We start from the raw sequence: 288,358 nt of genomic DNA, 5'->3' as shown, positions 1-288,358 counted from the left end.
CTGATCAATACTGTTAACTGATCTGAGGTATGGGCATTTTCATTACAATTATATGAAGATCATCCTGTTGAGTGCCCATCAGTCATGGTGATAGATCTTCTCACTCTATTTGAACTGTCCTTTCAAGACCCTTTGTCCCATTATTATGTTCTCATCTTCCCTGGCTGCTATTATAGATCTCTAATAACTTTGGGGATTATAAGTTTATGCGTCTGACTCTTCCTACTGGGATATCAAGCTCCTTCAGTGAAGAGGTGCCATCTGTTTCAACTCTGGATCTTACAACAGAGACAGCCTGCACTCAACCCAGAACTTGCTAACATTCAGTGGGCACTAACCAGTGCCAGGTCCGGCTATGAGCGCCTCATCTGTCTTGTCGCATTCTCACTATGACATTACCTCATTCTACCTCTCTGGGGTAGGGAGGATTACAGCATGATCTTAATTTTACAGATGAGGAAACTGAGAAGTTGAAAACTTCTTGAAAGTCACCCAGTAAGAGTTAGGGCTGGTGATCTGACACCAGGCTATCCTTCCAGAGAAAATGTACCATTATCCATCTTGCATATTGACTTTTAGGGAATGTGTAATATATATAAACATACAGACATGGGCCCATTCTTCTTAGGCAAATGATAAGATCAAGGACATATGTTATAACCAATAAACCAAGAGAAACTAGCTGGGGCATATGTTTGTACCTTGCTCTAATAAGAGTAAGACGAAAGGATGCTCTTCTCATTAGATAAAGTATGGAGTAATTCTTAATTCTAAAAGAGAAAACTGAGACTCAAGCATGAAGCTACCTACTTGATTCAAGTAACCAAGTAATCAAGGTTACTTGATTCAAGCTAACCATCCCCTGATCCAGGCGTTCTCAAAACTCTAAAATGCAACGGAATTCCAAAGAGATACAAAGAGACAAATAGATATGGAGACCCCATTCTCAGAGTTTCTTATTCAGTGTATCTACAGTATTTGCATTTCCAGTAATTTATTCATAATGTTGGTCTAGAGACCACACTGAGAATCACTGTTCTAGCCAAACTCAACTTACAGTCTTATATTTTGTGCCTCCTTGATTCCTTGGCTTATTACCTGAAGTCATACAACATTTGTGAATTGTTTTTATGCACAATCATGCAGCCCAATGCCACTGATACCTAATCATAATTCCCATTCACAAATTTAAGAAATGATGTTTCAGAAACATCTCCAGTTATACAACAGAGGAATTTTCCATGCGTCCATCAACATTACAAAATGAGTCAAGTTCTCCCTGACATCAAGGAGAATAAATTCTGATAGGGATATACAAATTTGCTCTCTTGAATTCCTGGATTTACTCCATGAACACTGTATGGATTATACATTATATGTGTAGGCATTATTCTGAGTAAAAAACAACAATGTAGCACTGCTGGTAGAAAAATATTTTGAGCTATTTCAAAATATTGAAATATTAAATGACTTTTGGCCCCCCTTTCCCCTCTCCAAGAAGATGGTCTGTTCTCAATTCTCTTCTATCCCCAAAGAGAGATTGGGTCATAATGAAAAAATAGTTACGAATCTTACTACTTTGATTTCCTAAAATAGTATCCATTGAGACAATGTAAGATGCCTCCAAGGCAAAATAGGGAGGACTTTCTCCAAGACTTTAAAAAGATTCTCCATGAGAGAATGAAACATAACAGGTTATGAGTGCATAGGGAAGGTAGTCAATGGTATTGTTTTTTGGTGTTGTATAGCATTGTGTGGTGACAGAAGGTAGCTACACTTGTGATGAGCATAGTATATCATAGACTTCTTGAATCAATCCCTATGTTGTACACCTGAAACTTAAGTGACATCGTGGGTGAACTAGACTTCAATTTAAGAGAAAGAGAGGATTATGAGGGCAGTGGGTCATGGGTGGTGGAGAGAATCACCTGCACTCTGTCCCTGGCCAGATCCCCGTGAAGCCAGGGAAGAAATGCCGCACAGAACATTTAAGAAGATAGGTCACAAACAGCCTCAGATTTCCATTCTCATGCAGCCTAAAGTACCAGAAACATTAAAGCACCACGTGGCAAAGCATAGTGGAAAGTGGATAGGGATTGCCACCCAGTTTGACAGGGGCCATGACATGAGAAACAAGCGATGTTTAAGTGAATAGCAACCTATGCAGGGATGAGAGAAGATACCTTCAAGACAAAGGATCCCTTGGTCAAATGCATACTACTCCAATGCCTTGCACAACGTGACCCCATCCAACTCAAGCATGTCCCCCTCAAGACAACAGGGCACCACAGGCTGACCAAGATTAATTACCCAGAGCCATAGAGATTAGTTTGCACAACTGCATATATGAACTGGGAATTAAGTTCAATAACAAACTGAACAGGAAAGCCTAAGTCCTTATACTTAGTAAGGAGTCCCAGGTAGTATTTGCCATCTAGGGGTGGGGAGGAGCAGTTAAGAATTTCAGAAAATATTTCAAGGAGCCAGCATACTACTAGAAACAAAAGTAGTTTAAATTCTAGAGGAAACCCATTAGATGGATGGCAATATCAGCATCAGATGTAGTTTTTCCTTCTGCATGTCAAAAAATCTTTCCCATTTACATCCACATTTAATTCTTAGAAAATGACAGAGACCTTCTAAGTGGTAATTTTAAAAATAGTGTCTTTTGGGGGCACCTGGGTGGCTCAGTGGGTTAAAGCCTCTGCCTTCGGCTCGGGTCATGATATCAGGGTCCTGGGATCGAGCCCTGCATCGGGCTCTCTGCTCAGTGGGAAGACCGTTTCCTCCTCTCTCTTTCTGCCTGCCTCTCTGCCTACTTGTAATCTCTTGTCTGTCAAATAAATAAATAAAATCTTTTAAAAAAATAAAATTAAAATAGTGTCTCTCGATATCATTTTACTACTCTTCTCCACTTTCTTCTATTTGTTCCCAATACAATACCAGGGTGTAATTAGCACGTGGCACGTGTACTTAGAGAATAATACACCCCAAGGTGGGATATAAAATCATATCAAGTTTTTAACATTTGTGTTTAATTATTTTTATTAACATATAATGTATCATTTGCCCCAGGGGTACAGGCCTGTGAATCATCAGACTTACACACATTTCACAGTACTCAGCATAGCACATACCCTCCCCAGTGTCCATCACCCAAGTGTTTTTAACATTTTTATTATTAAGGGCAGTGATCCAATTTCTTTGCTAAGGCACATGATTAATCCTTGTACAAAATAATATAGTCCATTTAGTCCTTTCATTTTTAAAGGCTGTGAATTTTATTTATCACAAAATGCCATCAGTATTTACTGTTTCTTCTGGGGTACAAATAAAGCTTCCTCTCTAACTTTTCAGCTAATTACTGTCTTCTCCTTGTTGATTGGAGGACTGAAAAGACAGCTACTGTCAGGGCTTCCTAACATCCAGGTAGACATCTTGGGAACACTGATGGAACTGATAACAGTCCATTTTATAGGGACTTAAAAGCTACTCAAGAAATGAACAAGGTCCATTAGACTTTCTGTCATGCATATGATGGGGAAAAATATACCACCATAAGATCCACTCAATTGTCCTGCTGTGACAGCAGCATCTATTGTGTGAGAGGTTTGGGGAAGGTGGCTCCACCTTGGTGTTTATGCTCTGCTGGCTAGTGGGAGTCTCAGGTACGGCATCCTAACAGAAGGGGCTTTGTGATAGGCTATCAGTGACAAACAAGAACGACAACGTGCAGCCCAGTGGTTTGACAAGAAGGAGAAGCTCAACAAAGGAGAATGACCTCCTTCAGTTTCCCATTTCAGTCTGACATTTACATCCTCACACAAAGCTTAGCCTGGTGTGTTGGTGTCCAAGTCACATTTGAACCTTGTACAGAGTGAGGAGAGTCAAGTTGAGATATTTTAAGTGGCTTTCTTTTCTTTGTAGCCTGCTTTGAACTGCTTTTAAACCCAAGATGTTTGGCAGAGCTGTCCAAACTGAGAAGCTGAGAAAGAGAAACATGGAAAGTATGTGCCCAGATTAATGTTTTGCTTTTACATATATGGGTGGGTGTGTCTCTGTGTGCGTGTCTGTGTGAGTATGTGTGTGTGTGTTAAATATGTCCTACAGCCCAGTCTTTGATGTGTAGATAAATGAGATTCTAATAGTTGAGCCTCCTTTTTTTCTCATAAAAAGGACTTCTTTTTCAGGTCACCTGGGTGGTTCAGTCAGTTGAGCGTCTGACTCTTGATCTGGACTGAGGTCTTGATCTCACAGTCATGAGTTCGAGCTTCACATTGGACTCGATGCTGGGTGTAGAGCGTACTTTAAAAAAAGAAAAGAAAAAAGGACTGCTTTTTCATGAAAAGCTATATATATTCTCAATTCAATAATCACTTATTGAGCACCTACTACTCAATGTTACACTGCCTCTTGGTGGAAGAGACAAATGCAAAGATAGCCAACACATGGCATGGTAATTTGGTAATTTGTCCTTAGTAAGGAAAGTGAGACTTGTAGCCAAATAATTATAAGTCATGATATATTGTTAATGTTCCCTAGTGAGACACTTTTAAGCGTTTTCTATGTTTCTTAACTGGCTGATTCTACCTTCTCACCTTCTCACTTCTCACCTGTTACCTGAGAAAAGCCAACATGAGAAAAGTCACTTCACCTATTATTACATAGAAGTTGTTTTAATAAAGATAAAAATGTGTTCAAGAAGCAGCGTAGGTGCCTATTCAAAAGGAAACTAACAAGAGCGCCTGGGTGGCTTGGTCAGTTACACGTCGGTCTTTAGCTCAGGACCTGATCCCTGGGTCCTGGGATTCAACCCCGCTAGGCAGGGAGTCTGCATCTTTTTCTCCCTTTGCCCTTCTGCCCTCTCATGCTTGCTCTCTCTAAGTAAATCAATAGAATCCTACAAAAAAAAAAAAAAAAAAAAGGAACCTAACAGAACCAAATGGAAACTAGGGCTAGTCCTCAGTTTTAAGGTTAAAACTTGAATTCAGTACTAGATCAACACACAATCAGTCTTTTGTCTTCTTCTTAATTTCTCCCATCACTTATTCAGACTTCTACTTTATTTTTATATTCTCTAGACAGGGCCAATAAAGAAAGCTAACCTGTGGTAGTCATACTCTTTATTTACACCAGTCTCTGTGCTGCCATTTTATAGTGTGTCTCATTTAATCCTCACCACACCCTCTGAGGCCAGTGGTATGCTCTTCGTGCAATGGAAGACACTGAGGCTCAGCAAGATCGCACAGCTAGGTAGGACTCGAACCCACGTCTGCCTGAATGTCATGTTCTCTCTGCAGCACACTGACCCTCTGACACTCTGCCCATCTGGCATCTTCCATTCTACATGGGATAGGAAAGGAACCAAGAAGGAAGGTAGCTGCTCATGAATTACATCAAGTATTTCACACCATTATAATTAACACAGGGTCAAGCATTCCTTTTTGAAAAGCGATCTTTAAAAAGTAGTCGATCTACTGTTCTACATCAATCCACACTTACACTGCCAAATTTTATCTTTATTTTTATAGGATCTTATTTACTTATTTGAGAGAAAGAGAGAGGGGGGGTGCACAAGCAGAGGAGAGGGGCAGAGGGAGAGGGAAAAGCAGATTCCACTGCTCAGCAGGGAGCCCGATGAGGGACTCAATCCCAGGACCCTGGGATCACAACCTGAGCTGAAGGCACATACTTAACTGACTGAGCCACCCAAGTATCCCCCAAATTTTATTTTTTAATAATATATAGACTTTTTAAAGTACAGTTTTAGATTTATAAAATAATTAGAAAACAATACATAACATTCCTTATAGCAACCCCTCATTCCCCAAACTATCACACACAGCTTCCTTTACGTTTAGTATTTTGTATTAAGGGGGTTGATATGTTCAAACTGATGAACCATTATGGACATTGGGGAGGGTATGTGCTATGGTGAGTGCTGTGAAGTGTGTAAGCCTGACAATTCACAGACCTGTACCTCTGGGGCTAATAATACATAAAAATTTTAAAAAATATATTTTTAAATTTTTTTTAAATTGATGAACCAATACTAACACATTATTATTGTTGTTATTAACTATAGAACGTATCTTACATTCGTGTTCTCTCTTGGTGTTGTACACTTCTGTGGGTTTTAACAAGTGAATAGTGACATGTATCCATCGTCTTAATACCACACAGAATAGTGTCTCCCCCGTGAAAGTCTCCTGTGCATCACCGACTCATTTCTTCTTCCCCCGAGGCCCCCACGCCAACCTCCAGAAACCACTGATGTTCTCACTGTTTGTCTTTTCCAAATGTTATATAGTTGGAATCATGTTATATAGTTGGTTTCTTCCACTAACCAATCTGCTTTTAAGGTTCCTCCATGTCTTTTCAGGGCTTGATAGTGCATTCCTTTTTATTCTCTAAGTATCTTTTTTTTTTTTTCAACACAAAGTTGTGGCACCTATAATAGGTCAGACCCTGTGAGGAGCACCGAGGACACAGACGGGAATAGGACGCGACTCCTCCTCTGAAGGACCTTGCTGCCTAGGGGTGCCTGGGTGGCTCAGTGGGTTCAAGGACGTTGCAGCCTAGCGTTAGAAGAAAGGCACAAAACCAAAAGTAATAACATTTTATAGGCTCCATAATAGAACTTTCTAGGGGTACAAAAGAGGGGCAAAGTGGGGAGAATCCAATTTCACTCTGGAACAGAGAGTCACAACTGACTCCCTACAGGATTTGGAATTGCCTTGGGACCAGTAAGGGTCACGGAGAGCCCAGGGAGCCACACTGAAAAGCGTTAGGTGGGACAGCAGGACGCGTCCTAAGAAACGCACGAAGCTCAGGCAGAAGCTGAAAATGCTAACTTCTGAAGTCCCATTTAGAGCTTGTGCTCTCTCACTTCCTTCAAGTCACTCTTCAAACATCACATCACCTCATCAGAGGCCCACCCAGAAGACCCTAGAGAAAAGACACCACCCCCTTCTTACCTCACACCTTTTCTCTTTACCCTCCTTCCTTTCCTCATAGCAATTACCCACTTTAATATGCTAAATATATATTTGGTATGGTCTCCCCCCTCACACCAAAATGTACAGCCCAGGAGGTAGGGACTTTGGCTTTATTCATGCCTCACCCACAGTAGGCCTGCAATAAACATTTGCTGAGTGAGGAGTACACAAAGCAGTTTTATGGGGCCCTGAAATCCTTCCTGTTGGGATAAAGCACTATAAAAGGAGATACTAACTCTTCCTGGTAAACAAGGGAACATTCTCATCCTATTTACATTTTTCCAACAACTGCTACTAAATGTACAATATTCTAATTCCCCAGATTCCAATATTGTTTTCTTTTTTTTTAAGATTATTTATTTATTTATTTATTGGACAGACAGAGATCACAAGTAGGCAGGGAGGCAGGCAGAGAGAGAGAGGGGGAAGCAGGTTCCTCACTGAGCAGAGAGCCCGATGAGGGTCTCGATCCCAGGACCCTGAAATCATGACCTGAGCCCAAAGCAGAGGCTTAACCCACTGAGCCACGCAGGTGCCCAAATATTGCTTTATTTTTCTACCTTATATTGGGAGACAGAAAAAAGGAATCTCAAGAGCCTTCAAAAATGGCAGATAACTTTGATCTTCTCATACTGTAATTTTAACAAAATCTTTTTTTCCAGTACTATTCAAGGCCTGCCCTGGTAAATGCCCCTTGCTACAAACTACCACAGCCTGGCAGTTACTCAAATGAGAACATGTTCAGTGTAATACTTAAATAATTACCCTAGAGAAAAACGGAAGATTGGCACTCAATCCTTTATTTTTATATAGTGCATCTCAGGACCTTCAGGGTTTCAAATTTTAAAACTATCTGTCCTGTTGTTAAGACTTAAGGACTATAATTGGCAGCTTTCCACTGGGAATGCCTTCTTGCAGGGCTGGGTGTGAAGAAGCCACATTCTCTGAGCGTGGCTGTGTGCAACGTGATTCAAATGGCACTGCCCCAAGCCATGACTGAAGTCCCAAGAACTGACCTCAATGATGAAAGACATTGTGGAAAACGATGGGGAAGAGAAAATTCTGCTGAGTGGTCAGAGTGACTGTTTGAGTTTTGGACAGAACTGCCCCCGTATATTTTTATTTTGCTGGGGAGCATTTTAGAAAGCACTGACTTTCTCAATCCCTTGCCTTCTCAGTTCTTAGAACCTCTCTCCAATCTTTTCCTTCGTGTAACCCCAATCATCGCGTCCAATGCTGTAACTCTGGACCTTGGCACGGCTAATAAATATACCACAGCAAAAAAAGTCTCAATGTCAAGCTCCCACCTTTTAGGCCTGCATCCCTTCCCTGATCCTCACTTTCCCACCTCCAGGGCCAGCAATTATCCAACCGAGTGGGGAAAAGCAAAGCATTTTCCATTCCCATCATCTCACACCCTCAGTCCTCACCTCTCCCAGTCTAGATTCCATGGATGATTATTACCATCAACTTGCCTTTAAATCTGTTTTCTCTCTCGCTCTCTTTCCCATTTAGTTACACGCCAATGCTGGTTAAACTCAGTTGTCCACTTCTCTGCAGCTCCGCCCCAGAAGCTGAATGTTCCTGAAGAAAATCAACAACCACACAGATTGATCTTTCTCTAAATTTATAAAGAATGCTCACCAGTGCCCAGGAATCCTACTGCATTTCCCATTTGAGACAAGATTCAGATCTTCTTTCTCTCCAAGCCCCCCTCCCCTCCACAGCTCATGAACGCACCTCATTCTTTCCTGAGAAAAGAGCAGCAATCAGATGGGAACTCCCTCAACTTCCCACCACCAACTTTATTAACTTATCTATATCAAAAGCCACATTTTCTGCCTTCCTCTTATTACAATGAAAAAAAAAAAAGTTCCCCAGCGCCTAAAAATGCCAACCCCTTCTCTTTCTGGATTTCGTCCCCCCTTCCCATATTCAAGAAATTCAAGCCTGCGATTACCCTGTGATTCTCCACAAATTGTTAGACTAGGTCTACTAGATAATTCCAGCAAACATACAAACCATTTAAAAAAAAAAGAAAACCCTCCTTTGAACTTACATTACCTTCCAATTATTACCTCAGATCTACTGACTTCTTTTTATCATCTCACCTGTATCCTCAACCCCCCCCCCACGTGAAGTTTATCTTCTCTCCAGCCACTGAAATTGTACTTGTCAAGGGAAGAATAATGTCCATGACGTGAAACTAATGGTCACTTTTCTGTCCTCATTGGACTTGACCTTGCAGCAATTTCCTTCCTTCCCATAATACCTTATTCTCTTTAATTCCATCTCACAACATTGTCCCTATTTTTCTCCATAGAAGTGGACCCTCTTCTCAGCCTCTTTTGCAGGCCCGGTGCTGGACTTCCTTCATTTCTTTTCTTTCTTTCTTTCTTTCTTTCCCTTTTTTTTTTTTTTAATTTACGTCTTTATCTAGACTCTCTGTGGAGATTCCATCCAGTTTTCTGTGTACTGTGCTCTTGATGCCTGATTTTGAACCTCTAGCTCTGAGCTCTCATCCCGAGCTCCTGAATTTCTCCTATTTACTTAGGAGGGAATTACTCCTCGTCTTCCTTCACTAACAAAGGCCGTTGCTTCTAATCGTGTGTTCAAGCAAAATTCCTGGAAGACATCTTTGACTTCCTTCTATCCCTTACCCCTTCCACATCACCTGCACACATACTTCCTCATCTGGCCAGTTCTACCTCCCGCACAAAGACCCTCTTCATCTGTCCCCTTCCCTCCAGCTCTGCTGTGACCACTAGTATCCATGCCATTGTCATCTTTTGCTGATAGTACTGGAGTAGCCTCTCGATAGTCTTCTTTTTTCTCTAGAACCCCTAAAATCTATTCTTCATACAGCAATCTAAGTGATCCTCCTACAATGTAAAACAGATCATGTTAAGTCCCTTAAAACTCTTCAGTGGCTTCCCTTTGCATGTAGAACCATTTGCAAACATCTCTTTCTTGACTAAATGGCCTCTTACCATCTGTGCCCATCTATTTCTATTTTTTTTAAGATTTTATTTATTTATTTCACAGACAGAGATCACAAGTACGTAGAGAGGTAGGCAGAGAGAGAGAGAGAGAGAGGAGGAAGCAGGCTCCCTGATGAGCAGAGAGCCCGATGCAGGACTCGATCCCAAGACTCTGGGATAATGACCTGAGCCGAAGGCAGAGGCTTAACCCACTGAGCCACCCAGGCTCCCCTATGCCCGTCTATTTCTCCAGCCTCAGCCCATTTCACTCCTATTTGTCTCTGCGATCCAGCCACACAGGCTGTCCTACTTTTTATTCTTCAAGTTCACCAAACTTCTTCCCAGTTCAAAGCTTTTGAACGTTCTATTCAGGTTTTAGCTCTACAACAAGAAATACCATCACTAAACACCTTATTTAACATGAATCTACTCTCTAATCACTATTTTCAAATGATTACGTTTTATTTCTCATAGCACTTATTATTATCTAAAATTACATGATAGCTTTAATTTACTGTCCATCTTCCTCCCTTCAGATTATGAACCTTATAACAACATGGATCTTGAATGAGTCGCTCTCCTGTATAACTTATTTTAAGAAGATTGAAATCTAATGTTTGGGTTGTGACATAAGACTCTACTTCAGGATTCCCAAGAAGATTCACTGCAACAAAAACATACATTGTAAATTAGTTTTTACATTAAAATAAACATGCACACCATTGTTTGACATATATTAAAAATATGAAATTGTGTATGCAACAATCTACAAAACAATTAAAGCTAACCCTCAGTACTTGGTAATCTTTCTATTATCCTTATCCCAACTACTGTAAAGTCTCCAGAATCACAGTAGTTTGCAGATTCCAAAATTATAAAATGCCAGAATTTTCATTGGAAATAAGCCCCAAGACTCATAAGATCCTGCCAACATGGTGTTGAAGCCAAAGCAAGATGGTTTGAAGCCATCATGTTCCCTTAGAGTTTTCATCTATGTCAAGTTGACTTCAGGAATATTTCTTTTTTTTTAGGAATATTTTAACCTTACTGTTTTAGCCCCAGGATCTGCTCTATGTTTCTTTAACAACACCACCATTTTGGTAGTCTCTGCATTCAGTAATCACAAGTATAGTGAAGAATTAGTGTTAACGTTATAATAGTCCAGACACCAGAAATAGAAAAACTGAAAAAAATCCAGAGGGAATTGCTTGCAATTTTTCATGGATTAGTTGAGAAATAACCGCAAACTATCTTTTATTAATTTTAAAATACTGTACCTTAGATAATGATAATAAATGCAACAATTTAATCTATACAAAAGAAAAATTTGATCTATAAATCTTTACAAATTTAATTTGATAAAGATTACTGAATAAAGTTTATTACTAAAATTAATATCATTTCTGATGCTGCACAGCATTGTGAATATACAAAATTTCACTGAATTGTACTTTTAAGGTAGTTAAAATGGCAGATTTCACCACAGTTTTAAGTACTATATTCTGTAAAGCAAAGTAAACGGTCCAAAATCATACCAAATTTTTAAAATTATAGGGAAACCCTTATATTAACTAGTCCTCTGCTCCAACTTCATTCTTAACAAAAATACTTTTCAAAAAATTGATATCAGACCCTAAAAAGAAGAAACAAACCTTCCCTGAAAACTTGAAGTGGAAAAGACTTACACTTGTGAAATGATTTCAGCATAATAAAGCTAAAATGTAAAATAGAGGATACACTTAATCTCTTCACTTAAAAAATTGATAAAATAAATAATTTGGCTTACTTGAATTTGCTACTCTTAGTAGTCATCCTAGACTCTTTTAAATCATTCATCAATCATCCCAATCATCCTGTATTTTTCTACCTCCTTAATCACTCCCAAATCTATATGCCAGTCCCCATTTGTACTACTGCCTCTTTATTTCATTTCGTACTCTCATAGTCCCAGTCTAGCCCCCTAACCTTCCCTCACACCTCCCAACTTCCACCCCGCTCAGTCTATCATCCACTCTGATGGCAGACTAATTTTTAGACAATTCAATATCAATCATGTCACTCTCTAACTCAAATTCTTTTAAGAGCTTCTTTGAAACTCTAAAATTCAGACTCCGTAGCTTGACCTAGATAAATCTTATGATCTTGTTTCTTGCTCCTGTGATTTTAGACTACTTTTTAAGTTGGCTGGACTGTAAGTCCCCAACTTCATTTTAGCTCACTTATTAGTTATCTCAAATTTTGCCTCCCAGGGAAATTCCTTTTAAATGGAACTCTCCAAACACTCTTTATATATCTTCATCTACTAGCCCTTGAACTAGCTGCCTCCTATTTCGTTTACAAATATGTCCTGCTAGACTAGGTTCTCTGAAATCAGGGTCATTGTTTTGCTGTTACTTTACACACCCAAAACCTGCCACTTAAAGGGTACTCTATAAATGTCTATTAAATTAATGAGGAAGGGGATCTCCCTCTATCTTTCCTTCTTTTTTCCATTCATACCTCTGGAGAATACAATTAATATTCTGATTAAAGTACTAGGCATGTGAAATAATTATAAATCAATTTAGTAAGTGCTAAAGGAAGAAGAAGTGATAGTTTTAAAGAAGTTATTGACATGTTTTCTATATAAAACTTAGAGGTGAGCTTTCCTTTTTTAAAGAACTTTAAACATAATTTCCAATGAAAGGAAACTTAAGAATTCAGTTCAAATCAGATATTCCTTACCAGCTTTTGATTAGATGTATACAGAACAAAGTTAGACTTTCTTTCTTCTTTCTTTGTTTTCATACACGAAGGCAGTAATTTATTTTTAGATGTTGATCCTATTAGTTCCTATAATTTTTCGGTCTTCATTACTATTACTATTGCGTCTCTCATTGCTGCTAAGCTTAGAGGCAAATCTCTGAAAGTTACACTTTAAAATTTAACATTTCTATTTTGACAATCCAGTTTCAACACTGACTTTCTCTTCCCATCCCACTGTGTTCTAATTAAACTTGGGAAGAGTTTTTTGGGGGTGACAAGGCACAGATTCAACTTCCACATGGTAAAATTCATAATGATCCTATCATGTACATTGTGGTACCCAATCCACACACAAAAAAGCCTATGAGGTATGAATTATTATCCCCACTAAACAGATAAGAAGAATGGAGCTAAGACAGAAAAACTGATTTACTCCAACAAGACCTTATCAGTAGCTGAGAGGCAAAGTAGGATCCAAATGAAGATCATGGAATCCAGAGGCCAGGATTTTTTCCACTTGATCCCAGTTCTTTTTGTGCATCACCAACGCACCTGATCATGGAATATAACAGCTAATTTATTTACACTATTAAATCTGTTACCACAAGCAACACCTGCGTGGCTTAGTCAGTTACATATCTGCCTTCAGCTCTGGCCATGATCTCAGCATCCTGGGATGGAGCTCCCAAGTCTCCCCCACCCAGTCAGGCTCTTAGCTCAGCAGGGAGACTTCTTCTCCCTCTGCCTGCTCCTCCCCCTGCTTGTGTTCTCTCTCACTCACTCTCTCTTTCTCTGGAAACAAATACATAAAATCTTTTTAAAAATAAATAAATAAAATAAAATCTGTTACCACAAAAGAACTCAAGGAGTACCCCTGATTTATAATTGAGCTGAATTTCATTCTTGATATAAAATATTATTAAACTTCCTCTCAAAGAGGCAAAGATCATTTTTCATAAGGATATCCTCATTAAGAATATCTACATTTCTCTTAACATGCTCTTTGTGACTGAATTTTCGTACCTACAAATACATAATAAAAATACAAATGATCAAAATGTAATCATCACAGTAATAAAAATCTGTTGGCTTGACTGCACCCTTAATGTTGATCAAAACCATATTAGCAGAAAAGGCTTACTTTTTATTAATGTTGAAACTTATCTCAGTAAACTGAAAGCTTTTTCTGAATGCTGTCAGCATTTATTTTAGAGTCACAACTGAAATCTTTGTAACAAATAAACAGAGGAAATACTGTCTAAATTGAGAGAGGATACCGGGATAGAAAGGGAAAATGGAATGAAAAATTAGATATATTAGATCAAACAGAAGAAAGTATAAGTATGTTTTATTCCATATTTTGAATGGCTATAACAGACTTGTGCCTTTTGTGGTCCTTTTGTTTCTTTCATTTCTTCCCAGTATTCAACCACATTTTCAATACAAATTATCGTATTATTTTGCAGAAACACTTTGTGTTCCTTGGTGGATTTATTCAGCTAATTAATGTTTAAAAAAAAAGAATTACTGAAAGCAAATATTGCGAGAAATAATTTCCAAACTGAAATTTATACACTTGAAAACTGATTCCTACAAAAATGATTTGGCTCTATAAAAAAAGAAGCAATCCATCAGCTCCACAGACCCAGACATGAGCCTGATAGGATTTCTTTTTCATAGGAAATTACTGCTATGACTGATTCTTGTTAACCCTAGGAAGAAAAAAAAATCCAATGGCAAGGACTAATCAGAGACTGAAACAGAATGATCTATTGTCTGAAATAATTATCTTTGTGTAGTAGTTGAAAGACAAATTAAATGTGTTAGAATCAAGTGAAACATTCATTTTCCCTCTTACTTCACCATGCTACCTCACTTTAACTGAATTACTACTAGGTGCTTTTGCCCCCTAACTTCTCTTGCATCCTGATAATTAAATATATATCCCATATCGGGGTTTTATTCAGACTCACACTACGAGATAGTCTGCTGGTGAGAATTCATGTGGCCTGTTCTAGTAAACTAGCTGTATTCTCCACCTCAAACATTCTCTCAGACCAGCATCCCACACTGCTAAGGACCATGTCAGACACAACTTCCTGCCATGTGTTACCTTTCATAGGTGGCTTTTTCCCACCACAGGTGAAGCGACTACCACCCCACCCCCACCTTCCCAGAAGGCTCTTGCCGGCACAGACAACATGAGAATGCTTATGTCTAGTAGCTTTTTGTGCTGGTTTGTATTTATTTGTGTTCCTATGGGTGTATGATGGCTAAGTAGACCAAATTTTATCTTTCAAGTGAAAATTCCCAAAATATGACTGAAAATTAAGCCTTCTATGTTTTTCTCTGATTCCCCAAGTTTACCAAACATGCAGATACTGTTTCTGAATGTCACAAATCCTTTTCCTCAATCTTCAACAGGAAGATTTATCATATAATGAAACAGTGAACTGCAATTAACAGCTTTGGAGATATTTTTAAATGATAACCCATGACTCAGTGGGTTTTCTATAATTCAAGTAAACCATGCATTTAATTGTGCCATAGCAGTAAAGCATTACCTGAAGTAAATGTTTTGTTTGTCCTAACATTTAGATTGTCAAGTTAATATTCTATAACATAAAAGTAAATATAGACATTTTTTGTGTTTATGCTGAATTGATCTGGTTTTTTTTTTATCTCTGCTTAAAATTAATACATCTAGTGAAATCAGGTTCTTCTGACCATATAATGTTCGCAGTACAATGTGATGTTCAGAAGTCATCTTCTCAAATGCCTATCATTTAGGTTTAGTCTTCTTCATGAAATGAGTGGCTAGTGATCCCTCTGTTCCTTTTTTATACTGCTGAAATCAACGTTTTCTCATTTTACCTCCTGAATACAACCCTGATTAGACTTTTGAAAGATATTTACTTACAAAAAAAATAAATGAATTCATTTTCCTCTCAATCATAAATCAAATCTTCCTGGGAATCTTGCACTTTCTCTGCTCTAACTATTCCTATTCTTTATTCAACATTTCAGAGAGAATTACTTTTGATATTATAATTTCTGTGCCTAGTGATGGCTGGTTTCACACACACACACGCATACACACACACACACACACACACACACACGGAGCTTCTGATCAGAGCTTTCTGTGAAACAAAATTCAAAGTTGCTCAGCCACTGACTAACGTGAAGGGTATTTATTTCATACTGATTCCCATGTCCCTACCAGGAACGTGTTTATTTTAATGTATAAATTCTAGGAATAAGATACCTGAAGCCAAAGGTAGCCTTTTAAAGCAAGTCCTTTCTTCTCCTCAGTCAGTCACGCAGCGTCAGGCTGGGCGCTGATCTCAGAGGTCCCTGCAGTAGCTAGAGCTGCCTGTCGTGACACTGTGTATCCTCCCTTACATGCTTAGCTCATGGAGACACCATGCTTTCCTGTTCCCACAATCACGCACAGATTTTGCATGACTTCCTTTGAGACCTGAAACAGTATTTCTCCCCGGAAGAACTATTCTTACAGAAATAAATATACCATGGGCTTGTTTTTTTATTAGTTCTCTAACCTCTATCTAACCTCTAACCTTATTTTTTTTTTTAAGGCAGTCATCCACTGCAATACTTAAATGCTTTGGATTTTAAATGTCAAGTGTTTTAAACTGAGAAAATAAGTAGATTAACTATTGGACCAAAGAAATTAAACCTCATTCCTTCTTTCTTTTAAAAATTTCTTTCCATTTGGGACGCCTGGGTGGCTCAGTCAGTTGAGCATCTTGCCTTCTGCTCAGGTCGTGGTCACGGGGTCCTGGGATTGAACCCCACGTCAGGCTCCCTGCTCAGCGGGGAGCCTGTTTCTCCCTCTACCAGCCGCTTTCCTTGCTTGTGCTCTCTCTTTCTATCTCTCTGACAGACAAATAAATAAAATCTTATAGAATTTCTTTCCATTATAATTTTTCCACTGGGGGTGAGTTTTATTCTTGCTTCTTGGTATTAGTGAGAAATAGAATTGTATATATTTAACAAATAAATTTTAAATCCTGAAAGTAATGTGTATAGCTATAAAGATGGCATGTATGTCATTTGGTTATAATTTTATTTTTATTTTTGTTTTTGTCTTCATTTGTGAGCAACACTCAAATTTGCAAAGTGCTCCCAAAGACATCTGTTATGATGGTGGTGTCACATTTTCTCCTTAATTCTATGCCGCCAACAGAATCTTGTTATTCAAAATATGTGCATGTATAATCAATATGAAGCATATAAAAATATATATACTGAATCCATGTATTTCATTTCAACATGAAAAATGCATTGGAATATTGAAAGTATTTATAATACAGAACAGTTCCATTGTTCTCAAATATTTTGACCATGACTATAGTTAACAAACTCATTAAGAAAATTCTGATAACCTTAAGCCAATATGATCCTCCTCTATGCTGTGACTTCCTCCATAACCTGCATAAGAATGACAAACTAAAGATCATCATCTAACTTAAAATATGGGATATTATAATAAAAATAATATAATAAAAATAATAAAATAATAAAAATAACTCTGAATCAATTTCAATTCATAAGCAACTGAATTAAAAAATGAGAAAGCATATGATTTTCTAATTTTATTTAGATTTGAATAAAGTGTTACCTTAAATTTATATGTAGATTATTCTATGTGCATTACATCTTCTTTTCCTTATATTTCATGTTCTTTTCCTTCCTCTTCTCCATTCATGTTTGTATTTTATTTATCTCATTGTGACATTTCCTTTAAGCCACTTGGAATCCTTTCTGAAATGAGTGATAGTATGAATCAGTTCATTAAAGTACATTTTGAAGTAAATAATCACTTTGTAAATGGAGAACTAACAAAGTCATTAACTGAAGGGTAATACTGTACTAAAGTTATGAATTATGGGACAATGTATCTAATAAAATTAGTCATCATTTTAGTAGGAACTTGTGTCTATATTTTATAAGTTGAATACCTTCCTTTAGAGAATTCTAAATTGCCTAGGCTCTGGCCATGCAGTGACAACCTTCACCCAAACTAAAATGCAGGGCTATGACAAGGGTGCTCAAGCCAATACTAATTGTGTACAGTATTCCACTCCAGGTATCCTCCCCTGGAACATAAGTTATAGCCACTCTATTTCTGAATCCTGACATGGCAGGCAGACAGGCAAGGCAATGCTTCAAGGCAAATGCTTTTCTCTCTCTTTGGTGAAGGACAGCAGAGTCTCCATCAAATGACCAAACGACCTCTGATTCATGGCTCAGAAGAACCAATAGAGCTACCAAGAACAAGCAGCAGCCAAGCCTTTTTGAGCTGACAGTTGCACTTGGCCAACAAATCTAAGGTATATACTGAACAAAAATGAAGGAGAGGAAATACTACAAGTTCTCCAAACTTTTAAGCATGCAAAATGTTTTGTAGGCAGATTTTTAAATTTACTTACATGTAAATAAAAATTTTTAACTGAGGATCAGCATCATTCTAAAACAAAAATATATAAACCTGGTTTCAGTAACAGTCAGTCATAGAAAGGATGTAATTTATTTTGTATACAATCCAAAGATTGCTGAAATCTTCCTGACAATACCAGCTTGGCAAAAAAAGTGAGTCTGTAAGGAAATGTGATTTTAAATAATTGCTATTTGTGATGAGTTTCTATGACAAAAAAGAAAAAAGAAAGAAAAGAAAAGAATCCAAAATAAATTGATATCAAGGTTTTGATATGTGTGAACTATCAAGGTTTTTATCATTGAAATAATTTGGATTTTTTTGAGAAGATGCAATAACCAATATTAATTAATAATTATATTCATTTCACAAGTATTTACTCTGGAGATATGTCAGTCAGCTGAGTCTCAGAAAAAGGCTGAGTTCTTTTTGTCTTGCCTTATATTGTCAACTCATTGACAACAGATGTCAATTAAGGGGAGCCTGGGTGGCTCAGGGTGTTAAGCCTGAGCCTTTGGCTCAGGTCATGATCTCAGGGTCCTAGGATCAAGCCTCTCATTGGGCTCTCTGCTCAGCAGGGAGCCTGCTTCCCCCTTTTTCTCTCTGCCTGCCTCTCTGCCTACTTGTGATCTCTCTCCCTCTCTCCGTCAAATAAATAAATAAAATCTTTAAAAATATAGATGACAATTAAGAAAAGAGAGGTCTTTGTTTTCATCAAAGTCTTATTATGTCAGATTTATTTTCTACAAATAACAATGTTAGAGGACTTTGAAATAACTGTGACAATCACCTTAAACCAGGGCAACATGGGTTATTGATACCTGAAACTTCCATTGCTTATAAAATCACGATCTTCAAAAGTAGTGGCTATTGGACCACTTGTCTCTAAACACCATCACTAAAAACAATAAGATTCTCAACTCAAAGAGTTCTTTTCTTCTTTTGAATCTCACAGAATGAAAATCTGACCCACTATATAAATACTCACTAGTACATCCTTTAAAATGTACATCGGATTGTATACTTTGTGCTTTGAGGGTTTTTTTTTTTCTTTATCATGTCCAATAGAGATGTCTGAGAAGAGTAACTTAGCTCTTACAACACTACAATTTTCCAGGATGTCTGCCAAGTGAGTACTTAGGACGATGGCCCATAGGCTGGGAGGAGCACGTTATCCTCTATCTGGGCACTAGACACAATCCATGAGGCTCCCGGGAGAATAGGCTCTGTTATCTGATAGCTCTTTTCCATTTCTGACTAAGTAGATGTCAGGAGTTTCCAAGGGGTTAACATTTCCATTTAGATCATCAAATACACTCTTTAGCTTCTTCCTTGAATGTAACATGTCATATTTTAATTTTCAGTTTCTTATTCTCAAAAATATGGATTCTAAAACCGATTTCCTTATTTAAAAAAGAAAATGCACATTTTCAAACCTTCATTGAATCTAATTAGCAACCTCCCAAAGCCACTCCATCTGGGTTCACAAGAAAAAGAATGGCTCTTCCCTTTGGAATTTACCGTATTTATAGTATCTGGGGAGCCTTGGAAACCTTATTTTGTCATAGCCATGGATAATATTTTTAAATACTATTTATCCTTTCTACATTTTGTCAATTTAATTTCCCCCCTGGTTTATGTCCTTTTTAAGAAGTCCTTCTACACAACTATTACTATATTTTATGATCCCAATCAAATATGCATGAACATTACAGTGACATTATGATTTAGGCCAAGGTTTATAACCATCACTGCAATAATTGAGAGAACTTTGTTCTAATACTGATGCCGAGAACTCGTCCACAGAGATCCTAACTTAAGAAGTCCAGGCTGGGACCCCATTATCTCTATGTTTTTAGAAACCTTAAAATAATTTCATTATTTAAAAAGCATTTGGTGTAGGGTGCCTGGATGCCTCAGTCCATTAAGTGTCTGCCTTCAGCTCAGATCATGATCCCAGGGTCCTGGGATAGAGTTCCATGTTGGGCTCCCTGCTCAGTGGAAAGTCTGCTTCTCCCTCTCCCTCTTCTCTGCCCCCTTGCTCATGCTCTCTCTTTCTCCCTAAAAAAAGAAAAAAAAAATTAAAAATTAAAAAAAAATTATTTAATTCATTTTTAAAAAGTAATGGGTGTTCCTGGGGAAAAAATATATTATACGTTTATAAAAAATTTAAAAAGTAAAAAAAAAAAATGTAATGTGTGTTAAGTGTTCCAGATAGTTCTAATTTGCAGTCAAGGCTGAGTCACGGATTTAGGGCCTAAAAAGGAATTTAGTTGTCTTTCTTTGGATTGGTGGGGTTTTTCTTTGTTTTGTTTTTTGTTTTTTCTTGAGAGGGAGAGAATGGTGGCAGGGGAAGCAGAGAGAAAGAGAGAATTTCTAGCAGGCTCCATGCTCAGTGTGGGACCTGATTCAGGGCTTGGTCTCACAACCCTGAGATCATGACCCTGAGATCACGACCTGAGCAAAATCAAGAGTTCGACGCTTAACAAACTGGGCCACCCAGGTGCCTCTGGGTTAGTGATTTCTAAAGGACAGAGTGAACCATTCATGAAGCTTCACAAACTATTAAAAAAATAATAATAAAAGTTTAAAAAAAAACAGTTTTAAGGTTTAACGATGAGATTTATAGAGACTGTCAAACATATCCCCCCACCAATTCTGCATATCTGCTTCCCATACCTTGTGAATAACAAAGCTATTATGTAACTACTTTGTATCTCTCCTGTCCTTTATGCCATGTATTTTGGGACTTTCACAACCCATTAACAACTCAATCAAGAGGTGGGAAGAAAGAGGAGAAAGTAAGGAGGAGAAAGAGAGGAAAACTAACACTTGTTGAGCTTAGACCCACCAGGAGTCTGCATCATTAATCACTGTGAGGTGGCCACTATCAAGTCCATTTTACAGGTGAGAAAAGTGCTTCAGAATGAGGATGCATTTTATTCAAGGGTACACCACTAATAAATGGTGCAGGATTCTAACCCAAGATCCTCTGGCTCCTAATTCATGCTATTTCCACCAATTCCAAGGAAACATCAACGATTTATTTTCTTATTCTTCATTGGCAATAGTAGATGAATAAAGAAGAAGGCAGAAAAGAGAGATTTGAAAGAATACTTCAACAGAAGTTTTGTGATTATTTTTCTTAAAGATTTTATTTATTTATTTGGGAGAGAAAGAGCTCAGGAGTGGAGGGGAGGGCAGAAGGAGAGAGAGAAGCAAGCTCCCTGCTGAGCAAGGAAAAAGGTTTGTGATTATCTAGGACTTAAAGCCATAGAATTTTTGTGCCACTATACACAATGACAACTTGATTTTATGCTAATGCAAAAAGTAAGCTACTAAAACACATTGCAAAGCATCAGGATGAGAGCAGTTGTGCGTGTCTGTGTCCAGACAGAAGGAAAATATCCCTCTCGTGACACTAGAGCTGCTGCAGTGGCTTCTCCATCAGAACAGCTGCCTCTGACTGCATTGCCTAACAGGAGGGCAACCTCAAAAACAGAGATGGGAAATTGGGAAGAGCATAAAGAAGAAAGGAAAATTCTGAAATCCCATAGCTCAAATGCAAAACCTAGGTTACTCTGGTTAACCTGCTCCACCCTGCAAAGGCAATTGAAAGTCTCTTCCTCATTCTCTGCCTTCCTCCTCTAGGCACACAGCTCTCACTTCCCCAGACTGAAGAAGAATTTGGAGATACCATGTCAGTAAGTGTGTGTGTGTGTGTGTGTGTGTGTGTGTGTGATAGCAACGTGAGAGACCTCCATTAATCTCTGAAATCTCATATTATCAATGTATGAAGACAGAAACATTAGAAATCAAACTCCTATGCAGCAGCTAGAACTTGTGTAAGAATGTGGCTCCTGGGCCATGACAAGTCATGTAAGGTCTTCTTTTAGGCAAAAAGAGGTCACACCTTACAACCTGATGACAATTTACAGTTATAAGCTGGATGATTTATATAGTATCATGGAGAGAAATTATGAGAAATGGACATACAGGTATTACCAACATGTGCTTCCACGATTCAACTTCAAATTCTGGACCTACTATGCATTAGGAAGTACAGTGGGTGCCAGCAGGAATAGACATGATTCAAATAAATCTTTGCTACAAGAAGGTCACTCTCTAAGAGGAGTATTAAACATATAATAGGACACTTTCATCAAAATCCTTAAGCTCTGCAACAGGGGTGAGGACTAAGTAACATAGTGAGCCTGAAAAGGACGATGGATCTAAGAATAACGTTTCACATTCTACAGTGGGGACCTAACAAATGAGGAAGATTTCCCAGGTGGACACACACACAAAACAAACCTACAGGTAGGAAACATGTAAAGGAATAGAGGAATGAAGCCACATAGAACTTTCACAGAACCAAAAATAATTCTACATAAACCCATATTTGAACAAATAAAATTAAGCATCTGAGCGATTACTGGGTAATAATGGGATGAGCTCTAGACGGAAGCCAGAAGTCTTGAATTTAAGGTCTGGCCCTGACATTTTGTAGGTGTGTAAAACTCTGCAAACAAGTCGGACTCTCAGGTCTTCCATTTCCTCTTCTGCAGAGACAACAGCGCCCACGCAAACACTGGAAGCACACAAAGCCAACCCAACCCAGTCGGGAGGACTGGTGCCTTTTGGGGAAGTGAAGTGTGCTGCTAAGACATGAAGGATGAGAAGGTGGGATAGAAGGCCTAGGCTGAGACGAGCGGGGGTTTGGGTGTGAAAGAGAAAAGATGACACTCTTGAGGAATTACAAGTTTAATATGGCTGGTACCTGAGGTAGCAGTAGTACAACTAAGGCTGTAAGGGAAAACCCTGAGCTGGGATTTCAGTGGTGGGGCTAAGGGTGAAGTACCGAAGTTTTTTTGTTCCTTTATGTTTTGCTGGCGTTTATTTTGCTTTGACTTTATTTCTTTTTTAAAGATTTTATTACTTATTTGAGAGAGAGAGAGAGAGAGAGAGAGCAGAGCAGAGGGAGAGGGAGAAGCAGAGGCCCGGCTGAGCAGGGAGCCAGACATGAGGCTCAGCGTGGGATTCAATCCCAGGACACCTTAGCCAAATGCTTAACTGACTGAGCCACCCAGGTGCCCCAATTTTGCTTTGACTTTAAAGCTGAGAAGTAACTGGATCAGATTAGACTTTTAAAAAGATGCATTATGCTGCAGGTTGGGGAATTATCTGGAAGGGAGTCAAGTTGGATTCCAACATACCAAGAGAGTAGTTTCAGTCAAGCAGATGAGACTTAAAGGTAGATTGGACTGAGGCAGTAGAAATGGAATACTCTGGTTTTTCTTCAGATCACATGCATCTTTTGCCTTTTTCCCAAGGATCTTAGTTATGGCCACCTCTTCTCACTGTTTACTTTTCACATTGCAAAGGTTTCTATTCCTTGGCCTGGTTGTTGTTTCTTGCTTTTACTTAATTCTACCTAGATTCATTTTTTAAATTTGTTCTGAGTGTCTTTCACATCACCACAGGAACTTTACAGTATTATGCAGCTACAAAGTATATTCAGAAATGCAAATGAGTGTCACCCTTGTGGTGACAACCAAGAGAAAAATAGCATTTGTTCTCACTTGCAAGGCCTATTTGATTGGCTTGGAAAATTTTTTTCCCAGTGTCTGTAGACTTCAACAGCAACTTTTACACTAAGCAATGTTTTCACGTATCTCCTCCTTACTTTGTCTGACAAACTCACATTTTGAATTTTTATTGCTCTGTAGGGTGGATGTCTTTATTCAACAAACACAAATGTTTTAAAAGCCACTGGCTGCACTAGGATTACACTTGTGCAAGAAGAACAGGGTCATCAAGGTTACACCAAATTGCTCGATGATGGATTATCCTAGACAGCATTTCCCAAAATCTTGATCCAGTACATCACAAGCAAGTCAAAGGTCACGCTACTCTTCCACTGGGTCCTCTGTCTCCAGATGCTCACTCTCACTCTTGGTTATGTACCAGAAGAAGGCAGGAGATTTTAACAGAGTTTTCATATAAGTCCCATGAAAAGTCTTAAGAATGCAGGCACCTAAATTACAACTTGTAGCATTGTCTAAGAATCTACCAACAAACATCAAATCAAAGGCAAGCTAAGATATAAAATAAAAGAATGGCAAATATTAGATGGATTTCTTTGATTTGGAAAAGTGTGGAGAATGCCTTTAAGTTGACTTATTATGTACAGAAAGCGCAACAGGTATTTTGGCAAATGAAGAAATAGTGCTAAAACCATGTTGCTTTCATTTCTAAGAATTATTTTGCTTTCTGGAGTTTGCTTTTATTGTGACATGGCATGATCTCTCCCTCCTAATAATTTCATATGATTTAAAGATCTCCCATATCCAATTTTATGTCTTAATTCTAAAATTAAAATAAAAATACTAATTTGACGCTTACTAATCTCATTTCATTTCAAAGCTAGAAAAACATCATATTTTGAAACTATTTTGGCAAACTATCTTCAATATACTAATTCTAATCGCAGCTACTCTAGTCATACGCAATAGATTTTTTTAAACTCTTGAGTTAATCTGCATAATACCTTATATAAACCTACCTAATCTCACAAAATAGGAAATAGGAAAAATCTCTTGTTCACGTCTAAGAGACACAGCATGTAAACTGCTACTGCTGTTGTCAACCTTTGTGTCAAAAATTGCTCTTTTATCTCAGTGCAGGAAGAAGTAAGTTCATACCTAAATTCCTAAACAACCAGAATGATAATTTGCATTTGTAAATAAGAATGAGTTACCATCCTTAAGTATGTATTTGTACTAATTCCATTTTTCTATCATCAGAATGAGACACAACATTAGAAAAAACTTTTAACTTTACATCTTTATATTTTACCATATTTTAATAACAGAATTGAAGACATTAGATATTCTACATATTTTGCCATACAGAAACAATGTTTTCAAATTTCAAATTATATATTAAATGCCATCTTTAATTTTTTTATTAAAATGACTCTATAGAGCCATCAAAGAGTGTCTTTCTTTTAGTGAGTTGGGGGAAATCAGAGGGGGAGACGAACCATGAGAGACTGTGGAGTCTGAGAAACAAACTGAGGGCTTTGGAGGGGAGGGTGTTGGGAGGTTGGGTGAGCCTGGTGGTGGGTATTAAGGAGGGCACGTCCTGGAGGGCATGGAGCACTGGGTGTGGTGCATAAACAATGAATTTTGGAACACTGAAAAAAATAAAACTAAATTAAATTTTAAAAAGAGTTTGCTTCTTTTATGTATTATTAGACTCCATTCTTTTAAAGAAAAAGAGTTAAAGCAGCACTTCAAAATGTGAAATAAGGGCGCCTGGGTAGCTCAGTGGGTTTAAGTCTCTGCCTTCGGCTCAGGTCATGATCCTGGCATCCTGGGATTGAGCCCCCAATCGGGCTCTCTGCTCAGCAGGGAGCCTGCTTCCTGCTCTCTTTCTGCCTGCCTCTCCGCCTACTTGTGATCTCTGTCTTCAAATAAATAAATAAAACCTTTTTTAAAAATGTGAAATAAATCATTCATTTTACATATTTGATTTATAGCAAGTTTTATGACAGCAAGAACATAAATGTGCATGTGATTACAAGAGGAAGAAACCTCATCTTCAAGTAACCGTTAGGACAGTGATTCTAAAGAAGTTGATCTCCTGTGCTATTCTCTAGGCCGATCAACCTCTTCTAAGCTTTGTATCCTCTATGAGTTGATCAAAAGCTTGTATTGACTAAGCACTGCTCAGAAAAATAGAAAGGACTTACACTGGTGGGGTGGGTGGCAGGTTGGGGGTTGCAGAAATTGTAGAACAGTTAGGAACACATACCTGGAATGACTACTACCTCTTCAATCCCTGCTTTATGATTTGCTACATGTATGATCTGGAGCAAGTTACATAACCTTCCTAAACTTCAGTGTCCTAGTCCATCATTCAGAGCTCATAACTACATCTTCCTCTTAGGTTTACTGTGAACTTTCAATAAAATAATCCACACAACACACTTGATATAGTATTTGGCACAAAGTTTAATTAGGTCAAGTACTGGAGATGCTAATCAAACAAAAATCAAAGACTAGTGTAGTCCAAAATCCCTTCTGGCTGGAAAGTTCTAGAAGCTCAGCTTTATCTCCCTGAGAACATTAATTTTGTAGTTAGAGAATGAGCAGAGCACATTCTCCTTAGTGCAATATCTGAATACATATATATATGTAAGTTAAAAGTGGAGTAGTGATCTAAATATGTCCCTTTCATTTGCTTTATGGAGAAGTAGAGTTGGTCTATTTTGAAAACACACCAAAAGAAGAGAGAAACTAGTTAAAACCTCAGAGAAAATTAGTAGCAGAATCGCCCCCTTATAATCTACAATTTAATTCACTGCTCTTTGGAGAGATAGTATGTAAACTCACCTATAAAAAACAATTGATAATCCAATAGTAGGAAACTTGTTCTATAGAAATCTCTGTGGGAGGATTTGCCATATTATTCTAGAAAATTCTTACCTTGGGGGCAAAGATAATAATGGTAAATATTTACAATTATTTATCGAGAAGGCACTATGTGCCAGGAACTACACTAAACATGTGGCATATACTATCCAGTATAATTTTCATTAAAATTCTGTTATGAAGGCTGAGAAAAATTAAGTAATTTTCTTGCATTTGCACAGTTATGAAGAGGTAGAACTAAGATCCAAATCCAGGGGTGATGCCACCAAAAAATCCTGCCCTTCCACTAAGCTGCATAACTCCCTTCGTAATCCCTGAACAAGTTTGATCTCACCTGTGACAAGACTCGGCCTATACATTCAACCTGGCGTCCAAGATCAAGGTTATGTAAGTGGTGTCGCTGGAACCACCCATGTTGTCAGTTCAGGACCCACTTATCGCACTTGTTTTAAGATTTTTTTTTTTCTTCTCTGGAGCATAAGAAACAACACGGAGGACATGGGGAGAGGGAGTGGAGAAGGGAGTTGAAGAAAATTGGAGGGGAGATTCCGAACCATGAGAGACGATGGACTCTGAGAAACAGTCTGAGGGTTTTGAAGGGACGGGGGGCGGAGGGGAGGTTGAGTGAGCCTGGTAGTGTGTATTATGGAGGGTACGTACCCCATGGAGCACTGGGTGTGGTGCATAAACAATGAATTCTGGTACACTGAAAAGAAATTTTTAAAAAAGATTTTTTTTTCTCCTTATGATGGGAAAAACAGTGATATCAAACAGAAGATTTCTCTTCATTTGCAAAACAGAAGCACAGGAAATTTAGCCAACACCAGACAATTATGCCAGCCTCGTTATTGTTACCCAAATTGTGTCACAACAGAAATGCTCTTCAATGAAACAGCAATTCTATCGTCAAGCTTGATTTGGTCTCTCAAGTTTCTAATAATATGCTCACGGTACCAATCATCTTTGTTCCTTTTCTAATTTCTGACCGCCTGTACTGAAACTAATCATCATTTCCCTTCATGTACATTGGTCTAAAGCAAGGCTTGCTAAAAAGACTTGTGGTCTCTTTCACTGGTCACCTGGGATCTGAGAAAGTAACTGAGTACTGATCTATTCCACGTCCAGTCCATCTGTGTTGATCAGCACTTATGTTTTTACTTCAGGATAACAAAATGAGGCTGCCTAACTGAAATTCACATATTTCTAAGCTCAGCTCATTTACAAACAGGAGAGGTATGAATCTGATGAGCAATGGCTATGAAGTGTCGCTCAATATACACTTCTTCTTATTACAGAAGGGCCAGCCCCCAGATTTTTAGCTTGTTTTCAGAGCTCAAGGTATAGTTTCTTTTGAGGCATCAAGATTTTTAAAACTAAATGAAAATGTAACCTGAAAGCAGTGACTGAAATTTCATAACGTAAAGAACTTATTCTTGCACATTTCATTTTTTCCTTGCATATTTTAGAAATACTTTTAAGCAGGAAGCCAAATCTTTGTGCAATAGTAAAGATAAAAAAAAATAAGCTGTCATTAGTAAACATGTTAATGAATATACAGGTAAAAATCCTACAAGGATCTGCACAAGTATTCACAGAATTTTCCATTTCATTCACCTTACATTTATTTACATCTATTTATTATAACTCTAATATGTGCCAGGCGTCATACTTGGCATTGGAGATACAGAAATGAACAAAGCAGACGTTATGTCTGCCCTTCCACTGACCCCTGGTATAAATGATAAAGAGGAAAAATACTCTAAGTAAATTCCTTTATCATAAACAAAATGATGAATGCAGTGAAAATTATAAAGGTATCATTTATGTGAACTTATTGCCAGAAAACTGGAAACAAACAAACAAAAAAAACCAAAAAACAAAAACAAAACAAAACAAAAATGGGTCTTCATGCACCAGTATTTGTACACATACAGCAAGGTTTAATAGAATTTTTTAATTTTAGAATAGAAGACATGTCAAATGCAGTTTACATTTCTCAGCCAGTAATTATATTTTCTTACAAGTGGCTATTACATTTTTAGAGACAGACACAACAAATAATAAAAGGTTTTATTTGAGAGGAGAAACAAGCATGGTGCTTTTTTTTTTTTTCAGATGAAAGGGGTATAATAAATTTATGAGACCTCACATACAGCTATAATATAATAAATTAGAAGGATTAATAGAATTGTGAGCTACAGTAACCTGCACTAGTAGAATGCCTATTTTATGGAGCTCGATAATACAGTTTATCATTGACTCCATGGGAATTCCCACAATATATTAGCTGTGGTGTAACAATAAAGCACACACAGTAAGGGGCATGTCCCTTTTGACACACATTCTCTTCCCACACTTATTTTACCAGGGAAACAACTCTGGTGCAGTTTAATTAAACTGCACTGCAATGAATTAGTCCAGGTCTTAGCCCTCTGACAGAGAGGGGTCTGCCAGTACCACAGGGGTTTGTCCCCTTGTGATACCCGAGAAACTTCAGAAAACCTGGGAAAGAAAGTGTAGGGTCCCTCAGATGACAGTGTCACTGGGCAGGCCTAGAGCTGTCAATCAGTTCACTTAAGGAAGCACTCATCCCTTTGGACAACTTTTTATATTTCCCCATTTGTTGACTAAGGGTCAATCTTTTGCAAAGCCTCTAAATGCCTTGGGAAGGTTGTGTTCCATGTCCCTAGCTGGGGACAAGACGATCATGGCTTACTTTAAACACAAAGAGCCTTGCTATTTTAAAGTCCACTGTGTATTCATAGCTAGCTTTGGAAAAGCAAGCCAGAAAGTAATAACTGGAAATAAACTTAGGATGATGATGAGTTCAAATAAACTCCATTGGAAATCAGATATGAATAAAAACATTTTCCTTCAACGTAAAAACTCTCCAGCTAAACACGATCTAGACTATCCAAGATGGAAGTGTATTACAGGGGATATGTTATTTCCCCAGAGTTTCAGATCAACAGTGTAGTAAGGTTACACCCCCCAATGACACAGAAAATCTTGCATTATTGATGAATATGCTTATTTTATCTGAACACTGTTTATTAATTCATGAGGGCGTTTTGGAATTGAAAGATAAAAATTTACAAAACAATTACATTTTTAATAACTGCTTCGAGCTAGATACATTGAATATTTAAGTGAACCAACACAAAGACCTCAAAAGAATTTATTAGACAATGGCAATTAGATCTCTAATAACTTGGCTCCGCTGGAATTACTGAGCTCCATTTAGATGCCAGACATGGCACCTTAGTGATGGGTACACCATGTCGCCACCCTGCCTTTGGCTGGGGACCCTGAGAAATGACAGTCCCATTAGGTGTCGTGTAAAGCAGCTGACCTCACACTCTCAGCACTTGATCTTTGCACTGCAAGTGACCATTTGTCACTGTTGCTCAGAGATGGGATTCAGGTGACTCAATGTCACCACTGCCTTTTCAAAAGAATAAGACTGTTACTTACAAGTTTTGTTTTTTTTTTTCCTAGTCTAGTACAGAAGACACCAATTCGCCTAGGAAAATGGATAGGCAAATTAAAAGCAAGGAATCAACTTCTCTACTCATAAAGAATATGATTTCTAATCATTACAAAAATTATCCAGGTTTGAAACGTTTTGACCAAAGGGGGGAAAACAGGAGATTCACGGTCGCCTGAAAACTTTTCCCGTTACAGTCTTTATCCCAAGTAGGTAACAGACGATAAAAGTATTTCTACCAGAATGAACACATTAACATAGAGTACCCACAGAGGCTCATTCACAAAATGCACTACTTCTCTTTCCTTCTCAAACAGGGCTTCATTTTCTGTAAATTGCAATTCACATTATAGAAAAATCTTCACCACAGGATTTTCAAGCTATGAAGATAGTATTATCTCCTCTATTTGTTGTGTCTCTAGAAATCCCAGAATTCGAGCTAGCTAGTTAAGAGATAAGCTCCTCACATTTCTAGTTTTCTGGAGCCTTTTCACCTCCTGTGATTCTGAAACCTCTGTGTTGATTTCATAGTAGTAGCTATTGCGCTAATAGTCATTGCAGGCAGGCACTGTGCTAAGGGGTTTGCATAGTATATTTCATGAGTGTGTCATCTTATTCTCTTATGAATGTGTCATTTTCATTCCCACTAGAAACATGAGAGTTTGGTATTGCTGTCCTTTTACAGATAAGTAAACTGAGAGTTAGCATTGTTATTTTCCCAAAAGCAGCAGAGTTGGTAGATTCAAACGGATTGATTCTAGTTTTAAAATAGACCTTGTTAAAAGTGCCTGGCTTGTTGGATCAGTAGCGCATGCATCTTTTGATCTCTGGGTCATGAGTTTGAGCCCCATGTTGGGAAAAAGAACAGAATCAATAAATTTACCCTCATCTAGGGGCACCTGGCTAGTTCCATCAATGGAGCATGTGACTCTTGATCTTGGGGTGGTGAATTCAAGCCCCATGTTGAGGGTACAGTTTACTTTAAAAAAAAAAAAAAAGTTTAAAATAGATGTTATTAAATTCTCAGCTTACACTTATCTCTCAAAATTAAAAGTTTAGAGATCTTTTCTCAGTATAAATATTTCCATATTGTGTCCTATTTGAAATATGTCTATTTTTTCAACAAGTTTTTTTTTAAGATTTTGTTTTTTTAAAGTAATCTCTACAAGTAATATATGGCTTGAATTTATAATCCCAAGATCAAGAGTCATATGCTCCACCAATTGAGCCAGCCAGATGCCCCTCAACAAGACTCTTTTTTTTTTTTTTTAGATTTATTTATTTATTGCGGGGGGGCGGGGGGCGAGGAGCAGAGGGAGAAGGAGAGAAAATCTCAAGCAGCCTCCCTGGGCAGGGAGCCTGACATGGGTCGCCATCTGGCTCAGTGTCCCAGTGGAGCTCAGCATGGGGCTCAATCTCATAACCTTGAGATCATGACCCTGTGATGCTTAACTGACTGAGCTACCCAGATACCCCACTCCTCAACAAGATTCTTAAGAGAATGAGTTATTTTATTTTTTTTTATCTATCTTGACCATCCTACTGTGTAATGACAGAGGCTAAAATATTGTTCTATTTGAAGAAGCAACTTTATTATTTATTTGAACTCATGTTTCCTCAGAAATGACTTGTTCACATGCATTGTATTCTTATTCTTTCTTCAGGTACCTGTATCTCCCTTGGAGTTTCTTTCTAGTAGACCCAATTCTGACACACACACAAAAGTATTGCCTGAATTGTCAAGGGAAGAAATAATTGAAACTCAAAATTATGATAAGCTACCTGTTACTATATTCCTCCCTATTATTACGTCCCATCTCCCAGCCCAACCCTTGATTAGAAGAAATTGGATTGATTTACAGTTGAAAATATAATTTAATCACTTTAATTTATTGGAATTAGAATGGCAAAACCTGTAGTTTGGTGAATCCAACATCACAGTTTTAATATCCATGGCCCTTGCTTTCCTGATTTATTTTACATTCCCATATTGTCCCAGTTTATAGTATTTATGAAAAATAAGTTTGTATCACCCCTTAAACTTTTTATTCTGAAATGCTAAACATATCAATGAAAAATAAATTTTTTTATAATCTCAATGTTTCCATATATTTAGAATTTGGCTGATTTTGAACATGCTAGCTTTAAAATAAAATATAATTCAAAAGTATTAAAAATATTAAAATGCTAAGTACAACTATAACAGAAAGACAAATACATTGCTGATGTCAAAAGAAAGAAAGAAACATCCAGGTGCCAGGAAGGAATCCAAACAAGCAACTTACAAGAAATCAGTCAGACAGAAATAGAGGAGTTACATGATCTAGGGGCCAGAAGTTAAAGCTTCAATTTCCATACTGGGATGAGAGATGTGGCCTTGAGCATGTATACTATAAAGAAGTAGAAATGAGACCTTTCATGAAGTTAGGATGCCAGTGGGGCTTCCCCTTCAGTTAAGATAAGCATTCTACCCAAAATTTCCAGAGACAAAAAAGGACACTGTCTCTTCCAAAGGCCCCATGAAGATTTAAAAAGTAAAAACTCATTTGCGAAAGTGAAGATTCAGTTTATGTTATCTTATGGCGTAAGAAACTTTAAGCCAAAAAACTCATCATGAAGATTCATTCCTAACTCTTAAATTTGAAACACCCAATAGAGGAAAATGCAAAATTACTCTGTATCAACATTGTAGGTATCTAGGTTGGTGGTTATTTTCCTCAGCATTATTCTCTGGCCCTGGACAAGGATACACACAATCACCAATAAAGCTGACCTAAACTGCAAATTACACATCCTAAGAAGAAATACTCCAACATGAATACAGTAAGCAACACAACAAACAGGGAGATTAGAACCCAAGAGCCTCAGGTAATAAAATAATATGAAAGGAGTCCACCTGGTGGGCTCAGTCAGTGGGGCACGTGACTCTTGATCGCGGGCTTACGAATTTGAGCCCCACATTGAGTGTAGGCTTAATTAAAGAAAACAAATCCTTTTTTAAAAATAATATGAAAGAAACTAGAGAATAAGATGATTTTAGGGGTGCCTGGGTGGCTCAATGGGTTAAAGTCTCTGTCTCCGGCTCAGGTCATGATACTAGGCTCTGGGGATAGAGCCCCACATGGGGCTCTCTGCTCAGCAGGGAGCCTGCTTCCCTTCCCCTCTCTCTGCCTACTTGTGATCTCTGTCAAATAAATAAAATCTTTTTTTAAAAAAATAAGATTATTTTAAATTATTAAGGAGATAAGAACAAAAACTATAAGGAAAGAACAACATTATTTTAAAAATCAAGATATAGGAAAAAATGAAGAGAACTTTTGGGGCAAAAAAGAAAAATTTTAGAATTAAACATTGAAATTAAAAATATAAAGGACGGGGCACCAGGGTGGCTCAGTGGGTTAAGCCTCTGCCTTTGGCTCGGGTCATGATCTCAGGGTCCTGGGATCGAGGCATGCATCGGTCTCTGCCCAGCAGGGAACCTGCTTCCCCCTCTCTCTCTGCCAGCCACTCTGCCTACTTGTGATCTCTCTCTCTGTCAAATGAATAAAGTCTTTAAAAACTATATATATAAAGGATGAATTAATAACAGAGTACCTGGAGCTGCTGAGGTTTAGATTAGAGAACTGGAGCGTAGTTCTAAGGACAGGACCCAGGGGTAACAGAGTGAAAGAAGTGAAGGAATAGGATACATGAAAGCCAACAGAAGAAACATGTAAAATAAAATGAAAATGTTCCACCTATAAGATATAGGAATTCCAGCAAGAGAAAATAGAATGAATATAGTCAAAACATATTCAATGAAATGATGACTTATTGTTGTTTTAAGATTTTATATATTTGTCAGAGAGAAACAGAGAACACAAGCAGGGGGAATGGCAGACATAGAGAGAAATAGGCTCCCCGCTGAGCCGGGAGCCCATAGTGGGACTTGATCCCAGGACCCCGAGATCATGACCTGAGCCGAAGGCAAACACTTAACTGACTGAGCCACCCAGGTGTCCCCAATGAGATTATGTTTGATAGTATTTTATAATTAATGAGTGATAAGAATCGTTTGATTTAAAAATCACAAAGTGGGAATGCCTGGTGTTGCTCTGCTGGTTTAGCGTCTGACTTTGGCTCAGGTCATGATCTCAGGGCCCTGGGATCAAGTCCCACATCAGGTCTCTGCTCAGTAGGGAGTTTGCTTGTCCTTCTGCCTGCCCGCCCCCACCGCTTGCACTCTCTCACCCTCTCTCTCTCTCTCTCTCTGACAAATAAACAAAATCTTAAAGGAAAAAAAAAAAAAGAAAGAAAAGAAAAGGAAAATCACAAGGAGCCCAAAGCACTGTAGCAACACAAGCCTACCCCAAAATACCTCTTGCTGGAACTGTAGAATATCAAAGCACAAAGAAAATATTAAAAGGAACCAGAGAGAAAAGGCAGATTATCTGCAAAGGAATATAATTAGACTGTCAATAGACTTAAAGTGAGCTAAAAAAAGAGGCCAGAAAATAATGTTCAAGAAAAATAACAGTCAACCTTGAATTAGATAATTAACTCACATATCACTGAAAGGTATGAATGAACAAGTTATAGGAAATATAAGGAATAGAGGAATAAGTTAATTGACACCATAAGGAAGTAGCCAAACAAATTCAATAAGTGGGTCATTCTCAAAACAACTGGTCTGATATCTTCAAAAAATCAATGTCGTGAAAATAGTGAAAGCGTAGGCCTTAGGCCAGATTAAGAAGTTTTAAGAGACATAACAAATTAATGCGGTGTGTAGTTTTTGGTTGGATCTGGTTTGAAAAAAGGATTTAAGAAATTTGGAACAATCGGGGCGCCTGGGTGGCTCAGTGGGTTAAGCCGCTGCCTTCGGCTCAGGTCATGATCTCAGGGTCCTGGGATCAAGTCCCGCATAGGGCTCTCTGCTCAGCAGGGAGCCTGCTTCCTCCTCTCTCTCTGCCTGCCTCTCTGCCTACTTGTGATCTCTCTCTGTCAAATAAATAAATAAAATCTTTAAAAAAAAAAAAAAAAAGAAATTTGGAACAATTGACAAAATCTGAATATATACTGAATATATTGGTTCTACTAGAGAACTGTTACTAATAATTTTATATATGTTAATGAAATTTTATTAGAATTATCTTCAGTTTACAGAAGCATACAAAACTATTGGCATTTAGGGGTGAAGTAGCATGATGTCTCTCAATTTATTTTTAAGTTGTTTAGCTATGGTGCATGTCTGTGTATGTAGATGTGCACATATGGCAATAATTTAACAATATTTTTATTCTAGATGATAGGCATTATAGGTGTACATAGTTCTTTTTTTTCTTTTCTATGTTTGAAATTTTCATAATAAAAACACTAAGAGAGAAGGGATGACATAAATATATTCTCATTCAGACACTAGGTAGTTTTTTGTCACAAATCACACCAAAAATTTTATTGAAAAGTTGAGGCATTCACTGCAAGAACAGGGGAAAAAATGTATTACTTCAAAAAAAGGATGAAAGAAATAAAATTATAAATCAAATCATTCCAAAAGAAAGCAAGAAAAGAGAAACAAGAGAAAAGTAAATGGAAAGTTAAATATATAAGATACCATAAATCAATAAAAATACTCCAGTTATGGCTATAAGTATAAACAGATTTTAATCACTAGTTAAAAGATTCTCAAATTGGATGTTAAAATCTATCACTATAGGCTATTTATAAAATAGATCAGCAATGATCAAAATGGATAGAACTCAAAAACATCATGAAAGTTTTCTGAGAATTGCACAAAGGTAAAATAATATGAAATAATTTATATAAGTGTTTAATACACTGACAAAAATGAAACTATAATGCACACACACGATTACTATGTAGCCATGAAAAAATAAACGTGCGGTCAGTTTTTAAAAGACAAAATTGCAGATAAATAAGTTAATTAATTAATTAACTAAAAGACAGAATTACAGAGTAGTGGTTGCCAGGGTGAGGAATTGAGGGGAGGAGGATGGAAGGTGGGTGTGGCTACAAGAGGAGCAGGAGGGAAACTTGATGGTGATGGTATAGCTCTGCATCTTGCAGTAGTGGTACATCGATTTACATATGTGATAGAAACGACAGAACTCTACACATATGTTGAACCAATGTTGCGTTCCTGGTTTTGATATCATCCTATAGTTACATAAGACATAATCACTGGGAAAACCTGGGTGACGGGTACCTCGGACCTCCCTGTACTCTCCTTTGCAATTTCCTATGAATGTATGATTATTTCAAAATAAGGTTTTAAAAATACTGTACCTCTCTTTTAACTAAATATGTATACAGTAACTGCATAAAAACATCTCGGTATTGTTTGAATTTTTTTAACTGCTACATGCTTGATACTTAATGTTTACAAAATAGTAATAGAATGATGCCGATGACAAGAATTGTAATAGTCTACAAACAAATAAAAATGTGTGACCCAGGAATCAGGTCAGAAAATAGCATGCACAGGCAAACTAAACAAGACATTCAGAAATGATCTTTGTTTTGTGGTAAGAATTCATTTAACCCCAGTCTCAAAAGTTCAGACAGAATTAAAAGATTCCAGTATAAGCAAAGGATACAAGCTGTCCTGACTTTGTATGATTCCCATATACACAACTTTCAGTTACCAGGATCAGTTAAATCACATTTGCCCTCCAACGATTCCAATTTCAGTTAGCACAGTATAGTCAGTGTGAGTAATTACACAAAGTACCAACTTCTCTGCTACACATCACTACCTAAGTGAAAGATATGCATCATGATTAGAAAGCAAATCGCACCCCTCGTTGTCCAAGTGGTCAATCACTGAGCATCTGTAACTCAGTTCCCACTCAGACAGTGAGATATGTGCTTGGGCCATGTCTGTTACCCGGTGACAAACTCAGGTGACATTTTGCAAAAAATGAATAATCAAAAGAGAAAACTGGTCAATAAAGATAAAAGTAGAGCAAAAAAAAACAAAGGTAGAAATGCTGAAAATTATAATCAGACATAAATGCAATTATCAAGGCAATAGTTGATGATGAGATTATACCCACTAGTGCCAGGAGAGTCAGGAAGAGAAACTTAGTGAAGGGAGACATAAATGGGAAAAAGAGGTGTAATGAAAAGCATAAAAATGTCCCAGAAGTAACTCCAGCAAAAAGCTTCACATGAAAGGAATTTGCAAAGATATTTTCCAACATTGCAATGCATAGGATAAAATGTTGGAAGTTGATTCAGATTTTAAAAGGAGTAGGACGATTAACCAACAAATAGAAAGGATTCTCACTCCTTATTGTAAGTTATATGAAAAGAAGACAAGTATTGCTCAATCTACACTTAAGTTTTTACAAATAAAACACTAATATATGTTATATATTACAGTATACAAAACATTAGTTTTACGATTTTATGTGTGTCGCTATATACATATAACCATGTATAAACAGTAAAGACATATTTAATGTTTCAACAAAATGTTTCAAGATCACAGAACAAAAAAAAAAAATCGAGATTTTTTTTTTCCCCATGGACTTCAAGATCATGTGCACGATTATTTTTACTGCCCCACATTACTGTGCAAAGTGAGGACTGCCTATATATAAAAGGGATAATGTACCTGTGCTAAATTAAGTAGTGGCTCCATTCCCCTTTAGGAAAATGTATTTTGGGGGCACCTGGCTGGTTCAGGCGATAGAGCATGGGACTCTTGATCTTGGGGTTATAGGTTCGGGCCTCACATTGGGAGAGGAGATTACTTAAAAATAATATACTTAACTAATGAATCATTGAATACTGCAACAAGAACAAATTATGTACTATACAATGGCTAACTGGACATAATAGCTAAATAATAAATAAATAGAAATCATTAAAATCTTTTTAAGGAAAGGGGGGATATGTTTTCTAAATGACTTGGGAGGTAACACAAACAACAAAGTGACTTACCTATGCTTCTCTACTAACCTGGTGTGCTGTCATTTTTAATGGTCTCTTTTCAATGGTCTTTTACATATATTAAGAAATAAAATTTGTTTTTTTTTAATATTTTATTTATTTATTTGAGAGAGAGAGACACAGCAAGAGACGGAACACAGCAGAGGGAGTGGGAGAAGGAGAAGCAGGCTTCCCAGCTAAGCAGGGAGCCCAGTGCAGGGCTGGCACCCAACACGGGGCTGGGTCCCAGGTCCCTGGGATCATGACCTGAGCTGAACCCAGAGGCTTAATGACTGAACCAATAAAGGTGCCCCAATAAAACTTACTTTAAATGAAATCTGAAGTGAAACAACTTCTTAAACATCAGCTCAAGATTACACTTAAATTTATTTGGTTTATAAAGCAATTGATGAGAATTAGAACTAGTGGCCATACATGAGAGCTACGATCATTTCAACCATTTTAATCGAATTTTTTCCTGCATTTTTGTTCATTATTCAAGGTATACAGATAAATAGCTGCAGATGCTACCAGTTCAAACTACCCTTGACATCTCTGTAATATGCTTCCATTAACCTGAGAAGTCTAATTTGCTTATATGAGTATATGTATGAAAGTTTTAGCAATTAAAAAAAACTTACATGGCTTCCTTACTCAAAAATATGCACAAAAATTTAAAAAGATAACAGAAAGAAATAAATTTATCACCAGAACTATAGATGAGAATTATTATAAAAAGTCTTATTTGTGGTATTCTTTAAAAAGGCTGAAATTTTTTAAATGGAATTGACTTAAATATCCAAATTTAGATGAACGGTTGTGTAAAATATAGTAAATTCAGAATGGAATATTAAGCATCTCTGAAAATTCATGTTTAGGAAAAGTTTTTAACAGTGAGAGGTGATGCATATAATTTAAACAAAAAAGAGTATAAGGAGATACACCTAATGCAGTTATGTATTTCAAAATGCACGAAAATACTAAATAGTAATATAATATTAACAATTGTCCCTGGAGGGTGAAATTATGAATGTTTAACTGACTGATGGATAGAAGGATTGATATTTACATCTTTGCACTTTTCAATACTTTCCAAAATATAAATGACAGTAAAAGTATTTTAAAATAAATTTAAAACTATAAATATAAATTTAAAACTAATAAAAATTGCATAAAACAAATAAGCCTCTCCTTTCAGACCAGAAGTGGTTCTCGAAACACCCATGCAATTTGAGAAACAAAGCAAAGACTCTTCTTGGAGAGGAACTTCCTACATCATATCCAGGCCCCATTTCAGAGATGATGTTTAGTAAGGAAAGCTAAGAGCCCATGATCCCCACTAAGACAGCTACCAGCAAATCCTGCAACAACTCTCTCTAGACCCCATTCCAATTCCCCGCCTCCTTGTACTCATAATGGAGAATTTGCCACAATGGAATTTGCCTCTGGCTACTTTGTAACAACTTAACAGACTGAAAAATAAACCATGCTTCCCGAATTTGCTTATAGCTTATATAAGACTTCTTTAGGAAACCAGTATTATTTTATTAAGAAGAGCTCAGGACAAATGAATACTCTCTTAAAAAGCCAGAATTAAATTAATAATCAAACCAAACAAACCAAATGAAAGAAACAAAATCAGAGAGAACTAAAAATCATCACATATCAATTTACCCAAGTCTTTCCTTAGAGGTAGTATATTTGAAAAAGATTAGGATATCGGTGAACCTATGTTACTATGTTTCTTCCATAGTTTCATTATCAGTGAGTTGGAAGACTTTAAAAATAGTTCAATTTTTTTTAAAAAATAGTTCAGTTTTCTTTGTAATGCAACTGTTTATTATAAAAACTACATATGCACACGAATTTCTTTTGTAAATTGAAAAAGGCTGAAGGCAATAAGAGAAAACAAAAAAATAGCTCTCTGTGCTCCAAACCCAAGTCTCATTCTCCAGTGATAAAATTAAGGGTTTTTTTGTCTCATTATAGAAAATTTGGGTATATATACAAGAATACAAGTATATATGTAAGTATATACCTATTTCATACGTGTGAGAAACATAATATTCCTGCCATTCTCCATATCTTTTCTCCCTTAAAAATACATATTGGAAAATTTCCATGTTGGTACACAAAAATAAATGTCATTCTTTCTAATAGTTACATGTCCTCACATGTGTGATGGTTCTATAATGTACTTAATTTTGTACTGACATATATTTAAGTTGCTTCCAGTTCTTACAATATAATCTGCTAACATGGGCATCCATGTACATATATTTTTGTATGTTATGTACAGGATAAGTAGGATAAGCTCTTAACGATGGACTTGCTGGACAGAAGTCATATTTAATTTTTGAGAGATATCACCCAATTACCCGGTATATAAGTTTACACTGACACTCCCATGAACAGTGTATTTAATAACTATCCTTCCATAACTTCATCTTGCAGCATCATTCTAAACAGTAAAACATACAGTCTGAAAATGAGTATCATTTCATCCACCATTTGCCATCAAAAGACCTTGATCATGTATTCTTTCATATTATTCTTGCCATTAGAATTGTTCACCCTAGTCATAGAGTTGTTGCGGTTCTGGTTTGGGCAGTAACAATGGACTCTAGTAGCACTGGATCTGAAACCCTCATTTTAATGGAGGGAATAACTGTATAATCCTATTTCTAAACTCTTGGATATGTTAAAACTGGCTCAAGTTGTACATCCAAACGCAGTCATTAAAGAATATTTTTTTAAAAATTAAAAGGTGTTCATTCGTTTCTAAATGTTGATTTCCATTTCTATTTTTTTTTAAATATAAACTTCAAAAACTTTAAGCATTCTTCATGCCCCCTACCGTAACTTTGAAATGTTTATCAGATCTTATGCTTAGCTCCTCAAAATACATACTTCTTCAAACCTTAGTAAGGAAAAATTAACTTCATAATTATTAGCAATGTAAAAATAAATAATTTCTTACCTGAAATTCTTGAACTTCTGCAAGACCTTTCTTCAAAGCTCTGCAAAGTAGAATCTGTGAAACATATGGCACATGCAAGAAGGAAATCTTTAAATTTGGACACAAGCACAAAGGTGTAGCTCTTTTAGAAGAGAATTTTCTCTGCTGCAAACCAGCTGTAGGCACAGTCTAGTTATAGCCTTCAGAAAAGCTGTGCTGTGATATATTAATTTACACCTACTGTGCATTAAATGAGAAGCCACAGGCCACGTACTGGGCATATAACTTATTGCTCCAATATAAAACAGATATTACATTTACTAGGAAAAATACTTAAGGCATGATGTCTGGGAATTTGCAATGTGACAAACAAAACTGAGTATTTATGGTATAATTAGCTAGCCCATAATGCCAGAATATCCATAGTAAATGGTAAAAGCAGTGATCAATTAGACCTTGAAAATTTTAGCCAAATTAACCAATTTAAACAAAAATTTTAACCAAACCAAATTTTAACCAATTGTACCAAAATTGGTAACTACTAAAATTACGAAGGCCATAAGTCAACGTTTTTACACCAAATTTGTGAAGTATAGTTGATATCAACAAATCAGAGTGTAAAATACTTACTCTTATTACATAAAACAATATGAAAAAAATAGTGATTCTGCACTATTTTTCAAAGGATAGAGTCCTATATCTCAGGAGCAAAATAGTAGATAATTATAACTTTCATATTAGAAATGCTCTGTTTTCATTATGACAGCTGGGCTACTTTTACAGGAGAAAACACACTTACAAGAATCATACCGTATTACTCTGACGTGTTGGCACCCCACATTGCTGACTGTTTCACCGGCAGTGGCAGGTGAACGTGCCTTCTGGAACACTGACAGCTCTGGAAAGTAAATACCCGAAGGAGGAAACACCTTCATCTGGTGGGAAAGGGAGTCAGTCAATGAATGTCCCAGGAAACCTACTTATTGCTGGGCGATTCTGTGATGAGCTTCTTGGAGAATCCCCCAAAGGATGTGCCTACAGCAGTTCCCCACACATTCGTGCTCCCTTTATTGCCTTTGTTCTCCCGCCTTTGGTTCCTACAACGACTTCCCAAATAACGACTTCCCAAATAAATAAACTGCAAACAAATCCTTGTCTCACAGTCAGCCCTGGGATAACCCAAATTAAGAAAGTAGCTTGTTTGTGATAAAAGTTTATCACTCTCTCTTGAACTAGTCTGTCGGGAGCCAGGCTGGCAGAATAAGAGCAAAATGGCGCATGCGCTTTTGAGGAACAAGATGTGATTGGCTGACAGCTTATGTAAGAGGTGCATGAACACTGCGGGACCCTTAGGTGGTGGAAGGGAATGATCATGCGCGCGCTGCATGATAGGGCTGCTCATTGGCTGTTACAAACCGTATATATGTGCGTGAACTTCCGTGTAGGGGAGGAGCGCGGGGCCGCAGGAGTGGACCAGCACGGTTCCCGGCGCTGCGGCGCAGTGCGTGCGGCGGAGACCCCCGGGGCCCCGGTCGGGGCTGCTTCGAGCGGGGCGTCCCAGGGACAGGGCTGCCCCCAGATCGCGGTGCAGGAGAGCGCAATAAAGAAGCTTGCCACCCTGTGTGCCCCCGGGTCGTTCTTGATGGTGAGAGCGACACGTGGTGCCGAAACCCGGGAGCGCTTACGTGGCGGGAGGACACACGGGAGCTAGGCAACGATAAGGTAAGAGTGCACCCATTTCTGTCTTGTGACAGGGAAGTTCCTTAGGGACGAGAAGAGTAAAGGTTTCCGGAATGGGAAACGAGATGGCTAGGTATAGAATGGAGGGGCCGTTAAGGGACCTTCTTAAGGCAAATGGCACACCCTTAAAAACAAAAACGGCCCGCTCATTTTTAAGAGAGGTGGAGGAGGTCGCTCCCTGGTTCCTAGAGGAGGGGCTGCTGAATATTCCACAATGGGAGCATTTAGGGGAAGATCTCAGGCGCAGTCCAAATATCGCACCTGGAATTCTTGCCGTGTGGTCTTTGGTGAGGGTCTGCTTACAATCTACACGAGAGCCCTTAAGGCAAGCAGTGCAACAGGGAGAGGAAGTTTTTGAGCAGGTGAAGGAGGAGTCCCGTAAAGGGTCCTCACGAGACTCCGATTCCGAAAGTGAAAGCTCAGAAGGGCTCTTGGAGAGTGAGCTAAATGACATAGAAGAAAGGGAGGAAAATAGAAGGGAGGAATCACAAGGTCTACAGGCCTTAGAGGAGCTTAAAAAACAGCTTGAGAAAAAAGAGGAAGCACTAAGGAAGGCCATGGCGGAGTTAAAATTGCAAGAGGAAGCTGTGGCGCAGTTAAAATTAAAAGTGGAAGCTACAGCGATGGTGGACCCTACTCTTCCGCATCCCGGCCCAACCGCTCCACCTTATGAGTGGCCTCCACCTTATAGATCTATCTGTTCCAGAACTTCCCATTGTCCAACTTGCATTGCTCAAAACTGGAGGGAGGTTCTTGGTCCAGAAAGGGGGTTTTTCCCCTTTATGGAGGATCAGAATCAACAGAGATATCACCAACCTCTGGACTTTAAACTAGTAAAGCAATTAAAGGAGGCAGTCATGTCTTATGGGCCCCAGGCTGCCTTTACTGTGTCCCTGGTAGAAACTATAGGGAACCTTTTCCTCACTCCTGAGGACTGGGGCAGCCTAGCTAAAGCGGTTTTGACCAGAGGTCAATATTTAGAGTGGAAGATCCAAAATCAGGGTAACTGTCAGGACACAGCGCGAAGAAATACAGCCGCAGGTAATCCTCAATGGAACATAGACATGTTAACAGGCACAGGACAATACCTCGGATCCCATGCACAGAGCAATTATCCACCTGGAGTGTATCAGCAGGTAGCAACTGCAGCTTTAAGTGCTTGGAAGACTCTGCGGGGGGCAGGAGACTTACAGGGGCAACTGTCCAAGGTGATATAAGGACCAAATGAACCTTATGCAGACTTTGTGGACAGATTAATGCAAACAGCAGGCAGAATGTTCGGGGACGCGGACGCAGCTATGCCATTGGTCAAGCAGCTAGCCTTTGAGAATGCTAATAAATGGTGCAGAGAAGCCATTAGGCCTTGGAGGGCGAAGGATTTGTCAGCATATATTAAAGTCTGCAGAGACATCTCGGGACCAATGGTCCAAGGTCAAGTTATGGCCGCCGCCTTCGCACAGGCCTTACAAGGCGCTGGGGGGACTCGTCCCAAAGGGTGCTTCCTGTGTGGCCAGGAAGGCCATCTGAAAAGGGATTGCCCAAAACGAGGGACCCAAGCGGGGGGACAGAAACAGCTGCAGCCAGTTAAGTTTGTAAGGCCAGAAGGAGCACCCTTGGCTAAATTGCAGGGAGGCCCTAAACCGCAACTTTGCCCGAGGTGCAGAAAAGGAAATCACTGGGCTAGCGAATGTCGCTCTGTGGCTGATATTGAAGGAAACGTCCTTCCCACAAATAATTGGGGAAATGCAAAAAACGGGAAGCAGAGCCCATCCCCCCGGGGCCCGAATCAAATGTACGGGGCGGTTATGACGCTGCCACAAGTGCCGAGACAATTGTACCCACCGACAGGCCCAGAAGAGCCACCTCAGGCTCAGCAGGACTTGACATCTGTGCCGCCACCAGATTGGTCTTAACCCCAGAAATGGGAGTGCAGGCACTGCCCTCCGACTTTCACGGGGGCCCACCAGAGGGCACAGTAGGACTACTTCTAGGCAGAAGCTCTTCCACCCTGCAAGGCCTTATTGTCCACCCTGGGGTGATCGATCCAGATTTTACAGGGGAGGTAAAAATCCTAGTGTCATCCCCAAAGGGCATCTCAGTTATCAATCCAGGGGATAGAATTGCTCAACTTTTGATACGGCCTAGTAAACATGACAATTATGAATCTACAGGCAGGCAAAAGAGTGGAGGGTTTGGATCAACAGGGACTTCTCTAGCCTGTTTAACAATGGACATGAAAGATAGACCTATGACATTTCTAAAAATAAGAGGAAAACAATTCTGGGGACTATTGGATACAGGAGCAGATAAGAGTATAATAAATCTAGCAGATTGGCCAAAACAATGGGCACTCGTTAAGGCCAACCAAACTCTGAGAGGGTTAGGAGTATAGCTACCAACCCAGATATCAGTGCCTCCTCACTAGATTGGGAGGATGAGGAAGGCCATAAGGGAGTTTTTCAGCCCTATGTATGTTCTCTCCCAATAACCCTCTGGGGACGAGATGTACTTGGACAAATGGATGTTGTATTAATCACAGAAAGAATTTATAGTGACAACGCTAGAAATATGATGAAAGCCATGGCTATAAACCTGGTCACGGCCTGGGCCCAAAAGGGCAGGGGACTCCTGAACCAACACCCATGGGAGGCCAGGGTTTTTCCCAGTGGCCACTGAGGCAATAAAGATTGAATGGAAGGATGACACACCGCGATGGGTGCCTCAGTGGCCATTGACAAGAGAAAAATTAACAGCTGCAGAACAGCTTAAAGCTGGGCACTTACGTGAATCAATATCTCCCTGGAATACCCCCATATTTGTTATAAAGAAAAAATCAGGAAAATGGAGATTATTACATGATTTAAGACGAATAAATAGCCAGATGCAAATGATGGGACCCATCCAACTAGGTCTCCCAGTTGTCACTGCCTTGCCTAAAGATTGGCCTTCTATAGTAATTGATATCAAGGATTGTTTCTTTTCCATACCCCTACATCAAGATGACACAAAAAGATTTGCTTTTACCTTGCAGGCCATCAATCATACTGAGCCTGATTGCAGATATGAGTGGACAGTGCTCCCTCAAGGTATGGCCAATAGTCCGACCATGTGTCACATATATGTCAGCAGGGCTCTAAAGCCATTCCGAAATGCGTTCCCAAATGTTTACTGTTATCACTATATGGATGATATTCTAATTTGTGGTAATGATGCGCAGTCTCTCCCAGCTGCGCTGACCTATTTACAGCAACAATTGGCTATATGGGGGTTAACAATCTCCCCAGAAAAAATTCAAATGGGAAATTTAAAGGAATACCTAGGCTTACAAGTCTCCAATTCTATAGTAACACCACAGAGAATGCATATCCGTAAAGACCAGCTCAAAACATTAAATGATTTTCAAAAACTTCTAGGAGATATTAACTGGATACGACCATACTTAAAAATAACTACATCAGAATTGAAGCCATTATTTGAAATCCTGCCTGGGGACCCTAAATTGGATTCTCCAAGAGCACTCACCCCGAATGCCATCAAAGCTTTACAGTTAGTTGAAAATAGGTTAGCCCTAACGACAGCAGGCAGATGTGATCTAGAAAAACCTGTATATGCCATAGTCATCCCATCCCCGGGATCGCCTACGGGAGTGTTATGGCAAGGAGGACCCCTACAGTGGATTTATTTACCACATAACCTTACCCGGGTCATTACCCCTTACACCACTGCGGTGGCTACCGTAGCTAACAAAGTCCTTAAGGCAAGCATACGAATTCTCGGAAGGTTGCCTGACATATGTGTAGTCCCTTATGACAAGAACCAGCTAGACATCCTTACAAACACTGTCGATGATTGGGCCATTGTAACAACCTCCTATCCTGTCAGATTTGATAACCATTACCCATCACACCCATTAATTGATTTCTGTAAGGATATCCAACTCATTTGGCCAAAGACATGCAGGCTAGAACCCTTAGCTGGTGCCACCACAATATTCACTGACGGCAGTAAGCAAGGAACAGGTGCTTACGTCATTAATGGACAAGTTACATCTGTGGTGGTGCCTGCAAACTCAGCCCAACGAACTGAATTGCTAATGGTGATCACAGTCTTACAAAGATTTGGTGATCAACCCATCAATATAATCTCAGACAGTAAATATGCAGTTGCCGCCACTCGGCTGATAGAAACAGCCATTATCTCCACCAATCAATCACCTATCTCTTCTTTGCTGACAAGTTTACAGGAGGCAGTGTTGGCTAGGCACGCACCCTTCTACATTGGACATATTAGAGCTCATTCAGAAATGCCAGGGTCTATGGCAGAAGGAAATAAAATAGCCGATGCTAATGCAAAATTTGATTTCTGTGGGACAATAGAAGAGGCTAGAGAATATCATAAAAAATGGCATGTGAACTCCCTAACCCTAAAAACGCGATTTAATATTTCAAGAGCAGACGCACGTGATATAGTGAAAGGATGCGGTAATTGCACTGTGCACCTTCCTACACCCTCCTTAGGAGTAAACCCAAAAGGCTTGTTGCCTAATCATCTTTGGCAGATGGATGTAACTCACATACCATCCTTTGGTCAGCAACAATATTTACACTTAAGTGTTGACACCTGCTCTGGAATAATCAGTGCAACCCCCCTAAGGGGTGAAAATGCAAAGAATGTAATGACCCATTGCTTACGCAGTTTTGCATGCTGGGGAGTACCTAAAAACCTAAAAACAGATAACGCACCTGCTTACACTTCCAAAACTCTTAAGAGTTTTTTAGCATGCTACAATATTCAACATAGCACTGGAATCCCATATAATCCACAAGGTCAAGGAGTGGTGGAGAGAGCCCACCTAACATTTAAAACAACCCTACAAAAAATTAAAAAAGGGGGGATAGGGGAGGACTACAACACACCTAAGGATCTCACTAACCTAGTAACCTTCATTTTAAATTTTCTAACCCTGGACAAAGATGGCCTTTCCGCTGCAGAGCGACATTGGGGCCAGCAAAAAAAGATGCAAATGATGGTCAAATGGAAAGATATACTTACAGGCCTCTGGAGAGGCCCGGACCCAGTGCTCCAATGGCACCGAGGATCTCTCTGTGTTTTTCCTCAGGATGTTGCTCTCGCAACACAAGACCAAATCAATGGACATTTACGTACCTGGAATCTCAAGTTCCAGAATTTAACCCGACAGTTGAGAGCCCAAATTGTCACCCTAAATGCCACTAAGGTGCCCATTGCCTCAGTCCAAGATTGGCTTAACATGCTGCAGCAATCAGTCTCATTCCTCAAACAATGGGCCGGCCTGGGAGCTTTGGCCATCCTGCTAGTGATAGCCAATGTATTTATGATACGCTGGTTTTGTAGCCTCGGTCATCGACAGCGTCGACAGCAACAACTCATGGCCCAGGCCATGATGGCTCTCGAGGCTGGTATCTCCCCCCAAGTATGGCTAGGCATGCTAGACCGGTAGTCAAAGACGGGTAAGACTGATCCCACACCATAGCAACCTAAGACAGGGGCCCCTCGACCAGGAGGAGTACCCGATGACGGGTAAGCATGGGTAGTGAGGATCGGCAACCTAAGACAGGCACGGTCTCAGCCATCACATATAAATAAAATAAAAAAGGGGGAGCTGTCGGGAGCCACGCTGGCAGAATAAGAGCAAAATGGACACTAGTCCATAGGTGTACAGTTGAAGGCTGATGGTGTAACCCCATCATCCTTGACATGTCACTTCTTTATCCAGTTACAGGATGGTCTGAGTTGACTGTTTCACTTCTCTCCATCTTCCACCAGGTGGAAAAGGGGGAAAAACAGAGTGCACAAAGCCACTCCTTTTATGGGCACATCTTATAATTGCACACAACACTGTGTTCATGGATCTTTGGTCAGGACTTAGTCCTATGGCTGTGCTAGGCTGCAAGGGTGGCTGGGAAATGTCTCTATTTGGCAATTACGTACCCAGGTAACACTCAGGAGTTCTATTATTTAAGAGCGAGGGAGAGAATATTTGTGGCAAACAAATACCTGTACCTTTATAATGTCCCATATTACCTTAAGCCAATTATAGTTAATGTGATTATTGGTCGGGTCAGGTTTAAATCTGCCATCTTGATATTATTTTCTCTTTGTCCCATCTGTTCTTGGTTCTCTTTTCCTCTTTCTCAGACTTACTTCAAATTAATTCTTTCCTATAATTCCTTTATTTTTCTTTCTTTTTTTCTAACTTATTAGCTATAAATCTTTGTCTTATTTTTTAATGGTGGCTTAAGGGCTGCCACCAAATATTCAACTTTAATTTCTCCCTATCTTCAAGTGGTAGTATGCCACTTTACACATAACAGCAGAAACTTACAATACTATACTTACATTTCTCCTCTTGCAATCTTTGTGCTATTTTTGTCAGATATTTTAATTATACCTATGTATTATCCCCACAATACATTATTAATAATTTGTTTGATTAATTTTTAAATTTTAAATAATGAGAAAAAAATTCATATTTACTTATACAATTAGTAGTTCCTATGCCTTTTATCCTTTCTGTAGGTCCACATTTCTATCTGGTATCATCTTCCTTCTTGAAGGACTTCCTTTAACATTTCTTATACCACAAATCTACTGATAATGAATTCTTTCAGCTTTATATCTGAAAAAGTATTTCACTTTTATTTTTGAGAAACATTTCTGCTGGGTATAGAATTCGAGTTTTTTCTTCTGGTACCTTAAAGTTGCTGCTTCACTGTATTCTTTTTTTTTTAATATTTTATTTATTTATTTGACAGAGATCACAAGTAGGCAGAGAGGCAGGCAGAGAAAGAGGAGAAAACAGGTTCCCTGATGAGCAGAGAGCCCAATGTGGGGCTCGATCCCAGGACCCTGGGATCATGACCTGAGCAGAAGACAGAGGCTTTAACCCACTGAGCCACCCAGGCGTCCCTGCTTCACTGTATTCTTATGTGAATAGTTTCTTGAAAAGAAATTTGATGTCGTTGTTATCTTTGTTCCTCTACATATCACATGTTTTCTCATTCTGTCTGCTTTCAAAATTGTTTTGAAAATCACTGGTTTTGAGCAATTTGTTATGTGCCATGATGTCATTTTCTTTATGTTTCTTCCGATTAGAGATTGTTGAGCTTTTGAATTATAGGTTTATGGTTTCATCAACGATGGAAATGCTCAGCCATTATTTCTTCAAATATTTGTTCTAAACTCCTTTCCTTCAGGGACTTAAATACAGGTATATTGTTTCTTAAAGTTTATCTCATAACTAATACTCTGTTCCTTTTCTTAATTTTTTTTCCTCTCTGTTTCATTTTGGATAGTTTGGATAGTTAATTTAATCCTTCCTTTAGCTTTTTAAACAATGGCATACATGCAATAAAACTATTTTAATGTCCTTATCTGCTAGTGCTAATATCTGTGCTACTCTGATTTAGTTAACTCATTTTTCTCCTCATTATGCATCATATTTTCCTGCTTCTTTGCATGTCTGGCAATTTTTTACTGATCCTTGAACGTGTGAAGGTACTGGATATTTTTGTATTCCTATAAACATTTTTTAAAGGTTTTATTTATTTATTTCAGAGACAGAGCATGTGTGAGATAGAAAGCAGACAGAAGGGGAGGGGCAGAGGGAGAAGCAGACTCCCCACTGAGCAGGAAACCCAAGTCAGGGCTCAATCCCAAGACCCTGGGATCACAAACTAAGCTAAAGGCAGACACTTAACAGACTAAGTCACCCAGGCACCACACTATAAACATTCTTATTTAATCTTTTTGGATCTTGTTTTTAACATGTGTTAAGTGGGACCAATTCTGTGTTTAACCTAAACTACTTCATCCAATATCCTATGAATGATGAGGTTTTCCACTGTGGCTGATGACTCCATGTGAGCCTTGGTTACTCTTTCCTCTAATTTTATGGTGGGTTCTTCTTCTGGCCTTCAGCAGTTCTTTCACATACTAGTTAATACTCAGTTCTCTTAGACAAACAACCACCTGCAGATCTACTGGACATCTGTTAACCTTTGTAAAGGTTGAGCCTCCCAGGCAGAAGATAGGGATGTTCTAAAAAAAAAAAAAAAAAAAGATAGGGATGTTCTACTTTTAAAACAGAATGGAACTTTTCAGTAGGTTGATGTTGGTGGCTGCAACATAAAAAGTTCCCCTTATTCATGTTCCCATCAACTGTGCTTGGAGCTCTAGGTCCCAAGCACAGGTACAGGTACCAGGAAGCCTCACATGAGATGGTAAATCACACATGGAAGTCACTGCCTCTTGAAAAAGTGCCCCTTCCCAAACTCTGAGGATGTATTCTTAGGTGACAGTGGACACTTTTGTAAAAGTCTACAAAAGTCTAAGTAGGAAATAAGGGGTGGCTAATGAACCTTTTAACCAGCTTACCTGAAGCTCAGAAACTGTTAGTATAAATAGCATTTTTCAACCCCATCCCCACCACCTTTTTTCATCCATTCATGTATCCAGGAGTTTGGGGGATTTTTTTGGTTTTCGGGGTGTTTTGTTTTGTTTCGTTTTTAGATGGTAAAAGAAATAAAGAATTTGAGATTGGAGCAGAGCCCAGATGACAGATGGAAGAAAAGAAGGAAGGATGGGTCTCTCTGCTACTGAGACCCAAGAGTTAGTTTTATTTGATCCTCTGGGTTCTGGGAAAAAGTTAAAAAATGGACTCAGAAAGATTTAGGACACAATCAAAGCTAACTTTAGGGCCAAAAAGGGAAATATTCTATCTTCCACTTTATTAAAATAGTGTTTTGTCCCAATAGAAAGGCAATTTTTAAAAAAATAACAGTAAGTACTCATAGGGTTGTGAGGAAACAGCCTCTCCCATACAGTGTTAAAAAGATGGCAAATGAATGAATCCTTTTGGAAAAACAATTTATCAGAATGTTACAAAAAATATAAGGTGTACATCATTTGACTCAATAATTACTCTTCTGAAACTCTGTCTGAAGACTATTACACACATACACAAAAATGTACACAAAATTATTTTCAGTGCATTAATGCCTTTGGTAGGAAAAAATGAGAAGCACTGTTACAGGGTTGAATTTTGTCCCCCAAAAAGTTGCGTTAAAGCCCTAACCCTCAGTACCTCAGAATGTGACTTTATTTAGTAAAAAGTTTCTCACAGATTAATTAAGACAAGGTCATACTCAAGTGGAATGGGCCCCAATACAATATGAGTGGTGTCCTTACAAAAGAGAGAAATGTTTGTAAACATGGGTGCCCACAGAAGACGTTATGAAGATACACAGAGAGAAGATGGCCATGTGCCTGGCATTCTGCACCTAACAGCCAAAGAACACCAAGTGTCACCAGCAAACACTAGAAGTATCTTTTTTTTTCCTAGAGTTGTCAGAAAGAGTATGGCCCAGTGGAAATCTTAACTTCAGACTTATAGGCTCTGAACTATGACACAAGAAATTTCTTCATAGATTTAGTATGCATAGACACATACATGCACATGTGTTTACACATATACACATCACTGGAAGTGGATTAGGAGGATACAAACCAAACTCTCAGCCATGTTTTTCTGTTATATCTTCTATATTCCCTCAATCTTTAATAATAATAAGGTAGGGGGCACCTGGCTGGCTCAGTTGGTGAAACATGTGACTCTTCATCTCAGGATTGTGGATTCAAGCTCCACATTAGGTGTAGAGATTACTTAAAAATAAAGTATTTAATAATAATAATAATAATAACAACAACAATGTATTTGTATATACCTTATATAATTTTCAAAACATTTTTTAAAAGTAAAGCTTAATCATTTTCTTGAAAATTGCCTTTAAACAATTTTGACTTTTGACTGGACACTGTAAGACTAAAGCAAAAAGGAAATTCTTAAATACCATCTTCACACAGGAATACAGGTTAATAATTCTGAAGTTGCTATACATGTATACTAGGATTGAGCAAATAAGTAAATGTATACCTGATGGTGGAAACAGGCTTCTCACTGCCAGAAAAGAACAATATAGAGATGTAAGAGAAGATAATAAGGAACCACATGGTACTAGATTAGATTTGAAGACAAAGTATGAACTATTTTAAGTTAAAATAGAGAGAAATGGACAGAGATGGAAATAATTATACAGATGCGTATATACATATATTAGTACACATTCAAATATTTTCTAGTTCTGTCCACTGAGATGACTTGAAAGCAATGACACCCCAATGGCAACAAACATTCAGGATGCAGAACTTGGTTTCTAATAACATTCTCCAATAAGAGAAATCAGGGTTCCTTGATAGAATGACCAGTTCTAGGATCAGGTTAGGGAAAATACAAGATGATACTGGAGCATCTTGTAGTACCAGAAAGTAAGGAAACATCCAAAACCTAAATAATGGGACACAGGAGCCAACAATAACAAAAAAGTCCCAATAGCTATAAAATGAGAAAAATTTAAGCAGCAAAATAAATAGCATAGTAGTGAATTATAACCCAAAGTATAAAATTAATATCTACAACTCTATACTGGACAAATAAATGATTTAATAAATAAGTTAAAGAAAAGGACATATCTCCCATACAAAAAGAATTCCAAAACAGTGTATGTGAGTACTTTCCTCCTAAAGAGAAAGAGAGGGCCAGAAGGTATACTGGAACTAATTATAGCAAAGAACTTCCCTAATACGAGAAAGGAAACTGGATTCAAGTCCAGGAGGCACATAGAACTCCCCTCAAAATCAATAGAAATAGATCAACACCACAACATGTAATAGTGAAGGTTGTAAATCTCAGAGACAGAGAGAAAATCCTGAAAGCCTCGCAAGACAAGAGGCTCTTAACCAACAAGGGTAGAAACACCAGACTGGCAGCAGACCTATTCATGAAGACCTGGCAGGTCAGAAATGATGAGTATCACCTATTCAGGTGCTAAATGAGAAAAATATGTACCAAAGAGTACTTTCTCCACCAAGGCTGTCATTCAAAATAGAAGGAGAAACAAAAAGCTTCGAGGACAAACAAATTTTAAAAAACTGTGATCACTAAACCAGCCCTGCAAGAAATATTAAAGTGGATCTTTTAAGCAAAGAGAGAGCCCAAAAGTAACATAGACCAGAAAGGAAGAGAGACAATACACAGAAACAGTGACTTTACAGGTAATACAACAGCACTAAATCCATCTCTTTCAACAGTTATTCTGAAAGTAAGTGGGCTAAGTGCCCCAATAAAAAGACACAGGATATCAGATTGGATAATAAAGCAAGACCCATCAAACTGCTGACTGCAAAGAACTAATTTTAGACCCAAAGACACCTCCAGATTGAAAGTGAGGGGATGGAAAACTATTTATCATGCTAATGGACATCTAAAGGAAGCTGTAATAGCAATCCCTCTATTAGATAAATTAGATTTTTAAACCAAAGACTGTAAAAAGAGATGAGGAAGGACACTATGTCATAACTAAAGGGTCTATCCAACAAGAAGAGCTAATAGTTGTAAATATTTATGCTCCTAACATGGTAGCAGCCAATTATATAAACCAATTAATAACAAAATTAAGGAAACACATTGGTAATAATACAATATTATTAGGGGACTTTAACACCCCACTCGCTGTAATGGACAGATTGTCTAAGCAGAAGATCAACAAGGAAACAGGACTTTGAATGACACACTGGACCAGATGGACAGATTGTCTAAGCAGAAGATCAACAAGGAAACAGGACTTTGAATGACACACTGGACCAGATGGACTTAACAGATATATTCAGAGCATTCCATCCTAAAGCAACAGAATACATATTCTTCTTGTGTGCACATAGAATATTCTCCAGAATAGATCACATACTGCATCACACATCAGGTCTCAACTGATACCAAAACACTGGAATCACTCCCTGCACATTTTCAAACCACAATGCTTTGAAACTTGAACTCAATCACAAGAGGAAATTTGGAAAGAAATCAATCTAAGAAATCAATCATCCTACTAAAGAATGAATGGGTCAACCAGGAAATTAAAGAAGAATTCAAAAAATTCATGGAAACAAATGAAAATACAACTGTTCAAAACCTTTGCAAGGTAGGACAGAGAGTTCTAAGAGGGAAATATATAAAATACAAGCCTTTTTCAAGAAACAAGAAAGATCTCAAACACACAACCTAATCTTACACCTAACGGAGTTGGAGAAAGAACAGCAAGTAATGCCTAAACCAAGCAGGAGAAGAGAATTTATTAATAAAGATTAGAGCAGAAATCAATGAAATATAAACTAAAAGAACAGTAGAACATTCAATGAAACTAGAATCTGGTTCTCTGAAAGAATTAATAAGGTTATAAACCCCTGGCTAGACTTATCAAAAAGAGAAAGGACCCAGATAAACAAAATCATGAATGAAAGAGAAAAGATTGCAATCAACCACTGAAAAAAATACAAACAATTATAAGAATATATTATGGGTGGCTCAATCATTACGGCTCTGCCTTCAGCTCAGTCATGATCCCAGGGTCCCGGGATCAAGCCCTGAGTCAGGCTCCCTGCTCTGCGGGAAGCCTGCTTCTCCCTCTCCCACTCCCTCTGCTTGTAATCCCTCTCACGCTGTCTCTCTCTTTTTCAGATAAATAAAATCTTAAAAAAAAAAAAAAAAAAAGAACATATTATGAGCAACTATATGCCAACAAATTAGGCAACCTGGAAGAAACGGATGTATTCCTAGAGCCGTGTACATTAGCAAAACTAAAACAGGAAGAAATAGAAAACCTAAACACGCCCATAACCAGAAAGGAAATTGAAGCAGTAATCAAAAATCTCCAAACAGGGGTGCCTGGGTGGCTCAGTGGGTTAAAGCCTCTGCCTTCAACTGAGGTTATGATCTCAGGGTCCTGGGTTGAAGCCCCACATTGGGCTCTCTGCTCAGCAAGAAGCCTGCTTCCTCCTCTCTCTCTGCCTGCCTCTCTGTTTATTTGTGATCTCTGTCGGTCAAATAAATAAATAAAATCTTTTTTTTTTTTTAAATCTCCAAACAAACGAGAGCGCAAGACCAGATGACTTCCAAGGGGAAATCTACCAAACATTTAAAGAATTAACACCCATTCTTCTGAAGCTGTTTCAAAAACTTGAAATGGAAGGAAAACTTCCAAAGTCTTCCTATGAGACCAACATTACTGTGACCCCAAAACCAGACAAAGACTCCGCCAAAAAGGAGGATTACAAACAAATATCCTTGATCAACATGGATGTCAAAATTCTCGCCAAGCTAACAGCCAATAGGATCCAATAGTATATTAAAAGGATTATTCACCACAACCAAGTGGGATTTAATCCCCATTGCAAGGGTGATTCAACACCCACAAATCAATCAAGGTGATACACTACATTAATAAAACAAAGGACAAGAACCATATGATCCTCTCAATAGATGCAGAAAAAGCATTTAACAAAGTAAAGCATACTTTCTCAATTAAAACTCTTCTCAGTGTGGGGATAGAGTGAACATACCTCAATATCATAAAAGCCACATATGAAAAGCCCACAGTGAATATCATTTTCAATGGGGAAAAACTGAGAGCCTTTCCACTAAGGTCAGGAACACAGCAGGATGTGCACTCTCACCACTGCTATTCAACATAGTACTATTAGTTCTAGCCTCAGCAATCAAACAACAAAAAGAAATAAAAGACATTCAAATTGGCAAAGTAGAAGTCAAACTCTCACACTTCACAGATGACATGATACCTTATGTGGAAAGCCCAAAAAACTCCACCTCAAAATTGTTAGAACTCATACAGAAATTCATCAAAGTGGCAGGATATAAAATCAATGCACAGATGTCAGATGCATTTCTATACACTAACAATGAGACAGAAGAAAGAAAATTAAGGAATTGTTTCCACTTAAAATTGCACCAAAAATCATAAGATATCTAGGAATAAACCTAACCGAAGAGGCAAAGGATCCATACTCAGAAAACTATAGAACATTCATGAAAGAAATGGAGGCAGACACAAAGAAATTGAAAAATGTTCCATGTTAATGGATTGGAAGAACTGATATTGTTAAAATGCTTATGCTACCTAGAGCAATCTATATATTCAATGCAATCCCTACTAAAATACCATCAACTTTTTTCACAGAATTGGAACAAATAATCCAAAACTTTATATGCTGCCAAAGAGACCCCAAATAGCCAAAGGAATGTTGAAAAAGAAAACCAAAGCTGGTGGCATCACAATTCCAGACTTCAAACTCAAATTACAAAGCTGTAATTATCAAGACAGTATGGCACTGACACAAAAACAGACACACAGATTAATGGAACAGAATAGAGAACCTGGAAATGGACACTCAATTCTATGGTCAACTAATCTTCGACAAAGCAGGAAAGAATATCCAACGGAGGAAAAAAAAAAAAAAAAAGACAGTCTCTTCAACAAACAGTGTTGAGAAAATTGGACAGCCACATTCAGAAAAATGAAACTGTATTTCACCTTACACAAAATTTCCTTCGCCATACACAAAAATAAACTTTAAATGGATGAAATACTTAAATGTGAGACAGGATTCCAACAAAATCCTAGAGAACACAGGCAGCAATTTCTGTGACCTTGGCCACAGCAACTTCTTGCTAGACACATCTCCAAAGGCAAGGGAAACAAAGGCAAAAATGAACCATTGGGACTTAATCAAGATTACACAACAAAGGAAACAGTCGACAAAACCAAAAGACAATCAACAGAATGGGAAAAGATTTTTGCAAATATCTTATCAGATAAAGGGCTAGTATCCAAAAATCTATAACAAACTCAACACCCAAAGAATAAATAATCCAATCAAGAAATGGGCAGAAGACATTAACAGACATTTCTGCAAAGAAGACAACCAAATGGTCAATGGACACATGAAAAAATGCACAGCATTACTTGGCATCAGAAGAAATATAAGTCAAAACCACAGGGAAGTATGACCACACACCAGTCAGAATGGCTAAAATTAATAAATCAGGAAAGGCAAGATGGGGAGAAAGGGAAACCCTCTCACACTGTTGGTGGGAATGCAAACTTGTGCAGCCTCTCTGAAAAACAATATGGCTATTCTTCAAGAAACTGAAAATACAGGGCACCTGGGTGGCTCAGTGGGTAAGCCTCTGCCTTCGGCTCAGGTCATGATCTCAGGGTTCTGGGATCGAGCCCTACATTGGGCTTTCTGCTCAGCGGGGAACCTGCTTCCTCCTTTCTCTCTGCCTGCCTCTCTGCCTGCTTGTGATCTCTGTCTGTCAAATAAATAAATAAAATATTTTTTAAAAAATTGAAAATACAGCTACCCTATGACCCAGCAATCACACTACTGGGTATTTACCCCAAAGATACAAACTTATTGATTCAGAGGGGCATGTGCACCTGAATGTTTATAGCAGCAATGTCCACAATAGCCAAACCATGGAAAGAGCCCAGATGTCCATCAACAAATGAATGGATAAAGAAGATGTGGTATATATACACAATGGAATATTACTCAGCTAACAACAAAAAAAAAAGAAACCTTGCCATTTGCAATGACATGGAACTAGAGGGTATTATGGTAAGCAAAAGAAGTCAATCACAGAAAGACAATTATGTGATTTAACTCGTATGTGGAATTTAAGAAAAAAACAGAGGATCATAGAGGAAGAGAGGGGAAAATAAAACAAGATGAAATCAGAGAGGGAGATAAACCATAAGAATAAGAGACTCTTAACTATAGGAAACAAACTGAGGAAACTATAGGAAACAAGCTGAAGGGGAGCGGGGTAGAAAGATGGGCTAACTGGGCGGTGGACATTAAGAAGGGCATGTGATGTAATGAGCACTGGGTATTATATAAGACTGATGAATCACTGAACTCTACCTCTGAAACTAATAATACATGATATGTTAATAAATTGAAGTTAAATTAAAAAGAAAAACTAATTGAAACCCCCAAAAATGTAATGACAAACATTACCTTGGCTAGGTGGTCAAGGTTAACATCGTAAGTGATAAGCCAAGTTGATAGCAAGCACACTAATATGATGTGAAGAGAACCACATTTCATCTCTGTGACCATCCTTCCAAATACCCACAACCCCAGACTAGCCATGAGAAAAACATCAGACAATTCTAAAACGAAGGGCATTCTACACAACAGCTCACCTGCCTTTCTCAAATAAAGGAAAGTCTGAAAAAATATCACAGACAGAAGATGCTAAGGAAACATCACAGTGAAGTATAAGCCTATATCCTGAATAGGGTCCTGGAACAGAAAAAGAACATTAGAGAAAAATTAGTGAAATCTGAATCAAGTGTGAAGGTTAAAATTGCTTGTGACTAATGAGCCCATACTAACGGAAGATGCTAAGAATAAGTGAAACTTGGTGATGGGTATATAGGAATTCTCTGTACTATCTTCATAATTTTTTATTTTAAATTTCAATTTTATTCATTTTTTGGAACACATCCATGTGGTTCCAGTTTTTTAATTGTGGTAATAACACATAACATAAAATTAATGATCTTAATCATTTCTAAATACAAAGTTTGGTAGTGCTAAGATGGTATTCACACTGTTGTGCAGCCAATCTTCAGAACTTTTCATTTTGCAAGACTAAAACTCTACCCATTAAGTAACAACTCCTCATTTCCACCTCCCTCCTTTCTCTGGTGACTACCATGCAACTTTCCATCTCTATGGATGTGACTACTCTAAATACTTCATATAAGTGAAATCTTATAATATTTGTCTTTTTGTGACAGGCTTTTCCACTTAGCACGATGTCCTCAAAGTTCATCCATGTTGTTGTGGGTGTCATTGCCTTAAGTCAGGTTGAGCTGCTAGAGCAAAATACCATAGACTGGGTAGCTGAAACAATGGACATTTATTCTCACAGTTCAGGAGGATGGGAAAATCAGCATGCCAGAATGGACAGGTTCTGGTTAAAGCCTTTTTTCAGCTTGCAGACTTCTTCCTATGTCAACATAGTGTGGAAAGAGAAAGCTCTAGCCTCTTCTCATCTTCCCTTAAGGATATTAATTCCATCACGGGGTCTCCACCTACATGACCTCATTTAAACTTAAGTCCCTCCCAAAGGCCCTTCTAATACTATTACACTGGTGATTAAGATTTCAACATATGAATTCATGGGGAATACAAACATTAAGTCCAAAATAGTGAGAATTTGCTTTCTAAAAGGCTAAACTGCATGTATACTTACACATTCGTATGTGCATATGTTTATCCATTCATTCATCAATATACACTTGCTTTGTTATACCTCAACCCATCTCCCACCCATCTCCCCCCTGGTCACCATGAGTTTTTTCTCTATAGTTAAGAGTCTGCTTCTTGGTTTCTCTCTTTTTTTCCCTATACTCATTTGTTTCTTAAATTCCACATATAAGTAAAATCATATGGTATTTGTCTTTCTCTGACTGACTTATGTCACTTAGCATAATACTAACTCCATCCATGTCATTGCAAATGGCAAGATTTTATTCTTTTTTATGACTGAGAATATGCCTGTGTGTGTGTGTGTGTGTATACCACATCTTCTTTATCCAGTCATCAGTCAACAGACACTTAGGCTGTTTCCATAATTTGGCTATTGCAGATAATGCTGCTGTAAACATCAGGGTGAATGTATCCTTTTGAATTAGTATTTTTTTATTCTTTGAATAAACACCAAGCAGTGGAATTGCTAGGTTGTAGTGTACTATATTTTCAACTTTTCAAGGAGACTCCATACTGTTTTCCAGAGTGGCTGCACTAGTTTGCATTCCCACTAACAATGCAAGAGGATTCCCTTTCCTCTGCACCCTCACCAACAACACCTTTTGTTTCAAGTGTTGTTAATTTTAGCCATTTTGGCAGGTATGAGGTAATATCTCACTGCAGTTTTGATTTGCATTTCCCTAATGATGAGTGATGTTAAGCACCTTTTTATGTGTCTGTTGGCCATATGTCTCTTTGAAAAAATGCCTATTCACATTTTCTGCTCATTTTTTAATTGCAATATTCATTTGGGGAGAGTTGAGTTTTGTAAGTTCTTTATATATTTTGGATATTAATCTTTTATCAGATACGCCATTTGCAAATATCTTCTCCCATTCTGTAGGTTGCCTTTTAGTTTTGTTGCTTGTTTCCTTCACTGTGCAGAAGCTTTTTATTTCCATGTAGTCCCAATAGTTTATTTTTGTTTTGGTTTTCCTTGCCTCAGGAGACATATCTAGAAAGAAATTGCTACAGCTGATGTCAAAGAAGTCACTGCCTGTGTTGTCTCCCAGGATTTTCATGGTTTCAAGTCTCCTACTTAAGTCTTTGACCCATTTTGAATTTATTTTTGTGTATGCTGTAAGAAGGTGGCCCAGCAACTATATGGTCTATGGTCAGTTAATCTTCAACAAAGCAGGAAAGAATGTCTGGGGAAAAGAATGTCTCTTTAACAAATGGTGTTGGAAAAAACTAGACAGCAACATGCAAAAGAATGAAGGGCTATTATTTCTTAGAAGTTAGCACTTAGAGTGGGATTGCTAAATCAAAGGATATGTTCATTTTATTTTTTTTTAAGATTTTATTTACTTATTTATTGCACAGACAGAGATCACAAGTAGGCAGAGAGGCAGGCAGAGAGAGGAGGGGAGCAGGCTCCCTGCCAAGAAAAGAGCCCAATGCGGGGCTCGATTCCCGGGACCCTGGGATTATGACCTGAGCCAAAGGCAGAGGCTTTAACCCACTGAGCCAGCCAGGCGTCCCAGGATATGCTCATTTTAAAAGTTAATTTAGGAGTGACTCTGTAACTCAGTTGAGTGTCTGACTCAAGTCATTCCCTTTTTTTTGTTCAGGTTCTGATCTCAGAGTTGTGAGATCTAGCCCCACATCAGGCTCTGTGCTGGACATAAAGCCTGCTTAGGATTCTCTCTCTCCCTTTCCCCCTGCCCCTTTATACCCCACTATCCTTAAATAAATAAATAAATAAATGTATGTTAATTTATACCAAACTGTGCTATGGATTAATGTTATCAACGCATAAGCTATCAACACTGCATGTGAAGGTTTTCCCTTCTCTCTTTAGTGTGTAGTTTAATCTGTTTCATCCTTGCTGATTCGATGAACTAAAATTTGGCATTTCCTTGTTGTTCCAACTGCATTCATCTGTAGTCACGTAAACCTTCAAACTAAGCGTTACATATTCATTATTATGTAAACTCAAAAACTTTAACTTTTCCCATTGTCTTCAATAGAAATATTTCTTGGTTACAAATTGAAGAAATTGACCCTAACTTTAGCAGAGGATAACATACTGGAAGCAAATCAGGAGAGTCATAGAACTGATACAGGCTGAAGTAACAGCTTTTTAAAATAGTAAGTGGGTGGTTTCTAAGGGTAAAACCAAAAGAACTGCAGCAATGGTCCCTAAGAAAGAAAGATTTGATCAGCTCATTGCCACATATCCCACAAGTGACATTTAGCTACCCTTTATGCCTTCCACTCAAAATTCCATAGTCCTGAGAGAAAGAAATGTCTGTTTGGCCAGGTCTAAATCACATGCCCTGAGCTGCTCCCCCACCTCCATTTTCCACAAAGGTAAGTGAGTTCAATCTCTCATGAAGTACATAAGCAATGGCGATTCTCCTATTGGGAAACGAGAGTACTAGTAAAGACAGACTTGATGAACTTCCCCCCCATTAGCAAAGGTACACTAAATGGGGAAAAATGCTTATCACCTAACAAACTTTTTGTGAATAAAGATTGAATAAGGAATGCTAAGTGGATTTTCCTTCAAATTGATATTCTGGGTATCTGTAACCTGTGTAGGGATTTTTATTAAATATTTCAGACATTTGGTATCTTCAGCAAAAGTTAGTATGCAAATAGACACCTGAGTATATATTTCTAATATATTAATTTTTATTGGGTATTGAAAATTTAAATTCTCCTAGTCATTCCAAGAACCTCAAAAGATTACAAAATTCATCCTAATACTCCCGAGGGAAGGAACTACTTTTCATTAAATGAATTCTACAAGCATAAGTTTGAGATTCAGAAAACAAAAAATCATTATGACATTACAAAGTTATCTGGTCAAAAGAGACCAATTCCTAAACCCATTTGTGTTTGTTTGGGTTTTTTTTGTTTTGTTTTGTTTTGTTTTAAGATTTTTATTTATTTATTTATTTGACAGAGAGAGGTCACAAATAGGCAGAGAGAGAGAGAGGAGGAAGCAGGCTCCCTGCTGAGCAGAGAGCTGATGCGGGACTCGATCCCAGGACCCTAAGATCATGACCTGAGCCGAAGGCAGCGGCCCAACCCACTGAGCCACCCAGGCATCCCTGTTTGTTTGTTTTTTTTAATGTGACTTAATTTTGGAGCACCTGGGTGGCTCAGTCGTGAAGGGTCTGCTTTTGGCTCAGGTCATAATCCCAAGGGGATCAAGTCCCATATTGGGCTCCCTGCTTGGAGGGGACCCTCTCCAGCTTTCCTGTGCTTGTGCCCTCTCTCACTATCTCTCTCTGTCATAAATAAATAAAATAAATAAATGAACAAATAATTTTTATAAATAAATAATAAATGTGGCCAGAATTATTTACTTATCAGTCAGTGATTTAAACTTCATGAAAATCATTTCTAAAATGGTAGAGAGTATCTCTAAGACTCCATTCTACACCTTATTCTAAAGTAATTATTTTGCTCCTTGTCAAAAGTTGGTCAAAACTTGGCCCAGTGTGGAGCCTACTTAAATTTTTTTTTTTAACTTTTACAAGTTAAAAAAAATTTTTGGTTAGCCAGAATGGAAATTATATCTGAGATAAAGAATGACATCATGAGGAAAAAAAAATTTATAGGATATTATAGAATGAGGATGTCTTAGATTTAATTAAAATAATGTCAAATATCACAAAAGTTATTTTTCAAATTTCTGAATATTTTGGCAAATGGAAAGGTGAGAAATCCTGCTATTTTCAGGACGGTAGAAAGTAGACAACTGCTCTCCCACTCATAGCCATTTTTCTGAGATTGTAAATTGTAACCACTTTAATACATTACATTTAGTTCCAAATAACTTTTGTTTAGAACTATTTCCTGAAACAAAATCCACTCTCAAAGAACAAAAATTCACAACCAAAGATATTGGGTCTATAATTCAGCTTTCCATTGAAGAACTCTACCTCAGCATAGGAATGTAATGTTCATGCACACAGAAGTATTCTGGCGCGTCTGGATTCTATTTTTACTTTATATGGGAAAATTCGTCTCAGTACACATGTCAGTCATGGATAACATTAGTGCATCCTTGAGAGATTTATCCATCAGGACAGAATAAGTTATTCTGAGATAAATGCCCCTCCCCTTCCAGATCTCAGTGACTTATACACAGGCATCCACAGATCTTGTCCATATGATCCTCACTTTGAATTCCCAGCCAGAATGTCTCCTAACAGGAACTTCGTAGGTTACTTTTGTAGCACTAGAGAAACAGAACACGAAAATTTTCTACCCAGAAATGATATCAGCAAGGCAAGTCCACTAGCCTCACCTGAGTTCAGGAAGGTGGCAATACATTATTCTTATTCAGAAAAGAGTAAAAATTATTTGGAAACAATCTACTACAGATATGTCCTTATTCTTTAAGTGCTAACAAAATTTCATGTTTGAGTCTGAAAAATTAAGGATAAGTCCTACCAAAACATTTGCTACTTTGGGGGATATCTTGGATACTCTGGTAGTCACACTCTGTTCTCTCTCAAATGCCAACTAAACATCTTCCTAATGTCTACTAACTACTAATGATCTATAATAATCACCTGTTATGAAATACATAGTATTAACATACAGTCAAATGTTTAGGTCCCCTGAAGCAAATGCTAGACTAGCTATACAACTTTTTTTTCCCCAAGATTTTATTTATTTATTTGACAGAGACAGATCACAAGTAAACGGAGAGGCAGGCAGAGAGAGAGAGGAGGAAGCAGGCTCCCTGCTGAGCAGAGAGCCCAATGCGGGACTCGACCCCAGGACCCTAAGATCATGACCTGAGCCGAAGGCAGCAGCTTAACCCACTGAGCCACCCAGGTGCCACAGCTATACAACTTTTTTATCTTTAGAGAAGCAGTGGTGTCCTTTTCAAGACAGAGACTATAGACTAGTCTTTCTGCTACTCTCCATATCCTACAGTAAACCTAAAGTGAGTAACTTAGATTGTATCGAGGATCAATCAAACATGTAGTGGATTGCATCCCATCTTCCTCTTCTACCCATCAAATCTGCCTACCTGATATTAGTGTGTGAAATTTTTAGGCAGTTTTAAGTTCTGAAAATGTACATGCCTACATCTCTATCATGTGTTGGTATGGCAAAATTCTAAGAATTTTTTCTATTTTAACTCACAATTCTTTTTTTTTTTAAGATTTTATTTATTTATTTGAGAGAGAGAACATGAGCGAGGAGAAGGTCAGAGAGAGAAGCAGACTCCCCGTGGAGCTGGGAGCCCAATGCAGGACTCGATCCCGGGACTCCGGGATCATGACCTGAGCCGAAGGCAGTTGTCCAACCAACTGAGCCACCCAGGCGTCCCTTAACTCACAATTCTTCATCATAAACATACTTGGCTACTAATTTGATGTTTGTGTATCAATGAACACATTTTGTAGGCACCCAATGATTAAAGCTGAAATAAAGTCCAGTATAAACTACAAAATGCTAGCTGATGTCATACAAGAGGTATACACATGTCCTACTGCACAATAAGTTTAAGAAACCACCTAGAAGCCCTCAATTAAATACAAAAAAAGAGAGAGAGAGAAAGAGAGTTTATTCAGTTTTTTTTTATTTTTAATTTCACACTTAAAAATGACAAGAGGGTCCTTTCAGAAATATTGACACTAAATTTGATTAAAATGGTAAAAATACATTAATAAGCTAATTTGTTTGATAGACAAAAGAAATAATGAACAAATCCACAAAAGAAAAAGAAAAATATTAAATTATGTTTTCTTTTATCAATACTCAATGAAATATGCATTAAATTTTGTTTTATTCTTGACACAATTTTTAAAGTTTTGAATAGTTAATCCAAAATAGGTGAATATGTGCCTATTGTATACAACTAAAAAGTATAATTTCAATGTGAATCTCAATATAACTTATGTTGTATTCTTGCCAAAAATTAATAACCTGAATCTATTTTTTTGAAGATTTTATTTCTTTTTTTTTTTTAAGATTTTATTTATTTATTTGACAGAGACAGATCACAAGTAGGCAGAGAGGCAGGCAGAGAGAGAGGAGGAAGCAGGCTCCCTGCCGAGCAGAGAGCCCGATGCGGGACTCGATCCCAGGACCCTGAGATCATGACCTGAGCCGAAGGCAGCGGCTTAACCCACTGAGCCACCCAGGCGCCCCAGAAGATTTTATTTCTTTATTTTGAAGATTTTATTTCTTTATTTGAGAGAGTGAGGGAGAGAGAGAACATGAGCAAAAGATGAAGGAACAGAAGGAAAGGGAGAAGCAGGTTCCCAGCTGAGCAGGGAGTCTGATGTGGGACTCTCTCCCAGGACCCTGAGGTCATGACCTGAGCCAAAGGCAGACACTTAACAGACTGAGCCACCCAGATGCCCTATTAACCTAAATCTAATCATGAGAAAATAGTGAGAAAAATCCCAACTGTGGAACATTCTACAGGACGATTGCCTTGGCTTGGACTCTTCAAAAATACAAAAATCCTGATAAAGAAAAACAGTGGGGGCAGAAATAGTCTAGATTAAAGGAGACTATTTAGACTATTTAATCTCTTTTAATGTAATAATAACTATCTGGAATGTATTATCCTTGACTGGACTCTGGATTGAACATGAGGAATGGACGAGAAAGAAGGAAAAGGGGTTGGAAGGTAGAGAAGGAGAGAGGGAGGAAGGGAGGGAGGAAAGCTATATAGCTATATTAAGGGCATTTGGGGATAATTGAGGAAATATGAATATGGACATATTTCAGAAACTATGATTATATTTATTTTAAGTTATTGGGAAAATAGTATTAAGATTTTATAGGCATGTCCTTGCTTTGGGGAGACACATACCAAGATACTTTAGAATAAAGTATCATGATTTCTGCAACTTACTTTCAAAGGGTTTGGCAAAAACAATAACAAGTGATTCTTTTTCTTTAATAACAAGTGATTCTAATATAAGGCATGATTATAGCCTACATGTCCACATGGAACTCTCTATATAACAAGGTTGCATATATTAAAATATCCTTATGCTTTGCATCATTTTTCCCTCAAAAAACATGGGGAGCTAAAATGTTTTTTCCAAACAAAATAATTTTTAATGTGATTTCTTTGAGATATAAGAAGGGCCAAAGCATCAACGGACCTAACGGAAAAATCAGAAAGTTTCTGAAGTAGTGGACCAACTGCTCATTGATAAATTCCTTCAGATTCAAGGATTCCACACAAACAAACTCACTGGCAACTATGAGATAAAAAAACATGATTTCTTCAAAAGTTGGTTTCTGTAGTCAAAACAAGAGCTAAGTAGGAAAGACAGATATGAAAGGGTTAAAGCCAGGTATGTACTGTGCAGTTTAAGAAGGCCAGAATAATAGATTTCAAGACACCTTCAGATATTCTAGAATCATTCGGACACTAAGCATTTATCAGCTAACACCTTACTAGCAAAATGTAAGAAACATTCAAGAAGAGTAACCATGAGGAAGGAAAAAATAAAGCACTAAGGCATAAAAAGTCACAAAGCACACTTTTCCTACCTCCCTTTGTTTCTAGGATCAGCCCTAGCACCCACATAAATCTCCCTCTGGATTCTGTTTCATTGTACGCTGAACAATGATCTCATGCCATCTTTGGCCTATGTGCATAGGTTACTGATTTATTCTATATCCCTGTTGCCAAACAATAGGAAGAGTAGAGAGAGATGAGTTGCAATGTCTTAGGTCTACAAATGGCACCATTTGGAAAGGCAGTTTTCCTGTGGAACCTGTCTTCTCTGACTGAAACCTATTCAAAAAGACTGTTCATTCCTGACCTCCTGCCCCCCTGACACTGATCTGTCCTGAAGAGGATGCCAATATATTGCCTGTCAAATTTATATTAGAAAGCCATAGCATAAGGTCCCTATTTCTATATTGCACACAATGCTTTATGTCAAAGTTTGATAAACATGAAATCACATTTTCAAAGGTTAAAAAACAAGTGTCAGTCAGTCAAAAATAGTTGACCACTGTGAGTGTCTCACTGGTTGACCTTGAACTCTTCCATGACTCTGAGGTCAATGATATGTCATTAGAGGAGAAATTTCTTATAGATTTATAAGCTCACTTCTTCGACCATGATCTTACCATTAGAAACAATTTTAAGTTGTCCACCTCTAAACACCTACCTAGTGAAAGAAAACATAAAAGCTATAAAGGGATCAATCTTCTTTTCAATTGTGCAGAGAACTAACAATTTTCATGCAATGATATTGCTGTTAATAGGGGCTATACATGCATATCTACAAGACAAAGAACCCAAAGATTTCAATAGACTCTAAGACTCAATAAAGCAGAGTAAGGTAGAAGAAAAGCAAAGAAATGTTCAATATTTACCACAGACTTCACGTCTACCTCTATTTTATTTATATAGAATAGAAGAAAGTTAGCGATAGAATTATGCAAGCATCTTCAAATATCCGATAGAACTGTGAAGTTCCTCTTTAATTGTGGCTTTGGTATACCATTTAAATATTGCTCTTAGAGTTATAATATGCTGCACAAATATATTAATTAATGCTACCCAAAGATTGTCAGGGTCAGTTTTTAATATCAAATACTAAGGGACTAAATACAACCCAAGATAGGGTTAATGTGTTTAGATGATAGAAAGTGCCATGTACAATTACCTTCAAATGCCATTCTTTCCAGAAATAGTGTTTTGTTGGCTAGTTCTTGTTTATTTGTTTGCTTGGTTTTGCCTACCTGGAGAAGACAGAAAGAAGAAATAAATTTGAATTTCTCTTTCTTCATTTCCTCCAATGTCAAAGTTATGAGCAATCACAGAGATTTTAAACAAATGGCACAGATCTACTGCAAACACTCACAGATGATTATAGAGAACATCCTTTTGCTTTCTTCATTTCTTGAACATTAAAAGTTAGCTTATCATCCTCTCGGGAATGCACAATAGATGTAAAATTTATCTCCTAATTTCTCAACTATGATTTAAAAGAAAGTGCTAGCCTCAAGTATTCTGCAGAAGTACAGGGGCATAAATATAGGCTTCTGTTCCTAAATATTTCTTAAGCTATGTGTTTCAAATGGTTTTCAGCCATGGGATCTTCTGTACTGTGTCTTTCGTATCAGATGGAGTGTGACTGAAAATAATGCGAGGCAGCTTTATTATTTCGCAAACACGGTTCTTTCACCCATTTGAGTTTCCAACTCAGATAATCAGCTTCATTACACTTTAGTGTCTATGTACATTTCCTTACTGCTGTTTGTTAAGACTTAAGTAAAGATGGTCACTGAGGGGAAGACAGCCCTTAAACCCTATACTTAGTAACTTCAGACTCACATCTACTTGCAGGAGAAATACATGACAGATCTATTGTTCTGTATTAGCAGGACATTGTCCCAGTATATGAACACATGCAAACTACTCAGGAAGGCCTTTGAATATTTAAGGCAAGACACTAGTGGCTCATCCCAGTGGGAACCACAGAAAAGGGGAACCTGATTAAATTTAATGTCATTGTCACTTTTTTTTTCATTGCGAAGAATTATATAGGTAGCCATAGCTACCACACTGTTCAGACAGCATGACCACAATATTCCCCCTCAGAGGTTGGCGTCAACGACTGAATTATTCACTCGAAGAATGTGATTCATTGCTGGATGTGGTTCTTACAAGATTAAAAGAGTCATCAGTATATAAAATGCACATACATACTCTGGGGGCAAACGTGAAACAAACCATCGCAACCTTTTGATCACTGATCAGGCTTTGTCAGAATAATATGTTAAAAATTATAAATCCTTATTCTTTAATTTGATTTAGACTATGAATTCAGTCTCTCTTCCTTTTTGTCCCCCCAGATAAAAATCAACTTGAAGTTTATAAGTTTTATTAGGAACTGTTGGAGGAGTTTAGAATGAAATTCTCTTCTCATTCTCACTCCCTTTAAAAGGGAAATCATTGCCTCAATATTAATTGTTCTCCTCGATGGTATGCATATCATCTCTGGGTAATTCACAAAAGATTGCTTGTTCAGCAACAGTAAATAAACATTATAATAATCTAACAATGTTTACCATGTACGTTGTCCCTTAATGAAATGTAATTTCTCTAAAGTATAAATTGACAGTTTTTCTTGTCTGGAGTAAATATTTCAATGTGTGGAATCCTCTCTAAACACGCATTTTATCTTGTAAAGTCAAATAAAGGTGTTTTTAAGTAAGATCATTGAAAATTAAAACTTCAAGTAGTTTTCACTTACTCATCTAATCCAATAACATTCTCTCTCACAGAAGGAAACATGCTATTATTTAGCCCTCTGTGCTAAATTCCTTACATCTCCTATCCATTTTTTACTAATCCAGGCCCTGCTCCTTAAAAGGCAATACAAAACTGAATGCTAGCTATGGCATAAGGTAGTCCACCAAGGAAGTAATTGGTGGCTTTTGAGAAATTCAGGGGCCTAGTAATAAGTGTTCATTTGCAGAATGTCAGTTCATCAGTTCAAACTCAGTCCACGCCAGCCTGACATGCCACCTGAGCACCACTCACTGGAGTTTATAATATGAACTGGAGGCAGACTCAGTCGGATTAATGGTGGACACAAGTCTAAAACCCAGCACCCACCATCAGAATTGGCTCCCTCATTTGAAGTTTCAGGAGACTGAATGGGCAATGGAATTTGAACTATCAACGTATTCTAGTCTAACCAGGGAAAGCTGAAGGCTTTCTGGTGGGGCTACTTGAAGAAGCTAGTAATGCTGCTATTTTGTCTTGGACCTGTCCTACAGCTAAATAGAGAGCTTTCCTCTGCATGAGGTCGCACTTAGGCACCTTTAAAACACCAAATAATTCATTCTGCATATACATGGTTTAGGTAATGTTCTTTTAAGATGGCCTTCAGAATAAAAATGCAGTGAGCTTCTTTGTTTTAATCTCCTTTATTTATTTGTTAAACTGGGTCACAACTTTGTGAAAGAATCAATTACATTACAAAGACCTTCATTTGCACTCATTAAAACCCAATTGCATTATCTTCTAATAAAATTTTATTTATTGAGATGAAATCACATAGAATTTTCTTAAATGCAATCTTATTTCACGGTATGAAAACAGGCTGATGTCAAATTCAGAGGTCGTAATTTCTACTAAAAAAAAAAACCTCTGTAGATTCTACATATTGATTATTTAAATCAGATACCTAGAGAGAGATCATTTTATTGAGAGTTTGGTTGCTTTACCATAGAATTTATGAGAAGATAACTGTAAGCAGAGGAAGCTCTGGAGATGCAACTTTGCCCCTGAAATAACGAGGGATATTCTCCTCGGTGAAATGTGAAACAATGTGCCTTCAACAATAAACTGACAATGCCTTTCCTGAGGCTTGTGGTGTGGTCACGGTGTTGATCTTGTCTTTTCTTCTTAATGTGCTCCCATACCAGAGACACTACAATGGTCATTCACAAAAACTACAGTACAGAGAAGTTTAAGATGCTTCTTCTGTAATGTTTCTTTCTTCTATCTGCAGCTGGGGGTTTACAGCTGGTGTCCTTTTTTTTTTTTTTTTTTTTTGGTTACCTGAATGGATTTCCGCTTCTCAACTGTACCAGCCTGCCATTCATTGTGACGACAGGTTCAATCAGAATATTTTAATGTCCTTTGGCTTCTGAGTTACCTTTCACCCTTCAGTTTTAAAGTTAGTTTTGCTAATATTGAGTATTTTTCTCTTAGTGCCCTCAGTTACGTTCCTTTATAATTATCTGAAACTCTCTCATATAATAAAATGACTACTACTTACAAATAAAAATGATTGAGAAAGTTTTTAACGAAGGTCTGTATGTACAGAATGTTTCTTTTCAAAAGGTTATCAAAGGAACAGAGGTTATTAAAAATGGAATTACTTAACCTCAGACAGTTTTCTGTTACACATCTATAAATGTTTATGGCAAATACAGAAATAAGAAAAAATGAGGCATAAAATAATTAGAATTAGGCTCTCTGCTTCTTAGTCCATGTTCTGTTTAGGACTAGCAATGGAAAAGATTCAATCCAAGGTCACTACTAGGATTGTCCAAAGCAGATTGAAACACCACAAACCTGAGTATTTTTTTTTAAACCTGAGTATTTTCAATGACTCTCTGACCTGAATATTAAAATAACAATAGCTACCCAGTATTGTGTCTTTACTATGTAGTTTGTTGGGGTTTTTTGTGACTGCATAGTACTTTACATTATCACACTACTGTGTGATAATGTACACAGTAGTTTGTTGGGGGTTTTTCTGTGACTGCATAGTACTTTACATTATCATATTAATTCTCACATTATTAAACCTGTGAGGTGGGTATGTCCATTTCACAAGTGAAGAAACATTGACTATATAGGCTAATTAATTCCCTAAGGTCCATACTAATAGAGAATTTCAACTCACATCTGTCTGACTTCAAAACTTCTGCTCTTTAATGTTGCATATTACTGCTTCTCCATACTTATATACACAATTTGATATTCATCAGCTGTAAATTTTCTTTTTATATACTACTATTCAAATATTATCCCTGGTGTAATCTCCTCTGGCCTTTCTTACTTTTTTAAAGATTTTATTTATTTATTTGACACAGAGAGGGAAAGCACCAGAAGGCAGAGGGAGAGGGAGAAGCAGTCTCCTGGCTGAGCAGAGAGCCCAAAGTGAGCCCAATCCCAAGACCCCAGGATCATGACCTGAGCCATAGGCAGACGCTTAACTGACTCAGCCCCCCAGGTGCCCCTCCTCTGGCCTTTCTTAATACTGGCTTCAATTTGTTTTCATTGACAAACTTTATACTTATCAGATATGTGTTCTTGGGTATCTCAACTTTCTCATCTCAAAAATGAGTTAAACAAACTAGATAAATTTTAAAAGTCTGTTAGTTAGTTTCTGCTGCATAACAGAATACACCAAAACTTAATCACTTAAACAAAAACCATTTATGTATTAGCTCATGATTTTGTAGGTGAGAACTTTGGATAGAGCTTGATGATGGTTCTTCTGCTGGTCTTGGCTCGGTTCAGTTATGTATCTGGGATAACAAACTGTCTCAGTTCACCTGGGACTGAGGCACTTTTGAAGACATGGGACTTTCAGTGCTAAAACTCAAAAAGTTCCCGGTAAGCCAAGATGATCTGGTTACGTATATTTGGGGTCAGCTGGTGTTGAGACTGGCTAGAAGCAACAAAGTGAGCCACAAGTATGATCATTCTGCAAGGCTTACCTAAATTCATGAAAAATAGGATGAGGGTCGCCTGAGTGGCTCAGTGGTTAAGGCCTCTGCCTTCGGCTCAGGTCATGATCTCAGAATCCTGGGATCGAGCCCCACATCGGGCTCTCTGCTCAGCAGGGAGACTGCTTCCCCCTCTCTCTCTGCCTGCCTCTCTGCCTTCTTGTAATCTCTGTTTGTCAAATAAATAAATAAATCTTAAAAGAAAAAAAAATAGGATGAGAGAGGCAAGTCCTAATGAACAAAATCTCTACTTCTATTACATTTGCTACTATCCCATTGTTCAAAGTAGGTCCTATGGCCCAGATTCAGGTAATGAAAGAACAGATTCCACCTCTTTGTGAAAGACTATATGAAGTCATACTGTAAAAGAAAAAAAAATGTATGTGAAGAGAAAGAATTCATAACCATTTTTGCAATCTACTGCAGAGCATTTCCTTCCCTGATATCAGGATTCCTGTGCTCATCTATATCCTCTATCCAAAAGCATTCAGGGCAGTAACAGAAATTAATTAACACAAGGTATAACCTATTGTGGCTAGACTGTCATGAGTAAACAATTTGCCCCCGGACCACTTATCTCACTTTGTAAGTTTACTTGGATCCTTCACTAAGAAATAGATAGAATAAATTTGCAATGATAATCTTTATATCATCTTTCTTCTCTTAACTTCCATGAACAGATTAAGCCTGAAAAGAAATTTAAAGCTGGGATTATGTACAGAGTAGCATTTTTATGTAGTTTCAGCTGTGCATTTAGAGGGCCCCAAAAGGATGGGTAAGGCAAGACAGTCTAAACTGGGGGCAACCTAATAATAATTGTTTCCCATTTTAGAAATATCTTTGTGGGGAGGCCTGGGTGGCTCAGTCAATTGAGCCTCTGCCTTTGGCTCAGGTCATTATCCCAGAGTCCTGGGATGAAGTCCCACATCAGGCTCCCTATTCAGCTGGGAGTCTGCTTCTCCTTCTGCCCCCGTCCCCCTGCTCATACACTCTCTCTTTCTCAAATAAATAAAATCTTTTTTTTTTTTTTTTTTTTTTAGATTTTATTTCTTTGACAGCGAGAGACACAGCGAGAAAGGGAACACAAACAGGGGAAAGCAGGCTTCCCACCAAGCAGGGAGCCCAATGTAGGACTTGATCCCAGGAGCCTGGGATCATGACCTGAGCCGAAGGCAGACACTTAATGACTGAGCCACCCAGGTGCCCCTCAAATAAACAGAATCTTAAAAAAGAAAAAAGAAAGATCTTTGGGAAATGAAGGAGGGAAAGGGAAGGAGGGGTGCCTGTGTGGCTCAGCCAGTTAAGAGTCTACCATCAACTCAGGTCATGATCCTGGGATCCTAGGATGGAGCCACTGAGCTCTCTGCTCAGTGGGGAGTCTGCTTCTCCCTCTCTGCCTGCTGCTCCCTCCTGCTTGTGCACGCTCTCTCTCTCTCCCTCTTTTTCTTGTGCTGTCTCTTAAATAAATAAATAAAATCTTTAAAAAAAAAAAAGGAAGGAAAAGGAAATGGGTTTTTTATAAGGGAAAATATACTGGATTATTTTTATAAATAGTGTGTAAGTACACATGCTTCATGTATCTATACATGTATAAATTCATGTGTACTGTATACATAACATATATCTTCTTTTTCTACTGTATTTTTCTTGTAATTTATCTTGTACATAACACAGAAAGAGGAGAATATAGTGAAATGCAAGCCGATGTTCCATTGAACTAGCTGATTACTTCCAGGCAACTGGGACCCAATGTTCTTTTTGTTTTTAAAGAGAAGTTAAAAATACACAATTTCTCAATTTAAAAATGTTGAAAACAGAACTTTTTAAAACAATTTTTTTAAAAAGTACAAGCTAGGGACGCCTGGGTGGCTCAGTGGGTTAAAGCCTCTGCCTTCGGATCAGGTCATGATCCCAGGGTCCTCAGATCGAGGCCCGCATCAGGCTCTCTGTTCAGCAGGGAGCCTGCTTCCCTTCCTCTCTCTCTGCTGCCTCTCTGCCTACTTGTGATCTCTGTCTGTCAAAGAAAAAAAAAAATTAAAAAATCTTTAAAAAATAAAAAATAATAATAATAAAAGTACAAGCTAAGCAAAATACATCCAGAGCCAAATTCCTGCCACGGCCACCAGTTTCCAACTTTTATAATAATTATTACTGTGGATTATTTACTCATTTGCCAAAATATGAAGTCGGGACAAATATTCTGGGAAAATGTACTGGTCTGTGAGTTTACCAGTATGGTGTATTTTTATCTGTTGCTATGTTACATACTACCAGAAATTTAGCAGCTTAAAACAACACATTCATCATCCTACCAGTGAGATAGTTTAGAAGTTCATGGTGTGGCACCGTGTGGTTAGTTCTCTGCTCAAGGTCTCACAAGACTGAACTCAAGACACTGTCTGGGGCTGAAACCTCCTCTAGGTGCAGAGTCCTTTTCAAGGCTGACTGGTTATTAAAAGAATAATTCCTTGCAGTTGTAGGACTGAGGTCTCACTTTTTTCCTTGCTGTCAAGTAGAGTCATTCTCAGGTCCTGGAGGCTTCTCCAGTTGCCTGGCATATGTTCCCCTCCCCCAACATGTCACTTTGCTTCTTTAAGGCCAGGAGGAAAATCTTTCCTTCTCTTTTAAGCATTCACCTGATTAGGGCAGACTCATCCCAAGTAATCTCTCCTTTGACTACCTCAAAGTCAGTTGACTAGGAATCTTAACTACATCTGCAAAATCCCTTCTGCCATATAATGAAACATAATCACAAGAGGAAAATCTCATCATATTCCCGAATCTGTTCACATGCAAGGAGAAGGGATTATTTAGAATGTGTACACTAGGGGATGGGGATCTCAAAGGCCATCTTAGAATTCTGCCTACCAACTACAGGAAACACTCGTTTAGAGAATTACAATTCTCTAATATACATGCATGGAACATGTTTTGTGTCCTGATCTTCTTAAGAATTACCTTAACCAGGATGCAGTATTTCTATTCTTTTGTTGTGCCATTTGCTTTTAATGAAAAATAATCTAAGACATGGTCTTTTGAAAACTGTTTCTTCGTGTTTTGTAGAAATAATGAAATCATAGTTCAAATTATATTCTATGATCCCTTTAAGAAGCTCCATATGAGGAATTCCCTTCAATATTTACTAGGAGATATTTTGCTTTCCCTGAAGAAAGAAAGAAAACCTCCCTTCAACTATAAATATAAATGGACTTTATCTTTCTTTTCCTTTAGGCTGCCGTGAAACATATTGCTGTATTTTAATGGGCCTTTATTTTCTGTAGATAGTGAATGGAGAGTCTCCATTCTTAAGCTCATATTCATATTTTTCTACTGCTAATTTCAAATCTTAATTTTATATATTTAACATTTTTGTTGTGGTCATCTGAAATCAAAGAAGAGATATGTGGCAAACACATAGATTAGATAAATGAAGAGGGATAGAAAATAAGAGACTACAGATAAATAGAATAAATAAATAGTTATGAGAGAAATAGTCAAAGCTCATATATACTCATCTTATAGGCTTCCTATTCGAGTCCATAAATGTATTTGCCTTTCCTTGTACCAATATCTCACTGTTTTGTTTTAACGCATTATAACAAATTTTTTGGCCCAGTAGGGTCTCATTTTCACATTGATATAATTATTTTGCAAAAAGAAATCAGTAATCAAATCAACAGAAATCAATAACTTTAATATTAATACATCATTAATATTTGCTAATGATTCTCTTTTTTCTTTCAATCAATTTTCTACTCTCTTTGAACATGTTGAGTCTGATGCCTTTATAAAGTTATAAAGTTCTGACATAGTGTCCCATTCTTGCATACATTCATAATTCTCTAGATGTAGTAGACCAATTTTAAATCTACATAGCTGCTTATTTCTCTTATAGAATGTTTCTATATTGGATTCCTATAATCATATTCATTATAGCATTAAAGTCCAACTTTTTACCACATGTACACTGTCCACCTCATCAGAGGAAAGACGCACAGGGGGAAAAAAAGTTTAGTTCAGATAACTACATTTTATTTTATTTCTAACTTTATTTTTTATTTTTATACCCTCTTAAAAATTTAAATTATAATAATGAATAATTAGTAATCTGAGTATGAAAGATATGTAGACTACCAAAAAGAGTATTTCAACATTGACTATTCTCCAAGACATGCAAATTCTCTAAAATCAATATAATAATCTCCTAATAATGACTTAGATGTCATTATTGAAGTCATTACTAGTATAAGGCTCTGAGATATTGCTAACGAATTCAACTATTTACACCCACCTTGTAGAAATAGCTAATTTCAGGTCTATGGGCTTTCTCCTCTTGGAACTCATAGTTTAGCAGAAGAGAAAATAATCAGACAAATTACTACATAATTACAAGTTGGGAAATGATAGAATATAGTGGGAGTGTTTAATGTACTTACAATTAACACTTTATAATGTGTGCATGTAATGTAGTCACACACACCTGTGTACACATACACACATATGTACAATTCTAAGACTGATCAGTCAATTAATAATTGGCAAATCTAGAGCTAGAACTTGGGCCCTTTCTCACTGCTAATATAGCATTCCTCTGTCAAATTTATGCTTTCTAAAAGCAGTGTTTTGTTTTGTTTTAAAGATTTTATTTATTTGACAGAGAGCGCAAGCAGGGGGAGCAGCAGGCAGAGGGAGAGGCAGACTCCCCACTGAGCAAGGAGCCCAAAGTGGGACTTGGACCTAAGCCAAAGGCAGCCACTTAACACACTGAGCCACCCAGGTATCCTTAAAAACAGTATTTATTGAGAAATTTATACACCAGTTACATTTACAATTGTAATTGCAATTTAATTTGTAAAAGAATGCAAAAGATAATCATGATTGGATTATAGTTCTGGAAGGGATCAGAAGAGGTCATATAATTAAATGGTCACCTTCTGGGCAAGTTCTGACCTTAAAAAAAGTTTGAGTCAAATATTCTCTTTTTAGTTTATTTAAAATATATTTACATTATACAAAACATATTTAAAATATATTTACATACTACAATATGCATGAACCTTGAAGATAATATGCTAAGTGAAATAAGCCACATAGGGAAGGGCAAGTACTATATGTTTCCACTTATATAAGGTACTAGAATAGTCAAATTCATACAGAAAGCCAATCAGTAGTTACCTGGGATTAGGAAGAGAGGAGAACGAACAGTTATTATTTAACAGAATTTAATATAGAATATAAAATTTTTGTATGGGATCACTAAAAAGTTCTAGAGATGATAGTGGTGATGGTTGCATAAGAGTGTGAATATACTTAGTATTACTGAACCATACATTTAAAAATGGCTAAAATGGTAAATTTTTATATTATAATGTATATTATAGTACTAAAATATCAGAGTAAAATATAAATAACAAAATTTATTATTTACAAGCATGAAATTGTTAACATTTGTTATCTTTGGCTTTGTTGTTGTTGTTAAGGCATTATTTATTTATTTATTTATTTTTCAGAGAGAGAGAGAGAGAGAGCACAAGCAGGGGGAGCCGCAGGTGGAGGAAGAAGCAGGCAGTGGGAGAAGCAGGCTCCCTGCTGAGCAAGGACTCCCTGCTGAGCATGTAGGATTTGATCCCAGGCCCCTGGTATCATGACCTGAGCCAAAGGCAGACACTTAACTGAGTCACCCAGGCATCCCAACGTTGAACAAGAAGTATAGCGAACATAAATATTTTTAGTTTCTGTGTAACACATCTCTTTTGTTTAAATCACTTACATGTATGTATTACATTTACAATCTGTAATAAAATTTTTAAATAAAATGTTTCAGAGTTGAAACCCTGTAACTGTAGAAATATGGGAAGAGAGTATCAGTAATATGTAGAAAAAGATAATGCTTTCAAGATAATGTACTTCCAAGAACTCCCTTATCAGGGTTCCACCACTTACACACAGTGGCCCCTATTGTTCGGATCAGTATAGAGAAGGCGTCTGTGGAAGTTAAGCCTGAACTAGTCTGCTCAATGCCAGTAGCCCCCGGGCAGAACAGAAGGTGGACAAGTTCAAAAACTTGGCCATTAGACGTTGGATGGGGAAAAAACAAACTTGAAAGAACTAATGGTGATCCAACAGTATCTAGGTCCCCCTACACACGTCTTGGAGAACTTGCTGAGAATGCCCCCTCATGACATAGTATGGTTTGGGATAATCACATTCTAGCTCCCAAAGGCAACCAAGGCAAAACCTGCGTTTAGTGATGGTCTTGAAAGGAAGAGGAATTTTTCTTTTAGGGTAATGTTGAGGATCAGCCAAATTTTTAACTTCTGTTTTTTTCACCACTTTTGTAGGAAGGTTATATAAAATCTCTTGGTTGATCCTACCGATTGGAGGACCGGGTTAGGGGGGGATGAGGAAGGGTGTGGACAGTGAAGAGGAGGCAAAGAAAGATATTCCCTGACCAGGAAACGCAAAAAGCCTCCAAGCACCCAACATTTAGCCTTTGCTTATCCCCAAAAAGCACATAAGGGCCTTTATGGGTTTCTGAGTTTTTCCTTTTGTATTAAAAGGGCCTGAAAGTGATGTGAATACATAGTAGGGAGTTATTAAACACTATTCTTTTTTTGGAGTCCAATGTGTGGCTTGAACTCAAGAACCTGAGGATCAAGACCTGTGCTGAGATCAAGAGTCAGATTCTTTTTTTTTCTTTTTTTTAAGGTTTTATTTATTTATTTGACAGAGAGAGAGAGAGTGATCACAAGTAGGCAGAGAGGCAGGCAGAGAGAGAGGGGGAAGCAGGCTCCCTGCTTAGCAGAGATCCCGATGTAGGGCTCGATCCCAGGACCCTGAGATCATGTCCTGAGCTGAAGGCAGAGGCTTAACGCACTGAGCCACCCAGGTGCCCCCAAAAGTCGGATTCTAAACCAACTGAGCCACCTAGGCACCTCATTAAATACTATTCTTTTAACAGTTGTAATTACTCACATCATTACTAAGGAAGAAATTCCTTCTACAATATACCTTATCTCTATAGGAAAAGTCTTAACACAAACTTATTTTCCAATTTGAGATCCTTTGTTTAGATATTTTATTAATACTTTTGTATTGTCTGAGGATTTTTAGCAATGAACATATTCTACTATTACAATAAGAATTTTAAAAATCTTACTAAGAGGAGATCTCCACCCCAAACACACACCAGGCTGCCCCCTTACACCCTTGATCTAAGTTTTCCACAAGACCCAGATCTAAACACATTCCAATCTTCATCAACATGTATTAGTTTATCTTAGCTCTAACTTGGAAAAGGAATTCTTGAGGACTTCATTTGTTACTCTGTACAGTGTCCAGAATGATGCAAACCACATTATCGATGCACAATCATGTTCATTGCCTGGCAACTTCTTTCTAGGTGATTTCTGATAAAGTCACAATTTCCTTTAAAATGGGAGGGCTGAAGGTAAAGTTTGTCATTAGGGCAGAGTCTGTTTATTCTTAGAATTCAATGGAAATAAATTACAGTACAAATTATAGTATCCTTCCCATGTAATATCATTCAAATGAAGAGAATAAAATTTTCTTTTTTGAGGACTTAGCCTTTGGGTTTCCTTCACCTATAAAAAACCCATTGGGCTTGTAGTACATACTCCTAAAGGCAATTATAAGGAAACAAACTAACAACAATTTATTCTTTTTTTTTTTTTTTAACAATCTGTTCTTAGAGCAGCTTTTAGAAGGTGTTAAACACTGTCACTTTATTTAATTGAGGCCTTTCTACAAGTCACCTTGGACTAATCTGTTTCTTCTAGTTTCCTTTGGAAGGTTATCACAAATTATGTATATTTCACGGTGAATTTCTAGTCACTTTAATAATAGATGTTATCCACCGGGGAAAAAACTACTAAGAAAAATTGAAACAATAGAAACTTATTTTGATAACCCCCTGTTATATGGATTTCCTAATAGTTTCATTAATCTGTTGTTTTGTTTTTGTCGTTTGGTTTGGAGATTTGTTTGGTTGAGTTTTTTTCTCCACAACAGAATTTATTCAACAAATTGGCCACTAAATTTAGTCAACTTTATGTCAGTTATTGAGAGAAAAAGAAAAACTCTTTCATAGAAGTTAAACTGAAAGTGATTTATCTGAAAAAAAAAAAAGTGATTTATCTGAAAAGTAATTCTCCAAACACATTAATTTAGAAAAGAAAAATTCACACACCAACTGGTAAATCTAGTTGTTACTCCAGCAACTAAAGTCAGCTTAAGGATGATTGTAAAAATTCATTTCAGATTCCTTAGTGACCAGATTATCATGATAAGATCCTCAAAAGATTTTGAGAATAGAGAAGACACAGTGCTATAAAGTTATAACTGTCCTACGGGAAAATTGCTCAGGAGGCTGATAATCTGGAAGAAGACGGAGGACTGGCTTCAGACATATGATAAAGGTATGTTTATTTTATAGCACCAAATGTTAATCTCAGATTACATTGCCATGAAGATGCTATAATTGACAAGTCACAGGTACATCAAATATTATGACTCAAGCGAATAAGCATTCTGAATACTTCGCAGTCTTGTTAGGGTTGTCTCATCGCATAGAGTGGGATGCCTTGTGCATCTTCCCTTACTGAATTCTGCTCGCTTCATTGTTGAAGTGACAACATGACAGAGAAAATGGAAAGATCTTCATTTTTTCAGTTTTAATAACCTCTAAAAACAAAAGAGAATAGTGGTGCCCCTAAAGAAAATTCAATCATAGTTTTATTTGGTATAGTTCTCTAAAAAGTTGAATTATATCTCTTCATTACATTTTGAGAAAATTGGCTTTTAACCTCTTTTTTTCTTGAAAGAGGAAACAGAATGAACATATACACAAAAAGTAAAACAAAGAATAAACATATATGAAAACAAACATGTCATGTAAAAAATGTAAATGGTGGAGAAGCAAATGAAACATCTTTAGCTTTTTTTTAGCTCCAAAATAACTTGATTTTTTTTTTAAGTCAATAAATATAATCTCCCTGTCCTTCTGCTCTAGGACCTTGATAGAACTTTACAACCTAACACTACTGCCCAAATTTTAGATCATTCGGCATATTACCAGGAGAGGACATCAGAAAGAGAATGTGAAGGAAAAGACAATTGTTTATGCTTGGATCCTGTTATCAGATACAACAGTAGCAGCACAAAGCTTGCCAAGTCAAAGTACCGCTTTGCTCTGCAAAGGAAGTGTGGCATCTAGTGGACATTTCGTTTCTGCAATACCTTAGTGTATTTTGCAGAGAAACAGATGTGATATGTGACTGATTTTTGCAGTTTAACTGCTGCGTGGTGGTGGTGGTTGTTCTTTTAAATAAATTATGCTTTCACCTTCCATAGTGTGATTTTTTTATACTAATTTGGCAATAAAATTCAAACTGTTCATATGAAAAAAAAAATGTTTCGAATCTAGAGTTCTACAAAACAAATCTCACCCAAATATGTTTACTTCTTATTTCTAAAAATATTTGAAATATGAGATTCTTAAATTATATTTACACAAAGTAAAATCCTTTCTGTTTTTCTTTGGATACAAGTTTCACAAAATGTAACGTGCCTTAGCAAAGAACCAAAAATTTGTATGCAAAATGTATTGCTATATATCATAAAAATCCTTTACCAATCAGAGATTTCAAGTAGTAACAGAGGTACCAAACTGAAAATTACAGATTTTTTAAGGTACACATGGACTTTATTTTGGAAAACAGTATTCTTAAAATAAGGTATTTCAAATTACAAATCACAAACAAGTTTCGGGCTTTGCTCACCTTAGTTACTCACTGATGAAATAAGACAACTGGATAATGTTAAAAAAAAAAAAAAACACTTTACTTCTGAAAATTCATCATGACCCAAAATACATTATCTTACTATATGCTATGGAGTCATTTCAAAATTCACCTTTGTCTTCTTGTCAAATCAGTAAAGTGTTTTTTAAAAACTTATAACTGTACCACTCGGTATTTACTAAAATTTGAACAAATTAAAAATAGTTCAGTGCTTTTTTATGAATTGACTAAACTTTCAAGCTACCGAAGATTCTAGGCAAAACTTTTGTGCTTCTCTAAAATTAATTTTTCAGTGTTTCCGTAGATTTGCTTGTCTATCCAGATAAGTTTGAGTTGGCCTCTTAACAGTATAAAATACTGAATAATAATTTGTGAATTTCAGATGAGCAGGCTGAAATTTCAGGCGGGCAGGCTTTTTCATCACGGGGAAAATAGAAGCCTAGACTCCTCTATTCATGGTTTGGTCCCCTCTAGTGGACATCAAGCAACACTGTAAATTAAAATTCTTAACATAATAATCTAATGGTCAGTCAAATAATAGAGACTAGTTGTAGGTTCAGCATAGGAAAATGAAATGGTTATATTCCTGTTTTGTATTTGAACCAATGTGGGTTCAAAATGTGGGTCAAAGACCTGTAAATCATCTGTAAATTCATGAAGAAAATTATATACTTCTAAAGTTAATATCTACACTTGAAAAAACATTAAAATGAGACATTTATTTATTTACTTGGAAATTTTTTTGCTTCTTTATTTCTAAGGTAGTTAAATAATGACCCATACTTTGTTCCATGAGACTTCTGTAAATTTGGGAACACCACATCTTTTTTTTTTCTTTTTTTAAGATTTATTTATTTGAGAACGAGGACAAGGGAGAGTGAGAGAGAGCATGAGTGAGGGAGGGACAGAGAAAGAGGGAGAACCAGGATGCTGATGTGGGGCTCAATCCCAGAACCCTTGAGATCAGGACCTGAGCCAAAGGCAGATGTTTAACTGACTGAGCCACCCAGGCACCCTGGCAACACCACTTCCTAAGAGATACCTTACTCTTAAGAATATGCAGTGATTTATAAAGTGGGCAACAGTATTTCTTAAAGAGAAAACTCTTCCTTCCTAATAAAGATACTCCTTAGCATGTACTATTCCCTCCATACCTTTCTAGAATACAAGGATGAATGAGAAGATAAAATGGAAAGAACTAGTGAATTTTTAATGTAATATTTATGTTTAACAAAACTTGCCCTTAATAAAATGTTTAGTAACACTGAAAAATGAGACTAGAAGGGAAGGGAGGGGATCAAAGAAAAGGAGAGGAAAGAAGTGAATGGAATTGCTCAGCAACATCAGGGAAAGGGAGAGACTGTCAGGTGTGTGCTTTTCCGCACTGTACTGTACAAATAATTATGCAAAATACAGCAACTCACCATAAATGCATGCCATACACACTGCTGCAAATGGCTTCAGTATCAATTACAAGAGGGTTTTCCACCAGTATTAAGTAGGAAAGTTTTAAACCGTATCTAAAGCACCACATGAATATAAGGTGCTACTATTAGTATCACTGTTTTTAGCAGACGTGGTAACAGCTAAAACGCATAGTCTTACAAAGTGCCAGACACAGTCTTAAGTGGTATATATACATTAGTTAATTTGATCCTCACAACAGCCCTACAAATTGGGCTCTATTTTATCCTTCTTTTAGATAGGAGAAAAATGAGGCACAAAGAGGTTAATTACCTGAAGCCATACAATTAGAAAATGGTAGAGAGGAAGGTTTTAGCCAGTAATCTAGATCCCAAATCTGTGTGCTTAACTTCTGAATCTCTTGAAAATTACATTCATAATGTTAATAAAGGCAATAAGAATCCGGTAAGCAAGTATATTAAGTGCATATATTAAAACTAAATTATTGTGACCTCTATTTTGGGTGAATCCTACTTCAAAATTACAAGCACCACAATCATAATTATAGATATTGATATTGTCCTTTAGATTTATTTTTACATTTGAGAAAACAAGCAGCAAAAATGCCCTCTTACAGAATTGGCTTGTTGCTATAGATTAATATTTAGAATGAAAACAAAAATGACAAGGCTCTGTACCAACTTGTAGCAAGAAAATAATGTATTTAATCCAAGATATTCATTTATGTTTTTTAAGCATGTGTATGTGTGTGTGTTTTAAGTAATGAAACACTTATAACCTTTCAAAAGCATTGGATTAAAGGGAGATTTACCTTTTTCTTTAAAAACAGCTTGCATGCAAAGGTCTGGAAGTTCCCTGGTTCTGGGTGATAAAAGGTGCAGGTTTATACAAATGCAGCATTCTTCAGGGATATTTGGAAGTGGATTAGTTATAGCAAATGTTAAATAATATTAATTTCAAGTTATTTCTTGAAGTTCTTAGAGGTCAAAATATCAAATTCATCATAATAGTTCTCTTGATACACTTTGACACCTCGTTGCAGAATTCACCATTATTTTTCTCACAATGAATATGTCTTCCTATTTTATGATTAATGGATTTAGTTCTATCTTTTGTAATATTGTAAGTTTTAGTGATGCAATTCGATATGAGGAATTACAAGGCTCAAGTTACATGGATTTTTTACCTGAAAAGATCAAAATTTATGTTTCATAAATTTCCTTTTCTGCAATCAGTATTAATAGACCTCAGAAACATAAATACCAACATGCTAGAGCCAACACCAAATGTATCTTAACATAGTAGGTTATTTAAAGAATGGAGGACTTTGACAGAGGAAGTGAATAGAAGCAACAGTGAGGTGTCCAGAACTGCTTCAAGTGTTTTAAATTGATTCTCAAATTGTGGCTACTAATCCAGCAGGATAATCATCAGCAGGGTACATAAAATTGCAAGTTCTCAGGCCCATATCACAACTACTCAATCTGAAACCCTGGAGGTAGAGCCCAGTAATCAGGGTTTTAAAAGGCTATCCAACTGTCCAATTTAATTCTTACAACGACCCTATGAAATTAATAATTTCTATATTTTAGAAATGTTAAACAATATCATACTGGTATTAAGAGTGAGAAAGAGGGACGCCTGGGTGGCTCAGTTGGTTAAGCAGCTGCCTTCGGCTCAGGTCATGATCCCGGCATCCTGGGATCGAGTCCCACATCAGGCTCCTTGCTCGGCAGGGAGCCTGCTTCTCCCTCTGCCTCTGCCTGCCACTCTGTCTGCCTGTGCTTGTGCTCTGTCTCTCTCTCTCTCTCTAACAAATAAATAAAATCTTTAAATAAATAAATAAATAATAAAGAGTGAGAAAGAAAGCAACAACTGCACGCTATCTACAAAGGATGCATTTTAGATTCAAAGACACATGTAGGTTTAAAGCAAAAAAAGAATTAATTAAAGCAAAAAAATTAATTAAAGCAAAAATTTAATAATCATAAGAAGGCTGTAGTGGGTATACTAATATCAGACAGAACAGACTTTAAGATAAAAAATATCTCTAGAATACTACTGTTAAGATAAAGGGGTTGGGGTGCCTTGGTGGCACAGTGAGATGAAGCATCAGACTCTTGGTTTCTATGCAAGAGAGAGTGTGAGACAGAGAGAGAGAGCGCAGAAGGGGTGGGGGAGGAGCAAAGGGAGAGGAAGCTCCACATGATGTTCAATCCCAGGACCCCAAGATCATGACCTGAGCTGAAGGCAGACACTTAACCTACTGAGCCACCCAGGCATCCCAATAAATAAAATCTTTAAAACAAAAATGAAAACACAACATATCACAATTAATGAGATGCTGCTAAATCCTTGTTCAGAGGGAAATGTATAGTTGCAAATGTGTATATTAGAAAGAAAAGAGAAAAACAAAATAGACCTAATATGTAAAAAAGTTGAATGAGTAATTAAAAAATCTTCACACAAAGAAAAGCCTAGACCTTAAATCTAGGGCTTCACTGTTAAGTTCTTTTTTGATTGTTTGTTTGTCTGTTTAAGTAGGTTCTAAACCCAATGTGGGGCCTGAACTCGCAACCTCGAGATGAAGAGTCATGTACTTTTTGAGCCAGTGAGGTGCCCCATGTTTTACCAAACATTTAAAGAATAATACCGCCCCTTCACAAATTCTTTCAGAAAGTAGAAAAAGAAGTTAACACAGCTCATTCTATGAAATGAATATTATCTTCATATTAGACAATAAGAAAAGCTGACCAAGAAAAAGAAAAAAATACAAATTAACAAAATCAGAAATAAAAGAGAAGATATCACCAACGATTTCTTAGAACTTAAAATTACCATAAAAGAGTACTGTGAAAAATTCTATCCCTATAGATTGGACAACTAAAATGAAGTGGACAAATTCCTAAACAAGACAAAAGTACTGTTACTAAAATTGACTCAAGGGATGCCTGGGTGGTTCAACTGGTTAAGCATCTGCTTCAGCTCAGGTCATGATTCCAGGGTCCTGGGATCAAGTCCTGCATTGGGCTCCCTGCTCAGCAGGGAGCCTGCTTCTCCCTCTGCCTGTTTCTCCTTCTACCTGCCTCTCCCGCTGCTTGTGCCCTCTCTCTCTGACAAATAAATAAATAAATAAAATATTTTAAAAATAAAAAAATTAAATTGACTCAAGAAAAATTTAAAATCTGAATATACCTACAACAAATAAATTGAATTAGCTACCAAGAATCTATACTCAGAAAACTATAAAGTACTCATGAAAGAAATTGAGGAAGACACAAAGAAATGGAAAAATGTTCCATGCTCCTGGATTGGAAGAATAAATATTGTGAAAATGTCTATGCTACCTAAAGCAATCTACACATTTAATGCAATTCCTATCAAAGTACCATCCACCTTTTTCAAAGAAATGGAACAAATAATTCTAAAATTTATATAGAACCAGAAAAGACCTCGAATAGCCAAAGGGATATTGAAAAAGAAAGCCAAAGTTGGTGGCATCACAATTCCAGACTTCAAGCTCTATTACAAAGCTGTCATCATCAAGACAGCATGGTACTGGCACAAAAACAGACACATAGATCAATGGAACAGAATAGAGAGCCCAGAAATAGACCCTCAACTCTATGGTCAACTAATCTTCAACAAAGCAGGAAAGAATGTCCAACGGAAAAAAGACAGCCTCTTCAATAAATGGTGTTGGGAAAATTGGAGAGCCACATGCAGAAAAATGAAATTGGACCATTTCCTTACACCACACACAAAAATAGACTCAAAATGGATGAAGGACGTCCATGTGAGAAAGGAATCCATCAAAATCCTTGAGGAGAACACAGGCAGCAACCTCTCTGACCTCAGCCGCAGCAACATCTTCCTAGGAACATCGCCAAAGGCAAGGGAAGCAAGGGCAAAAATGAACTATTGGGATTTCATCAAGATCAAAAGCTTTTGCACAGCAAAGGAAACAGTAAACAAAATCAAAAGACAACTGAGAGAATGGGAGAAGATATTTGCAAACGACATATCAGATAAAGGACTAGTGTCCAAAATCTATAAAGAACTTAGCAAACTCAACACCCAAAGAACAAAGAATCCAATCAAGAAATGGGCAGAGGACATGAACAGACATTTCTGCAAAGAAGACATCCAGATGGCCAACAGACACATGAAAAAGTGCTCCATATCACTCGGCATCAGGGAAATACAAATCAAAACCACAATGAGATATCACCTCACACCAGTCAGAATGGCTAAAATCAACAAGTCAGGAAATGACAGATGCTGGCAAGGATGCGGAGAAAGGGGAACCCTCCTACACTGTTGGTGGGAATGCAAGCTGGTGCAACCGCTCTGGAAAACAGCATGGAGGTTCCTCAAAATGTTGAAAATAGAACTGCCCTATGACCCAGCAATTGCACTACTGGGTATTTACCCTAAAGATACAAACGTAGTGATCCGAAGGGGCACGTGCACCCGAATGTTTATAGCAGCAATGTCCACAATAGCCAAACTATGGAAAGAACCTAGATGTTCATCAACAGATGAATGGATAAAGAAGATGTGGTATATATACACAATGGAATACTATGCAGCCATCAAAAGAAATGAAATCTTGCCATTTGCGACAACATGGATGAAACTAGAGCATATCATGCTTAGCGAAATAAGTCAATCAGAGAAAGACAACTATCATATGATCTCCCTGATATGAGGAAGTGGTGATGCAACATGGGGGCTTAAGTGGGTAGGAGAAGAATAAATGAAACAAGATGGGATTGGGAGGGAGACAAACCATAAATGACTCTTAATTTCACAAAACAAACTGAGGGTTGCTGGGGGGAGGGGGGTTGGGAGAAGGGGGGTGGGGTTATGGACATTGGGGAGGGTATGTGCTTTGGTGAGTGCTGTAAAGTGTGTAAACCTGGCAATTCACAGACCTGTACCCCTGGGGATAAACATATGTTATTGAATCAGCTACCTGAAATCTCCACACAAAATTCAAGGCGAAGGAAATACTTTCTATCAGGGTACCCTGATACCAAAGCCAGATAAAGATTAAAAAAAATAAAAAAAATTACAAACCAATATCCCTCATGAATTTACACATATAAGTCCTCAACAATATATCAACAGACCAAATTCAGGAACATGTGAAAAGGATAATGTACCATGACCAAGCTGGATTTAAACTGGGAATGCAAGGTTGGTTTAACAACCAAATAGCTATTAATATGATATCTTAGTAGAATAAAGAAGAAAACACATATGATTCTCTTAATATATGCAGGAAAGGCACTTAACAAAATATATTCATGATAAAAACAAAATACAAATTTTTTAAATCTCTCAAAAAGCTAGGAAGAAAGGGATCTTTTGGTTTTTTTTTTTCTTCTTAAAGATTTTGTTTATTTATTTATTAGAGAGAGAAAGCGAGAGAGGGCAAGAGAGCACAACAGGGAGAAGGGAGAGGGAGAAGCAGAAGGGTTTGATCCCAGGATCCCAGGACCCTGGAATCATAACCTGAGCCAAAGACAGACATTTAAACTCTCTGATCCACCTAGGCACCCCATTAAGGAACTTTCGTAACTCTAAATGCAATTCAGGAAAACTTACAGTTAATAGCATACTTAATAATAAAAAATAGTGAATGCTTTCCTTCTGAAGTGAAAGCAAGGATATCTTCTCCCAAAATTTCTATTCAACATTGTACTCAAGATCCTAACCAGGGTAATTAGGTGCTATCAATTGAATGTTTGTGTCTGAAAAAATTCGTATGTTGCAACCTAATCCTCAATGTGCTAATATTTGGAGACAAAGGTTTTTGAAGGTTGGGTTTTTTGGGATTACTGTTCTTTTAAAAGAGACCTCAAGAAGCTACCCCACCCTTCCACCACCTGAAGAGCCAGAGAGAAGATGGCTGTATGTGAGCCAGGAAAGAAGTTTCACTAGACACTTAATCTGCTGACATTCTTGATCTTGGACTTCCCAGGCTCCAGAACTATGAGAAATAATTCATTGTTTAAGTGACTCAGTTTATAGTATTTTTGTTATAGCCATCTGAATAGACTAAAACATCATGTAAGAAAAACAAAGAAAGAAACAAATAATAACTACATGAGAAAGGAAGAAATAAAAACTGTCTTGTCGGGGTCGTGCCCCTAAGATGGCGCCGGCTACATAGCCCGAGCAGCACGAACAGCCTGAAAAACATCCGCCCTGGCCACACGTGACCTCGTGCTCCTCACATGAACACCGCATGCCACCACTGCCTACGAGCCCCAGATATCTCCTGTTCACGTGAACACCTCTGTGATGGGCTATATACCTCCTGTTCACGTGAACACCTCTGTGATTGGCTCTTATGCCCTATATAAGGCAAGGGAACTTCCCTGCAGGAGAGAGAAAGATCGACCAGGGAATAAACAAGAGCTTGTGCATCGACCTGTGTGTGTGTTGGTGTTGCGTCATCTCTGCAGGCAGGGAGAGCGTGACACTGTCTATTCACAGGAACTGTGATCTGATATGTAGAAAAGTCCAAAGAACCCACAACAGAATGATAAAAGCTAATTAATAATTTCAGCAACGTCATTGCAGAGACACAGTTCTCCCCAAATTGAGACATAGATTCAACAAAATCTCGATCAAAATTCCAGCAAGCTTTATTTAAAGTTACTGACAAGCTAATCCTCAAGTTTATACAGAAATGCAAAGGATCCAAATAGCAAAAGAAGAAGAACAAAGTTCACTCCATTTCAAAATTTTCTATAAAGCTACAGTAATCAAAGCAGTATGGTTGGCATAAAGAGAGAAACATAGGGCGCCTGGGTGGCTCAGTGGGTTAAGTCTCTGCCTTTGGCTCAGGTCATGATCTCAGGGTCCTGGGAGTCTGGCTTTCTGCTCGGCGGGGAGCCTGCTTCCTCTCCCTCTCTCTCTCTCTGCCTACTTTTGATCTGTCAAATAAATGAATAAAAAAAAATCTTTAAAAAAAAAAGAGAGAGACACATATATCAGCTGAATTAAGTTGAGAATCCAAAAATAAACCATTAAATGTATAAATTTATAATCAATTTTACAAAGACAAGTCAATGGGAAAAGGATAATCTTCTCAAAAATTTAATATCCACCTGCAAGACAGCAAATTTAGACCATTAACTCATACATTTCACAAAAATTAACTCAAAATGGATCTTAGCCCTAAACATAAGACTCACTGTATACATAAATAAAAATTCTTATAAGAAAATATTATGAGAAAATTGTAGGCAAAGATTTCTTCAATAAACACCATAAAAGAAAAAATTAATAAATTGAGTATCAAATTTTAAAATGTTGCAGTTCAAAAGACGCCATTTAAGAAATTATAAGACAGGGGACCCTGGGTGGCTCAGTCAGTTAAGTATCTGACTCTTGATTTCAGCTCAGGTTATGAGATCAAGCCACATGTCAGGCTCTACACTGGGTGTGGCCTGCTTTCTCTCCTTCTCCCTCTGTCCCTCCTTCCCCACTGTCTCAGGAAGGGAGGGAGAGAAGGAGGGGGAAGGAGGAGGAAGGGAGAAAAGAAGGAAGGAAGGAGAAAAGAAAGAAAGTAAGAAAGAAAGAGGAGGAAGGGAGAAAGAAGGAAGGAAGGAGAAAAGAAAGAAAGAAAGAAAGAAAGAGGGCTTATGTCAGGGACTGACATAAGCAATAGTCAATGTTTTCTCCTTTAAGATGAACTGGTCCAAGTTTGAATTACTCACTCAGGAAGAACACCTTTGTTAAATGCTTCAGACAGACTTTTAAAAAGGCATACAGCATTAAGCCCTGAAGCTCTAGAATGTAGGAATCTTTTGATTTTCATCTTAGTTGGACATCTCTATGATATATAGAAGCACATTTAGTAAAATGGGTAGGTCAGAGCTTTGATATTCAGGCTACAATTTAGTTCTTTGGGGAATTAAAAACAAATGTCTTTGTCTTGCACACCTCTACCAAACTAGAACTTTGGCTCTAGAAACAATTCAAAACTCAAAATTCAACTATTCTTTTTTTAAGATTGTATTTATTTATTTGATAGAGAGAGAGACAGCAAGAGGGGAAACACAATCAGGGGGAGTGGGAGAGGGAGAAGCAGGCTCCTCAGCAAGGAGACGGATTTGGGACTTGATCCCAGAATCCTGGGTCCTTTGGCTCATCACCTGAGCCAAAGGCAGACCCTTAATGACTGAGCCACCCAGGCACCCCAAAACTCAACTATTCTTTTCCTCAATCCTTAAACCATTCCTATTCATCTCAGAATGTTTGCAGATACTGTAAAAGATCAGAACATTGAAAACAGAACGGTCTCGCACTTAAGAGAAAGAAAGAAAAATTTTAATAGTAATTAGCTAGGCCTTTGATAATAGGCAAATATACCCTAAATCTCTTTGGAGAAAACTTGAGTACTTTCTATGTGCCATTGTGATGTAAATTTTATACCATATATTGTCTATGACTGAAGAGCCATGCAAAGGAAGTATTTGGAAATTTGGCTAATGAAAAAGCTTAAATGTTTTCTCCACAAATACTAGTAAAAAGTCTTAGCGATCTGAGCAGGTGAACTTACCTTATTCCAACTGCCAAAACAAAATTTGGATCCAACTGTCTTTTATAAACTAACAAGGTTTGCATTATTGTACCTGACACATGGCAAAATTTTAGAACAATAGCAGTAATTTCTCTGTGTCCATCTGTATGTTAATGTGTTGTAAATATATGATTGTTCAGTAAGTTTAATATATATAATATATTATCTATATTGTTCAGCGTTATATATTAGAAAATATAAAAATAAATATATATAATATTTTCTATTTCCAGATGGTATTGTCAATATTAATTTGCAAAAAAAGCTCTATTTCATTGGCTTAAAGTAAGCTTTTATACGAATTAGGTATTTCTAAACTATCAGAAATATGTAAACTAGCTCAAATGTTTTTCAGGTTCATATGATCTGAGATAATCTTTGCTAAGTAAAAAGTTATTTTAATTTTTCCAGCGTAAATGAAATAGTGATGTCTTCAGAGGTGGAGCATTAACTATAATGCAGACATGGAATTTTTATTCCACCTGGGTTTACTGGTCAAATAAATGTATCTTTGTTATACAAAATCTGCCAGCAAAAATTAATAGCTTGGGATGATGGCTGATTTTGTCTAACAGCTCATAAAATTTTTGTGAATAGTCTACACATAATTGTTGGGAACAAATGATTTAGACAGATGTAAGATTTAGATAGACGTAAGTGAGATAAGAATTTTTACAGAAACTTTCCAGCAATAACTATGATTTATGGTATATCTACTTAAAAATAGTTTCCCAAATCTTTCTGGTAACTTGGAAACTTTTTGCTAATTAAAATTAAATCATGGAATTTTATCAAATATCTAGATCATTTTCACATAAGATAAAATATTGAACATTAATTACTGAACATGGGTTCTACTTTGACTTCTAATTACGAGGAACTAAAGATAAATTTGGGTCTATAGTAAACACATTCTGTGCTACATTGAAAGACTGTACTATAAAAACGGGTATGCTTCTAGAAATTATGATATACTCAAAAATTCACTAATGTAAAGAATACTAGTGTGACAATTCAGAATTGCTAAATTCTTAGTTTTCACAAGAAATTAAAGTTCCTAAAGATTAAGAATTTGAATTAATATGTAATTAAAATACTAGGAGTAAAGGAAACAACTTTGTATGGAAAGAAAGTATGATATGTTTTGGAGAAAGAAAAAATATGAGGTATTACTAACCTTAAAAATAAAAACTACGGGGGTGCCTGGGTGGCTCAGTGGGTTAAGCCTCTACCTACAGCTCAGGTCATGATCTTAGGGTCCTGGGATCGAGCCCCCACATCGGGCTCTCTGCTCAGCAGGGTGCCTGCTTCCTGCTCTCTTTGCCTGCCTCTCTGCCTACTTGTGATTTCTGTCAAACAAACAAATACAATATTTAAAAAAATAAAAAATTTTAAAAAATAAAAACTACTGTGAAGTGTGTAAACATGGCAATTCATAGGCCCGTACCCCTGGGGTACATTATACATATAATAATACATTATATGTTTATAAAAAATTAAAAAATAAAGTAAAATACTCGTTATTTTACCAGTAGGGGAAAAAATGCATTTATTCGAGAATAAAAGAGAATTGCAATCTGGGACAAATATGCAGCCATAAAACCATAGGCAAGTCCAGGGAACAAAGGAGAGGTATACATTTTTAAAGAGAAAGTGGGTATTGTAAAGGCTGTCCTTGGAGTAAACAAAATTTGAAGAGTGGTGGCTTTTCACTGGCTGAGCTATTGCCCTAGGGGATAAGGAAAAGGTCTCTTAGTGTGGCTGGAATAATAGAGTAATATTCACGTTCAAGTTCAAGTCTGTGTAAAGTCAATTTCATCTCTTCCTATTGAAGCTGCAATTGACTATGATATCATATTTTATGATAGGGCATGAGAGCTCTTCCTGCCAAAAACCCTAACTCTGTTTTTCCATTACTAACTTTTATAGAATGATGATGCATTTTGTTAAGGGGGGGGGGGGAGTAAACTTGTCCCAAAGTAAAACTAGTTATTTCAGAATGGGAAAAAGGAGAAGAAAGGACAAAATGGCATAGAAAATAGGGGAAGAGAAAGAGGGAAAAAAAAGGGAATTTTACTTTGGGTATTCAAGCGGGATAAAATTGAATTGCTATTATAAGGGTTCTAAAAATAAACTTCACTATCAACAATGTACTTCTGTTAAACAGAAACTTTGTTTTCTTTCACCTGCTCAAAGGACAAAGTCTTCTGGGACTATCTGTCTGTTCTTGGTAATAAAAGATTGTGAAGTGTTTTTCTTTATCTTTTAACTAATTTATCTAGAAAGCAAAGATTCTGTGTCTTGCCAAAATAATTTTTTGTGTCTTAATCAGGTCTTTGATTATTTTAAAAAGACAGAGTCTTCTCAACGTTAAAAAAAAAAAAAAGTAAGCTTTGCTCACCATTATATAACCTTCTGTATTTGCCTTTAAAAATTTTTGTCGAAAAAAAAATTTTTGTTAATTTGGTTAAATGGATAACTGAGTATTGTTTCATAATGATCTCTGATCCCTATTTATTCAGGTGTCCAAAACTTTTCATATTTTGGACAAACTTCTCAAAGTCAAATTTTAAATGAACTTTTTTAGACCTGAAATAAATTTTGGAAATTTTTAGAGGGTCTTGAAACATCTTCTGCACATTGCCGTCCAGTTTCCCCAACACCATTTGTTGAAGAGTCTGTTGTGTTTTTATCCCCATTGAATATTCTTTCCTGCTTTGTCAAAAGATTAGTTGACTATACAGTTGTGGGTTCATTTCGGTTCTCTGTTCTATTCCATGGATCTATGTGTCTGTGTTTGTGCTAGTGGCATACTGTCCTAATGATTACAGCTTTGTAATAGAGCTTCACGTCTGGAATCATGATGCCTCCCACTTTGCTTTTCTTTTTCAGGATTGCTTTGGCTATTTGGAATCCTTTGTGATTCCATACAAATTTCAGGATTGTTCGTTCTAGTTTTGTGGAAAATGCTGTTGTTATTTTGATAGGGATTGCGTTAAATGCATTGATTGTTTTGGGTAGTATTGACACTTTAACAATGTTTATTCTTCCAATTCATGAGCATGGAATGTTTTTCCATTTCTTTGTGTGCTCCTCAATTTCCTTCATAACTGTTCTACAATTTTCAGAGTATAGGTCTTTTACCTCTTTAGTTAGGCTTAGTCCTGGGTCTTATAGTCTTTGGTGTAATTGTAAATGGAATCAATTCCTTTATTTCTTTTTCTGCTGCTTCATTATTGGTGTATAGAAATGAAACAGATTTCTGTACATTGATTTCATATGCTGCAACTTCACTGAATTCATAGATTTATTAGAGCAATTTTTTGGTGGAGTCTTTCAGCTTTTCTCCATAGAGTATTTGGTCTGCAAATAATGAAAGTTTGACTTCTTCCTTGCTGATCCAGATTTCTTTTATTTCTTTTTGTTGTCTGATTGCTGAGGCTAAGACTTCCAGTACTATGTTAAATAGTAATGGTAAGAATGGACATCCTTGTCTTGTTCCTAACCATAGATGAAAAGCTCTGATTTTCCCAAATGAGGATGGTACCAGAAGAACAAATTTTAAAAAGCCTATATATGGCCAATCAGTTTTTTTGCTACACTTTTTGAAATGATTAGGCAGAGTTTAATGAGATTAGATTTATTTTGCAAAAAAATTAGTCTTACCATGGTTATGATGGATAGAAATGGGGGTGAATACAAAGAGAAATTACCTTTGCACCTTTGTAGATATTAGATTCTAGTCATGCTGTGTTTGAGGTTGTGTTATTTACCTGTAAACTGGACCAGATCCTCAATTCCATTTTCCTTAAATATCAGGCTACAACTTTGAAAACTAACATCTTCAGTTTTCTCCCATCTTTTTTACCTGGAATCACTAAGAGCTAAAATTGCCCTATTCTCCAAAGCTCTGTAAACTGAGTATGGACAACTTGATATAAACTTAGGAGAAATTGTCACAATAATTCACGTCTAGACAATCTTCATGCCTGCTGTGGTATGGGTCACTCAGAAAGTTTACCTGAGGGAATGCAAGTTGGTGCAGCCACTTTGGAAAACAGTGTTGAAATTCCTTAAGAAATTAAAAATAAGAGCTTCCCTATGACCGTGCAATTGTACTATTGGGTATTTACCCCAAAGATACAGATGTAGTGAAAACAAGGGACATCTGTACCCCAATGTTTATAGCAGCAATGGCCACAGTCCCAAACTGTGGAAAGAACCAAGATGCCCTTCAACGGACGAATGGATAAAGAACATATGGTCCATATATACTATGGAGTATTATGCTTCCATCAGAAACGATGAATACCCAACTTTTGTATCAACATGGACGGGACTGGAAGAGATTATGCTAAGTGAAATAAGCCAAGCAGAGAGAGTCAATTATTATATGGTTTCACTAATTTGTGAAGCATAAGGAATAACACGGAGGACATGGGGAGATGGAGAGGAGAAGTGAGTTAGGGGAAATTGGAGGAGACAAACCGTAAGAGACTGTGGACTCAGAAACAAACTGAGGGTTTTGGAGGGAGGAGGGTTGGGGGTTGGGTGAGCCTGGTGGTGGGTATTTTGGAGAGCATGTATGGTGTGATGCATAAACAATGAATTCTGGAACACTGAAAAGAAATAAAAAATAAAATATTTTGAATTTTTTTAAAAAAAGAAAGTTTACCTGAACACCTGATAATACAGTTAAGGAGCAAGAATTTCTGTCTCCCCAAAGATCCTTCTAGCTGAACTAAGAATCCAATTGTTGAAATAGATTAACAGAAGAAAATAAAATTTAATAGGCATATGAATGGGAAATCCACATAGACATAGAAATTCCAAAGACAGACCAAATGAGGTATATATGTCATCCTGAACTAAGGAGAAGGGGACAGTATTCAGTGACTTCAGAGGAAAGGAATGCATTTCCTAGGGCGATAAGAGCAGATGTGTAGGGGTGCCTGGGTGGCACAGTCAGTTAAGAATCTGACTCTTGGTTTCAGCTCAGGTTGTGATCTCAGGATTGTGAGATCAAGCCCCACATGGGACTCAGTGCTAAGTCTGCTTTAGACTCTCTTCCTCGCCCTCTTCCCCTCCCCCACCTCTCTCTTATTCTCACAAATCAATCAATCTTAGAAAGAAAAGCAAAGCAGATGTTTGGCAGTTAGATGTTCGCCCTACCATACAGATGGGTCGCTCTGATAAAATTTATCATTGTTAATAACCCTCTTCCTGGGAAAGACCCCTAACGATTCTTCTGTGTCGTTAAGGTATTGCTGGGTAACTTGGGAGACCCTAGGCCCTGAAGCCTCAACCCAGCCCATACCCAGAGATGCTACTGAAGCTTCTTGGTCTCACCGTGAGAAAGAATTCCAGAAAAGACACAGTATAGTGGATAAGCAACACAATTGGGAAAGTTTATTAAAGTGAAAGTAGACTCTGGAGATGTGAGAATGGGTAAGCGAGAGAGAGAGAGAGAGAGAGAGAGAGAGAGAGAGAACAGGAGCGCAGCAAGCCACACACCCTAGAGTTTGGGTTTCTATCTTTTATGGACACTTATTAACCAGGGAGTGTAATATTCATTACTTGGTGGAGCAGGCTGGGACGAGGGGTGGATGTCTCAGAAGCAGGGTTTCATGCCCTTCTTCCTTACTTGGTCAGGGATGTCCTGTCATGGCACTCACCACGTTGGGCCTGTCTGGTTTGATCTGGCTTCTTGTGGAGTACTGCCTGGACAGGGCTCTGATTTTCGTGAATGCAGGCATGGCTTCCTCTTTGCTGGCCTCCAGGTTTCCTGTTAGAACCTAACTGCCTACTCTAACAAAGGGAGGAACAAAAGTTTCTCTTTAGCCTGTAGGGTCTCAAGTGCCTTCGGCTCAAAATAATCCACATGTCAAAGTGGCACATTCAGGAGAGCGGAGAGCTATCCTGAACTCCTTCAATATTATCAGAGAATTTCAAGCCTAAAAGAGCCCAATATCTATAAATACTGGCTGTCTTCAGGATTCAGATTGGGTTTGTAATTTGCTCCAACGACTAATCTTTGTTTTTCTTTCATTTCCATAGAAATTCCTCTTAGTAAATACCTCATTTCTAGCATAGCATAGTCCTAACTTTGGGAGCCTATTCCCATCATCACTGCCTCCTGAAGTGAGACACACCTGTTTAACGGAGCTGACGTATTATCAGGATTGAGACTGGTCAAGTGGGATATAGAGCAATTTATCAATTTCGCTTCTGGATTGTGAAACTATACTTTCAAAGGTGGGACTGAAGGGAAGCAAAATATACCATCTCAAAACATGCCCCTAAGCCATATTACAGTTTTTTAAAGATTTATTTATTTATTTGATTGAGAGAGAGTGAAAAGGAAGGGACAGAGGGAGAAAATATCCAAGTAGACTCCTACTGAGTTCCGAGCCTGAAGCAGGGCTCAATCCCACACACCATGTGATCAGAACAGTAGCCAAAACCAAGAGCTGGATGCTTAACCGACTGAACCACCCAGGAGCACAAGACATATTATTTTAAGCCGGTTATTTTTAAAAAACAGCAGACACAGGTAAAGCCCTGCAACCTGCTTATAAGTTACCCCATAAGAAACATTTACATTTACAAGGTAAATCTCCATTTGTAAGGGTTTTTCCCTTTCTGTACCGGGAGGAGAAGGATGAATCTAAATCTCCAGAAATTCTTATCAATACAGAAGCAAAGACTTAAATCTGCATAACAACTTTACCCTTGTTTACTGTGCTTTTCCAGGCAACCTCCCATTATTGGCCTTCCCCCTCAGGCCTCACATCTTTTTGTTTTTAACTGGAGATGTTAGGGTGGTGCCTTGGACCATTGGGGTAGTTTCTCAGTTTTCCTGGGTATCTCCCACATATACAGGAGGTATACATATTAAACTTTCTTTTGTTTTTCTCTTATTAATTTGTCTCTTATTACAGGGGATGTCTCAGCCAAAAATCTAGAAGGATAAAAAGAAAATTATTTTTTCTCTCCCACAACTTCTAGGAATGCATCATTCCTCCTGGCCTACTCATGATCTCAATACCTCCAAATCACAATTACAGTTAGAGGAAAAAAGCAGAACAGGCAGTGTAATGGAAAGTATCTCTAGGGACTGATATTTTAGATTTTTTTTTTAAGATTTTATTTATTTATTTGACAGAGAAATCACAAGTAGGTGGAGAGGCAGGCAGAGAGAGAGACAGAGGGAGTGAGGGAAGCAGGCTCCCTGCTGAGCAGAGAGCCTGATGCGGGACTCGATCCCAGGACCCTGAGATCATGACCTGAGCCGAAGGCAGCGGCCCAACCCACTGAGCCACCCAGGCGCCCCTGATATTTTAGATTTGACTCCCAGAGCGTTCAACCTGGAGATCAGAACAGATGTCAAGTCATCATCCTTTTCCAAAGAAAATGAGCTGACTTATAGAAAATTAGAGGTAAAGGAAGATCTAGAACTAAAGCTTCTTGTTTTATTCTCCTCACCTTAGATATCCCCCTTCTTAGCCTCTAAACAGGGTGCAACTTGCCACAGCATCTGAACACCTTGACACACAGTTCTATCACATCTGGCTCTTCTCCAAAGAAACAGGGAGGTGGGATTCACTTCCCACCCCAGAGACCTGCTCACAGAGTAGTGACATAGTTCTCCTATTCAAATATCTCCTTTCTGAGGAATTAGGAAAGGAAAATAGACCTTACAGATTTGGAAGTAGCTACAAAGTGAAATATTTTAGCAAAATATTGCTAAACAATTGAACGATTGGCTTATGAGGCTTTTTTTTTTTCACATTTCCTTGCCAAAATACCTTGAAAATTGTGATTAGTCGATGATTATTTGCATCTATCCTTAATTTGGTAACAACTTTACTAACCAAAAGGCATAGAAAAAAGTTGGGAGTTCAAAATATAATACACTTTTAAAAGTGATTTGTTTTCCTTTATTCAACAAAGTAACAGATCATATCGGCAGCAGCCCACTCATCCTGATTTCTACTCTCCACATTTTCACTTCCCAGAGCCAGAACCTCACAGGCTGGGAGTGAGTCACCTTATCCAACACCTGCATACAACAGGAGCACCCCAATACTAATTCCACTAAGATTTTTATCTAGCTCATTTTTCTACACCTCTAATGATCCTGACTTAATAACTAAATATGGCAATATATCAGAAAAACAGTTCCTTTACAAAAAAAAAAAAAAAAAGAGGGGAATTTTCCTATGTTTCACAAAGCAAAGCAAATTTCTAATCCAATATTCATGACACTCATTCCAGATGGCCTTTCCCTCCTTGAAAGCCTCCAAAGGATCGATGCAGAAGACTCATTTCCGTGCCCCCTTCCTACACGTCCTTTGCCTAGCTAAGTCCTAGTCATCCTTGTCTTCATTCTTTTTTTTTTTTTTTAAGATTTTATTTATTTATTTGACAGAGAGAAATCACAAGTAGACGGAGAGGCAGCCAGAGAGAGAAGGAAGCAGGCTCCCTGCTGAGCAGAGAGCCCGATGCGGGACTCGAACCAGGACCCTGAGATCATGACCTAAGCCGAAGGCAGTGGCTTAACCCACTGAGCCACCCAGGCGCCCCCCTTGTCTTCATTCTAAAGTTACTTTAAAGTCACTTAGTCATCCATATATATATATATATATATATATATATATATATATATACACACACACACACACACATATTAAAAAATGGAACCAAGTGCATGCTAGAGACAAGTTGCCATGCTGAGTTCTGTGGAATAACTGGCTGCAGGGTTGGGGGTGCAGATTTTACCATTTAGAACCAATATATAACTATATAATCACTAAAAAAGGAGTGAAATGTCAAAAGTTTCAGATTACAAAGAATAAAACTAGAGAGATCTAATTTAAAATAGGATGCCTCTGAAGGCCTTTTAGTAAGCAAATTTAAACTGCAGCCTTAAGTATAAACAGCAACCATCATGGTTAAAAGTGGCCCAGGACAGAGAAGCTGCATGAGTGAGAAAAGAGCCTAAAAGCATGGGAGGACCTGAAAAAAGGCCAATGTGCTCCGAGCAGAGTGAGCCAAAGGGGGAAGGGCTTTAAGATGAAAGCAGAAAGACAGACCAGGCCTTGTAGGCCCTTTTGAGGGTATTAGTTTTTATCCTAAGGGCAATGAGAAGCCACTGATGGGTTTCAAAGCCAGTAAAAAGCAAAATCTAATTTACTTTTCAAAAAGATTTCAGTATTGTGTGGATTTTGGATTGGTTTAATTAAATTAAGAGTGCTTAATCCCCAGATTATTAAAATAGGCATTTTCTTTGGGAGTAAAGCAGATGAAGAAGGAATTAGTTGTTCCAGTTTCTGGTTCCCTCCAGTATCTCCCCCTGGGCAGAAAGAAGTAATCTCGAGATCATTTACCTTCAGTCGGATAGTACTTGCGATAGTTGAACCTCAGACTTTCTGGTTGGGTTCTTTCCAGCCTGTCTCTGGACTCAAGCGAAAGACAGACCCTGAGGGCAAAGCATCCCCAGCTACGAACTGGAATTACTCCCTGAAGCAACAGGGTCTGCCCTGGAAGTCGCGGAGCCCCACCCTCCCAAAGCCTCCAGGCCCCTGACCGGCTCCAAGACATGACTGATTTCATCCTCACTACCTACCTCCACTACCCACCCCTCTTTTCTCCACTTGTTCCCACTTGGAAGAATTTTCAGCACTTTGGAGATAGTTTTTCAAATGCTAGTTCCCTGTCGTCTTAGTGCTGGCCTCATGGAAATAAATCCCTTCTTATTTCACCACCACTCCTTTCTCTGCCTTTAGATTTTCTTAGTGGGGAGTAGCTGAACCAGGTCTATTTGGAACCCCCCACCCCGGGGCCTGGGTGCTGGCACTCCAGCTAAGTGGCTATGATGCTAACAATGTTCTGTTGTTGTTGTTGTTTTTAAATTTAAACTCAATCAACCAACTTTTAATACATCATTAGTTTCAGATGTAGTGCTCAACAATTTATCAGTTGCATGTAACACCCAGTGCTCATCACATCATGTGCCCCCCTTAATGCCCATCACCCGCTTACCCCAGCCTCTCCACCCATCTCCCCTCCAGCAACCCTCAGTTTGTTTCCCCTAGTTAGGAGTCTCTCATGAGTTTTCTCCCTCTCTGATGACCTCCCGTTCTGTTTTCCCTCCCTTCCCCTATGATCCTCTGTGCTGTTTCTTATGTCCCACATATGATTATTTATTCATGTATTTATTTTATCACAGATCATGCTTTGGCTGCTAATGGGCCCCACTTTTGACTGTATACTCAAGAGAGCTGAAGAGTGCCAATAAGCTAGCAGAAGCACAACACAACAGCATCACCAGGACAGCGTCTTCCATTAGGCGTTCTGATTTCTGTTGTCAAAACCAAGGGTTAGTTCCTCAACGATGATCTCATCCCAGAATGAAAGATGATTTCTCATTCACTAAAGTGTTTCTACATCTCTGGGGGTGCCTGGCTGGCACAGTTGATGGAACATGTGACTCTCAATCTCAGGGTTCTGAGTTCAAGTCCCATATTGGGTGTGCAGCAAGTGACTACTGTTGATTAGTCCTTCAAAACCATACAATTTTTTTTTTGTAAGAGTTTCTCAGCATGGGGCGCCTGGGTGGCTCAGTGGGTTAAGCCGCTGCTTTCGGCTCAGGTCATGATCTCAGGGTCCTGGGATCGAGTCCCGCATCGGGCTCTCTGCTCAGCAGGGAGCCTGCTTCCTCCTCCTCTCTCTCTCTCTGCCTGCCTCTCTGCCTGCTTGTGATCTTTCTCTGTCAAATAAATAAATAAAATCTTTAAAAAAAAAAAAAAAGAGTTTCTCAGCATGGAGTTCCCTCAGAAGGTTGAAAATAGAGTTACCCTGTGACCCAGCAATTGCATTACTGGGTATTTACACCAAAGATACAAATGTAGTGATGCAAAGGGGCACATGCACCCCAATGTTTATAGAAGCAATGTCCACAACAGCCAAACTATGGAAAGAGTTCAGATGTCCAACAGATGAATGGATAAAGAAAATGTGGTGTATATATACAGTGGAATATTATGCAGCCATCAAAAATGAAATCTTGGCATTTGCAACAATGTGGATGTAACCAGAGGGTATTGGGCTAAGCAAAATAAGTCAAACTGAGAAAGGCAATTATCATATGATCTCATGATATGTGGAATGTAAGAAACAGGACAGAGGATCATAGGGTAAAAGAGGGAAAAAAATAAAACAAGAAACCAGAAATAAAACGAAACCAGGGGCGCCTGGGTGGCTCAGTGGGTTAAAGCCGCTGCCTTCGGCTCAGGTCATGATCCCAGGGGCCTGGGATCGAGCCCCGCGTCGGGCTCTCTGCTCCGCGGGAAGCCTGCTTCCTTCCCTCTCTCTGCCTGCCTCTCTGCCTACTTGTGATTCCTCTCTCTCCGTCAAATAAATACAATCTTTAAAAAAAAAAAAATTAAAAAAAAAACAAAAAAAAACGAAACCAGAGTTCAAGTCCTGTGTGGTTTTTTTTTTTTTAATTAATGTGGAAGTACTAATTAAAATTTAAAGTCTTCTGTACAACAAAGGAAACCATCAGCAAAGTGGAAAGGCAACCTACCAAATGGGAGAAAATATTTGTAAATCTATTATCTGATAAGAGGTTAATATCGAGGGGCACCTGGGTGGCTCAGTGGGTTAAAGCCTCTGCCTTCGGCTCAGGTCATGATCCCAGGGTCCTGGGATTGAGCCCCACATTGGGCTCTCTGCTCAACAGGGAGCCTGCTTCCCTCTCTCTCTGCCTATCTCTGTGAAATAAATAAATAAAATCTTTTAAAAAAAAATCTAAAAAAAAAAAGGTTAATATCCAAAATCTATAAAGAACTCATACAATATGATAGCAACAAAACAAACAATCCAATTTAAAAATAGGCAGAATATCTGAACAGACATTTTTCCAAGAAAGACATACAGATGGCTAACAGGTATGGGAAAAATTCACTAATCTCCTAGAAATTGAAATCCAAATTGCAATGAGATATCACCTCACACTATTAAAATGGCTATTATCAAAAAGATAAGAGGGACGCCTGGGTGGCGCAGTTGGTTGGACGACTGCCTTCGGCTCAGGGCGTGATCCTGGAGTCCCGGGATCGAGTCCCACATCAGGCTCCCAGCTCCATGGGGAGTCTGCTTTGCTCTCTGACCTTCTCCTCGCTCATTCTCTCTCACTGTCTCTCTCTCTCAAATAAATAAAATAAAATCTTTTTTTTTTTTTTTAAAGATTTTTTTTTATTTATTTACTTGACAGAGAGAGATCACAAGTAGGCAGAGAGGCAGGCAGACAGAGAGAGGAGGAAGCAGGCTCCCTGCTGAGCAGACAGCCCGATGCGGGACTCGATCCCAGGACCCTGAGATCAGGACCTGAGCTGAAGGCAGCGGCCCAACCCACTGAGCCACCCAGGCGCCCCAATAAAATAAAATCTTTAAAAAAAAAAAAAAAAGATAAGAAATAAATGTTGGCAAGAACATGAGAAAAAAGAACCCTCATACAAATTGGTACAGCCAATTTACATTCTTCATAAAATAAAAAATAAATCTACTATATAACCCAGTAATTCTCTTCTGGGTATTTAACCATAGGAAATGAAAATACTAACTCAAAAAGATATATGTGCCCATGCTCATTGTAGCATTATCCAAAACATTCAAGACATAGAAGCAATGTCAGTGTTCATATGTGGATGAAAAGATTAAAAAAAGGTATATATATATGCACAATGGAAAACTATTCAGCCATTAGAAAAGCAAATCTTACATTCTACAGCAACATGAATGGACCCTGAGGGCATTATGCTAAGTAAAATAAGTTACACAGAAAAAGACAAATATCTTAAGATCTAACTTATATGTGAATCTAAAAAACAAAAACAAAAAACTCAAATTGATAAATGCAGACAACAGATTGGTGGGTGCTAGAGGCCTCTAGAGGCTGGGGGATGAGTGAAATGGATGAAAGTGGTCAAAGATACAAACTTCCAGTTATGACATAAGTAAATCCCAGAGATGTAATGTATACCATGGTGACTATAGTTATTAATTCTCTATTGTATTTTTAAAGTTGTTAAGAGTGAACCTTAAAAGTTCTCATCACAGGAAAAAAATTGTGTAACTATATGTGGTGATGAATGATAACTAGACTTAACTGTGATCATTTTGTAATACATACAAATACCAAATCATTATGTTGTACACCTAAAACTAATGTCAATTATATCTCAATAAAAATTTAAATAAAAAATGTACATACCGGGGCATCTGGGTGGCTCAGTGGGTTAAAGCCTCTGCCTTCGGCTCAGGTCATGATCCCAGGGTCCTCGGATTGAGCCCCGCATCGGGCTCTCTGCTCAGCGGGGAGCCTGCTTCCTCCTCTCTCTCTCTGCCTGCTTCTCTGCCTACTTGTGATCTCTGTCTGTCAAAAATAAATAAAATCTTAAAAAAAAAAAATTGTACATACCATGGGGTGCCTGGGTGGCTCAGTGGGTTAAGCTTCTGCCTTCAGCTCAGGTCATGATCTAAGGGTCCTAGGATGGAGCCCCACATCCGGCTCTCTGCTCAGCAGGAAGTCTTCTTACCACCCCCCACCCCGCCCTGCCTGCCTCTCTGCCTACTTATGATCTCCTCCCTGTCAAATAAATAAATAAATAACCTTTTTTTTTTTTTTAAATGTGCATACCGGGGGTGCCTGGGTGGCTCAGTCTGTTAAAGCATCTGCCTTTGTCTCAGGTCATGATCCCCGGACACTGCGATCAAGCCCCACACCGGCTTCCTGCTCAGTGGAGAGCCAGCTTCTCTCTGTCCCTGTGCTGGTCCCCCTGCTGATGCACTCTCTCTCTGTGTGTCAAATAAATAAATAAAATCTTTTTTTAAAAATGTGCATACCCTTTATCATGTCAGTTTGAAATCTAAGCTACAGAAATAATAACATTATATTTATATATAATAGCATATATATGTTCACTTTACCACTAAAATAGTAAAATAATGGAAACCTAAATGCTCATTAAATAGATCAATAGCAAGATAAAAGAATATTATAGTCCCTTTTTTCATGAGATTAGCTTATGTATAGTAACCTACAAAATGGTCCATGTTAGATCACTAAATTTTTTTTTTTAAGTTGCAAAACAGTATTATTAGCAATCTCCATGTGTCCGTTACACACTGAGGTGTCTGACTGAGGGGGAAAAAAGTCGACAAGGCTAAAAATCAAATGTTGAATGGTTAATGGAATACAGATTTGCTTTCATCCCTTACTATAAATACTTCGTATTTTTTTTTAAGATTTTTTATTTTATTTATTTTTGTGAGAGACAGAGAGCATGTGCAAGATGTGGGGGGTGGCTAAGACAGAAGGAGAAGCCGACTCCCCACTGCGCGGGGAGCCTGGAGCCACCAGATCCCAGATACCCAAGGAGAAGGCAGCTGCCTAACCAACTGAGGCACCCAGGCGCCCCTTGGTATTTTCTTAAGTAGTGGAATTATTGGTAATTTTTATTTCTTCTGAAATCACACTCTTAAGTGGCAAAGTTGAGCAATAAATCCTAGCAGTCTGTCTCCCCAGAGAAGTCCTGTTTTTAACTACTTACCAGTCATTAGCTAGAGTACTGTATAAAACATGAATTAATAATATTAGGATTTATTTAATTTAGTTCTTACCTATCACACCCAAAGTGTCTATACATTCCTTATTCCAAATATCTCTAATCATCCTCAAGTAGAGGGCCTTTGTTTCACAAAGTCTTGACCCAAACATTTTAGGTCTGGGTTATTCCATCATAGAGCCATTTACAGGAAATAAAGAACAAAGGCCTACACAGAGTTTTAGAATAAATCTTTGTTATTTGTAGTGCCCTTAAAATTACAATTTAGTTTGGCATGTAATTAAGCCAATTATCTTGAAAATGCTACTGAAATTTTCAGTAAGCAACCACCCTTCCGGCCCCCTTTGCCTGGCTTCCCTGACATTGTTAAAAGCTTCTGTTTTAAAGCACAACAGCTTCTTTGTTTAAGAGCCACAGGTTTAAAAAAAAAGAAGAAGAAGAAGAAGAAAATACTTTCACGTTTAAAGGTGACAGGATCCCTTCATCATTAATCCCAGGATGACCCCACCCCACCCTCCAGAAGTTCTCAAACTGTAAAGGTTCTCAAGTATATGCCTGTTAAAACCAAGTCCTTTTAGCCCCGTTCTTGTCTCTCTCTTCTACCTTCTCTGCCATTTTTTTCTTCCTTAAGGCATTTTATTTACGTGGAAACACTAAGTTACATAAAGAAGGCAAGGAACATTTTCTTACCTATCCAACTAATGGAATCCTCTTGAAATGAGTTGAGATAGGATTAGTGAAAAGAAAAAAGTTTTTGCCAAAAAAATCAAGAAAAAAAAAGGTTAGTAGTGCCCAGAATTAATTAGATGGGCAGTTGCATTACTATTTTTTTCCCTTCTCTCCAGCAGCTTTTAAGGAGACTACTTACCAGGCAGATTTTCTAGCCAAGATTCTTTTGTGGAAAACACTGCTTTACCTAGACAAAGTACATGAAAGCATTTAAAGCACACGTAAGATTAAGGAGGTTCCAATTATTTTTTCAAAGCATATTTTAAAATTACCTGTTTTCCGTTTCTTTTTACAATATATTAGTCCAGAAGCTTGCGCATCATGCCTGATACTAACCTGAATGTGAAAATATTTTTGTTCTTGGAGGTTTACATAGAACTCTGCAATAGAACTGATGAATTATTTAAGATTCATATTGGTCTTACTTGTGATTTTAGGAACTAATTCTGCAGCAATATATAAGTCCCATGCACGTCTGCATGTAAATGAAAATGGTGGCTATTTTACAATTTTTCCCTTTAAAAAAAAAAGTCCTAAGTTAGCACATGCAGTGATACCATGGTGTCCAGTAACACTTATCAGATTCTTTCATCTACTAAAATTTTTAAGAATTTTTCCCCCAGAGTGAAATGATAACAAACTTTTTCCAATCTTTGTATTAAATAATTGAGAAAATGCAAGCCACGGCAGCCACTCCCTTTAAAGACCAAAATGAGATGACAATTTGAGTGCGAAAAAAGTACCCCTTTAACCCTAACTTGCTTTAGGAAACAACCAGTCACAGAAAACCCTCCAATCTTAACACTGAACAGCCAATCCTTCCTCTTTTGAAATGACCCCAAACTGCTAGATTCCTTACAGCCAATCGACAACTGCCAAACATACCCGATAAGCAATTAGTAAATCTCCCCTGCTTCTAAAACTCCCACCTTGCCAATCAGATTGTCTTTTCTCTTTTCACATGATAAACTCAGGCCTTTCTAACACTGCTGAAATTAAAGTGATAGCAGAGGCTTTCCCTTGCTGCAAGGTTATGAATAAAGAGTCTTAGTTAATTTTGTCTCCTGCTCAGTTTTGTCTTCAAAATTATTGTGTATGGATTTATGTTAAACTATCTCCTAAATACCTCTGAATCTTTTTCTCCCCTTTCTGGTGTCCTAGCTGAGAACATCAGAGGTTTGAGGAAGCTAAGAGTCTTAGTCCATTTGGGCTATTATAACAAAATACCAATACTGGATGGCTCACGAACAGCAGAAATTTATTCCTCGCAGTTCTGGAGGATGCTAGTTCAAGGGCAGGGTGCCAACAGCACAAGGTGAGGGCTCTTTTCCAGACTGCATTGTTTTATCCTCACATGGTTGAAGGGCCAGGTTGCTACAAGATATCTTTAATAAGACCACGAATCTCATTCATAAGCCCTCCCTCACGACCTAACCACCCCCACCTCACCTACTGATAACCATCACCTTTGGTGGTTAGGATTTCAACATATGAATCTGGGGTAATACAAACATTCAGACCACACCACTAAGTAAATGTATCCAATGTCATTTAGGTAGTAAGTAGCAGCCCTAGAATCTGAACCTGTGTTTACTACCAAAGTTTGTGCTTTCCACTAAATGCCCTACCCCCACAGCCAAATTAAACTACTGATATTCTTTCAACATGTTGCGCTTGTGCAGATGTCCTTGCCTCTGTATGTGCTCAGACTGCTCTCATCTTTCTGTGAAGCTTTCGCTCACCTTTACTCTCTCCAGATTATTCCCTTTTTTCCCCACTTCTGTTTTGTCTGAAACTCACCTCTTTTATAGCCCTTATAACACTTTAATAGAATTATTACCTTACATTGGTATTTCACTAGCCTATAAACTCTTTGAGGACAAGGAATTCCAATCCATTGACTGGTAAAAATTTGTTGTTCTGGGGCACCTGGGTGGCCAGTCTGTTAAGTGGTTGCCTTGGGCTACAATCATGATCCCAATGGGATCTAGCCCAACACTGGGCTCCCTGCTTAGTGGAGAGCCTGCTTCTCCCTCTCCCTTTGACTGCTGCTCTGCCTACTTGAGCTCTGCTTAACCCTCTGTCAAATAAATAAATAAAATCTTTAAAAATTTTTTTGTTATTCTGACATCTCAATGATAGAAATTTTCAGAGAAGGGAAAAAAACTTAATTTTTTTATAGTCCATTAGAACTCCTTGCTAGAGCTCCTTACTAGAAAAATAGTAAGTAGTAAGTAGTAAGTAAAAATAGTAAGTTGGGGCACCTGGGTGGCTCAGTGGGTTGAGCCTCTGCCTTCAGCTCAGGTCATGATCTCGGGATCCTGGGATCGAGCCCCATGACGGGCTCTCTGCTCAGTGGGGAGCCTGCTCCCACCCCCCCCCACCCCCCCCACCCCCCGCCTACCTCTCGGCCTGCTTGTGATCCCTCTCTCTGTCAAATAGATAAAATATTTTTTTTTAAATAGTAAGTAAATATTAGTAAGTAAGTAGTAAGGAATTAGTAATTACCTTACAGAGTCACTCTGTATACTAAATCAGCGGTTCTAAAACCTAATGGTATATTGGAGTCCCCTTAAGAGATTAAGATAATGTAAATATCCCAGATCTGATGCCATATCTTCTGATTCATAATCTGTAAAAGGAGAGCTCTTGAATCTGCATTTATGTAGATCCTAAGGGGATCTACACTGAACGACTAAATTTGGCAATCATAGAATTTAATGTTAAAACTTTATGAACCTTCAGCACAATGGGTAGCCTATGAGAATGCTCAATAAAGGTTAGGATTTAAAAGATAACACCTTACAAATGCCCCTTTAATTTATGAAGTATTCACCCAAGAATTATCCCATCTGCTATTTAGAACAATACAGGATCAACACTTAATCTCTATTGCCCCAAATTATTCAGTACATGGTGATCACTTTAATGCTATGTCCTTCAAATGAAATGAAATAGAGAAATGGAAACCTTTTAAAAATAAGGTCTTCTTTATCCTGAAACATGTTCCTCTGTTCTTTCAATGGCATGTTGTCTATGATGACTCTCAACTTTGGGTAATTGGATCTCTAACTTCTTTAAATAGTATTTAGAAACACTGCATTAGGAGGTTTTTAAAAAAGGGGAGTGTGCTGGTTTAGCAACCATCATTGCTGTTACAAGAGATATTCTTAGGGAAGATAAAAGTAGACATTCTTCATTAAGAGAGTCTTCACCTATACCTTGAGAAAAGGAAGAGTCCCAAACAGTTGAGCAAAGTTGCTGCTGGAAATCTGACACTAAATTGTGCAATCCCTGCTCACTTCTTGGTGCAACTCTAGAATAAATAAATGAAGGGAGGAAGGAAGGAGGGGAAGAATGAGGAAAGGGAAAAGGAATGGCAAGAAGGGAAGAAAAAGAGAAAAAAATGCAAGATTTCTGTCTTCCAAAGGCTTTCAAAGTCTTACTTTTTTACACTTCCCTGTTTTGGAAATATTCACTCACCCAGTATTTTTCAGGTGCTCAAGTGCCAGGTCCTGTGTTAGATGCTAAAGATACAGCTCAGAGCACTACAAGCACAGTCTATACCCATGATGAATTTAAACAGAACTCAAGTTAGAATAGAATAGACTAACAAAGTACAGAAAACAAGCAGATATTAACTTTTCTAATTAATTTAAAAGATCTCTAAAGTATGTTTTAATTATGCACTTTACCAAACCTAACTGTATCTTATTAGATATAGTGAATTTAAAAGATAGATGTGGAAAAAATAATGTTCTATGACAGTAAATGCCTTCTAGCTGGATGTTTAAGATAAACATTTCCATATTTCAGTTCTGGAGACTAGTTCAGACTAGTTATTGTTATGGAACACAGGGACAAATATAACAAAACAGACTAATTTTCTTGTTAAAGGAAATGGGTGTTTTTAATGGTCACAATTACTATAGTTTAAGAAATGTTTTATAAGTTTGGACAAATCAAAGGACAAAAACTTCTAATCCACAGAAATTAAATCTGAAATTATTTTTAGCCCATTAAATGCAATTTTGAAAATGCTTTGTACATGGATTACCACATTTAACAGAGTAAATAGCTGAAACTCAGGAGTCACTCCTGACTGATTCCTTTTTTCTGCTTCAACCCCTTAACATCACTGCACCTTTCCCTATTCTTTAAACACCACTTCGCATATTGAAGTTGTACTGATTCATTTTGACATCCTGGGTTGTTTTTTCTCCTGTTATCCTATACATTTCCTTTCACTCTGTTGAACCAACAGAAATGATTTTTCCATAAACTCTGCCCTGAGCCTTTGATCAAGAATGGATACATTAACATTTTTTGCTTACCTTCTTGAGGTCTCTCAAATAATCCTGTTTTTTTTTTTTTTTTCATTCAAATTCAAAGATCCAGTTTGGTTTCTGTGGAGCTGAAATGTTTACTGGCGACTCCTCACTGGCTCTACAATCTCCAGGCTGCATCCCACCTTTCAAACCATTCCTTAATCTTGTTTGAGAAGACAATGGCAGTAATGTGACTATCAGCAAACATTCTGTGGCTTCTAGATTCCAGTACTTAACGTCCCACCTCGCTTGCAGAGTAACACTAAGCTGTCCCTATTTCTGTGTTTTCTCCTGCTTGATGAGCTATTATCACTCTTCAGTTTCTTGGTTTGTTCTTGGAGGATGTCTAAAAGACCTTGGATAGGGTTCGTTACCTTGCAGAAATCAAGATATTAAGCAGTGCCAGTCCACAGAAATTCAGACTCAGCACCTGCATCTCTCTCTGATTCACATCTGTTGGCTACCAACTAGTTTAAAAACATACAAGGATTTTTTTTTTTCTATTCATGGTCACATGATCAGAAATCCAAATAAAAGCAAGCACCATAAATTATCTTATTGATAACAATGATGAGACAGACAAGAAAGTATGTGTGGTAACTCTCAGGGTGATCAAATACATCTGGAGGTTCTAGCCATACTTGTTTTCCATCTATTAGTGGCCTTCACATGCTTCAATTCAAAGTGGAATTTAATTTGAATGTCTCAAAATCTGTTAATCAGCTTTAATTACAATCTCTAGTATAATATCTTGTAGCAGGCAATTACTGAATTGGTTAGAATATACTGCCACCCACTTAAGACATTGGTTAGGACATACTGACATCCAGTTTATATATGTTCTTTAGTAAGTTTTGTATTTCATTTCTTTTTTAAAAATCTTAGAGCAGATATGCAGCATTTTGGATGCTTGGGGTCTACTTTATTTTAGGAATTATAATACTATATTTTTACTTCCACCCCTCCTTCTTTGGGAAAAGATCCTATAACCAAGAAGTAAAGGTAAGTTGAATAAAGGTGAATTACCACTTTTAAGCTAGCAGGATGCCTTTCTGGTTAAGTGGCGCTATAATTGTTTCACTCTTTAAAGTCAATCAGAGAAAGACAATTATTATATGATCTCTCTGATACGAGGAATTTAAGAGGTAGGGTGGGGAGTTGTGGGGGGTAGGGAAGGAAAAAATGAAACAGGATGGGATCAGGAGGGAGACAAACCATAAGAGACTCTTAACCTCATGAAACAAACTGAGGGTTGCTGGGGGGTGGGGGAGGTAGGGATAGAGTGGCTGGGTAATGGACGTTGGGGAGAGTATGTGCTATGGTGAGTGCTATGGAATGTATAAGCCTGATGATTCACAGACCTGCACCCCTGGGGCAAATTATACATTATATGTTAATAAAAATAAATAAATAAATATAAAATCACATTTCAGCTCAACCACAGTTTTGATCTCAACACCATACATGATCTCAACCCTGTGTGAAAGACAAATGTACCTGACAATTAAGGAGATGGTTTTATTCAAGCTACTATAATAGGGAGAGCATTCATTAATAAGGAACATCTCAAGGAAAAGGAAACGGAAATAGAGTTTGATAGAAGCAGATAAATAAGTGAGACATGGGGTGCCTGGGTGGCTCAGTTGATTAAGCACCCAACTCTTTTTTTTTTTTTTTTTAAGATTTTATTTATTTATTTGACAGAGAGAGACAGCAAGAGAGGGAACACAGCAGGGAGCCCAATGAGGGGCTTGATCTCTACCTGAGCCAAAGGCAGATGCCCAATGATTGAGGCCACCGAGGCACCCCAACCATCCAACTCTTGATCTCAGCTCTGGCCTTGATCTCAGGGTCATGAGTTCAAGCCCCATACTGGGCTCCATGCTCTGTGTGGAATCTACTTAACAAAGAAACAAACAAACAAGGGAGTCATTGAGGAGGGATGGAGTTGTGTCTTACCAAGAAGTATATGACAGGAGGGTAATCTTTTAAGGTTAGCCATTTCTTCGAACACAGAAGAGCATAGAGAAAGAGTCCTGACTGGTGCTGATTTCCAGGAACATAGGGCTCAGATAAAGTTCAACACAAGACAATGATAATTGTTCAAGACAAATGAATATCATTCATCCTGAACAACTCAGAGAAGATCATAAACCTCTAGATAAGACAAGATCTAAGAAATAGTTTCTCAGGGATTCTTGTTGGCACTGTTTCCTGTAAAGTCGGTAAAACCATCTGTTGAGAGGGAATGGCAAATGTCGATCATTCTGGAGTCTTGGAGGCTTTAAGGACTTAGTCATACTAAAAGGCGGAAGCTTAAAAGGAAAAAGAGAAATAGTAGTATAAAAGTCTGTATTAAAATAAAGGAGTTGGAGCCTGAGGGCAATCAGTCCAATGGATTCCAAGAATCTTTTGGTTATGTAGCACTATTCACGGAGTTTCATGCTACCAAACTAGGACCTCAGAGCTCTTGGTGATATTGTTCACAGTCTTGGTTACATCTTACACAAAGGTATTCTTTTTTTTTTTTAAAGATTTTATGTATTCATTTGACAGAGAGAACTCACAAGTAGATGGACAGGCAGAGAGAGAGAGAGGGAAGCAGGCTCCCCACTGAGCAGAGAGCCCGATGCGGGACTCGATCCCAGGACCCTGAGATCATGACCTGAGCCGAAGGCAACGGCTTAACCCACTGAGCCACCCAGGTGCCCCACAAAGGTATTCTTAACTGAAGCATCTCTCTGTACTTCCTTAGTGGTCCAGACAATGCCTTGTGCAGGGAGAAATCTGGACCATGCACGAGCTATTGCAGGAGTGAGTTCTTCAAGATTTGTATCAGGCCATTGGGCTTCAGCTTGCAGAGCTTCTTCTTATCCTGTGGAAAGGGTCAGCTTCAAACTTAGAGTCCTGGGGATTGGGCAGTCAAGTTATAGTTCTCCATGACGCTGAGTCTAATCAGGTTAGAATCTGATAATCCAGAAGGGTATGACATAAATGATGCAGTTTGCCTTAGAAATACAAAATTTCTCTCTATGGTCACTCACCTTTTAGTCAAAAATAGTCACAAAGAAAGAGAACTCATGACCCTGAGATCAAGAGTCACATGCTCTACCAACTGAGCCAGCCAGGAACCCCAAAGAAAGATTATTCTTGGTCGCAAAATAAAACTGATATAGTTAGATTTAGCCTGATTATTTACATAAGTATTGCAATTATGGTAATTTATTAGTTAGGCCTTTTAAAATTTGCTTTGCTGGAAATTTTCATTAAAAATCTCAGATTAGACTTTTAAAGGCCTCTTGAAGCTAGGAAGCCAAGCCAAGAAACTGTTTTCACCAGCAGTAGTTAAAATTTTGGGACAATTCTTCTTTTCACAAGATCTCCAAAACAGCTTAAGATTCCTGGGCTTGCTGAAAACAACCTTGCTTACTCACCCATAAGGTAGAGGACACTATACCAAGGGTAGTACCAAGGCAGTTTTCTTAAGTGGCTCTGTAAGCATTACTCCATAAAAGCAATTTTAGTTCCTTAAAAGTGTCTGAGCATATAGACCAAATGAACATCATTCTCAAATATGTTATTTCAGGCAAAGTCTCAGCTGTGTAACTGATTCTTCTAGTTATGTCCTGGTAACAAGGAAGAAAGATTCTTTTTGAACCTATGCAAATAATTATATTACTATTAAGATAAGAATATTCAATAACAGTTTCCCAATTCTAGAGGAGCTAGACAAGGACAAAAAGATCATTTACAAATATTTTATTTGTTTTAAGAAGCATAAAATTGTTGAGTTATAAATAGCTTATGAGAAATGAGAAAGCAGTTCTGTAGATATGCAAAAAATAGAACACCAATATTCCCCCCCCAAAAGCCACAATCATCTCACATTAGTTCATTCAGTCTTATGTTATTATTCTTGTACTGCTCAGTCTTGGGTTAGTAGGCTCATGAACCCATCTTCTTTTTGACAGGAATTCTGGAAATCCCAACTCAGTCCACCAATATGCTCTCCAAGTTGTTTAAGTGATGTCCTCAGGAGCCTATACCCAAAAATACCTGGCATCATCTTTTTTCCCAGAGCACTGAGACAGTCCCCTGTTGAAGACATAGTATTCAAGGCTATCGTTGATTGTGAGAGTTTTCAGGGAAGCATTAGAGAAAAATAAAATCTCTGTAGATGACAGATTTAAAATGACTATGGTAAAATTATTACTAATAATTTTCCAAAGGGAAAGATGTGATGCAAGTTCTCAACAAGAAGAGCACAACTGACAAGGAAACTTAGTTGCTTCCATTTGTTTACAAGATAATCCAGTTAACAATAAAAAATTTTAGACAAAATATCTATAACCACAATAACTAATAATTTACCTATTTTCAAAGAAGAATGGATATTATGTTTAATATATGACAATGACTAGCCATAATATTTACAGAGAAAAAAACTACAGATATAATATATGGTAATCATGAGACATGATATACCATGAATACACTAAGCATATAGTTAGAACATAATAAGAATATATCAAGAATACCAAATAAAAGGATTCTATAAGTCTATATCATTTGTATGTTCATATAACTCCATAAGTAAGTGATAAGAATCCCCACTTGAAAACCACTTGCCTAGAAGGAGCTAGATTCAAATTAAAGAAGTAAAGTTCTGGCCAATATTTTTAAAAAATTACTGAAGTTATGACTGATAATACTGTCGTGTTATTGTCTATTATCAGGAAAAACAGCAGCCAAACACTGATAAATAGAAATGTCTTCGACAGCAAGGGCATTGACAACTCTCTACACACATCCCATACAGCATAAAGTTTCTAAAATATTTGTATTAATAACATTTTACTATACAAATTTAATCTAAGGCAGATGAAGCATTTCTTCTGATTTAGCAACTTCCCTTCCCCAGCCTCAAGTTCAATTCAGCAGCTAGGAGCCAGGAATAAATAAAGTCTCTGGGGATTCAAAGATGAACAAGACACAGTTCCTGTCTCCAGATATCCTTGTTTTACAGTTAGTTCAGTGGGGAAAATATGCAGGTGAGAGTTACGGAAGCATAGACTAGCTGCTTTGGGTCCAGCCTGGGAGGAGTAAGGAGAGTGACAAAAGGGAGGGAGATGAAGTTGGGTTACCTGTGGCTGTTTGAGAAATGATGCCTAGACTCAGTGGTCTGAAGAGTAAACAGGACAAAAAGAGAATCTGTTTAGACTTCTTTTCAAAGAGCTTAATGGAGTGGATAGAAAAGTGATGACAAGAGAAGGAACAAGATCTTTAAAAAGATAGAAATCAAGAGCAGAGATCAAGAACACCAAAATGTAAGAGTATTCAAATTTAGGTACAATGATAGGAAAATTCTTCCTTAATCAGTAAAATTTTCTCAATAGTGAGGTCCTGTTCTGAGTATGATTCACTGTGATTCATACAGGAAGCAGAGCATTTGGAGATGGTTAAATATGTTTGAAATAGTTGCCAAAGAAAACAGGAGGGAAAAACCGTCCAAAGACTATACAAGGACTTTTCCATTGGCACTGCCTCCCCATACCTAATATTGAAGATAAAATATTTCTGGAGGTACCAAACAGCACAGCATGGGACCTTCTTTAAAAGGTCAAACAGTGGGCACCTGGGTGGTTCAGTGGGTTAGAGCCTCTGCCTTCAGCTCAGGTCCTGATCCCAGGGTCCTGGGATTGAGCCGTGCATCGGGCTCTCTGCTCAGCAAGAAGCCTGCTTCCTCCTCTCTCTTTCTCTGCCTGCCTCTCTGCCTACTTGTGATCTCTGTCTGTCAAATAAATAAATAAATAAATAAATAAATAAATAAATAAATGAAATGTCAAACAGCATTAGGTAAAGAAAGCAGATGGTGGCAGAGTATAGAAAGACATGAAATCTAGAGTGGACTCAAGGAACACGAAACTAGGTAGAAATCAAGGCAGGAGAACTCTGTGCGGTTAATAACAGGAGCCATGCGACAGACTGAAATAGCTTAAAGGATAGGACTACTCCAGCCCTTCATCTGAAACTAAACTATTATAAATAGGTTGTTGTATTAAATTACTTAATCTTCACATCAAGCTTGTGAGGTGAAGTGACATATTTTAGAAAACAAAGAATCCCACATCTTGTAGAGAAAATATTCTTCCTAGAAAATTTTATTACCCAAACTCTTTTGAACCAACCAAGGATTCAGCCAACCCAGAGGCTATTTTGGTAATCAATTGCTTTTATTTTATTCCCAGAGTAAACTCCTTTAACCCTAAGGATTAGGGTACTTTACTCTAACACTCTAACAAGTTTAATCAATCCAACAACTGATGGCTAAATAAAGTGCAGTCTAAACAAACAAGAAGTATTATTTTGATACTAGGGATGAGTAAAAAGGGATGAGTGTTGATATACTACCGCGTGGATAAATGTTAAAAAAACAAAACAAAACAAAACAAACAAACAAACAAAAAAACAGTTTGCTAAATGAAAGAAGCCAGGCACAAAAAGCAATATAGTGTATAATTCCATTTACATGAAATATTCAGAATAGGTTATTTACACAAAAATTAGTGGTTGCCTTCAGGTGGAGGAAAGAGGAAGGGCAATAAGAAATGAGAGGTTACACGGTGTCTTTTAGGGGAGAAGAAAATATTGTAAAATTAGATTGTGATAATGGTTACAGAACCTTGTGAATATACTAAAAAATACTGAATTGCACACTTTAGATATATAAATTATATGGCATGTGAATTTATATCAATAAAGCTTTTTAAAAATGTTATTCATTCAATGTTTAAGATCACTAAAATGTACTGACATTTCAAAAACATGATCGTTATTAACAACTTAATATATGCAATGAAATATTTCATAACCTATATCATCTATTAAAAATTATTATGCCATGAGGAAATAGTAAATTGATTATTTACCTTATTGATTTAGGAAGATTATTTATTTAAAAAATAGTATGATATTTGGATATAATACAGGCTGGTTTTTTTTTCTTGAAAGCATGTTATCGTAGAGACTACCTTATAATTTTCATGGTACTCCTACTGCCATAATTTAAGTGATTTAAAACAAGTTGAACTAAATTTTACTCTATACTAATATTTTAATGCTTTTGCCTCTGCTTGGGCCATAATTATAACATTTTGAAGCTATTGATTATTTTAATTACAAAATACTGCTGAATGATTTCATCAAAGATTAACAAATATCTTCAACAAGGATTGCTACACATTAATTTCAAGATGTCTCCTAGCCATTTAGGCAGATTATCTCCTCATCTCCCCAGGGCTTTTACCGCCACACCCTGGGGCCAAAAATCAGGTTTCCAAATCAGCCTCACTTAATTCTTCTCAGCAGCCTTTGCTTTTTATGTATTCATTCATTCAACAAATTTTTACTGAGCACCTCTTATGTACCAGGGAAACTCTTATGTACCAGGTATGGGGAATAAGCAACAAATATGCTATCTCTAGAAGGTAAGAGTCTAGAAAAAATATATAATTGAATAAGTAATTGCAATAATGTAGGCATTGTGGGAGCACAAAGCATTGAAACATCAGCAGGTATAGGTGTTAAACCAAGACATTTCAAAGAAGATGATGACAATGCTGAGACTTGAAAAATGAACGGGAATTAGAAAAGCAACAATTAGGGGCGCCTGGGTGGCTCCGTGGGTTAAAGCATCTGCCTTCGGCTCAGGTCATGGTCCCAGAGTCCTGGGATCGGGCCCCGTATCGGGCTCTCTGCCCAGCGGGGAGCCTGCTTCCTCCTCTCTCTCTCCCTGCCTCTCTGCCTACTTGTGATCTCTCTCTGTCAAATAAATAAATAAAATCTTAAAAGAAAAGAAAAGAAAAACAACAATCAGAGTAGTTCAAAGGAAAAAATATATTTGAAAAAATTGAGAAAAGAGTGACATCATCAAGCTTCCAAGGTAACTTTTCCACAGTTTGAACAGCTTAAGAATGGAGTGCAAGGAGATGTGGTTGGAGAGAACTGAACAGGTTTTGAAATGCTTAATGAGCATTAATGAGAATTTGGATCTTCTAAGGGCAGTGAAGTCTTTGAAGAGTTTTAAGCTTTAAAACAACAAGATAAGACCTGTGTTTTTAGAAAGATTTGGTAGATATTTTTTCCCCTTTAAGGTACTTCTCGGGCGCCTGGGTGGCTCAGTGGGTTAGGCCGCTGCCTTTGGCTCAGGTCATGATCTCAGGGTCCTGGGATCGAGTCCCACATCGGGCTCTCTGCTCAGTAGGGAGCCTGCTTCCTCCCCTCTCTCTCTGCCTGCCTCTCTGCCTACTTGTAATCTCTCTTTGTCAAATAAATAAATAAAATCTTTAAAAAAAAAAAAAAAGGTACTTCTCAAAATGAGGAAACCTCCAAAATCCTTATAATCATGATTCCTATAAATTTCAGCAATTAATTGTAAATATTTGACCTTTTCTTCCACTTGAAAAAGAGCTATCCCAATGCCATAATCAGTCTCATCTGCTATCAAGCAATCAATATGCAGGGGACCTCTCTTGGCCAGGAGTTTCTAGAAGCACTGGGACAAGGACCATGAGTAACAACAACTGATTCTAGAATTCTCCACTTTGTGGAATGTTCCCCTTTAAAAAAATAATGGTGGGGCACCTGGGTGGTTCAGTGGGTTAAAGCCTCTGCCTTTGGTTCAGGTCATGATCCCAGGGTCCTGGGATTGAGCCCCGCATCGGGCTTTCTGCTTGGCAGGGAGCCTGCTTCCCCTCCTCAATCTCTGCCTGTCTCTCTGCCTACTTGTGATCTCTGTTTGTCAAATAAATAAATGAAATCTTAAAAAACAAAAAACAAAAAAATGGGGATTTTATTTTAAAATAAAGTCTTAAAGAAATAATGGTGGATTTGCACCATGGAATATTATGCAATCATTAAAAATAATGAATGAGAGGTATTGACATGGGAAGGATTCCAGGAATAATTCTGGTAAGACACGCAAAATGCAAAATCCATTTTTGGAAAACTATGACATCCCATCATATATGTATGTGTATATTAAGATATGTATGTATATGTTTATATATGTTTGAATATGATGACATGAGTCTTCATCACAGTATCTGAACTGAGTAAGTTCACTTCCACAAACAAATGAGTTGCCATTTCCTTTTGTTATATTTTTATGTAAGTACACATTTGAATACACAAAACAAACAAAAAGAATCAAGTAAAAAGAACCTCACCAAGCAATTCCCACCAGGAATCTCAGATTAGTCCTGACTTTTTTTTTAAAGATTTTATTTATTTTATTTGACAGACAGAGATTACAAGTAGCCAGAGAGGCAGGCAGAGAGAGAGAGGAGGAAGCAGGCTCCCCGCCCAGCAGAGAGCCCGATGTGGGACTCGATCCCAGGACGCTGAGATCATGACCCAAGCCAAAGGCAGGAGCTTAACCCACTGAGCCATCCAGGCACCCCACAGTCCTGATTTTTTTTTTTAAAAAGATGTATTTATTTATTTTACAGAGGGAGTGAGCACATAGGAACCGGTGGAGGGGCAGAGGGAGAGAGAGAGAGAGAGCGAGCACACTCCCCACTGAGCACAGAGCCCCATGCTGGGCTTGATCTTAAGACCCTGAGATCAGACCTGAGTCAAAAATCAAGAGTCCAACACTCAACTAACTGAGCCACCCAGGAGCCACAGGTTAGTCCCAATTTTTTAACAAATATGTATATGTGTATTTATATATTCGTGTATATCCCCCTTAAATTATCAAATGACTCTAGTGCCTTATTTATTGCATTCTTTACAATTCTGGTCATCTAATTACTAAAAGTAAGGATCTAAGGTATTTCAGTTTGCCCATACAGTCCAGAATTTTGACTTTTGTCAAAATCATATGAATGTTTGTGACACATTTCTCTTCTTCTACAATTGTTATATATTTTAATATATTTTAATTATTTATAAGAATTATTTTTTGTTATACTTATAAATCCTGTTTATTAGAGAAAATGCCAATCATTTTAAAGTATATATCCATATATATGTATATAATGTTTTAGAAATGCCTTAATTGAATCACAAACTCACTTTTCCCCTTAATGTTTACTGCTTTATTTTTGTTTTTGTTGTCCTCACTACATCCCTCCTCCATTTTACGGCAGCAATCAAGGTTATAGAATAATAACTGCAAATAGAAAAATAACTGCAAATAATAACTTACCATTGCCAGAACTGTTTAGAGTGCTTTATGCATATTACCTTATTTGACCTTCACAACAATCCCAGTGGGTGGATCCTATTGTCTACAAGTAATAAATGAGGAAACTTGGGCACTGAAAGATGAAGTAATTTGGCCTAGGTTACATAGGTAGTAGGTGACAGGGACACTTTCAAACTCATAGTTCATGCTCCAGAGACCAAGCTCTAACCACTGTTCTAACCCCCCACCCTCAAATTAACAGAGCCCAGTTTTGTCTCCATGCTCATGTCATCATATGGAAACATATTTAAACATGTACATACATATACTTACATACATACACATATATGAACAAGAATGTATGGTTTTGCAAAAATGGGAGTATGGAGACAGTTTCCTATATTTTGTATTTCTTGCATACAGTCATGTTACTTTTATTACTACAACATTCTTTTACAATGAGAACTTCATCCTGGCACTCTTTGTCCCCCTTAACTACTCTACTCTATTTTTTCCCATGAACATATCACCTTCTAAGACATAATTTATTGTATTTATTATTATTGACCTTGCCCACTATAATGTAAGCTCCATGAGGACAGACAACATTGCTTTATTTATTGAAGTATCCCAACTGCCTACAATGGTGTCTGCCACATGAAAGGCACTAAATAAATATGGATTGAATAAACATACAAAAGTGAGAATCAATTATCTATCTAACTACTTACATATATCTAGTTTAAAAATAATTAAAAAGCAAGCAATACAAATCCCTCCGGTCAAGAAATAAGGCATTACCAGCTCTCCTAAAAATTCTTTATATGGCCACCCCAGTCACATTCTCCTCTGTCATCATTCTTTACCTTATTTCCTTCTTACCTTTTTTCCTTCAATGCACTCCTTTTTTTAGGTAAAAATAATTTAATAATGTTTTCATCTTTTACATTAACTTTTGTTGATACACAACACTACATTAGTTTCAGGTATACAACATAGTGATTCCACAAGTTTATATGTTATGCTGTCCCCATCACAAGTATAGCTACCATCTGTCACCATAGAACAAACACTATTATAATATCATTGACTAGGTTCCTTATGCTGAACCTTTTGTTCCCATGACTTATTTATTTCATAACTGGAAAACTTCATCTCCTACTCCTCTTCATCCATTTTGCCCATCCCTTCACCCACCTGTCCTCTGGTAGCCATCAGTTTGTTCTGTATTTATAAGTCTTTTCCTGCTTTTTGAGTTTGTTTATGTGTTTTTTTTAGATTCTACATGCAAGTGAAATCATATGGTATTTGTCTTTCTCTATTTTATTTTGCTTAGCATAAATTCCTCTACATCCACCCCTTGTTACAAATGGCAAGATCTCATTCCATTTAATAGCTGAGTAATATTCCATTGTATATATATGCCATGTCTTTATCCATTCACCAATCAATGGACACTCGAATTGCTTCCATGTTTCAACCATTGTAAATAACGCTACAGTAAACCTCAGGGTGCCTGTATCTTTCAAATTAGTGTTTTCTTTTTCTTGGGTAAATACTCAGTAGTGGAATTTATAGATCATATGGTATTTCTATTTTTAATTTTTGGAGGCACACTCATACTGTTTTACATGGTGACTGCACCAATTTACATTTCCACCAACAGTGTGGTGGAAATCCTTTCCAACACTTATTTTTAATCTTTTTGATTTTAGCCATTCTGACTAATGTGAGGTGATAGATATCTCGTTATGGTTTTCACTTACATTTCCCTGGTGATTAGTGATGTTGAGTATATTTTCATGTGTCTGTTGGCCAACTGTATGCCTTCTTTGGAAAAAATATCTATTCAAATTCTCTGCTCATTTTTAATCAGATTATTGTTTCTTTGGTGTTTAGTTGCATAATTTCTTTATATATTTTGGATTCTAGTCCTTTATCAGATATGTCATTTGCAAGCATCTTCTCCCATTCAGTAGGTTGTCCTTTAGTTTTATTGATTGTTTCTTTTGCTGTGCAGAAGCTTTTTATTTTGATGTATTTCCAATAGTTTATTTTTGCTTGTTTGCCTTACGAGACATACCCAGAAATACGTTGCTACAGCCAATATCAAAGTTGTTACTGCTAGGAGTCTTCTTCCAGGAGTTTTATGGTTTCAGTTCTCCCATTTCGGTCTTTAATCCATTCTGAGTTTATTTTTGTCTGTGGCGTAAGAAAGTGGTCCAGTTTTATTCTTTTGTATGTAGCTGTCCAGTTTTGCTAGCATCATTTATTGAAGAGACTGTCTTTTCCCCCATTGTATATCCTTGCCTCCAGTATATTCTAATGCCTAAAAATTTTAAATTAAAAAAAAAAAACTGGTGTATCCTATAAAGGTTAGATATAACACAGCTGTGAACTCACTTGACCTAGGTGACTTTTTTAATGCTGGAGTTTAAAATCACCTTTCCAATCATCTTTATGATAATTGTACTATTTCCGTGGTTCTCATACCTTAACATGCTTGTATGTATTAATAAGCTCCATTCACGGAGTTTCTGATTTAGTGGGTCTGAGAATTTTACTTCTAACATGTTCCTGACAATGCTAATACTGCTGCTTGATGGACCACACTCTAAGAAATATTTGTCTCTATAAATAAACTTTTTTTTCCCCTAGGTTTTCAGATTTGTAGCCAAGGAGTTTCACATAATGGTCTCATAATTCCTTTTCTACCTCTTAATCAGTGGTAGTATCTCCTTGATCATGTCAAACCTTGTGTACCTTTGCTCTCTTCCATTTTCTCCTAGTCAGATTCTAGTTGAATGCTTTATGAAAGAAAAGATTTTGGATTTTTTTCCCTCCTATCAAACATGTTTTGTTACTATTTCTTTAATTTCAGCCTTTTGTTTAATTTTTTTGTTTATTTCTTCAGAAGATTATAAAATTCCTTTATTTCTAATCTTTAGGATTATTTTTAAAAGTTTTTTTTGGAGCCACCTAGGTGGCTCAGTTGGTTAAGAATCTGCCTTTGGCTTAGGTCATGATCCCTGAGTCCTGGGATCAAGTACCACATTGGGCTCCTTCCTCAGGTCCGCTTCTCCCTCTGTCTGCTGTTCCCCTGCTTGTGCTTTCTCTCTCTCGCAAATTTTTAAAAATCCAAAAAAAAAAAGTTTTTTCAGAAAACGTAATGCTGATCATGTCGGAGGTGTATTACAATCTTTCTATAAGGGAAAGCCAATTCAAAGATAGTCTCTGGGTAAAAACAGAAATATTTGCCTAAAAACACAAAAAATCATTTGGTATAAGGTCACTAGAGTCAAATCGGATGTAGTCAGATTTGAGTCTATGTCAGTATGTAGCTTTACTAGTAGTTAAATATATTGTGGTTGCCAATGATCCAGGATGGTCCCCAATGATCCCTGCCTCTTGGTTTGCATATTCATGTATAGTTCTCTCCCACATTGAACTAGGATTAGTTTGTGTGACCAATGGAATACAGCAGAAGTGATGGCATGTCAGCAATGAGATAAGATTATAAAAGGTACTTCCATCAATCTCTTTTTAAGTCACTTAATCTGGGAGATGCTAGCTGCCATGGCCAGGCCCACTTGTGAGGAACCAAAGCCTGCGTATTACTACATGCGTGAATTTGGAAGTGGATTCTTCAGCACTACTTGAGTATTGAGATAATTGTAGCCTCAGCTAAAAACTTGATTGCTATCTTGAGAGACCCTGAACCAGAATCACTGACCTAAGTCATTCCCAGATTCCTAATCCTCATAAATGGTGTGAAATAATAAATGTTTGTTTTTTTAACCTACTATGTTTTGGAGGATTATTTGTTATGTAGCAACAGATAACTAATACACATATTTTTAAAATTATTATAGTTTTTCTACCAAAGTTTCTGGGACTTAAGAAAGTATAATTTATACCAATCTACTTAGAAGAGAATGAAGAGTGGAAGATTATTATAATATTAGAACATTAAGGAATATTGTATATTTTACTATGTTGGAATCTAGATACTTATACAAGCAAAAGAATAATAAGATTGCTATAGAAACAATATTCATTATATATATTCCTTTTTTGTGTCCTCAACAAATATGGTTATGCTGGTTTAAACATTTCAGAACTTCTTTTCTTTCTTATATTTTCCAAATTAATATTCATGTAGAAACTCATCTGGGACTGACAGTTTGGATTCTAGTTTACAATTTATAGCAATGCAGAACACTTACTTTTAATGATGCTGAACAATCTTTGGGGACAGGTCCTAACACATGTGCTGCAAATGTTTGTTTCCAAGACAATGATAACCATGTCAATTTCAAACAGGAATGTGTTAGAATGGGGCTGTGTGCCAGTATTTATTGAAAACCTTAAAACAATCATGAATCAATTACCAAAAAAATAATATTTAAAGAAAACTGGTCTGACAGAAGACTATTATCTTATATTATTACATATTTTTTCTTATACATGCTAGAATTTTGAGATTATGTTGTTTTATACAAATCAATATATTTTAAAAATTAATTTGGTAATCCCCACATTATTAAAGTTAGACAACATTGTAGATACCACAGGGAACATAAAAACAAAAAATTCTTCAGCTACAAATAGAACTACAATAACTTTATGAAACCTAAAGAACAAGGAGTTTACAAGAGAGCTCATTAGCCTCAAAATCCTAAAAGGGAACACAAATCCTTTCAAGCAGTAGGAGTCATTCAACCTAATATTTTTATTTACAGACGTGAGCCCAAGTAATAATAATGGTAGATAGTATTTTACTGAAGCTCATATATATCAAACATATGCACCCACCAAATCACCCATTCCTACTTCTGATTTTCTCAATCTTATTATACCCTTTTCTTCCCAAAAGCAATTATCACTTTCTAATATACCACATAATTTACATATATATTAGACTAGTGTTAGGTTAAGTGATTTACCTACTTTCATACATCTTGAGCTGGGATTAGAATTTGGATTTTCTCATCTTCACTTGAGTCAATCCAGTAAACAAATATTTGAGAGCCTATCATGCATAATAGAAGCTATCCAACAGGTCAAATTGCTCCTTACTTTTTAGGGAATATACTTTTTTTTTTATACTTTAGGGAATATACTTTTTTTAGAAAATAAAAATGTTTTCAAAATGATTCTGAAAGTTTTTATTGCCTGAGAGCTTATTTAGAATAGGAATGCATATTGTGAACTATTTTGTAACTTGAATACATCTTTATTCTGACTCTCTTTCCTAAGTATAATGTAATGAAATGTCCCTTACAGTATCAGTTCTTTTATCTTAAAATGTTGTCACGTTTATAGTTTACTTTGTGATTAGGAACTGGAATTCAGGCACAGTGAAGACCTGTTTGGTTTGTGACTCATGGTATATAGATTTTGGGTGGCTTGATGCCTCTGGCAGTTCAGACCTGTAATGACAAATCATTGCTAGAATAATGATTTTTTTCTCTTCATTTTGAAATCCTTCATCAAATGAATAAGTATACTTAAATAGTTTAACTTAGGTAGGCTAAAACAGCAAAAACAGATTTGGGATTATGTCGTTAACACACCTTTCCCATAGTTTTCACTAAGAGCTCACATTTAACCAACTACATTTGATACTTATTTTTCCCCATAATTTAATCTTAAAATTCAACCCTAAATATCAAAGGTGCTTCTATGCCAAAGTGTTAAAGTACATTTATATATTTCTTAATCACATCTTATTTAATTCCAGTTAAACTTGATGAGTCTTAATCTGAGCTCAATCATCGATTCCTTCATTCCCAAAATATTTATAGAGCACCTATTTTAAAAAGCACTTCAATAGGGGCACCTGGGTGGCTCAGTCATTAAGTGCTTGCCTTTGGCTCAGGTCATGACCCCAGAGTCCTGGAATGGAACCTAGCATCGGACTCCTTGCTCAGTGGGAAGCTGCCTTCTTCCTTTCTTGCTCCCCAGCTTATGTTTCCTCTCTCACTGTCTCTCTCTCTGTCAAATAAATAAATAAATCTAAATAAAAAAAAAAAAGGCACTTCAGTAGGCTCTGTCATGCAGCTTAGATTCCATGAGGGGTGACAGAGAATTACAAAAGCAATTATAATAAAATATGATAATGACATCTGGAAGGGAAGACCTGTATGATCTAAGAACACTGACAATAACTGAGGGAGAACATAGAAGATAGTCAGCTAAATGAAGTGGGTTAGGACATCACCAGAATGCAAGGAACAGTTTTTCAGGGCAAGAGAACAGTTTGTGTAAAGGCTAGGAAGGGAGAGAGAAAACAGTGCACTGGAGGAACTGAAAGTTCAGTGTGACTGAAGCAGCATTACAAAGGTCATGCTTCAAGATGAGACTGGAGAGGAAACCAGAAATCAAGGACCAGAACACCTAGAATCCTATGAACCAGGCTAAAGATTTTGTACCGAATCCTAGAGCTATAGAGAGTCACATAAGGGAGTAAAGTTGATGTGGTATCTTTACAGAGCGGATTAGAGATTTATTTGCAGACCAGGTTGTGGAGGTTAAACCCAAGGAAAGAATTGAAGATATAAAGGCTATTATCCAATTGAGAAGAATAAGTGTGGCATTTGGAATGGTGTTGAAGACTCTAATGGTTTTGCTAGGAAGAGATGGAAGTAGAAGAGATATTGCAGACAGAGAGAACACTTGGAATGTTTTAATTTAAGGCTAGTAGCCTTTACTTCCTTTACTAAATAGGAATCAAAAGACTGTTGGGATAAATGGCAAACACTATTGATTGGCAACATAAAAGCATTCTTTTTTTTTTTCAATTTATTTATTTTCAGAAAAACAGTATTCATTATTTTTTCACCACACCCAGTGCTCCATGCAAGCTGTGCCCTCTATAATACCCACCACCTGGTACCCCACCCTCCCACCCCCCCGCCACTTCAAACCCCTCAGATTGTTTTTCAGAGTCCATAGTCTCTCATGGTTCACCTCCCCTTCCAATTTACCCAAATTCCCTATTCCTCTCTAACGCCCCTTGTCCTCCATGCTATTTGTTATGCTCCACAAATAAGTGAAACCATATGATAATTGACTCTCTCTGCTTGACTTATTTCACTCAGCATAATCTCTTCCAGTCCCGTCCATGTTGCTACAAAAGTTGGGTATTCATCCTTTCTGATGGAGGCATAATATTCCATAGTGTATATGGACGATGTGGTCCATAAAAGCATTCTTAATCCCTCTTTCTCTTTAGCACTTTCTACAATAAATCCAGGAAAACCAGGTTCTCATTTTCCTGGCCTCCCTTTCATCTCCGGGGTAGACACATGACCCGGTTCTGATGAACTGATAGCAGGAATCTTCTGCATGGCTTTCTCACAACGCATAAGGGGGATGGAAAAAGAGAGATTACTGCACTGCTCCTTCTCTCTCTTTGCCTTGATGTGAATGTGATGTTTACAATTGTGCAACCCTGGGGCGCCTGGGTGGCTCAGTGGGTTGGGCCACTGCCTTCGGCTCAGGTCATGGTCTTGGGGTCCTGGGATCAAGTCCCGCATCAGGCTCTCTGCTCAGCAGGGAGCCTGCTTCCTCCTCTCTCTCTGCCTGCCTCTCTGCCTGCTTGTGATCTCTCTCTGTCAAATAAATTTAAAAAAAAAATCTTAAAAAAAAAAAAAACAATTGTGCAACCCTCTGTGAAACAATGTAAGACAAAAAATATGTGGATGAAAGGCCGAGGATACTGGAGAAGAAGCTAAAAAATTCTGGATCTTTGATGACAGTCGGACCAATTCTGAGACCAACAACTGGTAGCCTTGTAAAGAAAACAAGATATGGCCTTATGGTTTAAACCACTGTTAGTTTTTCTGTTTCTTTCAGGAAAAGCATTTCTGAATAGGAAACCGAAACAGGAAATTAGTTGAGGGAAGAAAGACAGGAAGGAATAAACTGATACCAGATTAAGACTTCTGTGTCACACAGAAGTGGCCATAGGTGTGATTCTGTAGAATGAAGAAATGTTCTCTAATTCCAGAACTGTTTTCTCATCTATTTTTGATGCTTCAAATTCAATTAACTTCCTTTTATTATGTAATTAAAGATCAAATTTAAACTGCAAAGATATGTGGCAGAAATAGCCACTGAGAGACAGTGTTGCTATATTATTTCATTAGTTCAGACACCCAGAAAATGGTTTTTACAAGCCTGAGGTTGGGGAGCAAATGCATGAGGACTGGAATGTTGACCCTTTATTATATATACCTTGAACAGATAGATTTTATCCACACTTATCTTTACCCCCTCTTTGCAGAAGACACAGAAACATTCATAACTCAGTGCCTATGTACAGACATAGCTTTCAACCAGAAAGACTTATCTCATCTCTTTGTCTTTTTTCAACTCTTCCTTTCAGGACCCAACTCAATAACCATAATCTTAACGTGGGGTATCTCCCAATATCCACAAAGCTAGTTGTATGTTTTCTGTGCCACCAAAGTATGTCACTTTTATCTTTGTAATAGCACTTACCCTGTGGTAATATTCTATTGACAAGCTTGTCTCTACCATTTGATGATAAGATTTTTCCTTTCAGGGATTAGATTTTATTATCTCTGTGTCCCTAGCATCAAGCATTGCAACTAGCATATAAAACATAAAATGATTGGGACAGAAATCAAATCACTAGATGGCAGGAACTGGGGAAGTGGGGAGAAAACTGGTACTAAATAGAGAAGATGGAACTTCCTGGGGAGATAAAAATGTTCTATATCTTAGTTGTGGTGTGTAAATAACCACATATATTTGTCAAAAATCATCAAACTGTATATTATATTGCATATAAACTATATGTCAATATAAATATGTATTGTAAAAGAGTATGTAAGAATAAGGAAATAAACATGAATGAATGCAAAAACACCGATATACTTACCAGAGATTTTTCTATGCTTAGTTTTTTTAAGCATCATCTAAAGCCAAGGCAATGCTTAGCACAAATAAAACTTGAATGGTGGGCATTTTAGATAAGCCAGTGAGATTTCTGAACAGAAGTACTTCTAGGAAGTCTTAAATTATTCTATGTAATTTGTCTAAGGAGAAAAGTGACTGGCCAATAGGTACAGTTTAGAGAAAACTTTAGTATTGATTCTAACATAGTACAAAGTAATCCTTTCTAGTACACTAACTCAAATGTAACTTTGCAGTCAGTCTTGGAAGTAGCTTATGTTGATATTAAGAGGAGAGAGCAAGTATACTATAGAAATTTCAAATGAAGTCAATCTATGGACATGTAAAACTTACAAAATATTTTGTCTACACTGTATTTTATCACATTAGATTTCCTCTTCTCATGTATGTTTTAAGACTATCCATGGTCTAGAGAGTTACCCTTACACACTTTTAACATGAAGGTAATCTACAACAAATTAAACTGCTGTTGAATTAGAGTTATAATAGATTACTAACCTACCGGGGCACCTGGGTGGCTCAGTTGGTTAAGCGTCTGCCTTGGGCTCAGGTCATGGTCTAGCTGTCCTAGGATGGAGCCATGCATAGAGCTCCCTGCTCAGTGGGAAGTCTGTTTCTCCCCTTCCCTCGATCCTCTTCCCCCAGCTTGTGCTTGTTCTCTTTCTCAAATAAATAAAATCTTTAAAAAAAATTTTTTTTAAATTACTGACCTTCCTTTCCTTTATAAAGACTTAAGCCTAGTTTCTCATAGGACATAAATTTAAATGTTTACTACTTCTAATCACCAGAGAAAGGTGGTGTATGTCTATGCAGGTATGTATACACAGCACCCATCCCACCCCTCATGAATTTCAGTCTCTCCTCAGAAAAGGCATAATCCTAAAATTAAAAGTGAAACTTTAAACCTGTGTAGAATGTTGTTGTACATTACCTGGAGCAATGTCTGAGATCACATAAAGTTCAGTGTTTCATTACTTCTTGCTCAATTTTTTAAACTCAGCATTTTCTACAGCACCTGTGGGGGTAGGTTTGGCCTATGTCTGTTTTCCAGTTCTGCTTCTTGCCAGCTAAAACATGGGCTGAGTTATGATCATTTAATCTTTCCAAGAGTCCATCTCTTCATTTATAATATGTAAACATAACATCTTCATGATTATAATCAAGATTGAATGAAATGATATATGCCTTTTATAAACATAATATCTTCTACTATTTTTATTTTGGATTCCTATCTTAGGGCATGGACAAATCAATAACTTTGGTTTTTTGTAATTAGTCATAATACGAGCTTGTTTATTGGTAGAATGAAAAGTGAACATGGGGGCTGGAGCGGGGTGGTTCAGTTGGTTAAAAGTCTGCCTTCTGCTTAGGTCATGATCCCAGGGTCCTGGGATTGAGTACTGCATTGGGCTCCTTCCTCAATGGGGAGTATGCTTCTTCCTCTGTGTCTGCCTGCTGCTCCCCCTGCTCTGCAATCTGACAAATTTTAAAAACCTTAAAAAAATAAGTAAACATGGGGAAATTTCAGAGATGTTGCATTTAATTCAACACGTATTTATTAAGCACTCATTATACACATAGGTATTATAGTAGACACCTGGGACACAATACTTTCCTGAAGTTTATTATATGAGTCTCTTTTTTTTTTGCATAAATGAAGATTTGTGTATAGAAATGCAACAGATTTCTTTACATTGATTTTGTATCCTGCAGCCTTACTGAATTCATTTATGAGTTCTAGTAGTATCTTGGTGAAGTCTTTAGGGTTTTCTATATATAGCATGTCATCTGAAATAGTATAAGTTTTACTTCTTTCTTACCAGTTTGGATGTCTTTTATTCTGTTTACTTATCTGATTGCTGTTGCTAAGACTATGAGTACTATTTTGAATAAAAGTAGTGAGACTGGACATCTTTGTCTTGTTCCTGACCTTAGAGGGGAAAAACAAGCTCACTTTTTCACCACTGAGTATGAGGTTAGCTGTGGGCTTTTCACATATGGCTTTTATTATGTTGACGTAGTTCCCTCTAAACCAACTTTGTTGAGGGTTTTTATTATGAATGGATGTTGTACTCTACCAAATGTTTTTTCTGCATCTATTAAAATGATTATATGGTTTTTATCCTTTCTCTTATTGATGTAATATATTCAATCAATTGATTTGTGAATATTGAACCATCCTCGCATTCCAAGAATAAATCACACTTGACAGTAGTGAATGATTTTTTTAATGTATTGTTAGGTTTGGTCTGCTAATAGTGTTTTGAGGATTTGTATCTATTTTCGTCAAAGAATCGGCCTGTAGTTCTCTTTTTCGTAGTGTCTTCATCTGGTCCTAGTATCAGGGTAATGCTGGCCTCAGAGAATGAATTTAGAGGTTTTCCTTCTTCTTCCACTTTTTGGGAATAGTTTGAGAAGAATAGGTATTATGTCTCCTTTAAATGTCTGGTGGATGGTATGCTTGGGTGGGTCAGTTGGTTAAGTGGCTGCCTTCCGCTCAGATCATGATCCCAGGGTCTTGGGATCAAGCCCCACATCTGCACCCTGCTCAGTGGGGAGCCTGCTTCTCCCTCTGCCTGCCACTCCCTCTCTCTCTGGCAAACAAATAAAATCTTTAAAATAAATAAATAAACAAATAAATAAGTAAGTATCTGGTAGAATTCCCCTGTGAGGTCATCTGGTCTTGAACTTTTGTTTGTTGGCAGTCTTTTGACTACTAATTCGATTTCACTGATTCAATGACACTTAACCAACTGAGCCCCCCAGGCACCTGATGGTCATGAAAGTTCTTTACTCCTCTCCCTGTGCTGGTAGCTGGTCTGCTCAAATTTTGTATCTCTTCCTGATTCAGTTTTGGTAAGTTAAAGAGGTCTAGGAATTTATCACTTTTTTCTAGGTTGTTAAATTTTCTGGCATAAAATTTTTCATAATATTCTCTGACAATCTTTTGTATTTCTGTGCTATTGGTTGTTATGTCTCTTCTTTCATTTCTGATTTTGTTTATGTGAGTCCTCCAGCTTTTGGTTTCATTGCTCTATTCTACTGTTTTTTAAATTTCTAAATCATTTATTTCTGCTATACTCTTTATTATTTCCTTCCCTCTACTGGTTTAGGGTTTTGTTTGCTCTTTTTCTAGCTCTTTAGCTGTAAGGTTAGGTTGTTTGCGATTTTTTTCTTGCTTCTTGAGGTAGGCCTGTATAAATTTCTCTCTTAGATCCACTTTTGCTGCATCCAGAAGCTTTTGGACTGCTGTATTTTCATTTGTCTCCATGTATTTTCTTATTTATTTTTTGATTTCTTAGTTGCTTAGTAGCATTCATTGCTTAGTAGCATGTTGTTTAACCTCCATGTATTTGTGCTTTTTTCCAGATTTTTGCTTGTGGTTGATTTCTAGTTTCATAGAATTGCGGTCAGAAAAGATGCATGGTAGGACTTAGATCTTTTTGAATTTGTTGAGACTTGTTTTGTGGCATAATATGTGATCTATTCTGGAGAACATTCCATGTGTGCTTGAAAAGAATGTGTATTCTGCTGCTTTAGGATAGAATGTTCTGAATATATCTGTTAAATCCTTCTGGTCCACTCAGAGCAACTATTTCCTTATTAATTTTCTGTTTGGATGATCTCTCCATTGATGTGAGTGGGGTGTTAAAGTCCTCTACTATTATATTACTATTCATTAGTTCCCTTATGTTTGTTATTTACTGCTTTATATTATTTGGCTACTCCCATGCTGGGTGCATAAATATTTATAATTATTTTATCTTCTTGTTAGATTATCCCCTTTATTATTATGTAGTGTCCTTCTTTGTCTCTCCTGGAAGTCTTTATTTTAAAGTCTTTTTTGCCTGGGGATCCTGGGTGGCTCAGTCAGTTAAGTGTCTGACTCAGTTTCAGCTCAGGTCATGATCTTAGGTTTGTGAGATAGAGTCCTGCATTGGGCTCCATGCAGGGCATGGAGCCTACTTAAGATTCGCTCTCTCCCTCTCTCTTTCCACAATCCCTCCAAAAAAAATTTTTTTTAATTAAAAATTATAAAGTCTATTTTGTCCAATACTGTTGACTTGGCTTTCTTTTTCATATCCATTTGCATGATAAATGCTTATCTACACCTTCACTTTCAAGGTGCATGAGTTTTAGGTCTGAAATGAGTCTCCTGTAGGTAGCATATAGAGAGCTCTTGCTTTTTTAAAAATCCATTCTGTCCCCCTTCGTTTTTTGGTTGGAGTGTTTAGTCCATTTACATTCAAAGTATTGATAGATATATACTCATTGCCAGGGGCACCTGGGTGGCTCAATGGATTAAAGCCTCTGTCTTAGGCTCAGGTCATGATCCCAGGGTCCTGGGATCGAGCCCCACATCAGGCTCTCTGCTCAGCAGGGAGCCTGCTTCTCCATCTCTCTCTGCCTGCCTCTCTGCCTACTTGTCATCTCTGTCTGTCAAATAAATAAATAAAATCTTTAAAAAAAAAAAAGATATATACTCATTGCCAGTTACTTGGTTTATGGTTGTTGTCATTATAGTTCTTCTCTTTCTTTAGTGGTATACTTGGATTTCTTTCTCTGTATTTTTTGCATAGGTGTTATTGGTTTTTGATTTATGTTATTGTTTGGTTTGTATATAACATCTTCTGCATACAGCAGTATATATTAAGTTGAAGGTCATGTAAGTTTCTTTTTTTTTAAAGATTTTATTTATTTATTTGACAGAGAGAGAGTGAGCAAGCAGGAGGAACAGCAGAGGGAGAGGGAGAAGCAGGTTCCCTGCTGAGCAGGGAGCCCCATATGGGACTTAATCCCAGGACCCTGGGACCATGACCTGACTGAAGGCAGACACTTAACCAACTGAGCCACCCAGGTGCCTAATGGTCATGTAAGTTTCAACGAATTCTTTACTCCTCTCCCCCTGACATTTTAAGTATAAGATGTCATACTTAATGTCTTTTTATTTTATAACTCCCTTGACTGATTTTTATAGATCTACTTATTTTTACAGCTCTTGAGCTTCCTACTTTTCTCAAGTAGGAAGAGTCCCCTTTAATATATCTTGCAGGGCTGGCTTAGTGGTCATGAACTCCTTTAACTTCTGTTTGTCTAGGAAACTCTTTATTTCTCCCTCTATTTTGTTTTGTTTTGTTTTTTAAGATTTTATTTATTTGAAAGAGAGAGATCACAAGTAGGTAGAGAGGCAAGCAGAGAGAGAGAGAGGAGAAAGCAGGCTCCCTGCCGAGCAGAGAGCCCGATGTGGGACTCGATCCCAGCACCCTGATATCATGACCTGAGCTGAAGGCAGAGGCTTAACCCACTGAGCCATGCAGGCGCCCCTTCTCCCTCTATTTTGAATGATAATCTTGCTGGATAGAGTACTCTTGCAAATTTTTTTTTCTTTTCATTCCCCCCCCTTTTTTTTTTAAGATTTTATTTATTTATTTGACAGAAAGATCATAAGTAGGCAAAGAGGCAGGCAGAGAGAGAGAGAGAGAGAGAGAGGAGGAAGCAGGCCCTCCGCCAAGCAGAGAGCCTGATGTGGAGCTTGATGCCAGGACCCTGAGATCATGACCTGGGTCGAAGGCAGAGGCTTTAACCCACAGAGCCACTCAGGTGCCCCTCTTTTCAAGCACTTTTAATATATTGTGTCACTCTCTTCTGGCTTGCAAAGTTTCTGTTGAAAAATCAGCTGACAGCCTAATGAGGGAGTGGCAGGAGTTGGGGGGAGTGTGCCTCTGTATGTAACAGTGTTCTTTTCTCAGGCTTCTTTTAACATTCTCTTTTTATCACTACTTTTGCCATTTTAATCACTGTCTTAGTGTAGACTTCCTTGTGTTGATTTTGTTGAGGGAATCTTCTGTCTCCTGGATTTGGATTTCTGATTCCATCTCCAGGTTCAGGAAGTTTCAGCTATTATTTCTTCAAATAAATACTCTGTCCCCTTTTCTCACTCTTCTACTTCTGAGATCACTATAATGAGAATGATATAATGCTCTGGTGTTGCTGAGTTCCCTTAGGCTATTCTCAATTTTTATTATTTTTTCTCTCCCTGTTCAGATTGATTGCTTTCCACTGCTCTGTCCTCCAGGTCACTGATCCATTCTTCTGTTTCCTCTAGTCTTCTATCTATTCCATCTACTGTATATTTATTTTCATTTATTGAGTTCTTTATCTCTGACTGGTTCTTTTTTATGTTTTTTTTTATCTCTTTGTTAGCAATCTCACTGATGTCTTCCACTCTTTTCTCAAGTCCAGTGAGTATCTTTATGGTCATTACTTCAAACTCTCTATCTGGCACATCACTTATCTCTGTTCCACTTGGGTCTCTTGCTGTGATTTTGTCCTGTTCTTTCATTTGGGACATATTCCTCTCTCTCTGCATTTAGTCTACCTCTTTGTTTTGGTTTCTGTGTGTTAGAAAAGTCAGCTATGTATCCTACTCTATAAAGTAGTGGTCTTATGAAAAAAGAGGTCCTCTGGTGTCCTGCAGTGCAGGACTAAAGAGTATCACTAGAACCTGGTGCTTCAGGGGTGTTTCCTATGTGTGTTGCTGCACAGAGTTATTGTATTTACCAATTTTTTCATCAGTCTAGTCATCTGTGGTGGTTTTCTTTGACTGTTGCGGGCAGTATTTGGTCCATGCAGTGTTAATGGACCAGTCTGGGACATGAGTTAAGTGAGACCAGACATTTTTCAGAGTTGCAGTAGCACCAAAATGCAGGGCACTTTACCTGTGTTTTCTCTGGAGAAGCTTTCATTGGTGGGTGTGGCCTGCAGTCAGATCAGCTGTCTGCCCCAGACCACTGCTGGGGGCACAGTCAGACTAGTGTGGTTGTCATTTCTTCTGCCTTAGATAGGAGTCACTCTGGAGTAGTACAGCTTCTGTCAGGGCTGCTTGTACACGCCAGACTTGTAGTCACTGCTTTGGATGGGCTCTGGCCAAGAGTTTATTGGGCGTGACAGATCTGCAAAGTGCACAGGGGCAGGACATGCAGTGTGAGCTAGGTTTGCATGCCCATCCTCTCCAAGAGGGGACCTATAGCCATGTGGACTGAGGCTATCCTGGTTAGAAAGGGTAGATCCACAGAAGTGCAGAGGGTGGTGAGTAAGTTAGGTAATGAGCATCAACACCTTTTTGTTCCCTCAGGTGGCTATGTATTTATGCTGGGGAATGGGGAAGGAAAACGGCACCTGCCCTCTCCTTTGTTCCTGGACAAATACTCCATTAATCTCTGCCCCTCCAGCGTATCTTCTGAGATTAGTAAAGAAATCTTCTGGTATTCTCCAGGTATTTCTCAGACTGCCATTTCTATGTTATATCTCTGCTTGCATTTAGTTGTGCTGTCCCTTAAGGGTGAGGACTCAGTTTTCTCTTGCCCTCCCAGCTCTTCCAGGGCCACGCCCTCTGATTTTATTTAACTTGCTCTTTTCAGTTTGATTGTTTGTTTGTTTTTATCTTTCAGAGCCTGCTGATTTTTAAAGTATTGAGTTGTAAGTCCTACTGGTTGTGTGAACTCATAAAATTTTGCCCCTTTGGTCTTCAAAGCCAAATATTATGTAGATTCATCTTCCCCATGTCAGTTCCCTGGTGTGAGGGTCTGTTTCTCCCTCCTCACTACACCCCTGGTGTCGTGTCCCTCCCTCCAGCATACAGTCCCATTGTCTATTTAGTTCCCAACCATGTCTCTGCTCTTCCTATCCTCTTCAGTGTGACCTCTTCTCCACATTTAGTTCTAAAGTTTGTTCTGCCAGTCTTTGGATCATTTTCGGGGTTATTTACACTGATGTGAGTATTATTTAGTTGTATCCATAGGACAAGTTGGGACTTGGGTTTTCCTACCCTGTCAAGGTTGGTTTCTTCTGCAGGCATCTTTCCTGGACTTGTATATGTCCATCTTTTTCCTGTCTTTTCATGATCTTTCCTCTGAGTGAATCTGTGTCCTCATCTCCACTTCTTATAAGAACAAGAGTTGTATTAGATTAAGTCCACCCATGACTTCATTTTTTCTTTTTTTCCCATGTGACCTCATTTTACCTTGATTAATTCTTTAAAGATACTATCTCCAAAACAGTCACATTCTGAGATACTGGGGGTTAGGATGTCAACATATGAATTTTGGAGAGATACAATCAAGCCCATAACAACTTCTTTTTGTATTACATCAAGAGGCACATAAGATCAAGTTCACAAGATCTCTCTATTCTAAGGATGCATATTTTGCTTCATAATTAGTAAATCATCTGTGGGATGAAAACTTGAATATCCTATGATTATCCTGTTCCTTGCCATCTTTTCACCCATTTGTTTTACCATCAGCCATTAATGATTCTTCCCTAAATTATTATCTGAAGAATGCATAGTAGTGATTTTTCTAATTTCATCCCTCTGAATTTATTAGCTTGAAAGAAGCATTACTGAACCAAGACATAGGCTTCAGTAAAGAGTCATGGATGACATATTTATAGTTATCTATAAGGAGTACAACAAATTGGGGCACCTGAGTGGCTCAGTCGTTAAGCATCTATCTTCATCTCAGGTGGCTCAGTCCTTAAGCATCTGTCTTCGGCTCAGGTCATGATCCCAGTGTCCTGGGATCAAGTCCCACATTGGGCTCCCTGCTCCGTGGGAAGCCTGCTTATCCCTCTGTTGAAGAATTAATAAATTCATTAGGATGAATTTATTACATTCTTTTGTAAAGATAGATCTTTAGTCTTACTGTATGCCAATTCAGTGCTTATATAACAACAAAATCTATAACTGCTTAAGAACCTTTAATCCTATCCTCTGCCATGAGGGTTAAGAACAAACTCCCTTACATGGCCTCCATAGGACTTCAGCCATTTCTATCCTTGTCATAAATTTACCTCTCTGTTGGTTAACTTCTATTCCTTCCTTCAGAACTCAGCTTTCACTTTCTCCCTGGCTTCTTCCACCAAAATCATAAGAGCCCCTCTAGCACCCTATACTTTCACTATTAAAGCATAATTTGTACTATTTGGTAATTTATGATTAATTGTCTTCCTAACAGAAATTAAGTCCTCTGAGGAAAGGAATCACATCAGCCTTGTTCATTTTTCTATCTCTCATCCCTTCTCATAGTCCTTGGCACAGCACACGTACAGAATAATGATTAAGCACATTAACAGAAGTTACATACTATACTAAATCTATTATGTACTCTGTAATTTATTATTGATTTACTGAATTTATGGGGATAACTTTTTTTTAAGATTTTATTTATTTATTTGACAGAGAGATACCACAAGCAGATGGGGGGAAGCAGGCTCCCTGCTGAACAGAGAGCCCGATGCAGGACTCAATCCCAGGACCCTGAGATCATGACCTGAGCCAAAGGCAGCGGCTTAACCCACTGAGCCACCCAGGCGCCCGGGGATAACTTTAATTAAAAGTAATTTTTCACATAATTTGCTTTCCGGGAGTCTAACTCCTAAATGAGGTGAATTTCACTTTAAAAATCACAAATATTTACTTGCTATTAGCTCTATGCCAGGCCCTGCCCTAAATATGAATTATTCCAAATTTAATTCACAGAAACCCTTTATATAGGTATTATTTTCCCTCCATTACAGATGAGGTAATTGAAAGAATATCACAGAAGAGATGGGATAAGGTGTCTTTAATTTCATAATGAGTTTGTAGTTTTTAAATTGCTTTCTTATGAAGAATTCATTATAGGGGCGCCTGGGTGGCTCAGTGGATTAAGCCTCTGCCTTCTGCTCAGGTCATGGTCTCAGGGTCCTGAGATCGAGCCCCACATCAGGCTCTCTGCTCTGCAGGGAGCCTGCTTCCTCCTCTCTCTGCCTGCCTCTCTGCCTACTTGTGATCTCTGTCTGTCAAATAAATAAATAAAATCTTTAAAAAAAAAAAAAAGAATTCATTGTACTCTTTTTTGAAAAAAATATTTTATTTATTTATTTGACAGAGAGAGAGAGAGACAAACAGTGAGAGAGGGAATACAAGCAGGGGGAAGCGGCAGAGGGAGAAGCAGGCTTCAGGGAGCCCAATGCAGGACTTGATCCCAGGATGCTGGGATCATAACCTGAGCCAAAGATAGATGCTTAACGACTGAGCCACTCAGGTGCCCCAATTTGTTGTACTCCTTATAGATAACTATAAATATGTCATCCATGACTCTTTATTGAAGCCTATGTCTTTGGTTCAGTAATGCTTCTTCTTTCAAGAATACAGACATGAATAATGTAAAGCATTTATAATATTATCAAATAACTAAGTAGGAACAATCCACAAACAACATATATTGCACAAAAATGTAAAATGTGAAAATTGAATTTATCCCCAGAATTGTATTTTGACTAAGTCTAAATAGATATGGCAGTAAGAATGGCTGAAGGAAAAGAATAACTTATTTTATTTTGGAAAGTCTTGGTAAAGACCAATTCAAGAAGAAAAAATTTATATAAAGAACTGATTAGAATGATACAGTTTGAGTTAAATATATGGTGAAAAATGATATTTGCACAATGGCAGATGTAAAAGGATAATTTCAAAGCAAGCATTACTATAAGAAAATGAGATGCCACAAGTACAGATGTGGAAAGTTTTGACTGGATGTGTGAATTGAATGTTTCAATGTATCAAGCACTATCCTGACATTGTGGGTGTAGAAAATGACAAAATGATGACCACACAGTATCATGAGGAAACTGTGTGAAGTCTTGTGTATTTGTGTGCGTGAACTCAAGTTTCTGGTTGAAAGTATCCTGACAATTTTAAGATATAATTAACTAGAAAAAGAAAAAGAGAAAAAAATTAGGATGAAAAAAATCAAATAAGGAAAAGATACAACATAGGATTTTTTCTTTAATGGGAAGTTATTGAATATCAAGCATTATATATTTTTAATGAAATTAATTTTAAGATTTAATAAAATAAAATTCCATTCTAGATTAGAGAATAAAAATTTTATAACTAAACTACTTTGCTGCATGTTTGACTTTTATAGCAGGATCATAGAGTCTTTCTTTTAATTCCAAAAATTAATATTTGAAAGTTTAATCAGTTTTCCACAGGCCTTTCTTTTTTTTCTTCCAAAATTTTATTTAAATTCTAGTTAGTTAACATGTAGTGTAATATTGGTTTCAGGAGTAGAATTTAGTGATTTGTCACTTATATATAACACTCAGTGCTCATCATAACAAGTGACCTCTTTAATAACTATCACCCATTTAGCCCATCCCCTACCCTCTCCTTCCATCAAACTTGAGTTTATTTTCTATTACTGATTTCAATTTCAGTTCTCAAAAACTGAGAGCTTTTCCTCTACAGTCAGTAACAAGACAGGAATGTCCACTGTCATCATTGTTATTTAATATAGTACTAAAACTCCTAGGCACAGCAATCAGATAACAACAACAAAAGGTATCCAAACAGGCAAGAAAGAAATAAAACTTTTATTATTTGCAGATGACATGATACTTCATGCAGAAAACCTGAATGACTCCACCAAACAAACAAACAAACAAAACTGTTAGAACTGATAAACATATTCAGTAAAGTCGCAGGATACAAAATCAATATACAGAAGTCTGTTGTATTTCTATGTACCAGTAATGAAGCAGCAGAGAATTAAGGAATCAATCCCATTTACAATTGCCCCCAAAACAATAAGATATCCAGGAATAAACTAAACCAAAGAGATAAAAGACCAAAAAGATAAAAGATAAAAACCAAAAAGATAAAAGATAAAAGAGATAAAAGACTGCTCTGAAAACTACAAAACACTGATGAAAGAAATTGAAGATGTCACAAAGAAACAGGAAAACATTCCATGCTCATGGATTGCAAGAACAAATATTGTTAAAATGTCTAAACCCAAAGCAATCCACATATTTAATGTAATCCCCACAGCATTTTTTACAGAGCTAAAACAAACAGTCTTAAAATCTGTACGGAACCACAAAAGACCTGAATAGTCAAAGGAGACTTGGGCGGGGGGGGGGGGGGGGGGGGGCGGGGAGGGGGAGCAAAACTGGAAGCATCACAATTTCAGCCTTCAAGTTACACTACAAAGCTGTAGTGATCAAGACAGTATGGTACTGGCACAAAAAGAAACATGAAGATCAGTAAAACAGAACAGAAAACCCAGAAATGGATCCACAACTATATGGCCAATTAATCTTTAACAAAGATTAATTTCCAAAGCAGAAAAGAACACAGAATAGGAAAAAGATAGTATCTTTAACTTGTGAAAATTGGACAGCAAAATGCAAAAGAATGAAACTGGGCTACTTTCTTACACCATACACAAAAATAAATTCAAAATCAATTAAAGACCAAATTGGAGACATGAAACCATTCAAATCCTAGAGGAGAACACACATAGGCAGTAACCCCTTTGACATCGGCCACAGCAAATTCTTTCCAGATATGACTCCTGAGGCAAGGGAAACAACAGCAAAAATGAACTTACTGGAACCTCATCAAAATAAAAAACTTCCGCACAGGAAGGAAACAATCAACAAAATGAAAAGGTGACTTTTGGAATGGGAGAAGATATTTGCAAATGATATATGTGATAAACGGTTAGTATCCAAAGTAAATAAAGAACTTATAAAACTCAACACCTAAAAGATGTATAATCCAATTAAGAAATGGACAAAACATATGAATAGACATGTTCCCAAAGGAGACATACAAATGGCACAGATATGTGAAAAGATGCTCAATGTCATTGATCATTAGGGAAATACAAATCAAAACTATAATGAGATATCACCACACATCTGTCAGAATGGCTGAAATAAAAAAACTCAAACAACAATTGTTGGTAAGGATGGGGAGAAAAAGGAACCCTCTCGCACTGCTGGTGGAATTGCAAATGGGTACAGTCACTGTGGAAACAGTATGAAGGTTCCTTAAAAAGTTAAAAATAGAACCATCTTATGATCCAGCAATTGCACTACTAAGTATTTCCCCAAAGAATACAAAATTACTAATTCAAACATACTATTAAGAGCAGCATTATTTACAATAGCCAAATTATGGAAAGAGTCCAAGTGTCCATGAATGAATAAAGAAGAGGCACACGCACACACACACACACACCCCACACAAATATTACTCAGCCATAAACAAGAATAAAATCTTGCGATTTGCAAAAATATGGATAGAGCTACAGAATATTATGCTAAATAAAATAAGTCAGAGAAAGACAAATACCATACGATTTCACTCATATGTGGAATTTATGGAACAAAACAAATGAGCAAAGGGAAAAGAGAGAGAGAGAGGCAAACCAAGAAATAGACTTGAGAACTATTGAGAACCAGCTGATGGTTAACAGAGGGGAAGTGCGTGGGTGGGTGGATGGGTTAAACAGGTGATGGGGATTAAGGAGGGCACTTGTCAGGATGATGGCAGTGTTGAATCACTACATCGTTATACCTGAAACTAATTTACACTCTGTTAACTGGAATTTAAATAAAAACTTAAAAAATAAAAGGCCTATACAGGCATGGAATAATCATGAATTCCACCAGTTTTAAGGATTGAGGACCTCTTTGTCATAATTTCTCAATGTAAAAAAAAAAAAAATCCTCAATGTGAATTTCACAGAGCACTAGGAGCTCCATGAAAGTCTGAAATTATGTATAGTCAATCACATGCATATGGAGGTTTTGGAAGGCATTCCATGGCTATTTATTTATTTGTTTGAGAGAGAGAGAGAGAGAGAGAGAGAGAGAAAGCATGTGTGTGCAAGCATGGAGGGGACAGAAGAAAGAGAATCTTTCTTAATTGTCTTAAGAAAGACAATCTTAAGCAGGCTCCCTGCCCAGCACACAGCCCCACGCAGGGCTTGCTCTCAAGACTTTGAGATCATGACCTGAACCGAAATCAAGAGTCAGATGCTTAACCAACTAAGCCACCCAGGTGCCCCTCCATGACTTTTTAAAGATCAGATTCTCAAAAGAGTTTCATGGCCATCCCCTCTACCTCAAGAAATTAGGAATTACTACTCTGGGAAAGAAGTATTTGCTTACAAACTGGTAATATTTGTCTCAGTCTTGTTACTAAGGAAGGAAGATCTACTTAGTTTTATGACTTGGTATCTTGTCTTTTCCATTTCATATTTGTGTGTGGGAGGTAAGATTAGTTTACACAAGTTTCCATTACCAACTAGGTGTGGTTCACATTTTTAAGGTATCAAGTTAAGAAGGGATCCAGGTCTGCAAATCCCATTTTTAATCTCTGTTGCTGTTTATTATTTTGTTTGGCTTTTTATTTAATTCAAATTTGGAAGTATTTCCTTGAATTGGTTCATGATTTTATTTTGGTAAATATAAAGCAAAAAGAAATAAAAATAAAATTTCCACAAAGTCTTTCCTCCTATTTAATGAGGAAATTTGAGGCTTCTATAAAACATTTTCACTGGGCCTATTTCAAAGCTAACAAGTAATTAACAAGATTTTGGCAGCTGTATTAGTCAGGAGTCTATGGAGAAACAGAACTGATAGGATATATGTAAGTATACAGAAAGTGATTTATTATGAGGAATTTACTTACTCAACTTAGAAGCTAAGAATTCCCTCTACAAGCTGGAGATCCAGGGAAGCTGGTGGTGTACCTCCCGTCCAAGACCCAAATCTGAAGGCCTGAGAACAAGCTCAAAGGCAAGAGAAGATGGATGTCCCAGGCCATGCAGAGAAAGCGAATTTGCCCTTCTTCTACCTTTTTCTTCTATTCATGCCTTAAAGAATGAGGTGTTGTCCACCTCATTGGGAGGGCAATCTTCTTTAGTCAGTCTACCAATTCAAAGGCTCAACTCTTCCAAAAACACTCTCAGTGGACCCATTTAGAAATGTGTTTTACCAGAAATTGATACATAAAACTAACATCACAGCAGCTGTACATAAATATTTAACTTAAAAGGTAAATTCTATCCCCATAGGGACTCTTGAAGCAACCATTTGTTTCTGAAATCTTAGTCACCACATCTGAGTAGTACTGCTGACAAAATTCTACTTTAAAATCTGTTATTCTAGAAACTTTATATTAATTACCAATTGAATCACCTTCTACAAATTAGAAATATGCTTTTTTGTGACCAAGTATATATTTCTAAAAAGAGGTGACTTTAATTTTTACTTCTGAGAAAGAGAAATTAGGTACTATTGTGGGAAATAGTTCTTTTGGAAAGGAAGATAGAAAGTATGAAGACACACTAAGTATTAAATGTTGATTTCTGGACTCAGCCACTCCAAACTTGAGGGGAACAGGAAATGAGCCCAAGATTTCCAGACAGTTTCTGAGTCTAGGTATTTAGAGACAGGAAAATAAGTAACATTTTACTTCTAACTGGAAGAATCAGTATACTCGAAACAAAATGTAGGAAAATATTTGTATATGTTCTAATTATTATCTATTACTGCACAACAAAATAATCCCCGAATTTACTGGTTTAAAATAATAGACACTTTATTATATCTTAAGATTCTGTAGGTCAGAAATTTGGGCCATGCTTGCTGAGTGATTCCAATTTTATCATTTCTTTCTACTTACTAGTTGGAGTACTTTTTCAAAATAATTTTTGAGAAAATTTTATATATGTGACAGAGAAAGAGAGAGAGAGATCATAAGTAGGCAGAGAGGCAGGAAGAGGGGGAGGGGAAAGCAGGCTCCCTGCTAAGCAGAGAGTCCCGTGTGGGGCTGGATCCCAGGACCTGAGACCACAACCAGAGCCAAGGCAGAGGCTCAACCCACTGAGCCACCCAGGTGCCCCTAGTTGGAATACTTTTATAAAGAAACATTTCCTTCATCTATTCTTTGATTACCTAGTAGAAAAGTAAAGGCAATATAAAAGCTTGATTCTTTTCCCACACTTACCAGTTTTCATAATAATGAATTATCTTTTCCTTTCATTCTCCAAAAACAATGAGGCTTTAAAAAATACCATAAAGAACTCATGAATTTAAACACATTTGATCGATTTCAAATAACTGAAATTTTTAACCTTATTCAATTTCAAACTTCTCCATCAATGGCCAGTAGTAGGAGGCTCTTTGAGTTGGCTCCTGAATCTTTTTGACATGATGTTAGTGGTCTTTGATAACTTTTTTGCTTTTGGTATGTGAAGATATTCCAGGCTCATCCTGTACATTTCCTATCCTAGAATGGTGTCTGTTCTTTTTCCAGGAAGGATGGGTGTGTGTGTGTGTGTGTGTGTGTGTGTGTGTGTGTATCAAACTTCCTAGGTTCCTGCAGATACTTCCAATTCAAATAAAAGACCACTCTGCATTCTAGGATTTGCACTCTAACCTCTTTGTTTCTTTTTTTTTTTTTTAATTTTATTTACGTATTTGAGAGAGAGATTGAGTGAGAGAGAGCTCACAAGCAGGGGGAGAAGGTAGAGAGAGAAGCAGATTCCCCACTGAGCAGGGAGCCCAATGTGGGACACATGACCTGAGCTGAGGGCAGATGCTTAACTGATTGAGCCACCCAGATGCCCCACACTCTAACATCTTTCTATCACAGCTGTACCTCCTTTCTTCTACTTGAAAATCCTGGCTTCCAAAGAAATAGGATATAATGGAGTTATCTATTTGCTTTATTCAAAAATGTACACAGAAAAGTCTCAGAATAACAATACTAATATACTTATTCCAATACAATCACTGAAAATTAAAAAAAAATTCATATGTTCTTACCATTCACTTCCACTTTTAAAAGGGGTGCACCGACAGGTCATATAACCATTATATGCTATTCTTTTCCTTTTAAACCTCTTACTGTCTTTGTTCTACAAATAACTATATATCTAATGTTCAATATCTGTCTTTTTGTGTTGTTAGTACAGATATTTTGGTTTTATGAAGTTCATTCTCTAATAAATTCTGTAGAAGTGCTCATCAGAATAATATCCAGAGTTCTTGCATGATGCTAAGAGTCCATTTGTGTCTTTATATTTGAAAAGCACTTTTGCTCAATATAAAATCTTTGGATCACATTTTATTTCTTTGAGCCTCCTATATACAATATTCCATTTTCTTTCAGCATAAAAGCTTGCTATTAAAACTATAATAATAATATAATTTTTTTCTCTTATTTTTGTCTAAATGTTGAAGGAATTAAAAAAATTTAAGTATTCACCATCTTGGTTGATATTTTGGGGTAAATCATGTGCTCTTCCAATATATGGTTTTAAATCTTTGATATTTTTAGGGAATGATTTTTGAATTATAGTTTTTAGTTACTTTTCCACAGTTTTGCTTCTGTAATGATTCCTATTATAATTATGTTGGATCTTCTTTGCTTATCTTCAATATTTATTATTTTCTCTTGAAATCTATTTACCTTCCTATTTTTATGGTTTTTTTTCTTCCCTTTTCATCCTTTCTCTTTAGGCATTATCTGTTATGTTTATTTAACTAGATGTTACATCTAGTTTAATTTTCATCTCTGAAATATTTTTTTCTTTTACTTTTCTTCCCTTCTTGAGTGGTATCATCTCTTTCCCGAGTTGTTTTTGTGGTTGTTGTTGTTAATTCTAATTCAAGGGGTGCCTGGATGACTTAGTTGGTGGAACCTGCAACTCTTGATCTTGTGATTTCAAGCCCGAGATTGGGTGTAGAGCTTACATTAAAAAAAAACAACAGGGGTTCCTGGGTGGCTCAGTGGGTTAAAGCCTCCGCCTTCGGCTCAGGTCATGATCCCAGGGTCCTGGGATCAAGCCCCGCATCAGGCTCTCTGCTCAGCAGGGAGCCTGCTTCCCCCTTTCTCTCTGCCTCCTCTCTGCCTACTTGTGATCTCTGTCTGTCAAATAAATAAATAAAATCTTTAAAAAAATAAAAAATAAAATAAAACAAATAAAACATATTTTAAAAATATTTTGGTTCATGTTGTTCTTCCATGATTTAATATTTTGAAGATAATCAGCTTATTTTAAAATTTATATGTGGTTATCTGTATGCTTAGGCATCTTATGTAGTTATTAATATCATCCATTACATCAACACATATTTATTGAGCATGTACTATTTGCAGACATGCATTGTAGTCCAAAGTTGAACCACCCCAGCTGATCAACATTATTGTTTTATACAACTAAAATTTTGTGGTTGTTATGCAATGAAATGTTGATGAATATACCATATTTATAATTATTAAGTCCTAACATTATTTAGTTTCAATAGAATACTTCTATACCATGAATTCTGCATTCTTGACCCTGTCACCCAAATTTATGTTTTCAGGAACAGTTTAACAAAGATGTATTTCAAGGAATTAAAAGTTTGCATTTTTTTTATCCATAATGAATAATGTATACACGATCTAAAAAATGACTGAGTTACAATCTTTTCCCTCTAGATCTTTGTAGTTGTTTCATCATTACCTTCTGGTATTTAGTTAATTGAACAAGTTTTTTGGTTTTTTTTTTTAAGATTTTATTTATTTGACAGAAAGAGAATAAGCACAAGCACGTTGAGCAGAAGAGGAAGAGGGAGAAGCAGGTGCCCTACCAAGTAGGGAGCCCAAGGTGGGGCTTGATTCTATGACCCTGGAATCACGACCTGAGCTGAAGACAGATGCTTAACCAACTGAGCCACCCAGGCATCCCTCTTAAGCAACTATTTGACTGATTTTTATTTTTTTTTGTCTTTTTGTAGGCTGTTTTTTCTGAAAAAAAAATTGCTATACATTTTTTTAAATTCTTGAAATTAAAAAACATTCTTTAGGACATTTTTAGTGTCTACTTTCCTTAATTGTTTTTGTCTTGAATACCATGAGCATTTTCAATTGCAGACTAATGAGAGCTCAAGAAATTTTCTACCTTATATTTTCATTATTTATTCTGCTCATTTTGTGTGTATTCTGTTCTTTGATATTAATTCATCAAAGTTTGCGTCTCAGTCCTCTGAATCCTATATTTATCATCTCCTTAAATCTCATTGGTTCACCTCTTCATTCTAGGGGGAGAGGTGGTTTTGAAACTTTCTTCCTTTTATCAACAATTAAGTGTTTTTAGTCACTTTTAAAAAAAATGTTAGGTTCATTGAGTTATAACTTACAAGCAGTAAGATTAAGCTTTTTAAGTCTATAGTTGAGAATAAGATTTCACAAATATATTTAGTCACTACTATAATCAGTGCACTCTGGGCAAGAGGAGAATGAGATAAGCAGGACACCAAGGACTGAATTTTGGAAAATGATCATATTTATGGTCAGAGGGAAGAAAAATCAGAGGACTAATTTTTAACCCCAATTCCTGCTATCATCCCAGAAGATTTGACATTCATATCAAGAATCCTTCTACCCGGGGCACCTGGGTGGCTCAGTAGGCTATCGCCTCTGCCTTCAGCTCAGGTCATGATCCCAGGGTTCTGGAATTGAGCCACGCATCAGGCTCTCTGCTCAGCGGGGAACCTGCTTCCTCCTCTCTCTCCCTGCTTCTCTGCCTACTTGTGATCTCTGTCAAATAAATAAATAAAATATTTAAAAAAAAAAAAAGAATCCTTCCACCCTTTTGCCCCCTGTTATGTGCTGAATAGTGTTCCCCCAAATTCATATGCTGAAGTCCTATCGCCCAGTATCTCAGAATGTGACTACACTTAGAAACAGGACCTTCAGAAATGTAGTTAAATTAAAATGTGGTCTTTTAAATTGTGAAATTTATTCACAAGTATAGAGGGAAGATTACGTAAAGACACAGGGAGAAGATGGCCAATGTGAGAGGCATGAAGCAGATTCTTCCCTCGTGGTCCTCAGAAACCAACCCTACCAAGACCTCGATATCAGACTTCCAGCCTTCAAAGCCATGAGAAAATTAAATTTCTGTTTTGTAAGCTATCCAATCTGCAGTACTTTGTAATGGCAGTCTGTGTACTTCGCTATACCTTCTCTTAACCTTTTGATCCACAATCAAGCAAAATCCCACTCATGGAAAATTCTAATTCTCCCAGGTCAGTGAATGCTACAGACATCCTACCCTTGGAACTGGGCAAGAGCGGTGCTTGTACTGCATGTATTGCTTTACAGAACACAATTTGGCCCTTTTCCTGCTATACTGAACCCTTAAGAGCAAGGAATCTGTGGGGCCAAAAAGACAGGTTCACTCAGAACCTATATCTTCAATTTCAGACAATGCTTTTGAGTAGCAGCTGGTCTTTAAAATCTCTGCTCACACAGCTCCAAAAAATCAAGGAGTGACCTTTCCCCAGGTCCTCCGTGCTAAGGGCCAACAGTGCTTCTAGTATCTAAATCCTTAGACCAAACACATAGTAAAAAAGCTCCCAGCCCTAAGAGGTGCCTTAGCAGTGGTGTGGGAGTAGGCTTGCCAAGTAAAATACATTATACCTTATTAAATTTGTATTTCAAATGGACAAGTAAGTTCTTAGTACAAGCAAGTTCCAAATATCACATGGTACATACTCACTCTAAAAGGTATTGTTTATATAAAATCCAAATTTAACAAAATAGCCTCTTTTTAAAAAAATTTTTAGCAATATAGGAACCCTAGGTGGAGTCATAGTTGGGCATTTGAGCTGGGTGTCCATATGCATGAGCACAACACTCATGGTATCAAACTGAGTGAGATGACATGATACAGGGAAGGCAGGATACACGCGCCAACCAGTTCTCCTTCAATTATCCATTCTGTCCAACACAAGAATTCTAAATTGAACCTGGCTTTCCAGGTCATTTTCAAAAATAGGACAATAAAACAAAATTTATTTTTACATTTTTTAACTGTGTTTATGTTTAAATATTCAGGCATATGATGTTTGGGTCTCGATTTTCACTTTCTCCAACTGTACAAATGTCAAGGGGTTAATACTGTGTTGCAGAAAATTGCCTTAAGAGGTCAATGGTATCATCAACCACATTTAAAAGATGAGGAAGTTAAGGCTTAAAGATGTTAAATATAATTTGTCCACAGTCATTGAGCTAGTGGAATCCATTTGCAACGTTAGATCTGTCTGAATATAAAGCAAATATTCTTTTTTTAAAATTACATGTAGTGAGGGACGCCTGGGTGGCTCAGTTGGTTGAGCCGCTGCCTTCGGCTCAGGTCATGATCCCAGGGTCCTGGGATTGAGTCCTGCATAGGGCTCCTTGCTCGGCAGGGAGCCTGCTTCTCTCGCTGCCACTGCCTGCCTCTCTGCCTGCTTGTGTGTACTCTCTCTCTCTCTCTCTGGCAAATAAGCAAAATCTTTTTAAAAAAAATTACATGTAGTGAATGGTGACTACATTTAATACAGTATTGTATATTTTAAAGCTGCAACAAGTAGATCTGAGAGCAAATATTCTTTATCACCAACAATAATTTACTATGTATAAATTGACATACCCTTTGATACCATCAGTATAACTGGAGGCATAAAGCTGGTAAATTTCATGGGCTATCAAAAATAGGTATAAAAAGGGGCGGGCACCTGGGTGGCTCAGTGGGTTATAAGCCTCTGTCTTGGGGCGCCTGGGTGGCTCAGTGGGTTAGGCCGCTGCCTTCGGCTCAGGTCATGATCTCAGGGTCCTGGGATCGGGTCCCACATTGGGCTCTCTGCTCGGTGGGGAGCCTACTTCCCTTCCTCTCTCTCTCTCTGCCTGCCTCTCCATCTACTTGTGATTTCTCTCTGTCAAATAAATAAATAAAATCTTAAAAAAAAAAAAATAAGCCTCTGTCTTCCGCTCAGGTCATAATCCCAGGGTCCTGGGATGGAGCCCCCCCACATCGGGCTCTCTGCTCACCCCCTGCCCCCCGCAACCCCCCCACCACCTGCCTCTCTGCCTACTTGTGATCTCTCTCTGCCAAATAAATAAATAAATTTTTTTTAAAAAGTAGATATAATGAAATCACACTTGTTCAGGCTTTGATCCTGAATTTATGGGTCTTACACTTATACTTAATTGTGTAAGTGTACCCACATTTGATAAAACTGTGGGTTCATGTTATAATTATACAGTTCAAAACACTGATTTATAAAATAGAATGCCAATTTAAGTTACAATGACCAGTATTTTTTGGTAGAATAATGATTTGTAGTAATTTCTCTTTAAGGGAAATGCCAACCAGAGGATCAAATTAAAACAGAAAACTGCCTGTACAGCCTAATGTTAGAACAAAAAGGGTAAATATCCTTAAGGTAGTATTTTCGTCAAGATAGGTGAATTGTCCTATTCCACTCTGAGAATAATCCAGTCAACAGTGGGGAGGCAGTTCATATGCTCTGAAGCACAACACACCGGGTTTTTACTTCTTACTGTTTAACATTTGCAGGCCTCAGTTTTCTTGTTACGTAAAAAAGGCTTCTTGTAAGGGTTGAGATTATTTATGTAAAACGTCTAGCACACTATTGCCATCATACTATGCATACATTATACAAAATATTATACATTATATCAAATGTCGTATTATTTATTATTATGTTATTGCTATTGTGCAATTTATCATTGTTCTGTTTAACAACTCTTGCTAACCTGGAGAAAAAGGCCATAAGCGCGCTTCCCAGGCGTAGAGGCGGGTACGAGTTACCATGGCAACAGCGCGCGCCTAGACATCTTCCGCTCGCGCGTCGCTGGAAAAGAAAAAAAGCCTAAGCTGCGTGTTGCGTCATCACCGCGCGCTCGTTCGGGCTCTCCGTTTTGGAAGGTCCCGGCCCGGCTACCGTCGCCCCCCCCCGCCAGGAATTATTTTTTCTTTCAACCTTTGTTACATCGCATCGAGCCTGCAAGACTGTAAGTACTAAAGAAAGAAAGAGGGCGAGCGAGGGAGCATTAAAAAAGTGATGCCGCAGCACACTCCCCACCTCTGAACCCTCCCTATGTTTTCTTGATCCTATCAGCTTCCTCTCAGCTGGGATCGCGCCGCGTCAACTTCCGGGCGGGTGCCCGCCAGCACGGCCTCCGCCGCTCCCCTTCTTTGGCCCCTTTGTGTCCCCGCAGTATCGAGGCGCGGGCCCTGGCACGTCCTTTCTCGAGGCAGGGAGCACCGTAGTGCAGGGAGCCTCTCACTGTGGGCGGGCGCGCGGCCCGCAGGGGGGTTAGAGTGGGGAACGTGCCTGCGCGTGCTGGGGTAAGAGGAGGTTGCACGAGGGTCAGCGTGTGGTTTGAGGAAGGAGGGGCGGGGCGGGGAGGGGGGAGACGAAGAGGAGTAGAAAGAGCAATGGAAATTTTTAAAAAGATACTCCTGTCCACCTTCTGATTATTGTGGCCTAACAATGAGGCGCAGCCATCATAGTCATCCAGTGCCATGTTTTCGTGCTCTTAATTGCCTTGGGAATGAACTGCTAAGGCTTTGTATTTTATATTGTTTTCATGGCCTCTTTTTCTCTTTTTATTTTCTTCCTGCAGATAGTTCATTTAAAGCTCTTAATTCCACAGGGTGGTGGTTTCTGCCAATATGAATCTTTTCAACTTGGACCGTTTTCGCTTTGAGAAAAGGAGTAAGATTGAGGAAGTGCCCGAAGCAACCCCTCAACCCACCCAGCCTGGCCCTTCTTCACCAATTTCTCTTAGTGCTGAAGAGGAGAATGCTGAAGGGGAAGTTAGCAGGGCAGGCACACCTGATTCAGATATAACTGAAAAAACAGGTGAGTTACAATGTTGCAAAATGATGTAGCATCAAGAGGTATTTTTTGAGAGAAAGAAATTCTAATATTCTTGATGTAATACATAATAATACATTGTCCTCTACCTTGCCCTTTAAAATACCGCTTTGCTGCTAGAGGCACCATATACCTGCCATGAACTGAACATCTATGGGCTTCTTCAGTTTTATATGAAGTTCTTTGGAATATGACCCAGTGATGGAAGTTGGTATCTGAATTTAGGTCATCCTTAGGTCAGAGTAGTTGCTTCTGGAAGAGAAACTAGGTGATTCAGACTCGTGATGTAGACTTTGAGTCTGTTATTTGGCCAGGTACTTATATCTCAGTATTTTTCCAAGAAACACAGCTCACTTACTATGAACCAGACTTAGACTCAGGGTGCTTGAAGACAGCCTCTGGACCAATGAAGAGCAGATCCCATTCAGATTTTGCCACTATTTGACATCCTGGAGATCCCCAGGGTGCAAATGAGTAATTGGTATTCTTCAAGGTGAAAGAACCATTTCTAACCTCTTCAGCAGGTTGTCCCAGACAATGGGATTTGAGAGGAAGCCAAAAATAAGCATTTCCATCTTAGTCTGTGTTCTTTGAACAATGAACAGGACATATTTGAACTGTTATGTTTTAGGCACTGTGCTGTGTTTCACATTCTCTTATCTGATTTCTACGGCAGGCCTACAAGATGATACCCACATTTTGCAGAAATGAAACCCAGAGAGGTTAAGTTGTTAGGAATTTGATAAACCTGGAACTCAAATCCAGTCAGTCTAGTTTCTGAGCATAAACTTTTAATTGTTTACACTGTGCAGTTTCTTATGAAGGGTGGAAGAAATATTAGAAGTTTTCTTTTAATGTTTATTTTAGTGATACCTTTTTTAATGCAAAACTCAATATTTCCCAAATAGCTTTTATGCTGATGTGGCCCTGACAAGATTAGTAATAAGTATGCTGTTATTGTTGGTGTCTTATTTTATTTGCTAGTCTTCTGTTTAATTGTACCAGTGATGGCAGACTCCCTACACATTATCATTTGAATGACATTTTAAAATCTTTGGGTGTAACTAAAACATGCTGGAATGATTTGGTAGGTTGAATTGTGTGGTAATGGGGAGTCATAATTTTGAAAGGCTTTGTGTATAAAAGGTTCTAAGTTCATCCAAATTCTGTGGGGAACCACTGAAGCTTAGGAGTGCTGTCTCTTTGTTCATTCTTTCAATAGGTGTTTACTTTGTATAACATGCTGTAGTTAATGTGTAGATATCTAGGTACTTTAGTATTCTAATAATAAATATATGAATCTGTGTCTTGTGTAGTTAGAGAGGGCTGGGAAGGCCAGCATGTAGGCATGAGATTTTGAATCCTTAGGACTCTCTACTGCTTCATTTCAGTTAAATGGGATATTGGACAAATTACTTAAAATCTAAGATTAACATTTTTTCCTCTTTAGGATAAAAAGCACTTTGTAAACTGGAACAAAGTGGAATATTTTATTTATCATTATAAATGTGAAATTCTTAATTGTCTCTTCTAATCAGAAGATGCTGCTGTACTTTTTTTCCCCGTTTAAGGAGATTTCATTCATCTTTATTGTGATTTTTTCTTTTTTCCGCATGTGTAAATTTCTCTTATAAACTGAGGTTTACCTTTAGGACTCACATGATTAGTCTTAATAGCATTGGGAAATACGAAAATTAAGTTTGTTCTGGAAATGGTAAGAATTCATCCTACTAGGATAGAGAGCTCTAAGAAAAGATGATTGTAGTTGGTATTGTAAAATTGAGAGAATCTTGAAAACAAAGGCTAGGTTTTGGTTTTACATTGTGATTACAAGAGATCCATTAAAGCCTTCACAGATAGAAGGGTAAAATGATAAGAAGTTGTTTTGTTAAAAAAAAAATCAGTTTAGCAGTCCTGAGTACTGTACTTTGTTAGAAGGTAAGTTTTGAAGGGAGATAATTCATTTTGGGAAGTAGAAATAACAGTAGGAGTAGAGAAGAAAGACAGATGAGAGATTTCAAAGAAAGAAAGGGCAAAGTTTTAGAACCAAATCTATGGGAAGAATGAGATAAATAAGAAATTAAGTTCAGGGTCACCTGGTGGCTCAGTCGGTTAAAGATCAGCCTTCTGCTTAGGTCATGATCCCAGGGTCCTGGGATCTATTCCCACGTTGGGTTCCCCGCTCAGCAGGAAGCCTGCTTCTCCCTCTCCCACTACCCCTGCTTGTGCGTGTGTATGTGCACTCTCACTCTTTTTCTCTGTCAAATAAATAAAATCTTAAAAAAATCTAATTAAGAAAATGGTAGTTTTGTACATCAGGATAGGTGTAAAGTACCCATTCTAACCCATTCTAACCCATTGGGCATGCCTTTAAAAATTCAAATAAAAAATGTCCTGTCCCCAGTTTAGCATGTTGGACGAGACCTAAAGCAACTTAACATAGAGGTGGGGAATTCTCAATTGAGTGTTGGAGCTTGAGCCTGTATACAGGATGAAATACTGAAGCTGGTTTAGGCTCCTGACTAGAGATTAGGGAATCATTGGTGGGATATAGTTTTTGACCTTATTTCCTTTATCGTCATATGCTAACTTCTTATTTTGCTGTTGTGTGTAATGCTTTATTTGCTTATTTCCAATAGAGTGTTAGGTCTAAATCAGGTCTAAATCACCTATTAAATAGAGTGGAAATTGTAAAATTTACCTATCATGACATTTTTAGCTAGCTCTTTTAATTTTAGCAATATGAATTAAGATTTTATTTCCTACCACTGTCTCTCAGTTACTGTGCCACAGCCATACCTTTTCTTAAATATGCAAAGGATAGTGCAGTCTTTTCTTCTTCCTCTTTGCTCTTCGTCCAAGACCATGCCTGCTAAGTGCATATGACTCTGGGCTTAGTGATGTATTTACTGTCTTTAGAAGCCCTTCCCCTGATCACACTCTCTGAAATAGCAACACCCCTCCCTCTGCCCTCAGCTTTACTCTTCTGTGTTTTTCTGTGTAGTATTTATTTCTACCTAATATAATTCTATATATTTGTGTCTCCCTTATTAAAATATAAGATGCATGTGAACAGAGACTTTTTCCTATTCACCTTTGCTTAGAGCAATGACTGGTGCATAGTAAGCTCTTAGTAAATATGTATTGAAGGAGTGAGTATTGGGTGATAAGTGGGCAATACTAATACTTTGTACAAATTTTTAGAAGTATCCTTCCTCTTTATGATCTTGAAACAGCCCCATAGCCATCAGGCTTCTTCACCCATGCTAACTTGAAACTGTTTTTGATGCAGAATAATCTTCCTTCACCCAGCCTTTGGATATGAGGGCATACACTTAACTTGTGGGCACCTCTCCCTCCTGTGTTTATTTTGCCCTCATGGTGTCACATTATTAATGGTTATTGCTTGCTTACACATTTTTTTCTTTTGGCCTTTTTGAGAGCACTGTGGGTTTCAAGGGAATAAAATAAAGATACATGAGTGAGAGAGGAGAGAACTTACTATGTTTTACGCATAAAGAGTAAAAATAAAACCAAAGCTTGATCCTCAAGGAACACCAGGAGGAAGTATATATACTTATATATATATATTAAGTATATATAGTAAAGTAGTACAGTGTAATAACTTGGGAAAATATTAAGAAGTGTAGAATCACAATCTAACTCAGAAATGATTATCTTTTCCTGGAGAGGATCAGGAAAAGTCACAGAGAGGTAACTTTGAGTGAACCCTAAGCAGTGAATCAGTGCTTTTTTTGTGCACAGGTGAAGAAAATATACATTGTTTAGGAGAGTGATAGGTCTGTGAGAAGGGAGGTTATCTGTGTAAGAGGCGGTTTAGGGAGGTATAGATGAAACTGGGAAGATAGACGTGTAAACTGCTGGGTTGTAAGGGGCCTTTATATGCTATGCCAAGAAGGACGGACTTTTTTGGGTATACACCAGAGAGCATTTCAGCATGGGAAGACCGTTGATGAAGCTGATGAATTAATTGAAGCATAAATGTAGGAAAATGATAGTAGGATAAAGGAGGCTCTTTACTGAAGTTTTATATTTCAGTATTTGATGGTATTTGGTGATCAGTTAAATGTAGAGGGTTATTTCTTGCTTAGACAGCTGGGTGATGGGCACTATTAACTGAATTAGGCAGTGCATTTTGGAGAAAGATACTTAAACGTGTTGAGTTCAAGTCACCTGTTTCAGAAATGAGGTCTAGTGGAGGATTGAACATTAGGTTTGTAGCTTAAAGATGGTTGGAGCCTTCCAAATCGACTTTGGAAGAGTCATTATTGTGGCAGTTAACAAAAAATAGCCCCAGGCAAGGCATATAGAGAAAAATTTCAACATTTAGTGGTGAACAAATGAAGACAATAAAGGGTAACTTGAATAGTCATAGAAAATGATAGTACTCTGAAAGCTAAAGAAAGACAAGTTTCTAATTTCGTGTATAGTGAACACTATCAGATACTATAGACAAGTCAACTTGAATGTGGACTGAGAGACCACTTTCCTTGGAAATTAAATGTTATTGTTGACCTTTAACAGACAGTTTCAGTAGAAAGGTGGGGAAGTGAAGGCTAGTCTTTAAAGAAGGAAAAGAGAAAAACAGCTTGATAGTACAGTAGTGTCAAAAGATGTTTCAGGAGTATTGGAAACTCAGCATATTTTTGGCCCAGTGGAAGAAGCCAGTGGAAAGGGAAAGGATGAAGGGAGGGGAGGTATCTGAAGACAGGCTATCTAGGGCATGGGAACAGATGCACAGCTAGACTATTTAATGTTGCAAAGAAATAGAGACATTTTACCTGGGGAGAAAAACTGATAAAAGTTAATGGGTTAATCAGTTATTTTGTGGTTGGAATGGAGGAAAATTTTAGTAAATTCTTGATTAATTTCTTTCCCTAGTGAAATACATTCAGTATCCTAAAATGATCACCATTTCAGTGTGGTGGTCATGTGGAAAGTAACAGTTGTTAGTAAGAAAATTTTAAAATTATTCCCATTAATCAGAAAGAGTATTCCAGTTAATTTAAAAAAAAAAAGCTTTCCAGAGAGCACTGCTCTGTCATACAGGTTGTGAGATCTCAGGTAAGACATTAACATTTTCGGACTTCATTTCCTTTGCCTAGATGTTCTCTGAAGTCCCTGCAAGCAGTAAAATGGGTATGATCCTTTGAATAATGGAGCCAGATGTATCATTTTAGCATCATGATTCTGTAACCATTGGGTGATACTCAGGGGTTTTTTTTAGGTGTGTGTGGCCAAAATGCAAATCATCCCTATATCTTTGGATAGTTACTGTGGTTTTTTAATGTCTGCGAGTGTTAGTTGACAAGCAGTACTTGGTAGAAGGCTAAGTGCTAAATAATTCTAATAGAAGAAAGTAAAATGAGTACTTACACTTTAGTAAAAATCTTCAGTACATTTGAAGGGTATACTTTTTTTTTTTTTTTAAGCTTTTATTATTTGACAAACAGAAAACACAAGTAGGCAGAGAGGCAGGTAGAGAGAGAGGGAGAAGTAGGCTCCTTGCTGAGCAGAGAGCCCAAGGTGGGGTCGATCCCAGGACCCTGAGCTGATGACCTGAGCCAAAGACGGAGGTTTAACCCACTGAGCCACCCAGGCACCCCTGAAGTGCATACTTTTATCTGTGTTTTCCCTTCTCTACCTTTTTACTCTCCATGTATAGCTATTTTCTTCAAAATAAAATGTTACATGTAAAATATGCAGTATTGTATAATACTATTCTATAGGCTTTCTTTTCGGTGTTTATATTCATATTTTTTTTCCTGCCTGAATCTATTCCAGGTTTTTGTTTTTATTTATATTATATGTATAATATTTACTTATGCTTACCTCTTTTTTTTTTTTTTTAATGACTACAGTGTCTTATATAGATATAATTCTTCTAGTTTCTTTAATGTACATCTGTTGGTTGGGTTTTTTCTTCATTTTTTTTTCTTTTTGCTGTCAAAAGAAGGCTATAGTGACCAACCTATAGATGGTCCACAGATTTTTTTTAGCTTGTGTACAATCTGAAGAAAAATTCTTGGAAATGGAATTGTCAGATTAGATTGAATATTAGTACTATTTTAGTAATTGCCAAGTTACCATACATAGTTTTACCACTTTGCGCCAGACTACAGCTTGGTTTTTAGATGTCTACTTTTTCATACTAGGCTAAAATACTACAAACCTTTTTTATCTTTACCAGGGAATTTAATTGCTTTACTTTTATTCTTTAAGGTTAATTGTGTTTTCGGAAAGGTATTCGTCTTCTGGACTTTTTCTGTGTTCCATTTTCTTTTTTTGTAATAAATGATTTGTAAGTTTTTTATTCTTTTTATTCCTTGTTTTTCACTGAGAAATTTCACAATTTCATGTGGTCAGTTTGTTCCATTCATTTCTTTGATGGCTTCTAGGGTTTAGGTCTTGATCAGACAGGCATTCCTTACTATCACATTATAAATATTTTCATGTGTATTTTATTCTAGCACATCTATGTTAATTTTATTTTTAATTGTAAAATATACATAACATAAAATTTACCATCCTATTAAGTATACAAATCATGACAGTGTTAGGTACATTCACATTATTGTTCAGTTGATCTTCAGAACTCCTTTTATCTTGCAGAAATGAAACTGTACCCATTAAACACTTCCCTCCTATCCCTAGCCTGTAGTAACTGTAACCACCCTTGTACTTTCTGTCTCTGAATTTGACAACTCTAGGTACATCATAAAAGTGGAGTCATACAGGATTTGTCTCTGTAACGGGTTTCCCTTTGCATAAGGTCTTTAAGATTCATTCATGTTGTAGCATGTATCAGAATTTCCTTTTTAAGGCTAAAAGTATTCTGTTGTATGTATATACTGCATTTTGTTTATCCATTCATCTGTGGATGGATACTTGGGTTGCTTCTACCTTTTGGTTATTATGGCTGTTACTCCCATGAAATGTGTGTACAAATACCTCTTTGGGACCTTGTCGCTTCCTTAGGGTATATACCTGGAAATGGAATTGATAGATCATATAAGAAGTCACATGTTTTCCATTAATACCTGAACCATTTTACTTTTCTGCAAGCAGTGCACGAGGGTTCCAGTTTCTCCACATCCTTGCTAACACTTGTTACCTTCTTTTTTGTTTTTTTTTGTTTGTTTTGGTAGCCAAACTAATGGATATGAGTCAGGTTTTGTGTTAATAGCCAAACTAATGGATATGAGTTAGGTTTTGTGTTGATTTTTATTTTACTCTTAAATCTCATCTAGAATTCATATTATAAAAACTAAAGAAAGGATGGTACAGACATCAATATAGTCTAAATTCTCATGTATATTTACATCTTACAGGCCATTAATCTACTTTTTTAGTTTTATATTTGTTTACCCATCACTTTAACTCTTGTAGTTTTAAGGTTTTTTTTTTTTTTTTTCTTCTTTGACTGGAAAGTTCAAAGAAGTGGTTTCTATGGCTTTTTTTCCTTGAATTTCCAAGTGGCTAAAATTTTGCTTCAGTGTTTTTATTAACATTTGCTCCTAATTATACTCTTTTACAACTGGAGAATGTGGTCTACAGTATTTTTGTTTTGGTTAATCTACTTAAATTTTACTTGTGGCCTAATTTGCCATTAATTTTGCAAAAGTACTAAGAGTACTTGAAAAGGTGACATAATCTAAGTATAGATTACTTATATACCAAATAACAGATGAATTTTATTTATATAATTTTATCCAAACTGTAGATGACAAATATTGAGTCAAAGTTAATTTCTTGGATCTTGAATAATTACATGCAACTGTTTTTTAGTAAATATTTTCTATCAGATATCACCGATAGCCTCTGAAACTTTTATTTCAGTTATATATGTTTAATAATCGTGTTTTGGGTCACAATCTAAAATGAGTCTCTTACAGTGGATCCTAATCAAAAATGTTTGGAAATCATTATTGTAAGTTTTATTTTTGTGCAGTCTATTAAGAGCTTGGAGAAGAGAGTTAAAGGCTTATATTTGTCTCTTGACTTTTTGTTTTATATATCCTGCAGCATTTACGTCTTTCATCATAGTATGCAGTTAAGATATATGTTAGTTATGGTTTTTGTTGTAGATCTAAATTCTCTTATTAAAAAAAGTGTTTCTCAAGTTAGATGCTTTTGTTTGTCCAGTGTATTTCTTTACATTTTTCCCATTTATCTTTTCTTTTGGCTTATGCCTGAGATGTTTCTTTTCTTATTTCGTCTTAGAATGATGTCAGAAACTACTCTTCAGTCTTGTGTTTATTAATGTATTTTGTCTTTATTTTAGAGCTTGCATCAGAGAAATAGTTTGATTTATCTTTTAGGAGATGTTTATGGTATTTATCTTTCATTATGACACTTAAATTAAGGCTGCTCAGATTTTACCATCTATTATTTTGGTTACATTATAAAATGGTAAATCAGGGGCGCCTGGGTGGCTCAGTGGGTTAAAGCCTCTGCCTTCAGCTCAGGTCATGATCCCAGGGTCCTGGGATCGAGCCCATCTCGGGTCAGCAGGGAGCCTGCTTCCTCCTCTCTCTCTGCCTGCTTCTCTGCCTACTTGTACTCTCTGTCTGTCAAATAAATAAATAAAATCTTTTTAAAAAAAGATTAAAAAAAGTAGAATGGTAAATGAGTTATGTATTTTACTTGGTATTCAAAGGAATTGCCTTGAAAGTTAGTTGCCATGTTGAAGAATTGAACCATGTAGGGCAACAAGATAGTAGTGGCACAGTTTTCTAAGTCTTCAGGACAGATATAAAGGTTTATGTATTTTTCATTCTACTTTGGAAGATAACTTCTATTTATGGGTTATCAAATTAATTTGGACTACTTTAGTGTGAATTCAATCTCCTAGTAGTGATTTTTTGTTTGTTTTTGAGTGGCCCTTGATCTTGGACCTTTTGGAAAGGTGAAACCAGTGTCAGACTTAAAGTCTTCTTTTGTTTTATGGTAGACTTAGATATGAGAATGGGTACAAGCACACTGGAAAAATTTTGGGGTGTAAGATTGCCTTCTCTTGAGTATACCGTTGGTGTGGAATTTAGTTTGGAAAAACTCCCTGGAACCTTGGAGTGTTCTTGCATATGGTAATGATGTAGGTTCCCATTACCTTTTGGTAATGAGAAAATACTCATCTTCTATCTCTAAAATACAATAGATTTCTTTATGATCTGTGTATGAAAAGATAGGCTGTTTTCACTCCTGTTCCTGTAGCATTTTTTTTATTCCTTTCTCATGGCACAAATCATATTTCATAACAGTTACTTGAGTGCATAGCTACTTAGCTCTTACTTGTTTCGTTAGAGCAAGTTGCACTTAATATTCCCTACCTCCTGGTATAGTGCCTTATGCGCAGAAGGCAGTCAGCAAATGTCAGAGTTTAATAGTAGCTGATGTCTTCATGACTGTTTCAGTGTTTCACCATTCTTTCATTTGTATTTTTTTGTTTCCTGTCTTTTTTGTGCTGCTGCTTCAAAGTGCTTGTTTGGCTTGGGTCAGAAACCATCACTGCATCGTTACGGCCATTGCCTCTTAGCTATTTTTGCTTTTGCTTACTTTCAGAAGTAGTCCATATAAGCAAATCTAAGCATTAAGCATTATTCTAATTCTAAATTATTGACTATATTGGAAAGTTGCTATTTTTATGTAAATAAACTCTTACTTAGTTTCCAAACTGTGGTATGTGAATCTTTAGGATCCCTAAAGATAAACAACTTTCATAATAATGCTAAGATAGTACTTCCCTTTTTACTATGTTGATGGTACAAAGGCAGTGGTAGGTAAAACTGCTGGTACCAGGCACCTGGGTGGCTCAGTCAGATAAGCGGCTGCCTTCGGGTCAGGTCACTATCTGATCCTACTGTCTTGGATCAAGCCCCACATCAGGCTCCTTGCTTAGCAGGCAGCCTGCTTCTCTGCCTGACTTACCCCATGCTTGTGCTTGCTCTCTGTCTCTCTCTCTCTCTCTCACTCACTCACTCACTCTGTCGAATAAATAAATAAATAAAATCTTAAAAAAAAACAAAAACAAAAAAACTGCTAGTGTCTTAGCCAAGACTCCAGACTGTTGTAGTAGTCACTGTCAGTTTCACTTAAGAATTATTTTTTTTTTTAAGATTTTATTTATTTACTTGACAGAGATCACAAGTGGGCAGAGAGGCAGGCAGAGAGGGAGGGGGGAAGCAGGCTCCCAGCTGAGCAGAGAGCCCAATGTGGGGCTCGATCCCAGGACGCAGGGATCACGACCTGAGCCGAAGGCAGAAGCTTTAACCCACTGAGCCAGCCAGGCGCCCCAAGAATGTTTTCAATAAGGCGGTAAAAATTATTAATTTGGGTAAATCTCAACTAAGCAGTAGGTGTCTTTTTAATATTCTTGTGAAACAAAATGTGAACCAGCCTTTGTTGTATACTGAAGTGTGTACAGTGGTTATTTCAAGGGAAAGCATTTGAACAGTTGGTTTCCTTTCTGAATTGAACTTGGCATTTTTTCACCAAACACCATTTTTACTTAAAAGAATGACTGACAAACTGTAGTTAAGCAGACTTAGGTGTGGACATTTTCTTAAAAATGGACAGTGATACCAAGGAAATATTTGGCAGCATTTATCCTGTTTTCAAAGGAAAGTTCGGATTTTGGACTGTGAGTTTGACAGTCTCGGATATTTCAAGATCAGTGGTGATATTAATAAGTCTGATTTTTAAAATAAAATACCGTGAAATATGTCAGCATTTGGAAGATCTACATTAATCAGCAAGTGAACCAGTATTTTTCAAATGACCAGTGCACACCATGTTACAAAATAATGCATGGTTTAAAGGTCCATTAAAGTGCAAGATAGACCAGTGGGTTTAAATGTAATAGAACGCAGAAGTTCATTCATATGGTTCCAGATTCCCCATTGCAACTGACCTTTAAAAAAAACTACCACCTGTCAAATTTGGGTTTAGTATCAAAGAAGAATATCCATAGTATTGTAAAAAAAAGTTAGGAAAATACTCTTCCTAACTGTATAACTGTGTGAGGCATGATTTTCTTCATAAACTTAAACAAAAACAGTATATTACATTAGATGAATTGCAGAAGCAGGAGAATTTAGCTGTCTTATATTAAACCAAAGATTTTTACAAATATAAAACAGTGCCACTCTTCTCATTAGATTCAGAGGAGAGGAATGGAATGAGAGGATGTAGTTTTCATAAAAATATTTGTTACTATGTAAACAGTTTTATAACGTTTCTCAGTTTCTGCTTTATAATACAATGATATCATAGATATAGCCAACATAAGCAACATAAGCAAAAGCTTTTTAGGGTGTTCATTTTTTAAGAATGCAGAGGGTTCTGAGTTTGAGAAATGCTGTTGTATTATAACCTTCCTTTAACCTACATATTGTCAGACTACTTCCTCTGTTAGTCACTTACCAGTTGGGCTATGGGGATGTCACTTGGTTCATAGTTGTGTACATGTTTAAGGTATATTTTAGGTAGAGATATATAGGCACATATAATGTATATAAAATATATGTATGATATATAATACAAAACACAATATATAATATACTAAATAATACATTAAATGCATACAGTATATGTATATGTAATGTATATATTTTGATGGTGTATATTACCAGTAAAAGCTCTGAGTAATTGAGTACATGATGGAGAGTATGCCAAACTTCTTTTTTTCCTGTCTCATTAACTAAGCATATTAAGTATGCATTTTAAGAATTGGTATGTCTTCATTGTATATTTTGTATGACCTGTGTAAAGTAAGAGGAAAATAAGGAGAGAAAATCAAAGATGAATATGTAATCAAGTTCAAGAAACTCTAGTTCTCCTAATGTTCATTAACACATCTTTTAGGACTCCTCCAGGCATTTAGGCGTTTAAGTAGCTAACTTTTTAAAAAGATTATTGTTCAAAAATAAATAAATAAGAATAAAAGTTTATTGTTCATTTTGAATAAAGAGACTTTGAAGAAAAGCAGACAGTCCAAATCATTTTGCCTTAGCCCTTTGAAAATATAAGAAAATAGGCCATTAGTTAACATGTTTAACTGATACACAGTAGCTTTAGGTGAGATTTTTGCTACAGTGAACATCTAGTTTTGAATTTTATGTATGCTTTGTGATGTATCAGGAACACTTTGTAAAAGCAAAAACCATATTACCTTCATACTTACTTTATAGGAGTTGGACTGTAATCTTGTTATTCACATAACTATCCAGAATAAACTGTCATGTTTATGGCAGTTAATAGAGCTGTGATTTGTTCCAGTGCAGAGTTCTTCATCCAGGTTCTTCACTCAACATTATAAAATTTTCTTTTGGAAAAAATGTGATTATTATTATTATTTTTTTTGGTAGTGTTTAGGTAGTACTGATAGGACTTGTTTGTAGGAAGAAATACAGTTTTAGTGCCCTCCAGGTGAATAGTAGTTGTGTAGGCCATGGTTAATCTTAATTACAAATATGGCTTCATTATAGTGATCGCTGTCATTTTGTGACAGGTATTGGGGATGGTCTAAGAGTTTTAGAGTATGAGGATTTAGACCTTTACACATGGATTTCAAATTCGTTACCCACCCCATCCCACATAACTTTGGACAAGTTGCTTTCTCTAAACCTAGTTTATCTATAAACTGACCATATAATGTGTACCCTCAGGATTATTGTGAGGATTAAAAATGTGCATCACGTGAGGACTTGATTCTGACTTAGAAAGTAGTTCATGGAAGTGATAATTTTTTACACTGACACCTTGAACTAAAGATTCATTTGGTCATTGCTTTTTATTTATTTATTGTTAAAGATTTTATTTATTTATTTGACAGATAGAGATCACAAGTAGGCAGAGAGGCAAAGAGAGAGGGCAGAAGGAGGCTCCCTGCTGAGCAGAGAGCCCGATGTGGGGCTCGATCCCAGGACTCTGGGATCATGACCCCAGTGGAAGGCAGAGGGTTTAACCCACCCAGATGCCCCTGGTCATTGCTCCTTAAAATACATTCATTAGACCAAGGCATTGACTACTTTAATACGAATTTCTTAAATGTGATCTTTTCGTTCTCACGTATGTAAGGGACAATAATGGTTTTGCTGGGATAATAATTTTGGAACTCCACTACTGAAGAGAAGAGACCTTGGTAAGATTATCTTATTCACCTGTTTTGAATGAGCCAAAATTTTTAGCTTGTGAGGACTGCCATAAGCCACAGTAGTGGGTGGCTTAAACACACCTTTATTTTGTTAACTTCTGGAGGCTGGAAACCCAGGATCGATTGTTTCTGAGGACTTCCTCCATAGCTTGCAGATGGCCACCTTCTCACTGTGTCTTCACATGGCCTTCCCTTCATGCGCACATCTTTTGTCTCTCTTCTTATGACATCACTCATACTGGATTAGGACCTCCACCAAAGCAGTCTCCTCTTTGAAGACCTTATCTCTAAATATGTTAAATTCTAAGGTCCTGGAGGTTGAAACTCAAGAAGTTTGGAGGGGTATAATTCAGCCCACAACACTCACATTTGTGTAAGAGGTAATGTGTATTGAATATGGGCTATGTTCCAGTGTCTGAACTAAATGCTTAATATATGTCTTCTGATTTTATGTTCACATGAGCTCTGTGATTAACATCTCTATTTTACACATGAGGACATTAAGGTTTAGAGTGATTAGCTTGGCTAAGAGAAAGGATTGGAATACAAGTCTTTTTTTGGGCTGTAGTGTCCATGTTCTTTTAGGCCAGAATTGAGTACTAGGAGATAATAGCACAGAGAGAAAAAAATGACCACAACTTCTCTTTTACATTTTCTACTAGGGTTTGAAAGTAAATTAACCTCTAAAGTGGAAGATCATTTAATATCAGCCCTGGTTTGACTATTAATTTTTTCTTTAAAAACTGGTGGGAATTTTTGGTTTTAGAATGGAAACAGTGAGCAAATTAGAGATTTTTAGCACATGATTGTAATTATCGAAAACAGATTTATTTCCAAGTTGCTGAAAATGCCTTTCTCCTTCTTTTTCTTTTGCAGAAGATTCTAGTGTTCCAGAAACTACAGAAAATGAAAGAAAAGCTAGTATATCATATTTCAAGAATCAAAGAGGAATACAGTATATTGATTTGTCTTCTGATAGTGAAGATATCGTTTCCCCAAATTGCTCCAGTACAGTTCAAGAGAAAAAATTCAACAAAGACACGGTGATTATAGTGTAAGCAGCTTAATAGATTTATTCATTATATTTGCCTATATAAGAGGTTTTTCAAGAAAAAGTTACTTAATTGGAAAAATAGTTTGGTGACTTCTCCCTTTTTTTCCTTTCTTTTCTGCCTTTTTCCTATTGCATCTTGGGTATTTTTTTCCCTGACTTACAACTGTAGAGAGGTATTGTGTGTGTGCATGTGCACATTCTGGATAACACTGATTTTCAATAAAAAGTTAATGAGAACAGATAATTTAATTTTTTAACCGTCCATCAACAGGGAAGTTATTTTAACGTGTACTTTTTTTTGATCACCTGTAATTGCTTTACAATCTATTCTTGAGTCCCAGAGTCAAATCATTTTTTGGACACATTCTGTGAAGTAGCATGGAGTTTGTATTATAGGTAGAAAGGCAGTAAACAATCTAGTATGCCAAATAATAAATATTATGACCCAAAGGGAAGGAAAATAATGGAGTTCAGGGCCAGGGGTGGGGGTGTGCTTTCTAAAGAGCACAGTTGGAAAGAAGCTTTATTGAGAAGATGATGCTTGAATACAGACCTGAAGGGGTAAGAAAGTGTGAACCATATGGATATGAGGGTGTGGGGCAGAAGTGGAGTATTCTGGTCATTGCAAATAACTTGTTCAGTGACCAGAAATGGTTATTATACCTGATGTTTCTAAGGAAAGTAGGGCAGAGATGAAATCAAAGAGAAACACCTAAGGTCACAAGGTAACCAGTGGGGTAGAAGAGGGATTTAATTATAAGCCCGTAGGCTATTTGGCTTTTACTGTGAAGGAGATAGAAAGCTAATGAAGGTAGTGTATTGAGCAGAGGAATAAATTATTTCACTCATATGTTTAAAAGGTCTTTGAGACTATAGGGGAGCAGTACTAGAAGCACGGATACTGTTGTAATAACCCAGGCAAGAAATGATGGACCCTTAGACAAGGCTACTACTTGTGGAGATGGTTGGAAGGAGTTAGATTCTATATATACTTTGAAGGTAGAGTGGAGAAGTTTTATTGTTGGATTTTGAGTGGGAGAGAAAGGAGTCAAGGATAATCTTAAGATTGGCCTGAGTCCCTGGAGGATGGAGTTACCATTAAATGAGATAAGGAAGACTGTTTGGGGTGTGGTAGGGGACCTCCTTTTGAAGGAAAGATTGGCAGTTCAGTCTTGAACATGCTATGCAAGACATCTAGGCAGGAGATGTCAAGTAGGCAATTGGATTTGTGATATTTGAGTTGGGGAGGTCTGGGTAACGTCTAAATTTAGGAATTGTCACAATATAGATTTGATACTTAAAGTCCTATGATAAAGTGAAATCACTAAGAGATACTGGTATAGCTGGACAAGAGACGATCTCCTGGTTGAAGGACTCAGTCCAGGGGAACTTGGGATTTTAGAACAGGGAGAAGAGGAGAAATCTGTGGAAAGTTCTAAGAAGGAATAGTTGTTGAGGTAAGAGAAAAGTCAAAAGGTTGTGTGCTCAGAAGCTAAGCGAAGAAAATGCTGCAAGAAGGAGCCAAGAGATTGAGAATGTCCGATGATGATAAGATGAGAATTCCTCTTAAAGTGAACTTCTTGTAAGTAAGCCATAGTGAACATGCCTTTCTCCTGAAATTCACTCTGAAATAAAAAATAGTGAAGATCCTGCAAGGTTAAATACATTGGATTCACATTTACCTGCTAAGAATAAGGTCATTCTCTTAAATTACAAAAGAAGCATTTCAAATTCAGAAATCCCAGTAAATGTTGACACAGTACAGGTATCAAATGTACAGTACATATTTAAATATTTCCAGTTAATCCTGTTAATGCACTTTATGGTAGTGCTGTTCAGAAATACTGGTTTGTAAATAAGGAATATGCTCTAGAATACAAATCAGTGTACCAGTTTCTTCGCTAGTGAAGTATTATAAAGAAAAATCAGCTCAACTAAGTGATTTGCTTAGTAATGTAATTGTTTTACCTTCTGGTGTATGTATATTCCTTATCTTGTCATTGATGGACAGCAGTGTGAGTTTAATAACTAGGAGTCAGTCCTTAGACCATATTTGAAGTAACTACTTTATGATAATTTTTCCTCAGTATCATGTTGGATTTTTTTTTTTTTGAACAGTGTCATGTGTCTTTAGTTTCATTTAATCTGTGAATGAGATAGAAAGCTAATGAATGGAGTGTATTGAGCAGAGGAATAAATGAGGAATAAATTATTTCACTCACATGTTTAAAAGTTTCTCAGCCTCTTTTTTTTTTTTTTTTTTTAAAGATTTTATTTATTTATTTGACAGACAGAAATCACAAGTAGGCAGAGAGGCAGGCAGAGAGAGAGGAGGGGAAGCAGGCTCCCTGCTGAGCAGAGAGCCCCATGCGGAGCTCGATCCCAGGACCCTGAGATCACCACCAGAGTCTCAGCCTCTTTCTGTTTCTCATATCATTGGCCTTTGAAGATTAAGAGGCCATTTTTAAAAAATTTTAACAACATATAATGAATTATTAGCTCCAGGGGTACAGGTCTGTGAATCATCAGGCTTACACACTTCATAGCACTCACCATAGCACATACCCTCCCCAGTGTCCATAACCCCACCCTTTCTCTACCTCCCTCCTCCCCCAACCTTCAGTTTGTTCTGTGAGATTAAGAGTCTTATGGTTTGTCTCCGTCAGGATTCCATCTCATTTCATTTCTTCTTTCCCTACCTCCCAAACCCCCCACTGTGCCTCTCAAATTCTGAGAGGCCATTTTTTTAAGGAGGTTTCTCAATTGTACTTAACTGATTTTCTTCATGATTAAATTTCGGTTAAGTGGTAGGAATGGTATATAAATGATTTTGTGTCCTCGGTGTGTCATGTTACAAGGCACACTGATAGCAATTTCTCTCTATTGGTGAAGTGAACTTGGATCACTCAAACTTGCCTGCTTTCTCCTATAGAGTTACTATTTTATACCCCTTTGTAGTGATTAATCTATTGGCAGATACTTTGAGACCAAGTAATGATCTTATTCCTTAGCAGACTTTCACTCTAGTAGTTTTAGTATCTATTGATGATTCATACCTGAATCACTTACCTAAATGAGGGTTGTGAATTGCTGGTATTTTAACTAGCATTTCAGATCTTATACTTGAATTATTTGGTATTCTAATGTAAAGAAGTGTTTTCTATTTCTCCCCATTTATTTATATAGTATTTATATCGTATAAGAAAATATCAAAGTGGAATCTTTTTTTTCTTTTATTTATACTTTCAGTGGGTTTTAATTCATTTACTGTCATTATTCATTTTAGTGCTAAAATTGCTAAATTTTAACAGTTTAGGGCCCTTTTAGGCAGGCTCTGACTTTGAGAGGTTCCTATCATTTTTTGAGCTTTTCCCTTCTAGCAAAAGATGGTCCAGACTTAACACTATTCCTATCATAGGCCTGAATTTAGAATTAGCCATTTCTCCAAGTAACACTGGTTCCTTTTATATTTTTTTATTTTTTATTTTTTGCACTGGTTCCTTTTAATAGAGAATGGTATTTGGAAATCTGGGAAGTAGGAGTGTTCTTTCTTTGATGTAGGGCGAGGTAGGGGTTATGTCATTGCCCTTTTTAGCTGTACAGACTAGGAAATATGAGGGGAATGTGTGTGTGTTGTTTTTCTGTGTGTGTTTTTAAATCACGAGTTTTTAATGATAACCTTTAATTCTAATCTACCTCTACAGGGCTTTTCCTGGACTCTTCTTCTATATCTCCTTTTCTGGCATTGAGAACTCTGGCTTCTTGCAACATTAGTTTCTTAACTTGTTCAGTTATCCAGTATTGATAAAATAGTTTCAGAATTGCTGTGATCATACCATTTGACCACTAAGCGTACTAAATAGAGTTGAGAATTTGTTTATAGGTTTGTTTTGTCTTTAGACTGAGGTATTTGGTCAAAGTATTTCGATTATTTAATGTCTTCTCTGTTGTTTGAAATACAGTTCAGTTCATTAATTTCTGTTTGTATTCCTTTTAAGGTTTTTTCCTTATCCCTCTTTTAAATTTTACTTTGGAATATTTAAAATATTAAGAAGGTTTCAGAAATCAAAACTCTAAATAGAATGTGCTTACAAAATTATTATGTCTCTCCCTTTTCTTGTAATACCTACTGTCTTTCTACCTCAGAACTAACCAGTTTACTTCTTCATCATATTTTTTCTTTCATGGATATTTTTTCTTCTTTCTTTCTTACTTTCCTTCCCCTCCTCTTCCCTTCCCTTTCCCTTCCTTTTTTTTTTTTTTTTTTTTTTAAAGAAAGAGTGCACATCCACTTGGGGCAGAGGAGGGATAGAGGTAGAGAAAAAGAATCTTAAGCAGGCTCCATGCTCAGTGCAGAGCCTGACTCGGGGCTCAGTATCATGACCCTGAGATCATGACCTGAGCTGAAATCAGTAGTTGGAGTGTTGCACACTTAACCGATTGAGCCCCCAGGTGCCCTTCTTTTTCTTGTTTCTTACACAAAAGATAGCACACTACATAAATGCATATGTATGTATATATATACACACACACACACACTCTCCTTTGATCTTTGTTTTATTCACTTAGGTACATATCCTAGAAATAGTATCAGTTTATAGAAACCTATATTCTTTTTCATACTCTGTAGTAATGCACAGTGTGAATGTTCCATGGTTATAATCAATACTCATGAACGGGGCCATTTTGGTTATCATCGTTTCTTAATCTTGAGGTTGACAAGGACAGATAATTCTTTGACGGGCTTCTTTTCTGTGCATTGCAGGATGTTTTGCAGAATCTCTGATCCCTACTCACTAGATGCTAGTAGTACCTCCTTAATCAGAACAAGCAAAAATGTCCCCAGGCGTTGCCAGGTGTTCTCTTGGGGCAAAATCACCCCCCTTTTGTCAATAATAGAAACTGGCAGTATGAAATCTCTTAAGAATTATTAATAGACAAGAAGGAGCTGAAGGTAGAATCCTAGGAAGCACCAGCAATTCACAAATGTGAACAAGGAAGAAAAGCCTTCTTTAGACATTAAGGACAGGCAGGTGGAGAGGTAAAGGAAAATTTGAGGTACTAATGTTGCAAAACTCATGGGGTGAGGATAGGTGTGGGGCCAGATTTTCAGAGATTTGTAGCAGTGTATGGCACTATGGAAGAGTAGATAACCAATGAAAGGTTTTTATTTTATTTGACATTTTAGAAGATATTATTGCCTGGGTAAGAACAATTGCACTGAAATGGGTGGGGCAAAAGGTAATAAAATGTTGAGAGGAGAACTGTACAGGAAATGAGCAAGTAGATAACTGGTTTTATAAAATTTGTGAAGGAGAGGAGGGTTTGCTTATTTCAGTGCTTGTTTCCACAGCTCCTAGAGTTCCTGGCACATTGAACTTGTTAATGCAGTCTTGAGCCCATGGTAGGCTTGGAAAGAAGAGCTCAGGGAGAGAGGAGACTGGGGAGAGAACGTAGTAAATAGTTGAAACAGGGTCCTGTAAGAACCAGAAAGGGCTGGAATCCCTTAGCAGTAAAAGGGGACTTTATCTTCAACAAAAGGGAAGAACTTTATCTGAGACCAGATAAAAGAACACAAAGTAGTCAACTTTTGTTTTTGTAGATTTTTTTCTTTTATTTTTAAATCTACAGGCATACAAGAAAATAAGATAACAGACAATGAACATCCATTTACGTACCACCTAGACTTAACACGTTAATATTTTTCCTTGTTTGTTTCATTGTTTCATCTATTATTATTATTATTGGCCTGGAGTACTTTAAATTATGGACATTCCAACATTTCTACCTGTAATACTTGTTGATATGTCTTTCTCTTCCCCAGAACCCAGTACCACTCAATGAACAGTTCTCTAATGTCATCTAATTCCCCTTTTATATTCATTTTTTTAAAATAGATTTTATTTATTAGAAAGAGAATGAGCACAATTAGGGGAAGAAACAAAGGGAGAGAGACAGGCAGTCTTGGCCCTGAGTGTGGAGCCTGACTTGGGGCTTGATCCTATGACCCTGAGATCATGACCTGAGCCGAAACCAAGAGTTGGACGTTTAATTGACTAAGCCACCCACGTGCTACTGCATTCATGTGTTTTATAGCTGCTTTTTCAAACCAAGATCCAAACAAGAAGCGTCCTCTGCATTCACATGTTAAAGTTTCTAACTTCTTTTGAGCTTTTTAAAGAGTCCTTTCCTCTCCTTTTTTTTTTTTTAAAGGATTTTAACTTACTGAAGAAGTAGAATCTTTTCTTCATAAAATAGTTTTTTCTTACTGTTTCCTCATGATGGTATTGAATTTATTCCTCTCTCATTTGTATTTCCTGCAGACTGGACAGTTAATCCAAGCCATGGTAAGACTGGTAGTCAGTATAAGTACTACAGCATGAGGCCCAGGAGTTTGTCCCGCCAGATGGTCATGAATTTGATGGTTAGGTTGAGGTGATGGCTAGCAGAGTAAAGAACCTTTGGAAGTGGTTTTCTAGGGCAGAGATTGTGAGAAGATTCCAACATGAATGCTTTCATTTTCTCAGTGAACTTAGTGCAAAATCGGGAATGTAACTGGAGTGAAATGGAGTGAGAATTCAGAGTTAAGGACATGAAGAATGAGAGGCCTAGGTATAGTGGAAAGGAAGATGCATGTAATCATCTTCATATATTGAAGGACATTCCTTTTACAAAGGAAGCGATTTACCTCGTTATTTTAGAGCATTTTCTCAAAGCAAGGTTCAAGAAGTCAATCTAGAAGTCTGTTAAAATATATATTCCTGGTCCTTGGGGATCTGTCTGCTTTTAAGTATTTTGGGAGATTCTCAGGTAAAACTAATGCCCTGACCAGTACAACTGAACTAACATGAATAGATAGAATGAAGTTACTAAAATACAGATTCTGGGTATGTTTCCCAAAATAGAATTAGCTATGTAGCAAAGTCTGCGTGGAACATTCTTAATTAAATTCCCACCTTTCTTTCTCTAATCTTTGTAACGTCTGTCCATTTGTTGTACTTCTGTTTTCTTATCTCTAGAATGGCTACCATGGTTGAAAACCAAAATTTCAAAATGAGATTTTTGTTTGTTAGGGAGATGATTAAAATTTGGCCCCAAATGTCTTTTATAGGATTAACATATAAATTGAGATGGACTGAGATTAAAGTTAAAACCTCATATGAGTTAAAGATAAAACCTCATATGGAATCAGTACTCTTTGCTGAAGAGTGTTTGTTTCTTGGCAGAGATTCTGGTACTCACTGGAACCATTCTGATTTTAACATTTAGATTCTGATCATCTAGGTAGGCCATGAAAATTCTTTTATATTTGTATTAGTGTAGGCTTTATAATTTCTCAAGAGCAACCTGACAATGCTCTTCTGATATATAGAGTATAGGTGAAAAAGGAAAAGGAGAGAGAAAGTGGGCATGCAGTATATGTGTGTATCTTCAAATAAATGCCAGGTGTTTTATTGTTCTTCTCCATCCCAGCCCAGATAATATGAGTTATTTTCAAAGTATGCTGCCTCTGGGAATGTAGATTTATATATATAACCATATTGAAGTGAAAAAAATTGTCTTAATCTTTGACAAAGATAGGTCGTGTTTTTATTGAAAAGAACTGTTATGTTACGTATGTATATCATTCTAATAAAATAACAGTAATACATAAAATATTGTTTTTTTCCTCTGAAAATATTTTTAGTTCTGAGCCATCTGAAGATGAAGAGTCCCAGGGCCTTCCTACAATGGCAGGTAGAAATACTGATGATATTTCGGAATTGGAGGACCTTTCGGAATTGGAAGACCTTAAAGATGCTAAACTTCAGACCTTGAAGGAACTTTTCCCACAGAGAAGTGACAGTGATTTACTTAAGGTTATACTCTTTTAGTAATTGGTTATTGTAGTTGTAATGATGTTTAAAATTTCCCTTGAATCTAGTACTATATTTAGGGATAGTCATTTTTCTAAAGATACCTTATGCTTTGAGGTGACTGACTGACTTTACATAATAATACAAGTAAATGCCAGAGATTTACTTGTTGGGAGTCTTAACTTTTTAAATAGGTATGGTTATTTGCCTATAAATAATATAATAATACATAATATTACCCTTAATAGCTCACTTAGGTTGTGAAAAATGTTTTGTGCTCAAATAGTTTGAAAATAGAGACTTTCTGGTTTCTCACTAGAAACTCAGAAATGTCACAAGTCTTTTTTTTTTTCCCCTTTGGTTTTCATAATGATAAAGCATTGCTATTGATATTTAATGCCAAGGGGCCAGGGACTCTAAAAGCCCTGCAGGACTGGGGGTGGTCTTGCATAACAAAGAATTATCCTGTCAATAGCACTCTTGCTGAGAACCATTGATTGAACTATGTAGAAACAAAGTAAGTGACTGTATTTGGACTGTAATAGTTATCTCTATAGGAGCACATAAAAATGACCATTCAGTTAAATTTTAGGTAAAGAATAAATCTCTGAAGATTACTAATAAATAGGTTATTTCTAGCTCTGTCATTTATTAGTTGAATGACTCTAGGAGGATCATTTAATTGCGGGTTTGTTTTTACCTTTATATCTGTCATGACTTCCACTATCTCCAATTTGAACCTTAGGAGGTACCATTTCTATATAGGGTAGGCAGGTAATTTTGGAGTGATGGACACTGGCATATTGTAGAGTGTATGTTCTTTCTGAAATGGGTAGCTGCTCCCTAGTGCCAATAGGATATGGCCATGTCCTATCAATGGTAGCCTGTTTTTGTTAGGTTTGAATTTCCAAATAAAGTGAAAAGATGGCTATTTACTGATGATCGTTTAAGCTTCCTTACCTACTTGAAGTGTATAATTTAGTGGTTTTTAATATATTTACAGAGTTGTGCAATTATTCCCATAATCTAATTTTAGAACATTTTAATCTTTCCAAAAAGAAACTTTTTTTTTTTTTTTAAAAAGATGTTTTAATTTTGTTTGTCAGAGAGTGAGACAGTGCATGCACAAGCAGGGGGAGGGTCAGGCAGAGGGAGAAGCAGGCTCCCTGCTGAGCAAGGAGCCCTATGTGGGATGGGATCCCAGGATCCTAGGATCAATCATGACCTGAACCAAAGGCAGAGGCTTAACTGACTGAGCTACCCAGGCATCCCTAGAAAGAAACTTTGTATTCATTAACAGTCATTCTGCATTTCCCTCCCCTTGCTTTAGGCAGCCACCAATCTCTGTCTTTATAGATTTGTCTGTTCACATTTTATATAAATGGTAGGATATAATATGTGGTCTTTTATGATCTGGCTTGTGAATTGGCATCATTTAGCAAAAGGGTGTCAGGTTCATCCATGTTAAATCAGTACTTCATTAACTTTTTATGGTTAGCTAATTTTTTAAAGATTTTATTTATTTGTTTGAGAGAGAACATGATAAGAGGAGAGGGAGGCTGAGGGAAAAGCAGGCACCCTGCCGAGGAGAAGGTCTCAGTCCCAGGACTCTGGGATCATGACCTGAGCCCAAGGCAGATACTTAAACTTAACCAGCTGAGCCACCCATGTGCCCCTGTGGTAACTAAAGAAAGAAGTACTATTCAACCCCAACAGCGTGTCTGAACTGAAGGCGGTCCTGGGCCTGCTTGTTTAAACTCTGTAGAATAAATTATTATTATTCTCTATTACTTACAACATGAATCTTTTTTCTCCCAAATCATTTTGATACTTTCTTGCTGTTAGCTGACTGAAACTTCAGTGGATGTTGAGTCTGCACCCACTAGCAGTGTTCTTTTCCTCTGGATGTAATTCTTTCTAGAATAAGAAGACAATAAATGTAGCAACTAATAGCTACAGGGGCTGCTTACAGTGTTGGAAATAGCTTCCAACAGAATAAACATGATGGAGTATTAAATATTCAGAGGAACAATTCTCAGTTTAAAAATACTTTAGTCTGATTGCTAATTGTTCACATTATTTTTCTTCTGTAAGAATATTTATCTCTAATTTTGTAATTACAATGGGAAAATAGGATCGATACGCAGAATTTGTATGCATGTTTCATTAGTCAGTATTTGAAATTTAGGGAATTTAGTGTTTCAGTCCAAAGCAGAGCATTTCAGCTAATCCCTATCATTTCAAGAGATTTGAAGGTGACATTTATAATGTACTCCGCAAAGGCTCTTACACCCATATAACACCCATATAGAAGACTTCAAGAAGCTGTAAAATGCAAATTTAGTCCTGGACTTGATAAGAATATGCTTTGACTATTTTGAAAATGAAGAGGGGCTTACAAGATATTAAAGGATCCAAGATTAGGAAGACTAGTAGAAGAGACCATTCTTACTATAGTGAGGGAAAATTATGGGATGTTTAGCTTCTTTTGAAATGCAGAATGTTAAAAATCAGTATAAAAATTTTATATTGAAGTTATTAATTATATAAATGGTATCTGAATATGTTCTTGAATAAATTCAGGCAACTCAGAGATAGAAGAAAAATCAAAAAGAACTTTTTGTCCCACTCATCTTAAGAAGTATTAGATTTAAGAAAATGATTGCAGAATTGTGGTTTATTTTTTCATATTCTAAGAAGAATAGTACAAATGTCTATCAGTGTCCCTCCTCCTTCCTTCTCTGTTTGTCTCTCTCTCTCTCTCAACACACACTGCCTGGACACATAAGCACATAAGTAGGGAGTTTTTAAGGCTTTAATGCAGAACTTTGTAATTAAAAAATTAAAATAACAAAACCTTGAATATACTGTATATATTTCAGTACATAGGGATGATGAATAAGTCCAGTAACATTTTAAGATGTGCTTACATTGTGCAGACTTTTGTTAAATATTTCTTAAAGTGTTATTTTTAAAACAATCTCTTCTCCTTCTGTTAGTTGATTGAATCAACAAGCACTATGGATGGAGCAATTGCTGCTGCCTTGCTGATGTTTGGTGATGCAGGTAGGCCTGACTTCGTTTCTAGCCATTTGATTATTAGTTTTATAATAATAAATATCTTCACATTTTTAGTAGTTGCTCTACAGTTTACTAAACACCTTCATGAATTCTTGGAGGAACCTTGTGAGTTTTTAATGGCTTCAGTTTTTTTAAATGAAGAAACTGAAGCTTAAGAAGTTTAAGTGACGTACCTGAGGTCATGCAGCTGTTTGGGAACCAAATTTTCTAGACTGATTTTCTTTTTCTCCCCCTAGGGAGGGGGCAGGTTTTCATTGGTAATTTTGCTTGTTTTCTACAGATCAGGTCTCATAACAGTGAAGTTTTGGAAGGTATATTTTCTTTCTTAAGTGTCCTTTCTAATTGCATTGTGGTTTTATTTACAGGTCTACAAATCTGAGTCAGTAGGAACATAATGTCTTGTGGAAAGTCCTAGCTGGTAATCAGGATTCCTTCATTTAGTAAATATTTATGCTATATTCCAGGCTTGGGATACAAAAATAAATGCATTTGAAGGACCTTGCAATATAAAAGCTAAAATCACCTCCATTTTTTTTTTCCTTAGCAAATACTGTCTTGGTCTCCCCCCCCCCAACTTGTATATACCAAACAAGTAAAAATAACCTATAATCAAAAAAGCATTTAAGGAATGAAAACAAACTCACACTCCATTAACCACTCTTAAATTTGTTTTGTATCATTTTCAACTTTTCCTGTGCTCAAACCTACCATTACACAGCACATGCACACACATTTAATTAGGATATGCAATAGTCATATTGGTTTGCATTTTTAAAAAAAAATCACATGATGATTTATGATAGATAACTCATCAGAACAATCAGATTTATCCAATTTTGAAATATTGCCCATAACATTCCTCTGTAACTACCTATATGGTTCATTTATTAACTATTTCTTTGTTAATTAGCCTTTTTATTTCCATTATTTTGTTACTGTGATACAAAAGTAAATAACCTTATAAGGAAAGCTTTATATTATTATCTCTGCAGGCTAAATTTCAAACTAGGATGCTGAATCAAAGGATATGCATATTTAAAAGTTTAATATGTACTTCCATGTTACCTTTTTAAAGGTCGTACTGATTTATTTTTTCATCAACATTGTGTGAATAAATGCCTGTTTCCCTAAGTGTATCTTTTTAGCTTTTAAAAATTTTTTGAAACGTTAAAATACGTACGGAAAAATAGAAGATAGTATAGTATGTTCCCATGGGCCTATCATCTCTTCAACAATTACCTATCTCACTTGTACCTCTAACCAAGTAGATTCTAATGGAGTGCATTCCAAAGATGAAATTGTTTCATCCCTATGAAATATTTTAAATCTTTCATTTCTTCAGTTTGAGTTGGGGAATAGTATTGTGTTGTGTGGGTGCTACCTATACAGAATGTTAAGCTTCTTCCTCTTCTTTCACTTACTAGCTGTGTGACCTTGGGCAGTGTTGCCTAACTCTTCATGTGTCTGTTTCCTTAGCAGTAAAATAGTGTAATAATAGTATTGAACTCATAGGTTGTTGTGAAGAAGTGATTAAAGTTAATATAAATTTCTTACTGTAGTGTGTGGTACATAGTAAGTATGCTAACACAGTAAATGTTAGCAGTCATTTGTTCTTATAGGCTCTCTGATGATAGAAAATGCTATAGGAGAAGGTTGACTATATTTCCCTCATTACCATAGCCCTAGCACTTATGTAAAAGGTCCTGAAAAATGGTAGACTCATTGAACATTTGTTGAGTTGCAAAATGGTTTGGGAAGTTTTACATATATTTTCTTTTTCTTACAATATCGCAATATTCCATAATCTTTCCAGATTTGTAGGAAAAGCTTTATAATAGTGTGTAATTTTTTTTTCTCTTGAGCAACTTAACATCATTCAGCTTATATATTAATTTAACAAATCTTTATTGTGCATCTACTACTAGGTGCCGGATACTATTTTAGGCATTGAGGATACATAAGGAAACAAAATGGACAAAACCTTTGCTTTCATGGAGTTCACAATCCTCAAAAAAATTTGAACTTCATCTGAGTTTTTTTCTTCTTTTCATTCTTGCACTGATACTGTTTCTTATTTAAAAAAAGTGTTTTGGGGGCGCCTGGGTGGCTCAGTGGATTGGGCCGCTGCCTTCAGCTCAGGTCATGATCTCGGTGTTCTGGGATCGAGCCCCGCATCGGGCTCTCTGCTCAGCAGGGAGCCTGCTTCCCCACTCTCTCTCTGACTGCCTCTCTGCCTACTTGTGATCTCTCTCTCTGTCAAATAGATAAATAAAAAATCTTTTAAAAAAAAAAAAAGTGTTTTGGGGGCACCTGGGTAGCTCAGTTGGTTAATTGTCGACTCGATCTCAGTTCAGTCTTGATCTCAGGGTTGTGAGTTCAAGCCCTCTATTAGGTTCCATGGCAGTATTAATAATAATAATAAATATTTTCTAGTGGAAAGTTATAAGGAAACAAGAAATCAGGGTTTTCTTGTTTTTAAAGTAGACTTCCATGCTTCATCCTAGAATAAACTAGACCGTCGTATTAGTCATCTTCATCTTTAGTACAATACACTTCTGAGGTGATATATAGATTAGAAGAATGACAGCTTTGCCTCACCAACATAAGATAGCTTTCAATATATAGTATCATTAGGATAAGAAACTATTTTGGATATATTAGGATAGTTTTCCCAAAAAAGGCCTTTCTAAGTATCTATAAGTTATTTTGGACAATTCTACACATCATGATGTTGGATTGGTTTTAGCACAAATTGTAATCCCTTACAGATAATATTTCACATGTTAAACAATAGGGGTACCATTTATGCATTGCTTTCTGAAAGTTTTCTTTTAAGAATACTAGGTTACAAAAACAAAAAATAATGTGTATGTGTCCGAAGTTTTTACCCTGTTTTAAAAAGTAATAATACAAGTTTACTGATGTTGTCAGGAGTCTCTAGCTATTTCTTCCACTTCTCTGTGTTTGTATAAAAATAAGCAAAGCATTTTTAGGTGATTGTGTCCCTTTTATGTTTCTGCTTTTCATTTATTATATAGACATCTTTCCATGTATATCTTTGAAAGTCTACCTGATTAACAACAGTAGGATTTATGTGTATATTCTAATTTGTTTAATATCTTGGGCATTTAGACAGAATTCTTGTATGTATACTTAAGCACACGTTTCCATCAGTTCTGTTGAATAAATTCTTAGAAAAGGAATTGTTGGACCAAAAGATGTCTGAAATTCTAAGATGTATTATTTACATTGCCTTCCAAAAAAGGTATAACAGTGCATGATGTTTAAAAGTGCCTTTTGCCTGTGGTCTGCTAGGACTGTCTATTTACTATTTTTTAATGGATGAAAAATTGTTTTACTTTATTTTTTTATTTTACCTGTTTTTAATTACTAAGGAAGGTAAGCATCTTTTCTTTTTTTTTCCTGTTGAACTGCTTCTATGTGTTTTTTGTCTGTTTCTTTTTACAGTTTCATGTTTTATTTATTTATTTTTTTGGTTAAATACTGAACTTAGATGAAATTTATTTTTATCTGGGGTATGAGGTAAAATTTTAACTTTTTTTTTTCCCCCTGAAATTGATGGATGCTTCCAATAAAAGATGAAAATTTATGAAACACAATTTGGAAGTTCTTTTTAGTATAAAATACTAATTTGTTTTCTTTTGGGTATATAAAAAAATTCTTTTATTGAAGTATAGCTAACACAGTGTTTCATGAGTTTCTGGTATACAACAGTGATTCAATAACTATACCTTATGCTGTACTCATCACACATGAGCACATCTCCCAGCACAGAGAATATAGTAGTGATACTGTAATAGCATTGTATGGTGACAAACGGTAGCTACACTTGAGGTGAGTACAACATAACATAGATACATATAGAATTTTTAATTTATTGTAAATAGAGTAGATTTAGATGTAGGCAACATTCTGTGCTGTTATGTAACCTCATACTAAAATTTTAGATTTGCATTTTCTCTCTCATATTTTGCAAATTTTTTGCCTTAGCCACTTTAAATACATGTAAATATTTGATGTCATAATATTAACAAAAAGGGAAGATGTTTAAACAGATAATTAAGTTGAAGAATCCTTTATTGACAAAACAAAGTTCTTGTTCTTTTAGGAAAGAAACATGTCTAGGTCACATGGCATAAATCATCAGATTTGAAGTTTTTTTCAGACTTAGACTATTGATTAACCGTGCTCACCCTACCCCAGTAAATATATGGGTAATAATTCTTTTTAAAGTAAATAATGGGAATTCGTTGCTATCTGCAGAATTCACATTTACTTTGTGAAATAAATTAGAAGATACTAACCGTACTTACATGAAATTATACTTTAAAACGTTAATAACACTTTGTTACAACTATATTATAAAATTTGTAGGCTTTCAACTTAAAAGCTGTCATGTTAACGTTTAGTTTGAATATTGTACTTCTACAGGTTTTAATTTCTAACAGCATAGTCAGGGTACTGATTTAATTACTACTGCACTTTTGTGAGCTCTAGCAGATGTTTTCATATTAGCACAGCAGTATGTCTGAGGAATTTTCTCTCTGATATATAAGAAATAGATAAATGTATTCAAAGTACAAATATGTAATATAGCTTCCCTTTTTTGTTTTTTAAGATCTTATTTTTAAGTAACCTCTACACCCAATGTGGGGTTGAATTAACAACCCTGAGATTGAGTCATGTGGTCTATCTACTGAGCCAGCTATGTACCCCTGTAATATAGCTTCTTAAGATCATATAGATTGAGTTTTTCTTTCAGTTATGACAGAATATGTAAATTTTCTATCACCGTTAGAGCCTGTATGTTATACTTTCTTGGTTTTAGGTTTAGAGCATTAATTGCTTGAGCTGTCTGTATTTCACATGCTCCTTATTTGTTTAATGAGAGTGACTGTTAACTACTTTGTAAGGTTATTGTGGAAAGTAAATGAAACAAGAGTTAGTAAGAGCCCTTTGCATAGCCTGGTACATAATAAACAATTACTGTTATCAGTGATAGTATTCAAATAAGCTACACTGGTAGGGCTCAACTTTTTTTCACTGCTGAGTATTCAGTCACCAGGGAGAACCCTTTCCTTTCAGTATTGCTCTGTGGAATTACTTGTCGGTTTAGTGATATATGTTATTATTAAATAACATGATGGTTTACAAATAACACGATTATAGTGATTTCTAAAACTTTTGAAAGACTGGTAAGTGTCTCTGTTTTTCCTTTAATTCAGTTGACATTTCCTGAGTATAAGTGATATGTAGAAAAAATAACATTGGGCCTGATGTCCAGAGAACTGTCTGCATAAGTATTCATTATAATAACATTTTTGCCTTCATTTTGCATTAATGCTGCTTATAATGACTGTGCAGACTTTGATTGTTCTTCTCTATTTTAGAAGGTGGTGGACCCAGGAAAAGAAAATTATCTTCTTCTTCAGAGCCATATGAGGAAGATGAATTTAATGATGATCAGTCTATAAAAAAGAAAAGATTGGATCATGTAAGTTACATTTGAATTGCAATATCAAAATCAACTGTTAGGCATAGAATATCTTGAATCTGTGGATATTAGACCTAAATGAATCACTCCTTTTTTCACAGCCAAATCAGAATGTGTTTGCATTTCATTTATGACGTTTTGCTTTCTTTTTAATTTATCTGGTATTAATTGCTTATCTCTGAGTTATAAAATGAATTATTAAAAATATTCTAGTGGCATGATAAAGTAACTTTGGGAAAATACACTTTTAATATATAGTCGAACACTTAGGAAAAACAGCTGTTATCACCACAAGCACCATTTCCTCCTCAGTGCAGCTATTTATAATCCTTCTAGAAGACATATTTGATATTTAACTGCTTATCTAAAAATAATTACAGTTATGCTTTTATTGGATTACTCTATAGTTTTCCATTAGAAAACTATATATATTTTCTAAAGTTTCTAAAGTTACGTTTTCATAAAGTTCCACTTTATGTCTCGAATTACTGAGAGGCCTCCCGGTGAAACCAGACATAGTCCTCCCTGCCTGCGTTCAAGACAACACATTTTCTTCTTGGTAATTAAAACCAAAATCAGATAGCCCAACTAGTATAGTAACCTTTTTTTTTTTTTTTTTTTAATCTGTGGTTTGATGGTATAAGAAGCTCAGAGTAGCCAGGTGGCAATCTCTACCCTAACTTAATGAGATATTTGTTATGTCCCTATGTGGAAGCATTTTTTTCCTTAAGAACTAATACTGATGGGAAGTAAAAATTTTGTGACTGGGTTTTTTAGGCATAAGGAACAGTTGTAGTATAAGAGACTAGGCCCACATTTTAGTTCACAGATCTCTGTGTAATGGCTGTGGGAAAAATAGCATCATATTGGTGGCTGATGTAAAGCATTTACTTTCTTTGTACATTCTGTTGAATAACACATCAGACTTGGGTGTTTCATTTGCTGAATTTTCACTGAGTGGTACCACTGTTCTATAAGCCTGCTGCTTCTAAGTGTTGAGGAACATGGTTTCACTAGTGGTTCTTGAGTGGTTGCAAACAGTGCTGCAAATTCCTGTGCCCATCAACTGTCACACAAAGCAGTGAGTGCAGATGGGAAAGCTGCAAAAGAATTTTCCAGGTATGTTACAGAAGTATACTAAAGGAAGCAACTGTACATTAAATTAAACTCTCAGTTTTGGTGAAACAGGTATCTGTTCCAGCACCTGCCTTACAGGTCCCAAATCTGAAAGACAGAAAACAGGAATCAGGGCTTTGAAAGATAGCATTACTGTGATGTTCAGTCCTAGTGCCAGGTGGAAACTTAGAGCTAAAACCATTAGTAGTTTATTACTAACCAAACTGAGTTGAGCCTTTTAAAAGAAAGTCAGACTTATGGTTCACTACAGGTATAGGAAAAATGGATGGATTGCTCAAATCTGCATTGATATTTTTACTTAATTCTTTTTTTTTTTTTTTTTTTAAGTATATATGCTGCCGAAGCGAGCACGATATTTTTACTTAATTCTTGTCTGTTATAAGAGAATTATTGTAAAAATAAAAACAAATGAAAAAATTTAATTAAAAACTCTTAAAATGCATCAGCTTGCCTATTTACAAAAACTTAACTCAATCACATTTTTTCCCCTTCTTTTTGCTTTAGAAAATCACCTTTCTGAGATAGCCCGGTGTTAAAAAGCATTTATGGCTTACTATTTAAAGTGAGCATTTAAGATGCTAATTGCTATTACGGAAAAAATGCGGATGTGATTATAGAATTTGGGAATAGATTTAACATCAGAATGTTCATTGCTACCAATGTAAAAGCCTAGAGTCATAAAAGAGTGTTTGCATTATATGTGGTGGGAAACTCTCCTTGACTTAATTGTGATTATGGAAGATTTTGATTGTCTAAAGAAGTTTATAAAATTTAGAACAAGCTGTGTTGATTTAAGAAAGCGGGTTGGATTTGAAGAAATAGAAATTGGAGATGTTGAAGAGTTAGGGTTCCACTCTGATGATCTAATCACAGAACTCTTGCAGTAATTTGCTGCTGCTGGCCATGTGGATGCAGAAGTTGATGATAACAATGATGGTGAAGACTAGAAGGCTACACCATGACAGCTTAACACATCAAGTTAGCAGGTGTTCTAAGTGTTACTGAAACAGTTGTACTGGTTGGAAAATAGTGGCTTTAATCCTGAATGTAGTATGAGTCACGCATAGATTCAGTTGAATTTAGAACCATACAGACAGGGGCTCTTGGGTGGCTCAGTTAGATAAGCATCCAACTCTTAATTTCAGTTCAGGTCATGATCTCAGGGTTGTGAGTTCAAGGCCCATGTTGGGCTCCGCACTTAGTGCAGAGTTAGCTTAAGATTCTCTGCCTCTCCCTCTCCCTCTGCTCCTTTCTGGCTCGCAACCGTACTCTCTATATCTCGCTCAAGTAAATAAGTTAAAAATATATAGACAGCATTAGTATGAAAGGAGGGGCTAGCAAAGGAGCAGAAATATATATTTGCTTATTTTATAATTTCTTATTTATATTTTCAGCCAGTACAGCAGTGATAACACAAGGACAGTGAGCCATGCCATTCCATAGCTGATGTTAACAAATTTGTTCATTTAGATAACCCTTCTGCTACTTTGCAGTAACTCATAAGCTGCCATCCTTCTAGTGCTAACACTCCCCAAGCAGACTTCAGTTCATATTTTTTATAGTATTTATGTATTTCTTAACCATTTAATTTACGTGCAATTGTGCTACCCTATTTCGAGAATCTTTTCTCTTTTTTTTAATGTGTCACTGATGGAGTTTTTGAAAGTTGTGCCTCTAATATGGTTTTTCTTAAATACTGTTATAGTTTATTATTTTCATGATTTTGCACAGTGCGGTAATTTTGGAAGTGCATATATCGTGTTGTAGCAGAACAGACTGTAGTTTTCAGCAGAAGGACACCAGACCTTGCTTCAAAAGCTTATGGGTCTCTGCAGTGATTTTCCTATTAGGGCTTCCTAGAGACACCATATACAGCATCCTTGTTAGCAACAGATTCTTTGAGAACATTGCTTCTGCTTTTTGGTTGTGAAGCCCAAGTGGCAGAGCACCTTGTACTGTATCCTGGACCTGCTACAGAGCCTTCTCTTAATGTGGACACATTTATAACTGTGACAGTGTAAAGAGTTAGTTTGTAAACAAATTAAGTAGCACCCACCACTTTGCATCTAGTGTCGAAGGAGGCAACCAGAGTTGTGCTTCTTTCGTAGAATTAAACAATATGCTTTTCTTTCCTTTTTTTTTTTTTTTTGGAATGGCATTTGCAACATGCCCAGATTGGATCCCCCATAAAATTTATGAAAGTGGTGGTCCCCAGAAGTTGGTGGAGTGGTTATTTCCCACTCTTTGGCATGCATGTATCTTACTGACATAAGGTACTTCTTCTGCCTACCAAGTTCAGTCAGTGTGATGTCTTCAGAGTAGGTGATTAAAGTGAATTCTGTGGACTGTGCGAAACTATCAGTCCTAGACTACTACATGAGGAAAGAGCGGGAGAATTACCATAGCCTTAAAGACAGCGAAGGTGTGTCTATCACTGACCCTGCCCAGATGAAAACAAATTGCTTTGACTTGTCCTTTCTAATTGGAAAGGAGGCAGTGGGGGAAGAAGCATCTGACATATTGATAACTGCAAAGTTTTATTGATTTGCTCCAGTAAAAATAACCACATCTGATATAGTAGTTAAAATTGGGGTCATCACCTATTTGTTGATGAAACCTGAAATAATCCCCCAAAACCGATCATCCAGCTTTTGTATAGGCCAAGGAGTCCCCATTACATTGGGATGGGATGGTGATAGCCATCTCTCCATTCCTTCAAGGATATGGTATTGCTACTGCTGCTACTACTTGTACTTCTCTTCCCCTTCCTCCCCCCTCTGTCCCCTCCTCAGCTTTAGGAACTTGGATTTTTTTTTTTTTTTTCTCCAATAATGGTCCTCACTTCATGGGCCAAGGAGCTAATATGGGATTGCTGCCATTTCTAAATATGTCTGGTCCAGCTCTGCATTCTGGAATGGGAAAAATAACCACAAGATTAATTCATAACCTTGCAGCCCACTGAAGACAGATCTAGGCCTGAACTCTGTGTATCTCCTGTCTTCTGTAAAGCTCTAGTGTAACCACTGGATTGCATAGGTATTTTAAGTCACCAGGGATTAGCAGAGCTGACAGAACTATTAAATCTGAGAGCAGACAGCAAATGAGAGGTATATTATCTACTGAATGTTTAATTAGTGCTATCATATATTTGATTCCCAAAAGATATTTTACTGCTTTCCAAATGTCAAACTTTTTTTATTAAGGTAAAATTCACATAGCATAAAATTAACCATTTTAGAATGAACAGTTCATTGCCAGTCTACCACCCCTGTCTAGTTTCAAAATCTTCTTATCATCCCATAATAGCATGCCATCCCGTTTAAATCATTTCTCTCCATTCTCTACTTCTCCCAGCCCTGGGGTAGCCACCAGTCTGCTTTCTGTCTGGATGTACCTATTCTGGATATTTCATGTAAATAGAAGTACTACAGTATGTTACCTTTTGTGTCTAGCTTTCACTTAGCATAATGTTTTTGGAGGTTCTTCCACATTGTAGCCAGTATCAGCACTTCTTTTTTTAAAGCTGAATAATATATCATTTTATGTATATGCTATAGTTTGTTTACCCATTCATTTTTTGATGGACATTTAATATATTTAAAACCAGGAATGTGCTACCTGAATGACTAGGGTTTAGTAAACATTTACATAGTAGAAAAATACCAATGTATAGTTAGATACCCAAGTTTCTCTTCTTGCCTCAGATAGTTATTATTTATGACCTCTAAAGGGTTTGTTCTTGGAGTTTCAGTGTCTTCAGCTTTTAAGAGGAGGTGGCAGTATGAATTTCTGAGGGCTTTGAAATGCTTTCTTCACATATTAGTGTTTTATTCCCCAGCTCAGAATCTTTTGCTTTCTTAAAAAAGGCTGACCTCAATTTAACACTCCAGGCCAAATGCAGTATTAGCTCTGATACAGTTTTTCAGCCTTGCAACCTACCCATGGTCTCTGTGCTTCAACCCAGATGGGCCATTCACTGTTATAAAAACACATGCAGCTTTCTTCTTCAACTCCAAACTTCCATAGTATTTTATTTACATCTGTTTTGTGGAACACCATTTTATACCTTTGTGCAGCAGAGGTTTCACTCAATTTAATATTGCTACTTTGGTAGGGAAAGAAAAATAACATGTAGTTGTTGGATAAGAAAGGAGGTAGAAAAGAAAACATGAGGCTGTATTTTTCTATATCTTAATTATATGGTATGTGGTATAGTTCTAAGCAGAGTTAAATAAATGTTTTTTGATCTAAATGCAAAAATTTTTCTTATGCATGAACCCAAGAATTTTTTTTAAGATATATTCATTTATTTTGAGAGGGAGAAAGAGAATCTCAAGCAGACTCCCCTCTGAGCCTGTCGCAAAGCATGATCCTGTGACCCTGGCATCGTAACCTGAGCAATAACCAAAGTTGGGCACTTAACTGACTGAGCCACCCAGACACCCCTTAAATATGGAATTCTAATCAGTTTTTTTAAAATCAAGTGACAAAGAAGAAAGAGATTGTCTAAGTAGCTATAATTATTCACAGATTAATGTTTTGGTTTAAATTCTTTATTATTGTGTTACTTTTATGGTGTGGATGAACAATTAATACTTAAGCCATTCTGTAAATCAGCACCAAACAAAAAGTAAACTTTTTTCTCTCAGTATTTGAAGTTTTTTTTTTTTTTAAAGATTTTATTTATTTATTTGAGAGAGAGAGAGAGTGTGAGAGAGAGCATGAGCGAGGAGAAGGTCAGAGAGCGAAGCAGACTCCCCATGGAGCTGGGAGCCTGATGTGGGACTCGATCCCGGGACTCCAGGATCACGCCCTGAGCCGAAGGCAGTCGTCCAACCAACTGCGCCACCCAGGCGTCCCGTCAGTATTTGAAGTTTGTAGGGAGATATAAAATTGTGAGCATAGATGAGATATTTGAATCTTTTTTTTTATTTGCCATTACTAAATATACTTAAACATACCTGAATTATTTAGAGTAATTCGAGGAACATGCTAATCTTTTAGTAGATTTATTTTATGTTGAATGCTTTATGAATGAAGTGTGAGTTACTGGATAGGCAGTCAGGGTCTTTTTGTGATCATAAAGCAGCAATATATTTTATCCTTAAAGAAGTAATTTGTCAGTTTTCACAAGAAACATTTTTGGATTCTTAATGTGCTAACTTCCAAATCAAGTCAAATATAAATGTAATTGTCTTAAGACTGTTAGCATTGCAGATGATCTCCTTAATTGGCTCTTTTTTCTTCCCTTTAGGGAGAAGAATCCAATGAGTCTGCAGAATCTAGTAATAATTGGGAAAAGCAAGAAAGTATTGTATTGAAATTGCAAAAGGAATTTCCCAATTTTGATAAGCAGGTAGGTGATCATGGACAGAAATTTAATCAGTGTGTACTAAATATTTGGAACAAAATAGTGTTTGAGATTAACTGGAAAAGCTTAGGGTGTGTTTTGCATTTTTCTAATTAAATATACTCTTATTAATATTATAAAATACCTTTATACTGCTTGTAAATTCTTTACATTGTTTTCTTACTTTAATTGCTAACTATATCAGCATAATGACCATAATCATAACAAACATAACAATTGGAACTCATTTATGAAATGTGAGTATGTAGAAAGCCAAATCAGCTGTTTTAGCTTTTTTTATATTCTTGTCCTTTAAATTTTTCATTAAGAATTTTAAAGTGTTAGGGGTACCTGGTTGACTCAGTCAGAAAAGCATGACTCTTGATGTCAGGGTCATGGGTTCAGGCCTCACATTGGGTGTCAAGATTACTAAAAAATAAATAAACTTTAAAGAAAAAAAGAATTTTGAAGTATAATACTGCATTTCAGTACTTTAGTATTCCATAAGGTTTGTTCTACTTGCTAAGTAGTAAGAATACTCAGTCTGTATATTCATGCCAAGCTTGCTTCTCTTCTATCACCTGATTATATGTAGAAGCACATTATTTAACATTTAGAATACATTCTCACGTGCATTGATTTATTCAGGTATATGCACAGGTAGTACATCTGCTGAATTCTTACAAGGTAAATGCAAAATCATGTTGTTATGTTGGTTCTTTATATGTGTTGAAACTCTTTGTTTTGAAGTTGGCAGTTTGTAAAAGCCTAGCTACCTGATGAAGTTTAATTGAACAAACATTTTTTATTCTATTTATTCAGAGCACTTTATAGGAAGAGTAGAAATGCAGAGAAAGTCTAGCTTCCTTTCCTTTGGAGACTTAAAATTCATGGAGGTGAAATTTCGTGTACACAGAAACCACTTGTAAAGCAGCATATAAACAAATGTGAAATAATCAGATACGAATTTTCAGATGATTTACTTACTTTTAAAAGCATAAAAGTTTATTGCAAGTTGCTTATTTTAGATTTTTAACAAAGATCAATGACTTATTTCTAGGAACTAAGGGAAGTACTGAAGGAACATGAATGGATGTACACAGAAGCATTAGAATCTTTAAAAGTGTTTGCAGAAGACCAAGGTAATTAGCTCTTCTGTCCTAGAAAACACATACTTCCCATTATGTTCTTATTTTGGTACATAAGAAAATCTAAACCTATTAGTGAATGGGATTGCAAAAGATCTTGGAAATAATGATGTAAAAAAATTTTAAATGAGCAGTTTCAAAATGTTTTGGCCTGTTCTTTAATGGCAGTGTAATATGAAATAGTAAATACATTTTTCCAATTGGCTAGCCTTTTTTTTTTTTAATAGTTAAGGCTGCTTTTAAATTATCATTGTTTTATTGAATATAAAAGCAACATTTTTTATATTTTAGCAGCTCACAGGATGGATCTTAGGATGGCTGGTGGTTTATAATCACTGCAGTGTAGGTGTCCTAGCCTGCTCTTACATGAATATCAGAAGTACCAGTATCAGAATCCTTTAAGATGAATATCACTGGCATGAAAGAAGTTCCCTAAACTTGTATTGGAGTACTTTTAACTTTCAGAATTAAATGTTAGAGAAGTAGTGGAGAAGAGTTGAATCATACATGTTTATTAACATCCTTATGAAGAGCTGACCTAATTGATGCCTGCTTGATTGCAAAACCAGCTTAAAAAGCCCAGTACAGTGGTTTTAGTTTTTTTGTTTTGTTTTTTAATAAATTCTTTTAAGAAATACCTTCATACCAGTGCTCTTGATGGCACAGAGAATGATACTGTGTGGAAAAAAGACAGCCACCAATATCATCAGTTCTGCATCTGAAAAAATGATTCAAAAGAGATAGATTATAAATGTGAAGAATTTGAGGACTACTTGATCCAATTTGTTTTTCTCTTTCATATATGCACAAGAATAAATGTAAGGTAATCAGTGTGTAAGTCTAAAAGCTCTTTGAATAAGCGAAACAAACATACTAAATAGTAAAGTATTGTGTTATAGATTAACTGGTAAGAAATAACAGAATTATCTTCAATCATAGGCATCTTAGAAATGGAGTCTGATAGGCTAACCAGTGATAAAGTAGCAATGTTTTTTTAGTAATAGTATATTTCAACAGATGTACATGGTGATGGAAAATTAATATAATAGGAATGGTTTTAATTTAGGGTGAACGTGTTTTTGCTGTACCTGTCAGTGTTGGAATGGAGGTGGGGCTGCTCAGTAGCATCTGGGGTATCTTACAGAAATGCAGCTGCCATTTAGAATCTCAGGACCTTTGTTAGAAAATGGGGGGTTTTATTCATAGTTATCACCTGTTTTTGAAACTTTCTCAACTCCTATACAACTTCAAATTCTATTTTAGTATTTCTCTTTAAAGCATATCAAGATTTAACAAATTATAGTTGAATTCTGTATTCAGTAGGAAAATAACACATTTAGGTAATTTTTTATCTTATTTGAGGGCCTATATCTTTATATTTAATTTATATTTTTCTAACTTAGTTATTTTTGTCTTTTTTTTTACACAGATATGCAATATGCTTCACAAAGTGAATTTCCAAATGGAAAAGAAGCTTCTTCAAGAAGTCAGAATTACCCTAAAAATGCAGCTAAAACAAAACTGAAACAGAAATGTTCCATGAAACCACAAAATGGTTTTAACAAGAAACGTAAAAAAAATGTATTTAATCCTAAGAGAGTTATTGAAGACTCTGAATACGATTCAGGCTCTGATGTGGGTAGTTCGCTAGATGAGGACTACAGTAGTGGTGAAGAAGTGATGGAGGATGGCTATAAGGGTAAAATTCTTCACTTTCTTCAAGATGCTTCAATTGGTGAACTTACTTTGATTCCTCAGTGTTCTCAGAAGAAGGCTCAGAAGATTACAGAACTCCGGCCCTTTAATAGTTGGGAAGCTCTGGTAAGGCTACATTATTTTTTTTTCCCCTGTGTGTGTGTGTTTATGTGTGTGTGTGTGTGTTTAATTCACAGTACCGTTTATAGTCAAGGTGTCTTCAGCCAGGGAAGCATAGATGGGTGGCCTTATCCTGTGTAGAGGCAAACATTACTTTCATTGTAAGCCAATAGTATTTCAAATAGTGTCATATGACCTAATTTTGAATGAATTAAGGGGTGATTTTCCTGAAAAAACCCAAGCTGATTGGCTGGGCATACTGTCACTCATTCTTTTGCATAGAAACTTGGTTCATTTCACTGCAGAAGAAGAAATTAGAGCTTACATTTAGGAAGGAGTTGTTTGCTAGCCTGTTCTGATCTGTTACTGCTGAGACACCATGCAAAAAGCAAGAATGTGGCAGAAATTTTACAACAACTTACTTGAAGAGCAATAGCAACGTCCAGGGGAGCTCCATGATTCAAAATGCCAGCCTAAGTGTTTTATGCTTCACTACAAAAGAAGCAAGTGTTTATTTTCTTTTTCTTTTAAAAATGACAGCTCAATCTCTAACATGTTTTTCTTGGTTAACAACACGGCCATTTTATGGAGTGTAGCAGGCTGCAGCGTTTTTAATTGGAAAGGATAGAAAAATGTTTGAAGCCTAGAATTCAAGCATTAGGTGAAGGGAATGCATAAGTAACTGGTAAGTACACTTTGCATGATCATTTTATGGAATTGGATTTCCTATAAACAAGTGTTATCCAAAATACTTGTATTTTGAATTTTATAAATGTGAGCATGTGAGCAAATTGTATTCATACAGAAAAATATAAGAACTCTGTCTTTTAAATTTTGCCTTGACTTTTCTGAGAATGTGGGCTTTTATAGCGTGAATTATATACAGGCCCTGCTGTGAAAGCAATATGGATTTTTTTTTTTACAGCTTTAGAAGATGAAGTGCCTCTTGAAGCTTTAGAAATTTTAAGGAAGTTTTATTCCCTATCTTAGGGAGTAAAGTTGTTTTGTGGTTAATTTTATACTTGTGACAAATCTGTAAGAGCATAAGTTCCCTTAATAAGTGTCTTTAAAGTGGCAGGATCGTAGGGTCCCTGAACAGTGGTTTTAAAAAGCATTTTTTTAAAAATTAAGATATTTGAAAAATAAAGAAACATCATTACTAGTATTTTATAGCTTAAAAAAAATAAAATAAATAAAGCCATTCGTTTTGCCTAAAGCCTTTGCTTTTCTAGAGAACATCTGTCAAAGCAGGTCCTTTCAAAACTTGTTCGGCTTTGCCTGAGTGATTTATTTGTTAAAGTATTTGCTGAAGGGCTTTCTTGTTCTTCTTTTCTTCCTTTTCTTCTTTCTTTTAATCTTTAATGGTCTCCTGTGTTATTGCAGAGTCGGTTGCTCAGGCTTGTTGGGATTCTAATTTATTTAATAAGGAATGCAATTATCTACACCACTGTATTTAGTAACTGTAACTACTTGCCCAAATATCTTATAGTAAAAGTAAATTATACCAGACTTATATGTGCCAGATGCTTTTAAAAATATTCAACTTAACATGTAGAAATCATATTTTCCCTACTAATTAATTGGCATAGTGTAGTCTCGACATGAAATTTTTGTAGATTAAGTATTACCTGCGTAAATCCCTTATTGTATCTTGCCCCCCTCTCTAAAAATTGAACACAAAGGTGGTATTTTTTGCTTGCTATTTATTTAAATGTTGGTTATTTTATGTAACAGTTAAAAGGTAAACTTGCTACTTAAGCAAAAACAGGGTTTTTGGTAAAATGGAGGTAAATGAACAGTTTTTGAAAATGAAGTTAACATTGGCACGTCTGTGTATATAAGCTTTGAATTTTAATTTGTGTAGAACTTTAAGCTTCTACTTTCAATCACTTTAGAATTTTCAGTGTGGCTGATTTAGAGAGCAATTTCATCTTCAAATCATCAAAGGTAAAGTTAATATTATGTACATTCTAGTAAATGGCTGTATATGACATACTCTTTTCCTATTATTCAGAAGGTTTAATAATGTACCTTTAAACAACTTCAGAAAGAAACAAAAGGAAAAAAATTTAGTTTTGTTTTCATAGCTACTGTTTTTAGAAATTCCTATGAAAATTAGTTGAAATTTTAATTATAATATTCAGTCATACTTTAATGAAAATTACATGGCATTATATATTAAGAACAGCATGTAACAGTCTAGTAAAGTGTTAAATTGTTGAAGCATTTTGTCTTAAGGATTGGGGAATTTAAAAAAAAAAAGATTGGGGAATTTGTCAGAAGTTTAAAAGTCATCTATAATTCATTTAAAAATGCATACTGAGCCAACAAATCAAGTCCACATACATTTTAATTATGATTTTTGTTAAAACTGGTCTGTAACATTGGTAGGTTAAATGTAGTCATTATTTCATTATCTTATAAAAACAATTTGTGAAAATAATGTTTGCAGTACCTTTTAAAACAATTTGAAAATACCTCAATTATGCCTTTCATTGTCAGAGAATTACACTTTTTAAACATTAAATGCTGTAAGATACTGATATTCTAGTCACCTTTATTTTACATGAGTAAAATTTATTTATCATAAGTGCATTGTGTATGAGAGTGTTTGTTTGCAGCTTTACACCTATTGTTTTCTTTGAATCAGAACTTAAATACTGTTCATGAAATTTTTTTCATAATTTTTACATCTTATTTTTCTGCTTAATAGTAGTGACGTCTGTATCTTCTGTAAGAAACCACAACTTCAAATCCCGTAGACTTTGGAAATACAGCAATAATGTCAGTTTAACATGTACTATTAATGTGGTAAAATTAAGATTTTAATTGCCAAATTTCACGCATTTGATGGCATCCGTTCACCAACCACTTACTGAGTATTTGTCTAGCCTTGTGCAAATTAGGGTGGGGATGTGTTACATCTGTGATAATCTTATGATGTTGCATCTTTATACTTTAATCAGGATGTAATGTCTGCTGACCAAAGCAAGAGTTACTTGTTCATGGATATAACTCAACCTAAAAACTTGTCATATATGCATCTACTTTCTTAACATTCAGGTCAGTGTAGGTGTAGTTTTCCTTGATTGTTAACCATGCAATCCAGGTTTTTGTTTATGCCAAAGCACTCTGTGCCCCTCATTGTGCTGTTCCCCTCTACTAGTAACTCAGACCACAGGGGTTTGTTTTCTTTTTTTGCTTGGTTTTCCCAATTGTTATTGTAAAATGTCTGCTTAAGCTTGTCACTTAAAGCATTGTGATACCTGTTAACTTCCTTCCTGATAGGATGATTTTCAGTAAACTCAGCATTTTATTTTAATTTGTATAAATTTGATAAACATTTATAAGAAAGTTATAAATGTATTCTGAGTACTTCGTCGGCTGCTGCCAGGTATTTATGTCTTCTTAGGACTCGGTCCTCAAAAATGTTACTTGTTAGGTGGGGTTAAATCTGGTTTTAAACAATCCCCCCCACTTCCTGTCGAAATCAAAAATACTTGTAAGAGTGACACACTGTGGTGGGAGAGAGGTACTTCAATTTGTGACTCTTTAAAAGAAAACAGTGATACTTCAGTTTTTAATCAGAGTGATCATAATCAAGGCCATACTTAGTCTTTTTTTTCCCCCATGCAGTTATCCAACAAGTAAAAATTGCTTTTTTTCCTTCCACCCGAAAAAAAATAGCTTTATCACTTTTTTGAGGAATGGTTTTTCTTTGTCTAAAATAAAACAGTACCTGCAATAACAAAGAAGAAAGCGAAAATTCTTCCAGATACCCACCACCTGAGACTGTATTGAGCATCCATTTGTACATTTCATATTCTATAAGTAGGACCATATTTTCTAGCTCATCAGTAACTTTAGATTTATTAGCATATCCTGCATTTCTTAAATCCTTTTTTGGTGAGGCTAAAATTTATAGGATTCCTCCATCCGTTTTGTCTTCAGAAAACAGTAACAACAGTAGAGTGTTCTTATATTTTCTTTAAGTGCTGGCCTTTCTCTCTCTTTTACATACACAGAAACACACACACCACTAATGAAGATACTGTAGAATTACATATTGAGATTTATCTGAGTTTTGATTTTTATTCATATATTTAGATTAACAAGTTAAACAATTCTACATGCTTGTTCTCTCCAAAAATCCATATTCAACCCCTTCTCTAGCCTGTTTCCCACACTGCCAATAACTGCTCTCATTTTTTTGGTCTGATTCTTACCACTTCCATATCTCTAAGTAATATAAGCATAAAGCTATTCTTTATTTTTGCTTTAGGTCTTACTTGTTGACATGACATTATAACACTATGGTGAGATTAACTCCCATTGTCAGTCTTCTATCCCATATCCATATCCTATTCCTCAGTCTTACTGATTGAAGTTAATAGGATAATTTTAAAGATCATTTTTTAGTTATCTGCATTATTGTCACTATATAAATGCCTTTGCTAGCTTAGCCATATAGATAGTGTAATATTGCTTAGCATTTTGTTTTCTCTAGGTATTAGTTGCCTTGGTTTTTCTGTTTGCTTAGTTCTCTATATATTAGTTCAACTCTAAAATTTTCCTTAGTTGTCTAGATTTCCTCTCAGTTTTTAGAAACTTCAGGTATTCCATCAGTTTCATCTTCCTAAGAAAGTCTCTTTGAGGGCGCCTGGGTGGCTCAGTGGGTTAAGCCGCTGCCTTCGGCTCAGGTCATGATCTCAGGGTCCTGGGATCGAGTCCCGCATCGGGCTCTCTGCTCAGCAGGGAGCCTGCTTCCTCCTCTCTCTCTGCCTGCCTCTCTGCCTACTTGTGATCTCTGTCTGTCAAATAAATAAATAAAATCTTTAAAAAAAAAAAAAAAAAAGAAAGTCTCTTTGAGTGAATCTTAATGACCTGCTCTGGTTTATACTGGTTGGATTATGGCCTGCTATTCATCTGTGACCTTGGGCTCTCACTTTCCCGACATTCTCAGGAATCCTTGTTGTCTCTCTTGTGTAGGATCTCTTCTTTCTGAATTTCATGCATGCCTATTTATTCCCTTGGTCATATGAGTACATACTAAGAGGCGGAGGTGGGTGAATTATACAGTGGAACCAGATGATCTGGCTTTGAATCCCAGTTCTGACATTTCCAGCAGTTTATCTGACTTTCAGCAAGTTCTTACTCTCCATTTCTTCATCTATAAGTAGGACGTGGTTACGATACTGACTGTTGGGACTTCTAAGAGTTAAATAAAGTAAACGTCTATTTAGTTGCCCAGTTCTTTGCTATAGATGGCCACAATATTTTGTATTGGAAGTGCTGTATATGTTACTGGTGAAATGCTAAGAAACTGTTGTTTTCTGCTTATCCCCCTTTCAGTGATAGCCATATTGAGTGGAACTTCTTTGGATCAGTTTTTCTCTATCTTAAAACTCCTTCTGGACTTTTAAATAGATTTATGGCTCGTCACATTACCCATAGTACATTAAGACACCATTTTTCAACCTTCCTTGTTAGGTAATTTGGCAAAGTTCTGTCCAGTAGGATGTAAGCAGAAGTATATTAGGACTTTTGGAAATTGTCCTTAATAGGCTCACTTTTTCCTGTTGATTGAGAGATCATTATGGTAGCAGAGGATATATGGAGGATGCGAAGCAACAAGGTAGAAAACTTGACTCGGGAACCATCACACCAAATCTGAGGTGCTTCTGCAACTCTTCGTTTACATGGGAGAGAAAAAAACTTACGTTTTATTTAAACCCCTTATTTGTGTTTACTGTTACTCTTAACTGAACCTAATCCTAACAATTTTGTCTTGAAGTGAAACTTTATCCTTGAAAATCTCTGTTTTACATTCATGGACACTGTATTACTACTAGACAAATTTAAATTCGAAACTAGCAACAATAAATTGGGTCATCTCTAATGTCATTTGGCTTTTATGGGAGGAAGGGTAGGGACAATAGGAAGCCCCAGGGAGATAAATTCTGACTTAGGAAATAACCAAAATGTCAGGTTTGTTTAAAAATCTTAGCTAAGGGGCGCCTGGGTGGCTCAGTGGGTTAAAGCTTCTGCCTTCAGCTCAGGTCATGATCTCAGGGTCCTGGGATTGAGCCCCACATCGGGCTCTCTGCTCAGCAGGGAGCCTGCTTCCTCCTTTCTCTCTCTCTCTCTCTCTCTCTGCCTGCCTCTCTGCCTACTTGTGATCTCTGTCTGTCAAATAAATAAATAAAAATATTAAAAAAAAATCTTAGCTAAAACTAATGCAGTATCCTGAAATAAGAGTTACCTTTTGTATTCTCCTTTATTTCCCCTACAAGAATTTCAAACATAAAATTAGAATAGTATAGTGAAACCCCATGTCTTCATCAGCAGCTTCAGTTCCTGGCTGATGTCTGATCTTGTTTTATCTTTAACCTCATCTACTTCCTTCCTTCTCATATTATTTTGAAGCAAATCTCAGAGTTCATCTTATCCATGAAAATTTAAATACATATATCTGCCTTAGGCTCGGGTTATGATCCCAGGTTCCTGGGATCAAGTCCCAGCATCAGCCCAGCATTGGACTCCCTATTCAGTGGGGAGTCTACTTCTCCCTCTCCCTCTGCTCATCCTCCTTTCTCATGTTCTGTTTCTCAAAATAAATCTTTTTTTGAAAGTTCTAATATAACCTGAAAATCTTCAAGGCACTGATTCTTACATATCCTGGTGTATACATCTTTCCCCTAGAAAGCACAAACTGGGAGGTCACGTTGTGATCGTTGATGTTGCCCTTGTGAAGATGTAAAGTCATGTGCAAATAACTCAATATTTCACAGTGTCATTTTGTAAAGTGCTAATTCATTTTTTAATCCTGCAATTTAATAATAACATGGCTTTGTAATAGATTGGAAATTTTACTGTTTTCTAACTTTTTCTAGATCAAGTATGAAAAAAGTATATTATTATAAATGCATTTTTTATGAAATTATCTTTATATATCCCGTAAGTGTTGAATTTGTATTGTTTGAACTCTGTGAATTTAGATAGACTGTGATCACAAAGATTATTTAGAGTTGTTAATGTGATTCTTGTTGTAACTTGAAAGAATATGCTAAATAAGATAACTGAATTGAAATCATGTAGTTTTATCTTAACAGGTGATTTTACTCTAGTTTCTGTTGTTCGTTTTTGTATTATGGGATCTCGCTTTCTGCCAGCAAGGTTTTCAGTTTTCACACAGTTAATGGGCTTTCAGATAGTTATGGCCTCTTCATGAGAAGTATTTTTTAATAAGGTTCTTCAGGATTTTTTTTCCCAGCTATCTGTATGTAAAAATTCTAATTTTTTTATAGCTTTTATATGAGTAAGTATTCATGTCTTTTTTTTTTAATTTTATTTATTTATTTGACAGAGAGAGACAGTGAGAGAGGGAACACAAGCAGTGGGAGAGAGAGAAGCAGGCTCCCTGCTGAGCAGGAAGCCCGATGTGGGGCTCAATCCCAGGACCCTGGGATCATGACCCGAGCCGAAGGCAGATGCTTAAGGACTGAGTCACCCAGGCGCCCCTTCAGCGTCTTTTTTTTAAAGGTTATTTATTTTAGAGAGTGCACAAGAGTGGGGGGAAGGAACAGAGGCAGAAGGAGAGAGAGAATCTCAAGCAGCCTCTATGCTGAGCATGGAACTGACTGTGGGGCTCGATCCCACGACCCCAAGATCATGACCCAAGCCAAAACCAAGAGTTGGACACTCAACCAACTGAGCCATCCATTTGCTTCTTTGTGTCTTAAATACAGATACATTTTTGAAAAAAATTCTCTGAGCTTTCACAAAAGAACCATTTATACAAGTGTATTGAAATTGACTTTTTATAAAACTTTTATCAAGTTATTTAATTGGTCGTAGTTAACTTTTGATTCATGCAGTATCTTTCCAAATAATGGTCTTAGTTTAAGAGCAAAATTTAAGTGGCAAATAATAAATTGAGGGTTTGAAAACTCAAGGGGTGGTCTTTTATGTTTCAAAAAATTAATCATATAGTAATATGTCATAGTCATGGGAAGTGATGAAAATGGAGCAAGATTTCAGGTATACAATTAGTATATTTGGTACCATTCCTTTGGTGATAAAGGTGAATCAGATTTTGGAAAATAAAACTTCATAGAAGACATTAATGATCATTTGAGAGTATCTCCAATAAGAGAACAGCTACTAGGGGCAAAGTAACTAGCTTGAGATTGAGATTGTGCATTTTGGTGAGAAAGATGTTTTATTTCAATATAGGGAATTGGATTTATCAAGAGAAACATGGAAATTCAGTTATAGACATGAAGAAACAGGTGTTCTTAGCACTTGATTTAAGGTCATTAGTAAAAGTATAATTAAATTTTCTCCCCTCAAAAAAATTGATACTAGATTTTTATTTACTAGATCTGACCTATTATTTTTCTTCTTATGTCATAGTTCACAAAGATGTCCAAAACTAATGGCTTATCAGAAGATTTGATATGGCATTGTAAAACACTGATCCAAGAAAGGGATGTAGTTATAAGACTTATGAACAAATGTGAAGACATTTCAAATAAATTGACAAAACAAGTTACCATGCTTACTGGAAATGGAGGTGGATGGAACATAGAGCAACCCTCCATTCTGAACCAGAGGTAATATTTATTGTACTTATCTATTTCTTACTTTATCTTAGCCATATAAAAATTGTGAACTTATTTCTGTACTGTGCCTAGGGAACTTAAATGTGGAAGTCTTAATGAGAGCTTATGTTAGAAGGGAACCCCAGGGTTTCCTGTAATGACACAGAAGTGATACAGGATTTTTTTTTTTTCTTTTTTTTTTTCTACCGATACCCCCTACCCTGCCAAGGGTATTTTACTCCCCTTTTATCATTATAAATTAGAGGGAGCAAATGTTGTGATCTTATATAACTGTGTTTTCCTTGTCTGATGACAGATAATCTCATATATAATCACAAAAATGGAAAAGCTGGTTTTAGCTACCCCTTTACACTGTACAGTGCTTCAGAAAGTCAGCAGCTTAAATTGCATCAATGAAAAAAATTTGTCTTAGCTTGATTTCTTTTTAGTCATAAGTAAGATGAAATGAATGAAATATCCTGTATCTGTAATTTAATGTTTTAAATGCTTTAAAGAGCCCATATTCTTAAATCTATTTTTGGAGTAGAAACACATCAAAAATGAAAAGGACACTTATTAAATAGTTTACATAAGGAAAAATTTTAAAAAGTGTATTTCCCAAAACTGCTACTGTCAGTAAAATGCCTTGTCAGAATGCTTACAAAAAAATAGAAACTAAATTATTTTTAATAATAAACTCATACAACAGCCAGTACATATGAAAATGGCATTTTATAATTGTGAACACCACCATTTTGCATGGTGTTGGGATATTGGGATGGGGAGATTTTGAACTTCCTTTAAAAGCTTATTTTTAAGTGATTTGGGGACTCAGAACTATTTAGAATACCTTTTCTTAAGAAATGTATAAAATTGTTTATTGTGGTGATATTTAAAGTTACAAAAACTTGGAAACAATCCAATTTCCTAAAATCAGAATAGTTAGAATGAATTATGGTATATCCATGCTGTATAGTGTTATGCAACGTTAAAAATGAGCTACATCTGTTCAGAATATTTCTAATAGGTATTTAATAAGATTAGCACTAGGGCCTCATTAAAATTAATTATCTTAGCTGGTGATTTTATTTACTTCTTTTAGCATTTTTCTAGTTAATGATCAAAGCATATTTGCTGATCATTGGTTAATTAAAAGTCAAGGTATGGTTACTGGCCTTTAATAGTAAGCTACAATCTTTTCTGTGCCCTTCTAGGGTGCTATGGGATGGTGTAGGGAAACGTCATGCAGTTCCCACAAAGAAGCTCTTTTCTCTGTTGCATAGAAAGAACTATGGCCATGTCAGCAAATTCATCTCCTAAAAGTGTAGTTGGAGCTGCTCCTTCTTGTTCTACAGCATTGGATATGGGGAGTTCTTCACTCTACAAGACTTACCCAGTTGAGTCTACTTTATAATAATTTGGATTTTAAAAAATCAAGTGCTTTATTGCATCACTTAAAAAATTTCTCTCTTAAACCCACATCCACAAAGGCCTTGTAAATAGTATGATCAGGTAATAAATTATCCTTTCCATTAGGCTGAGGAATTTTTTTATGAAATATATAATGAGAAAAATAGCTCTTTTTTTCAAAGTGCTCTAGCCCAAAATATAACTTCTAATTACCTGTGTGATAATTTACTTAGAGTTTATTTAAATGCACTTTTAGGGGGTGAAATTTGTTGTCTTGGTTTTTATTTTTAGCCAAGGTAAGAGTTACAAGCTGTTATACTTGGTATACTGGCCAAGCATCGTTGCTGCTTAACTTAGGGATATGCAAAGTAGTTGCCTTGCCTTGGGAAAGGATTTATTAGCATGGAGGAAAATTCTGAACTATCCTGATGACTAAGCTATCCTGCTTTTCTTAACAGAACCAGTTCTTTCTAGCAAAACTATGTTAACTGTGCATTTTCTTATTACAAATTTATATGAATTATAACAGAAAAAAAATGCCTGTTACTGGTTAAGGACATACAGACATACCAACATCCTTAATAAAGTTTTTGCAGAGGAAAATAAAATGTCTCTTATCAATCTCAAAACCATTACATTCATCATTTTTATTTTAAAATGTCAAAACTAAAGATGCCTAAAGTTAAAATATAGTATAGCGAGGGAAAAGAAAAAAAATCAGTATTTCTTGCTTTTCCTACTATTAATGTAGCCATCTCTCAAACTTTAGCTTTTTATCTAAAATTTATTGGGTTTAAATTGTCTTAACTGAAAAGATTTCTCAGATGTTCATTATAAAGTATATTTAATTATATGTGTCCTGTCTTTTCTGGGCTAAATCTACTTGAGGTTTTTCTGATTTTGTCTGTCCTCAACTTGACGGGATGGTTTTCTGTCCTGTTGTAAACAGTTGCTATGAAGCCGTTTGACAGTGATGTGATTGCACATCAATACTGCAAGTGCGATTTGACTAAAAGTACTATGATGAAAATACTTCAGTAGTTTGGATACTACTGTTAGTATAAACTAATGTTGTTATAGTATTGTTAGTACAAACTAATATTGTGATAGTATTTTCAGCAACTATGTTAGACTTATGGGACATAAAACGTTTGGTCAGCTGGTATCCCTAAACTTGTTTCTTATAACTACTTGAAACCAGTCTCCCTAGACTATTTCTGCATTTTAAACTCAAAGTTAGCATATTGTAGGGACTCGTGTTGTTTCTATTTCAGGCTTTCTCACCTTTCAAAATAATTTTGATGCTAGTTTCTATGGCAAGAGATTTAAACCCTCTTTAATTTTCACTCTGAAAAGAAATTATAACTGTCTGAAAGGATTTTTTTTTCTCCTAACAAAGCAAGTATCTTCAGAATAACATGCTGCCTCATTTTCTTTCATGATCTCAGAAAACTTAAAATCATGATCTCAGAAAACTTAAAATCAAAAAAATCATTTTTTTCCTTAGTAAGTCGGTAAGAAAACCTTCAGTTTAAAGGTATTTATAAAGTCTGTTAATGAGAATAGAGCACTTAACTAATTCAGAAGGCCTGGGCCTTCTTGCCATTTGGGTAACCATGAACACTCTTACCTGTAAACTGGTGGTTGGGGTTCATATGTAGTCATGAAAAAAATTAGAGAACTATAGAATGTCAAAATAAATTGAATAAATGGTAGGTACGTCTGTATAACATCTAAATATTAGACCCTGCTAGAGAAAGAATACAACTGCCCTGTTTTAAAAATTTGTTACAACAAGTGAATCGGATTTCAAACATCTTTTTCAAAATTGCGTTTTCATTGATCTTTTGCATTCTGAAGAAAGGATCTGTTGATGGACAGCACCATGTTGGGATACTAAGATACAAAAAGTTACCTGTAGCTTAGATAAATCCAGTAGAGAACACATACACACACAAATATATATACGTATATAGATGTAAGCAAGCATATACACACATAAATACTTGTGTTTTTTTTTTTTTAATTAAAATATAGCAAAGCTATTTAATGTCTGGATCAAGAACAGCCACCAGAGCTGTTTTGTGATTATGAATGAAACAGTTTTATTTAATCGAAAAATTCTGTATAGTACATGCTTCTCAAAATTCCTTCATCACTTTTTAAAGTTGTGTGCATACTGAAGAATATATTAACAGTTATACTAGCTTTTCAGTATTTCTTGGCTGCTTGTGAAAGATTGATGTCGGGATACCATACTGGCCCTCGATGCATTAGTAAATGGTGTGCTATGCCTACCTTATCAGTTTTTATCCTTTTCATGAAATGGGAATTTATGTGTGTGGGATGAATAAGGCCTTGAGAAGGACTCAAAAATAATAACTCAGTTTTGACCATAGAGTGTGGGTGGGTCAGAGAGAGAGAGAACTTTTCATGTTTTGCTGTTTAAGGGATGAACTCTGGATCAGAGTTGGATTGGATACTGTCTCTGCCACTGCAGACATGGATTTGGATAGTTATGTGACATTGGACAAATTACTTACCTTCTCTAAGTTCCACAGTCTCATCTGTAAAATGGGGATAATAGTCCTACTTGCTTGATAATGTAGACTAAATGAAGAAATAATGCATGTCAAGCCCATAGCATTGTGTCTGGTCTGTAATAGTATTCCAGTATTAGCATTTCCTTTTACCATTATTGTAGGAGATTTACTTGGATCTGGAAATTAAAATATCTATGATAATATATTTTATTTATTATTACTTTCATAGTGGTAGTAGAAATTATATTGGCCAAGAAAGCAAAGACATTTTTAAAAATGATCTACAAAGACTTCAATACTGCTGATTTTTTTTTAAAAAAGATTTTATTTATTTATTTGACAGAGATTATAAGTAGGTAGAGAGGCAGGCAGAGAGAGGGAGAAGCGGGCTCCCTGCTGAGCAGAGAGCCCAATGCGGGGCTCTGTCCCAGGACTCTGAGATCATGACCTAACCTGAGCGGAAGGCAGAGGCTTTAACCCACTGAGCCACCCAGGCGCCTCTAATTTTTTTTTTTTTTTTTTTTTTTAATGAGAAATGTGTAGATTGCCTACCTCATCAGTTGAAGCATAGATTCTGATTTAAGATGGAAATCTTTATACCCCAGCTCTTTCACCTCTGTTCTAATTAAGGTATATTGATTTTAAAATTTGGCCCATTAACTGTTTTCTTATACCATCGTTATGTCCAGACTCTGTCCCTCTGTGCAGATAGGGTGTGTGTAATAGGAAATTAAGGAGACAAGATCAAAGCTGGAGAATGAAGACACATGGCCTTATCCTAGCTTTCCATCTTTTCTTTTTCTCCTTTCATGTTGGTTTTATTTTTTTTCCCCCTCACTTCTTTTTTTTTTTAATTAGCGTATAATGTATTATTAGCCCCAGGGGTACAGGTCTGTGAATCGCCAGGTTTACACACTTCACAGCACTCACCATAGCACATACCCTCCCCAATATCCATAACCCAACCACCGTCTCCCTACTACCCACCACCCTCCCAGCAACTCTTAGTTTTGTGAGATTAAGAGTCTCTTATGGTTTGTCTCCCTCCCGATCCCATCTTGTTTCATTTATTCCTTTCCCATCCCCCAAGCTCCCCACGTTACTTCTCAATTTCCTCATATCAGGGAGATCATATGATAGTTGTCTTTCTCCGATTGACTTATTTCCCTAAGCATAGTACCCTCTGGTTCCATTTACGTTGTCTCAAATGGCAAGATTTCATTTTTTGGTTGGCTGCATAGTATTCCGTTGTGTGTGTGTGTATATATATATATACACACACACACCACATCTTCTTTACCCATTCAACTGTTGATGGATATCTAGGTTCTTTCCATAGTTTGGCTATTGTAGACATTGCTGCTAATAAACATTCAGGTGCATGTGCCCCTTTAGATCACTATGTTTGTATCTTCAGGGTAAATACCCAGTAGTGCAATTGCTGGGTCATAGAGTAGCTCTATTTTCAAAATTTTGAGGAACCTCATGCTGTTTTCCAGAGTAGGTGCACCAGCTTGCATTCCCACCAACAGTGTAGAAGGGTTCCCCTTTCTCTGCATCCTCACCACTAGCTTTCCATCTTAATATGGGCTATATGTTTATGTAGGGAGCACGAGACTAAATTTCCAAATGAAATAGACTTCCTTATTTAATCTTAGCCTTCCAGAAAACACTTTGTAGCTATTCAACCTCAGGCAAATTACTTAGCCTCAGGCAAAATTTTCATGTGTTTAAAATAATGGTAATAGGCAATCTTTACAGGGTATTAAAAGATTGAGTGAGGCCGTGCTTGAAAATGATGTTTGTGTCTGTCTATATATATATGTTTGGTAATAACTGTTACTACTTTTTAACCACTTGAACTTTTAGGGGAAAAAATTCTGTTTTCATCCATTAGCCTTCCATGTTAACTTCTAGACAAGTTATTTCCAAATTATGTGTTTACAGATTAAATGAGATTTTGACACTGGCTTGCTACTTTCTACTCACTGATGTTCATTGATGTCTAGCAAGTTTTCATTTGTACATAGTTCAAACACAAATATACACATACGTACGCCTTCTAGAATTACACATTCCACTGATGCTAGAGGTGATTGACATTCATTTAGTCATCCCGGCAAAGGCAAATTAAGCTTGTGTTTGTTGTCCTAATATTTGAAGTTCCTTAATGTGGTAAAATTCAAATCCATACAATACCGTTTTCTAGTATAATTATTAGGTTAGTAATATGTCATATTACTATAATAATTTGATCATTTATGGAATTAATTTGGTGGCATTACATTATGACTGAGTATGGAAATGTTTTTTTATAATTCTTATAGCCAGAAAAAATAAATCAATACAAAATAAAATTTGAGAAAATTGAAAAAAAATGTATTGTGTTTTGGGCTGATTTTCTTAACTAAGTATAAATAACTTGTATAACATAAGGTAAAAGGTAAGACTAGACATAGGTATTTCAGGTTTTGTGTGCACTGTAAACTTCATGTTTACATTAAGTCGGAAAATTAGTAAATGTGTGAAAATTAGTAAAGAAAACTAATAGAAATGCAAATCCATAATATTTGATAACTCTCTTTACCAGTTTATCACTCAAGCCCTATCAGAAGGTTGGTTTGAATTGGTTGGCATTGGTACATAAACATGGACTTAATGGCATTTTGGCAGATGAAATGGTAAGTAGTACTCTGTTTCTAGGATTTGTCATTAAAAGGTGTTCTTGCTCTCATTTAAAAAATAGAGCAGTTTACAGCTCTTACTTTAGAATTTTAATACCCCAATCACCCCTTTTAATTTTTATTGCTTCTCTTAGCTCTAGCCTCCTCATTGCACTCCAAAATGAAAATGGACTTGTTTTCTCTCTGATTATCAAATTCATAAATATATGTGTTTTAAAAAATTAGATTATATAAAAGTACAAAAAAAATCAAGATCACTCATATTCCTACTGCTTTGAAATAAGTATTATTTGATGTGTATCTTTTCAGATTGTTTTTTTCTGCAGGTGTTTGTGTATGTACATATACATATATACATATGTATATATGAGATTTTGTTCTATGCGTTTTCTGTAGTTACAGCTACTTTTAAATTTATAGATAACATAAATCTACACATTGATCAGCAAATTTTATAGATATATATAAATAAATCTACACATTTATTAGCAGCATCAGTTCAGCCATTTTGCTTTTGTTAGATGTCTCCGAGTTTGTGTTTTTTCCCAAATCACATTTGCTTGACACTAAGCTTAGGAAATTCATTACAACCTAGTTCAGGTATTGTCACATAGACAGTGACCTTTCATCTAACCTAATAATCCTTCCTCTTTTAAAAGGATTTTTTTCTGGTTCATTTGGTGCATGATAAACTTTTAAAAGTTTATTAAAAATAAGTTCTGTTTAGTGGAGAAAATGTTTATTAAATACACAGACATTACATTGTATATTACATTATTAAAATAAAAATTACATAGTGATCTTTATTCTGTAGTTAGCTTCCAGTAGTGTTTTGTATTTAAGACTACTCCTGCACATACATCATACTATCATCATAACAGAGATGCTGTTTATCTAATAGAAAGATAAAATGTGCAGGATTTCAAAATAGTTATAGAATTAGATACAGAATATTACAGTTGTAGAAAACTGGACTTGAGATTCATATCTGGGTTTGGGGCCCCAACTTTGCCTTTCTTGGGCTAATCCTTACCAAGTGAGGTATAATATATAAAACTCTTTGTGACATGTAAAGCACTATAAGTTAGTGTCTTGCTTGGTCTACTAGGACTTGCATAATGAAAGACCAAAGACTGGGTGACTTAAACAACAGAAATTTATTTCTCATAGCTGTGGAGCCTGGAAGTCTAAGACAAGGGGTTGGCCAGTTTGGTTTCTCCCAAGGCCTCTCTCCTTCATTTGCAGATGGCCACCTCCTCCCCATGTATCACATCTTTCTCTTTGTGCACACACATCCCTGATGTCTTTTTCTCTTAAGATGGGGATTGGATCCCCATTCTTATGATCTCATTTAACTTTAATTACCTTCTTAAAGGTCCCGTCTCCCAATACAGTCACATTGTGGGATAGAGCTTCAACACATGCATTGGGTAGTGAGGGCAGTTCAGTTCTTAACAGTTGGTAATGTTTGGTTCCTCCCCAATACCCTTTAAAAACAAAAGAACAAGATAGAAAAAAAGCCCTTCATTGATGTATAATTTACTTGTAGTAAATGCACAAATGTTAGCTTGGTGATTTTTTTACATATATGTGCACCTGTGTGAACACCCTCTCCAGATCAACATTTCTTTCATCCCAGAACATTCCCTCATGCTCTTTTCCAGTCATTGCCACTACCACTCTTTGGACACCTATAACTATAGATTTTTTTTTTCAAATTTTGAACTTTATATAAATAGAGCCATATAGTATATACTGTTTGTTTCTGGTTCATTTGGTGCATGATAAAGTTACTGAGTTTCCTCTGTGTTCTTACATGTATCAGTAATTTGGTGTTTTATTGACATGCAGTAGTCCCTAGTATAAATATGCTACAACTTAATTTATCCATTCTCCTGTTGAAGATTTAACTTTTTTCCAGTGTTTGGCTAGCTACTGACCGTAGATAAAACTGTCAACATTCTTACTCAAGTCTCTTCATGGACATAATGTTCTTATATCTCTTGAATATACTCTGAGAAGTGAAATTTTGGTGGATAATAGGATAGATATATGTTCAAATCCAATTAGTCATTGGAACATGGTTCTTAATCTATCCAGTATGTATAAAATATCTGTTATATAAAACAGTGACCAATATTATGTCCTTTGTATACATTGCAGAGCTCTTCCATATTATGTGTCCCATTTTAACTAGAAGTTAGGATACATCCTGCTCATTAAACTAAGTTATATATAAATATATATAACTAGTTAATATATGTAACTATATATAACTATATATAAGTTAATGTTTATAACTATATATATAAAGTATATAACTAGTATGTATAACTAGTATAGTATAGTACATAGGATATATAGTTTAACTCATTAAACCAAGTTATAGTATCATTTGGAGATTATTACCTGTTTTATCTGTCACTGAGAACTAAGAACATGATAGAATTCTCATAGGGTTGCATTTTAGGGAATCAAAAATAAAACCAGAAATATTATTTTTCCTTTTTTGTTTTCTAGTATTTTTTGTTTGTTTTAAAATTTCATATATTGTCTTTTAAACATTCAATTTTAGGGCCTAGGAAAAACTATTCAAGCCATTGCATTCCTGGCATACCTCTATCAGGAGGGTAATAAAGGTCCTCATTTGATCGTTGTTCCAGCGTCAACTATAGGTTTGTAATACTGTGAACAACCGTACTTGACTGTTTAGTGTTTTATACAGAGAGAAGAAAAACTGTTTATGTGTGATTTCTTAGTTTGTGGAGGTGAATATTGATTCTGTGGTTCCCTTATACTTTTCCCCCCTTTGTGTATGTATGTGTATTTGATTGTACTGGACATCTTTTAAAAGAAAATAGCTCAAATACAAGTCAGTTATTCAGCTTTTGAATTATTATGCCTCAAGGACCATTGATCAGATCATTTGTTTTGGTAATACTTTTAAGAAATTGTTGTAATGAAAAAAATTGCTTTAATGAGTACCTAATTTAAGAGAAACAAGTGCTTTTAAGTTTATAATTAAGTATTTATTGAATCAGAAAGTATACAGTTAATCCCCACTGAAAGTACTTAATTGATTGGATGTAGACTAGAACAGGTGAATGTACGTATGAACGTAATCCAAAAAAACCTCTTTAAATTGGAATTTAATCATCCTATAAATATGATTGGTCCTCTGCCTTTTGTTTTATATCTCAAAATTATTTTAAACATCAGGAGTAAAATTGTTAAGGGTCTTTGTTTTTTAAAGATCTTGTATTATTTTGCAAAAGAAAAATTTCTGGATAGAACTCATTTCACTGTATACACCTAACCTGTTTAGCAGATGCAAGTAATACCTCTCTTGTTACCTAGATAACTGGTTAAGAGAAGTTAATTTATGGTGCCCCACTTTAAAGGTGCTCTGTTACTATGGTAAGAATGTCCTTTTGCTTTAATTGGAAATTTATTTAAAATCCTAACATATCGCAAAGTACATTAAATAAATCAACGTGTGTGTTTTTAAATTACAGGCTCTCAAGAAGAACGTAAGCAGATTAGATACAACATCCATAGTAAATATGAAGAATATAATGTAATTGTGACCACGTAAGTATTGAGAAAAAAATATTGTGGGGGAGATATTGTGTAACCCTATATTTTAAAAAAATATTTAAAATATGTTAATAGTAACAGGAAAGAAAGTACAGGCTAAGGACCATGCAACAAAAGTATGGAATGACTTATGTTGAGTATTCAGGCATGTTTCAATTTTTTACTAGTACAACAGGTGACTGGTACTGGTTATAGAAAGGTTTTGTCCACGTGATTGAAAGCATAGTTTTATAGAATTGTTTCAGTTAAACTTCAAGTGAAACTGAAGAAATGCCACCAAAATGATTTATAATATTTGTAACTTATAAATGTTAATTATTAATAATTAAGTATTAAATACATTGGAATCTCACTCTAAATGAAAAAATAGAATTAAAATAGAAGGATGAAAAATAGAACTTTGAATAAGTTAGTCATTACTTGGTATAACCGTTTAGCATAAATATCTAACAGAGAACTTAATGCTGTCATGTTGCACTTTTAAAGTTTTTTTTTTTATATTATTTAAAGATTTTATTTATTTATTTGACTGACAGAGATCACAAGTAGGCAGAGAGGTAGACAGAAAGGGGAAGCAGGCTCCCTGCTGAGCAGAGAGCCCAGTGCGGGGCTCGATCCCAGGACCCTGGGATCATGACCTGAACCAAAGGCAGAGGCTTTAACCCACTGAGCCACCCAGGCACCCCGTGTCATGTTGCACTTATAAATATAGGTTATGTCAAGTTCATATTAACTGTCAGTATTTAGTTACTATTTCCATCAACTACTGACTTCTGTAGGAGGCCATAATTAAAAGAAGAATCCAAAATTCATCTTTCCTACATAAAATGGACTCCATTTTTATATATAGTCCAGTACTGCTAGCTACTATTAACCGTTTTTTCTTGGATGTACTCTACTAGTTTAATACAGTACTATTATGTTCTTAACAAATGTCTTCATTTTATGTTCTTTTTTTCCTCCTGCTTTTGTTCTGAAAATGTAACAGTTCCCGAAGTGTGTAGCAGTTGCAGATAACATACAAATTTTACCCAAATTGATTTCTTCTTAGTTCTATAGAAGTTGTCTAATTATAACATTAAAATTTTCCTTTACCTACATATTGCAGCTTTTATAACTTGGTTACATGTACATAAATAGTTATTGTATACAAGTGGGTCAGTATTTATTTGAACACCAACTATGTCCAAAGGTATCTTTCAGATACTGGCTACTAGAAATGTATAAATAAAAGTAATTTTAGAAAGCATAAAGTCTCACTATGGTCCAGGCTTTTAAAGGTATAACCTTAGAGATTTTTTTTTTTCATGACAGGTATAATTGTGCAATCAGCAGTTCTGATGATCGTAGTCTTTTTCGACGGCTGAAACTTAATTATGCGATTTTTGATGAGGGCCATATGCTAAAGAATATGGGCTCCATCCGCTACCAGCACCTTATGACAATTAATGTAAGAGTATTTTGTGAATGTTTCCAATTATAATGAAGTTATGTGTTGTTTTAATGTTTTAATGTATTTAGTATTTTATATGAGGGGTTAGCGAACTTTCTCTGTAAAGATCCAGGTAATAAGTATTTCATGCCTTGTGGGCCTTCTTCTGTGACTTGTTCTTTACTTTTGTTTTGTTTTTCATAATCCTTTAAAAATATAAAACCCATTTTTATTAGCTCATGAGCCTCAATTTACCAACCCCTATTCTATGTGATAAACTTTATGAATATCAAATACAATCAAGTTACCTACTTATAAAATGAAACCATTAGTTTTATACTTCCCACCTTAAAATATAATAGATGATAATTTTTCTAAATTACTAGTCTTCATCTCAGAATGTTACATTATTATTAATAAAGATTTTAATTTTTTTTTCTCCCCTACTGAAGGGTATAGAGAGGAAGGAGTTGGCTCTTTAAAAGAGAAAAGCTAATCTAAATTTTACTTTCACAGGCAAATAACCGTTTGCTGCTCACAGGCACACCTGTACAGAATAATCTGTTAGAACTCATGTCACTGTTGAATTTTGTTATGCCACACATGTTTAGTAGTAGCACCAGTGAAATACGAAGAATGTTTTCTTCTAAAACAGTAAGCATAAATTTATATTTTTTCCCAAATATATTACTTTGTGTTTTGGGCTTTTTTATTTTTAAGATTTGTATTCATTCATTTATTTGACAGAGAGAACACAAGCAGGCAGAGAGGCAGGTGGGGTTGGGGGGGGGCAGGCTCCCTGCGGAGCAGAGAGCCAGATACGGGGCTCGATCCCAGGACCCTGAGATCATGACCTGAGCCGAAGGCAGAGGCTTAACCCACTGAGCCACCCAGGTGCCCCACTTTGTGTGTTATATAGGTAACGCTTCTGTCTTTTTTCCTTGTTCTCATAGTGTGTACATGATACTAAGTTTAAGAAGTGCTACCCCTATATGACCTGGAAAGTCTGCCAAAATACTATGGGAAATAAATTGGTGACATATATAATTGATACCCAAAAGTTGTAGTTTTAATATCCTAATATTCTGAAATGAGAATTCTAAATTAGTGGAGTGTTCAGATATAGAATATGTGGGGAAGGTTTTGTCATTGCATTTACCTTACTAAAATTTGGTAAATTAGTACCATTTCTTTATAGGTAAACTGTAGGACTGGACAAAAGTAGATTATCCAGAACACTCCTATACTGGGAAAAAATGTTTTGAAATAAAAGTCCATAAATTCAGAAGTAACAGTTTTTTTAAAATTTTCATTTATTTTGGAGAGAGAGAGAGGTGGGGGTGGAAAGGTGAGGCATGGAGAGGGAGAGGTAGGATCTGAGGTAGACTCCTGGCTGAGCCCATGACCCAGAAGGCCAGAACCTGAGTCAAAACCTAGAGTCAGGTGCTCAACCTACTGTGCCATCTAGGTACCCCAAAGTAGTAATTTCTTACATTACACAAAGAAATTCTATATATAAGAAAATCTGGTTAATTTTCTCCAGGTTGCTTAGAAAAAGTACAATATAGGGATGCCTGGATGGCTCAGCTGGTTAAGTGTCTAACTCTTGATTTCAGCTTAGGTCATGATCTCGGAGTTGTGCGATCAAGCCCCATGTCAGGCTCCACACTGAGTTTGGAATCTGAATCTGCTTGAGATTGTTTCTCTCCCTCTCCTTCTGCCTCTCCTTCTGCTCACATTCCCGCACATGCTCTTGCTCAAAGAAAGAAAGGAAGGCAGGAAAAAGAAAAGAAAAAATATCTTTTTTTTTTTTTTAAGATTTTATTTATTTGATAGAGGTCACAAGTAGGCAGAGAGTCCGGCAGAGAGAGAGGGGGAAGCAGGCTCCCTGCCGAGCAGAGAGCCCGATGCGGGGCTCCATCCCAGGACCCTGGGATCACAACCTGAGCCGAAGGCAGAAGCTTAACCCACTGAGCCACCCAAAAAAACATCTTTTAATAAAGAAAAGTACAGTATGGTTTTCAGGAACTCTTACTAAGCTCTCCAGTACAGCAGAGTTTATATAGCTTCTTAATTCTTTCCCATTACATATATTTTGCAAAATTTTTCTATGATATTCTTCCACTGCAAATTAACTGCCTTCTAAACTTTCAGTAATATATTCACTCCCACTTGAGGGACTAATAGACTATAGAATATGGAGGACTTCTTCACATCTTAGAATTCCACTTCTTTGATTCTTCAAAATTAACAGGGCTTAACTAGGAACCATCCATGTCTTTTAGAACACATGGTGCACATTACCTGTACTAGCTTTCTTTTGGGGTCATTTTTCTAGATATAAGTACAAATTTTCTACTTATCTCTCTTTCTCTTTCCCTTCTCTTCTCCCCACCCTTTAAACACACACACACTTTTATGAGAGCTATCTGGTAATTTAGTTATGACTCATTAGTTATGACTTAAACTTCTGAACACCATCGTAGTTCAATTTTATTAGCTCAGCAGAGTACAGAAAACCTCAAAGTACATATGGAGCTTGAAGAAGTAGGTTAATAGCCCAGAGTTAAAATGTGGAATTCCATCAAGAATGAAGTGAGTTTCTTTTGGAAAATAACTCAGATTGTGGTGAGGCTGATTTTCACATTTTGTAATCTTGCTAACTGTGGTCATTTAAATGAGTAATTTCTAGGGATGCCTGTGTGGCTCGGTTAGTTAAGCAACTGCCTTTAGCTCAGGTCATGATCCCGGAGTCCCAGGATCGAGTCCCACATTGGGCTCTCTGCTCAGTGGGGAGTCTGCTTCTCCCTCTCATGTTCTCTCTCCCTCTCTCTGAAATAAATAAGTAAAACCTTAAAGTAAATAAGTAAATAAATCATTTCTAAATGGATGTGTTCTTTTTTTTTTATTTAGAAATCAGCAGATGAGCAAAGTATATATGAAAAGGAGAGAATAGCACATGCTAAACAAATTATAAAACCATTTATTCTCAGAAGGGTAAAAGAAGAGGTAACTTACCTGCATATTTATTGTGATGATTGTTTTTTAGAAATCTGTTTTCTTCTTTATTTGAAAGATCTGCTTAAACTGTTTTCCTTTCTCAGGTTCTCAAGCAGCTACCCCCCAAGAAAGATCGAATTGAATTGTGTGCAATGTCAGAGAAACAGGAGCAGCTGTATTTGGGTCTTTTCAACAGATTGAAAAAATCTATCAATAACATGGGTATAATCTGATTTTCACAATTGCATGTAAAAAGTAATCCTGTATTGGTCCTACATTTTGTTTAGTCATGTTACAGTGGGATTTGCTTATTTTTAAAAACTACTTAGAATTTGAAGAAATAATTTTAAACTTTTTGTTTGCACTGAGATGTATTTCAGCAGACAGCTGTAAACTCGGTTTTGTTTTTTTGTTTTTAATGTATGCTCTTTGGATCACAGAAAAAAACACAGAAATGTGCAATGTCATGATGCAATTAAGAAAAATGGCCAATCATCCTTTATTACATCGCCAATATTACACAGCTGAAAAGCTCAAGGAAATGTCTCAGCTTATGCTAAAGGTAAGGATTTCATATTATGTTAACATTGACCTTTATTAACACTGTTAAACATAAGGTTAAATTGTTAGGCTACCTAAAGATGAGTCAAGCCTCATAAGCGTATTGATCCATTAACCCCGTATTTAAGAAAAGCATTTTTTGTTAAAGATTTTACATATTTATTGACAGAGACACAGAGAGAGAGGGAACACAAGCAGGGGAAGCAGGAGAGGAAGAAGCAGACTTCCCACTGAACAGAGAGCCGGATGTGGGGCTTGATCCCAGGATCCTGGGATCATGACCTGAGCCAAAGGCAGACACTTAACGACTAAGCCACCAGGCTCCCCCCAAAAAACATTTTTAAGACAAAGTTCTAGATAATTTAGGGAAACATAAAGAGCTGAGAGGGCTAATAGTCTGTATTAGGAGTCAGCAAACTATGGCCTTAGGGCCAAATATGACAGTGGCTGTTTTTATAAATAAAGTTTTATTTTAACACAGCCACAGCTTTCTGTTTCTGTTTTTTGTGACCTCTTTCTCATTACAGACATACCTGGGAGATATTGCAGGTTTGGCACCAGACCATTGCAGGAGAGTCAAATGAATTTTTTGTCCCTGTGCATATATAAAAGTTACGTTTACACTGTACTGAAATCGTTAAGTGTGCAGTAGGATTATGTCTAAAAAAGTGTACATACTTATATTTAAAAATGCTAAAAAAAAAAAATGCTGCTGTCATCTGAGCTTTCAGCAAGTTGTAATTACCGATCACCATAACAAATACAATAGTAATGATAAAGCTTGAAATATTTTAAGATTTACCAGACACAAAATGAGCAATATTGTTGGGAAAATGACACCTTCAATTTGCAAAAAGCACATTATCTGTGAAACCCATACACAAAAAAGGTGAAGCAAGGTATGCCTCTATAAGGGCAGAGTTGAGGAGTTGCATAATAGATCATTGTGCCTACAGAACCTACCCAAGATACTTACTTTGTGGCTCTTTACAGAAAGTTTGCCAATTCCTGATTGAGATTGCCATAATGCACATCTTTATTTTACCAAAAAGATCACTTAGATTTTATGTCCAGGGCAGTGAGTTGTTTCCTCCATTTGTTTTCATGTTTTTATTATATTTTGTCTATAGTTATATTAATCTTTATTTTTGCCTCGTTCTCCGTAACACCCACCCTTAGTTCTCCCTTACAGATCTTCATGTTAAAAGCAACTATTTGCTTTTTAAATGTTTTTGTATTATTTTAAATTTATTATGGAAAATTTCAAACGTGTAAGTAGAGAGAGAATTGTATAATGAAATCCTCTGCCCATGTAAGCTTTACCCATTTTTTTTTTTACAGTTATTATCTAGAATGACACTACTTTTGTTTCATGGACCCTTCCCCAAGATTATTGTGAGCCAAATTCTAGATAATTACTTCATCTATGAATATTTCAGGATGTTGTCTAAAACAATAAGGACTTTTCCCCCTTTCTTGTACCTAAAATAATGAATATTACTTTCCTTTGTTAAGTTGTACCATGTAAAATGTGCTATTTAGCTACTTAATATTTTATCAGATATGAACAGTTTTGTTCAATCATTCTGGTCATATTATAAATTATCTTCATTTTGTTGTTGTGTATTGTTCTGTTTTAAGGAACCTACACATTGTGAGGCTAACCCTGACTTGATCTTTGAAGATATGGAAGTTATGACAGACTTTGAATTACATGTACTTTGTAAACAATATCGACATATTAATAACTTCCAGTTAGACATGGACTTGATTTTAGATTCCGGAAAATTCCGAGTTTTAGGATGCATCTTGTCTGAATTGAAACAGAAGGTAATAAAGAAGAACGCTACTCTTGTATTTTTCCAATTAGTTAAACTTCTTTAAAATAATGGTGGCATGATTTGACTTTCTTGAAGCTTTAGCCTATATCTGTTATATGTATTTCTAGAAATTAATGCTTTGAGCATTTAGGGGATATATTTGGGGATATGTTTTCCTGATTATTTTTCCTCTTTTGAGTCTGAAAAAGAAAAATGGAAGTTAGTAGAATACATTTATATTGATGTTTTTAAAAAATAATCTTAAATGTCATTATTTCATGAGTGACAATCTATGTCACTCATAGATTGCCTCAAAATTAGTATTTTGAGGATACCATGTTATTTAAATACTACTACTATTTATATGTGAAACAGCTTAAATTTGTAAGAGCATAATCCAAATAGTACTTTTGTAGCTGTTTTCATTAACTGTCCTTGAAAATCAAAACAGAATTAAATTTTAGGTCTGAAGTTTAGAAATTAAGGTAGTTTTATTTATATACAACCTTGTTACATCCATAACAAGAAATTTACCTTTGCTGTGGTCACTTGATTTTTATTAAAGAAGCAGTTGATCATTAGATACTTATGATTTTATTTTTCTGTGTATCTAATCCATATATGTATTTTCACAGGGTGATAGAGTTGTATTATTTAGCCAATTTACCATGATGCTGGATATTTTAGAGGTTCTCTTAAAACATCATCAGCATAGGTACCTCAGATTAGATGGGAAGACTCAAATTTCTGAAAGGTTGGTATACTTCGCTTCAATTTCAGAAAATCTCCACCTCACCTCAAAATAAGAGTAAATGTTGGAATTTTAAATATGTACCAGGCATTTGATTGAATTTTATTACTTTTGAGACTTCTGTGTGGTTATTTCAAATCATTGATTGTCCTAAGATAATGGAAAATTTTCTAAGTTTTTGATCTGAATTGCATAGAAATCTGTTCCTATATTTAATTAGAATGTTTTCTCCTTTAAGACTCATTCAGACTCTTGAAGCACCTTCCTTACCTTTAAACCAAGATTGTTTAAAAAGCAAAAATAAAATCTTGGGCTTTTTGTATTTTAAGAGTGATTGAATAAGTTTGGTTTGTTTATTTTTTTAATTCCCAAATATTAAAAGATTGTCTTAAAAAAAAAAAAAAAGGAATACTTTCTCTAGTGTGTTTAAACTGCATTATCTCTTTTGGTTTATTTTTTGTCAGCCAAAATGCATTTTTTTTTCCCCTGCATTAAAGATAGAAGATATGCTAAAAGAGAACACACTGCTCTAGTTTGATCTTAAGATCTTTAGTTCATCTGGTATCAAGAACAGCTGCTATTAGGCTTCTGAGAATGCTAAAGATTGAAAAGTGATATCCAAAATTTAGATAAGCCAGAAGTCATTAAACAAAGGAGAAAATAACTCTTTGGCATTGCTCAAACCTGAATAGTTGAATTAAAGTGAGAACTAGTAGAAAGAGAAATGGTATAGAAGAGAAATGTTATAGAAAAGAAGTTGGTGGGGTACCTGGATGGCTCAGTGGGTTAAGCCTCTGCCTTCAGCTCAGGTCATGATCTCAGGGTCCTGGGATCAAGCCCCACATCGGGCTCTCTGCTCAGCAGGGAGCCTGCTCCCCCCCCCCCGCCACCCCACCCCACCTGACTCTTTGCCTACTTGTGATCTCTGTCTGTCAAATAAATAAATAAAATCTTTAAAAAAAAAAAAAGAAAAGAAGTTGGTGAATTGGGAAGGTCTTCCAGTAAAGTAACTGTAGGAAAGGTAATTATATTACTCAGAGCATGTGTTTACATCTTTGGCTTTTTTTTTGTTTTTGTTTTAATGTAGTTTGATTGTTTTCAGTTTTAGCTATATACATTCTAGTGAAATTTAGCCTGATATATTTATCTTATAGGATTCACCTAATTGACGAGTTTAATACCGATATGGATATCTTTGTGTTTCTACTGTCAACAAAAGCTGGTGGCTTAGGAATAAACCTCACTTCAGCGAATGTTGTTATACTTCATGATATTGACTGTAACCCCTATAATGACAAACAAGCAGAAGACAGATGCCACAGAGTAGGCCAGACTAAGTAAGTGTTTTGAGTTGAAATTTATTTTTAACCAAATGCCAATTTAATTTGTATAGAATAGTAGAATATGGTCTGTCAGTGTCTTGCTTCATTTTTGTATTTTCAGCAGAGCTTGGCTGCTGATAGATTTCATACCATCAGTGTTCCTATGTAACCTATTCATTTTCTAGTTTAAAGGAAAACAACCTCCCACATCACCCCAATTAGTTCTGCAGCTGATGAAAACAAAATATATCAATGGTTCAGCTCTTTTGAAAAATATTAGTAGTTAAAAAGCCTTGTTAAACCACTGAAAAGCCAGATAGAGAGTAATATATATACTATTGCTACCCTGTTATCCTTTAGGAAATACATTATTTGAGTTGTAGATATTTTAGGTGAAGGGTCATTTTGACATTGGATCTTAAAGAGGTGCCAGTACCTATAATTCAACTCTACTTTCACATATAAGTAGTGAATAATCAATGTTTTCTATTTGGAGCGTGTTACTATATTTCCAAAAGGTCTTGATAAGTTCATTTATGAACCACATATTTATCTCTACCTATTATGGGACTAAAACTGCCTGTGTAATCTTTGCACTTCACTATACTTTCTTACTTTTTATACTGAACTATTTAGTGGAACCTGACAAGTAAAGCATGTTCCTTTTTATTTTTATTTATTTATTTTTGTTTTTGTTTTTGTTTAACATGTTCCATTTTAAGATGAATACCTAACTGAACCCAGACTGTTTGTTGTAGTAAATTTTACCAGTAATTTTTGGATTACAGATATCTTGGATTAATGAGAAAGGTCATGTAAAAGTTACATGCGCAGAAAACATCAATCCCAAGTTTGAATAAAAGGGAATTTAAAGTTAAGGATACATTTGTTAATACAGTTTTCAAATTATTCTTATTGAACTCTGAGATATTTTGTATAGCTTATATGTATCCAAATAATTTTATATTAAGTAACCAATGGACATATCTTCTCTTTACTTTAGGGAAGTACTAGTTATAAAATTAATAAGCCAAGGGACAATTGAAGAATCCATGCTAAAAATTAACCAACAGAAATTGAAACTTGAACAAGATATGACTACAGTCGATGAAGGTAAGTTGTTTTTAAACAGAAACATCAATATTTATTTATCTGAAAAGACATCAAAGTAGCACTAGCGAGGGATTAACAAAAATTGCCCAAATCCTTCACTGGCATCTGGTATAGGAAAAGCATGTTCATTTCAAAAGTACTACAGTAACTAAGATTATTTAGCCAGAATTGATACAAACACTTGATTTTGGTTAATTCTGTCTCTCCTATCCCTTATCTCATGACACCAAAACCTGTTCTCCTTTAGCACTGCTGCCACCCACCCAGGTATATAGATTTTATTCTAACAGTAAGTCTTTACATAGAACCATCATAGTTACTAGTTAATTGGGGTTTTAGCAGTTTGATTTTTGGACTCCCCACTGTGTTTATATAGGCTGCTTCTTATGGACTGGTTCATTTCCCTGAGAACATATTCACCCAATCTTTTGTGAAATGAGGGTGGTGGGAGATAGAGTATAAACCTATTGACTGCATTACTCGAGCTAAAGAAAAGCAGGGGAGGAGAGAGGGCTGTTGTCATATTTATATAGTTAATTTTCCTGTTCTAATAGAGCTTCACTGTCTTCTACTATGCCCATATTCAGTGTCCTCTGATTAAAGCTTTTCCAAGAATAAACCTTTTTTTTTTTTTTAAAGATTTAATTATTTATTTGACAGAAATAGACAGTGAGAGAGGGGACATAAGCTAGGGGAGTGAGAGAGAGAAGCAGGCTTCCTGCTGAGTGGGATCTGATGTGGGCTCGAACCCAGGACCCCAGCATCATGCCCTGAGCTGAAGGCAGATGGTTAACTGACTAAGCCACCCAGGCGCCCCAGTAAACTTTCATTTGTTTATCCGGGGTAAATGGCTGGCTCTGTTGGGCAGGCTTTAGATGTTCTACTCTTCTGGGGTTTTTTTGTTTTGTTTTGTTTTTTTATGATTTTATTTATTTATTTGAGAGAGAGACAGTGTGAGAGAGCACGAGCTAGGAGAAGGTCAGAGGGAGAAGCAGACTCCCCATGGAGCTGGGAGCCCGATGCGGGACTCGATCCTGGGACTCTGGGATCATGACCTGAGCCGAAGGCAGTCGTCCAACCAACTGAGCCACCCAGGCGTCCCTACTCTTCTGTTTTAACTCTGTATATTTCTCATCCTTTGGGAGCCATGTATTACCTCCGTGTCTTGAGTTTGTGGTGGGGGGGCAGGAGGGTTGGTTTAGATTCATAGTATGAAGTAACCTTCCATTTTCTACCTTTGTTCACTTAAGTTTTTGCTTTGTCTATTCTGCTTAAGTCAGCTTCCATTCTTCTGTTTGCTTTTCATCTCCCCAAATTTGTTGACAGCTCTCTCTTCACTATTGTCTTTTTCTTCTTTCTCTTTTGTATAGTGCCCCTAATTTCTTTTTTCCATGGTATTTTAATGGTATTTCAGATAAGCCCAGTGTATGTCCGTATCTAGTCATAATTCACGTAAATTATTTGTATTTATGTAAAGTTGTTTGGTCTAAAATTTTACCTGTTATGTTCACATCAAGTATCCTTTAAAATAGCAATTTATTTCAGCTATGCTTTTAGACTCTTACCTCTAAAGCATTTAGTTATAAAGAATCATTCTCCCATTTAGTATGCTTTTTTTTCTGTAGGAAATTCCTCTGTCTTGTTAAAGCTATTTTTATCAGTTTTTTCTGGTGTTTTATTTGGTAGGCTAAGAGTACAATAATGTCCTTATTTTTTAATTATAATGATTTTGTCATCTTTGCTTTTGGTTTCATTTAAATGATTAGGCACTGACCTAATGAGAGTGCATGTACCCTTTTCATCTCTCACAGCGAAGATCTTTTACACTGTAAACGAAAAGTATATTTTTAATAGAGTATATCTGTGCTTTATGTTAACAATCTTGCCCCCCCGCTCCATGAAACTATGAAAGAAAAGTGCCATGATTTTTCTCAGAAATGCTTGTCAGATTTTTGTGTTTCTAGAGCTTGCCTTAGTGGTTCTCAAAGTGCAGTCCCTGGACCAACAGCAACAACATCACCTGGGAAATTGCCTTGAGATGCAAATTCCCAAGCCCAACTCCATCCCTGTTCAGTCAGAAATTGGGAGTGGAATTTGATAATCTTACTGCGGTTCTGATACATGCTAAAGTCAGAGAACCACTGCTTTAGAATAAGTACTGGGGCACCTGGGTGGCTCAGTGGATTAAAGCCTCTGTCTTTGGCTCAGGTCATGATCCCCTGGGTCCTGGGATCGAGCCCCACATCAGGCTCTCTGCTCAAGAGGGAGCCTACTCTCTCTGCCTGCCTCTCTACCTACTTGTGATCTCTCCCTCTGTCAAATAAAGAAATAAAATCTTTAAAAAAAAAATAAAAAAAGAATAAGGATTGTGGTTTGGGCATGTGTTGTTTTTCTTTAATCTCTTAATGTGATTATATTAATAGATTTTCTACCTTTTAAAACTTTTAATAATGGAAATTTTCTTGCAGAGATGAAAGCATAAGTGAATTTAGCAGTTCTAAACATTTTGCTTCATCTACCTTTTTTTCTCAGCCATTTCAATCAGTTATTGACATGACATGTCATCCTGAATATTTATCATTGCCTTTAATTTGCTACAATACCATCATTACCTCCAAGAAAATTAACAATAATTTCCAAACATTACATTTTCCCAATTATCCCCAATGTCTTTTATAGCTTCAAAAAAAAAAAAATCCAGATTTCACACACTGCATTTTACTGCATTGTATCTTTAGCATCTTCAAACTTAGAATCTGAATCTCCTTACCCCTTTTTCCTTCTTTCCACCTCTCCCTCCCTTCCCAGAATACTGAATCTTGTACAGTCTTATCTTACTCTTCTGCTTTCTTGTCTTACTGTCTTCTGGAGGACAAGTTTCAAGTTAGATTTCATGGGCTATTAAGTCTGGATGAACCTCAAGACAAGGGTGTCTGCGAACTTGAGGGTTTATGGAATAGTCTGTGTTTCTGTGCACATGTTTTTAAATGAAAGAAGAGTAGATAAAGTAATCATAATTTTAGATTATAATTGGGGTGTGTATGTATGGCAGGGAAAAGTTGTTTGTTTGGTTGTATTTAGCCACATCTAAATTATGAAATTACTCATTGCTATGAATGTACAAATATTTATGAATTTTCAACTATACCATTGTCACTGTAAACTAATATATCAGCTCATCTCTAAACAGTCTTGAGTGATTAACTGACGCAAGATTTCAGTTTTCCCACTTTAGAAAAATCCTGGGGGCACCTGGGTGGCTCAGTCGGTTGAAATCTGGCTCTTGGTTTCAGCTCAGGTCATGATCTCATGGGTCGTGGGATTGAGCCCCGTGTTGGGCTGCATGCTCAGTGGGGAGTCTGGTTGAGAGTCTCTCTCCCTTCACTTGGGAGTGCATGCTCTCTGTCTCAGATAAACAAATCTTAAAAAAATAAAAAAAAAATCTGGAATGCTTCTTTCATAAGTGTCTAGATACTGGAGTCTGATTTAATTGAAATACGGGGCAAACCTTGCGAGAAGGTTATTTACAGTGGACACTTTAATCTTCAGCTGGTATGCCTTACTCATAATCTTGTTTAGATGTGCCAATTAAGTCTAAGTTAGTGATCGAATCTTTGGATTGAAAGTAAGGGTGTAGATGAATGATTTCTGTTTGGTTGTCTTTGTCTTCACTATTCAGTTTGTTGCATAAATGTTTTTATCGAGTAAACCTGAGTAGTAAATACTGTGTGCTATATGAATAGAATATGATCCAAACTAATACGTGCCTGTCTTTATATATTTCTGTCAACTCAGAAACCTAGCCTCTGGAGTACTGTGCTGGCAATATAAACATAAGCACAGAGGAAATAGCCCTAAACATATGTAGGGAATTGCAAAGGTTTTTTTTTGTTTTGTTTTGTTTTAGATTTATTTAGAGAGAGAGAGAGCATGCACAGTGGGGAGGGGCAGAGAGAGAGGGAATCTTAAGCAGATTCCGATCTGAGTGCAGAGCCCCGCAAAGGGCTCAGTGTCAAGACCCTGAGATTTGGACCTGAGGCAGAACCCAGAGTCAGGTGCTTAACGAACTACACCACCCAGGCACCCCTCATGAAGGTTTTTAACAAGGAGTGATGTTGAAGCAAACTGGGCTTTGAAAGATGATTTAGGAATTCACCAAAGTTAGAGAAAATATATTTCATAAAATATTTTTATTAAACTTTTAATGCCCCTTTCTGACCTGCAGGTGACGAAGGGAGTATGCCAGCAGATATAGCCACATTACTAAAAACGTCAATGGGCCTGTGAAATTAAGAATTGTGAATTCCTAATTGATGAGGAAATATCAACTTGGTGCACTCAAGGACATTTACATTATGATGACCATGGGGTTTATGAACATTTATAACTTTTTATAATTTCCATATTACATTTCTCATAGTATGGACAACTTTTTTGCCACTAACTGAATTCTCCAGATGCTCACATGTGAAATTTCAAAAAAAAACAAAACAAAACAAAAAAAAAGAAAAAAAAAAAAAAACCCACACAAATATGTAGTCCTGAAGATGTTGAATAATCATTTTACAAAACAGTTTTCTGAATGGGGATTAGTTGGTGATTGTTTGTAACAAATATGCTAATGCTTTAGAAATGTCAGTATTTTTGTAATTATTTCTACCTCCAAATATATATATATTGTCTTTCACTGGATAATGTGTGTAGATTTTTACATGTGCCTTATTTGACAATGCTTATGTCTTGTTTTTCCTTGTCTCATTTGAAATTCTTGTTTTGTTAGTTTAAAGGATGCAGCTGTATAGATTATATAGCTTTCATTTTATTGCTATTTGAAGCAGATGTTCACCACTGTCAACAAGAACTCAACCTGAATTTAAAGGTGGCATTCCATTTACTAACACCCCCAGGTCCTTCCAAGTACTTCTGTTAGAACAAATTTGTTTGGCTAGGCACTAAGTTGTTTTCCAGTGATAGTAACGAAGAATCCCTTATCTTGCTCCATGGATTAATTCCTTCTGTTCATTTCCCCACTGCACTAATTGTGCTTATTACTCTGCCTATTCTTGTGCATGTTTTCATTGATTTCCCTCTCCTGGCTTTTGCTTCTCTTGAAACTGTTGCCCAGTCACTTCTGCTCCAGTTCTCTTTACTCTCTAAATAGTAGTTTATTCTTGCCACGTATCAGCACAATGCGGGTAACATTTGTCTAGCCTGGCAGAACAGGTTAACGGGCAATTTCACGTCAAAGCAGACTGAATGTGACTTCGTATTAAGGCAGCGTTAGGTACTGCATGGAAATAGGTCATTAACTTTAAACACTTCTCAAAATATAATTTATCAGTTTCCAGAATTTCCAGTACAGGACCTCCTGAAGAGAGAGCCATTGTTCAATTCAATTCAGTGTGGGTGACAAAGTGAAATTTAGAAGAAGTAAAGTGTCTATTTGATATTTAACTCTTTATTAAATCTTTCTTTAAATTTTTGCCTGTCAGTCTATCTTGCTGTTTTTATTATACATCAGTTTCTTTGTATAACTTGTGAGTTTCATGTGTTTTGTTTTTATTATGTAAATATCATTATAAATAAACTTATTTATAAATCATAGACTTGTTAATTTTGGAGATTGTATTTTCAAGGCATCCTGACTTGCTCAGATGCTAAGGTCATATAATCCTCTGGAATTAGAAGAGTAATGAAGCTCTCAAAGCAATCTTCAGATATTATAAACTCTGAACATGATTCAGTAGATTTACCCAATCTTGAAGGTATATTGGATATAATGGATATATTTTAGTATAATGGGGCTAGAAGGAATCTACAAATATTACTACCTCCTCCTACATCGCAGGACCCAAATCTCTTGGATTGTTGGATATACTACCTTTCAAAATCTCGTAACTTTTCTGTAATAATGTGTCTTTAGGGATAGGCTGTTCTTTTGATGTTATTAAGTCCATGTTATCTTTACTGAGATGTGGTTGTGTTCTCCCTGTAATGCTCTATTATGTCTTGGGCTTAATAAAAATATTTGTGATCATAAGTTGTATTTTCACACCCTTTTTAATAGTTTCTAACTCTCCTAAACACAATATTGAGTTCAAATGAGATTGTTTGTGCTTAATATTGTCTGTTTCTCAATAAACTGGAATTTATTACTTAGGATATATTCCGATTAGTCCTTTCACTGGACTCATGTTCGTGTGAACATCATAATCCATTACCAGTGGTAAAGAGCATGTGAAGCCATAGTTGGAATTTCATCTTGACCAACTGAAGCAACTTCTATTTTTTAATAAAACTTACAAGGAAGTAGAAGACATTTGCCTTATGTGTTTCATAACCATATTCCTGACCCCATAGACTTGTAGCTTTATACCAGTAGATACTTATATTGCAACTTTAACTACTCTTGTTTCTGACTGTTGGTGTTACTGTATAGGGGTTAGATAGGAGTATTAGATTTGGTTTGCATTTGTGTGGCCCTAAGCAAGACACTTAAATGTCCATAAAATTAAGCAATTCTTTTAACTCTTTCTTCCCAGATTGTGTGTTTTCTGATTACAGTCTGCAACTCTGATTCATGCATGTTCTGTCTCGCTCACTCAGCAAGGAGCCGTTTATTTTGGGTACAGGATGGGATAATGGAATGTGTTGTCCCTTCAGTAAAAAAAGATGGCCTAAAGGTTGATGATGATTCTATGATTGAAATGAAATACTTCCTTAGGAAACCTGCTGTGATTGCATTTTATATTTGAATTATGATTTGTGTAAACAACCAGGACTGATGTTGTGAATTTTCATGTTAGATAAGCATGGTAGTTCTCACTTTCTCTAAATTCCATTTTCATTACAACTTGTCAGAATGTAATTTTATGGCAGAAAACGAACATGTGTAAGAGGAAAGAAAAGTTACTACCTTCATTACCTGGAATATTATTTGAATTTCTTTTGTGAAAGATAATATTTTTTCTTTAAATTGCCTTGATAACATGATACAGTATTTTGCAGTGAGATTTGCTTATAACCTATTATCATTTATTAACCTCCACTAGCGATAAAATAATGTGATCCAAGGAAGTAAGTCATTTGGGAACTATAGTTTGTTTTTTAAAAGATTTTATTTACTTATTTGTCAGAGAGAGGGAGAGAGAGCGAGCCCAGGCAGGCAGAGTGGCAGCAGAGGCAGAGGGAAACGCAGGCTCCCTGCTGATCAAAGAGCCTAATGTGGGACTCCATCCCAGGATGCTGGGATCAAGACCTGAGCCGAAGGCAGCAGGTGAAGCAACTGAGCCACCAGCGTCCCTATAGTTTGTTTTTATGTATAATCCTTAATGATGTATAAAGTAACATCTTTTCTCCTATTTCATAGAACATCGGTGAGATGAAAGAAGCACCTTAAACAAAATCATACTTAGTCCAGCTTTCCTTTTTTTTTTTTTTTTTTTCCTTTCTTGCCCTATACCTTCTCCCCATTTCTGGCTTCTTAACCATGTTCTCCTTCCTCTGTCCTGCATTTCAAGTACATGTCATCTACTTCATTTTTCTGTTTCTGTATATAACATGACCTACCAAGATTAGACAATCCAGTATTAATATTAACATGCACATTGAACTGAAATATATTCCAGTGCTACAATTATGGTTTAAAACGGGTTGAGGGATAATCTGTAGTTACTTGGAAGATTTCTATTTAAATGGTTTGTTTATATGGGCAGTTCTTGCTTTCCATGGTAGTGTGGGACCATAATAATGACTGCAGGTTGGAATTGTGCAAAATAATCTTTGTCATTGGAGAAGATATTCTATGACGTTTAAATTATTTTCTCAACACATTAAAAATTGTCCGTTGTAAATGAAAAAAGTAGTAAAACTAATTTTAGTAAAAGAAACTGATAATGTGTATTACTTTGGTAAAGAATGTATTAAATAATACCTTCATGTATGATTGCAAGTGAGCATTCCTTTTATACCTTGGCAAATCATCATTCTAAGCTTGGATCACCTTCCAGCACTTTATTGCATTTCCAGTGTCATGAAGTATGCCTGCTTTTTTCTTTTTTTAGTGGGCTTTATTTTTTAGAGTTGTTTTGGGTTCACAGCAAAATTGAGCAGAAAGTGAATTCCCATATGTCCCTGCCACCACACAAGTTCATCCTCCCTCACTATCAACAACTGCATTCCAGAGTGGTACGTTTGTTACAGTCAGTGAATCTGCACTGACACGTAATAATCACCCAAAGTCTATAGTTTGCATTAGGGTTTGCTATTTGTCTTGTACATTCTGTGGGTTTAACAAATCTATTACAGTATGCAAAATAGTTATACTGCCTAAAGATTATCTGTACTCAACCTGTTCAACCCTCCTTCCCAATTCACCCCTCACAACCCCTGGTCTTACTGTTTCCATAGTTTTGCCTTTTCCAGAGTGTACTGTAGCTGAAATCACAGCTTGTAGCTTTTTCAGATAGGCTTCTTTCATTTAGAAATCTGCACTTGTGTTTCCTCTGTCTTTTCATGGCTTGATAGCTCATTTCTTTTAAGTGCTAAATAAAATTCCCTTATTTGGAACACCACAGTTTGCTTAACCAACTCACTGTAGAAGGAAGGGCATCTTGCTTACTTCTTAGTTTTGGCAGTTATCAATAAAGTTGCCACAAACATCAATGTGCAGATTTTTGTGTGGCTTTAAGTTCTCACCTCCTTTGGGTAAGTACTAAAGAGTGTAATTGCTGGATCATATGCTAAGAGTGGGTTTAGTTTTACAAGAAACTACCAAACTCTCCCAAGGCATCTTTCCTGTCAGCAGTGAATAAAAGTTCATTTTGTTTCGCATCCTTACCAGCATTTGGTGGTGTCAGTATTTTGAAATTTTGCTATTCTTTATAGGTACGTAATGGTAACTCACTTTTATTTGCATTTCCCTGGTAACACGATGTTGAGCATCTTTTCATGCTTATTTACTATGTGTATATCTTCAGTGAGGTGTCTCTTCAGATCCTTGGTCTGTTTTGTAACTGGGTTCATTTTGGATTCTTTGTCTATTTGGGGTATAGTCCTGTATCAGATACGTCTTTGCAAATATTTTCTGTGGCTTGGCTTCTCATTCTTTTGATCTCTGTTCTCTTAACGTGAAACTCTTTGGCAGTCTCACTTCCTCTGGAACATCACTTCTGTCACAGCCATTTTCCTCATTTCTGTCAATAAGCTTGCCAAGTTCTTCCACTGCATCTCTGGAGCCCCTTGACCTGCAGCCGTCCACTCTTGCTATTTTTGTGTGGTTTGAATTTGGCTCCAGCATGGTCACTTTTCACTTCTTTATTGTACTTTCCTCTTAGTTGATGAGTTCCCTTTTTCAGTGATCCACTTTATAAAAAATTCTGAGTGGGTTTATCACTGAGAAGCAAGTGGGCAAGGCAGCTAGCTACACACTGTGCTGCTGCTAAGTAACAGGTGTGTGGTGACCAATCCCTAACAGACTTTCCAAGAGGTGATGTGATTGGTCACTGGTCATGACGGGCATCTGTTATTTATACAGTGATTTGTGGACCACGGAGCTAGCAGCAAAGTTAATACTTCATGCAATTATAGCTTAAGTCCAAACCATTTCGGGGGGAAAATATGTATGTTCCTTAACAATTGTGACTGAAATCCATGCATGTCAAAGCCCATGAAATGTGAGCCCTGCCTGTATTGTAAACTTTTTCCTCGGTTGTAAATGATGTGAAATTATTCTAAGGGAAAGGGGGAAAATAGGATGCTTGAAACTAAATGCCCTTCACCCCCCTCTTTTTCCTTCTTTTTTTTTTTTTTTTTTTAAAGCAGAATATGGCAAAATTGAGAGACTTGGTGAGCCTGGGGAGGGGAGAGTATAGATTACATGGCAGGCTAATGTAGCTTCTCATCTGATGGAAGCCATGCTGCGAAGAACAATAAAGCTTAGAGGTAGCTCGTATCACCTAGAGTTTGGTTTGCGGCCTTCGTTGTATCCAGTCAGCAATGGCAGGAATGGCTTGAACTTTCTTCCGTAATGTTACCAACCTGGGATGGATGTCCAGCAAGTCAGGTTTAAAGACCAAAAGTGTAGTACTGCAAATTTCCCAGTAGAAATCTGCCCAAGTTACCTAGTTGAAAGGAAACAAAAGTTACCATTTGAACATAAAAGTCTAGCATAATTTTAAAATCAAGGATACTTGCTTTTTAATTCAAAATTACCCATTAATACGAAAGTGGAATGCATATATGATAGAAAATTACAGATCACACTATGCTCCCAACACCCGGAGGTTGCTACATTAACACCTCTGTATAATGGTCTTGTGTTTACGTCTGTGCGTGTGTGTGCGCACGCACGTGCGCGCACGCTAAAATGAGATCTTACATACTCATGTAACTTGACTCAATCTCTGCCTCTCCGTGACAATACATTGTTATCTAATACCTAGCCAATACTTTTTCATCTGTTCCAAAAATGTCCTTTAGAGGACAAAGCAGAATCCATTCCAGAACATGCATTTCGTCTGGTTACACCCTTTAACTCCCTTTTACTAAAGACCTCACACTAGTCCTGAAGAACGTCCTGTCTTCAGGACTTTTGTATTTCATATTATTTACCTTGTTCCTTTCTTTTGCAGAGTATAAAGGGATAGAGTGTAAGTTAAATATTCTTGACTAACACGTTATATTGCATCACCTCGGAAGACATGGGGTCTGAGCATTCGTGGATACCCAGTGTGATGACAGCCTGGTCCTACCCTTGTACGCTTTTCTTTGTACACTTGTTTTCTTCCTTTGTGACTAGAAACTAATCTGGCTGACATTACTTTGACTCCAGATGATGAATACCCATCAAAGTGTGGAGTTTAATTGTGGGCTATCCGTAATTTTATTTTTGTATGGAACTTAATAATGCTAATTGCTAGTGATTTATGAACCTGCAAACTAAACACCTGTCAACCAGGAGAATTTATGGGTTCGAGGATTCAGAGTACAGTCAGCACAAATTTGTGGTGTACCTGCGGTGTGCGATATGCAAGTCTATGTGCTGGGCTGGACTGGAGAGCAAGATGGGACACAGGCCCTTTGCTGGGTGCACCTTTGTTTTAGAAGCAGGAGACAAACATTTGTAAACTGGTAGAGATGATGAAGAAAAAGTGAAGTGATGGGAAGGACTCAGGTGGTCATAGAGGGAAGACCTCTAACATGTGACATTTAAACCAAGGCTTAAATGAGAACAGGATCCAGACAGTCAGTGGTCTGCAGATGAAGCCGCCTAGGCAGAGGGAACATTGAGTATAAAGGCGCTTTAGTGGGAGCAAGATGTGTGTCGGAGGAACAAACAAAACACCAGTGTGTGTGAAACACTGAGGAAGGGAGAGAGTGCTAAGAGATGGGGTCAGGAGGTAGTTTACAAAAGAATCTTTATGGAAAACAAGGGGGAAAATTTTAAGTCCTTAGAAATTGTCCACTCAATAGGGAAGGGAGAGGAACCTTTTAGGAAAGTCTATTTTGGGGAATCAATGGGAGGAAATGAAGAGGCATGTGATGAGATTGGAAGTTGAGAATAGAGATGTGATAGGTAAGCATCTGTGCCACCCAGAAGGACTCAACAGACCATGAAGAGAATAAGTCACAAGAGTGCTGCCCAAAGCAGTCTGTGTCTTGTCTCCCAAGAATGCAGCTCCTTGAAGGCACAGACGCCAACCTACCACAGCATCTGAGTCATGTTTAGATGTGAGTATTTGTCAGGACTCCATAGGTGGAAGTGTGCTCCTCTCTCTCGGCACCAGGGCTGTAATAGCTGGTTGTCTCGTTTTTTTGTGATATTAACAATTATTAATCAATACCTCAGTCTGTTCCAACCATCATGGGTTGGAAAATGGTGATAGTTGATTTAAATGTCCCCTTTTTACTTACTAACTGGAATACTTATATAAAGAGGAACTTTGCCCTTCAGTTTGTATCTTGAGATACAATGGGCATAAATCAGAAAGGCAAGATAAATTCTTCATTCCAACCTCGCAACTTTCTAAAAAACAGTTTTCAGAGTAGTAAGTTGCTCCATGTCATCTTCCAAAAGTAGGCAATGAAGTTCTGTTTCGTTTGGGGTTTTGCATGTAAGTATTTGTGTTTGGTTGTGGTGATAGGAGGGGACACCATAAACTCATGGATTCATTCATTTTGATTTGTTTCAATCCACTGCTGTTAGTATTCTTAGCGAAACTTGAATTGCCCCATATTTAACCAGTGGAAGCCTCTTCAAGTTGACTTTCGAGTCCCCAGTTCAATTGTCTTTGATAATTTATTTGCTTTGATATAAGGTACTTCCAGCTCATCTCCTAGATCTCCTCTCCCAAATTGAGAACAAGACATTTCTCCAAGAAGCCCCGGTTCCTTTTAATATTTATTTATTTATTTATTTATTTTTAAAGATTTTATTTATTTGCCAGAGAGATAGAGAGAGAGCACAAGCAAGCAGAGTGGCAGGCAGAGGGAAAGAAAGAAGCAGGCTCCCCACCAAGCAAGGAGCCCAATGTGGGGCTCAACCCCAGGACCCTGGAATCATAACCCAAGCTGAAGGCAGCTGCCAAACCAACTGAGCCACCCAGGGGTCCCTCCTTTTAATATTTAGAGGCCAGATTCTGAGTCCCAGGGGTGCCCAGGACAACAGGGTTGGTCATTGTTTCAAGAAAAAGAGATACAAGTTGCTTTTTTCTTTATCTTAAGATACAGTCAGTATATCATGACCTTAATTATATATATATATATATATATATATAGAGAGAGAGAGAGAGAGAGACAGTTCATGTTCAGGAATAGGATGTTTACTTAACCTCACTGACCTTACATCTATATTCTTTCTCTCATTCTGAAGATCCTACTTCTCAGTGACATCTACATATTTTCTTACTGATTTACCCTATTATACTAATATCAGAAATACTAATAAAGCAATATGACTGTACATAGTACCACCAAGAATAGAATTCCCAGAATACTCTGTTTATTCCACTTTGCTTTATTGCACGTCGCCGATGCTGCATCTTTTACAAATGCTTGTGGCACCCTGTGTTGAGCAAATCTGTCGGCTCTATTTTTCCAACAGCATTTGCTTACTTTGTGTCTCTGTGTCACATTATTGCAATTCTTGGAATATTTCAAACTTTCATTATGGTAATCTGTAATCAGTGATTACAACTCTGAAAGCTCAGATGATGATTAACATTTTTTAGCAATAAAGTATTTTTAAATTAAGATATGTACATTTTTAGACATAATGCCATTGCACACTTAACAGATCACAGTATCATGTAAACATAACTTTTATATATACTGAGAAACAAAAAAATCCATTTCATGTGTGGTCTGAAACAGAACCCATAATCTCTCTCCGATGTATGCCTCTACTAAAAATGGAAAAAGTTTTCTATTTTTTTTGGTTCTGAGAGAATATAAGATGTATAGTGAAATAACTGTGTTTTAAGATGATTTTCTTGAAACGGTTCCCCTCACTAATTGAGTAATAGGTACTTCTCTACACACTTCGTGCATCAATTTTAACATAGGTTCATTTGCTTCACTTTGCAGTGTTAGCTTTTCAAAATACTTTTGTTGTTGCTTTTATGTAATTATATAAACTATTTTAGTTCATAGTTCCAAAATTAAGTCTACCAAAACAGGTTTATTCAAAGAGCTTTAGGTTTTATCCCAGCTATCTAATCCTTCCTTATGGGTAACTTTTTTTCCTCCATGAGTCTTTGTAAGTTTTTGGTTATATGTATGTGTATGTGTCTATACTTGTATTTTTTTAAGACTGTAAAACATACTCACAGAGTTACCAACAAGCCACTCCTTTTCCCCTAAGTATGCATCCAAATCTTGCAGCAGATGAGGTCCATCATATGTAAGTAGCTCATTAAACATCTGATTCTAGGAGAGGAAGAAGAAAGATCACTTTAAGGATACTAGGGGAAAAAAAAATAACACGATGATTTGAAAAGGAAGTAGAGGGAGGCCTGGGTGGCTCAGTCGGCTAAGCGTCTGCCGTCTGTTCAGGTCATGATTTCAAGGTCCTGGGATTGAGCCCCACATCCGGCTCCCTGCTAAACCAGGAGCCTGCTTCTCCCTGTACCTGCTGTTGTCACTGCTTGTGCTCTCTCTCTGTCTGACAAATAAATAAATAAAATTTAAAAAAAAATAGAATTCTCACTAAAAAAAAAAGAAAGAACGAAAAGGGAGTAGATTTTTCCATCTTTATTCTCCTACATGAATTCAGAAAGAAAGAGAAGTAGCTATGTATTCTTGGTGGTTGGTTGTTTTTTTTTTCCCAAATGTATGTTATTATGGAGAATGAGGTCTGATTCTTTATACTTAGTTACCTGTGTGTTGCTCATGGATTAAAAAATACTTTTGTGACCACTGCTTACAGTTTCTTTGTATATAATGACCAAATATTTCACCCACAAAGTCTTTTCATGATTTCTATCTTAATGTTTATTAAGAAAAAATGATTCCATTGTGTTTTTACACCTCCAAAATTATCCTCACTCTCTTTGAATTGAAATAATATAACTGAGGGTAAAGAAATTAATTTTACTTTGTAAGGGTAGGCTCCTTCAGTTTGGCGGTCTTTTACCGCACCATCGCATGTAACAGAAATCATCTCTGTAATGACTCCTTATGCTCTCAGGCTTGATGGATCTTTTCTTGTTGGCTGGACATTGTACCTTAATATGAGGTTTGTCTGCCTTGAGTATCATCTACAAAAACCATCAACTAGGTGCCCTCTTTTGATATATTATGTAAGGTAACATAAACCAAATATCCTTAGAAGGGAAAAATTAACAGATATATCCGTTTTTAAAAATTGTGTTTTTCCTCAAATCTCTGGAAGACAATTTATTCATGACCTCTTTCTTTGTAAGAACTGTCGTTTATATATGAAAATTCTGGCTGGTGTGTGTCTTGGATATGAAATGTAAGCCAAACTCAAAAATATCATAAAATATGTGAATATATATTATTTATTAATAATGAGAAATGACCTATAATAAAAATCCAGCCTTTATTAAGGCAAGTCGGGTAGTGGATAGTTCCCTCACCAATATGCTGATTTACTTTCTGTTATTACTATATCCTAGCTAGGTAATAGAGATTACTGCCACATAATGCCTGGTTTATAGAACCAAAAAAATCATTACATATTTACATACATTTGCCTGATTTTACACACTGAGACTTGGGAAGCTTGTTATTATTTTTATTTATATTCTTTCCACTGTTCTGTACAACCTACATTCATAAGGTTCTTTTTCTATGTTTAATATGTTCATAGTTTAAAACAAAACAGTGTGAGTTCTTACACATAATTTGGGAGCAAAGAGGCAGTGGGCCCAGATCCATGTGGTACTTCCCACAGCCCAGCTTAGCTCGGCCTCAGGTGGGAAGGTGAAGGCCAGTTTGGCTCTCCTAGACAAGCTAGAAATGGAATGGAGTTGAATGGAACAGGATGTAGCTGCTAGACAGATTCCCAAAACATTTGTGTGCTCACCTGTATATTTTATTACTTCTTCTAATGTGCATTTCCACCACCTAAGGTACATGTACACAGATGTTTGTGCATACCCAATGCCAAATAAAAATCTTTTCTCTGTATTAACTTCTGTATCCCAGGTTCTCTATATGTTTGATGAATCATCCCAATGATTCATCTCATCCAATGATATATGAATTACTAACCAACGTAATTATTAGTATTTAAGAGTCATTGTAAAGAGTACTCACCAAAATAACATAAAGAAGATGAAATTTGATTATACATCCTTTTTTCCAGATAGGTACTTTTAAAAACTGCATTTCTTGATAAATCTTAGCTAGCCACTCTTACACTCGGTAGACTCAGAAATTTCCTTCCTCCTCCTCTGGAGAGCTGTAAGTCAGGAGGTTTTTCAACCTGAGAAGTCATTGCTACAGTATCCTATCAAATGACTTTCAGAGAAATTATGTTTCTCCAAAGCACCATTTTAAAATTCATACTACCAAAATCGTTTAGTATTGAAAATGTGTCACTGGTGTTTCTTTGATCCTGCTTATCCATCATCCTCCCTGCCCCAGTCTTTAGATGGGGAAACTGAAACAGAGAGGTTTCAGTAAATTCAAGGATTTATCAGGGTGATCAGTGTCCACAAACACTAGTGGTAAATTCAAAGATTATCAGGGTGATCAGTGTCCACAAACATATTTTGCCTTCTTTTTTTGTGCCTCTAAATTAATTTTAATTTTTTTAAATTGGAAATGAATTTATAGCAACCGATACTGAAAAATTTATAATTATGTGTATTTGATAGATTTTTAGGGCACGTATAATAAGAGGACTATGTTCACCATCCATCTTCACTGTTACCAATATCCTGCTTTTAAAAATTTGATCTGACCACAAGGTGGCAGCAACGCGACCCACTACAGGGAGGCTGGGCGAAGAAATGTACTAAAACTATGGAGGTTTTTCTATTGTATACTAGTCAGGTCCTCCTTATTAATCAGATAGTATATAGCCAACTGCACTATTTCTGCAACGTGTTCTCCCTTCATATGATTTATTTATAAGCTTGGATTATGTCCTGTGTTTTTTGTTGTTGTTGTTTTTGTTTTTTCCGAGATGGGCATGTAAGAGCAGTGTTACTCTAATACAAATGTAGAGTGTTACTGGTATCATAAGCATTCAAAGAGTATTTTCCTCTGGGAGGTAGCCTCTATTATAGGAGGCTCACCCACAGAAGGGTACAAAATAGCAAATGCAATCCCATAAGTTGATAGACTGCCAATCAGTGGGGTCTTTAGCATGTGAAACAAAAAGCTTTAGATCCGTTTTTCTAAATTGGACATTATGCCCTTACTTGTTTCTGCATTTATAAGGATGTGTAAAATAAATGCCACGTCTGACAGAAGGAAAAACAATGATCAGTGAACTATATAATCACTATTAATTATATATATGAATAGTTATTAACATATTGGATAATATAATATCTAATATTTGTTGAACACTTTCAACCTAGTCATAGGTGCTCATGCTAACATTTAATCCTCCCAACATACTTCAAAGTAGATTCTATGGTATCTCTACTTTACAGTCAAAGGATCTGAACTATTGATGGGTAGTTAGGTGACAACTAGTAAGAAGGGAATCAGAATTCAAGCTTGGCAGTGTGACTCCAGAGCCCGAATATATTGCCATATCAAAGCTGAGCTTTTATCTTAGACTTCGCCCTGGTTAGTCATATATTTGTGTGTGTGTGTGTGTGTGTGATACACCTTACATTCAGTAAATGTGAATACTTTTCTGTTCCAAGTATCTGTATTAAAATCAGAAGTTCCTAATTAAATGACTAGTATTTAGCATAAATATATTTTAGCAAATTGATAAGACTGCTATTCATTCTGTACTGTAACTTTCGGCTGTCGGCCTTAAGCTACACCACATACATATGTATTCACCAGCTGTTGGCACTGTGGCCTTACAACCAGTGGTTGAGAGCATGGAGACTGAGTCAGAGTGGCTCAGATTCAGATTCCTTGTGCACCACTTCCTAGCTAAATAACCTTCGACAGGTTTCTTCTACTACATGAACCACAATTTCCTTATTTGGGAAAAGGAAGGTAATAGTTTCTCCCTAAGGGATGCTCTGGGTATTAGTCACTAATTTAAAAGGAAGTATGCAGAGGTGATGAGGCCATGGGTCTGGGCAACTCCATAACCACTCTGAGTCTCAGTTTCTTCATCTGCAAAGTAAGCATGATGATAGAAAACGCGTATCTAGTGAAGGGATTGGGAGGACTGGCTGAGGCCACGGGTGTAAAGGGGCCAGAGCAGCATCTGTAGGTGCTGTTGAAGAAATCAGCTCTTGCTGCCTGTCGTTCAACAAGTATGTAGTGTCTGCGGTGTGAAAGGCACAGGGGTGGGTGTGGGGACATGAGTGAGCAGTACAGACATAATTACTACCCTCACGACACGTTCTCCTGGAGAAGTAAATGGATTTTAAAATACAGATTGTGATGCATGTCCCCAGGACACCACTAGGGGGTAGTAATGGAGCATAACCTACAAGGTCTATTTAGAATTCTGGATAAAGATGATGGATTTGGCACACATGTGTGATTTGTCCATCCCCAAACCACAGTAAATACATATTTTTGAAAAGACAGAACCCACAAAGAGGTGGAAAACAGGAGAGGAGACAAGAGAAAACAAAATTCAAAGTTATAAAGCAAATGGATGACTGGTATCTGCAAAGGGAAAGCTGAAAACCAACACCGTCTACCCCATAAAACCCTCAAATGTTTCAGGAAAAGGCAGGATGTATCGAATTGGGAGTAAGGAGGTAAGGGAGAGGATAACGTGAGGACTGGTGGAAGGCTGCGGAAGAGGCAGTTTTAGCATAAGAATTCTCTCTTCGGTTTACACTGCTGGACACATGCCTCTTCCCCATCTGTAGCAGGAGGCTGGAGAGGGGAAATTGGTGGTCTGTGTGTTGGGAGCTGATATTCATAATGTTTTCAAAGTAGGGGATTAAATGAATATATGCATACTGAGCACTAAGTTCTGAGACTTGTAGCTCTCTCTTTGCTGATCGTTTCCCAGAACACTGGCAGACACATCGTTCTTTCCAGGCAAAAGGCTGGAAGTCTTCTCTAGATACTCTTTCTAGTGAAGAGTCTAGTAAAGATAGTGCTATGGGAAAACACTCCACAAATGGCCTAGCACTGCTCAAAATCAACATACCCTGTCCATCTGCTGAGAGCTTTGGGCAAGCTTCTTAATTTTCCTATTCTTTATCATGGATTCTAAAGGATGGTTTTACTCCTGGAGAAAGATGGAGACCAAACCAAAGAGGAAAAATATGAGAGGCACCTGGGTGGCTCAGTCATTGGGCGGCCGCCTTCAACTCAGGTTGTGATCCCAGGCTCCTGGGATCAAGCTCTGCATCAGGCTTCCTGCTGGGCGGCAGGCTGGCTTCTCCCTCTCCCACTCCCCCTGCTTGTGTTCCCTTTCTAACTATGTCCTTCTCTGTCAAATAAATAAATAAATAAAATCTTCTTTAAAAAAAGAAAAATAAGGAAGTAAAGACCACAGGATGACAACGGTGCACCCGGTTTTTAGGGTGACCAAACCAGACTGAAGCAGTGTACACTCAAGACAGAGCCAACAGTGCTGTCCGTCCTCATTACCCCTCTTGTCATCAAGCCTTCATTTTAACTGTGGGACTCCTGGAGGACAAAGAAGTAAGCAAGGACAGAGGATGGCATCCAGGAAATGGGACCCCAACTCAAGGACATCCCTGGGATGGCAGTGAAGGCAAGTCCAGTGGGGACAGATGCGTAGAAAACCCAGACAGCTCTGCAAAAAAGAGGAGATCTTGGCCAGATCTCTCCAAGAAAATAGTGGATGTAATGGGTAATCTGATACCATTGACCTTGTGGAAAGCTGTATTGGCCTTCTACTGGATGGTGTGGGAGGGTTCAGCAATAAATGTAAAAACAAGCAAATGAAGGAAAGGCAATTACTAATTTTGAGGAGATAGAGTGAGCAAGGAAATGAAATCAAAGTATACTACAACTGACAGTTCTGTGTGATATTTGCCTAGCATACTAAGCTAACATTATATCGATTTGGCCAAAACATTTTCATATCATTATATTAAGAGTTTGGGAGAAGGGGAGCAGAGACAATGACTACATAAGAGAAAAATTTTTATTACTATAATAATAAGTCCAGAGAAACTAAAATTAGTGAATCAAAGAAAACCAGCTTTACATGTCCTAAAGAAATAGTTTAAAGTGTTAATAAAAAAGTATTAAAAAGTGTTTGAGGAGGGGTTAATGTGAAGAGGTAGAGCAGGGAATCATTTTGTTCTAAATTTTTAAATATAATTTGATATTTTAAAACTATATGTATGTCTTACTTTGGTAAAAAGAAACCTTTTCTGTAAAAGATTTTTTTTTTAATTGGAGAGAGCAAGCAAACATGAACGGGAGGAGGGACAGAGAAAGAGAGAGAAGCAGACTCCCCAGTGATCAGAGAGCCCAACACAGGGCTGGGTCCCTGGGCTGAAGGCCGATGCTCAACTGACTGAGCCACCCAGACTCCCGATAAAAAGAAACTTTAAAGCACCCCACAAGTAGATATGATTAATAGTAGTAATAAACTGATTACATTACTTTGATATCTTGTTTTTTCTCTGCCCAAGGAAAACGTGACATGAAATCGTCCAATGTGTCCACAATTGCATCAACTTGACATTGTTCCAATTCTGTTTTTCCAGCCAGATCTATAAAATAGAGACCATTTTATGCCCATACACTGGATTTAATTTACTATATTAAAATGTTTACTTCTTAAAAGACAATATATTCTTATGGTTCAAAAATTCAGAACAATATAAAACTGTATCCAGTGAAGACCAACTTCCATCCCTGCCCAACCAATCTCATTGGGCTCCTTAATCTACCTACCATGTTGGTAACCACTCTATTAGAGTTTTTTCGTAGTCTTCCATTATTTCTTTATGAAAATAAAGCTATATTTCCCATTCCATATACGCATCCCCCATATATCCTACAGATCTTTCCCTACAAGTTTGTTAAGGGCATCTCTGCTCTTTCTTCAGCTACATGGGATTCCTGTACGAAGAAGCGCCACAATCCATTTAGCTAGCCTCAGTTGATTAGGTTTGATTCTTTCGCATCTTTTGTTTCATTCTTTATACTATGTTGTTCAATAATAAAGTTATTTAATAAATAGTGAATATGAGTTATGTATTCTTCTCAGTTATCAAAACTCTTCAACACAATAAACATATTACCTGTGTTTTTGGCCAAGTATCGTGCTATGGCTAGACTCTGGTGAAGGTTAAATCCGTCGACTTCCAAAATGGGGATTTTACCAAATGGAAGAGCTTAAAATAAAATAAGCAAAAAATCAACTTCCATAACAAAATCAATACTATTTCCCATTTTTACTGATAATTATGGAAATAAAGCATGATTTTAAAGTTATGGTATTCCTGAATATTTGTTCTAAAAGGGACAATAGACACCCTCTGCTGGAATCTTTATAGGTCTTTTAGAAGAAGCATTGTTAGAAGACCTTGTACAGAGTTCATGGCAGCACAGGTCTAAAAGGGTTTGTTAATGATACTGCATATTGTATTACCTCATAGACTTACATATACTCACTACTTACCTTTTATTTTATTTTTTTTTAAAGATTTTATTTATTTATTTATTTGACAGAGATCACAAGCAGGCAGAGAGGCAGGCAGAGAGAGAGAGAGAGAGAGAGGGAAGCAGGCTCCCTGCTGAGCAGAGAGCCTGATGCGGGACTTGATCCCAGGACCCTGAGATCATGACCTGAGCCGAAGGCAGCGGCTTAACCCACTGAGCCACCCAGGTGCCCACTACTTACCTTTTAAATAAAGCTTTTTTTTAAAGCTTCATTAATTTTTGTGGTCTCAATCAACTGTAACATTGATTGTTCTTTAAAACCATAGGCCGGGGTGCCTGAGTGGCTCAGTGGGCTGAACGTCTGCCTTCAGCTCAGGTCATGATCCCAGGGTCCTGGGATTGAGCCCTGCTCAACAGGGAGCATTCTTCTCCCTCACTCTCTGCTCCTCCCCCCTACTTGTGCTCTCTCTCTCTCTCTCTCTCTCTTTCTCTCAAATAAATAAATAATCTTAATAATAAAAAAACTTAAAAATAAATTAAAAATTAAAAAAGAAATAAAATAAATAAATTTTTTAAGATGAAGAAATGGACACAATAGCCAACTATGGAAAGAACCTAGATGTCCATCAACAGATGAATGGATAAAGAAGATGTGGTGCAAATATACAATAGAATATTATGCAGCCATCAAAACACGAAACCTTGCCATTTGCAATGACATGGATGGAACTAGAGGGTATTATGCTGAGAGAAATAAGTCAATCAGAGAAAGGCAATTATCATATGATCTCTCTGATATGAGGAATTTGAGAGTGAGGGCGGGGGGTCATGGGGGGGTGGGGAAGGAAAAAAATGAAACAAGATGGTATTGGGAGGGAGACAAACCACAAGAGACAATCTCACAAAACAAACTGAGGGCTTCTGGGGGGTTGGGGGGAGTAGGGAGGGGGTGGTTAGTTTATGGACATTGGGAGCGTATGTGCTATGATGAATGCTGTGAATTATATAAGACTGATGATTCACAGACCTGTACCCTGGGGCAAATAATACATTATATGTCAATTTAAAAAAAAATGAGAAAATGGAGAGTTTGATTTATATATTGAGCTATGGTAAGGAGTTTAGCCAAATTGTTATTTTGATGAGGGACCATGTGAAGTATATAGTAAGACAGCAAGCAATTTGTACAATACAGGGCAGCCTCGCTGCAGATGTAATAACATTTTGTCTATAGACCCTACTTTGTTTTCTTATCTAAACTTATCACATTTTTGTCAGAGGGTAATATATGTTTTTATAGAAAAATTCTAACTTGAAGATAAATAAAAATAATTCTACCACATAATTACAACCATGTGAATATTTTATTTCTCATATATATTTAAAAACAGCATCCTGAAGTATTTGTAAACCATTTTTTTTATCTGATAACATCTTTTTGAAATCTTTCCAAATCAGTGAAACATTACCTTTTTAATGACTACATTATATTTCGTTATATGTATTGATCACAATTTTCCAATCAGCGCTTTACTTTGGGAAATATAATTATTTTGGGAAGAGAGAAAAGAACAAAGTGCCGCTACACAGTCCCATTACTCTAGAGTAACTACTAGAATCAACCTTCAAGTGTCTTTCGTATGTACGTTAACTAAGTACAAGATGAACTACAGTTCACATCAGGAATAAAACCATCTCTGAGTACTTACCTAATCAGTATGCCGAGTACTAGTCTACATTGCAGTGAGCAAACAGAACTCCAAAGACAGCTGACACAAATTGTGATGCCTCATGATTAGAAATTAACATTTAACATTTTGAGGGAGGCCTCCTTTATGCTAGGCAGTGTACTAAATACTTAAAGGACCCATTAGGTTTTCTAGTACTTACAACAACTCTATGATGTAGGCATCAACCCTTATCTTATTTTACAAACGAGAAAGTGAGGTGAAGAGAGGTTACATAACTAGTCCAGGTCACATCCCTGGTAGAGGTAAGACTCAGACTGAGTTCAGTTGGAAATTTTGCTCAGCTGTTTTGATAGTTCTAAGAGCCATGTTTTAAGAATACATTAAAAATCAGAGCAGGGTGCCTGGGTGGCTCAGTAGGTTAAGCCTCTGCCTTCGGCTCAGGTCATGATCTCAGGGTCCTGGGATCGAGCCCCGCATCAGGCTCTCTCCTTGGTGGGGAGCCTGCTTCCTCCTCTCTCTCTGCCTGCCTCTCTGCCTACTTGTGATCTCTCTCTGTCAAATAAATAAATAAAATCTTTAAAAAAAAATTAGAGCAAACCCAGAGGATAGTATCCAAGTTAGAGAAGGGTCTGAAAACCACATTTTATAAGCATCGGCTGAAGAACTTGGCATTCTTTCCTGGGGGAGGCAAAACAAACAAAGACAAAACAAATGTAATACCCATCTTCAAATATGGTACAGCTTTCAGATGGATGAAAAATTTGACTTATTCTGACTATCTCTAAAGTGCAGAACAACAACTAAAAGATACTTTAAAGGGGGCAGATATTAACTCAAGATGAAGAATACTTTTTTAATGTTGGAACCATTAACGACAAGAATGTGTTTTCCTCTGAGATGGTAAGCTTTCAGCTACTGGCAGCATTTGAAACCAAGCTTGGGATAATCGCCAACAGCTGGAATACTGGGCATCTAACAAGAAGAAATTGAAGAACACAAATGCCAATCCTTCATTTTGTTCCAGAAAACGTAACTTTGGGGTTGTTGGAGATGTAACCAAACAGGAGCCGCTGTCAAACAGCTTTAAGGAATTTAGTGAGGCCGAATGTAAGGCTGTGCGATGCAACTGCCAAAATAACCACAGTGACCTTGGTGAAACGGCGTTGGATGGTATCTGGACCAGCGCTAGGAGTGGCATTCCCACCATGCCCTGCGTCGCTCCCAGGCCTGGAACACTGCGATTCCCCTGACACCACACATTACATGGCAGACATAGTGGAACAGGAGCTTGTCCTTCTTGGGGGATGAGGAAATCCAAACCAAGGGATATAAATGGATCACTCGAGGAAGAGAAGAGAGTCGTCCCTTGGACCTACCTTGCAGATCGGATATAGTCCATGAGAAACAGTATCTAAATCAAGAAGTAGAGCCAGGACTGGGAAGTTTGGGTTGATCATCACAATGATCATCAGAGAAACAAGCAGATAGCCAGAGGGATGAATGCACGAGTTAACAGGGACTCAGTTCTGTATTTAGCCCATGACCTTTATCTTCCCACAGGGTATTATCATTGAACTGTCTACACAGCAGGGGCTTTTTCTCTATGTCTTAAAGATACTAAATTGCTTCAAAGCATTGGATGGAAAGAAGGAATAATCTGTTTCCTATGGATTAAAGTGATATGTCCAAGACTAGTATATGAAAGTCACTGAAGAGATTAAATTTCAATTTTATGTAAGGAAGAGTCTTTTGAAAGTTTTCTTCCTTTCTTCCCAGAATTTTGCTGAGACATTGGACATCCTAAGCTTACTGAGTCTCAGTTTTTCTAATCCCTTTTCTCTTATTTTTTATTTCTTTTTCTTATTGTATTTTCTGGAGGAGAGCCTTATTTTTTATCATTTTTTAATTTCATTTGTTTTGTCTGTATCAAATTGTTAATTTTCAAAACCTTTTTGTCTCTAAACATTCTTTTTTTACAGCATACTAGTTCAGAATGTATAGAATTTTTCTGAGGGTCTTATATTTTTGAAGTTTTTTTCTTCCTACATCACCCTGTTGCCCTCAGATGACTTTTTTTTTCTCCCTCTGCTTCTTTGTTTATGTCTGTTTCACATTAGAGGCCTTCTCACAAATATCTATTAATTTTTGGTTTGCCCTTCCTGTTTTAAATAAGCAAAAGGAATAGAGGCTAATTGGAATCTCAGTGTCCTGGGCCATGTCATAGAGACTCCCTCCCGGTTAGTGTCTGTTAGACATTCCTCTGGGACTGATCAGCTTCCTCCGAGAGAACCCTTCCTGCCCAGGGGATACTTGTCTGGTTGTAGCATGCTGATTGTGGAGCAGAGGATAAGGGCTCTGGGTCTCACGCTTTAGTTTATAGCCTTCCACTGAGTCCCGCCTATAGGACCGTGTGCTCAGAAATGCCTGCTGTCCTACAGTCCTCTGGTCCATCCTTTGTTGAGAGTAATCTCCATACTTCTCCCAGGGCAGTCATGCTGCTGCTTCACATGGTAACAGTCAGCTCTCTGTGGGTTTGGCTTTTAGAGTTCAATGTCACTACCAATTCCTGAGCCTTAGTCAGTACTCCTTGGAGAGACTCAGCTCGACTTCTACTCTACCAGGCTTATATTTGGGCATCATTGGCCTACTTCATCACCTTACCATTCTTGGACCTGTTTTCTAGCTTTGAGAATTTGGGGCTTATTCAAGCTTGAGGTCTTTGTCCTTGTAGAGCTTTGCCTTTTTTTTTTTTTTAGAAGAAGTACTTTAATGTTATTTGAAAAGAGAAAAAAATGTTAATACCTGTGCACATTCCACCAGGTTTGACCTGGAAGAACTTTTTTAAAAAAGATTTTATTTATTTATTTGAGAGAGAGAGACAGAGAGAGAGAAAGCATGTGCATGCTCAAGCAGGGGGAGAGGCAGAGGGAGAGGGAGAAGCAGGCTCCCTGCTGAGCAGGGAGCCTGACGAGGGGATGAGAGGCTCAATCCCAGAACCCTGGGATCATGACCTGAGCCACAGGCAGATACTTAACAGACTGAGCCACCCAGGTGCCCCAACCTAGAAGAATTTTTAATAGAAATATCCAGTGATAGGCTAGGTTATCACAGAGGGGAAGTCATGGAGGGTTTCAAATACCAGAGAGCACTCCTAAATCAGATAAGAGATGAGGCCAGCTAAAATTTGTAATAAACTGTTTTTAACATTTATTTTTTCCTTTTTTCTCAAAGCAATATAGTCAGCACTTCCTGGCTTCCCTTGCAGTAGTGTGTGAAGACATTCTTACCAAGGGACTATAAGTAGAAGTGAGGTATAAAACTCTCTGGTCATGTGGTTGCAAGAAAGAGATGTGCATCTTTCCCTCTCACACTTCCTGTGAGCTGGAATGTGGAAGGAGACGGGACCATCTTACACTATGTAAATAAGAACCAACTCGGGGGGTCGGATCAACAGAAAAGAAGGAATCTAATCTTTGACAACCCTGTGGAGCAGAACTTCCACATCAGCTTGCGATTATATGCAAAAGAAATAAATTTCTATCCTCTTTAGTTCATTTTTGTGTTGGGTGTCTGGTTTTTGTTTTTGTTTTTGTTTTGTTTTGTTTTTAATTTAAATTCTAGTTAGTTGACCTACAGTTCAATATTGGTTCAGGAGTAGCGTTCAATGGTTCATCATTTACATACAGCAGCCAGTGCTCATCATCACAGGTGCCTCCTTAATCCCTCATTACCCATCTAGCCCATCCCCCACCCACGTCCCTCCATCAACCCTCAAATCTCCTCTGTCATTAAGAGGCTCTCAGGGTTTGTTTCCCTCTCTTTCTTTCCTTTTTATCCCCTCCCAAATGTCCATTTTGTTTCTTAAATTCCACTTATGTTGGGTGACTGTTATCTCTCTCTCTATATATATATCTTCTAACCATTGTGAACTTTAAGATCCCTTCCCACTCTAAGAATCTATGAAAATACAGTAATTTCATTTTCAATAACATAATGAAAAGTCAAGATAGAATAGGGTATGAGGCACTCCAAGAATTTATATCTGAAAACACGAAGGTGGAATTTGTTATATGTACCATCTTTGCAGCTTGTTATCCATCTTAATTAATGGATAAAATTAAATTTGACCTACTTTATATAGACAGAATTTAAAATCCTATGTACAAATTCTGATAGCAGGGTTTGGAAAGTTTGGATATTAATGAGAAAGTTTCATGGGAACAGGAAATAAGATATTCTAGCCCACCAGGGAAGAGTTCTCTAATAAGCAAAAGAGTGGATTTTTAAGGAACTCATTCTTCTAAAAGGCATGTGGCAATATGTATTGTTAATATGTCACTTATCATGGTGTTATTGGCATTATCTAGTGTAAATAACTTGGGTAACTGTATGAAATTGACCTGTGTTTGAAAAATATTTCTACCTCGCTAGGACTATAAGCCTGGAAAAATTACACAAATTCTGTGTGCTATAGTTAATCCAACTATAAAATATGTAGAATAATATATCTCATGAAGCCGTACTGGAGAAATTAAACGAAATCCACCAGGGGTTCAAAGGTCTTCAAAGACTCAAGTTGTTTTCTTCAGCTTTATCTTTATGCAAATCTGTAATAATCCCAACACAAATATGTGACTTTTAGGCAAATAATTAATATTTAGTTAGTATTTCTAGGCAGACATGATGGACAAAGAATTAGCTCATCTATCCTTTCTTCATTCTAAAAAAGATAAAAAACTAACACCTGGAGGATGACTTACAACTTACTGAGAGCCACACACTTTTTAACATAATGATATTTCTGATCCTTCCCCTCTGTCCTGAGTGCTAACTAGCATATTTTCATTGGCTCAAACATCCCAGTTTTGTTCACATATTCACCTTCTTTTGAACAGTCATATCCTTTATGAAAAGTGATTCCAAACCCAACTTCTGAGGTAGACTAGATGGTTCAAGGTTCTTCCTATTTGCTTGGTCAGTGACTGGTTCCGAAATGGACTTGTGACCCAGTCTGAGTCAGTGAAACATGACAAGTTTGCCAAGGTCTTCTGGGAGTTTGTTTGTTTGTTTGTTTGTTTCATTCTTCTGGGAACACTTAAGGAAACAGGGCTCTGTCTCTCTTTCTCATATACCTCTTGATGTTACTGTTCAAGGCTGTTGGGCAGAAATTGCTGCCAACTTATTGCTACTAGTCTCATGATGCTGCCAACACACAGAGGAGGAAAAATGAGTAAAGTCATCTCTTGAAATCTGTCCTATTTCTGGATTTTCAGTTAAGTGATACAATTTTCTTGTTATTTAAGCCACTTTGAGTTTGGTTTTCTGTTAGAACAGCATATCTGATCCCTTGTCAGAAGGCTGGAGATATCTGTAATAAGCCCATCCGTTTGAAATGTCAAGAGTACTCACTTCAGGGCGCCTGGGTGGCTCAGTGGGTTAAAGCCTCTGCCTTCAGCTCAGGTCATAATCCCAGAGTCCTGGGATCGAGGGCCATATCGGGCTCAGCTCAACGGGGAGCCTGCTTCCCTTCCTCTCTCTCTCTGCCTGCCTCTCTGCCTACTTGTGATCTCTGTCTGTCAAATAAATAAATAAATAAAAACTAAAAAAGATGTTTAAAAAAAATACTCACTTCAGTATTCTCTCTTTCAGCTCTTATGACAAAACTTATTGTTTATCTCTCTATATTTCTTCTGTGAGGTTTGTGTGTTCACCTTGAATAGGAAAATTTGGGGCACATAGCATTTATTTAACTTTTCTGAACTGCTGCTTCTCAGTGTAAAGCAACATGAGATTTAAAACCTCTATTTTTTCATTTCCCTGAGGAAAAACAGAAAGTTTTGGAGACATATTTTCCCTACATTTTCATAAACTGTTACTTGTGACACTTACTTGATTTGACTTCAGGCCAATCAGCTTGTTCTATTCTGTGGTCTTCATATTTTATGTCCAAATAAGCAAATATGTAACGGATAATTTCGGCTCTCCCCCTCATATTAAAATAAATGAGTTTGTAGTTTGGCATGGTGTGATTCTGGAAAAGGAAAAATTGGAAGATTATTTTAACAGAACTCTAGAGATGTTTCATCAACATTTTCTTTTGGGGACTTTTTCAAAACTTCATGGCATCTTTTTTTTCTTTTAAGATTTTTGTTTATTTGACAGAAAGAGTAAGAGCACAAGCAGGGGGAGCGGCAGGCAGAGGGAGAACCAGGCTTTCAGGGAGCCTGATGCTCAATCCCAGGACCCTGGCATCATGACCTGAGCCAAAGGCAGACACTTAACTGACTGAAACACCCAAGTGCCCCATTCATGCCGTCTTTTGAGGTAACTGGAAATATTAGAGAATATTTCAAGACCTGAATCCTAATAACATATGGGAAAAACTTGACAGAAATAAGATCATGACTCTCTCTTTAAGAACTAGCTGAATGGGGCACCTGGGTGGCTCAATCTGTGTCTGCCTTTGGCTCAGGTCATGATCTTGGAGTCCTGGGATCAAGTCCTACATCAGGCTCCCTGTTCAATGGGGAGCCTGCTTCTCCCTCTCCCTCTGTCCCTTCCCTCCATAGGTCCTGCTCTTTCTCTCTCTCAAATAAATTAATAAAATATTAAAAAAAAAAGAACTAGCTGGAACATTCCAGTGAAATAACCATACTCAAATTTTACTTACGAAAGAATTCATAGTGGGAGGCTATCATACACAAACCGTCAGAGGATAGCGTCCCAAACTTTCCATTTTAAGCTGTTTTTGTCCTGCCTTTACTCACTTGTAATTTGGCATTTGGCTTATTGTTTGCTTTGGTGACACAGCTGAGTTTGTGAGGACAGCTGGATGAAGATTTCAAGAACAGGGTATGTGCAAGGGGAATGTGAGCCAGCTTTGCCAACCAGAGCTGGCTGTCCTCTCTCTTCTCTCATCCCTGGCATTTCCCTCTGGGAATCAAAGACTTAGGGAAACATTGCTCTTACTCTCTCTCTCTCTCTCTCTCTGCCTCCATGCTGCTGGGTTCTATCAGGTTGCTAGCACCATACAAACATAGCCCATCTGGGTGACCTTTGCTGGGAGGGGCAATGGTGAGCCTATGTCTCTATTTCTTCTGTAGGGGAGCAAGGAAGACAGAAAGCAGCTTCTCTTAAATTTCAAAGAGTTTGCTAATAGTGGTTACATTGGGCAGCTGTAGGTCGTTATAATCTTTTGAATTTTCTGTGATTTGTTTCATCTCATGTTCCTAGTTTATAAACACTTCCAAAGATTTTAAGCAATAGTAGTAGCATGTATTATAATTTTATAATGATCCGGCAACTAAGAAAGAAACATTTTCATTTGAAATTGAGCTCTTCCACTTAGTTGCTATGTATCTTTGGGCTAATGAACAAAATCTCTCTGAATTTCAAAGTCCACTTCTTGTAAATAGAGATACTAATATGGATTTGGAGACTTAAATGAGGTAATACACGTAAAGCATTTAACACAATGCTAAGCACTTAATAATTATTAGCTATTGGTAATAATAACTTTGGATTCATTCTATGGCCAAGAATAAACACTGTGAATACAGTACACCACAAATAAAAATAATTGTAGTAATTAAATGAATAGAAGTCATACGGCATAATTTTTTTTTAAAGATTTTATTTATTTATTTGACAGAGAGAGATGACAAGTAGGCAGAGAGGCAGGCAGAGAGAGAGAGAGGGAAGCAGGCTCCCTGCTGAGCAGAGAGCCTGATACGGGACTCAATCCCAGGACCCTGAGATCATGACCTGAGCTGAAGGCAAGGGCTTAACCCACTGAGCCACCCAGGCGCCCCTATGGCATTATTTTTAAGTGGTAAGTGTAAATAGTTCATTCTCTGCTAAGGAAGTCTTTCAAAGATATGAAAGGAATATTAGAAAAGTTGAGCTGAAATTTCAAAATTCTATCTGAAAGCACATCACAGGCATGCCTGGGTGGCTCAGTCAGTTAAACTTCTGCCTTCAGCTCAGGTCATGATCTCAGGGTCGTGGGATCGAGCCCCACATCAGGCTCCCTGCTCAGCAGGGAGTCTGCTTCTCTTCCTACCCCCTGGCTCGAGCACTCTCACTTTCTCTCTCACATAAATAAAATAAAATCTTTTTTTTTTTTTTTTTTAATTTATTTGACAGACAAAGATCACAAGTAGGCAGAGAGGCAGGCAGAGAGAGAAAGAGGAGGAAGCAGGCTTCCGGCTAAGCAGAGAGCTGGATGCGGGACTGGATCCCAGGACCCTGGGATCATGACCTGAGCCCAAGGCAGAGGCTTTAACCCACTGAGCCACCCAGGTGCCCCTTATTAAATAAAATCTTTAAATAATACATTTGAAAGCACATCACATAAGAAGTCAAACACAAACCATAAAAATCTAGATTGCCAAGTTTGCGCATTCACGGTGTTCATCTATGGTAGGATAACTGCAAAGATCTGTCTTGTTGCCTCTCTAGACCCTCAAGATCCAAGAAATGATGATGGTGATTGCAGAGGAATACAGTTCTCTGGGCCTTCGTTTTCCCTGTCTAGGTGTTGTGGGTAGAGGTAGTGCCCCTTGCTAGAAACAGAGTCACTCTGAATTTCCCATGCCCCGTCCCACTCCTGTTAGCCACTCTGTCTGCACCCAAGTGACACGTGCCACCTGCCACCCAGATCACTATGTGAGGGAGTGCTCTCTGTAGAGGGAAGAATTCATGGGAGTAAGCTAACAAAAATTCCAAGATTTATAGCCCCAACTCTTTGGGGGAGAAATGTGCACAGAAGGAGTTCAAATTTGAGGTTAGGACGAAATAAAGCTTAGAAATAGTGGGAAAAATAGGAGCGTACAAAAATAGCCAATAAAAAATGTAAAGTAGTAAGCTCCTTCTGAAAGAAAAAAAAGGAAATATTTATGTAATCACAATAAAGGGAACATTCTTACCTTGGAAACAAAGAGCATAATGGTTACAATTCCATGATCAACCTGTTATAAATCTCAAAAGAACAAAAAAAGGCCTTCACAGTGGAAAAAGTATCATTCTTGGTTGCAGTTTTTATTTATTTTTTTTAAGATTTTATTTATTTATTTGACAGACAGAGATCACAAGTAGACAGAGAGGCAGGCAGAGAGAGAGGAGGAAGCAGGATCCCTGGGATCATGATCTGAGCTGAAGGCAGAGGCTTAACCCACTGAGCCACCCAGGCGCCCCTGCAGGTTTGTTTTTGTTTTTGTTTTTGTTTTTGTTTTTTCCAATTTATTTATTTTCAGAAAAACAGTATTCATTATTTTTTCACCACACCCAGTGCTCCATGCAAGCCGTGCCCTCTATAAGATGCCCCTGCAGTTTTTATTTGAAGAATATTTTAGGGGCGCCTGGGTGGCTCGGTGGGTTAAAGCCTCTGCCTTCAGCTCAGGTCATGATCTCAGTGTCCTGGGATCAAGCCCCGCATCGGGCTCTCCGCTCAGCGGAGAGCCTGCTTCCTCCTCTCTCTCTCTCTCTCTGCCTACTTGTGATCTTTGTCTGTCAAATAAATAAATAAAATCTTAAAAAAAAAAAAGAATATTTTACACAAGTTTTCTTTTTTTTTTTTTTTTAAGATTTTATTTATTTATTTGATGGGGGGAAGAACACAAGCAGGGGGAGGAGGAGTGGGAGAAGCAGGCTTCCCAGATGCCAGGCTCAATCCCAGGACTCTGGGATCACGACCTGAACCGAAGGCAGACACTCAATGACTGAACCACCCTGGCACCCTACAAAGCCTTTCTTTACTGATTTTTGCTGTCATAGGTCAATACAAAGAAATGATATGTATTTTCCTTACAAACATTATATGAATGTATAGGTTTATTTATCTCCATTATGATCAATATTAAAAATTAAACATAACTTTTTCTCATTTGGTCAAATGCCATGTGAATGTGTCTGCCTCCTAATTCTGCATGAAAACACAGGGATTGTTTGTTGTTGTTCATTTGCAAAAACGTGCTATTTTATATTGTGTTTCACTCAAGTAAAGAAGACATTAAAAAATCCTTAGCATAAGTTGGCAGCTATCCATAGTTCTCTGCAAATATATCTTTAAATCTAAGATTTGGCACAGGTCCGTGACCATCTGATGAATGCTTATCTTTCCTTCCAGAACATCCTTTCAACAGTCATAACTCATTAATGAAGCTGTGCTTGCACAACACATTCCTGTAGTTATTTGCATAATTATATTTTCTACTGAGCTCAAGTCTGGTTTCTTGATTTATATAGCTACAAACTTTTTTTTAGATTATTTATTTATTTGACACAGAGGAAGAGGTCACAAGTAGGCAGAGAGAGGGGGGAAGCAGGCTCCCCTCCGAGCAGAGAGCCCAAATCAGGGCTCGATCCCAGGACCCTGAGATCATGATCCAAGCTGAAGGCAGAGGCCCAACCCACTAAACCACCCCGGTGCCCCCGAACTTTTCGTTTTAGGGATTTTTTTGTTTCTTTGTTTTTTAGGGTAAATGTGCACATTTTTATAACATGAAAAATTAGTAAATGTAAATGCAATTGGAAACAGTTATGGATTCTTCAAACCCTTCTTATATTTTATAAACCCTTTGCATAAAAACTAGCAGAAGAGGGGAGCCTGGGTGGCTCAGTCAGTTAAGCATCTGCCTTCCGCTCCAGTCATGATCTCAGGGTCCTGGGATCGAGCCTCACATCAGGCTCCCTGCTCAGCGGGGGTCTGCTTCTCTCCCTGCTTGGGCTCTCTCACTAGCACTCTCTCCCGCAAATAAATAAACACAAATCTTAAAATAAAAAACTAGCCGAAGAAATTCCACGTAAATGTTTGTGTGGTGAAAACTGATAAGGAAATTTACAGTGTAAGCTAATGATCACCGAAGAGGACAGTGTCTAAAAACACGTTCCCTCTTCCTGCATTCAGCAGTATATTTCTGTTACAGTCATTTCACTTTGTTAAAGCCTTTTTTCCTGGGAGGATGATGGGTTAAAAGGATGAAGGGAAGATATATCCCGCTCCCACCGAGAGAGGCCGTGAGGGACAGGCTCAAGGGCAGAGCAGGTCGGTGGCAAAGGGAAAGTGTGATTTTGGGGTCACCTGTGCCGCTCTCTGAATGGCTTTGGGCAAGTCACCTGTGCCTAGCTTTAGTTTCCTCACCTGTAAAGTGGTAAAACAGGACCCTGAATTCTGAAAAGGCAGTGGCATCCATGAGGGTAGCTCCTTCAGAAAAAAGGAGAATAAAATCTCCTCACAAGTGGGAGACTGCATAGAGATGCACTGCTTGAATCTAGGGCTGCCCCCTTTTATATACAACCTTTAAAAGGTCAAATTATAAACCTCTAGTAAAACTGATAAAGAAAATGTGCAAAAAGTCACAAAAATTAAATATTATACACAAAAGAGGTCATAACAACAGATGAAATGGATCATTCAAAATCATAAGCTAACTGGCAAATAACTTTATGTCCCTGAATCAAAACACTTAAAATGAAAAAATTTTGAGAAATATGTAAACGAACACAGTCAAATTAAAAACAAAACAAAAAACCTGAAGGCCTGCATTTAACACTAACCAGCAAAGAAACTGAATTGTTAGTTAGTTACATTCATGAAAGACACCAGGCCCCCCCAAAAAATAGGCTCTACAAAAAAAACCTAAAGCAAACATCACCCATCATGGGGAGCCAATAGAAGTATTTTGTTTAACGTAAGGAATAAGAGAACCCCAGTATTAGCCTTACTGTTCAACACAGTCCTGGGTGGCCCAGCTAACTCAGTTAAGACAACAATAAACAACATATGTAAGAAATGAAATGGAAACTGCCCTTATTTGTAATCAAAGTCTGTGTCTGTATTTAAAATTGTTTGTATTTGTATTTAAAATTCAAGACAGTACGTGGCTAAACATGAGCCTAAATTTCAAATGGAAATGCTAGGGACCAAAATAGCCAAGGCAAATTAAGAGAAGAGGAAGAAAGGACTTGACCTGCCAGACTGCAAGACTTCTATTAAAAACCCTGTAATGAGGGTAATGGGATCTTCGTCCAGGACCAGACATCTAGAGGTGCGTAGATGAACCACAGGAAACAGAACCACAGATATACCACAGACATGCCATTTCGGTGGGGATCCAACCGGACCAGACTGAGACAAAGAAGAAAACTATACAGAAGTAGATCCCAGCTTCCCATAATACACAGAACTAACACCGGGCTGCACGATAGACCCGAGTACGCTTTGCCTGGCCGAGGTAAATTCCAGTGTCATTCTGTCACTGTGAAGTTCATTTCTGAGCCCTTCTGCTGTCACTCTGTGCTAAGAATCCCATGTAGGGAATGCTGCAAAATGTTTCCTGAAATGATATAGGACAAGAAGTAAAAAGGTAAGCTGATTGTGGTTAATGCTTTCCTTTACAACTAATACGAACCACTGGCTTCTTTCCACTCTGAAGAAAGTCATTTAAAGTTCCCGATTCAAGGGGCCTGGGCGGCTTAGTCAGTCAAGCCTCTGCCTTTGGCTCGGATTTTGGTCTCGGAGTCCTGGGTTAGGGCCCCACATTGGGCTCCCTGCTCAACAGGAGAGTCTGCTTCTCCCTCTTCCTCTGCCCCTCCTTCTGCTCTTGCCCTCTCTTTCTCTCAAATAAAATAAGATAAAAATCTTTAAAATAAAGTTCCTGATTCATCAGATAAATTAAAAACCCACTTAGAGTTGTGTTTGAAAATAAGATACAGTTTCTCAAAGAAGGTATGAATGATGACTCATAAAACCCCTGCATAGACATTTTCACCTGTGAACTCAGACAGATGGAGCCCCTAAAGGCAAAAAGATTTAGTTTTTAATAGTTAATATTTAATGTTAGTTAAACAGCCAGTTAATTAATTAAATTACTTCACTATTAATAGATTAATAAATAATTAAATTGTTTAATTGAGTATTAATATTTACATGGAAAGTAATAGTGGTTTTTTGGAAAATTCTATCTTGGGGAGCTCCTTTCTTCCTTCTGGTTTGTGGTTCTTTTTCCTTAATGTAACACTGGCACATTTCAACTGATTAACAACCACAAAACACAGGAACATTCAATCCCAGAGGCAATTTGAATGCAGTCATTGATAAAATACAAGCTATTAATAAAACCATTTCATTTTAACTGAGCTGATGTTCTAATCTGTATGTTGCTGCAGGCGCACAGTAAAACAGTATCAAAAAAGGCTAATGTCTGTGCCAGAAAGGAGATAAGCATCCAAAATCAGCTCTGGCAAAGAAGGTCAATATTCATTTACTATGGTACATACCTTCAAGAGTTCAGCAAGCAACCGAAAAAAGGAATTGAATTTTGGGGGTAGTTTTGATGGATAGAAAAACTTACAAATAAGGAATTAAGTATTAATCGTTTAACAAGTCACTTCAAAACCTAAATACTGGGCGGCTCAGTGGGTTATGCCTCTCCTTCGGCTCACGTCATGATCTTAGGGTCCTGGGATGAAGTCCCGCATCGGGCTCTCTGCTCAGCGGGGAGCCTGCTTCCTCCTCTCTCTCTGCCTGCCTCTCTGCCTACTTGTGATCTCTGTCTGTCAAATAAATAAATAAAAATTAAAAAAAAAAAACCTAAATACCATTTATCTTTATTTTACTTATAAAAGTGTTGATCTATATGAGCTCTTACTCTTAAATAAAAGGAACATCAAACATATTCAAGAATTCCAGATACGGTTTTATATATGCCTAGTAGTAATCCAATAACCTACGAGTCTGAAGTATAAAAACAAAGATTATTTGTGAATTTGCTAACAGTTCTTTGCTAGATCTCAACCTGACCGATATTTAAACCCATACAAAAGGTACTGGCATAGAGTGCCATGTCTGTGAGCCCATCATATGGACTGTAGTGTTTTGAAATACAAAAAGTGGATTTAGAGAACAATCACATGAGCTACTATTGTCTACATAAGAACTTCTTGCACATTATGACGTTAAACAACAGCTCTGCATTTCCCACTAACAGTTGCTGGTAAAGAATGTTCATTTCCCTCCTTCACAGGGTCCCTGAGCCTGTCTAGTTTGATTCTGGAAAAGTTGCCAGGTTGGAGTTAAATTGTAGGACAATAAAGAAATATAAACATTTTTGTTAACTGAGTAAAATATTGATTTCAGTCAAATCCTGAATGTGTGATTTTGCACTGGCAAGCCAGGATTTTTCTTTTCTCACCAAAGACCAACTAAATATCATTTTAAATGATTGTCTCACATTAAAGCCAAAGCAAGAGGGATAACCGAAATACCCTTTGGGACCAAGAGCTCAAATTCCTAGCCTGGGGTAAATGCCTTAAATTACCTATAAAACCAAATGATGATAGAATGCAATTCTTGGCAAAACATGGATACTTCAACAAAATGAGCCTTAAAGTGATAGAAAATATTATAAAGAAAATACCTAGGAAGGAAGGAAGGAGGGAAGGAGGGGAGAGAAAGAGAGAGGAAGGTAGGAAAGAAAAAAGGAAGAGAGGGAGGAAGGGAGGGAGGGAGAAAAGGGAAGAAAGAAAAAGAGAAGAACTTCCCTACTGCTTCACACATTGAAAACATTAGTGGAGAAAATTCCGAGAAAGAATTTTTCCTCCAGTACTGACTGCCTTTTTAATGTTAATGTCCACTTAAAGGGTCTTTTAAAATCTCTTAAAATCCTTCAAAATCTCTAGTACCTATATTTCTCTTAGAAACTAGTGTTTGAGGGGCGCCCTGGGTGGCTCAGTGGGTTAAAGCCGCTGCCTTCGGCTCAGGTCATGATCTCAGGGTCCTGGAATCGAGTCCCGCATCAGGCTCTCTGCTCAATGGGGAGCCTGCTTCCCCCTCTCTCTCTGCCTGCCTCTCTGCCTACTTGTGATCTCTGTCAAACAATTAAATAAAATATTTAAAAAAAAAAAAAGAAAGAAAGAAACTAGTGTTTGATTTGGGGGCACCTGGGTGGCTCAGTCAATTAATCGTCCAACTCTTGGTTTTGGCTTAGGTCATGATCTCAGGGTTGTGAGACTGAGCCCTACACTGGGCCCAGCAGGGAGCCTGCTTAAGATTCTTTGTCTCCCTCTCCCTCTGCCCCTCCCCCTACCCTCATAAAAGAAAAACAAAAACAAAAAAAAAAAGAAGAAAGAAAAAAGAAACTACTGTTTGACCTGACCACTAACAGAGAGGCTCTGAATGAGAGTGGAATGAATAACACGGTGAAAATAGGTATCAGTTGCTCAGTCAGAATATCACAGTAATAAAAATAAACACTGAGATGAAGAAAGAACACGATCTCATTTCCTATCTTTGTAGAGTTCAATCTTACCACTTACTTGGGCTCTGTCTCCGTGGAGTCTCTAGTATCTTCTATGCTCTCATCAGGGATGGCATCTTGGGTTTATATGATGAGTAAGTGACAGTCACAAGCCAATGAGAGACGAAACGACTTACTTCCACCTAAGTATCTTCCTTCATTTCTTAGATGAACTATGCCTAACAAACAGTCTAATCCTGTGAAGAATTCTGGTTCTTCTTGGCATTTTATAGGATCTCTGTGTGTAAATAACCCAACAGATTTGCATTCAGTTGGTAAAATCAAAGTTCCGGGGGCTGATGTGTGCTTATTGCCACATGCTCACCATCTGTGTTTAAAGCCTTACACCATAGGCTCCCGGAGAATGAGAGAAAGTGAGCACAAGTAAGCCTTCTTTTCAGATCTGTACATGGCTGGCTTCCTCAATTCATTACGTCTCCTTGGAGAACGCTTGGCTGACCACATCCTCACCGGCCCCCTCCTCCAACAGTCCCATCCTTCACCTGTGGGGTGTTTCTTCATTTACTGTGTCTGACAACATAGTGTATTTTCTTGGTTGGTTTTCACCCTCCTCCAGCAGAATGTGAGCTCCAAAAGAGCAGGTGTTTCATGGTTGAGTTTACTACGGTACCCTCATTGGGGAAAGGAATGCCAGGCACATCATAGGCACTAATGTATCTTTGCTGAATGAATGATCCCAATTTTTATTTCCCCACCAATCACATTTTTACAAGGACATCTAAAGTTCTTATTGCTGCTAGTATTTTTCATGTACATTCCTTTTCTTGGAAGAGCCATATGGTTTAAAGCAAACCTGGAGAGCAAGATTCTAACACACCTTGTTGATCATCCTTATACAGATTAGTAACAAATGCCTAATTGTTTCAGAATTTTTTTTTTCACTCCAGCTAATTCCAGCTACAATTTTGGGACAGCTCAGTGAAAAGACCCAGCGAAATACCTACCTGTGCATTATTGGACCTACAGATTGTCCATGAAACATTTTGATAACAGCCTGGCTTTTAGCTTCCAGACGATCATACTCACAGGCAGCAACAGCAACCTATCAACAGGTAATAGTTCCTGTCTGAAATGCTTTAAACTAGGCAAAATGCGTTTACATCCATTAATTGTAAGCATAAGTAATGAAAAAATATATGAATATTAGTCTGAAAAGTTTACAATATGTTATTCACCAATAAAATTTTTTTTACCAATAAAATTTATTAAGTCAAAATTAAGTGCACATGAAACAGGAGTTCTACAAAATTAGCATATTGTGTTTGTTCTCTTTCACTGATTTTTAACTTTATACTTTAAAAAATCTTTTTGTCCTCACCTCAGTCACTTTTAACCCTTATTTTATAGATGAAGAAACAGACATAGGGAAATTAGATAAATTGTCTAGGAATTTGGGACAGAACAACCAAGGATCAACACTTGTGCCTTCGAGGACACATTTAATATTCTCTCCCTATATTAAGTATGCTTCAGTTAAAAAAGAAATCAAATATGCAAGAAATAGCACTTTCCTCATTTTCTGTAACAATGCTCTGCTTTACGACCCATTTTTCTTGGTTGGAGGAAGACAAAGCAAGCAGTTATCAATTAGGGGAGGGGTGGCCCTTTGATTCTCCATCATCGATCAACACCAGCTGTCCTACGCCTGGCCCACTGGCCCTGTGTGCACAGCTTTCTGCTGCGTCTGTGTATCCTCATCCTGCCACTCTCTTCCCCAAATATGGCAGTTTTGTCACTTATAATGCTGTCTAAAGTTCCGACTGCACAGCACCCAACACAGTCATTTCTTCCAAGTGGAATCTCACTGGCGACACATTATGGTCCCAGGCCTCTGCTCTCAGGAACCACACGATCCCCCCTCCTCTTGCTTCTCCCTTCCCTGGCCCAGGTGGGGATGCTTTAAATTCTCCCAGTCTATCACGGGCTGTGAGACTTTGGGCAGGTTACTACCTTCTCTGTGCCTCAGTTCCTCCACCTTTAGGTGGGAATTTATTCTACAATAAATATTTAGTGAGTACCTAATATTTGCCAGGCACTATTCTGGATAATAGAGGTAAAGCAGTAGACAAAAACAGAAAAAAAAAATCTTTGCCCTCATGGAACATTCTTTTCTCTTTCTTTTTTTTCTTGAGATTTTATTTATGTATTTGAGAGAGACAGATAGAGCGAGAGAGAGCACAGGTGGGGAGGAAAGGGAGAAGCAGGGACCTCACCCTGGTCCAATCCCTGGATCTGGAGACCATGACTCTAGCCCCTGAGCCACCGAGGTGTTCCCCTCATGGAGCATTCTTAACAATATTAGTAACAACAACCTTATAAGGTTTTGAGAGCATTAAATGAATGCATACAGGTGTGTTTAAAAAGACTTGTGCATCACCTCCACGCTGACGAGGCGGATGAGTGTTAGTGAGGGTTTATTTTTTTTTTTTTAAAGATTTTATTTATTTATTTGACACAGAGAGATCACAAGTAGGCAGAGAGGCAGGCAGAGAGAGAGAGAGGAGGAAGCAGGCTCCCTGCTGAGCAGAGAGCCGATGCGGGACTCAATCCCAGGACCCTGAGATCATGGCCTGAGCCAAAGGCAGCGGCTTAACCCACTGAGCCACCCAGGCGCCCCTAGTGAGGGTTTATTAAAGCTGTTAGCCGTTGGTCTGTAGGGAGGGTGGTTTCTTTTCCCCGGTGTCTGCCGAAGAGTCCTTGTGCTGTCCCTGGGTAGGCATTGGAACTAAAAGCCAGAAAAAGAAGAAGTTGCTAAACAACTTTTACTTTTTACCCTGCTTCATCCTCTTTGGAGAGAATGAGATGAGTCAGCAATCTGCTTGAATGTGGGGAAGGTAAAGGGGGAAAAGCAGGGTGAATAACCCCTCAAGGGTTTTCTCGAGTCTCTCCTGATTAGTGTTTTTTTGTGCAGGCTTGTGTCCTTCACATACACCCACACACACCAGATTGGGCTGCATGAGAAAGAACTATGAATAAAAGTGACAGTCTGTATGATAATGTCCCCACAAGCATTTGAAGCACTATGAGAACTTAATTGAATATACCTTCCTTTTTCTCTGGCGGCTTTGGAACTGGAACACTCTTAGCCCCCTGGTATTAGTGAGTTCTTAACTGCCGTTCAAGATACAACACTGACTCAGAGTCCCAATTTGTTCTTGTTTTTCTTATTTTCCAACCAATGTAGTTAGTTGGTTATCTATGGTCCTGAGTGAAGACTTCCAGCCTAGACTGACTGCTTGCCTGAAATTGGTATCTCAACACTACCGCTTTGAGCTCTGGAACTTTCGGCAGAACAACACCCTTTGTGGGCATCGGTTTCCCCATCTGTAAAATGGTAATGATAAAAATCATTCTGAATTCTCAGAGTTGAAAAGAACAAACAAGTTAATGTATTTAAATCATTTAGTACATTGCTTGACATGTAGTCACTACTTGATAAGTATCAGTAGTTATTAGGTATTTCTTTAAGGATGGAAAAATAGGGGCACCTGGGTGGCTCAGTTGGTTAAGTGTCTGCCTTTAGCTCTTGTCATGATCTCAGGATCCTGGGTCCAAACCCCATGTCAGGCTCCCTGCTCAGTGAGGAGTCTGTTCCTCACTCTCCCTCTGTGTGCTCTGTTTCAAATAAATGAATAAAATCTTAAAAAAAAAAAAAAAAAGAAAAATAAATACAATACTTTAAAAATAGCCCGCAGGGATGCCTGGTTGGTTTAGTCGTTAAGCCGCTGCTTTTGGCTTAGGTCATGATCCCTTGGTCCTGGGATGGAGTCCCACATGGGGCTCCTTGCTCAGCAGGGAGCCTGCTTCTCCCTCTGCCTGCTCTGCCCACTGCTCCCCCTGCTTGTGCTCCTTCTCTTTCTCTCTCTCTCTCTCTGAAAAATAAATAAAGTAAAAATCTTAAAAAAAAAAAAATAGCCCACATATCGGTTCCTCTTTTTTTTTTTTTTTTTTATTTTGGTAAAGGGGAAGTGTTCAAATACACCCATTTTTACTTTTCCAGCTGTTCTGTTGATGGAGAAATAAGGAAGTCTCCAGGAGAAGCCCACAGAACTTCCTTTACTCAGCTTCCTGATTTCCTTTTCACAGTTATTTGAGAAAGTTATTTGAGAAACTAAAAACATCAGAAATGAAGCATTTAAATCTGGGATGGAGCAGTCAGGAAGCACAGAATGTTTCTCTTTTTGCTTACAACCTGTTTGGGTAATCGAAATGTGCTTGCAAATCTTTACTGTCTATGATTCCCAGATTTCAATAGGGATAGCACTATTCTTTTTTTTTTTTTTTAAAGATTTTATTTATTTGACAGAGAGAGAGATCACAAGCAGGCAGAGAGGCAGGAGAGAGGCTCCGCTGAGCAGAGAACCTGATGGATGCAGGGGCTCAATCCCAGGATGCTGAGATCATGACCTGAGCCAAAGGCAGAGGCCCTAACCCACTGCGCCACCCAGGCACCCTGGGATACCACTATTCTTAACTGACTTTTCAGATACTGTGAAGAATCATACAATAATTATCTCCAAGATAGTCAGTAAATATTTTTCTGCCTTACCCTTTCCCTGAAAGAGGATTCCCAGAGGTAAGTAAATAATAATTTACTTCCTGTGAGCCAGGCATTAAGCAAAGAGCTTGGCATGTATTATCTCATTTAATGCCCCTAAAATGACATCATAAATGATGTGCATATCCTTGGGTATGGTTATGTAACTGCCTAGGGCATGTCATGAAAGCATTTCTAGATGCAAAATTCCTCAATGAGTTTCCATGTTTATTTCTCTCGAGTGGGGGAAATAAGCATTACAATAGAGTAAATTGACTTGCATTTTAAAAGACTTTTCCAGAACTGGGGCGCTTGTGTGGTTCAGTGGGTTAAAGCCTCTGCCTTCAGCTCAAGTCATGAACCCAAGGTCCTGGGATAGAGCCCCCTCTCCCCACGTTGGGCTCTCTGCTCAGTGCAGCCTGCTTCCCTTCCTCTCTCTGCTTGCCTCTCTGCCTACTTGTGATCTCTGTCAAATAAATAAATAAAGTCTTAAAAAAAAAAAAAGACTTTCAGAATCAATTACTGTCCCCTCTGTATCATTACAATGCATTACAATGTACACTGTAGGAGAAAGGCATGCCTTACACCCTCCTTTGCCCTTACCTTGTCCTGTTACCCAAAAGCATCTCGTCTCCTCTCAAAACCCCAATTCTTAGAAAATAAAAGAGTTGGCCTACTGACCTCTGAAATCTCTTTCCACTCTATTATTCAATGACATAATTTCCCCCGAACACTTTTCTTACATGAAAACTAAGACCAAAGGGACACAGAGTTTCTGGACTGAAAGTTACAAGGGCACAAACTATCTTTGTCCCCATATCCGGCAACAAAGAAGAGATACTCAGATCAGGGGAAGGTGACCCTCTCTGATAATCCCAGGTCACAGAATGGATTCACTTTTTACAGGCACTAAAGTAATACAGACGAAAGTATAATTTAGAGATAATTTTTTGGTAAGATTAAATCATTTTCCTTAGAATTTGTCAAGAAGCAGGCAACTAAAAAGTATTTATTAAAATAATTTGTATATTTAGATTTTTTGCATATTTTAAAGATTATTAAACTAAAGAGGTGTGTTTTCCTCGTGAAATCTAGAGAAAAAAAGAAAGGAGATTTTGTGGGTTTTTTTTTTTAGTTTTTTAGTTTTCATTTAAATTCCAGTTAACATCCAGGTATTATCAGTTTCAGGTGTGCAGTACAGTGATTCAACACTTCCGTACATCGCCTAGTGCTCATCACAGCAAGTACACTCCTAATTAAAGGAGATTTTGGAGAATAAGAACATGTCAGAAAATTTCCAAGACTCTGTGGGAAATTAATAGTAGCAAACTCTGAGACCTGCACCTACCATGTACCTGGTCTTCACTCAGTGTTTTAATTTGCCAAGGTTTCAAAGCAAGCAGAAGATCCAATATTTGAGACAGCTAGTGTACCTTCAGATTCTTTGCTATTAATCACCACATTAGATTATCTCATAAATATGCATTTATATACATATATTTCTCAGTCTGTCAGGCTTCTATCATTTGCTGACACCATTTTTGAGGATTATTCTACTTCCTTTAGCCTGATCCTACATATCAAGTACATTTCTGATCTAAATTCTTTCTCCTAGGCAGGTTTTTCACCCTTTCATTCTAGAAATTGATTTTGCATGCCTTCATATCAAACATGGAAGATTTTTGGCAGAATGCTTTCAGACTGACCTGTTATGCAGAGAGGAAATTGCTTAGAACAAAGGAAATCAAGAAATCTTGGTTCTGCTAATACAACTAACATTCTGCTGCCCTGTGTCTATAAGGGAAACAGAGTTCTGACGGAAGGAAAATTCTAAGCAATGACTACAGGAATTAGACAAAGCTTCAATCCTTAGGGCACAGACTTATAGAGGATTTTTTTTTCCATTTTATTTTATTTTATTTTATTTCTTTTCAGTGTTCCAGAATCCATTGTTTATGCACTACACCCAGTGCTCCATGCAATACGTGCCTCCTTAATACCCACCACCAGGCTCACCCAACCCCCAACCCTCCTCCTCTCCAAAACCCTCAGTTACAAACAGTTTTTATAAGCAAAGGAGAAGTAGTTTTCATCAATAACAACATTAACCAAAAGGTCCAGAAAACAATAAACAAAGTTATGCTAAAACATATTTTTCTGGCTCCCCAAGATACAATTTTTCTATATGAGAACTTTGATTCTTCATGAGCCCAAGCGATATGGGGAGAAAATATCAGCTGTTTCCAAAATGCTGGGACCTGATCCATGGAGGCTGGGGATGGTATGTTTTCTGGAACTGTGGACATTTGGATGAGGTCACCTTTTCAATAGCTCATGGGAAGCTATGGGCCTCAATTAGGAATGAACCTTAAGCTAGGAATTTCCCCTCAGGCTGGGGTAAAGATCCAGAATTACCAGTATCAGTCTGGGGTTTGGAGGAACTTCTATACATAGTTAACTTGTCATCTGTGGATGCCAACTGAAAGATGTATAAACGTGATTCTGGAAGGAATTTCTTCCTCACTACTAAATCAGTCCCTGTGGCTTATGCAACAAACGTCAGATACAATAGTGGTTGATCACAGCACCTTTGTATGTGCTGGCTAGGGTGTTTTGACCATTTGGCTATTCCCTTCCTTCCTCAAATCCTTTTGATTTCCTCTCAAAGTGCTATGTTCTTTCAAAGAGAGCAACCTGCCTCAATCAAATACTTTTGTTAAATGGAGAAGTGAAAAATATATACATAAAGGAGTAATTAGCATGACATTATCTCTCAATTTACCCCCATGCAACCAACATGGAATGAACATTGGTCCCAGCACTGTAAGATGTTTCCTACAGAGATTTGTTCTTATGATGTGTGCTTTTTGGTGTCTAGTAAAAATACTTGAAAAGAAAAAACGAAGTAAGACATTTTTCAGGTTTATACCACAAAGGTAAATGATACTTTGATAGACAGGTACAAGTGTTCCCTTTTCCATGCAGATCTATCCCCCTTTATTGATTACATTTTTTGTTAAAATGATCCAGTTCTCCACAATTTGATCCAATACCTGAAAGAAGATTTGCTTATGTTTGGCAAATATATTTCTTTGGCAAATGTATATTCTAATAAATTTATATTTTGGTTTTTTAGTGATTCATGAAATACTGAATAACCTAATTAAATTTCCAGAATAAGCCAGACTAAGGAGCAGATCTTAACTTTACAGAGACTTACTCATTGCAGACATTTTGTTAGCCCTGATTTGGAAAGACAGGCTTTCTTTCCCGCAAATAAATAGAAATTCATATGAAATTGTATGTTATATTGACTTAAACTTCAAGTTGAAATGCTACTATGTTTTTGTAAATGTTGAAAATCAAATCTTGGGGGGCACCTGGGTGGCTCAGTCCGTTACGCATCCACCTTCGGCTCAGGTCTGATCTTAGGGTCCTGGGATCCAGCCCCATGTTGGGCTCTCTGCTCAGCATGAGTCTGCGTCTCCCTCTCTTTGCCCTCCCCGTTTCCATGCTCTCTCTCTTTCTCTCTCAAATAATTACATAAGATCTTTTAAAAAATCGGATCTTTACCCTTTATCTTATTTCTTTGGATGTAGTGGTAGTCCTGTATCAACTGTAAATTTCTACTTGTTTGCCTTGTTAAGACAGCTGAGGAGAGATGAGTTTGCTCTGGACCACAGCAAAGCCTCTTCAGCTACACAGCTCAAGAAAAATGCTGTTCTGAGGCATGCTACCCACCCACATTAAGTTGCTGTTCATGGCTCATTTTTTCAGTTTTAGCAAATGCAAAGTATTACATTCTTTTCAGAAAAAATCAAAGGCATCTCTTATCAAAGTCAAAGACATCTTCTAACACCCTTTGAATTTCCAAAAGTGAAGTTTGGACTTGAGCTGGTTGAGTGTTTAGTTTTAGTTCTCCTTCTTTGGAGCCTGTTTATTAAACCCTGTTTACAAATTCAAAGAGTAAGGATAGCAAAATTCCTGAAAAAAAAAAAAATGTGCTTAAAAAAAATAAAAGTGTTCAATCTTCTTCCTGCATTATCTTCAGAGTCAGATGATGGAAGCGCTCAAATTAAGTGAATGGACTGATCTCCAGAAAATGAAAAGTTGCAATTCTTATACATCCTTTACCTGAAGTTTTAAAAAATTGCTTTCTCTTTTTTATTACTCATACCTAGTTTTAAATCCTATTGTTTAAATTTCCCAACTTGTTTCCAAAGCAGCTGGTTAAGCGTGACATGTTAACAACACATGTTAATATGCCAAGAAGGGACAGGAAAAGTACTACAAATTTTAGTCAGCAAGGACAAAGAGAAGGGAGAAGTAAAAAGTATAGGACACATTTCAAAAACCATTTTGGCAGAGAGAGGCAAATGCAAGAGTTGATCAAACCCATAGAATCAAAGTTATGAACCAAGTTCCTCTAATGGTGGGAGAAGGACATACACTAAAGAGAGACCATCTCAATAACCCTGAGGAATCCAGGAGACCAGGGCTCCAAGACCCATAAAAGTTGACTTGAGATTCAGGACTGAAAACAAGGGGATTATCTAAAAGTCAGTAAAGAAAGTATTAGACCTCTGGTGGTCCTACCTCTTGTCAACCCCTGGCCCTTAGTCTTATTTATTTTTTAAAGATTTTATTTATTTGAAAGACAGAGCACGCACAACCAGGAGAAGCAGCAGGCAGAAGGAGAAGCAGGCTCCCCACTGAGCAATGAGCCCAATGTGGGACTCAGTCCCAAGACCCTGGGATCATGGCCTGAGCTGAAGGCAAACACTTTAACTGACTGAGCCACCCAGACATTCCTAACCCCTCAGTCTTAAAAAGAATAGGAGTAAGGAGAATCTTAAGGAAACAGAGACCGTGTAGTATTTGGGATATAAAATCGAGTATTTTATTTATTGACTAATTTTTTTACAGATGTGTAGTTTTGGAAAATAATTTCCATAAAAATTTAAGGAAAGTGAGAAAATTGCATTCAGTTCAAATATTTGTTATGTTTATTTCACGATAATGATAGTTGTGGAGCTGTTTAATGCACATAGCACGTCGGTAAGGCAGGTATAATTAGACCTGCTGTGCTCGTGAGAAAATTACGGTTAACAGTGATTAAGTTTTTCTGAGGTCACATAACTATTAGGTTGAGCACTACTGCTCAAGCTCAGTTCTATTGATTACAAGCTTATACTTTTACAACTACCTCTAAAGTCTTCACAGAATTTTGGTTTATAACCCCTTGGTACAGAGGGAATATTCTTCAGGATAAGGAAAGAAGTGTCACGGAACATTCTCTACAAGATTAGAACCTCTCTAATTACTTCATTGTTAAACTGATCAACTTGAAATCCAAAGGCCAGTATCAGATATTATTTTTTTCCTAAAGCTGCAAATATGCAAAATTAAATTTAGAAATACACATCAAACTGAACAATGTGAGTCAATCTTACCAAGTGCTTCTTATCTTTTTTTCCATTAGTCATTTCCTCTGAGGCTGTCTCTGTGCCTAATGTGTCTGGGACTCACTGTCCCCTGATGAAAGTTGTGGCTAATAGCTGGGGCCAAAGTTCTTATGATTTCTAGCCAAATATTTATATATTAGCTTAATATATATTTTTAAAATTTTTACCAACTTTATGTTCTTTGCCAGGTGGTCCAAATAGCAATTTACATGTCTGCATATCAATTTGAGATTCCTGTTTTCTCTATATGAAGAGCTGGGCAGAGCCATCACTCAGGAGAATCAAGCTGAGGTGTGGGGTGGTGAATTGGGTAGGAAGGGTAGGACACGGATTTGCAAAACTATCTGGAAGGAAAGCTCTTACAGTTTGTCTTTTGTCCACCTGCCACACACAGCAATTTTTAGCCGGTTAAATAAGATGAAAAGTATAGCAAGAATAACAGTAAAGAGGGGAAAAAAATCTTCACATCAAAATGCTTTGTGATGATAATATGCAAATAGAAGAGGGACAATGCCTCTCTGTGTAACTCAGGTGATGTTAAGGAGAGAGCTGTGGTCCCTGAATATGTTTTAGCCTTGACACCCTGTTCGCGCCCAGCAACTGGGAAGCTGGTCTTCCACCCCCTGCCGGGAAGACCCTCAGAATAAGGAGGCTGGGCTGAACACCCGAGGTCACTCTTTATTCGAAACTGCTTAAAAATCCTATCAGTTATGCTGCACATCTCTTCCTTCCATTCATTTCATATCTGCTAAACAGATTCCTGATGAAGTGTGTTAGGTACTAAGGTTCACAATATATGTAAGATGCGGAAAAGTCAACCTTTTAGTGAGGTCCCCCATGAAACCCAGAAAGCATGGTATAAGGAATTGCCTGATAACTGTTCTCTTTTCAGTTTTTTCTGCTTTATCTTTCTTTTCCTATCTCATTTTCTCCTTCCTGTAGAGATATTTTTTAACATTTCACAGTAAAAACACACTTTTTACTACAAAAGAGAAATTCATCATGTTGGTGGTGGTAAATGTGTTGCTTTCCTGGTAAATTTAGTCTACTATGTCACTGTGCAAAATTTGTGATTATATGCTGCAGATGAAGTGAATTTAGCTATGCCATGTATGTAATCATAATGTTCAGGCAAAAGCAAGAGAACAGGGGTGTCTGGGTGGCTCAGTAGGTTAAGCATCTGCCTTTGGCTCAGGTCATGTTCCTAGGGTCCTGGGATCGAGCCCTGCATTGGGCTTCCTGCTCAGCAGCGACCCTGCTTCTCCTGCTCCCTCTACTATTTTTCCTGCTTGTGCTCTCTGGCTCTCTCTCTGTCAAATCAATCAATCTAAAAACAAAACAAACAAACAAATAAACAAAACAGGGAGAAAAAAAGAGAACAAAGAGCTTTCTTCAATTTTTTTTTTTTTTTGCTGTTTTTTCTTTTTTTTTTACCCATAGTAAATATTTTGAACATAGATCTTGGCACAATCTTTGTTTTGTTTTGTGTATGATAAATTCCTGGAAGGAGAATTGCTGAGTAATTAGTTATGTACTTTTTCAATGCTAAAACCCATTGCCTAACTGACATTCAGAAAGTTCATACAATGGGTGCCTGGGTGGCTCAGTGGGTTAAGCTGCTGCCTTGGGCTCAGGTCATGATCTCAAGGTCCTGGGATCAAGTCCTGCATCGGGCTTTCTGCTCAGCAGGGAGCCTGCTTCCTCCTCTCTCTCTGCCTGCCTCTCTGCCTACTTGTAATCTCTCTCTGTCAAATAAATAAATAAAATCTTTAAAAAAAAAAAAAAAGAAAGTTCATACAAATTTATTCTTTAGCTAATATGAGTTAATGTTATTATTTTGTTCTTTTCCAATCTCATGGGTAAAAAATACATCACAGTCAGGATGCCTAGGGTTTCTCAGTGGGTTAAAGTCTCTGCCTTTGGCTCAGGTCATGGTCCCAGGGTCCTGGGATCGAACCCCACATCGGGCTCTCAAGAGCCTGCTTCCTTCTCTCTCTGCCTGCCTCTCTGCCTCTTGTGATCTCTGTTAAAAAAAAAAAGTCACAGTGCTTTAAATTAGCATGTTTTTGAATATAGGGTAAGCATACTATGTTTCTTTGCCATTCATATTTATTCTTTGTAAATTATCTGCATTTTTTCCTATAGGGTTTCTCATCTTCTTGTTGATTTTCCAGGTTCTCTTTATATGTGTTATGTGTTATAGACATGTTATAGAATTATTTTTTCCCATACTTATTGTGGATTCACAGTAGACATGGTGTTCTTTTCTATCATTTGACTTCGGTCTTGACCATGTGATTTCCCGTGTCTAAAGTATAATACTAAGTTGAGATGAAGGAAGGATTCTGTTTCTTTTCTTTTTCTTCTTTTTTAGATTAGATTAGATTAATTTAGATTAGATTAAAGATTTTATTTATTTATTTGACACACAGAGAGAGCAGAAGCAGGGGAGCAGCAGGCAGAGGGAAAGGGAGAGCCCAATGCGGTCTCCGTCCCAGGATCCAGAGATCATGACCTGAGCCGAAGGCAGAAGCTTAACCAACTGAGCCCCGCAGACACTAACTCCCTATTTCTCTGTGGGATGTATCATGGCTCCGATGCCCAGAACACTGAAATAGACACCATATCATTGGCTATACTCAGGGTTTTTCAGCCACAGGAGCATCAGGACCAGCAGTCTTCTCTAGGGCGGGTTGTATTCACATTCTCCCGCTGCTTAACCACAGCAGTGAGAATGAGGAGATGCTCGCTCAAGTAGCCATGGGCCACAGGCAGCAGCACAAGGAAGCTAGGTCAGCAGAACGGGAGGAGACTTGTTCTTACACACCACTGAGACACACTTGGGGGATGTCTACAAAAAACTACAGATTTGGAGAGAGGAAGGCTGATCACAGTCAGGCAAATTAGGCCTTGAGCCTGTTAAATTTGAGCAACTACTGTTAACATGATCTCATTTGTACCTTCATGCTGGTAGAAACAAGGATATGTGTGTATGTGTTGTACAGAGGGATGGGATTATTCTTTAATTCAAGAAATATTTTTTGAGTGTGCTCTCTATGTATGGCACTATTCCAGAAATCAGTGGTGTAAGGGTGAACATGACTGACAAGATCCTTTCCCTCAAGAGTTACAAAGCTGAGTTTCTGGGAAGTAGCAATGACTTGGAATGTCATTTTCTTGATGCTCTTGAGCTCTGTAGCTGTTACAATTTATGTCATCTAAGGACTCTCGGGCTCTGTGAATCAGCCCCCAAATTAGATTCAGAATCAACTCTACAGCCCAATCAGAGATTATAATGCCTGCCCCTGCTAAACTCAAGGCACAAAGCATTCCTCTAAACCTAAGAAATCATAAATTATTAGCTCTATTAATAATAGTTGGAGACCAGTGACCATCTTTAAATGAAAGATACAGTTTTCCAACTTGGTTAGAGAAATGGAGACTGAATTCTTGGCATCAAACTATTGGCGTTCTCTCTTTTTCAGTTACTTCAGATGTTCTTTTAAAAAATAGAACCACCATGATAACAGATTCAAAAATTACTTCCTAAAGTGGAATACTGATCATTCATGTGTATTAATTTCATAACTGTGTTTGAATTTTCACATGACTTCACCTGGGATGAAAATATAATCCAAGCTAATTTGTTGCCAAGTAGGGTTATTTCCTAGTGTTCCCAAGCAGAGAATTAAAACACTGAAAGAATAAAGCGTGCATCTGAACAAACTGAACTCATAGGAGAAGTTCAAATTCACATTCTTTTAAGGAACTAGGAAGTCATCAGAAGTTTCTTCCAAAAGACATTTTTAGGGAATCAATGTTTTAAAAAACCAAACCCGTATATATTCTAAAACTACACATCTGTTGGGATGAAGAAAATGTCAGGAAATGGTGAGGACGGCTGCACAACCAAGCTAATGTACTTTTACCACTGAGCTGGGAACTTAAAAATGACTAAAATGGAGGGCGCCTGGGTGGCTCAGTCAATTAGGTGTCCTTCAGCTTGTGTCAGGACATAAATCCTGAATTCTGGGATCGAGCCCTGTGATGGGATCTCTGCTCAGAGGGGAGTCTGCTTCTGCTTTTCCCAATGACCCTCCCTCCTACTCCTGCCTTCTTCTCTCTCTCTCCAAATGAATTTTTTTATTTTTTTTTAAAGATTTTATTTATTTATTTGACAGAGAGAAATCACAAGTAGGCAGAGAGGCAGGCAGAGAGAGAGAGGGAAGCAGGCTCCCTGCTGAGCAGAGAGCCCGATGCGGGACTCGATCCCAGGACCCTGAGATCATGACCTGAGCCGAAGGCAGCGGCTTAACCCACTGAGCCACCCAGGCACCCCAATTTTTTTAAAAACTTCAAAAAAATGGTTAAAATTTTGTATTTTAAGTTACATATATTTTAGCACAATAAAAAATATTGTTTTTAAGATTTCTTTTAGAGAGAGAGAGAATATGCTTGCATGTGAGTTGGGGTAGGGGCAGGGGGGGAAAAGAAAGGATCCTCCAGCAAATACCCCCCACCCCCAGCCTAGAGCCCAAGAAGGGGCTGGATGCCAGGATCTTGAGCTCACGACCTGGGCCAAAATCAAGAACCAGCCACTTAACCTACTGAGCCATCCAGGCGCCCCTAAAAAATATTTTTTAAAAAACAGTTTGGCCTGAATAAAACCAAACTTGAAAATATTTTTCAGATTGAGCTTGAACTTTGATTATATGTTATTTGGTTTAAAGCCTTGAGTGACTACCATACCAGTGGTTCTTAAGTTCCTGCCAAAATCTTTCTGGGTGTATTTGGCTTGGTTTTGAAGGATAACATTTATATTGGATACACAAAATATAGCTCATGTCCTTACTGATTCATTTAAACAAACAAACAAACAGACAGACAAACACGCTGTCCAAATTGAGCTCAGTTTTGAATCAGAAGTCATATCCCTAGCTCCAAGAACATGCCTATTGCTTTTCTACCATATGTGTTCAATACTTGTATTTCTGTTTGCCAAACAGTCAGTCATTCCTCCAGAGATATTGTGTGACTGCTTTTAATTGAAATATGTTGGACTGTTTTATCTGATGTCCAAATCTTGCAAAACACATTTCTATGGAAAAGTGGTTAATGGTTCAATGTCTGTCTTCAGGCCAAGGTATGTACGTAGCTTAAAGAATGTTCAATCTGGGTCTATTGGGATCAATTCTCCATACAAAATTGATGGTCCTATGACCTGGGAGATTATTGTCAGATATCTTAAGTAGGATCCTTAAGCCAAATAACTGTGTGATTTTTTTTTTTTTTTTTTTGGCTATGTGTTTTTTTTTTTTTTTAAAGATTTTATTTATTTATTTGACAGAGAGAGATCACAAGCAGGCAGAGAGGCAGGCAGAGAGAGAGGAGGAAGCAGGCTCCCTGCTGAGCAGAGAGCCCGATGCGGGCCTCGATCCCAGGACCCTGAGATCATGACCTGAGCCGAAGGCAGCGGCTTAACCCACTGAGCCACCCAGGCGCCCTGGCTATGTGTTTTTAATGTAAAACTGACCCAGGTTTATATTTGTCATAGACTCAGGACATTGTTTTCCAAGATCTTTTCATGATAGAGAAGCTATTCCGCAGTAAGTCTGGGTATATATTACTAAGAGTTTTGGGTGATTTTGTTTTTATTTGCACACTTTTCTGTTATAAACAATTTACTGTAATTTCAGTTTATTGTACGTATTTTTTATTAACTTAAATATGTGTTTAATTCTGATCACTTATAAAGTGACTCCTAGCATACTAAGTTCAAAGGGCTTGGGGCACCTGGGTGGTTCAGACGGTTAAGTGCAAAGGGCTTGTTGCAAAAGTAGTGTGTCAATTCTTGGTCAGTGATGTTTATCTTAAGAGTTTTTGGTTTTCTTTTTTAAAAAATCTCATAATCCAGGCACCTGGGTGGCTCAGTGGGTTAAGCCGCTGCCTTTGGCTCGGGTCATGATCTCTGGGTCCTGGGATGGAGCATCGGACTCTCTGCTCAGCGGGGAGCCTGCTTCCCCTTCTGTCTCTGCCAGCCTCTCTGCCTACTTGTGATCTCTCTTTCTCTGTAAAATAAATAAATAAAATCTTTTTAAAAAATCTCATAATCTTCTCCAGTGTAGCTTATGACACGTAGATAATTAGTGGCACACTCTGCAGAATGCCAGCATTGATGATGATGTTACTCCTTCCATCAGTTACCAAATAATGATCTCTAATTAGACAGATGAATTCTTCAGAATCGTTTAAGTCTTCTGAACATCATGTTTGGTTTTTTTGTTTTGAGATACAGAGAACACAGTTACGATCTGATTAAGTCATTGTTTTATATTTCCTCTTAATAATACTCATAGTTTACATAACTCACTGACATCAGGCATTTTATAAGCACATCATATAAATTGACTTATTTAATCCCTGTAACATCATTATGGGAGTATTATTATTATCCCTATTCGATAAGTAAGGAAAATGAGACTCAGAACTTGCCCATATTCACATAGCTAAGAAGTGAAAGAGTTAGGATTTGAACCCAGGCAACCTGTCTTTAAAAGAGGAGGTCTTTATCTCTAAACTATAATACAGGCACATCCTGAGAGATTTCCTCTCTTGGCTTTGCACAGTGCTTTTGCACCCTATCCTCATATAAGACTTTCAACTGTTTTTTTTGTTTTGTTTTGCTTTTGGTCTTTGTGATATGTATTTTAGCTAGCAAAAAGTATATGCCAGAGGGCAGAAGAATGTTTCTGATTCTGTTGCTTTGCTCCAAGTAACTGGGTCTTGGTCTCCTTGTCAGTTGTGACTAACAGTCAATAGGATGGCTAAAGTCACTTTGTCATATGGAAGCCAGCGTTTGCAGAAAAATAACAGAACAAAAGATGTGACAAGTATATTTTTAAAGTATTATTCCCTATGGAACTGTTATGCTTCCATGCAAAGGTAAACTACGTGAGCACTATAATAAAGAAAGAATAGAAAAACTATCCAGCATCATTCATAACCTGTGTATGGTGACATAGCAAGGCTGAAAATAGAGGTCTCCCTCTTTGACTCCCCATTTAGTGTTCTGCCACCCTGCCCCCAAGAATTCATAGTCTAGGGACACCTGGGTGTAAGAGTAAGAGCCTGGTATGTCATACTGAAGAATTAAAACTGTAGACCAACTTTTTGGGATGACATTTGGGATTTGATACAAGGAAGTGTTGTGATTAGATTTGCATTCTAGAAAGAGTGCTGTGGCAGGAGAATGTATAGAGTCAGGAGTGGGGGGCTGTGAAGACCACCAGCAGGGTGCAAAGGGACCAGAGGACACATGAAATGGAGAGAAGAGAGCAAACTCCAGAGACAGTAATGAAACTGTGATATGATGAAAACACATGCTATGCTTGTCTGTTGCATGCCAGCACGTCAAAAATGGGGGATGAGGAGCATCCTAGGACGTTGCCCTTGAGGTGGTCAGCAGACATCTAAGTGCAAACATCCTGCTGATAATACGGTTCTGTGCCCTAGTGCTCAGGAAAACAGTCGAGAGAGAGAGAAATGATGATAGTCACTCACCCATTTATTAAACATTTAGTGAGCCTTTACAAAGTGCAAGGAATGGAGACAGGCTCTGGAATTCAGAGGTGAATCAAATCAGAGTCCATTCTTGTCTCCCATGTGTGCAAAGTTTAAAGAGGATGCAAGGAACACGTGAAGAGTTAAAGGAAGGAAAGAAACACAGGTTCTACTACGAAGTTGTAGGCAGTCAGTTCTCTTGGGGGAAAGGGGGATTTAATTTTATGCGTTGCTCTGAAGTTATATTCTTAGCATCCTTGAAAAAATAATTTGCATTAATGGTAAAGTGCTAACTTGCTCAGGATTTTCCTTGACATTTGATCCTAATGAATAACATACTCATTGGGCAGTTTAGCTAAACCCCATTGTCTCAGGAATAGTAATAGCAGGTAGCATTTATTGACAATCTTCTTCAGATAATCTTCATAATATTTCAAGTGTACTTTCTCATTTAATCTTCTTAATGACCCTAGGAAGTTGGTATTATTATTATAGTCTCCATTTTACAGATGAGAATCAAAGCACAGACAGAATAAGTAACTTACCCAACATCACCAATTAGAAAATGGCTCATCTAGAATTCAAGTGTGCAGATTAACTACAGATACTATGTCCCCTAATAGGAAAAGTAAGAGTTAGTAGGAATAGGAAAGATAATCAAATGCTTTTCCATCACCAGTGTATATTAATGTTGACTTCTCTTATTTTCCTTTTTCTCAAATATTCCTATGGTTTTTTTTTTTCCCAGAAGATCATTATTGTTTTGGCTGAATAAGCACCCCAGAACGCATATGAACTGCCAGAATTTAGCTAGGTTTTATTCTCCACAGGTATATACACAGACCTTAAAGGATCTCTTTAACAAGAAAGACCCTTGACAAAGACATTTAATTTTTTGTAAAGAACTGATTAGTAAAATACATCTATTGAATAATTATTTTGGCTAAGAGAAATACTTGTATGGAGAAAGCTACAAATCATTAACGAAAAAAAATCATTGTTTGTCAGGCACTGTGCTAGACTCTAAAGATAAAAATATAAATAAGATACGGTTTCTGCCCACATGTTAGAAGAAAATAAGCGTTAAAACATTTGATTCCGGTTCACTCTAAAGAAAACCCACCCATATTCAGAGGGCATAATGCTTAATGGGTAAAATTAAGAGAAAAATTATAGACTTGCATTACTGTACTTAATTAAGATATAGTACTCAGTTTGATTTCCAAAATAAGGGCCATAATAAGATTCTTGGAAGCTTCCTTTTGCTTTTACCATTAATTTCCTGGGTAGTCCAGAAAGTTTTACATTCTAACTTTTCTCTTTCATAGAACTAACACTTTACCTTTATGCCTTGAATCTACATGTTTGGGTGTATTTAATTGATTGAAAATCATTGACGTGTGTGTGTGTGTGTGTGTGTGCATGCGCAGTAAAGTAGTAAAGAAAATCCTTTTGATTTCCTTGGTTGTGTATGCTTTTGCTCATTTTTAGGCTTCCAACATATTTAATGACTAACCAAGAATGTGACCACCCCACCTTGTGACCCCTTTGAACAGGCTTAATCAGGACAAGCCCTCTTTCACTGGCTCCTTTATCTTTTATCTTAAAAAAAAAAAAATCAATTCTGGAAGCATTTCCTTTTAGCATCTTTCTTTTCTCTTATTGCTCCAACTCTCTTCTGTCAGTTATAGTTTTTGTTCCAGAGAAAAGGGATCCTTAGCAACACACTCAGTCTCTAAACACTGTGACCGTAAAAGTGACACAACGTACATCTCTTGCTGGCTGGTTTGGGCGGGAAGCATCATGTGCGGGATGGTCTAACGCTGAGGTGTTGCCCTGTAGTTATTTACCTCACTGCAGTGCTATAAGGACAAACATGGAAAACTTGTCGTCATTTCTACTTGAATATCCTCAAAAGAAAGGAATAGGAATAGGAAATGTTCCCAGTGAATATGAAATATACAGAAACGAACAAAAATTTACTACATTATCTGCTTTTGTTCTCTTAGTCTGCACCTCAAAACGCTGGCTATAGCAATGGTAACGAGAGGGTGCGATTAATATTCAGTTCATCAGGATGATCTCTTTGAAGAGTTGATGAACTGTTTTTGGCCATGATCGTGAGGCGTAGTAAATTTATTTTTATATAAATTATGTGGGATCATGATTTTAAGAGCACAGTTAAGGAAGCCACCTCTCTGGCATACAATAAGAGAGGCTAAAGGCAACTTAACTGCCCGTCGGACTTTTCAGGTTTGATAAAAATTGTCATCAAGCTCTATCTGGGGACATAGAAAGACGAAGCCCTCCTGAACACTGAGATCATTAGAAACCAGCCTTTCTGTCTCCAGTCTTGCTCCTGCAGATTCATCCTGGATTTTACAATTAGATTAATTTTTCTAAATAGCAGTATAATCTTGTTACTCTTTGGCTCAAAAACTTCAGTAGCTCTTTATTGTCTACAAAAAGGCAGTTGATTATAGCATTGGTTTCCAAGGCTTTTTTTTTTTTTTAACAACCAGCTATGCCTAAACAGTTGAAAAAAATAAAGTATGCAAATATGTGTTTCCTCCAGATGAAATTATACAAGTGTATTACTATAATTATCAAATATCTTAAAATATAATTATATCTCAGCATGGAGTTTATTGCTAATTATCATGGTTTAAATTCATGTCTCAAAGGGCCTTCTTGATTGACTAATTTTATTAGACTACCTCCTCATCTTGTATCCAATTAGATTATCATTTACTTTTTACCTCCAAACATAGTTGCCAAGGAAGGGCAAGAGAAAATTCCTTTTTGTCTGCCCATGCTTGCATTTTAGTATTTTCTAATTACTCTTCCTTTGCAAGGATCCTTTGATGGATTTTCCATTTATGACTTTTGAACATATATAATCCATCAGTTCACATAAGCAGTCAAATAATGTACACATAAATCACCAAACAATATACAGTACATAGATAGAGACTTTAAGATCTGGTCCCTGATAAGATATCCAATCTCAGCTTTTGTTTCTGGAAATACCATAGTCTAACATTCCCAGAAATCCTTCCTCATAGGATGATACTCAGCAAAATATTTTTCAAAAAGGATTGCTGATTAACATTGGTGGAGGAATTAAGAAATCTTCAGAGACCACAAACAATAAGAAGGCATTGGGTTTTAATGGACCACCCACAAAGCTGGGGCCCTGATTAGGGCAGATGTATAGACCCGGGATCTGGGCTGTAAAAGTCTGGGCACTTAATGAACAATATCCTTATTAAGTGAAATAGAAAAAAACTAACCATCCTCACATAGAGAGATACATGCTACATTCTGAGAAGATTGGGAAAAAAAAGAAAGAAAAAAAACTCTAATAATTCTTAATCTCAAGTCTGTATTCACACTAACTTTGTAACCTACCCCCCAAAAAACAGATGAAAAAATCACTTTAAAGCAATTCCAGGGTCTAATTAATTAAAACCAGTTGTCAAAGAAATCTCACAGATAAAGTTCCCAGGAAAATCAGCTAACAATAAAAATTAGTAAATATGCATGGAAAAAGATATTGTGAGAGTCAACAGAAATCAAACTACTGTATTCATATTTTAGGAATGGCAGTTATTGGGGCACCTGGATGGCTCAGTGGGCTAAGCCTCTGCCTTTGGCTGAGGTCATGATCTCAGGGTCCTGGGATCGAGCCCCACATCGGGCTCTCTGCTCAGCGGGGAGCCTGTTTCCCCCTCTCTTCCCCTACTTGTGATCGATCGCTCTCTGTCAAATAAATAAATAAAATCTAAAAAAAAAAAAAGAAGAAGAATGGCAGTTATTAGAATTGCTAACAAAAGGGAATTTGAAATATGTACATTTGAAGATATAAAATAATTCATTGAAAGTATGATGAAAGAACAAATGACTATCAAAGTTGAATAAGCAAATGTATAAAAAAAAAACCAAGATGAATTTCAAAAAATGAAAAATATAATATTGACATTAGAAACTCAATACAGGGGTGCCTGGGTGGCTCAGTGCGTTAAAGCCTCTGCCTTCGACTCAGGTCATGATCCCAGGGTCCTGGGATCGAGCTCCACATTGGGCTCTCTGCTCACCAGGGAGCCTGCTTCCCCCACTCTCTCTCTCTTCCTGCTTCTCTGCCTACTTGTGATCTCTGTCTGTCAAATAAATAAATATCTTTTAAAAATAAAAAATAAATAAATTTTTTAAAAAGTAACAATACATTGGCTCCATAGCAGACTGGATGGAAATGGCTGAAAAGATAATTAGCAAACTAACAGATAGAAACACTAAAGAAATTACAAAAATGTAAACTTGAGAGGAGAGAATGGGACTCTTGATCTCAGGGTTGTAAGCTGAAACCGCCTGTTGGATGTAGAGATTACTTAAAAATAAAATATTCTTAAAAATGCAAACCAGAGACAAAAGGATATAAAAGAAAAAGATGAGGAACACAGAAGATAGAAGGAGAAATCTCTATAAACCTTTAATGGAAGTTCCACATAGAGAAAATACAGAGAATAGGGGAGGGAATTTACAGAGAGACTGGCTGAAAATTGTTCAGAAATGATACAAAATATTAATCCTCAGGATTCAGAAGACTAATGAGTCTGGTGACAAATATATAAAAAGAAATACACTCTTTCATCACACTGTAGTGAAATTTCAAAATACTGCAAGCAAGATCTTCAATAGTAGCCAGATCAGCTTAAAATACAGATCAGCTGAGTATTCGGCTGCAGTAATGGAAGCCAGATGGCAGTGGAATTATATTTAGATCTTGTCAACCAAGTTAGTACTGTGGCCATATTCAGCATTTGGAAATGCAGGGGAGTGTTTTCATTGCCATAATGACTGAAGGGCGACTGCTAAGTTACCTAACTTCTCTGCCTCAGTTTTCTCATTATTATAGCAAGTATAATGTTTATCTCATAAGATAGCTGTGAAGATTACATGACTTACATGCATAGAAACTGTTCATTAACAATGCTTGGCACATAGTAAGTACAATGTAAATGTAACTATTATAGCACCTTGGAGCTAATGTCCTATGATGCAAAGGAGTTAAGACAATGAAGAATTGTTGGACCCAAATTTCTGAGAAAGTCCCCATTGAACAACACTGAAAATCTCTCCAGCTGTTTACACTCTTCCCGCTATTTTCATCTCACCTATCCTCACACCCTATTCTCTGGCTCCTCTCTGAATTCACTTTTTCATCCAACAAATAGTTCCCGAAAGAAATACTAGGTGCCAGAAACTACATTGTCTTATGGTTATATCGTTGCAAATTCCCCAGGCATAGATGGCAGAGACTCTCCTGTCCCTGGCAAGGTCATTTCCTCTTCCAGCTCATACAGGGAGATTACTTCTCTCAGCCTTGCTTGCAATTGCTTTTGGGGTACACAACTGTATTCTGATTGCTGGAAGAGCAGACCTCTTCCAGGCCTAGGCACAAAACATGCTGGGCCATCCTTTTCTCCCTTACTGTCCTTGCCTATGAGTCTGCTAGACATGGACTGTCCAAGGGCGGGTTCCAAGGAGATCAGAGCTCTGAATCAGCACACCTAGTCAGACTTTGATACAAGCAAAAAATAAAACATTATTGTGTTGAGCTATTGAAATTTTTGTCTTGACCAATATAGGGTGATTCTTTCTTTTTTAACATTATAAACCTACAATAGAGCACAGTGCCTGGTATGGAGTAGATTTGTAAGTACAAATAATTATTAAGGCAAGGAAGGGAGAGAGGGAGGAAATAATCTCCAAATGAACTTAACCATTCTTTATTTTATCTGAAGTGATTATTTTAACACAGCTACAGTTCCTTAATCTTAATAATCATGCCCCACCCCCATTTCTGTTTTGTTTTGTTCTAGTCCATAAAGAAGACTTCTTTCTCTCCCTCGTATTTATTTCCTTTTACTTACTTTCCTTCTGTAAAGAAATACAAGACCACTTTAGTGATAATGTCGGCCTTTTAGTTACTGTTTATAGTGGACCAAAGTATGAGCATCTCTATTTCAAAGGCAAATTCAAATTCAAAATGTTCCTCATTTTTTTTTCCCAGAAAGGAACACTGTCTAAGCATTTCATCAGTGAAGTTAGTGTGGAAGTTACGTGGGAGGTTAGGACAGGGACTTCGGATGAGGCAGGAAAACTGAGATTAGTCCTGGACAGCCTGCACCTGACCTAAGCCCACTAGACGAATAAGGAGGGAGACAAGAGGCGCTGCCTTTCTCGCTCCGCCCTCCTCCGTCTCTTGCCATAGACGGCATTAGAGCCGTACTGGGAAGTTGGCGACCAAGGATCGGGGTTAAGAGTCTCGGGCAGCTGTGTTCTGGAGGCTGATGGGGAAGAACTGCTCCTGGGCCGAAAAACCAAGCTGAAGACTTGACTCTGTTTTAAGGATAAATGGTGCCTGTTTAAGGGCTTTTCTTCTTTTACTTCTCTTTCTCCTGCTTCTCCTTCTCCTCTTTTCCCTTTGTCATCATCGTCTTTGTACAGTTACGGTCCTGTTCTTATGAATATAATTAAAAAACAGTATTTTACCTAAGCTACTGCCATATTTGAGGAATGAGAAATAAGTTTTTGTAACTACCAGTTATAAATATTCTCTGTGAATAATTGAATAAAACAGCTGTTTAAAAAAAAAAAAAGAGTCTTGGGGCAGCTCAGTGGGTTAGGCATCTTACTCTTGATTTCCAGTTGGGTGGTGATTTCAGGGTTGTGGGATGGAGCCTGATGTGTTCCGTGGGAAGTCTTCTTGAGACCCCCTCAACTTTCTCTCTTTCAAATAAATAAATAAAGCTAAAAAAGAAAGAAAGAAAGAAAGAGAAAGAAAGAAAGGAAGGAAGGAATCTGGGCCAGTAGAAGGATAGGAGCAGGGATGTAGGGGGAGGAATAAGACAGATTTCAGGATCTGCAGCTGGAAGGAGAGAGTCTCCATCCTCAGCACTGTGGGGCAAGTGTTCCTGTGTAAGCACTATTTGTAAATTAAACTTAAGCGCTTTGTGGACTGCTACCCGTGTCTTAATGTTAATACACATGATCCAATGTCCTTCGTTTAATTTTACGATTAAAATTATTCTGAAGGAAAGGGAGAATAAACCAAACACTTCAGTTTGTATGAAATCTGCCTACATTTGGAAAGCACATATGTGTTTGTTTCATTTACTATTATTTTCCTAATATTTCTCCAATATTTCTTCGGAAATAAGCACTGTTGTAAGCATACTGGTGTGTCCAGGGAGATCGTTAGAAACCTAGTTTCAAACATATGGCAAAACAAATACATAAAAGTATTTGGAAATAAATTTTTTAATCACAAACATTCTAGCGCAAAATCACACAAAAGGCTCAAGACACAAAAGAGAATCACACAAAAAGACTTACAGCACTCTGGTGGGGCTTTGATTTAAGACAAGAAAATGCTGGTAATCATTTTTCTCCAACGTGTTTTATTTATAACCTCTACTCTTTTCTATAAAGGAAAACATCTTTACAAGACTATAGCTTTAACTGAAGAAATATCTCTTTTTATAAATCATGCCATTCAAACTTATTTATCTTCTGATTTTTGAGAGTGCTCTCGGTGTCAGAGTAATCTTTATAATTTCCTTTGGAACTCCTGACAAAACTTTCTAATGCACAGATCCTTAAACATTTCATTGAATTATGTTTTCATAAAGTTCATGTTGTCTTTTTTTCTGGAAGGAAAAGTTCAGATCAAGTTTATAAAGAGGTCTTGCCTCATGACCGCATTTTAGGACATGTAGAGATGGTTTCCTTGTAATTCTCCCAAGAACCCCAGTTTTAGAATTCTGACCATAGATGACATGTTTCAAGATATACCATTGGGAATGTGGCTTCCTTGAAGCAAGACAATATAAGAAGGTGGGAAGGAGCTGCACTAGAACAATGACTTTTGATCTCTAACGCATGTGACCATAGGAGTTAGTTTTGAAACTAAGTGAGGAGAGTCTATGCACATTGAACACTAGCTGTATTCAGAATAAATAAAATGTCTTGTAAATACGCATATCAATAATTTTCAGATTTATGCAGATGCTCTTAAATATAGTGGAATGTCAAAGAGTTGCTAAACTCACAGTGACTCTTCCACT

At 37.1% G+C, this 288,358-nt stretch overlaps 2 protein-coding genes and 1 long non-coding RNA gene across 11 annotated transcripts; 1 reads left to right on the top strand and 2 right to left on the bottom strand.

Annotated features, from left to right (window-relative positions):
- Window positions 1–106,505: 106,505 nt before the first annotated feature.
- LOC122890477 lies at window positions 106,506–112,915 on the bottom strand. The gene is made up of 3 exons (XR_006381077.1): window positions 112,778–112,915; window positions 108,583–108,630; window positions 106,506–106,522 (listed from the first exon to the last, which is right to left on the bottom strand). It is a non-coding gene; the product is annotated as an uncharacterized LOC122890477 (long non-coding RNA).
- Window positions 112,916–154,533: 41,618 nt separating this feature from the next.
- SMARCAD1 (SWI/SNF-related, matrix-associated actin-dependent regulator of chromatin, subfamily a, containing DEAD/H box 1) lies at window positions 154,534–230,480 on the top strand. Of its 8 annotated transcripts, none has more exons than XM_044224475.1 (24): window positions 154,534–154,605; window positions 155,221–155,459; window positions 169,525–169,702; window positions 177,390–177,561; window positions 180,558–180,624; window positions 186,054–186,154; window positions 192,546–192,647; window positions 193,702–193,783; window positions 195,219–195,610; window positions 204,020–204,219; window positions 210,751–210,841; window positions 213,420–213,519; window positions 214,202–214,261; window positions 214,360–214,435; window positions 215,756–215,891; window positions 216,390–216,527; window positions 218,787–218,882; window positions 218,978–219,095; window positions 219,314–219,435; window positions 221,076–221,264; window positions 221,890–222,008; window positions 223,160–223,342; window positions 224,331–224,440; window positions 228,666–230,480. In XM_044224475.1, the coding sequence occupies exons 2-24, from the start codon at window positions 155,270–155,272 to the stop codon at window positions 228,725–228,727; spliced, it is 3,084 nt and encodes a 1,027-aa protein (XP_044080410.1). In that variant the 5' UTR covers window positions 154,534–154,605; window positions 155,221–155,269; the 3' UTR covers window positions 228,728–230,480. The 8 variants fall into 8 exon arrangements, with proteins under 8 accessions (XP_044080410.1, XP_044080405.1, XP_044080409.1 ...); XM_044224470.1 differs by having other exon boundaries at window positions 186,051–186,154; XM_044224474.1 differs by having other exon boundaries at window positions 154,535–154,605; window positions 155,251–155,459; window positions 186,051–186,154.
- Window positions 230,481–233,319: 2,839 nt separating this feature from the next.
- Window positions 233,320–262,905, bottom strand: HPGDS (hematopoietic prostaglandin D synthase). 2 transcript variants are annotated; one of them, XM_044224469.1, is made up of 6 exons: window positions 262,659–262,905; window positions 253,240–253,381; window positions 245,299–245,391; window positions 244,655–244,764; window positions 238,268–238,366; window positions 233,320–234,561 (listed from the first exon to the last, which is right to left on the bottom strand). In XM_044224469.1, exons 2-6 carry the CDS (start codon window positions 253,370–253,372, stop codon window positions 234,397–234,399), a joined length of 600 nt encoding a protein of 199 aa, XP_044080404.1. In that variant the 5' UTR covers window positions 253,373–253,381; window positions 262,659–262,905; the 3' UTR covers window positions 233,320–234,396. The 2 variants fall into 2 exon arrangements, with proteins under 2 accessions (XP_044080404.1, XP_044080403.1); XM_044224468.1 differs by having other exon boundaries at window positions 262,666–262,905.
- Between the last annotated feature and the right edge of the window lie 25,453 nt (window positions 262,906–288,358).

The sequence above is a fragment of the Neovison vison genome, chromosome 11 (assembly GCF_020171115.1).
Source record: "Neovison vison isolate M4711 chromosome 11, ASM_NN_V1, whole genome shotgun sequence".
Lineage (NCBI taxonomy): Eukaryota > Metazoa > Chordata > Mammalia > Carnivora > Mustelidae > Neogale > Neogale vison.
The sequence above is the reverse complement of the archived record's forward strand: the minus strand, read 5'-3'. Positions and strand labels throughout refer to the sequence as shown.

What these genes read in the sequence shown, in the direction of transcription:
- SMARCAD1 (XM_044224470.1), top strand. Translation starts at nt 155,270, where the DNA reads ATGAATCTTTTCAACTTGGACCGTTTTCGCTTTGAGAAAAGGAGTAAG. An exon ending in TGTTCCAGCGTCAACTATAG is followed by an intron (nt 213,520 to 214,201) that starts GTTTGTAATACT and finishes CTTGTTACCTAG; the next exon opens with ATAACTGGTTAAGAGAAGTT. An exon ending in TCAGAAGGGTAAAAGAAGAG is followed by an intron (nt 218,883 to 218,977) that starts GTAACTTACCTG and finishes TTCCTTTCTCAG; the next exon opens with GTTCTCAAGCAGCTACCCCC.
- HPGDS (XM_044224469.1), bottom strand. Translation starts at nt 253,372, where the DNA reads ATGCCAAACTACAAACTCATTTATTTTAATATGAGGGGGAGAGCCGAA. An exon ending in TTGGCCTGAAGTCAAATCAA is followed by an intron (nt 245,392 to 253,239) that starts GTAAGTGTCACA and finishes TTTTATTTTAAG; the next exon opens with CTCTTCCATTTGGTAAAATC. An exon ending in AGAAAAAACAAGATATCAAA is followed by an intron (nt 238,367 to 244,654) that starts GTAATGTAATCA and finishes TTCCTCTCCTAG; the next exon opens with AATCAGATGTTTAATGAGCT.